The sequence below is a fragment of the Tetrao urogallus genome, assembly GCF_951394365.1.
Source record: "Tetrao urogallus genome assembly, chromosome: 9".
NCBI lineage: Eukaryota > Metazoa > Chordata > Aves > Galliformes > Phasianidae > Tetrao > Tetrao urogallus.
In genome coordinates, this window is record NC_136822.1 from 12,093,745 (window position 1) to 12,376,504 (window position 282,760).

At 47.3% G+C, this 282,760-nt stretch overlaps 12 protein-coding genes across 15 annotated transcripts; 10 read left to right on the forward strand and 2 right to left on the reverse strand.

Moving 5' to 3' along the window:
* Positions 1–8,157: 8,157 nt before the first annotated feature.
* On the forward strand, positions 8,158–10,349 carry APOD (apolipoprotein D; the record flags this gene model as incomplete). Its single annotated transcript, XM_079539687.1, has 4 exons — positions 8,158–8,280; positions 8,547–8,668; positions 9,617–9,705; positions 10,114–10,349. 4 exons carry the CDS (start codon positions 8,158–8,160, stop codon positions 10,347–10,349), a joined length of 570 nt encoding a protein of 189 aa, XP_079395813.1.
* A 1,480-nt stretch (positions 10,350–11,829) lies between these two features.
* Positions 11,830–22,953, forward strand: PPP1R2 (protein phosphatase 1 regulatory inhibitor subunit 2; the record flags this gene model as incomplete). Of its 2 annotated transcripts, none has more annotated exons than XM_079539684.1 (6): positions 11,830–11,987; positions 15,896–16,003; positions 16,442–16,522; positions 16,820–16,923; positions 18,243–18,425; positions 22,692–22,953. In XM_079539684.1, 6 exons carry the CDS (start codon positions 11,830–11,832, stop codon positions 22,757–22,759), a joined length of 702 nt encoding a protein of 233 aa, XP_079395810.1. The 2 variants fall into 2 exon arrangements, with proteins under 2 accessions (XP_079395810.1, XP_079395809.1); XM_079539683.1 differs by lacking the exon at positions 22,692–22,953 and adding an exon at positions 19,664–19,809.
* A 1,946-nt stretch (positions 22,954–24,899) lies between these two features.
* On the forward strand, positions 24,900–81,202 carry ACAP2 (ArfGAP with coiled-coil, ankyrin repeat and PH domains 2; the record flags this gene model as incomplete). Of its 2 annotated transcripts, XM_079539826.1 has the most annotated exons (24): positions 24,900–24,952; positions 39,729–39,786; positions 41,529–41,648; positions 42,999–43,052; positions 45,914–45,972; positions 46,470–46,653; positions 48,101–48,145; positions 49,132–49,227; positions 52,126–52,200; positions 58,411–58,523; positions 61,868–61,888; positions 64,550–64,601; positions 67,245–67,345; positions 68,149–68,254; positions 68,673–68,881; positions 69,084–69,153; positions 70,324–70,418; positions 71,822–72,009; positions 72,829–72,921; positions 74,142–74,329; positions 74,691–74,800; positions 75,788–75,898; positions 76,158–76,219; positions 81,099–81,202. In XM_079539826.1, 24 exons carry the CDS (start codon positions 24,900–24,902, stop codon positions 81,200–81,202), a joined length of 2,367 nt encoding a protein of 788 aa, XP_079395952.1. The 2 variants fall into 2 exon arrangements, with proteins under 2 accessions (XP_079395952.1, XP_079395953.1); XM_079539827.1 differs by lacking the exon at positions 61,868–61,888.
* A 3,484-nt stretch (positions 81,203–84,686) lies between these two features.
* On the forward strand, positions 84,687–119,796 carry XXYLT1 (xyloside xylosyltransferase 1; the record flags this gene model as incomplete). Its single annotated transcript, XM_079540035.1, has 4 exons — positions 84,687–85,100; positions 89,179–89,326; positions 104,880–105,012; positions 119,400–119,796. 4 exons carry the CDS (start codon positions 84,687–84,689, stop codon positions 119,794–119,796), a joined length of 1,092 nt encoding a protein of 363 aa, XP_079396161.1.
* A 25,341-nt stretch (positions 119,797–145,137) lies between these two features.
* On the reverse strand, positions 145,138–146,226 carry FAM43A (family with sequence similarity 43 member A; the record flags this gene model as incomplete). Its single annotated transcript, XM_079539838.1, has 1 exon — positions 145,138–146,226. The coding sequence occupies one exon, from the start codon at positions 146,224–146,226 to the stop codon at positions 145,138–145,140; it is 1,089 nt and encodes a 362-aa protein (XP_079395964.1).
* A 3,681-nt stretch (positions 146,227–149,907) lies between these two features.
* On the forward strand, positions 149,908–160,730 carry LSG1 (large 60S subunit nuclear export GTPase 1; the record flags this gene model as incomplete). Its single annotated transcript, XM_079539751.1, has 14 exons — positions 149,908–149,988; positions 150,062–150,179; positions 150,355–150,475; positions 151,643–151,729; positions 152,616–152,702; positions 154,177–154,237; positions 154,926–155,102; positions 155,775–156,200; positions 156,479–156,580; positions 157,358–157,496; positions 157,812–157,940; positions 158,386–158,465; positions 159,055–159,228; positions 160,551–160,730. The coding sequence occupies 14 exons, from the start codon at positions 149,908–149,910 to the stop codon at positions 160,728–160,730; spliced, it is 1,962 nt and encodes a 653-aa protein (XP_079395877.1).
* A 16,629-nt stretch (positions 160,731–177,359) lies between these two features.
* ATP13A3 (ATPase 13A3) lies at positions 177,360–226,373 on the forward strand (the record flags this gene model as incomplete). Of its 2 annotated transcripts, none has more annotated exons than XM_079539803.1 (33): positions 177,360–177,388; positions 194,712–194,805; positions 196,713–196,886; positions 197,653–197,823; positions 198,131–198,201; positions 201,323–201,403; positions 202,554–202,623; positions 203,455–203,589; positions 204,640–204,712; positions 205,437–205,568; positions 206,541–206,720; positions 208,234–208,391; positions 209,039–209,227; positions 210,098–210,159; positions 210,727–210,877; positions 211,316–211,432; positions 212,381–212,398; positions 212,503–212,656; positions 212,742–212,862; positions 213,608–213,732; positions 214,558–214,736; positions 215,222–215,344; positions 215,427–215,506; positions 216,299–216,341; positions 216,436–216,545; positions 217,379–217,475; positions 217,987–218,059; positions 218,954–219,131; positions 219,782–219,969; positions 221,017–221,105; positions 221,524–221,604; positions 224,595–224,684; positions 226,176–226,373. In XM_079539803.1, the coding sequence occupies 32 exons, from the start codon at positions 194,755–194,757 to the stop codon at positions 226,371–226,373; spliced, it is 3,762 nt and encodes a 1,253-aa protein (XP_079395929.1). The 2 variants fall into 2 exon arrangements, with proteins under 2 accessions (XP_079395929.1, XP_079395928.1); XM_079539802.1 differs by lacking the exon at positions 177,360–177,388 and adding an exon at positions 191,680–191,726.
* Positions 226,374–233,325: 6,952 nt separating this feature from the next.
* Positions 233,326–235,269, forward strand: LOC306949884 (uncharacterized protein; the record flags this gene model as incomplete). The annotated part of the gene is made up of 1 exon (XM_079539933.1): positions 233,326–235,269. One exon carries the CDS (start codon positions 233,326–233,328, stop codon positions 235,267–235,269), a length of 1,944 nt encoding a protein of 647 aa, XP_079396059.1.
* A 9,286-nt stretch (positions 235,270–244,555) lies between these two features.
* LRRC15 (leucine rich repeat containing 15) lies at positions 244,556–246,247 on the forward strand (the record flags this gene model as incomplete). The annotated part of the gene is made up of 1 exon (XM_079539815.1): positions 244,556–246,247. One exon carries the CDS (start codon positions 244,556–244,558, stop codon positions 246,245–246,247), a length of 1,692 nt encoding a protein of 563 aa, XP_079395941.1.
* A 1,884-nt stretch (positions 246,248–248,131) lies between these two features.
* On the forward strand, positions 248,132–250,175 carry CPN2 (carboxypeptidase N subunit 2; the record flags this gene model as incomplete). Its single annotated transcript, XM_079539934.1, has 2 exons — positions 248,132–248,143; positions 248,550–250,175. 2 exons carry the CDS (start codon positions 248,132–248,134, stop codon positions 250,173–250,175), a joined length of 1,638 nt encoding a protein of 545 aa, XP_079396060.1.
* A 1,555-nt stretch (positions 250,176–251,730) lies between these two features.
* On the forward strand, positions 251,731–254,190 carry LOC306949886 (uncharacterized protein; the record flags this gene model as incomplete). Its single annotated transcript, XM_079539935.1, has 1 exon — positions 251,731–254,190. The coding sequence occupies one exon, from the start codon at positions 251,731–251,733 to the stop codon at positions 254,188–254,190; it is 2,460 nt and encodes an 819-aa protein (XP_079396061.1).
* A 14,713-nt stretch (positions 254,191–268,903) lies between these two features.
* On the reverse strand, positions 268,904–270,160 carry HES1 (hes family bHLH transcription factor 1). Its single transcript, XM_079539816.1, has 3 exons — positions 270,065–270,160; positions 269,893–269,980; positions 268,904–269,560 (listed from the first exon to the last, which is right to left on the reverse strand). Exons 1-3 carry the CDS (start codon positions 270,143–270,145, stop codon positions 269,079–269,081), a joined length of 651 nt encoding a protein of 216 aa, XP_079395942.1. The 5' UTR covers positions 270,146–270,160; the 3' UTR covers positions 268,904–269,078.
* Positions 270,161–282,760: the final 12,600 nt, after the last annotated feature.

A 282,760-nucleotide genomic window follows, 5' to 3' on the forward strand; every position in this document is an offset into this window, starting at 1 on the left:
CCCATTTTTCTTTTTTTTTTTAGCACTGGAGTAAAAAATGGGGTGAGGAGAAGGAGAGGCAATGGAATTGGTCAAGTTTACTTGGAGAAATGGGCAGTGAGAAGTTTGTGCTGCTTTTCAAGTTAATGGCTTCAGTTACCAGGCCAGTTCTTCTCTGCAAGGTGGCTTTGTACTAAGGCAGTGACAGGAATGAGATCCTTCCTCCAGCAGCTCCCAGTCTGGACTGCTGGTAGGAATGAGTGGAAGGGAAGAAGCAATCGGAGAAAAGGTTCCTCAGAAGATCCCTATTTTGGAGCCGCACCTGGTGGCTGTTTGTGTTCAGTCTTGGATGTAAGCAAAAAGCCTCTTAAGTTGGGCTGCCTTTGCTTAGGTCTCTCAGCTATCCAGTTCAGGGTCTCAACAAGCCCACTGCCTGTGCTGCGAAGGCCATTTCCAGACCAGCAGTGCACTTACAGTTCCACAGGCCCTGTGTTTCATTAGCAAAAGGCAGCCAGAGAAAGGCCTCTGCAAACACACACATTACCACTGTTTGTATTTTATGTGGTTTCCCTCAAGTGACATTGGTGAGAGAGTGTTGATGCAAGTTATTCATTGCCTCAGCATTCTCCATGTAATTAATCCAAATGCTACAGCTGCCGGGTAATAAGGATTAGCTCTTCTTATGGGCAGAACTGAGACTTGCAAGCCAAAAAGTGCCCAAGGCCATGCGAGGACCTCATGCCAGAGCCGGCATTAGGATTTCACAGCATGTGAGCCCCAGTCCCTTGGTCTGTCCCTCTGAGAAGTGCTCGGGTGAGCTGCCACAGCCCAGTCTGATTTCTGCCTTGCTGGGAGCTCTGCGTGGATGGCTGGGGTGAGAGTGCTGACGTGGAAGAGCAGTATCAGATGTTTCTGTACAGTACATGAGCTCTGATCCAGCGGGGGAGAGCCAAGCTGACTGAGCGGGTCCCTTCCCATCTTCCAGCAGCTGTTTGCTGTCCAGAGAAAACGTGGTTTTAAAATCTGCTCCCTGAGGCAGTTAGATCACTGTAGCATGTTGTATTATGCAGTCATTGAGGGAGATCGTTGTCTTGCTAATGAGTAACAGGGAAGAAAGCTTAATTCCTTTTGAGAATGACCTTCAAGCCTGGAGGACAGATAAGTCAGAAGCTAAGTGATATCCCATGGAAATCCTTGCTCATTTCTGCTCTGGTATCCCGTGAGGAGTAGGAGGCTGTGGCTTTCCTACAAATGGCCAGCTGCTAAGACCATGGCAGTCCTGCCTTTTCCTGCGTGTTCTTCATGATACTTTAAGACATACAGCTCCTTCAGTCTTTGCAAAATAGTTCTGTTTTCCAGTTCTCTGGAAAACATCTCTATGATGCCTCTGGGAACCAAGGGGTGATTGTCTGCATGTCGTGTTTGCTCTGGGCCAACTTAACACAGCAAGAGAACTTCTGCAGCCGCCGATATGAGCACTGTGAATCTGTCTGGGTGCTCCAAATAGCTCCAGGATCTCTCTGTCTGAACCACAAAGCAAGACCCAGAATAGTGACAAATCTCAGTGTGTGTCCCTGACCTCAGAGAACCCGTGGTATTTGGCTTACACACAACATGAATCCTCAACTGGCAGCACAGGGAGAGAGTTTACAGGGTGAGGTTCATTGGGGGTGGAGTAAATAAAGATAAAGTAAGTAAATAAAGATCTCTGTAAGTCCAGAGAAACCAGAAAGCTTCCAAGCAGCAAGAGCTGCAGAGGAAGCAGTTCATCTCAGGCAGAGGCAAGAAGTTGCTATGGAGATCCCTCATTGATGGTCTTGTATGTGCTTAGCTGTACAGGGAGACACACAGAGAATAAGAATGCATGCTTCTTCCTCTGGGCTTCAGAAGTTGTTACCACAGCTGGGAATGAATGACACTCTAGGTCTGCTGTTCTTGTATGTCTGGGGGAGTTCAAACAATTGCAGAATTGGTCAGGAGCTGAGCGATACCAAATGTTAACTGCTGCACTGGAATGGTAATCTGCAGTCTGTTGGCTGAGAGAACAGCCAGCATCTGGAGAAGTGTTCATAAGCAATGGTGCGTAATTTCTCTTAGATAATGTTAGCAATTGGAATATTTCTATGTGCCACTTTTCTTCCAAATGATGGCCTCGAAGGCACTGTCTGGTTACTGAGCACTGCCAAAAAAAAAAAAAACAAAGGGCAAGGGATGCGAGCTGCTCTGCTCTGCCAAGCAGGCCCAAATTAACAGATACTCTTTTTCCTGGCCAAAGCATGCATCTGACCAACTCGTGTTGGCAACAGTCTGTGGAGCCTATTGCTTCGATACCTGGGATGGAGGTGGATGGGTGCTGGATTTAAGATCCCTTTGTGCATATCTGGCTTTGAACCTGTAGCTGAGGAGCTGTATTTCTGCCAGAAACGTTACTGGGAAGGAGACCAGTGATGGCAGTATTCTCACACACAGCAATGTTCCTGAAACCAGCAGGGACATTACCCAAGGCTGCTCTCCTCAGCACCATACCTCTGTTGCTGTGGTGCAGTCCCGTTTTCAAAGGTCTACATGGGGACTTGGGTACCCAGGGCTCCTGACTTCAACCCTCAAACATCTCCTCCACCAGTGGGAGACACAGACTGGACCCTGTTCCATTCATAACTGCTTTTTATGTATCTGAAGACTGTACTGAATCTTGACTAAAGAACCTCCATCTTTAAACTTTTTCATCCACATCATTTTTCAGTGTTGAAGTGCAGCACTGTGCAGGCAGCTGTGGCCTCCCACTTATGTGATGAGTGAAGTTCAGTTTGAAAGACTGAGGTTAGACAAATAAATTCATGTGCTCTGGCAAGGAAACAGGGCTGAGGGTTTCAGGTGCAGAAGCTGTAAATTCACGTGCTGTCCCTACCCACTGCTACCTGGAGCCACTGGGTTAAACCGCCACGCAGAAAAGATCGAAGATGAACATCATAATTACCATCTGAAAAAGAAAAAAGTGTTCAACATGTTAAATGAAGGTTAGAAGGCTGTACTCGAGATTACTACAACAGCTACATCAGCTCTGTGAGGTTGCTGAGCCCTGCCCTGCACTGACTGCTGCTGGCCCAGCTGCATCCATTGCAACAGTGCCACCCAGCGCATCTCAGCTGGAGGCTCATTTTGTGCTTCACAAATTCAAAACCATTCCGTGTGTCCTAGGTCTTAATCTTCCTAGCCTTGGGCTGCTCTGGACACAGTGACGCTGTAAATAGCAAGACACCAGCAGCAGAAGCACCTGTCTATCTGGCTGGGGTTTCAAAAGTGAGTCTTCAGCTTCTTCTGTAACCACAATGCTGAGAAATGCCTTTTTAACAAACCAAAACTAATAACAGCATGTTTCTCAGCCAGCTGCCTGAGTGCTGGGGGTGGGAGAGATGCTACAAATAGCTTGAGAACTTGTAACAGAGCCAGAGCCACCTCTGGGGCCTGGCCAAGAGCCAGGTGGAGTGCAGTAATTCTCAGCAGAGCTGGAAGAGCCTCAGGGATATTACCAGCATGGCCAGATCATATTCTCCCTGGCATGTGTTCGAGGACATAGCACAGCTGTGCCTTCACCTAGAACAATGATGTGGAATAACAGTTTTTCCCTGATAGAAGCTCCAGAGGCACAATGGTGCAATGCCTTCTCCGGCAGCATCTTAATATAGCGAATGGTTTTTCACATTGCTCTTCAGTCTGACCACCCCTGCGTGCACATCTCCTGCTCAGAGCCACGACAGCTTCACCTGGCTGGGAGGGGGCAGCTTCAGGCACCGATGGTCAGGTGTGGTTGTCATGTCTGTTGTGCAGTGATTCACTTCTCTCAGGGTGGATAGCTTCACTTCCCTTGAGGGGTTCATCTCCCAGCACGGATTGCAAGCAGAACAGTTTTGCAGAGTGGGTCTCTGTCTCCCACCGCCTAGGGGTTTGCAGCACTGCTTTGCACCTGCAAGGTTGTCCACCCCCAAGTGCTGTGCCAGGTTCTTTGGCATCGTGTCCTTCTCTTGGAGGACCAGGCAGTTCCCCAGTGCTTGGCAGCTCCAGCGCACAGCCAGAGCAGCAGAGTGATCTGGAGCAGCCTGACCCATCTTCCTTCACCGTGTGTGAAGACACTGATGAAAGTAGAAACAGGTGAGTTTGAAGAAAACAGCTGCTTTGATTGTAAAGTGAGCATTTAGGCATGTAGTCGAGGAAGAGCTGCTCCATTTTAATGCTGTAACACAGACTGAGATGCAGCAGCTCTGCTCCTGGCGCTGCTGCTGTTGTGTGAGGTATCCGAGCAGCTCCCTCTGCCTGTGCTCAGCTTCCTCACACCTCTGCTGCTGTCTGGAAGGTGTTAGAAAGTGGAAAACCAAATCTATTTTGTTGTTATAACTGATGTCCAAATCACTGTTACCTCTTCCATCAGCTGAATCACTTTTTGTAGCAGAATAGAAGACATTGCTCCAGACTTATGTGTCAATGCTACAGAAGTGAATTAATCATTCCTGAAATCCCCTGACCAGTACAAAGCTCACCATGAATGGTATCTCTGTGCTATTTCAAAGCCTAACTGTGGATTGAAAAAAGCCAGAGCACTGGGTGCAGAATGTATGCTATTTATTTTCTGTACAGGGTAGGCTCCAGCCGGGGAACACTCAGGCCTGTGTTGCACTGAGGCAGATGAGTTCCAGCCCAGCAGCCTCACTGGAGCCTCACTCAGGGCACAGCCATCACCTCTGCTGCAGTGATCTGCAGCTTGTGCAAAGTCCCACCACAGCTCCAAGTATGCTGGACAAGCATTTGATAAATGCTTCAGTTTGCTGGGAACCACTGAAGGACTCTGCCAAAAAGTGGGTGTGTGTGGGAAGGAGTGCCTGGACCAGGCTGAAGCGCTGACCCCTGTGACATGATGTGGTGTGGCACAGCACAGCCTTGGAAGCTGCTGCATGGCCCTGGAGGAGTCCTCCACAGCACCCCTCCTTGCTCCTCCAAGTGGGGCTGAACACAACGCTGTGCCTGGTACCCAGCACAGCGAGTGATAACGCAGCAGTGAAATGCAAAATAAACATTTTTTGGCCCTTATTTAGCAGTGTACAGCGTGGTACGGGGCACCTCTGGGTCAGGCTGGAAGGCTGGGATCAAGCAGTACCTGAGCTCTGGTCCACAGGGGTGAAGTGCTGCCACCTCAGCAATGTAGTCCTGTCTGAGGGGATTGCCTGGCTATACCTCTCTGTCCTTATTTTAATTTGCTCTATTTCATTTTTTCTCCTATCAGGCAGGGAGGGACCCCACTGACTTCTCTCCCCAGGGATTTGCCCACCTGGACCAGGGCAACCTTCACCGCCAGGACTGCTTTGGCATAATAACATCTTGTTCAGTTTTACAACTCCTTAAATCTCTCTCTGCCTTCTTGTGTTTTGAATATGTAATTGGATAATTTCCGAGGTGGAAAATTACTCACTAATATACACACATGAATCACAACATCTTTCAGGCAGTCACCTTGGACCACATTCCTCCATCCCAGAGGCCACTACTTGCTTCCAGAGCTTGTTTATTTCATTCGGTTCTATAGCTGTAATTGGAATTTTTACACCATTTTGCACAAACAGATTTCAAAGCACTTTCTGCCACTCCTAGAAACGGCGAAGAATTCCCACCTGCCCTTCTTTTCTCTGCCTTTTCCCCTCTGGGCTCATTTTTGTCTCAGTGCATGTTTTGGCCTGTTTGGCCTTCCCAAAACCACGTTTCCTTTAGAGGAGGTAGAAAAACACTCCAGATGAACTTGCAGGGGCGAAGACAGAGAAAGGGAAGAAAGGAACCTTCTGTATGAGGAAGAGCCACAGTGTTGTCCTTGTGCTGGATCTCTGCCGTGGCCCCAGGACATTCTTGCTCCAGCACTGAGGCAGGAGCTGCTGGTGTCCCACAGCAGAGGCTGAGCTCCTGGTCACTGCAGTGCCTCCAACAGAGGCTTTTCCAGCTGCTCTCCCATCCTTTGCAACTGAAAATCCCAGGGCAGCTCCACCACCCTGCCACAAGCAGCAGCCCCAGGAGCCATCCAGCCCTGCATCCACCGCATCCTGTGCTCCCTGAGAAGCACTTCCATGTGGAGCTTCTAACCAGTACCACAGTCAGTGTGCACACTGCGGCGCTCTCCATGGCAGAGGGGGACGGGGAGACGGCATTTTGGAGGAGACCCCTCCCTGCCTCAGGCTCTCAGTGCAAGGAGGGGTTCCATTGCCTCCCGCCCTAAGCTGGCATCCCTGGGGTGCACGGTGAGGAGCGGGCAGCAGCATCTGGTCAGAGCGCTTTGGCACCCAGACACGGGTGGAGGCGCCGTTCCTGCAGCAGCGCTCCGGGCACCTCCTGCTCTCCCTGGGCTCGGCTTCCCCCACCTCTCCTCCTTCCTGTGCTCCCAGCCCTGCCCCAGCTTCCTGCTCTTTGATGTGCCTCCCTCCTCCGCCCCGGGCCAGGAGCCACCCGCCAGCTGGAGATCTCTGCACCCTGCAATTAAGCTGCTTGGGAGGCTCAGCTTCAGCTTCCCCCTGACCCTTGGCTCTGTGTGGCCGGGCAGATACAGAGGGACAGCCCAGGCACCGGGCAGCCCAGCAACCAGGACCCGGCTGTCAGCTCACCTCGGTTCTGTCTTAGTGCACCTGAGGGGGCCCATCATGGCCTCACTGTCCCTGCATGGGCTTTTTGGGAGGTATATTTGTGGCTCTTGGGGCATCATGTGAGCAGCCAGGGGATCCCTAGGATGCGCACACACATGTAAGTGCACACAGAGTGAAAGTCTCAGCAGAGATAAGGTTTTAAAGACAGCAATTAACCACACGGGGCAGCTGGCTGCCACCCAGCTCCTTGCATAACGCACGGGCCCGGCGGATGCACAGATGACTGCGCTGCTGTCAGAGCCATTTGCCGGGCACCTGTTGGAAGGGCTGTCAGCTCAGCACACCACTAATTACATTGACACCTTTCATTCGGGATGAGACAAGTCTGGAAAACAAACTGCCAAAAGACCCTGCGGCTCCTCAGCATTCCTGCAGTGCTTCCTGCACTTCATCCTCCCCGTGCGCTGGGTCTGACCAGGATGACTGGGAGCTGCCTTGCACAAGCACTGCACACACTGCCAGCCTGTGTCACCGGGCAGACCCTGCACAGAGGTGGCTGTGAGCAGCCGGTGCTCCCCCCAGCAGGAGGCCCCTCTGTGGGTCGGCCATGGGGCGGCACCACGCCACAGTACAGACCCCATTCAGTGCCCTTGAGCACACCAAGGGTCCATGGGACGTGGGGCAGGGGACAGGCTCTGTGCGAGACGGGACGGTCACATCTCACCCAGGAGCACAGTGATGGGCCAGCGCAATAGGGCAGGGCTGCGGGTTCTCCCTCCCGCTGTGTGCAGCCACAGGGCTGTGTGAGCAGCCAGCCGGGGCTGCCCAGCAGCAGGGAGCAGAGCGCAGAGACAAGGGTTGCTGTTTGCATGGGTGAGCAGCCAAGGCACGGCCCATCCCTGGCCCCATACCAACCGCGGATCCAAGGCAGCCGACCGGCCCTCCGCAAAGTAAAAAACATCCAAGGCCAGGGAGTGGCTTGTGCTGGTGCTGAGTAATGAGACTCCTGGCTCGCTTATAAAAAGAGGGGTGGAAATCTCGATCTCCCTGCAGAGCTGTTCTGTATGGACCTGGTCCTTCGCGGAGCATCGCTGTGTCTCATCAGCCAAGGTACGTGTACGAGCTAAGAGATGCTGTGTTTGTCCACAGAGAGGCCATGCCCTGCAGCTGGGGGCAGGCTGGGCTCATCTTCAAAACTTGGGGAAATGCCGCTGCCGCTCCTTTCTGGATGCAGAGCAGCTCCATGCCCGGACCGTGTGGGCAGGGTTGTGGTGCTGGGTCTATGTGGGGTGGGAGGCACAGGTCTCACCCGGCTCTGCACTGGTCAGCACATCACGAAGGATGCTGCATCGTGCCTGGGGCATGGGGCTGGGGGCTGTGCTGCAGGAAATGTGCCCTCTGCCTCCTCACAGCACACCTCGCAGGGGTCAGATCACACTTCATTTGGTGTTGATGAAGTTGTGAGCACCCCAGCACCTGAAGCTGCGCTGTCCTTCCTGTCACCTCTCAGGACCAAATGCAGCTTTTTTCCTCCTTCCCAGGTCTGTTTCCCACCAGCACAGCCATGCTGGGCACGGCAGTGCAGCTCTCAGTCCTGCTCGGTCTCCTCGGCTTGGGGAATGCACAGATGTTCCACATGGGACCATGCCCAGACCCACCAGTGCAGCAGGACTTCGATATCAACAAGGTGTGAAGTGATTCTAAAGCCTCACAGCAGGCAGTGAGGGGGTTGGATGGCACAGGAGCAGTGGCACAGTGCTCAGATATGGGTCGGTGGTGACTTGGATGCCCAATGGCAGCAGTGATATGGTGCCCTGCTCCTGGTCCAACCCAGCCCTGTGCAGGAGGAGACATCCTGCTGCAGTGCCTGTGGCTCACATAAACCCAGTGGGCTCAGCCGTTCCACCTCCAGTCCTTGTGCTCCAAGCTTCTCTCTTGACTTTCTTTTCTCAGTATTTGGGAAAATGGTACGAGATAGAAAAGCTGCCCTCAAATTTCGAGAAAGGAAGCTGTGTCCAGGCAAACTACTCTCTGAAGGAGAACGGGAAGTTTAAAGTGATCAACAAGGAGATGCTGTAAGTGCCGGTGTGCAGGCCATGCCTGTATTGGTGAGGCTTCCACCACCCCTCCTCCTATCCTAGGGGGTGATTTTTCTCCACATCCCCTGTTTCTGGTTGCTGGGGGAGGAACAAACACAGATGTTGATGTATCAGGCTCTGTGCTAGCCCTGGTGCCATGGAGTGCTAGTAGCAGGAGGAGCGCGTGAGCAAGCAGGGGGGATGCGCCGTCCCCTCGGTCCCTGGCATGGCATGGGGACTTTGTTCTGCCTCACAAGAACAACAGCGTGGCACCAGGCACCTTGTGGCCGGCGGGGAGCTGTGCCCATGCTGCTCTCTGGCTGCACCGCATTGTCCCTGCAGCTCCCACTCTGGCAAACAGCTGTGTGCTGTTTGTGGGATGCAGGCGGCGTGCCAATGGGGCCGTGCGCTGCTGTCCTGGTCGTTCCTGTTTCACAAGAAACAGTGAAACCTTCCTGCCCCACGGGCAGCGTGGAGGTCTTGAGGCATGTGGCGGATAAAGGCAATTATCAGATGGGTGTCCAAGTGGCAGAGCCTGCTGCCAGCAGGGCCGTGCTCAGCACCTGCAGTGGAACAAACCCCAGCTCACCGAGCAGGGGCAGGCCAGTGGTGTGTGGAAGAGTGTGCTGACCTGGAAAAAACACAGGTGATTAAACAGAGGTGAACACACAACAAGCAGCAGGGTCTGGCAAGCCCTGGCACACCGCATAAGGTGCTGGGCTCTGCCTGTCCTGCGCAGGGAGGTCTGCATCTTTGGTCTGTCCTGGGTGCTGCTGGCCCCCATCCCTGCAGGCCAGCAGCTCCCACAGGCAGTAGGAGGGGTCTGCCCCTGTTGGTAGGCAAGGGTATCTGGAGGGGTAATGTCCTGCCCACGAAGTCAGGAAATTGAAATGTGATTTCAAGCATGGCTGATACGATTTCTTCCCTGTGTCCTCCTGCCCTTAGTTCCAGTGGCAAAATAAATGAAATTGAAGGAGAAATCATGCACACAGATGTGAAGGAGCCGGCCAAGCTGGGCGTCCGCTTCAACTGGTGTAAGTACTGCTGATGTGAGCGGGCTGAGCTCCCTCGCAGCAGAGGGGCAGAGCCACAGAGTAAGGGCCAGACCTGCCCTGGGGCCTGGCAGCACAGTGGGGTGAGGGCATGGGGCTCAGAGCAGGCAGGGGCCTGAGGCACATGAGTATGGATAGCACACTGCCAGACGACTGGGCAAGCAAGTTGGGTCATGGTGTTAACTCCCCTGCTACAGCTTCCCATGCAGGGCTTTGTGGCATTTTTGGGTCCCTCTGGGCAGAGCGAGGAATCCTGATGGGGTTTTGTCAACAAGATCTGCAGTTTCACAGCTCGGCAGCAGCAAAAGCAGGGGCAGCTCTAAGTCTGAGCTGTGACCACCCGCTGTGCAGGAGTGGCTGCCCCCAGTGTAACCGAGCCTCTCTCCCCAGTTATGCCTTCTGCACCATACTGGGTCATCTCCACTGACTACGAGAACTACTCACTGGTGTACTCCTGCACCAACATCCTCTGGCTTTTCCACTTTGACTACGCCTGGATTATGTCCCGAACTCCCGACATGCACCCAGACACTGTAGAGCACCTGAAGAGCATGCTCCAGTCCTACAAGATCGACACTGACAAGATGATGCCCACGGATCAGCTCAGCTGCCCCGCCGAGATGTAACTGCTGCCATGCACAGCAGGCCAGCTCTGAACTGGGTCGCTTCCCTTATTAGCCAGTAGTGTTTCTGTGTAAGAGAGCAAAGCAATAATCCCTTCGCTCACAGTAGTCTGCCAGCCCCCGGCACTCTGTGTGTCACTCCCGCTGTCGCTGTTCCTCCCAGTCCATCTCACCCCACCTGACTTCTGCAGTGTGGCTGACTGCAAGCTGATGGGGGAAGACAACCAGCAACTGATGTGCAGGCATGGGGCTCTGCTGCTGCCACGGGTCCCACAGCACGTGGATGCAAAAAGCTGTGAGATGCAGGGGAGACTCATCATGAACCCAGTTTTGGTTCTGATGCTTCTAGGCCTGTTGGGAACACAGGGGACAGTGCTGCAGCTGGGGCCAGGCATTTTGAGTGTGCTTTGTCTGCAGGTTGCTGCCACATCTGATCTCCTCCCTAGAATTCAGATTTGGTCTTTTGTATTTAAAGCCTGGGAAGTCTCCAAATGCCCAGAACCTTACCACAGCTCCTTCCCACGGTCTGCATGTGCCCCCAGCTGCCCTCAGTGAGGCCTTGCAGAGCCCCAGGGCCAGCACCTCGTGTTCTCATGCACAGCTCATAGTAGGTCCTGCCTACGATGTGCCTTGTCCTTCTTCCACAGCTGCCCTGCTCAGCACCTCACTCCCGCTGCAGCTCCGCTCGCATAGCACCGAAGCAACTCATTAAAAACAACCAAGCACCTGCTCCCGGCCCTCTGTGCCTCCCTGCGGCGCTTTCCAGCCCACTGCAGCCTTCCTGCAGCCCCTGGACTGTGAGGGGCTCGGCCAGCCCCTGCCTCCCACCTCCGCTCCTGGCCTTGGGTGCCCTGGGCTGCACCCCACAGCCGTGTAGGGTTGCATGCAGCTGCCGTGCTCATGCCATCACCCTTCACAGCTCTCAGTGCTTCCACCACAACCCTATGGTGCAGCCCAGGCTCTCCCTGCAGCCTCGGAGTAACACAGGGACACGTGGGGATGCAGACAGCTGCACGGCCGCTTCCCACTGGGTGACATTTGGGGGCAGATCACTTCGTTTCTCCCCAGGGGTTCAGTCTCCTCAGTTCCTAAGGCAGCGCTCACCCGGCCTGGCGTGGCGTCGCCCTGCCCAGCTCTGAGATGGACGGGGACAGGAACGGGACAGAGACGGGATGACTGCCAGCCGTTCCTGCGAGAAACCGCACACGGGCCGTGCGGGCCGCGCCCCACGTGACACCAATCGCCATCCGCGACAGGGCACGCGCGTGCCGGAGCCCCGTGCACGCGCAACAGCTCGCCGTCGGCGCACGGCGCCCCACCGCGGTCGCGCAGCAGCACTGCAGGCAGGACAGCGGCGATCCTCCGACCACCAGGGGGCGCGGCAGCGAAGGCGCAGTGCTGCCTGTCCGGCGCCGGCGGATCTGACGCGATGCGGCTCGGGGCGGGCCGAGGCGGGAGCCGGAAGTGGGCAGGCGGCGCGGCCATGGAGGCGCCCTCGGTGCCGGCCGCTTCGGCGGCGGGAGCGTCGGGCCGGGCGCCCATCAAAGGCATCCTGAAGAAGGGCGGCGGCAAGCAGTCCGCGGGAGGCGCGGGGTCCGGGGCCCGGCAGGCCAGCCCGGCCCGCGACGACGACGAGCACGGGTGAGGGCCGCGCCCAGGCCGGCGGGGCGGCGGCGCGGGGCTGAGCGCGCTGTGCCGTGAGGCGGGTCCGGAGCGGGGCGCTGAGGGGGGCGCGGGGCTTTGAGGGCAATGAGGGCATTGAGGGCTGAAGCGCAGGGGAGGCCCTGGCGCTCAGCAGGACAGCCTGGAGATGCCGTAACGCTGCAACGTTAGTCTGAGCGCCGGCACCGTTCCCAGGCTGCCGTATTTATAACGTGGCTTCAGACAGTTTTCTAATCTGAGACCCCGGTATTGCGAGGAGAGGAATAATAATGAAATAAAATAAAATGGGCGCGTAGTCTTCTCTGTAGCATAGTAATTCCTTTTCCCCTTTGGCTGGGCAGTCATTAATACAGTCCGAGTCTGCGAGGTAGGACAGAAAACCTTTGGTTTGCTCTCTTGCCTGCTGAGGGCTCCTGCTTTCCAGGGAGAAAGTATTGCAATGGAAGCAGTGAAGTGATGGCTTTGGGAGTGGAATCAGATGTAAGTAAGAATGTGCTACACACGAGTTGTCCCTTTTAAATGTTTTCTTTCTGTTCCCTAGTTTTAATATAAGGACAAGAAACTGACAGCAGGCATAAAGTAAAACTGGCTGTTAGGAGCCTCAGCTTCATTTTTCTGGAGTCTTTTTTCCGCCACCCTGCAGGATGAGCAGAAGTTAGAATACAGGATGCTGAGCTGAGTATGTGGGATAGCTGGTACTGCAGTTAAGTGAGCAGGACTCCATCTTCTGTTGCTTGTTTTCTGATGAGAGCCAATAAATGCATCGTTAGGTTAATTCTGAAACTGCCTTGCAAGTTAAAGTACACTGTCTAAACCTGGCACGCTGCAATAGAAAATTTCCTGAAAAGATCAGAATAGGATATTTAATGTTAGGCTGTGTGCAGCTGTTGTTTTCTGGATGGCAGCTCTTCATTAAAGTGATTTTATTTGGTCAGAAGTAGCACCATTTTGTACTCTGAAAGAATGGCAAGCAATACTGCAGTTATTTTCCTTTAAGACTAAAAAATGGGTTTATAAATTAACGCCTCTGTTTTCTTAGTGCACGTCTGTCAGCAGCCTCCCTGCTTCTTTCTAGCATTGAAATTCAAATCTGAACGCCTTTTAAAATAGCTGTAGATAAAGGAGCTCATTGTGTCAGCTGTCATCTTTCAAAGTACCGTGTTCAGAAGAGCTCTCGTACTTTCATCGTCATCAGCCTGGTGCTATTGCTAGCGATGGTAATATCCTTAATGAAGGCGTGATTCAAGAGAGAAATTGGCGAAATTGAGACATCACTGGGACAGCATCTGAAGGGCTGAGATGATGGCTTAATGGGAGATACGTTCTTGGCAAACCAGATAGAAAGTATGTTTTGCCTTCGCACTCCTGTTAGAGTTTCTGTAGGACGTGATATGGCATTGTACAAAGTAGCTGGCTGTATTTTGCTGTTCCTTGGCCCTGTTTGCTGGGTAGTCCTGCAAGTAGCTGTGTTGGAACTGGCAGGAGTGAGGGAGTTAGGAGGTGTATTCCTTTCAGTAATGCTGCAGCCTCTGACCTGTTGGCTTGTGGTATTAGAATAAATGATTTAGACATTTGAAGGCGTGAAAGAATACGAATGAATACTAGTGGAATGTTTCATCTTTTGAATCTGATTTTACTAAGGAAGAGTCTGTTTCACGTATAGAAATATGAACCTGGTCCTCTGAAGGGATGCAGGAAGTGTTTTGTGGTGATAGTCGTAAGCTTTGTTGTTAATGCTGGGCTGCCATGGCGTGCATAAGCACGCTGAATTGGAGGCAGCCAAGAGCACTTAGTCACCCTCCCGCGATGCTGTTTTCCACCAAGGGGTGAGATGACATGCTTGTCTCTTTGTCGCTCATGATCATTTTTTTCCCAGCTGAATTTCAAGTTGTGTTCTGGGGTGTGTTCCACAGCCAAGGCTTTTTGTGTTGAAATGTAAGTTTAAATACACGACTGTGGAAAAACAGGCCACTAAATTCTCTTTCCATGTTGCATTTGCGAGTTCCTGAATTGCTAGCTGTGGACCATCTAATTTCCAGACTGGTATACGAGGCAGATTGGGTACTGTGCTGTGAACTGGTGCAGGTTACACCTGGGTGTCCTCTGGGCAGCACAGTGAGCACTAAGGTGTGGGTGGGACCGTCTCCCATCTGTCATATTTCCTCTGTACCTGAGCTTGTCCTTTGTGCCATCATCCAGCTGCTATGGCTAGTAAAAATTTTCACGTGCTCCCTGTAACCACGTGCTTGTGGTACGTTAATCACAGGAGCTTGAAGCAGCTGTTCAGCTGGCGTTGAGACAGTGGTTTTTAGAACCTTCACGAGGCAGGTTTGAGTAGCGGACATTCCTACACTGGAGCTCTTGCTTTGTCATTGTGGAGCTCACGACTCCACCAAAGCAGGCACTCTGACTCGTGTTCTGTCTGCTCAGCTTGCAGTCCTGGTGTTGCAGTTTGCACAAGGTGATTAAATAGATAGGGAACTTCAGATGGGAACTTATGGCATTGGTTAGTTTATGCTGAAGTTATTCAGCTCACTTGTCTGCAGTTCTAGGGTACAGGTCTGTGGCACATAGGATTCTGCATCAGCTCTTCCACTTCTATTTCTTTTATCCTTTCCGTTTCTTTCCGTCGTATTATGGAGAGCTCTCCATGAAGGCTAAGCTTTGTTTGTCTTTGGAATTTTGCATTATCAGTTTTGTTTTACGGATGGCATTCCGCTTAAAAGCAGTAGTATTACTGAGGCTGAGTTCAGATGTCAGGTCTGGCAATTTGTTATTGGAGCAGTCTGTACTTAAGTAAGAGTACGTGAGCTACGTTCTTTCAGCCAACTGTGCCCCCTACAGGGAAAAGAAATCCATAGTGGAATTTGATGCTGTTCTAGAATTACGTTTCTTGGTTTAATCTAAGAGAAGGCCACCTCTCAGGAAGGCTGTGTTGATGCTTTAGGAAAAATGTGGAACCTGGTAGGTTCTGTTGACTAAATCTTTCACAGAATGGCTTTGGTTGGGAGGGACGTCAAAGATCCAACAGCACTGGTTGCCAGTCACTAAATCAGGCACTGGATCAGGTTGCCCAGGGAACCTTTCAGTGGCTTCTAGACCAGCAGAGCAGGGACTTTTCCACAAGGCAGTTGCTTCCCTTGTGGCTTCCATTTTGTGTCAGTCTGGGTAGGCTTTTGTTTCTACAAATATACATAAAATGATGCATTCTGTGACTAATTGAGGAAATCCTAAATTAAGCAGCATGGCTGGTGGCTGGCTGTATAGAGCACGAAACTCCCTTTGGTTAGTTACAGCAGTGAGTCAGTTCTGTTTTATGGTCCCAATTTAAGATGACAAAGGCAGTATTAACAACCACCTTGTTCAGTCCAATTAGTTTTACTGCAGGAAGTTGTCTGTTGGTTGCTATTGTTTGTGCAGCGGTTCTGCAGACAGTCCTGGCAGCTCACCGAGCTGTGCTGAAGTGGAAGCTGGTTATTTCTTTGCATCAAGTGTTGAGGGCTGTAATGACAGGAAGAATGATTGTTGCAGTGACTTGCAATGAGCAGCTGGTTAATGGGGCAGTGAGTGGGCAGCACTGGTGGTCTCTTGAAGATGTGCACAGGTACACGAACGTGTCTGTGAGCACTGGTTCATTTAGATACTGTGACTTGTTAGGGAAAGGTAATTCACAGTGGTGATTTGTCCTGACCCAACAGAAGTGTGCGTGAGGTGGTGCTTAACAACCACCTTTATACTTCAAACGTGCCCCCGAGCCTTAACAGTGCTTTTTTTCCATAGTGTAGAATTGAGGGCAAAAGTCACTCTCAGCATTCCTTTCCCGTGGCCAAACAGAATGAGCTGATTTTAGGGGATTAAAACAAAACCACTTTGCTTTTTTGTTTCAGTAAAAAATCTCAGAAATGGGACGAAATGAACATCATAGCCACGTACCACCCAGCGGGCAAAGATTATGGCCTGATGAAAATCGATGAGCCGAGTACTCCTTATCACAGGTAGGTTTCTGAATGGCCATCTGACACGAGGCAGGTGACAGGGTAGTTTTGCAGTGAAGTAGACTTTCTGCATGACATATTACTGACTGTGCTATCCTACTGAGTATATGCAACATACTTGAATTGACGAAGCTTTTAAGTAAAGGCTTATAGCTACAAGAAGGACCGTCAGTACAATTTTGGAGGTCTGTGAGTACTGGAAGGTGTACATATCTCTCAGCTTTCACTCATGTAATTGATGTCTCGTTTGTTTTTTATAGTTAGCATCTATGTACTAGAATATAAATTGTCACTCATCAATATTTAAATAGATTTGGAAAGCTTTTAAAGTATTACAGGAGTCTTTTAATTGAGCACTGTAACGTTTTGACTGTTATATCAATTGAATTTATACAACAAATAATTGATAAAGGCTGCTCTCTTTGTTTGCATTCCAAGCATGGTAGGAGATGATGATGAAGATGCAGTGAGTGATTCGGAATCAAATGAGCCCTTAAGAGCAGATGTGTTGAGTAAGAAGTAAGTATTGTCATAGCAAATGGACTAAATGTTAGGATCGTGTTCTTTTTTATGGGTTGGCTTGCTTTTTGGAAAGGTGTTTCCTTTTTATCTTGATGCCAAGTTTTGGCTGTTGTCAAACGAAGTAGATTTCTGGGTTGATAGTCCCACTGGTACTTAAAATCTCTTGCAGATTGTTAATATAAATAAGTGTAGCAAAAATACTGAACCAAGTTTGTATGAGTGTTCTGAAATTTCATGCATTTTATGCAGTGAGAAACTTGATGGTTCATGACGTTGTATTTTTATCTTCATTAGGCTGGCTGCTGCAGCTGAGGGTAAAGGACCCAAGGTTATAGCGAGGCAAGAGGAAAGCAGCGAGGAGGAGGAGGAGGAAGAAGAATTAACACCTGAAGAACGAGGTAGGCATAAGTCAGACGGTTTTTTTGGGTGGCTTTTTTTTATTATTATTCATGTTTTTGGTTGGTTTTTGTTGGATTTTTTTTTAATACATGCAGTTTCTGCCATTCAGTAGGAAGGATTATTGAATAAAAAGTACTGTCTAAGAAAGATCTTGTGATTTGGGTACGTAGCCTTTGAAGGGTAAGGAAAAGATTAGAAACAAGCAGCTCAGTTGCTCAGTCAGAATTGTTTGGTTTGGGATTTATACGTGAAGATGAGTTGAACGTAACAAGCATAAGTACAGGAATTCCTCTTAAACCTGGGCTTCCCAAATGGAAAGCTTTTCTCTTTTGGGGCTGAGGAAATACTTCTTAATTGTGTTACTTCTTTACATATATAATACATATATTATGACTTAATATACTTCAGGTAGATGTAACAATTTAATGAGTACTGCTCCAATTAAGACTCTACTAATTGCTTGCAAATATACAGGTTTGGGTTGGGGGTTGTTGTTTTTTCTTTTAATCAGTTACTATTTTCAAAGCTGCTGGATGGATCCAGCAGGATATCAACAATTATTCCTAACAAAATTTTCTCATCTTCAACAGAGCAGTAATGTTACATTGACTTAGAAAACAATAAAGCTAAGTTAAACAATAAAGCTTCTAAGGTTTCAGGTGCGTGTCATTTAGCTGGTGCTTCTCATCTTTCCTGGCCCGTCATCAGCTTTGAGTGTATAACCTCACAACTCCAGAGGAAGAGAAAAACAGTGTTGGGGTCACCAATAAACAGAGTTTAATTATAAAATCTACTTTGGGAATGTTGGATGTACGAAGCAAAGATAAACTTCAGGCTGCAGGGAAGAGAAGAATATTTTCTTCTACCTGTGTTAGACAGGTGTATCTCTTATAACTAGCTTTTGATGGCTGGCCAGGAGCTGTGTTGGACGTGTGCAGAAGTTGATTTTCTGTTCCACCAGTATGTCTTGGTTTGCCGTTCAGGTTCCTTAGAAACAAGGTTTGTGAAACTCCAGAACTTTTTACACCGTTACCACTTGCTTCTCTTGATTCAGACTTCCTGGTGCTTGCAGGCTGTTCTTTTAAGAGCCCTTCAGTCATTCCAGTCCATTCATTACTACATTTTTTGAAAATCAAACTCATTTAAGAACAAGGATTGCTTGGTCATATAAACAATACATTTTTGTGGTAGGAATAAAACAAGCCTACAAAGCACTTGATACTGGTACCTCTCTGGAAAAAAAAAAAAAAAAAAAAAAAAAGATACTAGAACTAAAAAATAAATATATATATTGGCTTTTGGTTTTTATTATCTACAGAAAAAAAGAAACAGTTTGAAATGAAGAGGAAAATGCACTACAATGAAGGACGAAACATCAAACTTGCAAGACAGCTAATTGCAAAAGAGCTACATGGTGAGGATGAAGAGGAGGAGGAAGAAGATGAAGAGATGCGTGATGCTGCAGATGTAGAAACAATGAATACAGAAGCTATCGAACATGGTGAGGTGCTGATTGATCAGATGCCACGTGTAGGTGTTGGTTGTCCTTTCATCTGTTGGGATGAATACATCCAAGTGTGAGAATAAGCAGGAAGAGTGAAGTATGTGTGTAATGCTTGGTGTGCAGTGCTGCCTGCTATCTTGACAGACAGATTTGTAGTGTGATACCAAAACAATCAGTATTGTTAATTAGTCTGGGCTTCTGTTTGTTATAGCACAACAGAAAAACAGACACCTCTGCTTCGGGCCAGTACTGTCTCCACAGCATAATTGACTCTTGGCAGTGAAGTTGTCAGCATCCTTTTTAAAGAGGCAGCTGTCCTCTACTGGATGCTTAAAGCTGTGGCCACATGAGAGGGCCTGTCCTTGTGTCATGGTGCACTTCCCCCTCCCCTCCCAACCCATGCTGTAATCAGCACTGGGAAATTAGCTTGAATGCTTCCTCCCTGTTGAGAGCAGTGTATCTAATGAGCTTTTACCTGTCTTGCTATAACTTAAAACTGTTTAAAAGTTCAGTGTGCTTTTGTCCTTAAACAGTAATATTAATTTCTATGTGGGATGTGAACCTTTTAGCACAGCTGCTGGAAGAAAGTCTGGGACCCTTGGTTGGGAGCTGTTTCTGGAGCCTTCTCTGCCATCTTTAAGCTTTTCTCTGGGACTGTATAACAGCAGTTTGATTTTTGTGGTGGCCTTCTGGTGAATAACTACATCTGTTGAGTACCCACATCTGTTTGGAACAGCATATTGAACAAGTTTCTGGGCATTAAAAAAAACAGACATCTCTTGTTTATGAGACTAGTGGTGATGAATCTGAAATCTGTAAACCTCATTCATCTGTTGCTTGGCAAGGCTTTGAGAGGTTAGAACAGCATGCAGACTTGGGAAGATGCTGCATGGGTTTAGCTTTGCTCACATTTGCTTTTCAAAACCTTGTGAACTAGAAATTCTTCCAAAATAAGTTTAAATTTCACCAAATAGAAAGGTGATTTGCCAGGTTGACTTACATTTTAAGCTCTATAGGTTGCACAGTTTGCTCCCGCTATATGTGACAGGAAGGCTCATGCCTTCATAATAGCTTTGAGAGGGTCTTTTGGTACGTGAGTCTGAGACCCATTCATGGACCAAACTTCTCTGGTAATTTATCATATGCCTTATAATGGCTATTTACTAGAACTTCACTCTCCAGGGGAAAGGAGTACTCCAGTAGGCAACATTATGACCTTTCTCCGTGGCTTGAAGCTGCCATCTGTCTGCACTGTGCTGTAAAACAGAGGCAACTCCGCTCTCCAGCTGCATTCTCCAGGGAACAGAAGGCACACCTTTGCAGTATTTTTCCATCTCTATTGTTGAAGTCCATTCCACCTTGGCTCATAAGCAGCTTCTGAGCCACAACTGGTAACTATCAATTTTAGGCTACTTGTGGCCAATTAAGACTCATTAAGTATGACTGCACACCAGTTTATCAATCCGTTAACTCACTGGTTCACCTCAGTAACGTGGCATATAGAAGTACTCTAATTTGATGTGGTTCTCAATTCTTCACTTCTGTTGTGATACTCTGCTTAACAGGCCCTGGTGTTTTGTTATCTCCTAATCTCTACATCAGCTATCATAACTTCTGGTCTCTATTTGATCAGGTCTTCACAGGTCAAGTACTGGGCTCACTTTTGTAATGGCTGGTAAACTGTATGCCCTCAAACTGATTACACACAATTTTTCTGTGGCAAGGTTGCTCTAAGGACAGTGGAATCTGGTAAAAACTGCTGATAAACAACTGTTATCTGCCACTGCCCATGCTTTAAGAAATTCCTGCATTGAGCTGATAAGTGTTCAGTAACATAATTGTTAAATAATGGCAAAATTTTACTGGAATCACTTTTTCCGAGATGGCAACTTTTGATTATTCTCTGACTTTTATTGAAGGTGTGCTAAAGAATCTGAAGTATCTCTCAAAAGTTAGTTACTGTTTGTCTATTTATTTATTTTGGCTATGGAGCATTTCTCAAATAGCAAGTTTTAAAACTAGCTACTTGGATTCACTGCTAACCTGTACTGCTGATCATGAACTGTTGCAGGTTCGTTGCTTCCTTCATGGAAGTGGATCAAATGCCGGTAATGTTCTTGTTCCTGAAGTTCCCTCCCTAGGACTGTAAGCGTGTCAGGATGTTTTTGGATCTTTCTAAAGCTAAATGGGAAGTTTTTAATTGATTTGGATGGCTTTTAAAGAGCTCTTTGAATGAAAATTGTGTCTTAAAATGCTTTCTTACAGAGCAGAAGAGAGTTTCCTTCACTCAGTGTGTTGGGTGTTGCAGGCATTGACTCTTGTGACGGCTTGTTTTGGCTTCCTTCTGTTAAACTAACAGCTCTCACGTTCCTTTTAACTGCAGAGGAAACATCTGTTTTATGCTGCATGTTGTATTGTAGGTACAGTTTAATAATTTTTTTTCCCATTGACTTCTGAATTTGCAGAGATAATCTGGTGATGTGGCTACCACTTGTTAGAGCTGGCATGCAATGTCTGTTTATTCCAGTAGAATAGCGTGGCTTCCCTTGTTCCAAAGATAACTCCAGTGATGTGACACGAGGCGTTTCTTGGTAACTGCTGTGACTGTAGGGCTCTGCTGGCTCCTGAGAAGTTTTGGGGGCAGTTTGGGACCCCCTGGTCACTTGGAAGGTTGTAATCAATGAAGATCCCTTTAGGGTTCTTTGCATCTCTCATCCAATGCTCTCTACCTCTTACCATTTTCGGTTTCCAGTAGAACTAACAGTACTGTCCTGTGACTGCAAATTTTCTTTTTTGTTATATCTATGCTGAGGAAGGGGCTACAGACTTGAGATGGATGTTAAGAAGTTTTCTGTCAGGTACCACAGAATCTGCTAATTTAAGTTGCGCTTCTTAATTACAGACTGAGATTTCTTGCCGATTGAAATGAAGATGGCCAGTGCAGTCAGTAATGGTGAGAACTGCTTGTACATTTATGCTGCTGTTTTCATCTCAGGCTACCAAGTATTTTAAACAGATGGGTCGTTCCTTTCTTGCCTTAAGTAGCTGTACCTTATCTCGTACGTGTGGATTCTGCCAGCCAAGCTGTTTGGGGAGCAGGAAGGTTAAAGTAGACCGTTAAGGTTGCTTGCTTCAGCATTTCAGCTTCGGTGGCATTTCTCTGGCTACTCCTTATTTATGACTCCACAAACAATGTGATGGACTTTGCCAGCAAAATAGTGGCATTTGTTCCTCTCCAGAAACACCTTTCCTTTAAGAATTCTGTTTGAAATCACTGAAGGGAAAGGTTCCACATTTAGATTGAGCATAAGGATTTCAATGCAGACATGTTTTCTACTACACAACAGTATCTCTCTTCAGGAAGTACAAGGGTGTGATCTGTAGTAGATCCACTGACAAGCAGTACAGCTGTTGTTCTCTGCTTGTGGTTCATTTAGCATTCATTGCTGTGGTAACTTTGCTCAGATATTGCTGACCCGCTTAGCTGTCATCTGACTGGGTGTGTTCTGCTGGACTTTGACAGAACGTTGTGTTTTCTTAACTATAGTGAGCATCACCATAAAAATGACTTATGTCAGAAGACTGGGAACATATGCAAATTGTTTCTGCTTGTCAGACATGCTATTTGCTTGTTAAATTGCACTTAGAACCAAGTCTCATTCTATGCATAAGCCTAACTGGCTTTCTTTAAGAAGGACCAGACGTGGCTTTCTCTGATCTGTGTATTATGCAGCAAATTTATTTATAAACAATAGCTGAAGTCAGTAGGATTTTTCATTTTAAAATTGGTAAGGAATTTTTTCTCTGACTTATTAATGTTCTTTGTTTCAAAACTGTGAGTGGAAGGGTGCATCAGACTGTGCTACCTCATTTATTAGCTCATCTTGTTTTGAAGTGTCTCATCTGGAAATGAAACTTGACCTGAAAGGTGCTGTGCTTACTGGTGTTTCAGGAGCCTTGTATGTTAGTTCTGCAAATTGATCTCTCAAGTCTTGGGTTAAATCATCTCAATTTCAGGGGTGGCAAGCAGTCGGTGTTTGGTATGCAGAACAATAGCACCATTTCTTCAGAACGTGAGGGTGAAATAATTGCTCTGAAGGTTTCTACACTCTGAAACTGAAAGTTGCTAAAATAGGTTGCAGACATTACCTTTGAGGAAGCAAAAGTGACTTCCGAAGTATATTTTAGTGATGCTTTGGGTTTGCTTTTTAAATATACAACAAGTGTGAATGGTTAACTGTTTTTGTAATCTTTCTTATGCAGCACATGCTACTCATGACCAGCTGGAAAGCAGAGCACGCAGCATAGAAGAAATCTGTCCAGAACTGTAACTGCTTGTCAGAGACACGAACATAAACACTGCTTCATGACTTTTGCAAATAAGGCTCTTAAATATTAAGAAGCATATCAGTTACAATGTTGTGTTGCCAAGGTTGTTAATTTTAGACTTGTCCATTAGGCAGGAAAAAACTGTCTAATTGATTTATTCCTGTGCCTAGTATTTCATGGAGAATACTGCTTCATAATCTGTTCGACCGGAATGGCGTTCCCTGTATGTATAATGCTGATTATCTTGCATCATGTACTGTTACTCTTCATGCTTTGAAACACAGACAGTATCTGTTTTTTCACTATTTATTTGACAGTGCTCTAAGTGTGGTATCTCTTATGGAAGAGTTTGGGATTCAAGAGCTTAACGGTACAGCATATATCAAATTGGCACGCAAGCTGTTTATCAGGTTTGTTAAGCAATTGAGAAAGGGATGCAAGTTTTATGTTTTTTTTTTTATAAAATATTGACCTCTTAAACTAAACTTCAGTGTATTGTTACTCGTATTTTCCTAGACTCTAGAAGAAGAGTTGTGTAATTTTTCAGAGCAGTGTTTGGAATCGGTTATTTGCTGTTGACTGTGAGGCAGTACTAACATCTGGTGGAGGGAGTGTTTTACACTGGAAATGTGCTAACTTGAACTTTGAAATTAACTGTCACTTTCTCTTCCACTGGATGTTTTCTTTTCTTAAAACCACACCAACTGTTATTCTTCGGGCTCGCTTCACGCTTTTAGTCTTTTCCAGTTGCATGGAGAGTGCCTGTGCTGCTAGCACCTGAAAAGGAACAGCCATGGAGGGAAATCCACATCAGGACCGAAGATGGGCTGTGTTTAGACTCTGTCCTCTATATAAGGATAACTGCTGATGATCTCACTTGGGGTTTGTAACCTGAATACTGAAAACCACTGGTCTACATCTTTCTGCATCCAGTGAGACGTAGAGCAGCTGCTTTTGTACAGTGAAGGGTGTTTGAAAGGATACAGAAGGGAAACTGCCTAATTCAAATACTTGTTTACAGTGCAGTCGTAGAGCCCTTGCAAGGAGTGGCTCCGAACCTCCACATTGCTGTAAACAGCGACGGAATTTGACTGGTGAATGTTCTAGTACTCAGAATAGTTCCTGGGCTGTATTACACGAAGTACACACTTAAGCTTAAGCTTGGTTATGAAATACAGTGTATATCTTAATTTTAGTCCGAATTTGATATGTTGCAAAAATCCATATAATTAAATATGGATCTATTTTAAAATGTTTTTGTCCACTGTATATGTGACGTTTGAATAAAGGAATGAAAGTTATTTTACAGATACCCACGTTCTCACGTGTGAGCTCTCTGGAAACCACAGACAGAGTGTGAATAAAGCAGTGAGCGCTGCCTCGTGACCCTGATACAGGAGCGATGAGAACGGATGTATCGCCGACATACGGCGCCGTGCCGCGTGGTTGCTGCAGCGTGCCTTTCCCGAGGCTTTCCTCTTAGCAGGTGACAGTTGCCAGCCGTGGGATGTTCAGGCTCCTCGGGGCGGCCGCTGCCTTCCCGCCGGCTGCTGTGAGTGACAGGCGGCTCAGCCTATGGCAGCGCGGCGGCCGTCCCTTCCTACTCGTGAGAGCTGCCATTGGCCTTTCGGGTCGTCGCGGCAACGAGGCGTGCCAAGTGCTGCTGGCCGTTCTCCCATTGGCTTACCTGGCCGTCACTTCTGAAGCCCGATGCGGAAGCGATCCCAGCGGCACGGCAGTGGTTGTCGCCCTCCTCCAGCACAGCGGTCATTGGCCGCTCTCGCTGCTGTGCCCTCCTCTTCCGCTCTGCGATTGGCCGAGCCGCTCCCGTTCCTGCGGGTCGCCGCTCTCCCGCCTTACGCCGATGCGGCGAATCCCCGCCCACCTCCGGCTGCGATTGGCCGCTCCGGTGACGGCTGCCTCCTCTAGGCTGTCCGGGCCGTCAGTTCCGGCCGGGAGCGGGAGGCGGGCCGAGGGACTCTCGCTGAGGCGTCCCCGCTGCGGCCGCCGGGCCCCCGCGCGCCGCCATGAGCGCCGCCGGCACCGCCCCCTCGTAGCCCCGCCCCGTCCCGCCCCGCCCGGCCGCCGGCCTCGGCGCGGCCTCGCCCCGCACTCCGCAGCGCAGCCCCGCCGCCGGGCAGCATGAAGGTGACCGTGGACTTCGAGGAGTGCCTGAAAGACTCGCCGCGCTTCAGGTGTGCGGGGCCGGGGGGCGAGCGGGGGGCACGCGGCGGGGCGGGAGGCGGCCGTGTGGAGCGGGGTGCGGCTCCCGCCGGGCGGCTCCGGATCCTCGGCCGCGCCCGGCCCCGCTGCCTCTGCCCGCAGCAGCAGCAGCAGCCCGCCCCATGCCGGCGGCTCCTCTGACCCGAACCGCCGTCGGGCCCGGGCGTGCGCTCCCCTGTTGTCTCCTCTCGTTTGACCGCTGCTCTGTAACGGCAGTGCGCTCCGTGCTGCCGATGTTTCCTGTCCGGGTCTGTCCCATCTGGTGGCGATGCGATCGCAGAGCGACTTGATAGAATCATGGAACTGTTTGATTGGCCGTAATACTGTTTGGTTACTGATAGCTTTTAGGTATAGAACGCACTTAAGAAAGCAGGAAATTAAGATTATGATTTGTGAGCAGAAGCGTGCTGTTTGTTCAAGTTATCTTGGTTTCTCATCATATTTACCCTTCAATTCTCCCTTTCTCCGCTCTTGATCTTTTTCCTTCAAGGAGAGAAACAGTGGGAAGCCTCTTCTATCAGTCTTGTGCTCTTTCGGAGAGCCTCAGATGCTGCTGCCTCTGGAGAAACTGAGGACAACCTTATGATGAAATTGTTTGATGCCACCAAAATGTTCTTCCAACCTTTGAGCCGCGTGCTTAAAACTATGAAGCAGCAATTCTGCGGTATTTCACGTGGGGAAGAACGCTTGTATCTTTCATTATTAATTAGCATTTACTGTTATAACTTTGGTTGTTCTCAGCGTTCCTGTGGCTCACCTAATGAGTGCTCAGAAACCTTTCCTGCACACTGGCTGTGGAGGTTGCGGTGAGTTCGGTGTGTGCGCTGATATAGGAAAGGCCAGCAGGAGCCTTGGTGCTGCTCGGGGAGCAGCGTCCCCACGCTGTGCTCCTCATAGCAAAGCAGAGCTGCGGCTGTCTCCTGGCCCTGCTGAACAGGTGGGTGCAGTCCCACTCCTTGACACCGCTGCACCTGTTGGAGCGGTTAAATGAACCTGTCAGGAGGCGAGCAGGGCACGGAGCTGTCACAGCATACTGACATCTGTAGCTGTGGAGACAACTGGAAGGAAGTGGGTGGATCAGAGTTCGTGAGTCAACAAATCCCTCTTTTGGCAGGGCACAACTTGAGTCTCTTAAATCATGCCACAGCCTACAGCTGGGGATGTCCAGCTTCCTTGCTTTGATAAGCTTCTCACAAATATTGTGCTGCTCTCTCGTTGGCTTTGACTTATTAATTGGGAATGCTGTAGTCACTTGAATCAAAGGGAGGTCGGTTCGTTTACATAAGGTGCATATAAAATAACACAAGTTGTGGCTGATGGAATGATGGATAATGGGTGTGAGGATTCACATTGGATGCATGGTGTATTGTGTCTTGAGAAGGCGTGTTTTTTTTCCCAGTGGATAAAGGAATCTGTGAGTGATAAAAACCCGAAGCAAGGACAGCTTGTTGCTGTTTGTGAGCTGAGTCATACCAAATCCGTTTGTGTTTGGGAGCTTGAGGTTGAGAAACTGATTTCTGACAGGACAGTAGAAAAGGCTGTGAGTCGAAGCTCATCTTTGCAAACTGGCAATCGTATTTGTTTTGCACATTTTTCCTTTTTTCTTTTACTTTTAAATGCACTCTTCCTTTGAAGCTCTGAAAATAATCTCACAGAAGTCATGTGCTTTTCCTCCACGACTCCCTTTCTCAAAGTGTGGACAAACCACTGAGTTAGCAAGGAAATGTGCTTGCAGTTCTCCCGCAGCATGGTGGTGACTTCCCATCAGATGAAGAAGTTGCTGAGGGAAGGGCCGTGGAGCAGCCTTTGGGCAGCAAGATCTCAGCTGTGCTGACAAGTTCCTGGTGTATAAGCAGGAATTCCTGGAGTGCTTTTTAATACGCAAATAGTGTTGTGAAATAATACGCTCTCCTTATCATCAAACAATGAGAATTTCAGAGTTTATTGGAACAGTTTTTCGAGCTCTTGCTACTACAATTATCAGATCTCTTGATAAATGAAGCATGCAGCCACTTTGATTGCTTTGAACGTGAATGTCTAGAAAGGACAAGTAGGGTTGGGTGACGCAGGAATGGATCTGCTGTGGCAGTTAACAGTCTTGATAAATAATAGAAACAGCTCAGTTCTATTCCTTGTGATGCATGCAATTGTTAGAACTTGTTAAAAGAAACCAAAGCTTTTGTCTATTCCAGTCTCTACAATACATCAGGGAAGTGTTCGAAGTTTTGAGATGATTTTCAGTCCTTATCTGTTACTCTGTGAGTGTTACTGAATTTTAAGGTTCTGTTTTTGTTTTTCTTTTGGTGAGCGTGTGCTCTTAGGGGAAAGTTGAGTTCCTGAGACCCAGCTGCAGAACAGATGATGGATACAGGAGGTAGATGAAAGGATGTAAATGAAACTGTTGCCAATTCTCATTCTTAGTGAAAATATGTGATGGGCAGTTTGAGGAGAAGGGGTGGCTATGGCATATCCTCTTCAATGGGCCCTGGGTGAGATGTGACTGAAGCTGCGGGTGAGCGTGGTTCTGCCAGGCTGGGCCTCTCTGTGAGAGCAGCACAGAGAGGGGAGGTGCTGGGGAGGTCAGATTGCTCCTGCTGCAGAAATACAGATCTGCTTTCACCTCCAGCAGCATCTGATGCAGCTCATTTGCCTTTAGATAAGATTGAGTCCCTTGTCTTGCATGCAGGACAGGAAGAATGGGGTGTGTAGATGACAAGATTGCTTTCCTTCTCTAGGATGAAGGGCGTGATTCACTTCAGTTTGTTTTTGGTGTATCTTATGTTTATAAATGTGTCACATTCGAATGTGAATGAGCTCTTAAAACCATTGATTTTTGTTGTAGTTGCTGTAAATCTGCCCCAAGAGCTTTGTGTTGGGGTTGCATTTGATCACTTCTGCCACTAGATCAATGTACCTTTTAGGTATGAGCTTGCAATGCTCAAAAGGCAATAGCTTGAAAGAAATAATCTCTAAATTCAGTAGCTTTTGCATGAAGTTATCACTTAACTCTTATTGGGAGACCAGCTCACTGCACATCCTGCTTCGAGAGGCTGATTTAGGATGGGTATCTGAATAGGTCACTTGTGCCACTTACAGATTACTACATTTAGGATTATTTTTCTCTGCTTCTTACTGTATAACCCAAGTTTAGTCAACAAGCATCTGTTGCCCACGTGACGGAAGTGCTCTGTCACATGGTGTGGAGCAGAGCAGAGTGCCTTGCTGAGCTCAACTCACGTCGGCCTGCCACAGAGCATAGCCTGCCTCTCATCAGGGCTGCTGTGCAGGGCACGCTGCCTCCAGACCCTGAGCGCGGTGGTGTCCAGCTCCCCCATCATGGGAGGGAAGGGCTGAGCAGATTCATAACCCATCTAGCTCTTCCAAGAGCAGTTTTGAAAGAAATTTTCTCTCTGAGCTCTCTGCTCTCACTGTTAGGACTGGAAAGCATGTTGTGACTGACTTGGCAGGGCAGTCTGGAAAATATTGCAGAATAAGGAAGTAAGAAAGATGCGGTAACTCAAAATAGAAAACTTCTTTGTAAATATAAGGCAGGTAATAGCAAACTCATGCAGTTGTTTTTGTGATTGTAATACCCGGTGAATGGCAGCAGCCCAGCAGAATGGTGCTATTCACAGCCTGTTGGAGTTACTTAGCAGTGCCTCCAGCTGCTCATCCTTTGCTTGTGTGAGTTCTACTCTCAGCTACCTGCCAGCCATCTGTGTTTATTTCAGGTAGGACTGCATCTTTCAGATGTGCACAAAAAAAATATTTGATATAAAAAATGTACACTGGAATAGGGGATCCAGCAAATAGCATTTTCATCCGGGGCAACAAATTCTCATCAGACCAGCTTTTCAAATACATTTCTTCTATATCTCTCACACTGAAATCGTTACTGCTAAGTTGTTGTAGTCCTTCCTAATGGAGACTGGAGAAATCTGTGTCTGGAAGTCAGGCTGCAGGGGTTAGGTAGGACATCTCAATTGTTCTGTTTTGTTGTTGTTTGGTGGTTTATTTTTAAAGTGCCCGTTATAATTATGTATTACAAATGTTAGTTTTGCTGTGGTAATTGTAATTCTGTTTTGTTTGATTATAATTACTAAGATTTTTCCATTTGATTTTACTTAACCGTATCCCAAATTGCTGATAGGAACTTTAGATGTTTTCTTAGTTTTGGTTTGGCATTCTCATCTGGGAATGCAGTGGTGGGGTTGTTGGTTGGTGGCTGTTTGTTTGTGCCTTTTTCCCTAAAGAAACAAAGAAGTGAGCTTAGAGTGAAGGCAGTAACAGCCCATTAGTGTATGCAGGAGGATCATCGGTCAGCTTTATACACAGAAGAGGTCAGGTTCTTGCTGTAGTGCTGTGAGGAGCTGTGAGTGCAGCGGTGTCGCCGGGGAGAGCAAAAATACAGACGTGTGGTTACTTAATGTGGTGTCTCACAGCCTTATGTTTACGTGGGCAGGAAGCAGAAGACTCAACTCTGATAGACTGTTGTTTTAACTCACTTGTATATGAAGAGCTCAAGTGTGACCAGAAGTTAAGATGTGGTGACTGCAGAAGTAGTCTTGTGCTTGGGTAGTGCTGTGGGCAGCTGCTGTGGGACGGTGGCAGATCGGGCAGCTCCATTTGCTGCTGTTTGTTGCCTGTAGTGGGAGATTTGGGGGGAAATAAAGATTAGCAGCACACAGTCTGTGGTGTTTATTTTAATATCTGTAGTTTTCCCTCAGCTGCCTGTGGGGCAGTGTAAATCCTGCACTGGTTGCCACTCCTTTGTGTGGCTGAAGGATGAAGTGGAGAGCAAAGCAAATAGCAGGTAGTGTCATTGTGATCATAAAGCATGCAGTTTTAAGGAGTGCAGTAACACGGATTAAATGCTGCTTTGCCTCGTGGTCTCTTCAGGAGGAGTCCTCACATATTCAGTAGAACAGTTATTTTCTGGATAGCATTCAATCTGTGAAAATTAAAAGCAGCCAGGCCTCAGATCTGGGGTAAATGCACTGTTACACTGCCAAGTGTTCCTCTGCAGGGGCAAGAGCTGCCTCGTTTATGGAACGGTGCCCTCTCTGTTTTCAAATTGACAGAATGCCAGCATAGACTAAGAAAATAATTGGCTGCAAAGCATTCTCTTTGGGTGTTTTATGCCCGAGAGGATGATCTGAGCGGAGCTGGGGCCTGTCAGAGGTGCCTGGGTGCCTGCTGATGTGGCAGGGCTTTTTCTGGGATGGAGGCTTGCTGCTTGACATTCACATGGCTGGATGCTGCAGTGTGCAAGCAAGGTGTCGTTGAGTAATTTTTAGAGTATTAATAGTAATGGGGATTTAAAATAGTTGCATGTGGCTCTGCACAGGATATGCAGCCCAGCGGCGTTCAGTGCACATGCAGAGAGCACTTGATTTGCTTATGAGAGAGTAATATGTGCTCAGTAGTCCCTGCAAGAAACTTCTGCTGACATTTTTGTATGCATAAACATGAAGCGGAGCGAGCGATCCGTTTGCATGATGCGATTTTGAAGTTTCTAAACCTCCAAAATGTATTTTTGTATCGTATGCTGGATATAATGCAAAGAGAAACTGGAGAAGCCACATGCAGTGAAATGTATCCCATCTGTGGAATTAAAAAAGGTTCTGTTCAGAGAACTCCAGATTTCCGTCTTTCTGAGTGCCAGATGTTTGTTTAAGGATATCAAACACGCTAACATTTCTGTGCTTTTCAAATATCCTGATTTCCAATCACTGGTGAGCTTGTACCTATTTGGAAGAAGACTTGCAGCTTGTGTAGTGCTGAATAGATCACATGCATTTGTGCAGTGATGTTCGGAATGACGTTTTGTGAATTGAAGTTTGCTTCCAGCTCCCCACCTGGCACAAAGGGAGATGAGCCATGCTTCTCCTCTGCTCCAGGTGGCTTCTGGCCTTGAGTGTTATCCATTCTGCCTGGCAGAGGGCTGAGGAATGCGGCTGGGAGCTGGGCTGTGCTTTCTGCCCAGTGGGGACCTGTGGGGGCCTGAGCTCTCCATCCCTCTCCTGCTGCCTGCAGTGTCCTCGACTGCCCTGTGCCTGGCCAAACCACGTCTCCCAGGGTCCCCCGTCACCATCGCCCTTCTTCAGCCAGTGGCAATGGCAGAGAATGCTGTGTGTTGGGGCAGAAAGCTGTGGTCTGTGTGTGGTTTTGGCTTTCGCTTAGAGTACTTTCTGGAAGCGTGTTGCTGGATTCTTCTGGTGAAATTCAATGCAAGGAATGTGTTGAGCATCACAATATTGTTTCCTATTGTATTTTTAATAGTATTTTCTAGTATGCTTTAGGTGTAAGACCACTAAATAAGAACTGAGTGGATGAAGAAGGAAGAGTAATAAACTGTAGATGGAAAGGTGCTGGGCCATGTGATCTGAGCTGGGGCTGTCAAAAGGCATTCAAGACCCACTGTGCTCACCTGGCAGTGTGGGCAGTATCTACAGTCTCTGTAGTGCTCGTGTGAGGCTGTTGGAGCTTCTGTCTTTCTCAGTAATTTATTAATGAATGAAATAGACCCCTTCTTTCTTCATTTCCTTAAAGAGCAAAAAGTGCATTGAATCTCATCTCAGCATTGCTGTTGCTTTAGTAAGGGAAAACTTAAGCTATGCTCCTGGAATTCTTATGAAGAGCAAGAGGTGTATCTTGGGTGCCTCCTGGTTTGTTTTAGCCAAGCACGTCAAGATAAGGTGAACTGCACCCTGGCAATGATGTTCTACGCCATTGTTTCCAAAAGAGGTTTAGGTGACTAACCTGGGTGTCAGTGCAGATAGCCTGCTCTGGTTGGGTAAGGCGTGCTGTGAGAGCAGGCCAGGAGTGTTGGCCTTGATGGTCAGGGTCACTGAGGATAAAACCTGCTTAAGGGGCTGTGGAGTCTCTGATGTGTCACTGAGGATGCAAATGGCAGCCAAATGTGTGTGTGGTGTGAGTAGGTGACTTTTTAGGAAGTATGCATGGCTACCCTCTCTCTGGGGTTCTTCTCCAGTGGGTTCTCCAGTTTTGGGTAGAATTGCTTTTACAAGTACTCATTTAAATTCCTGGAATACCTTCTTCTTAAGAGACTGACTGTGAATTTGTCAGCCTGTTTGTTCTGTCCCACTTGGTCGGTCTCTATAATTGAATGATGAAAATTCATCAGTTGAAGGACTGAATGCATCCACTATTGCAGAGTGTCCACTGCATTATAAATATTGATCTTGCAGGATTCTGTCTGAAAATATTTACAGGTGATGTGAGATGAGAAACCTTTAAAGTGTCATTTATAAAGAATATGCAAACTCCTGTTTTATTGGGAAACAGCATACCTGCAATCAGCTTCAGTGGAGGAGTGAGGGCCTGGGGTCTCTAATCTCCTGGTGACTGAAAGCTGTGGGGGAAGAGAGAGCTAAATGTACCCAAAGTGTATTTAAACCTTTTCCAAGGCTGCGGGTGTGCTGTATGCATTTTGTAGTTTTTGCTTTACAATATTCCAAATGCTTATTCTTTTCGAATCTATTGCCTGTTGTCACTTATGAGAGGAATGAAGAGACTCACTTTTGTGACTGTGAAGACAGTAAACTTGAGGGAAGCACCCATCCATCATGCATGTTTGTTCTCCTCATGCTTGTGCTTTCTGTCATCTTGAGATTGGATTCAATTGTCTTCTTTAGTGCAAATGCTGAGGCACGAAGGGCAAACAAAGATCATCACTTTGAAGTAATGGTATCTGATAAAACCACAATAAAGTCACTCATTTGCATGTCAAATGTGGTTATTGTATGCGTGTGAGGTCTGTATGTGTCAGCACCTAAAAGCTGAACAAAAGTTTCAGGTTAGAGCTCATCTACTGCAAAACTGCTGCAACCTCCCATCTGACTTAAACAGGACATCTCGATTTTGAGGAAACACACTGCAAAATATGTGTATTTTTGACTTGCTGAGAGCTGTCTGCACAATGCAGCTAAAACTTTCCTCTGGTTTCAGTACAGAGGATCCACCTGATTTAACTAAATTCTACAGAGCTAATGCTCCTTGCCCTTTTAATACCCCATAAGCTCTGTTATGAAGGCATTGGCCTCTTATGGTGATTTGAACACGACAGTTCTTTTCTAACAGTGGTTATGTATAAACTAGTTGGGAAATTAAAGGTGAAAGGGACAGATATTGCCTTATTCACCTGAAATCTAGGATAATGCAACACCCGTACAGACACTATAGGAAATCTGGAAGTAATGGCCTTTCAGTAACCTCAGAGCACTCTGATCTTCAGGAGGAGTTGTGTGCAGGTGTGTAAGTCATGCTGTGAGCAGTTCTGGACATCTTTGCACTGAGGAACTTAGACCAAGGGGACCTGGTGGTATTTCCTTTTTCTGTTTTTCAAGCACTGGTAACTTGTCTTTTACATTAGCTGCATCTGAGGTACATAAGGGGTACCTTCACAAATCGGGAATTAATTCCTCTATTGTTCCTCTGACTTTATTACTTCTGACTTTAGAGTCGTGTCAGATTCCAGCATCTGACTTGGAACTCCAGAACTTGAGGCCAATAGTACATAGATGGTGAGCTGTTCCTGTCTTTTCTCCTCGGCAGTTGGCTGCTCAATGGTAATGTTTGTGTTTTCTTTTGCTCACCTTTCTGCATAGCTGTGCTTCCAATGCTGAAGCCCCTTATTTCTTCTGCTGCTTCTGTGTGAAAGCTCTGAGCTGCTGAGATTTAGAAGATGGGAGCAGTCCTGTGATGTTTGCAGATTTTAGCAATGAGAAGTTTTTGCTCAGCACCCTCAGTATCTGGAGCTTGTTTCTGCCTTTTTTGTTGTTTTACTATTTTGGGATGATAGAACTGCCTCCTTATCTCATAGTAAGGCCTCTTAGAAAGCTTTGGACTCATTCCTGGTTGGCGTTACCAGTCAAAGCTGTCTGGGACAGAGATTGTAATGTGTACCTTGAGTGCAACAAAATTTCCTCCTTTTGGGCAGTTACTTCATCAGGTTCATTATCCTTTAACCATGTGTAGTCCTGCAATAAAGAATAAATCAGGTGAAGCATGCATCTTAAAGGGGTTTGTCCTGTTTTGTTGCAAGCTCATAGAAAATCCCTGAAATTTCAGAGAGGAAATAGAGTGAACATTGTTTCTGATTCTGGTTCAGGTTGTGAAGCTTTTCTGAGCTATTGATAAAACATTTTGTGCTAATGACTGAAGAATTAATAATGCAAGGCATACTAGTGTGGCTGAGGCAGCTCATCTCAGCATGTCTTGGAGCATTCATCATCTGTCCTGCATGGAGGGGCTCCGTGCCAGCAGGGAAAAATCTTTGTGGTGCCAAACCAGTGCTTCAATGGGCTCAGTGACAGGCTGCTACAGCCTGCTTTCTTCAGCCCACACTCATGGTTGTGGGTCATGCCAGAAGTCATTCAGCCACTTTTGTGTGCATCCTTGGTGTTAGTCATGGTTTTGGGGCCTGTTGGTCAGTGTGTGACTTCTGTCCCTCAGTGTAACATGCTTCTTTTTAACCTGTGATTTTCTAATACCATTTCACCAGAAGTGCACCAGAAGTATTCCTTGTTACCTTGCTGAGTAAGTTAATTCTAGGTACCTTCTAATATCCAGTTGTAGATGAAAGAGGTCAAATAAAATGCACAGTGGAAGGAGGGAACAGTTGACGAGCCTGAGGCTAGATCTTAAAGGTCCCTTCCAACCCAAACCATTCTATGATCTGCCATCAGAGGGATGAAGTAAAGAACTGGTGGAAGCCTCCCGTTTCTCTGTGCAGTGGCACTAAGCCCTGTTGAAGCGTGTTTCCCCAGGCCTTACTTTTACCTTCAGCAATTATTGCGTGGCCGTTTTTAAACCTATGTGCAAACAATTGTTTAGCTTCTCAAATGTGATAGCAAGGTGCAACTGCTCATACTTGCAGCTTGCAGTTTGTCCTCTCATTAATGTCTGCTGGCCTTTCTGCTGTTATGGTGGACTCTGACAGGGAGGTCAGAGAAGAGATGTTGCTGAAACCATCAGGTGCATGCCCTCATCTTGCACTTCTGCATCTTATCCTATTGCCACATTTTTCACAGTTAGTAGGAGTTCTTTTCAAGTTGTCCTTAAGGTGTTTTGAAGTTCTCTCTTATTCTTTCTTGAAAAAATGTAGTGACTTATTTGCTCCTATTTTCTTTGTCTTTAAGAATGCAGAATGCAGTCACTGTTACCAGTGATTCATAAACAACTCTATGGCTGATTTTGTTCCAGTTGGATAATTGGGATCAGGACTCATTGTCTTAGTGACCTTTGAATGAATCTCAGTGGGCACTGCACAGGTTGAAACCTCAGTTTGGTATCATAAAATGGTAGCATGAGTGCTTGGTAATTTCAGTTCATTCCTGTGCACATCTAGAGCATTGGGATGCATGGATAGCTTCTGTATACATGGGGCTGTATTGAGAAGTTAAAATGATCATCACTTTTCCTTTAGCCAACTAAGAACCAGCTTTATCCAGCTCTGGCCTTGCTGTTAGTGAGCTGTGCCTCGTTACAGCTTTTCAGGCTTCCAAATGGCCTTAAAGTTTAAAACAAAATGCAATGAAGAGGATAAAAAGCAATTAATCACCGTTCCGTTTACTTGTTGGTTCACATTCAGTCATCTTCATCCATGCAAGGCAGAATTGTTCTCCACTGGCAGTGGGGCGCAGTAATGCTTCCTTACTGACTGCTCTCATGTGACAGTACTGCAGTGGAAAAAATAAAAAAAGGGAATATAGTAATGTGTTCTCAAGTACTTTGATTTAGCTATTGACAACTTGTGGCTAGTATTACATGTCAGCTTTGTGCTATTGAACCACAGTAGAAGTGAGTTGAAATGGTATGGCATCTGCAGTGAAATCAGGTGTGCAGTGGGGACGATTGTGTACAGAATATGTGCAGGTAGGAGACCTGTGAGATCTGTGTCTTTCCAAGATGTGAAGACAAAGCTTCAGCACTAATATTGTTGGATTTATAATGGTGAGAATCTGCTGTTTCCACCACAAACCCTTATACATGAAGATATGCAGAAATCTCAGTCTGATTACCATTTTCTATTGTGTGTTTCTGTTCTTAAAGTGCATTTAGGAGGTGAATATTGAGATTAAGATTTAGGCTTTAAACTTTCTTTCAATAAAATGGGGGGGAGCCCATGGGAAATTATTAATAGGCTGTTATTCTTTTGAATAATTTGTGATACTGGGCTGTATTAATTCTTGAATTAACAATAATCATTAATCATCCACAGCATATTTGGCTTCTCCAATTTGTTGCCTTGCATTCAGCATCTGGTACATGATGAGTATCCTGCCTCCTTGCTTCCAGGAATGCAGTGTTAAAATGCAAGATAGAGTGGATGGGATGAATGAGTGGAAGGCACAAGGCTAGCCATGGCTTTGATGCCACGCAGATATTTGAAGAACAGCTGCCTTTATGAGCCTTGACCACTGCCTTCTTTTACACTGTAAGGGTAAGGAGGGGTCATACAAGCCAAGCAGGCACTTGTGTGTCTGTGGGTTGCTGGCCTTGTGCTCAGCAGTGCGTGGTGTTCATACCTGGACTAAGTTAATTCCTTAAGATGTGCCTCCAGCTCACGGCCTGCAGGTGACTGATTCTCCTGGAGCAGAGCTCAGCTGTCATCTTCCTTTGGTTCCTGGGGTTTTTGGTGTCCGTCCCCGCAGTTCTGAGCCTGTCCTTCATCACCTGCAGAGCCAGGTATCCAGTGACACCGTCCTGTGACACTGTCCTGCTGCCCAGAGCCACCAAGTTGGGTTTTGAGTTTCCTTCCCTTGTCTCCTATATTCCTTCTGCATTGCAGTGTGGCTGTGCAGGAAGCTGTATTCTAGCAAATGCCTGTGTTTTAGGAGAGGCAAGGAGAGGAGGAACAGCAGTGGAGAGAAACACGTTCCTGGGAGTCCTTCTTATGGAGCATGAAGAAATCGGGAGACTGCTCACTTACAGAGCTGTCCCCCACCCTTAAGCAGCTGTTCTGCTTTTGTGCTTGCCATGCAGTGTTTGAACATCCCACAGCTGCAGATGTTTGCCTTTTGTTCGTATGCTGAGGCAGATTTGAAGAGCTGATCCTTAATCCTGATGCCAGAGCCTTTTGGCCAAGATTAGCCTGACGCAAACCCTGGTCCCAGCTCCCGCTTTGAAGCAGCAGCATTCCTGGTACTTGTCACAATTGGCACTGGGTCCTCAGTGTTGTTTCGTGACCATTTCCTGTGTTTATAGCTGGAGGTTTTGTTTCAGCTGAAGACGTGGGATTTACTCAATCGTGACAGTTTTCAGTGAATTTGGATCCCTGATGCAGATGTTTTAGAGAAGGAACTGCACCTTTGTGTTTTGTGGCTTCATGAGCTATTAAATTAAGAAAAAATAATGTTGATGTAGCACAGGTCAGGTAAAGGGTTTTTAATGTGTTCCCTAACCCAGTATGAAATTAATTTGTCTGGATAGATGGGTACTTTCACATTAGTGTGTTATTGGGTGTCTGTATCTCTATTCTGATAGGAGGGCATGCTCTCCATTCTTAAGCTCACAATCTAGTGTGTGTGTGTATGAAAGTAACTCTTCTACTTGTTTTAATGTGATGGAAATGGTGAAAGATGCCAGTTCAGTGCAGAGAAACAGGGAGAAATGGAGAGCTGGGTTCTGGAGCCCTCTGACCCGTGCCCAGGTGTACTGTCCTGTCCCTCTGTCCTGTGGCTGTGGTGATGGGCCAGCCTGAGCTGGGGGCTGCAGTGTCCCACCTGCAGGGAACGGAGTGATGGAAGGGCTGTGTGTCCGCCCACCCCTGAGCACAACTGCAATTGCTGAGCAGATGTGCTGTCTTCATTCTGCTGCTCTAACTGCCCTTATCTCCCCTCTTAATCTCAAATCTCTCTCCAACTTTTTAGCTCATTAAGTCCTGTGGAGCTGGAATTCCCTGCTAGTTAAGCACACACAAAACATTTTTCTTATCAGATCTTGCAGCGATTCTGTAAACAAACGACTTAATCATGCTTTTCATGTCGATGCCAGAGAGACAAACAAAATTGGTTGCACTGGTTGTAAGCAAACTAATACAAACTAATATTTTAAATATTGAGATGTTTATCATTTTTCTCCCCTTTCTTGAAGTTTCTGCTTGTTTGTTTGTGTTCCATTCCATAGTTCTTTCGGAAACAAAATTCTGTTCTGTAGGCTGAAATGCAAGTTAGCTGTTTATGGAAGAAAGAGAAGAAAGTAAAATTGCCCCCAAATCCTTTTATGTGTGAAGCTAGAGAACAGCAGAAGCCAGAATGTAACTGCTGGGGAATGTGCTTGGCTATAGAAGGAGGATGTCACTGTGGGAATGCCTTTGGATACTGAACAGGAATGTAATTCTCTATTGGGGTGACCTGCAAAGGGCTGGGAATGTCATGCGTAGTATTGGAGCACTGCAGGCAACTGGTTATGTTTTTCAGATCTGTTCTTTTAAAATAAATAAATAAAATTGCTTTCCCTTAGTTTGGGGCTGAGCCAGTTTTTTAATTTTTCTTAATTCTTGGCTTGAACTCATGTGAACTGGAATGGAATTAGCAAGAAGAGACAGTAAAGCTGTGGTCCCGTGTGCTCTCTCCTCAGTTGAAAGCTGGCTGAAGGAATTCCTGCTCCGAATTGTAGCTCTCTGCCCGTCTCACTTTTTCCAGGAGGAGGTTTTTGGGGGGAGCAGAGGGGATGGCGGCTGAAATGTGAGATTCATCCAATCCAGTTTTCCAAAAACCAATGCAGAAAGCTTGCTGTTCCCTCATGCTTTCCCCAGGACTCGCTGCAGTGGGTGAGCAGTGTGCCTCTGTGGGCTGCTAGGGGGGAGAAGCTGACAGAGCGAGCTGCCCCGGGATGGGACAAGGGCTGGGAATACAGCTGTTCCTACCGAGTGTTCTGTAACTCGAGAGCACAGCCCCACTGGGTAGCTTTTGTTGTGTAGCACTCGTTGCCAGAAATGAATACATGCAAATCCTCAAGGCAGTAGAGCCTGATGAAACTTACCTCATGAACTCTGAGCAAAGCGCCCTCCTTTCTCGGTCTCCGGTTGGTTTTTATCCAGGTAGCAGTAAGGGAGGGGGTGTCAAAGGAAAATTCGGCCTTCAAACTAAAAAAAGTTACTGTTTAGAAATGCTTTATGAATGCAGCATTTGGTGGAAGCTGGAATTTGACTGGCCCAGAAGATGGGATCAGCCTCGACTTAGAGGCAAGGGCTGTAACTGTCGTGAGCTGTACTGTAAGGCCAGCTGATAGTAAGAGTGGTATTTTTTATGCTCCTATTGCTGTAGTTCTGCAGAAAAAGGGATGAGAGGACTGTTGGCACCAGGAGCATCACTAAAGGATTACAGAATTTCACTCAGAGTTAGTTTCTTTCCTGTGTTATTTTTATAATGGGCCACTGGCTGTCCAGCAGTAGAGGAAACATTTAGATGTGGCAATCATAAAGGTATGACACAATAGGATCTCAAGCCATTCTTACTAAGCTATCTGACTTATTACTGGTATTATTTTCTGGTAATGTGATTTTTCCCTTTTCTTACTGTCTTTTCTTTCCCTGCATTTTCGGTTGGTCTTTTAAGTTTCAGGTGTAAGACAGCACAGATTTCAGTGAAGCTGCAATGCCAATAAATGGGTTAAATGGATGTGTCCTTATCCCTTCCCCCACCTCCCAGAGTATTTCTTTTTTTTTTTTTTTTTTTTTTTTCAATCAAGTTTTACATGGAAACATTTTTAACCATGCAGGGCAGCTTTAGAAGAAGTAGAAGGAGATGTGACAGAACTGGAACTGAAACTTGACAAGGTAAGCTTTTTAATTCAACAGCGTCTGCTTTGGGGGAAAACACAGGAACCTTGTTTAGGTTTGTGTAATTGAAGTCTGCAGCTGGGAAGTGGCAGCAGCTGCTGCAGAGGGGATGGATGTGGGCTGAGCACACAGCGGGACCCCGGGGATCCCAGTTTGGGTAAGGCAGCAGCAGGCAGCGCGGCTGCATCCTGCAGCTGGGGCTGGGCTCGTGCAATTCCTGCCGGCCCTCTGGCCAGGACCCTTGCTTGCCTGTGGCAGCCCCGTGAGCTGCAGGAGAGCTCCATCAGCTTCCCCAGGCTTTGCTGTCCCTGATCTGGGAACTTGGGTTTAATGAGAACTGCGTGCTGATCACATCTGGGGATCCCTCGTAGTCTGCAGGCACGGTTACGGCTTGATATGTGCTGTGTATGCATCCACCCGTCCTGCAGCCTAGGGGTCTTAACTGCTGAAAGATTTGTCCTGCTTTGTGCATGTATGTAAAATGTACGTTGTGCAGCACGCCTTCAGTGCATTACAATCCATGTGTGTTTTCTTTAAACAGCAGTATGTAGAGGCTTTTTTTCTTTCTTTGCAGCATTTTGTGTGGCTTGCTTTACTTTCACATCTACAAGAAAACTGTTTCTTCATTTTTTGCTGAATGTCTGAATTTATTTTCTGCCGGTGATCTGATATGGCAGGCAGATGCCATTTGCTGATCTCCTCAGTTGCTTTTAGCATACGAACCTTTGCTCCAGCGCTTGTGGGTTGGCTGCTGGCAAACAAATGAAGTCCCTGTAACTCCAGAGGCTTTTCCTTTTCTTGTAACACTGTTTTTAGGTTCGTGGTTAATAGTGTAACCATTTGCTTTTTCAAAATAAATCGAGGATACTTAATTTCAGCTGTCCGGTGCCAATGATAGCGATGCTGCTGGCTGCAAGGGGTGATGAGGCACACGAGTATTTAAAGACTACGAGCATCTGTCTTGGAAGTTTGTGTTTCGCACCAGTGTAGGAGGCTCATTTGAAGGGCTGGAGGAGAGTTCTCCAGGATCTTTCCTGCTCCTCCAGATTTCTTGCAGGAGTTCTGTGCCAAAAATACAATTTTCTTGTTCTTTTGTTTTGCATGCAAAGTCCCTTCGCTCTTTACCCTGGGACAGTGTCCTAGCGTTTTAAAACAGAAACAACCAGAAAAGCCCCTTTTACTCTCCTGGCAAGAGAGTTAGTGCACAAGGGGAGTATTTAAGCAGCGTAATTGTAATGTGAAGCATTAGTGATTTAGTCTAATGCTTTAATCTAAAGCCAGCTCAGTGTGTGAGCTAGATAACTACGGCCTATAGTTGGATGGCAACCTTGTTGCTTGGTTGGTCACCTTTTTTTCTACAGAAAAGGTTGAGACCCAGGCTGATGTAATGTGGTAAAGGTAATGTGTTGGGAAGGCTGTAAGTCTGGTGCGATGATGGTCTGGGCAGTGTTTTCTGTTCTTTTTTTTTTTTTTTTTTTCCCCTAACATTTTTTCTTCTTTTGTTTTTGTGTTGTGCTCAGCCTTACTGTCCCACAGTTGTGATTTCTGGACTAAATTATATGCTGCTGCTTCTTCCCTGGAAGATGGACAGTGTGCTCAGGATAAGGAGCCATAAGCAAAAAGTAAAAAGAAAGTGGAAAAGAAAGATTATGTTGGTGGTATTTAGAGAAAGTGAAAACAAAACAAGCAAAAACCTCATAAAAACAAACATCTTACTGTATCATTTTTCTTCTTTTTAGCTGGTAAAGCTTTGTATTGCAATGATTGATACTGGGAAAGCTTTCTGTTTGGCCAACAAGCAGTTTATGAATGGAATTCGAGACCTCGCACAATATTCCTGTAAAGATGCATTGGTGGAGGTAAGTTAGTGGTCAAAGTGGATGTAGAAACATGTAACTTTAGAAGGGCACACAGTGCAGCATTCAGCAAGGGAGGTAGCTGGGGTTTATGCTACTGAGCTGTTGCTGGTTTTTCTTTGGAGTATGCCTTAAAAGTGAGCTTTCTGAGCTGTGGTGCATTGCAAATGCATGTTTCACTTCAGCATTAACCTGTAATGACGAGGGTTTTTCAAACTCCAGAGCATCTTAAGACAGCAGTAGTCATCTCGGGAGGAGTGGAGCAGTGAACAGGTGTGCCCTGTTTATTTTGTTGTAGTTGTTCCAGCTACAAAGTGTAAAAGCCAGTTCTGTACAGCTGAGTTCCTTGAGTTGATCTCTGGGGAGTTGGGCCTCGCATGCTCTGATCCATAGACACTTAGAGTTTAAATTCACAAAGTTCACGTTGATGAAGTTGTAACTTCAGACTGATGTCTTGATAAGCTAATTTGGGAAACAGTATTTCCCGTGTATTGGTGTGAAGTGAGTATGAAGTTATGTAATGTGCAGCTATAATTACGTGCACATCTTGTATATCGTGCACGTTTAATGCGTATTATGTAACAGCACTGATTGCAAGTATGCATCTTCACACTGGTTATATGTAATGCCTGTGGGCTCCTGTATGGCTTTGAGTGTTGCTGAAGCTTGTTGTCTTGAAGCTTACTTGTTTAAGATGTTGTACAGTGACAAAATCCCCTGAATTTGGCCCTGTTTTACTTCTAATCAATTGTTACATTTTTTTATTCCAGCTAGGTGGTTCCTTTTTATTGTTAGAAAAGCTTTTAGCCAAGGGTGTTAGGGAGCCTTATTTTCTGTTTCTAGTTGATACTTAATTTCTACAACTTCGTTTTAGTAGTTCTAACCATACCAGCTGTGAGGCAGCACTTCCTGCAGTAAATGTGTATGTCTGGATGATTGCAACATACTAACCAAGCTTTTGGTGTTACTTATAAGCTTTAATAAATATGAAGTGGAGTAATATTAAGTTTTTATATTGTGATTAGAAGTTATATTAGGTTTATGTTGTGTTAAATTATGTAGGCTTTGCATAGTTTAGTCAGCTTAACTTGAATTTTTCCTGCTTTGCTTCAGTTTGGTCCTTTATATACAGGTAGGTAGCAAAAACATTTTGTTTGGGTTGTTTGTAGCTTCAATAGATTTACTTTATGATATCCCTGTGTTCTCCTTCTAACAAAATGGTTTCAGTTTGAATAATCATGTGAAGGGAAACCTTTTCCTAAGTTCTTTACTTTAAAGCTGCAAGCATTGCTTTTGTGTTGTGTATTTAGTAGGACTGAACTTAAAACCACTTTGTTTTTTCTCTTTTTACAGGCTAATTTGACAAAGTTCTCTGACACCTTACAGGAAATGATCAATTATCACAATGTAAGTGATTTTTGGCTGGAACGTAACCTTGATGGCTCAACTCCAGCTACACTGGTGTTCTTTTTTTTTCTGTTTTCTTCTTTTCCCTTTGGCCCCTACTGCTTCTCTTCTCTTTTCCAGAAAAGTGGTGGAAAGCAACTGAAGTATCTCCAAGTGCTGAAGATCTGTAGCGTTTTCTTTATGGCACTAAGAGCTTAAAATGCAATTCAAACAGTTTGAGCTGAAATTCACCTTGTTAGCATCAACCTAAAGTTGTTCTACAAGCTGCGGTGTGTGTGTATGTTTTGTTTGAGATGCTAGCTTAGAAGGGAAGAGAAACAATGGAAGTTGAATTTCTTTATCTTGTATAGTGAAATAAAATTATAGCTTGAGAAGAAGTGGACAGTGAAATTTTGGCAGAGAGAAGCAATGCGAAGGTTCAAAGCAGCAGACATAGAAAAGGATTCCTTTCATGTCAGCAATTTCTTCAGATTAGAACAGGTGGATCCAGCTGGCTCTTAATCCATTGTTCTTGCTGCTGGTTGCCCTCTTAGCCATGTCTTTGCTCTATGGTGTGTTTCTTTTGACACATATGCCCTAGGCCCCATGTTCCTACTTTTATTCTTGTACTACATGATTGTGACTTGCAGTACTTTGGCTAACATCATGCATATTCCAGCTCTTCCTCTGGGGCAGTTTGAGTGCAGATAGCAAACAAGGAGACAAAAGAAGGCTTTGCAGACGGAAGCAGAGCTACTTGTGAGTTCTGTCCTGCTTTTCCCCTCTGTTTCCTTGCTGTGCTCAAGCATGGGCTGAGTAGAGCAATGGCTCTTGTCAAAAGGCACAAACGTAAGAAGTGAGGCATGGCATAGGATTTTAAAGTAGAGCTTTGCCAGATTTACTCTGTGGCCCTGCTTAGCTTTGTGTGAATCTACTTAGTTCATCAGGACTTATGAGCTCAGTGCCAGCTCTGCTGCTGACCAAGTTGGCAGGAGAGCTCTTGTGAGTGAGGGGAAGCTAGAGGAGAAAAGAAGAGGAGAAGCAGGCTCTGTCCAGAGAAAGAAGGGAAGGGGTAGGAGAGGGTCCCACTGAGATGTGAATTACTGCCCGTTTTTCAGTATGTGTCTTTGCTACAGAAAAGGCTGAGACCCAGGCTGATGTAATGTGGTAAAGGTAATGTGTTGGGAAGGCTGTAAGTCTGGTGCGATGATGGTCTGGGCAGTGTTTTCTGTTCATTTGGTTTTTTTTTTCCCCTAACATTTTTTCTTCCTGCTTCTTTGTTCCTGTAAGTGGAATTCCAAGGCTGATGCTTCTGGGAGTCCAGTCATCAGTGCAGTTCCATCTGGTTGCATTCTTTGTGTATTGATCTTGATTGGTGCACTCCTCAGGCATTGGCACACTTAAATGTCAGCAGTGGGAGTAGTCCCACTGTGATTTCCAGCTTGTAAAGAAGCACTCTATCTGTTCTTGTTATCTGGGTTTTTTTTGCTTTTTCCAAAGTGAAAACACAAACACCATCTTCTAGATGCTCCTAATCCTGCTGTTAGATGTAGGATAATTGAGGTTGGATGAGGTCTCAGGAGATGCTGGTCTGTCTGTCTGTCAGCCTGCCTCAGGTGGGGTCAGCTGTGAGGTTGGGTGAGGCTGCTGAGTGTTTTTATCCTGTTTGGTCTTGAAAACCATCGAAAATGGAGACTGAACAGTGAGTGTAGTACCACTGTTAATGGGTGGCTTGAACTCAGTTGTATTTTCTTCAGCGTTTTCTTGAAAGAGGAAAGAACAAGCTGCTGGGTGCTTTGCTCTGCAGTACTTGGTATTGCATAGTTGATTCTGCTTGTTTTTTTAATCCTAGATTTAGCGTATAGGGATATTAAGACTCAAACTGAATTTTGGATTTGTTCTTTCAGTAAGATTATTTCACACTTAAGTCATTACATTTTGGAACAGTTTGTGTTCAGTTGGGACAATCACTTTTTTCTTGTATTCTTTTGACTTAATCAGGATGTCACAATCAAGCATATAGCTCAGCATAGCAGCAAAACAGAAACTGCCAGTCATCTTTATAAGACAAAAACTGGATTTAAGTTAGAATGTGGGTCAAAGCTGAGTTGTGTTAGTGACACTGTGTGAAGAGATTGTAATGCCATCAGTGCTGCACTTGGACTTGAGTCCAACTTCCATCAGAACAGGCTGGAACATGAGGTACACTTCTGCTCTGACATCACTTGCTAGATTTTTTGCTGTTGCTTTGATGAATGTGATTCCAGTCTACTTTTTGCTTTTGTGAGTTGAAAATCTTAAGGATACATCTCAACATCTCTGTGCCATGCCAACAGTGTGTTGCTGCAGGTAGACATGCAGCAGTGCTAATTCTGGCACACTGACTCCAATCTCTTTTCCAAAGGTGCCCAATCACTGAAAATCCAGTGATGCCTCTTTCAGAGGAATTTAGAAAGTTGTTACAGGTGTTACATCAAAAAACAACTTGAGCCACGGTTAATTTGATTACCTTTATACCTTCCTGTATAAACGTTTATGTGAGTATGGACCAATGTCATCAGTCTGTGTTTATTGCTATCTATACTGCTTTCTTCTTTTTTTTTTTTTTTTTTTTTTTTTTTTTTTTTTTTGCTACACAGTGAAGTTTGGCAAAGATGTTTTTAACTATGGAAGTGCTATATAATGTGAAAAAGTATTCAGTTTGACACACAGAATACATTCAGAAATTCTTGTCTTAGAGTTTCAAAATGTTGAGGAAAGCAGTGGCTTAGGATGGATTGCGGGGTGTAGGGATTCCTAAACAGTGTTGATGTGCATCTCAAAAATGAAAAGCTATGAACACCCTGAAGTTACTGAACTACGTATTAATGCTTTTCTTTCAGATCCTGTTTGACCAGACTCAAAGATCAATTAAAGCACAGCTTCAGACTTTTGTTAAAGAGTAAGTTACTTTGCACTTGTTATGGGAAAACCATAGATACAACTGAATTAAAAGCATCTGATGTGAGTGAGTTGGTGAAACATCTTTCCTGAAACTCACCAGCTGTAAGTTGAGAAGAGCATGTTTTAGTTTGTCAAAAATCACTCTAAATCTGAGAGGCTTTTGTTTCAGCTGCAGAAATGTTTAAATGGAAATGGTTCAAATTACTAACCATAAATTATTGCTGTCATTCTCCAAGTTTAGAAGAAAAGTGCTTACTAAAGCTTTTCCCACTAAGTAGGAGATACACTGATGTAAATTTCAATTTTTTCCTTTCCTCAGAAAGAGGACAGAGAGGCTGCAGTAATACTTTGATTTCTTTATTTGATCTCAGCATTTGTTAAAGAATGTGAAAGCCAAGAAGCTCGCTGTAACAGTCACAACACAGGCTGTTTAGTGAATCTTTAAGCACTTTGTGCTTTGGAATTCATTTGCCATCTATCTTTCCTTCGTTGCAGGGATATTAAGAAATTTAAAGATGCAAAGAAGCAGTTTGAAAAAGTTAGCGAAGAAAAAGAGAATGCTCTAGTAAAAAATGCCCAAGTTCAAAGAAATAAGCAACATGAAGTAGAGGAAGCAACCAATATTTTGACTGCAACACGGAAGTGTTTCCGGCACATAGCTCTGGATTACGTTCTTCAGGTAAGTGCAGCAATAACGCTTTTCAAACTTGACATCTCTGACCTAAGTGTATTTTGTAAGTTGGCTGTGCTGTAGTTCCTTAAATATTTAAAATATAAACTGTAATCCAGCCTAGCAAATACTAATGGCATGAATCGTTCTGGTGTGGCAGTGCAACCTATTAGTGGGGTGTAGGGAGATTGGCAGCCACTGCTGTAGACTGGGTCCTTGTGTCCATTGACCTGCAGCTCATTTGTCTTTTGGAATTTGTGTGTTCTAACGCTGTACAGTTCCTATGATAAAGGTGCCTTTATAGAGCAAGGCAAAGTTTCAGCATCTCTTAATTAATGCAGGCAAAAAATGAATTCACCCTTAGGAATCCCTTCTGCTTGGATGACTCTTTTCTGCTGGAAGAGCGGCTTCACAATAACAGTCTCTTTGCAGCTGTATTGACTTTGAACTGCATTTCAAATCCCTCGCTTTCCTCTTATTCTCTCCCTTGAGCTGGGGGTTTGTTCTGTACAAATTTAATTATTTTCACTGCAGACAGTTTTCCGAAATACCAACTGTGGAACTATAGACCTACATTCTGGTTTTGGTGTAGAATTACAGCCTGGTTTTGATTATAGCTTCACTAAGCTTTCCTGCTGCTGGAATCTTTGAACTGATACAGAGGTGTTAAATTACAAAATTACACATTTCTTTTCCTGCTGTATGGGGCCTTTAAATCCAAGGCAGGTCTGGGTGGCAACTTTGAGGATTAGGAGACAAAGAAGATAAAATTAAGTGAATGTCAAGAATTAAATCCTTCTATTTATATAAAGTGAAATAGCTCAAGTTCTAGGGCAACACCATTGGCCAGTTGCTTCAGCCAGTTTAAAAGTACAAGTATATGCAAAATGTGACTGAAGTTACAGTGATCTTGTTTGTTTCAGTGACTGGGGGTTCTGGAACAGTTTAGAAAGTGTCAGCTGAAAGGAAAAATAAATATGGCCCAGTCTATTCTTTGTCTCTGGACACTGAAGGCAGTGATGCTGCCAGCAGCATTTTTAAGAGATTGGTGAGCAGGATCAGCTCATGCTGTCAAAAAGAGGATTTGAAATGTTCAATTCAGTTTCTTGAAAATGGGTACAAATCTTCCTTGTTTCAGAGGTTTACTGTATTCCTTCTATACAGTGTGTAGTGTCTTAATTTTCTCTTCTTGCCTAAGGAAGTTGTGACTATTAGTGTAGAAGTCAATAGTTGCAAGCTTTCTATGATTGCATCACTTTAAAATCATTAAAAAACTCACATACAGCTTCTGCAGTTTTAGAAGTGCCATGTGAAATTAGATATTGAGTTATGCTTTTTTGTTGTCTTAAACTTTGATGTGATTATTTGGAAGTAATCTGAAGTTTACCCCTATGGGGGAAATTTGTAAGCTGAATAAAATCAGCAACTATCAGCAACTTTTTTCTTTTTTTTTTAGATCAATGTTCTTCAATCTAAAAGAAGATCAGAAATCTTAAAATCGGTAAGATGTGCTTTGATTTCTGTATAGGGTATATTTGAATACATCAAAATGATAAATGACTGCAAAGCAGTACATTAAAAATGTAATTTTACTCATGAAACATTACAAGTACAGTTGGCACTTTGATGATAGTCAGCTTGGTCTTTACTATAACTTGGCACAGAAACTTGGTTACTTTTAGCAATCTCTTGGTTCAGATTTGAACACTTTAATAAGGTTTTCATTGTTCTTTGAGATGTGCTGCATGGTTAAAATTGAACTTTGTTTGCCAAGAATTCTGCTATTTAAGTCTGCTATATTCATTTATAAACAATAAATACTTTTCATAGTCTATTCTAAGATGGATTAAGCTATTTGTACAAAAATGGTATTTTTAATATAAATAGCTTAGAGTCAGCTAATATACAAGATGTTTTAGTATGCTGTCTGCTAAATAGACCACAAAATTAAATGGTGCCTTTCTTTCAAAGCTCTACATTTGTATTTTCCTTAATTTCTTTAACTAGCACAAAGTTCTGTTGCATCGCAGCAGTATAGCTGCTTGTCGTTGTGCTCTAAATCTTCCCCAGTTGTTTCCTTTATGACTGGACAGTCTTATCTCAACTGTGTTCAGAAAAGTTGTTGTTTTGGATAGTTGGTAAATAAATCATGTAGTCTCTCTGTTGTACATATGCTAGTTGAACAGGCACTAATAAATTTTTAGATGACAGGAATTACTGTGGTTTTCTGTCCTTAATGCAAACATCTTCTGAAATATTTCATGTGGGTCTTTGCTGCCTTTACCTTGCATGTTTGTTACAACATTGAAAGCTGCACAAGCTGTTGACGTAGAACTGCAGGGAGCAACACAGCAGAAAAGAACTCCAGATTTTTTGCTTCTTTTTTTTTTCTTTTAAGTTCTGTTCACATGGAGTTAAGGAACATTTATGCTATATCTGATAAACGTTGAGCCTTTTTTAAATATCTTCTTTTTTTTTCCCCTCCAGATGTTGTCATTTATGTATGCCCATTTGACCTTTTTCCATCAAGGCTACGATCTGTTCAGCGAGCTTGGGCCCTACATGAAAGATCTGGGTGCACAGGTAAGACTTCAAAAATAATGCCTTATAAATGAACAACCCTATGCTGGTGTGGAAGAAAGGTCCATCTATGTACATGTGTAGGCATATTGTGGATTGATAAAACCAGCCTGAATTCTAAATGTCTGTCCATGTATGAAAGCAAATAAATGAGAGCAAACGGATGCATCTGCATTCATCTCAAGCAGTTGTGGTGCAGTGTTTATGACATTTTCTAGTTCTGTCCTGCCATCAAGAAAGGAAGAGCTGCTTCAGCTGCAGCCCTCGGCCTTTGGTGCACTAGTAGCAAGTTAAAGGTTCAGGTGTGTGACTGTCCTTAGCACTGGCTGGGTGCCTTTTATTCTTTCACATCCATCCATTTTGAGTTGTAGTTGTTGAACTCTAGTGCTTTGATAGTACAGAGTGTGTTCTGTACCTGTTTGGAAGAGGAGATGGGGAAAGCAAACAAAAGCTGTAGAGTTGGGAGTGCTTTATGCTGCCAGTCAGGTTTCATGTTTCTTTTTCATTGATATCATTGGAGTTAGGGTTATTTTTGAAAGGTTGATCATCCATTTTCTTCATCTATCTCGTACGGAGTTTTCTGTAACACTCACTTTGGTGCTGGTATCATAGCAACTAAAGGAGTTAAATATAGAAAACCCAAAGCTGAGAGTGTTTAATTTTTTTTGCAATGGAACAAAGCTGGATTGACATCCCTAAAGTTGTACAACTTGTTGAATTTTCCAGTGGCAGACATTGGCTTTTAAGTAACAGATACAGACTTGTAAATAGCTGATGAAAATGTAACTGCTAATGATTCTGCAGTTTGCTTTGGTTGAATTATGTGTTTGACAGGCAGTGAAGGAGGTATGGTGAGACAGAGGAGGTATGGTGAAACACAGAATAGGCATTTGTTAGATTTTTCTGAAAATACTCTTGGCTGTTTTTGTTAGTAAATAAATTCTCTTTCGCAGGTGAATCCTGTGCTCATATGACATTTAATAGCATGAAATAGTAAAATTTAAGCAATCTTAAGTTGTACAGTTGTGTGTAATTCTTTTATGTTTTCAAAACTACTGGTTTACATGACAGAACTGAGCATCTTCTGTGTTCTGAATATTTTAAGTCAGTGTAGTATCACTCATGGATCAGATCATTGTAAGAGAAGCTTTAATGACACACGAGTGATATGTGGTTTTGCATGGAAATTTTGATATTTGACACTTCTCACATGGAATGTGGTATTAGTTTAAAAACAACTGACTTGAATTTTCATTCTAGGGTAAAGATGCAAAAAGTTAAACATCTTACTCTTAGTTCTGCATAGAATACCACTTAAAAACATTGAAATAGTATAGTGTACGTTCACCAGTAAATGCAGTATTTTGAGGAATCTAATTTTTGAAGGCTAACCAATGATGGGTAGGAGGACTGGGATTTGGTTGAGTGATGTGATTGCCACAGTTCTCAGTAGTTGTTTGCTGTTTGTTGTGCTTCTGACCGGAGTGAAAAGAATAAGTTCTTGTCTGAGTTTTGGAACTGGAATGATGCAGTGCTGTTTTTGTAGTGAAAAGCAGGAGATGGAAAAAGATGTTGAGAATCTGAAAAACTGGCAGGGCCTGGACTTAGAAACACATGTCCCAGCTGTGTGGTGGTTCATAACCGTTGGGCTGTCCAATGTAAAGGTGTGAGACCCTGTGGTGTCCTTTTTTTTCTTTTTCTTTTGCTCTCATTTGTATCATTTCAAGCAGGGGAAAGAGAGCAATGGAGGACATGACCGGATTTGGCAGAGAATTCTGTTTGTGGTTAGGGGAGTGGATGGAGGTGATGTAAGTGGTGTGTAAATGAGGGGCTCTGTTAGTCACAGGGTGCCCTCTGCCATGTGACTGATATGTGTTACACGCTGTCCAGTTTCCTGCATTTAGGCCTGGAGTTGAACAGTGTCTGCCCCTCAGATGCAGAGCTGCAGGCTGCAGTGCTCCATAAGCAGTGTGGCTGTGTCACTGTTGAGTATCTGGGGATCGTGGAGTTGTGTTAACAGCTGGATAAAGCAGGAGCTCATCAGGCTCTGTAGCATTTTGTGGAACTACCAAGATAGTTGAAATGTCAAGCAATGTCTGTTTCTCCACCCCATTCCTTGTTTAAACATCAAAGCCTGAACAAACAAACTTACTGTCTAAGAGGATATCTTATATTTCCTGCCTTATTTTTCCCTTATGGTTTCAAAACTTTTATTTTTTTTATGGTGACATTATAGACATGAAGATAGCAAGCTTTTTTGTTTTTTTTTAAATCACTGATTTGGTAAGGATGATAATTTCAGTCAAATCCCTCTCTACTGTGACAGTGCAAAATCAGTTGTTTCTGAAACAAGAAGCAGTTTTTGAATGGTCCTAAGATGCAACGGAGCCTTGCTCAAGTAGTTCTGGTGACTCAATCAAAGCCACCAATGCAAAAGCCTGGTTGGAGCAATTCCCTCCTCTTTCTGGAAGGAAAAAATCACTATCATTTGCTCTTTCTAGTTTTGGCTGCTGAATCCAACGCTGCTGCATAGGCCAGTCAGCCAGCAGGAGCAGCTAAAGCATGAGTCATTCTCTTCAGAGACTGAGCACCAATGCGGTACAGGAGTCGCATATGCTTGGCACCATGCTGTTCTTTGAAACATTTCTCCTAAGGCTTACAAGAAATGTACACCTTTCATAGAGGTTAATTCAAGATGATAGGTGCAGTGCTTTAAACAAGGCTTCAATGGTTATTAAAGGTAAACACTTTAACCAGAGAAGTGGTTTTTTACTATGCAAATGAAACAAATCGTGCAATGTCTAGACATAATGTGTTCTATTTTTTTGTCAGTGTTATGAAATCTACAGAACCAAATTTCTTTTGAAATCTAAAGATCCCATTTTCTGTTTTTCTTTACAGCTGGATCAGTTGGCTGTAGATGCTGCGAAGGAGAAGAGAGATATGGAGCAAAAGCACTCCACTATTCAGCAAAAGGTACTTCAGAAATGTAAAGGGTACACTGCACATCCATTTTCATGTCTCTGACATCTATGCCCAAGGGTTCATCTCTGCATTGGAACTGTGAAAGATGTTATCTTCAGCACAGAGAATTAGACTTGCACGTCCTTAAGCATAAGATGGGATTGTAGTTATTCATTTTTATGTAACAGAATATAGTATTATATTTAGTTTTGACTGGACCATAAATAGAATATTAGGGTTGCTTTGAGTTTTTTTTAGGGATCCCTAAACTTTTCACTGGAGTTCTTAATTCCAATCACATCTCGGGTTCAGTATGTCTGTAAAAGTAGCTCTCTCTTTCTCCTGTATGCTGTAGGAGTGAGAGATACACTGCACACTCATGCAGTCTTATGTACTGCTCTCCTCCTGAACTGTGCCAAATGAGTACAGCACTTTCTTATAGTCTGGCAGCTGCTGTTGCCTATAAAGAGGCAAAGCAAACTTTTGTATAGGCTTTCTCATGTAGGGTCTTCTCTTATGTGCAGTTATGAAAGTGGTAACATGAAATTGTTTTGAATGTATTCGTATGTATGATAACTCTTATTTTTGCTTACTGACAAAGTGTAGATTGTTCACATTATGGGGGAAATAACGGTCGGATGATTCAGAAGCTCTAGATAAGTATTGATTTTGCAGGTATAGTGCTAGAAGTTAAATATGTATTATATAGATTTTTTTTTTTCTATTGAACTCTCTGGTAGTGCAGGTACTTTTGAAATGAATTAGATACCAGTTTGAAGGTAATGGAGCACTTTTTACTCTCATTCAAATACATTCTGTATCATTCAGGTGTCATAAATTTTGGAAAGTGTAAGTGAAATCTGAATAAAGAAATTCAGTAGTGGAAACATGCTAGTATTCCAATTTTAGGTATCATTAGTAGGAGTCAGTATAAATAGTACTGGGAAATGGGGAACAGGTGAGGTCAGTGCTTGTGTTCACATTTGCTAGCTCTAGGAGTGGGCGATGGTTGGGGTTTTTGCTCTTAGAGAATAGCAGTGCTTGGTGAAGGAATTTAGTTATGGACAATTATATTTAATTGACCAAAGAAGTAATAACTTGTTACCATGCATTATGGTTGTTGTTGGTAGTAGTGTTTATGTTCTTTTTTTCCTCAAATGCTGCTTAAGGCTGCTTTACAGGTAAACTGTTTCTGATTGTATTAGCAGTGTGTGTGTGTATATATAAATATATATATTGCAAACAGCATTCAGTGTGAGATTATTAATTTATTAAGTATTTTAATGGAATGACCATTTTGTGCTGTCACCAAAATAGATTCAGTACATTCAGTTGTATCATATGTTGTCTTCTGAAGTTGTGTTTTGTGTTACCAATGTTGCCTCTTGTTATCAGTTGAGTTACTGATGTGTTTTATGATAATGCATAGATTAATGCAACTAGGCTTTGGAAGGCATGCCTTACTGGAAATTCCTCTTACAGCTCCTACTTTTTTTTTTTTCCTTTTCATTTTTTATTTAAACCATGCTGTCTGTTTTATCTCCCACTTGCTTTTCCCAACGTTCCCACCAAGTTTGTTTCCAGTGCATCAGGAGTTCAGAATCTTGAACTGCCTTAGACCTCAGATCTTGTTCTTTACAGCATTTTATCATCCATTTGACCTGACCAGGATGTCAGCCTGTTTCTATTTTCTTGTCATGTTGCTTTCCACTGGGCTACCCCTCAGGCATATGTTCCCAAATCTTCCAGTTCCAAATCCGTACGTGTTTTATAACTATTGAAACTTCTTGAGTTGAATATCTCATGAAGTGTTTATGGATTTAATATACTGAAGTTTTAATCTGATGCTTCAGAATGATGCCTTTTCTTCATTGTGTGGATAGACAGCAGTTCCTTTTCTGAAATCTATAGGTAAGTGCATGTGTGCACACCTACCCACCCTCTACCTGTGTTTGCATACGTGTGCATCTGCATGCAGAATAATTGCACTAATTAAATAATCCATCACATCCTTCCTTATAATCATCGTTTAAATAGACTGTTACTGGAATAGCTAATGTAAAAGCCATGGAAGGGTTTGGTCACTACTATAATTTGTTTTCTTGAGATAATTGATGTTTGATTTTTGTTTTAAATTTGTGCTCTATTTACTCAGCAGCTATGCAAGAAGCCATTATTTTAGTGTAAGAAATGCTTTTTTGCTCCTCATTATTTGAAGCAACACATACTAGGGATTACCTATTGCTGTTGACTTATGAGATTTAAAAATCACTTGTGAGCATCATTATGGCCTTTTGGTTCTGTGACGGTAACATTTTGTTCTAAAACCAGGGGAATGGTACCGGAAACATTTGCATCAAACCCCAGGTAGTGTTTTTGTTCTATTCAAATCCCACTTTCACTTAAAAGACAAACAAAAAACCCTACCTGTAAAGAACTGTTCAGGAAACAGCTGTAGTGAGAGTGATTTGAGTAAACAAGGTAATAGGAAACCAGATGCTACCAGAGTCTTAAAGCAGTCATTATCCAGAGCTGCTGTTGAGACAGACTAATGCTTTTTGCAGAAGTGAAGATGTGCCAGTAATTCAAGTGGCTTGTATGTTCAGTGGTGATCTTGACTTCTGGCCCTTTGTCTTGGATTGCAAACCTTGTTACTTGAATGTGGTGTTGTTCTGAGCTCTTCCTCAAGGGACTTTCATCTTCAGCATAACAACAACCTTCTCTTTCAGTTTGCCTGTGTGATGGGATGGGAATGGAAGCAGCTTCCCAAAAGGGGGGTGTTTGCATGGTGAATGTCTTCTGCTTTGGTATATACTGGAGCAACTTTTCAGATTATTATTTTCTTTGGTATTTGCTCTCTGTTATTTACTGCCCTATAAAAAAAAAAAAAAAGAGTTTGTTTTTCTTTAAAGAAGCAGAATACAAAATGTCAAACAATATCTTTGCTTACAAATTCAAGTTTAGAATACTGATACGTTCCTGATGTTTTCTGAGTAAAATGACTCACGTGGCTTTTGTGATGTGCTGGCAGTCAGCTCTGCCACTGCAAACTAGGGTTTGTGATGTTTTACTCACAGGAAAATCATGTGTAGAGAAACAAAGAAAACATGAGCTGTGAAATGACTCCAGTGTATGTGATAAATTTCGAAGTTGGTATAAAAATGCATTCACTGAACCACTGTCAAGTGCAGCATGCTGGGACCCACCAGGTTAACTGTAAATGTGGGAAGTTTTTCCATTGCCAACTGATTTCCTGCTCTTTGTGGACACTTTGTTTTTAAATTAAAGACAAACATCAACAACAAAAACTGCCAAAAGCATGCTGTATATTTCATGTGTGTAACTCACTTTTATGTCTTCCTGTAGATGGCCAGCCTTGGCAAATTGATACCAGAATATAAACTACAGATGTTCATTCCTTTAATCTTAATTAAATGTGTGGTATCACACTGCAGTGTAAGCTTCGTAATACTGGTTTAATTTTTTAAGTTCCACTCAGGTGAAGCGTGCTCTAGTCCTCAGTAAGTGAAATGAACAAACAAATGATATTTAAAATGCTCCTTATTGGCTGTGTGTGTGTTTAAGGAATATAAGATTCTGAGTCACACAGAGTGACTGGATTTATTAACATGTGATTCTCTTATGCGGGTTACTGGAAAGAGAAGGATGTATTTCTCTCCACCCCTGATTATTTTTTGTGATTCATTAAACTTTTCCATGATCCAAGGTAAAAATAAATTATGATGTGACCTCTTTTCCCTGTTCTTTAATTATGAATTGAGACGTTCAGATCAGACTGAGGTTATCTAGTTTTTCTACTTTAATCTCTTTAATTGGAATGAAGGCAGTTAAATGCTGTTTCACTGACTACAACTTTCAGTGAAGCTTTATGCATGAAGCACAGGGAAGCTTTAACCCCCTCCCCCAAGCTGGTAGTGTGTGCAGTGTTAGAGCTGTATGGCTGCATACTTCTGTCTTTATCTGCTCTGTGAAGGTGCGACTCGTTCAGGAAAGCCATTAAAAATAACACCAAATGCATTTCATGAGGAAGGCTTATTGTTTAGACTACTTAGGCTGAGAAGGTAGTGAGATAAATGTTAAGATGGTGTGTGTCTTCAGAGGTTAAATCTGTTTCCTTGGAAGAGACAGTTGCATTTTCTGCAGAAGTTTTCCATACTTGAAGGAAAATGTGATTACACGGTACTTTGGGTAGAAAAGACTGAGAGAATGCATATTATCTTTCACTAGCCAAGGAGTCCAGGAGTCACTGAGGCAGGAAGATGCAAATCTTTAGCAGGTTTCATTATGTTTGGGAGCTGGTAAGTTGGAGGAATTTGTGATTTGGAGTGGGGGAGGGTTGCCTTGTTGCCTTTTTTTTGTTTTTGTTTTCTCTCTTCTCCCTGGAAAGGAAAGGATTTTTTTTCCAGAAAGAACTTAAAGCAGTTTGAGAATGTTTTTGTATGTTGTATAGGCTGTAATGCTACGTTAAAACTGCCATGATAAGGGCTTTGTGAAGTCTTTAATGCTTAGCGTGTTCTGATCTAGAAAACAGGCAGAAAATCAAAGTCGTGAGATACTGCACCAATTTGTAATTTTTGTGAAGCTTTTGTTTATAATCTGTCTTTCAGAACTTTTGCACTGATCTTCTATCAGTGAATTAATAAAAATCTAAATTCTACGTTTCAAATGTAGTCCCTCTATAAAGATGGGTAGTAAAATACTTAGGAGAGTCACAGCATGAAATCTGCTGCTGTGCAGTTTACGTGGAAAAGCGCCTGCTTTTCAAAAAATGTTTATGAAATATTCTGCCCCCCTAATACTTAAAGGACTTTTAAGTTACGAGACTATTTTCAGTGATGCCTCTTATGCCCTCATTGAGGAGAAGCCAAATGTCGCTCCTCTATCTTAAGGACATATTTTACTAACCACAAGATTTAGTGATAGCATGAACATTGTTTTGATCTCTGGATATAGTTTGTAGCAAATAATGTAATTCCATGTGTGCTTCTTGTGTCCCTAGCAGCAGTTAGTCCCTTGCTCAATGAACAGCTGAGATGACCTTGTCTTAATTAGACAAGTCTGAATGCAAGTAAGAAAAAAGTGGAAAATTGGTGTATTCCTTCTCTTATCTGAGGAGCTACAGAGATAAGTCTTGGAGATACTTGCTTAATTTGTGGGATGCAAATAAATAATAGATAGTAAACTTCATAGTCTCGTACTGTAACTTTTCAGTAAATTAGAAGGTGACTGTTCATTCTCCCATGCATTTATTTCTGAGCTTTCATTTGCACAGAACTTGAGGGAGATACTGGAAATTTAATGCATTTGAATGTCTACTTACTGCCTGTCCTAATATGAATGAGATCACAGGATGATAGAATGAGTCACAGAATACAGCTTGGGTTGGAATAGACCTTAAAGGCAGTTCCAACCCTCTGCCATGGGCAGGGTTGCCACCCATGCAAACTGGCCTTGAATATTACCTGGGATGGGGCCCCTGCTGCTCTCTGGGCAGCAGTGCCTGTGTCTCACCAGCCTCTGAGTGAAGAATTTTCTCCAAACAACTGATATAAATCTCCCCTCTTGGTTTAAAACCATTCCCCTTTGTCTCTTCACAATCTGTATGTATAAGTGTTGAGCAGGTGATTGTGGAAGAAAAAAGAAAATCTGACGGTATTGGAGAAATCCCATTCATAACTTACGTGTGCAAAGCTCAGGAAAGATACAAGGACAAAAACTCAAAATGTAGGTGATCATTATCTACAGAATGCTCGTTGTAGGTTTTCAGTAGCTGTAGCGTTTATTAGGTAATAACAACATATGTTAGATATTAATCAAATGATAGCTCTTAACATGATAAGCTTCTAGAAAATACGTTAGTTTTGTTCTCTAGAACATAGGTAAGTGTGCACCTCGTTTGAAATACAGCCTTGCTGATTCAGAGGCTTTCCTTGTCCTCCCTTGTTCTTTCATGCGCTTTGAGAAGATGGTTAGTAAAATAAATGAAGATTTCTGACCTATTAAAATAATCTCCAGCATCTGATCTCCTAAAAATACTTCTTTGTAAGTTGGTGGGGCTTAGAGTCACGACATGACTAGCGAGTGTTACAAGCTAAACATTAGTCCTAAATAATTACTCTTTTTGACATGGTCAATACCTGAACTTCTAATTGAACCTACAATGCGTTGTTGGTTTTCTTTCTTCTCGTTCCTTTGTATTAGGATTACTCTGGTGACGATACGAAACTGGAATACAACGTAGATGCAGCCAACGGTATTGTTATGGAAGGCTATCTGTTCAAGCGAGCCAGCAATGCCTTCAAGACGTGGAACAGGTAATTTACTCAGAACCTCTGGCTTTTTAAGAGGCTGCTTGTTAAGTTCAGTTCTGGTCTGACTTATAACCTGTGCAGCTTACTGATTCCACAGATCCACCAAAACCCTTGGACTGCTCTTTGAGTTTGTGGAGAGAATGCTTCTTAGCCATTTCTCCTTATTATCTCTCCTAGAGGTTTGCAGGCCCTTTGTAAGAATTCAAAGTTCTTGAAGTTTGGAGAAGTCCTTTGTGTGGGAGGCTTGCTTTATTGTCTGTGGTCTGGTTCTGTAATTGTGTTTTGATCTTTTATTTTGAAACAGCAATTATTACTATATGCAGTTTGCTGTTTGAACGTATATGCTGGGAAAATAAGCCTTAAGTGATGAAGTAGAATAGAAGCTGCACAGCTATTGGAAGCAGGGGAACATAGCAGAGAACTCGAGGGCTGTTATTTTTCGTGAAAGATAAGCATTGTTGTTCTTTACAATTCCAGTGTGCAGTGCAGTAACTTCTGCATAGCAGTTTTGATGGTCCTGTTGGGAATTCAAAGTACACTGTCAGTCTTGTCTGTTTAAAGATGTTTATTTTACTATTGTTTGAATGTTTTTATTAGCGAACTGGGTTTCTTTTGCATCTCCAGTGGTGTACATTTTTTTCAAGGAAATGTATTCTGAAGCATTTATGGTGTAGTTGAGTGCAGTTCTTAAATTGTAAAGTTAGTTGGACATTGAGCTGCTCTTCCAGTCTCTCACTCTGCAGTTTTGCAGCAGTGCTCCTGTTAAGCAGTTTGCTGTGCTTTGAAGGTCGGAATCTGCATTTGGATCTGTGACCTCTTCCAACCTTAATTCTGTAATTCTTCGAACGTTTTGGAATATCACAGGTTGATAGGAAATTGGCATTGCTTCACTTAAATCCATAAACTGATGTAAGGGCTGCTGCAGTTGATGAGACCGTGTTTACATTAGCAAGTGTTGTGCAGTTCCTCTAAGGGGCTTGCCTTGGACTACCTCTAGTCTAGTCCTGTGGTCTGGTTATTTGTAATTGTGATTTACCTTCTGTGTTAGTTTCACCCACATGAATTTAGAGTTCTTCATTCTTAGAGGCACCTGAGAATGAAGAAAGGACAAAACTAGCAGATACGTTTCAAAAGCACATTCATGGTCAGAAGTAGAACGCTAGTGTAAGTAGGTAAGCACACTCTGAGAAAACTCTACAGTAACAGGGCAGGAAGCTGTCTTCCACTGAATTTACAACAGGTTCGGAGGATCCTTTTTGTGGGGTGTTTTGCAGGGTTATCTGCACGCTCTTGATAAGTGACTGAAAACAAAACTCCTGCTTCAGGTTCTTCTGTTGGGTGTTATAAAGGCTTTGCTCACTGGGAATGTAACAGAGAAGTCATAATGAACAAAAGTCATAGTGTAAGTTTACATGCGTGAGCATATTCAATTAAAATGTTTGAACAATGTCGTTTAAGAGAGCCAAGGTAAGCAGCTCAGTAATGAGTCAGAGCTAACCTACTTTAATACGTAGCTCATATTTGCTTGCAATTTTTTCTGTTTGTCACGAGAGTATTCAATAAAGCTAAGCCTTTAATCTTTTTTAATCTGAAGTTCATATCTCATCATCCTAGGCTAGTTGGTTGTGTCAGAACCAGGCAGTGAGTAGCATAGTGATAAGCCATGTATAAATGTGGCTTAGAAGCTGAAGCCATGATTTTAATTTTGTACTTCATACAGTCACAAGCCATTGTTGTCTGCTGAAACTATTACTATTAAGCTACATAAAATAAAAACCCTCTTAATGAAGACAACTGTTAGTTACTTGATCTATCCCCGTTCTTCACGTTTTAATAAAGCAGAGAAGTTTTATCCTGTTTTTATTTCTGAATAGATTTGTTAGTGCTTGCTGTGTTGTAGGCGCTGAAGTAGCTTTTGCCTTTCTGTTGCTGGCTTGTTGCTTTGTTGCTGGTGCTTTACTTCCGTATTGCTGCAGTTTCACCTTCACAGAGGCAAAACCGACTGAAATCCAAACATTTGTTAGAGGCTGGAGTGTGCTTCCAGCCACAGGAAAGGACTGTCTCCAGTTTAAACAGTTCTGAGCATAAAAATGTACAAAGAAATATTGGAGGAGGAAACATGTAGAGAATGATGTATTTTATACGAGGGAATTCAGAGCAGAAATCTGAGGCCCTTGTGACAGGCTGTTTTCAGTCTCCCTGTCGGGTAGGTAGTTTGCTTCTTCATGATGTGCCTGTCTTTTGTGAGAAGGCAAGGGGTGGAGAAGCTGAAGAGAAACCACACAAAACTCTTCTTGAGGCAAATACTGGAGTTTCCTGGTGATCTGAACTGATGGCGATGTCGCTTATCCCAGCTAACTGCTGTCTGTAATGCCAGCTGTAATGTGGTTGTTTCTCTTTTCTTCTCTGTCAGTGTCAGTGTTTTGATGGTTTGAGAGTTTTTAAAGTATTCCTTGACAACAATATTATGAAAAGGCATAAAAATGGCTGCATTTGCTAGTGTTAAAAACACGGACCAGGGAATGGTACAGTGAACTTTTCTTGGCTTGTACACATCGCTATGATTCCATCAGATAATGTTGTGATGCGTCTGTGCATCCATGGACTCTGTTGTGGATTATCCTTGGACAATTCCAGTTGCTGCGGGGGGAAAAATTCCAAATCCCAATTATTTTTTGCTAGGATGGTGTAGTTTCTTCCTTGGGCAGTTGGCATCTTGGTTTACTTTACTTGACTGCAGTTAATTTGCACTTCTGTACAAAGCGTGCAAAATTATTTGGGATAATTCTGTATGGTGCTCACCTGAGAAATAGTTTGTGAGCAGGTTACAAGGTAAACTGTAAGGGCTGCTTGTTGTTTGGCATCGCTTTGTTCTGAAAGAGTTTAAGATTTGGGAATCTTTACACTGTATCTGCATGTATGGATACTTCAGTGGAAGCCAGATTGAGTACTGGCAAGTCTCACAGCAACCAGCATGGAGACCTGGTTTGGGAATGTATATATATTTAGATCATATCTTTCAGTACACAGATTTTCTGGAGGTATCAGGAAATGAAATCAATTGAACTTATTGTGCAACAATAGGTGGAAGACCTTTGGTTCTTAGAAATTCAGATTTAAAATGGGTCTGTGTTAAGAAATGTTTGTGTGACTAAGAAAAGCCTTTATGAAACAGTACATTCTGAATAATTTTTAGGTTGGATGCATTAGGTAGGTGTTTTCCTTTTTAATTCGGCTGTGTTTTCAGATCATGCTAATTCTTTGCTTATTTTGCTCATTTTGCATTTTTCATTCCTGTTCCTCCTTTCCCTTATGTTTTAATCCTACCCCGTTTTTTCACATGACAGGAAAAAGCCAGATCACATCAGGTACCAACCAGCTTCTTTTATACCTTCCCAATGTTTCTTTGGCACGCAAAATGCTCTAATTAACCCTGCATTTAATTTTGATTACTTGCAATGGATGTAAAGTGGCTCAGTCTAAGAAAATAACAGAAGGATTCTGCCTGGGATGCCAACCTGCTGCTCAACACTTGTAAAAGAATTAGTAAGATGGAGCTAGTTTTAGCTACAAAGGAATTAAAGCAAAGTTTATGCACTCAGACTTCTGAGCATATGAAATCACTGTTTTGACTTTTTCCTCTGTAGATTGATGGTTTTTCTCTCACCAACTACATTGGAAATAGAAATGTAACTTTTGAATGTTGTGCATTCTTAATCACTGTTTTATGCGAATGCTGATGGCAACCAATTAAGAAAATGGTTTCCTTTTGAAGATGAATAAGCACAATTCAATGTAACATTCAAATAATTTAACATTATTTTTTGGTGCTTCTTGTAGCTCTCAGAAATTTGAAATGCTTTTCAATTAATGGTGTTGTTTTCTATTTAAGAAACACTTCTTTTTTTGGTTGCCTGGGTGAGAATGATTGGAACCATTTAGTTTCTAAACCCAAACAGCTGCATTGAAGTACTCCTATAAACTCCATGGGGCAGTGCCAACTGCTGTAAAATTTCCCCAGAAGAGTTTTTTTCTGTTTCACTGTGCTTTTTTCCTTGTGCCTTTTTACAGAAGGTCACATTTGAAGAAACTTTGGTGACTTTCAGCCTGGCAGCACCTGTTGCCCAAAGGTGCACAAACAGGATATATATATATATATACCTACAAACAGATAAATACCTACAAACAGATAAATACCTACAAACAGATACACCCTGCAACAGCCCCTTCAGTCCATATGTTATAGCTCAAATGTTCCTGCCTGTTAATGCTGCAAGCCCCCAGCGCTCTATTTGCTACAGTAGTTTATTAACAAATTATTTTGAATTTACAAAACAACATCAAAATTTTGGCCTGAATGAAATGACTGTGGTGCTGATATGTCAGAAAGGAGGCTGCCACCTTTGTTTTTTAAAGCATACAGTGAAATATATGATCACCCTCAAAAGATGGGAGCTACAAGTCATACTATGCTCTAAATTATAGATCCTGCTCAGTGAAAGTTTCTTAAAAAATAAAAATCCCCCCCAAACCCCCATGTCCAAGTGCTTTTTGACTGAACTTGGCAAGTTCCATTAAAGACTGCATTTCCCTGATGCAGGTCACTGTTCTGCTTTATTCTGCTCCATTTTCTTAATGCAAAAGTTGACGCCTGTTCTGGTGGAAATCCAGTATTGAGAGGAGATTCTTTTGTTGTTTTTAAAATGAAATACATCTGCACAGCATTTGAAAGAATACTTGTAAAAAGGTAGAATCTCATCTGTCTACTAAATATTAACTTTTCTAACAAATACTAGCTTTCCTGATTGGAATCTAACTGTCTCATATATCTTAATTTTTCCTTTTATATTTTCTTAACAATCTTTGTGTGCTTCTTTCTATGAATGGCTTGTGGTGATCAAACACATTTATGGAGCTCTCTTGTTACTAATTTTAGTGAGCCATAGCTTGATGTTCACAAGTTTGTACTGCAGCCTATCTTGTTCTTCACAGTATTTTGTGCACTGTTGGCACTCAGACTAGTTGGCCATGCAGAAAACAGGGATGTGCAGTGTGTATAAATGGGATATTTGTGGTAACTGAGCTGCTGTGTTACAGTGAGCACAGGTTGGTATTACAAACCTGTACAAAACCGATGTATACAGACTTCACTGCAGGACTGAATTAATTTTTGCATTATCAAATTTTTGTGCAGTTCAAAACCAGTGAGGATTGGTTCCCTTTTCTTTTGTGCATCTCCAGGAAAGCCAGAGGCAGATGGCCGTGTTTGCTTCTATTTTCATATTCGCTGACCTGATAGATGCAGTTCTAGATCTGAGATGCTCAGAATTTTTTCCAAAACATGAACTGTTCCTCCATTTGCTGTGAATTGTATCCCACCCGAGCAGAATTTGGACAAGGAAGGGGGATTTTTTTTTTCCTTTAAGTATTATCTTTTGGATTTTATTGGATGCCTCAATTTATTTTTTAATAGTTCCCTGTAGAACTAATGAGTAAGACTCTACTTAGTAGTTGCTTTGTGTTTATATGCAATATTTTCTATCTAAAATTTTAAGAAATGCCAATGTGGAGAGACCTCCATGGCGTAGCAATAGTCTAGTTTTGTCTAAGGGTAGGTAAGTTATTTGGTAGCTCTGTTCCTGAAAATATTTCAGGAGTGAGTAGTTAAAATGTTTTAATACTTTCATTATTTAAACTATTATTATTGAGTTACTTGAAGTCGTAGTTTGCTGCTAAAATACAGATGTAAATGTTCTTTGAAATGAAAATGTTTTGTATCTTAGCTTTACTAATGTCATAACATGAATGTATTCGTTCAGGATTCAAATTATTTGAACCTTGCTTTCTTTTTTTGTTTTGTCTCTGCTCTCCCTTTTTTTCATGAAATACTTGTCCAAACTGACTGCAGAATTAATACCATGAATTCTTTCTCACTTACAGTCTCTCTGTAGACTGCATCATAGTATATTTCAGTCAAATAAGTGCTGCGAGGTCAGTTTCATATTGTTTGGATCTCTCTGTTTGAACAGGCGCTGGTTCTCCATACAGAATAACCAACTCGTGTACCAGAAGAAATTTAAGGTAGGTATGGAAAGCTGTCTTGGCATCATAGTTTGATGTGGATGCTGGTCTTCCTCATCAGGGTGAGAGAAGCAGAGAGTTGGCATGGATGTCCTATGTGCTCTTGAACAACCTACTTCATTTTCTAAATTAGTTTTTCCCTTTGTAAAATGAGATGAACATTGTACGTACAGATGTAGGGACTTGTAAGCCATGCCCTATTTGTTGTGCTTTTGTTACCTCGTTGCAGAGAAGACTCACAAGGAGCATTGAGAGCTGCTGATAACAAAAGGCTTGTATGCACTTGCTGGCAGTCTGAGTGCTACGTAGTGTTCTTTGGACGAGCCCATAAGGATTTGCTCTTTTCTGTTACTGGCTGGACTCACAAACCCAATTTTGCAATCATAGAGAGGAGAAAATGAAGTGAAAGTATTTATTACAGATGCTATGTGTACATACCTAGTATTGAAAGTGTAAGGCAACTCAGCAGTTGATGTTTGTTGGGGCAAAGTACAATTTTTCACATCTGCTGTGACCGCAGCTGGAGCAGCTCCACCCCAAGCCCAGAAGTCAGCTTTGCCAGCTAGCGTTTGGGCAACAGCTTGTACTGGATGTCATCTCCAGACAACTGGAAGAAGAGGAGGTTATCAGGAATAGTCAGCACGGGTTCACAAGGGGGAGGTCGTGCTTGACCAACCTGGTAGCCTTCTATGATGTTGTCTCTGGCTGGGTGGACAGGGGGAGAGCAGTGGATGTAGTCTACCTTGATTTCAGCAAGGCATTTGATACTGTCCCCCACGACATCCTTATAACAAAGCTGAGGAAGTGTGGGATAGATGAGTGGACAGCGAGGTGGGTTGAGAACTGGCTGACTGGCAGAACACAGAGGGTCGTCGTTGGTGGTGCAGAGTCCGGTTGGAGGCCTGTAACCAGCGGTGTTCCTCAGGGGTCTGTGCTGGGTCCGGTCTTGTTCAACATCTTCATCAATGCCCTTGATGAGGGGATAATGGCCACCCTCAGCAAGTTTGCTGATGATACAAAGTTGGGAGGATTGGCTGACACGCCTGAAGGCTGTGTTGCCATTCAGCAAGACCTGGATAGGCTGGAGAGCTGGGCAGAAAAAAACCAGATGAGGTTTAACAAAAGCAAGTGTAGAGTCTTGCATCTGGGGAGGAATAATTGCATGCACCAGTACAGGTTGGGGGATGAGCTGCTGGAGGGGAGCTCTGCGGAAAGGGACCTGGGTGTCCTGGTGGATGACAGGTTGGCCATGAGCCAGCAGTGTGCCCTTGTAGCCAAAAAGGCCAATGGCTCACTGGGGTGCATTAAAAAGAGCGTGTCCAGCAGGTCGAGGGAGGTGATCCTCCCCCTCTACTCTGCCCTGGTGAGGCCTCATCTGGAGTACTGCGTCCAGTTCTGGGCTCCCCAGTACAAAAAAGACAAGGATCTCTTGGAAAGAGTCCAGCGGAGGGCCATGAAGATGGTGAAGGGCCTGGAGCATCTCTCCTATGAGGAAAGGCTGAGTGAACTGGGTCTGTTCAGCCTTGAGAAGAGAAGACTGAGAGGGGACCTGATCCAGGTCTATAAATATCTAAGGTGTGGGGGGCAGAATGGCGAGGCCAGACTGTTTTCAGTGGTGAGTGGAGACAGGACAAGGGGAAACGGCTGGAAACTGCAGCATAGGAAGTTCCGCACAAATGTGCGCAAGAACTTCTTTACAGTGAGGTGACGGAGCACTGGAACAGGCTGCCCAGGGAGGTGGTGGAGTCTCCTTCTCTGGAGATGTTCAAGACCTGCCTGGATGCCGACCTGTGCGACCTGCTGTAGGGAACCTGCTTTGGCAGGGGGGTTGGACTCGATGATCTCTGGAGGTCCCTTCCAACCCCTACAATTCTGTGATTCTGTGAAGTGCTCCTCTGATTTACTCTTCTAGAATCAGCTTGTGCACCACATAACTGTAGCTGCTCTTTGTGGAAGAAGAAAATAAAAGTAGAGAACTGAATGGAGAAGGCAATAAGTCAGTAAAGGGAAGTTTATGGTTATGCATTGTTCTTCAGCAATAACAGCCCAGGTTCAGAGCCTACTGCTTGTTAACTGATATGCTATCAGATAGGATGGTCTTTTGTTTTTGTGGTTGGATAGGAGACAAGTGGTGGAATTCATGTTAGTACATTTTGGGCACTTTCTGATTGTGAATTGCAGTTGTGTTTTGATACATTTTTATATTACAAAAAGCACCTTTAAAATTGCATTATTTTAGAATGGGTACCTTTGGAGTTGAATCAAGTTTTCAAAACCACTCCGTCGTGGTTTCTGAATTTTGTACTTGGCACTTACAGCATGGCTTATTTAGGTGTAACCTGTCTGATTTCTGTATGAGTTAATAGCACATCTCAGAAAGTATCTTTGAGCTCCTTTAATGCTGTTCTTTAAGCTATGGATTATTTAGTTGATTGGATTCTAGATGGCAAGACAACCTCAAAATTCTCACAGAGTATGACCGAGCATGGAAATTGAAATATTTCCTGCCAAGTGTGTCCATTGTCACTTATTTCAAATTTCATTTCTGAAGGAAAAATATATGTGAAGCAGTGAAATTAAGGGAGAAATAATTTGAGGGTATCAGCTACTTTCTTTCTTTCATCTGTCTTTCCTGTTTCCTAGGATAATCCCACAGTAGTTGTTGAAGACTTGCGGCTTTGCACGGTTAAACACTGCGAAGACATAGAAAGGCGTTTCTGTTTTGAGGTGGTTTCTCCAACAAAGTAAGGAGAAGTGATGGAGCGTGTTTATTTAAAAATGAACTGGATAAGTGACGTTGTTAGATTCGGTTGCCTTGAAACGCAGGGTGAATGTGTCTCTTGGGACAAATCAAAACAGGAAAAATATCTGAGCAATTCTGTTCTCTGAAACTCTGGCTGGGAGAAAGTGATGCTGTGAGAAATATTCCTAGTATTTAATTTACTTCTGGCATTAAAATAAACATGTGTTCCTGTGCTTTATGTATAAATGTCTTGTAGTCATGGAGCTGTTGTGGTTAGTAGTAGTAGCTGGTATTAATTATCAAGCTGCTTAGTAGCCTAGGAGGTAGCTAACCAGAAACGAAGAATAAGTTTTCCTTAGACTGTCCATGTGAAAAATAGGTTTTTTTGTTTTCCTCAGAGCTTTCAGGTCATTTTCTCTTATTTTTGCTGAATGATTTAAGGTTTCAGGGACTGATAGCTGCCCCTTGTGTAGACAGTCATGGAGGTAAATCATCATATATGAGAATGAGAGACTTGGAATAGAAAAAAAAATATCAGAAATAGGAGATTAAGCAATTGTCTGGGTTATTTGAAGAGTCATATCCATGTTTAAGGTTACTTATAAATAGTTTTGAAACCAGGAATGTGTGGGTCATAAAGTCAGCTGCCTTATTATCTGTAAATTAATGGATTTATTACATGGTGCATAATAAGCAATAAACGTATGCTGACAGCAACAAACTTTGACAAGGCTTTATGTTTGATTGAACAGCGTGTTGTTGGTTTGGCCTCTGTCTCTGAGGGCATTGTGTGGTTCTTCACAGAAGCTGCATGCTCCAAGCTGACTCAGAAAAGCTGCGGCAGGCGTGGATTAAGGCTGTTCAGACCAGTATTGCTACTGCATACAGAGAGAAAGGGGACGAAGCTGAGGTGAGTTTAAAGATCGACCAAACAGCAACTACCTTTAGATCTTAAGGAGTAAAATTAGCAAGAACTGGAGAGAAGGAAACTAACAATAAAATAAAATCCATTGTTTGTCTTCCAGTGGAAATGCAATGAAATTTTGAAGGCTCCAATCATCTAATTTGTCTTTCCTTCCTTCTTACTAGCATTGCTTTGGCCTGTATGTTTTGAAGCTTTTCTGTAGTGTCATCATAATTTGTAGGATTATTGGATACTCCACGCTCCATTCTGTAATATTTCTAAAAAGCTGAAGATATTTTCCAGTTCAGTGGCTTTCTTTGGCTTTAAATGCAGAAGCCTTTTTTCCGGAGTTCTCGTGTACTGTCAGTGTTTCATTATTCACAGGCTCTTCTTTAATGTAGTGTATTTTTTGTTTCTTTTTCAGAAACAGGAAAAGAAATCATCCCCTTCTACTGGAAGCCTGGAATCTGGCAGCGAGACAAGAGAGAAGTTGTTAAAGGGAGAAAGTGCTCTGCAGCGAGTGCAGTGCATTCCTGGTAATGCTGCCTGCTGCGACTGTGGCCTGGCAGATCCTCGCTGGGCCAGCATCAACCTTGGGATCACGCTGTGCATCGAATGCTCTGGGATACACAGGTTGGTGAGCTCTTCAGAAGTACGACTGATTTAAATAGGAAATGCAGTGTTTGCCTCTTGAAGTGGACATTGAGGCAAGGTTAGAGACTCCTTTTAGTAAACAGGGTGAAAGTAACGTGCTTTATTTGCATAAACCTGTGTAAAGTGATCTGAAATAAGACAGAGGCACTGTTACAGGTTACTGTTTCTTTTTGCTGTTTAGGAGCTTAGGTGTCCACTTCTCAAAAGTAAGATCTCTGACCCTGGATTCATGGGAACCTGAACTTCTGAAGGTAGGATGTTATTTTTGAAACAGGAGTTTCCGTCTGCTACGGAGGTTATTTGTCTAAAGCCAAGGCATCTGAATGTTCATGGAGGAAAAAATTGCATTTTTACTCAGTGCATCTCTTCTGCTTCTGAGTAGAACATATTTATGATGATGTCTTTGTTAACTCACGTTGCTTTTTTACAACTTGCTGGATTAGCAGTCGTTCTTGATACAAACGTGATACAAAGTCAGAACACTTTGTGACACTTTTAGGTGCACAAATGCAGTTTTAACTGCTAAGTTTGATCTAATACTTTCAACATATGAAAATGATACAGATAAATAATGCGGTGGGCTGAAAAAATTCAAGTTCTATGTCAGATTAAAGCTTGAGTATTTTTGAAAATTTGAATGCCACCTGTTAGAATGAGATCCTGATTTCAAACGCTTTGGGGAGACTCTTATGTGTAACTGCTACTGTGTGCTGTACGTGTGCCAGAATTCTGGCTTAAATATGAAAGTCATATGACATTGAAATACAGGAGTAGGAGCCAATGCTCATGTGCAATTGGATAGTTGATGCACTACACTTGTTTGTAGCTCACGTTCTCGTTCTTGCATATTACCTTTCTATTCTAAAGAACAGGAAGACAGTATGAACAGGGTTGTTGTTTGACCCAAAATAATTTTAGTACTAATATGTTGATAATGAGGGGGTAAAAGAAAAGTACATGCTGTGTTCACGTACAGAAGACCTTAATGTTCTACGTGGTAGTAGGAGCAAGCAGACTTTCCACTCTTGTCTTGGACAAGATGGATCAGAATGGAGTGAATTGTGTCTTGCCAGATGGCATAAGAGGAACTAACAGCAAAGCTGTTGGAAAGTAATGCTTTTGAGGCCCACAGCTGTCATTGTGATTGCAGGAAAACAAGATTCTTTATATTCATTTTCTTAATCCTATTTTGGAAGGGAATTGGACTTAACAAAACAACAGTTATTGTAATCTTACACTGTTTAGTCCCTTTGTTTGCTGATATTTCTTTATCATGAAATAAGCCCATGCATATTTTTCTAAGGGAGCTCACAAAACTTAGTGAAAATACTGAGATTTAAAAATAGTCTACGATAAAACTACTAAATAAGCAGATAAAGCCATTTGCAATTGTATTTGAATGTATTTATTTTTCTTCATAGCTTATGTGTGAATTAGGAAATGATGTTATAAATAGAATATATGAAGCAAAGTTGGAAAAAGTGGGAGTAAAGAAGCCTCAGCCTGGAAGCCAAAGGTAGTAATGTGCTTCACTTTCATTTGTTCATCCGTTCATTATAGCTATAAATTATATTAAATTAAACAACTTGTGTCATCATTTAATACCAATGCAACTGAACTTCCCCTTCTCAGCATCTGATATTTTTCATTTCCTGAGTCTTTCTTTGAATGACGCCAACTCCAGTGGTGTAATAGCTGTGCTTATTTCCTTTGTCTTGTTTCTTTCTTCTGCCTCCAGCCTGAAAAAGGTGCTGTCACTTAACTGTGTTTAACACTTTCCTCCTCTTTTCTCCATATAAGCAGTCTATTCCTCCTGCTTCTCATGGGTATTCCTTTTGTTAGTCTCCTTTGGCTTCTATAACGCACTTCTTTTTCTGATCTCACTTCCTCCTTCTGATGACAACCCTGTAGCATCCTGCTCTGCCACATCAGTGTGGGCAGGTTGGTTTTGTTTCTTGTTTGCTTTGCACCATCTCAGCCAGCTCTTGTGTAAGGTGCCCTGAAAGGAACCTGTGGTTCTGACTTTTGTTTACAGTGGCTTTGTGCTTTTCTTTCTGTTCCCTAATCCCCTGGCATGCTCTGTTCTCTCTCTTACTGCTGTCTACAATTTCTGTTTGTTAATGTGTTTGAAGATATGTCCTAACATTTTGTTCCACCATAAAGTGTAAGTCTTTTAAAACGTTTTAGTGGCTTTCCAATTCTGTGCTGCTTGCTGTCAGAATTTCATGCAGTAGAAAACTGTGATTCCTAAGGTACTGACATTTTGGTGATGTTGTAATGTCATTAATACTGTAGGAGATTTGCTAGGTATTCCTTCTAGTGATAACTGCTTTTCAGTGATTTCAGTAGCAGCACTTTAAAAGCTCTTTCATCATTTTGTCCCAGTTGGCTTGTCACCTGAACATGATACTGGGCTTCAGGAAAAAAATGCATAGCATGCATTCTGCAGCTGGTGGTTGTGTCTACCTGAGGCTTTCATTTTTGTTCTCTCATGCAGTCTTGGTGTTCCTTTAACAAATGTTTTTACTGAAGAATCTAAATATGTGTGATATTAGTTGGTTATTGGCAATATGGAAAATGTGCCTAAGGGATTTATATCAAGAGTTATGTACAGTAACTAATGTCTTTCTTCTACTTTGTAAAGCATCTACCTGACAGAAAATGTACCTATACAATCATAGCATTTTCTTTTAACTTCCTAAAATTTTCATAAGTTTCATTCTTTTTAGGCTTATACAAAACTTCATCAGGAATCCAGAGAGAGCTGGGTAATGTGCTCTTCATCATTCTGAAAATGTCATTGAGTGTCCTATGTGCAGTGCCAAAGTGCAGTTTGATTACTGGCATTAGTATGAAGTGGATGTTCTAGTAGAAAAGATAATCTGAGCTTACTAACTCCAGGCATTTTGTATATGGCAGACAAGAGAAGGAGGCGTACATCAAAGCAAAATACGTGGAAAGAAAATTTGTAGAAAAGCAGCCTGCAGCAGCAGTGTCTCCACTTGAATCCAGAACAAAAGTTTTACCTCAGAGTCAGGAAGAGAAAAGGCACAGTGCTCCTGAAAAATCCCTTTTGGCAGTAGAGCAAGGTGTGGCATCTCCAAGAGGTATCTACACATTTCTCTCCTTAGCTGCCTTACACGTGTTCTTTTTAAAGTATTTTTAAAGCTTTTTGTATCTGCTGATTTCCTGCCCCAAGCAGAGTAGTCCTGTCAGTGGGTTGTAGCCTAGTTCAGAGGCACAGGGAAGAAAAGGCTTGTTGAGGAATGTGCATTTCTTAGGTGGGCAGTTTGTGGACTGGGGATGCTTACATTCAGAAACATATTAACCACCTTCTTTCCTCTGTATTTTCATCCTTAATTCTTCCAATAATGTTCTTTCCTGCCCTGTTCCTTCCTTACTGCCTGCTTTGTGCTTTGCTAACTTGCATGTCCCAGCGGTTGCTGTAAGTAGCGACGAGGCGAGGCGGGAGTCTCTGTTCTGTCCTGATGAACTAGATTCACTCTTCTCCTACTTTGATACCTCCTCAAAGCTACGTAGTAGTAAGTACTACAGCAGTGGCATGTTCAGTATTTGCACTAGTGATCCATTGTGTGTTGTGGCCATCTCCCTGCCTTTAATCCATTGTCTCCGGGCTACTGCATTGCTTAGTGTTTTCATGAAATAATTTAAGCTTTTTTACTTATCCTGATTTTCCACCTTTATGGTAATCTTTGATACTATTGTTACGAATTTTACAGTTGAAGTGTGTGACTTCAGATTTATTTTGGTAGGTTTGTGAGAAAGATAATGAATAAGTACTTGTTAACGGGAAGGAAAAAAAATAATTCAGGACCAAGTATAAGAGCTTGCTTTATTATCATGGTGTCTGTGAAGAGTAGGTAACTTGTGATCTGCATAGTAATGTTAATTTCTCCCCAAAACAGTAAGAAGCAGTGACAGTGGGATCCAGCAGAGTGTTGATGACAGCAGAGAACACCTTGCCTCTACTATATCAGCTAACAGCTTGTATGAACCAGGTGTGTTTGGCTTTGTGTTTCAAGACAAAGATTTAATCTTTTTTTTGCCAGCACATTCCATCAAAGGGTTTAGTACTTAATGGTAAAGTTCATGTGTCTTCTATCGCAGTATGCTGAAACATTTTAATAAGGGTAATAGTTGCTTGGGTTGTCTTTCTTTCCTCCATGCTTGGTAGCAAGAATGTCATAGAATCCTCCTAAATAAGTTCAGAGAATTTTTTAGTTCGTGATATTGAGCCAGAACTTCTTTTTAGCAGAATGGAACACTGCTTCATCTTGACACAGAGATGTCTCCAGAGAGATGCACTACTCGTTTCATAAAGAGTTATGATGTTAGAGATGGAATTCCTGTTAAGTCACAGATTATAAGCTTTGTGTGTTACTTCAACATTCTTGCTTAATTTTTGTTTTCTACTTACACAGAAGTGATCATACCTTCAAACATTAATCCACATATCTAAAGCTTTTATAAACTGATAAAATTATCTATTATCAGTATCCTGGGCTGATAGAGTATAGCTTGTTAAAACATTTAATTACAAAGCAAGCTTATACTTCTGCATCATAGCACACTTCTGAGGTACGTTTCAAGTACAGTAGTTCACAGCTGTGGTTTGTAGGCAGGCAGTATGTGCCTTAGATCTTCTGACTGCATTGTAGAAGCAGTTATGAAGTAACTCATGAAAGCTTATGTATAAAATGTCTTCCCACACTTTACTGTGTGTAACTGTTGTTGAGATAAAAGGATTTGGTTTACTTCAAAGGATTACAGCCCCAGCAAGTAATTTGTATGTAAGAATATGTTTAAATGAAAACTCTCAGAACAATATTAGCCTTGTTATATTCAGCTGTATTAAACTGTTGCAGATAGATATATTTGTATGACTGCGTCTCAGCAGGAAATTAGTTTAATTCATATCTTGTTTGAGACCAGTCAAGCTTCTTATAGTTATTACTTTTTTCTTTTAGCAATTACATGGGATAGGTAGGTTGAAGGATATTCACAAATGCCAGTAACATGAAGAGAAGGTTTTCTGGGCAGAATTCTGAAGTGTCCATGCTCAAGTGCTGGAATAAGCTAAAGGCATGTGTGAAGATGTCTGGTAGAATGCGGCACCAATGCAGACCTTTCTGTGAAGTCTGATCCACCTTATGCCAAAGATGTACCTTGCAGAAACAGGGATTACAAACAAGCTTTTTCTTTTAAAAACTTCTTTCAGAAGGAGAAAAGCAAGAATCTTCTGTGTTCTATGACTCCAGACAGCTTAATCCAGGATTGCATCTTTATCAAGCTGCCTTTGAGAAGAATCTTCCAGATATGGCAGAAGCATTGGCCCATGGAGCTGAAGTAAATTGGGTCAATATGGAAGAAAACAAAGCAACTCCACTCATTCAGGCAGTGCGAGGGGTATGTGATCTACAGCAGAGTGATGTGGGAGGAGGGGAGGGGGAATAATAGGGACATTTCTGTGTCACTGCTTCTTTCCAACTACGTGCTTTGCTCATGAATGATAATGTGATACTGAAATCGTCTTTACAGAGTTCTTTCAAAGTTATTTCTGAACTATTTTTCCTCGGTATTATGGTTGGTTACTTTTTTGTTGTTGTTTTTCTTGGTTGTTACACAACCTGGTAGTGTGCAGTAGTGATATGGAAGCAATCTCTTTAGTTTCCTTTACCATAACACTCAGTGGTAACAAGGCAGGATGGTTTTCACTCTGATTCTGGAGATCTGGTGCTAAATTGTTTCTTTTGTTCTTCTTCCATAGGGTTCACTGGTTACTTGTGAATTCCTGCTGCAGAATGGTGCCAATGTGAACATCAGGGACATGAAAGGAAGAGGACCCCTACACCACGCCACAGTTCTAGGACACACGGGGTACCTCTCTGTTCCAGAATTTGACAGTAGTCACTGGTTACTGCCTTTATTAATGCAAAGCTTCTTCACTTGCCCCACACTAAAACATTGTAATTTATTTCAGATCATAGAGTTTTTTCCTTTAAACTTTTGTGATGAGAGCACTTAAAACATTATTTCCCCACTCATCTCCTAGCAGAATACATGCCTGTAAACACTTCAGTCCGTGTTGGAAAAATGTTTGATAATACTTTTGAAACAATGTGGGTGAAGATTCATGAAATACAAGAAAGAGAAATAGTGGTGAGTGTGGACCAGAGCTGTTTCTGGTTCATCTCACACAGGTATTTCATGTTCAAATGAAATGTACTACATCACATTTTGAATCTTGGAATCAGGGCTTTAAACTGCAGCCTTGTACCAGCTTAATTCAAATGAGGACATAATCTGTTCTGTGGCACCTGTCCTCTTTGCATACATGAATTCTGAATAGAGTGAAGTTGACATCTTGAGAGAGTTTAAGGTCTAAGCTTAGCCATCATGCCCTGCTTGTGTAGGTGATCTACGTACATGTGTGCATACATACAGGCATGTAGATGAAAAATGAGGACAGCTTCTACTTGGTAAAGCATGCATCTGTGCCTACGGATTCTGTACTGTATTAATTTATCCTGCTCAGTATTTCTCTTCTATCATAGCAAAAGGGATGAAGTTTTATGGTTCTGTAACCTCAGATGACACAGGAAGGAAAAGGATTACCTTCTGAAGGGTTCAACTCATAGCTGCATTAGCATGATTTGACAGTTTCAATACTGTTCAGAACTTTTCAGAAAGCTAGCTAAAAGCTTTGCTTAACTATCTGTTAATATCTTATTATAGGTGAACAGTGGTATTCGAGAGGCTTTTGGTGATTTAAGTAAAATATATTGCATCCTGCTTGGTTTTGTATATTAGCTTTTTTTCCTTTATTGTGATGGAAATTAATTATTGAATTATATCTCTAAACAGGCAAGTGTGTTTATTCCTAAAACGAGGAGCAAACCAGCATGCTACTGATGAAGATGGGAAAGATCCACTGAGTATAGCTGTAGAGGCTGCAAATGCAGATATTGTAACATTGTAAGTTCTGTGTTCTAATTAGGTGTCTGTGCTTTTCATACTGCTTCTATTTTAAAATACATGTTATATCAAAATTACATGTCAAAATACATGTTATGTCAAATATACATAAAAACAGGGAGAGCAAAATAAAGCTGAGTGCACTGCATATAGGTGACCTTGCTATGAGGTTCAAGGGCACGCTGTAGGTCTTGGAGCGGCAGCCTTTTTGCTCTGCTTTCAAAGTGACATTGTTCTTTTTCTGTTTCCCACATCGCAGGTTGCGCTTAGCAAGGATGAATGAAGAAATGCGTGAATCAGAAGGGCTCTATGGACAGCCAGGTCAATACTCTACCAATAACCATACTGAGATGCAGTACAAGAAATGTATTCAGGAATTTATCAGTTTACAGCTAGATTCTTAGGGTCTGAAGAAAATTTAAGATAACTTCGTACAGTGTTTTTTTTAGACAGTATTTACACGTTAAAGCTTCATTATGGTGCAGCTTTGTCAGATTAGTTAGGAGACCTAAAATGAGAGCGTTTAAAGCACATAGTTATGGTAGTTTGTTAGTGAACTCTTACCAATCTTGTTTGCTGCTGGTTGTTCGGTTTTCTCCTACTGACATTTCTCTGAAACTGATGTAATGTTAGGATTTATCTGACACTGAGTGGCAGCCTTATAGGCCAGGTTGCTCAGAGACAGTTGAGAAGTTCATCTTAGTACAAGATGCCATTCTTCTTCCTTTAGAATGGACTTCTTTTTTTTTTTTTTCTTAATTTTTTTTGAAGAAAGAAAAATTCTACGCCACTGTAAAAATGTGTATCAAATATTTCAAAATATCTCCAGACAATTCTGAAAGTATTATTTCTTCCTTTTAAAAAATATTTTTAGTTAATATCTTGAACAAGAATTAAGGTAATTCTTAATTATGTATTTTTGTATGCATGGTATCTCACCATTCGATTTTTTAACGAAGTGTATGCATCAGGCATTTGAGTTCACTCATACCAGAAAATAACATTATTTAAGGAGCACGTGCAACTTTTTCTCAGGCATCCTGTCCCAGTTTATAACATGTTCTGATATGACATTTATGCAAGCCATTTCCTCTGTTACAATATGCTTCCATAGGAACCTAATTTATTTTCATGCAAATATCAATAATGAATGTATGGTTAATTGTCAGGTTATTCAAGGCAATCGTAAAAATATGCTATCCCAGGCAGTAGTGAAAGAAAAACCTTTTTAAGGCTGAGTGCCAGGTAATGTTGGCTCACTGCCCATCAAGCCTTCATATTTGTCACTGATTCATAAGGACTGTGTGCTTTTGCCTCAGTTTGGAGCTGGGATGTACTCAAGGGGCCGTGTTGAGTGTCCAGTGTCCCAGATGGATGGTATCAAATGAACAGAACTTCCATATTTTGTAAAGCTTCTCCTGAAGAATGATTGTGTTACAAATTTATCTTTATGCAAAACTCCTAGGAAATTCAAATTAAAACAATGAAAGTATTGAAGATCACTCAGAGACTTACATGCTCTCTCTGGAGGAGCAACAAATAAATCAGAAATAAGTACTCAATTATGAGCATAATATGGAAGAATCTTCCACCCAAAATGCAGCAGTGAAAGAAAGGATCTGTTGCCTGTCTGCTCATGTTGAATTTGAAGCTGTTTTCTGATATAATGCATGCTACTTCACTGCCAGGCTGGAGATAACAACTACTGGAGTAGTTCTGATTTTCCTAGTTCTTGTTTTAAGTGTTAAAAATCATAACTACTGGTTTCAAATAGTGAAATGCATTTGTTTTAGGGGAGGTGATAACTTTGATTCGAAAGTTATGCTTTAGGTCATAAATGAACACTCTGCATCACTTAATTGACATGAAAAAATCTAAAACTGTTATAAAACAGAAAATGTATTTCTATAGTTTGTACTAAAGCCTAAGTTGGTTCCTAAATATTATAAGGCTTGCTTTGACTGAATTTGTAAGAAATTCTGTCACATAAAAGTATGAATGTCCACGTCTTTAAACTGAAGATGAGGGGAGTCTGTTTTCCCTGTTATATTGTTTAAAAGTGGTCTAGACAGATTCTTCAAGTAAGTAGAGAAAATAAAAAGCTTGGTACATCTTTTATCAAAGATACCTGGGCCTTCTTAACAGTTACAATAGAACCTGGAGACTGCAGCCAATGCAATCTGCACCAGACATTTTTTCTGTAGGCAATCTCTGATAACTGTAAAGGGGCAAGATTGATCATGGAAAGTGGAGCCAGCACAAGGCATAAAGCTTTATGCCAGCACAAAGCATAAAGCTTGCCCCGAATCAGAGGGAGGGTAGCATTAGAGTAGCTGTCATAACTCTGACCAGGAGCTGTACAGGGCAGTGTCCCGGCCAGAAGATCTGACTGTCTCTGGATTCAGCATTTCTTTACTTGCTGAAGTCTCCTAGAATGCTGAATAAGTATTTGAGTGTTCTAAATGTTAACGTCTGCTAGCCTGCTAGGATTGTGAAACTGTGCAAGTGTGAGCACAAAGCCCCTCTCCGCTGTTAGAATAGAGTAGTTCAGTTGGAAGGGACCTTCCAGAATCATCTAGTTGAATCGTTCTGATGGATGTTCCCCTTGCTTGGCCATAGGCAAAGCAGGTCTTTTTCACTGCACAGACATGCTTAAGTATCTGCGCTACAACTCCTCTTTTCCTAAATTGTGTTTCTAAAAGATAAGGATTTTCGAGGCAGTTGTACATTTGCTGGGAGATATGTATATATGGGATATACGTATCTCATATATGGGATATGCATATGGTATGTGGGAGGGTAAACATCAATGCAAGAGTTTGTCATCACAGCGAAGCAGGCTGCGTATTCCTCTGCTTCAGTAATGCAACTGAAAAGCAATTACTAACGTAGCTGATAGTGCCAGCGTTTCTGATTTTAATATACTTGGCTGGTTTGAGCTACGTAGGGAACTCTGTGTTGCTTTGCAAGGTATGGCTGGTCTTCCAGAATAATATTCTTAGAGTGGGAACTAGCTGAAATGAGCCTAATGAGCTTGGCTCATTTCTGGTGGTGGAAGCCATACACACCATCGTACTGATTCTCATACGATACTTGAGTGCTCATCTTCTGGTGCTGCAGTATGTCTGCTAACTATTTGATATTAGAACTGCTACTCTTTCTTCCTGTCTTTTCTTGAATGTATCATGTGTGCCTTTTAATTTATTCTGGTGTTAAATGGTAAAGCAGTGTTTCAGTATTTTTGTACATAAAATCTGCACTTTAGTGAAAACATTGCTTGGAAAGAGGATTTCCAGAATTAAACTTTAAAGTAAGATTTTAAAAGAATAAGGTTTACAGCATTAAATATTTTAATGCAGCATACGAACTAAAGGGGCACTTTATTTTACTCTATTTTTGTATGTAATAGTTTTGTTATGTAATATAGTAAAAATCAGAGCCGCAACGATTCTTACAAAAATAGCTTTTTTCTTTCAAGTTTATTTAAGAGAACGAAATATGGCAACTTGAACTGCAGTAGTAGTTCACAAATGGAACCCGTGTCTGTATTAAAAGTCTCATTTCTTGCATCATACTAGTTTGATTCTGATTTGTGCTCCTCAAACCTAGTCTTGGGATGGATCTTGCAACTTCTTCCGTTCTGTGCTTATTCTCCATTGCAAGCAGTTACCAGAAACTTGTGGTAAAGTGTTGTGAGCCTGTTTCATCTCTAGAACGTACTCGAAACTAAACCTGAAAACCAAAAGAGATTTCACTAGAATGAAAGCTTCCTAGCAGAGTAGTGCAGAATTTCTTTGTCCCTTAAAGCCTGCACAGAATTGTCACTACACTTCTGTATGACCCCACGTACGGCGTGAAGTATTTGCAGCAGGTCAGTTATCGCTTCTGAGAGTGTTTTCAAGTGAATGCAGCCTCATCTCCAATATTTGAAATGTAGAATGGTTCTGATATTGGAAACGTGCACTAAAAAGATGGAAAACAGAGCAGTGTAACTTCTTGCACAATAAACCCTTTCTAAAACTGTCCTTTTGAAAGGAGAGGTGGAATTGTGATTTGTGTGCAGTCCTGCTGCTGGGGGAGGGGAGAGGAGGGAAAAGGAGGGGCTGAGAATCACATTCAACCTACGTGATAACAGATATTGTTAGGTTGATTTCTTTGTCATGTTTTAATCAAGTCGTCAGCAGGGAGCAGTGATGCTGGGATCTTGTCCCATGCGGTCATCTGCTGTGGGAAGACAGGAAAATCTGCATGGCTGAATATTTCCTGCCTGGGCTGAATGCTTTACGCATGTAGTTCCCTTTGAAGTCAGTGGGGTGTGGTTAATGTTTTAAAACTCAAGCAGAACTCAAGGCCTAAAATGTTGCAGCAGATGGAAAACAAGCCACTTCAAAATGGTAGAAGAATGACCTGGCAATGACTCAAGAAGTAATTTCTCTTGAATGTGATTTTCCAGTTTGGAGAGAGATGGGGAGACAGAGCAGGTGCAAATCACTGCCTTGCCTTACTCTGGAATATAGCTGTTCTTGTTGTCAGGTTGTTCTTAAACATAAAGGGTGAAGATAAGAAACACTGGAAAATGTTTAAGGAAGGTATTGTTACTCTTAGAGATAAACCTAGAGGATATAATAGATGTCCAATGATGCAGTAAAAATTTATACTTGCTGAAGTAGTAGTTGAAAAGCTTTTATGAGCAACAACTAATTACTTAGGATTGCTTTTTATGGTATTGCTTGCTAATTGTTTCTTTCATGGGGAGTTCTGTCTGGCTGTTAGACTTCTGGCCTCTGTTTCCTAGCAAAGCTTCATTTACGCCGTAATTCTGACTTCCTGAGCAGAGTCTTGGTTAACACGTCCTGTCAAAAATGACTTTTGTTCTTTGATAGCTAATGAACATTTTTTGTTTTACATTGCTTTAAAATGCTTGCACTTTTCCTTTCTAACTCTGGACTTTCCTCTGTGCGGCTGCCTTTGAGGTACTATTGCAGGTATAGTTTGGCTTTGTTTAATTTGCTTCTACAGAACGTGCATGCGATGAACAGTCTCAGAGTTCACATCAGCATCATTCCATCTATAAGCAGTCCTTACCCCATTAATATATGTTTTTACAGTGATTGGAAACATGGTAGGGCATTTGTGTAGTGATGGGTGATGTTTCAAACATTTGTGATAATGAACTGTTTCCTTTCTTCTCTTCTTTTAGGAGATGAAATTTATCAGGACATTTTTCGTGACTTTTCTCAAATGGCATCAAATAATCCAGAGAAGCTAAATCGTTTCCAGCAGTCAGATTCCCAGAAGCCTTAAGTGTCAAGAAGGAAAAGAATCTGCTCCTTACAGTGCAAGTCGTCTTTACGTTAACAGAATGAATTATCTGTGTTTTGTTAGCTTGGATAAAATGACCACTCTAAATGTAGCTGTAGATTGCGGTAGCTGAGGAATTGTATACAAGTTTTTATGTTGTACAGTACATATACCTCAGCAGCTGAAAAATATGTATATTATTAAAAAAAAAGGAATACCTGCTAGCTCAGTATAGAAATAGTACCTGTTAGCAAGTACCACGTTCATCTGTGACTCGTGTGTGAAGTTAGCAGAGCACAGCTGTGTGTGTTGCAGATGGTGACCGAGCGTTCGGATCAGCTTTGCTCGTCGGTATCCTCTGCTGTCACCTGTCTCACTATTGCCATAAAGATGCACCTCTGACAAGAAGGTCTAGGTTGCATTTTCTTGGACTGTTTGGAAGGGAAATCAGGTAATGACTTGCTGAATCGTCCTTCTGCCTGTGGGTCTGTAACGTACAGCATTCTCTTGTTCCTGTGCTGAAGCTGGTTAGAGGCAGGCTGTTAATAACAAGGTGTGGGAGCTTTTCTCTTTTTCAAGCTCTTTGGCAGTGGAAGCTTTAACACCAGGCTGGCCTTTATGCTGGTGACTGCAGGTCAGTCACAGTAGGTGTATATCCCGAAGGACCAAATTTCTAAGAGTAGTTTATGTTTTTTCTTTTTATTTCCCTTTCTAAAATTAAGACTTGCTGTGAAGGAAGTAACTTTTAAATGAGCACTTGGAACCTTTCATGAGGAAAAATAAATGTAATCCTGCTGGACATTATCTGGGTTTTGTCAGTATTTTGATATCAGGACATGAAAATTGAGACATTAAAGTAAAAAATGGAAAGCTGAAAGTGTTGTGCAGAACAATCATGCAAAGGCTGTTTGTCACCTCTGCTGTTCTCACTGCTAGCCCTAAGCTGTGTGTATAAAACTGCATACTGTAATACAGCCATCCTAAATTCAGGTCAATCAAGCATGGTGTAATATACACGTCTTTGCAGATTTTATTTACATGTCTAAGCTAACATTCGCAGAAGAAAGTCTAGGAATTTTGCTGCACGTTCTTGCAAAGTAACAAATGAGTGCAGTCTGCAGCTGTATTGAAGGCAGCAACACAAACTGCTTGTTTCAGTCAGCTCCACTCTGATGTGCATGCATAAATGGTGTCTGTAGGTACGTGCTCGTGTGTCAGGTTAGGTGGTGCCTAGATGATCGTCACCTGAAGCCATAAGGCACTCAGTGCAGTTCTTTATGCTGTATTTGCCCCAAGGAAAACTGGAGGAGAATTGTTAGTTACATCCTTGTGTTTCTTGTCGTTCTGTTAGCTGCAGCACTATGCTGGCCTTCTGTATATGTAGGAAAAGAATGGGGTTTTTCCAAGTTGCTTAATAACCAAAATTGGGCCAAGAATTTTTGTAGGTTATGGTAAAGTTAAACTTTTTAGCACGTTAATATTTAACAAAGCTTTTCACATATATATTATTTTGCAGAAAATGTATAGCCGTGCATTTAATCTGAATGATTCTTGATGCAAAGTTAATAACATCTGAAAAGTGAGCAGTAAGTTTTCCAAGCAAAAGAATCTTAAAAACGGTTTTTGCTTCATGTGTGGTGTAATCATGTTAGGAAAAGCAGATTCTGTCCACTTCAAGGGTGAGTTTAGTTGAATAATAAGCAACTTAATAGAAATTACTGCTTATAGATGATTCATAACCTTTTTAAATAATTGTCTTTGAAATGCTAATGTACTTTCTAATCTGTATTTAACAGCAGTGAATGTTCTGTTAGTAGATTTTAGAGGAAGTTAAATGCCCCATGTACAGACGGACCATGTAAGATACAGCTATGTATGGAGTACACTTTACACATGGATTTCTTTTTTCTAAAGATGTGTGTCCTCTGCTGCCTACAGGACAGGCAGTGTGCAGTGTGATTGCTTGTAAAGCAAAGCTCCCTACAGCTTAGTGGCATAATCTGTCTCACTCCTTGCTGCTGAGACACCCAATCCACAAGGGTATCTTCCTTCCCAGCCACAAAAATCTGTCAAACTTTGCAGGATAATTTCCTGTCAACAAAAGCTTCTTCCCGTAGCTCTGCAGATCAGTGTGCATTCTGACTCTGGAAAGCAGTATCAGACTGTTCACGCTGATGAACGAGGAACATAGCTGATCTTTAGGTCAGATGACTCTTTCAGGAGATTGGAAGTTTCAGTGGATCAGGGATTAGGTGCAGCACTTGTGATCCCGCAGCCTTGTTCCCTGATCTTTTTAGGTACACTAGGAAGTCACTTTCAAGGTCAGGTGCAATACATATGTTAAGGTCTTGCTCATCAGCAAAAATGCAATGCAGTGAGGGTGTCCCAGCAGATGCTGGCAGGCTCAGCACTCCAGGGCCTCTGCCTTGGAGGATTCAGCCCTCAGTAAGAGAAAGCATGATTAATTCCTGTGCTCAGATATGGATTTCCTTGAGTTCTGGATTGAGTGCTGATGTTCTGTTCAGTAATTCTAGGAAACTTTTATTTTTATAACAATATAAATCTGAGCAGAACTTCAGTGGTAGGCAGTAGGGTTCCCCTGCTGGTTAGTATGTTGTACCTTATACCAGATAATGGAAAACTTCAATTTCAGTTCATGTTTCTCCTCTAAGAATGAGCACGTATTCTAATGCATCTTAATTTCAGAAGTATAATTTCCTTATGTTGCATGTGAAGATGGTATCTGTGGTGTCTCCTATTGTTTTCATTGTTCATAAGGTTTCATGTTTTGTTAATGTTGGTACAATGCATGTAAACAAACTTATAAATCCTCTTTCTGCATAATGCTACTGAATGGTATTAGACATACTGGGCTGTGCTCCCTTAACTTCGGGTGAAGGCGGTGGGTTGCAGACATCCTGCCTGCTTCTGCAGGCTGCCCAACTGCAGCCTGAGCGCATTTCGCTTGCTGGTTGGTGTGTTGGAAGCCTTCAGCCTCCTCCCTGTTGGCGCCTAACCCAAGTGCTTGCTGGCATTGGGGTGGGCTCTGCCCCCTCATTTCAGAGGCTTTGACTTGTAGCCTTCCGGGCTTCATTGCCACGTGTCATCCCTTAGCTGCGTTATAAGGAATCCTGTATTAACGCCGCTTTTTTCACTCCCTGGAGTTGTGTGTTTGATCCATTTATATGCAGAGCTGAAGTAGTTTCAGAAAATGCAACCTGACCTTCCACGCGTCAGCACCCCCCCTAGGAAAGGAGAATTCTCCTGCCTTGCAGCGACGTCGGTACGCGTTACCTGAATTACTGCTCTACCACGGATAACTTTGCATCACCCAAGGAAAAAGGAGAGAGGGGGAATCAGCCCAGCAGGGCCCCGACGTCCGCGCCGCGCTTTGTTCGCGGCCGTTCCGCGCCCCCGGCAGGCGCCGCCTCCGAGCGCGGGGTGGGGCGGGGCCGCAGCATGGCGGCGCGCGGCGGGTAGCGGCGGGATGGGCTGGGCGCGCTCGCAGCCGTGCGCGCTGGCGCTGGCGGCGGCCCTGGCCGTGTGCGCCTTCTACTACCTGGGCGGCGGCGGGGAGACCTTCTCCAGCGCCACCCGCCGCCTCCGCGCCACGCGGGCCGCCGCGCCGCCCGCCACGCCGCCCGGCCCGGCCCGCCGCGAGAGGACGGCGGCAGGAGGAGAGGCGGGCCGGGCGCTGCACCTCCTGATGATGTTCACCAAGGTGGAGCGCAGCCCGGCGCTGCGCGGTAAGGGCCAGGCCGCGCTGCGCTCCCTGCTGCGCCACGGACGGCTGCGCCGCGGGGACGGGCTGCACCTCCACCTCGTCACCGACAGCGCCAGCAGAGACGTCGGCGACGAGCTGCTGCGGGACGCCATGCGCGGCGCCGCCTTCCGCTACCAGGTGCGGCGGGGGGGGGGACGGCGGGAGAGGGGAGGGGCGGCCGGGTCCCCGCCCCGTTCCCGGGCTCGGTGCGTGCCCGGCCCGCTGCAGCCGGGTGCCTGCCGGGCGTGCGCTGCTCGGAGCCCTGCGGCACTAACGGAGCGCGTCCTTCAGTGTTAGCTGGACTGCTGGAAGAGCCGGGGCTGTGTCCGCAGATGGAACCTCGGTGGTGTTCGTGCCAAGTATTCCTCGATAAATAATCCCGTCTCCTCACAGCGCTCGCTCAGGTGCTTAGCGCTGCGGTACGCTCGCTGTGGCCGGCAGTGGGCTGCGGTCCGTTGCCCGGCTGTAGGCGGGAGCTGCTGGCACGGACAACCTCCGTGTCAGCTCCTACACGTGCAGCTGTGCCCTCGGTGCCAGCAGCTCCCGGGGCGCTCGCAGTGGCAAGCTGGCAGAAAATAGCAGCACAGACACAAGGGTAGCTTGCAGCTCTCGTGCTGCTGCAATTCTGAAGAAGGCGGACTCTCAGTGCAGTCTTCTGGTGGCTCCAGCAGTAACCGTCTCTGCCCCGAGGCCTCCCCTGGCTTCCCTCAGGTGCTCCCAGGGCACTTTCCTGGTCTTTATGCCGCTTTCCCAGAGCAGGTGCAGAGCTGAGGCTTGCTGAGTGCCTGGAGAGCAGCTGGAGCCACAGGACAGGGCTGCTGAGCCCCAAGCTGTGCTTCTACTTCATGCGGAGCACTGGGGTTTTGGAACTGTCTTTGCCCGGCCCTCCCAGCAGAGGTGGGACCAGATAGAATCTCTGCTAGAGTGAAGGAATCAGAGAACCTTCCCCTGGGGAAAGTATCGGGTCAGCTGTCATCACTCCCTGGGCACATTTGCAACTTCAGGCACTTACAAAGATCTCTGGAGAGTGCAAAAGCAGGCTGCAGCCTCCCCACAGTGTGCAGACAGCGAGAGCAGGGTGCTTTGGTGTGCACACAGCAGTGTGCATGGAACAGCATCTGCACAGGACTCTGTGCTGCACTGAGGGCTGGCCTCAGCTGTCCCAGATCCTCGGAGCACGATGGTACGGTGTCATAGGGCCTGCGATCTGAATTGCCTCGGGAGCACCGGCTGCATGCAGATGTGTCCCAGATGCGAGCCGTGCCAGCAGATGGAGCCAGAGCTCCACAGCACGGCGCTGCATGGAGCCATGAGCGGCAAGCGAGCAGCATTGCTGCACAAAGGGCTCACAGCCTGCCTGCCTGGGCTCTGCCAGCAGCACTGGCCTGTGCTATGCCCTGAGCACCCCAAGCAGCACCTGCCCTCAATGTTTGCTACGCTCAGTGACTTGTTTAGGTGATTCCCTCCATGGGTACCACGCAGTGCCAACGCATGCCCTTCTCAAGCTAATTTTTAGAGCCCTCTCCTGGGACCGCTGCTTCTCTGCCTATGCAATTCAGTGGCAGGAGATCTGGACGTTTGCAGCTGCCTCTGGACACAGAGCAGAGGTGTCCTGCAGCCACCAGCAGCTGCTCTAGAAGGAGGCTGGAGCCCCACGGCACAGTCCCGAGGGCTGGCTTTCAGGAAGCCTTGCTCTGGTTTCTACAAGTCAGCGCTTCTCACTTGGGCAGGCCCAGCCCTGTGTTCGCAGCTCCATCCCCTCTGTGGGATGTGGTTATCAGCCACCTCCGTGAGGGCCTGTGGGAACCACAGTGGGGCTGTGGGGGAAGCCTGAGTTCTCCTCCTCCTCCTCCTCCGTGGGTCTGTCACACACTACCAAGCTGCTGTCACCCTGTTCTTATGGGATTGCTGCAAAGGTGCCCCCCACCAGAAGGAGGGAAGCAAAAAGAGAAACTGAGTGTATGGCAGTTGTTTACTGGTGAACCAATTGAAGAGGTCCTTTCTCGGTGTGAGATGTGTTTATAAAATGTGTTTGTGTAGGAAACCCATAGGAAACCCACAGAACTTAGTTTTCTTGATGTCCTCAGTGAACTCACTCAGATTTAGCTACAGGGGTTTACTGAAAGCTGCTCCACAAATAAATAGTGAAGCACAAAATTAGTAACAGATAAACAGGCTGTGCTCAAGTGAGAGGAGAGGAGAGCCCTCTGCAGTGCTGCGGAAGGAAGATTCCTTGTGTCAGGAGTTTGCTTTGCAGAAATGCCTCACCAAAGGATGGGCAAGAGGAACACATTTTCCACTGTTTTCTGTGGAAGCAGAGGGAAGACACATTGCTGTGTCTGGAGTTTCAGGAGTGCTTTTCCCACAGTGCTTGTCCCCTGGTGCTTGGCACTCCTCTGCTCATTTCAGAGGTGATTAGAATTGGGTTGAACTCACTTTTTTCACCCCTACTGTGCTGTTTGTCATCTCCTCAGGTGGGAGAAGATTGAAGCCTGGCAGCTTCCATGGGGAGCCAGCACATGGTGCTGCAGCTGTGCTGCTGTGTGTTTCTGCAGCGATCCCAGTGCTGCTGCTGAGGAAACAGCTGGTTTCCTCTGCCATGGCACTGTGTCCTGGGTGAGATGCTCCTGGTAACTGAGCTGTGATCGAGGCAACAATTTCAGCAATAAAGTGTGGAAGGACAAAGCTCTGGGCAGCTTCCTGCTGCTGCACCAGCCTGTTGGTATCAGAGCATCCCCTGCTGCATCCCACGCACAGCACAGCTGCCACACCAGCTCAGGCTGCAGTGGTTGATTTTGAGGAATTGAAATAAAAGAAAAAAGCAATACTCTAACCTATGTATTTACACGTATAGTGCACTCTTCCTAGCTTTTAGCAGATGAAGTTTTATTAGGGAAGAGGAGTGAAACCGTAGAATCATTGAATAATTTAGTTTGGAAGAGAGCTGTGTGGATCATGGGTCTGGTGCAGCCAGCTAGAAGAAGTATCTCAGCATCCCTCAACAGAAATAAAACGCCAGTGCTGTGTTGTGTCCTCACTGGTGTTCAGTTCCTGCTGGAATTTTCCTGCTTTCTCCTGCCTGAAGAAGGCAGCATGACCTCAGGTCTCCAACTCAGAGTTGCTGAACTCTCTAATCTGCACCACGGTCACATCCCTTGGGTCTGTTTGTTACACTGGAAGTTCCTCCAGTTATCTGGTGTGATTCAGTGACCTGCATCATTCTATGTGTGTAATAATGAGCATCGGCCTGCAAGAAAGTTCCCATTCATCTGACTTGGGCTGAAATTAATTATAAGCTTGTAAAATTTCGTTAGCTGACAGTTTATTTACAGTTGATCCTGGTTGGAGCAGATGTGGTTTGCCTCACCGCTGAGCTTTCAAGTGACTCCTGAAAACTAAGTGCAGTGGGCTGCTGAGGTGTTTGGTTTGGTTCTGTTTTAGAAGTTGGTCTGCATTCTGTCGAGTGTGCTAACACGACACAGGCTGTAATAGAATGCCAGGGGTCCGTGTGCCCTGGGGTCCTGGTTCTGGCCATAGCAGTGCTACCCGCCTGGCTCCAGCATGGCACAGGGCACCCAGTCCCTTGGCTGCTTGTCACAGCACGGGGGAGCTCCCACTAGAAGAGATGTTCAGCTCTGCAGTAACTGCTCAATGTCCGGATTTTTCCCAGCTTGCCGTGTCCTGCCCTCCTGTCCCTCCCAGCCCCAATGGAGACGTGCTGTGCAGCTTTCTTCACTGCTGGGCTGAGGTTCAGGAAATCCGGGCTCGGTTCCTGGCCGTGTCACAGCCTGCCTTTGTGGCAGAGAGCAAGTCTCGGTCCTCAGGGTGCGTGACGTGGGCTGGCTTGCCTCAGAGCTGCAGGATGCCAGAGCCCGGGGTGAGCTGTCACCTCCCTGATTGACTCCATATGGAGGCCAGATATGTGGTTACATTTCTGCAGAGTCAGCAGCTGGGACCAGAGGCTGCGAGAAGATATCAGTCAAACATTTGATGGAGCCTCTCCATGCCTTTCTCACATTTACGGCGTGGCCATAAAAATCCTCCCCTCCTGTCCTTGCTGCACCTAGCTGCCTGCTGAGGCAGGTGTGCACGTTGTGCAGCTGGAACAGCAGCGAGCTGCACTGGGGCTTTGCAGCCTCCCACCTGTGTGCTGAGCTGAGGCTGCTGGGGGTGGCTGGGGGTCGTGGCTGAGCGGTGCTTCTGCTGTCTCTCTTAGGTAATAATCCACGATGTCAGCGAGCTGACAGAGAAGCTGTTTCCAATCGTTGAAGCCATGCAGAAACACTTCAGTGCTGGATCAGGGACCTACTACAGCGACTCGATTTTCTTCTTGTCTGTTGCAATGCATCGGATCATGCCCAAAGGTAAGCCCCAGCTGAGCTGCAGGCACTGCCTGTACGTGTGTGCTATGTGAAATGCAGAGTTAACAGGCATCTATGAAAAGAGGCTAAGTCACTGGGTGATGGCAGGAGGTTTCTGTGCCATACAGCAGGCTAGTGCTGCCCTCACACCTCAAGGTGTTAGAGAAGGCAGGACTGGAGCTGACCTGGCCACATGCAGCTGTGTATTTGTATGTGTGTTTTTACAACCTCCCTTCCCCTTGGCGTGTCAGCAGGAAGAGGTGCCACGTGCTGCAGCACAGTGAGGGTGCTGCCTGCCTGCCAGTGTCAGCTGTGCGGTTACTGCGCGCACCTTCCCTTCCTGTGGCTTTGATGAGCTCTTAGGAGGCTTTGCTGGTTAACAGCCACTGATCACTTACTTTCCTTATTGTGTTTTCACTGTTATTGAGAGAGGAAACAACAGTAAATCTGCAAGAAAAGGAGGCACCTGGTAAAGGGAGCTTGGTCCAGTTGCCCCACTTTCCTCCCCAGCTGTGTGCACTTATTTCTCCTAGGACCTACGTGCTCTGTAGCCTTGGATCAGTCAGCAGTTTTGCTGCCTTCCCGTCTCTCCCATTTTGTAGGTCAGGATTGTTTTTCTTATACTGAGGTCAGGGCTGGGAGAAAGACTGGAGGCTTTTCCTTAAGAGCAGTGGCCAACGGTCACGTTGCTGTTGGCTTTTATTCCCTCAGAAGCAGAGTGCTGAATGTGAGCAGTCACGCATCAGCGCAACAAGGGCTGAGCCCTGGGGCACAGTGTGAGGGGTCTGTGCCCTCTGCTCAGCAGGATGGGTCGCACACCAGAGCCCTTGTGTGGAGCTCACCCAGCCCTGCCCATGGGAGCACAGCTCCTCCCAGCACGATGCACGTGGTTTGTGTTCTCTGGGCAGCTTCGGCGTGGGGTCTGGTCTGAGAGGGAGCCATTTGGGAAGCCCTCCCCATGAGAGTTACATACAGAGGGGCCTTCTTGGGGCCTGGTATGTCCTGTAGCCTCTGTGGTTTCACAAACAGCGTTTGCTTGTCAGACAAGGAGGAAGTGGAGCAGACGCTCCTTTCCTTCCTGTGTTCCCAGACCATCCTTTTGGGGAGGGTCACCATGCCAGTCATGCGCTGCAGAGGCACTGGCAGAGGCCTGGGTCATCCCACTGCGAGGCCTGCAGCCCACTGCCCTGCTGCTGTGGGGGCACAGGCAGGTGGGTGCAGTGTCTGGGGGCTCTGGTGTCAGTGCTCCCCACGGCACCCTGCAGGCTGCCCGCTGTGCTGGTGAAGGTGCAGCACTAGCGCAGAACAGCCACTGAGTTCAGAGGTTCATTGCTGCTGAGAATGGGAGTCAAGTTTTCTCTCTGTAGATTTACTCCCCATTCATCATATTCCTTCCTGAGTTGCATGGTGTCCATCCAAGAAGTAGACAGATATCCTTCTCCCTAGAGTCCTGGAAGGCCTCGTGCTCACCCATGCTCCATGTCTCCAGGATCCAGCAGCAGCTTCCCAAACATCTGCTGAGCGTGTGCTGAAGGCAGCAGATTGCTTCTGGCCGCCCTAGCAGCCCCCAGCTGCCCCAGCCCCATGCCTGGCACGCTGCAGGTACAGCTGCAGGCTGCACTGTGCTGCAGGCACTTGAAGCTGCCTATGAGCAGTGCAGCTGGGCACGTGGCAGCGGCCCGCTCCTGCTGCATGCCGGTGGCATCTCTCTTCCCTCGACTCTCTCAGCTGGCACCCACCACTTCCTCCGCAGCCGGAGCAGAAGCTTGTGCTGGCTGCTGCCCAGGCATAACATTTCCTGCAATCTTGCCACCACAAATTTCAGGCAAAGCCTTTCTCTTGCTGAGCTGTGAGCTAAATGTGGAGGACGCTGACTTTGTGGCCATGTGTCACTCGTGGCATGGAGCAATGGGGACAAACTGAAACATGAGAAATTCCGCTTACCTATAAGAAAAAACTACTTTTCAGTGAGGATAGTGAAGGACCAGGCCCAGGGATTCTTCTTCCTTGGAGGTCCTTAGAGGTGAAGTGGGCGATGGCCTGGGCTGTGGTTGACCTGCTTTGGGCAGGGGTAGGACTGGGCAACCTCAAGAGGTCCCATCCAACCTTGGCTGTGCTGTTATTCTCTGGTTTTAAGTGAATGTGCTGTACCCAGCTCTTTATTAGCCTTCGGTAATTTTTTTGTCTAGTGATGTCTGCATCATGAGTGCTCTGAAGTCTGTTGAATACAAATGACAGCATTAATTCTGTCTAGTTCACTTGCCCTGTACCTCTGCTGCATCTTTACTGTGTGCTGAAGACACCCATATTATACAGTCTACCAGCCAAAACCTGTTCAGACATACTGAGATGTCTTTCCTTGGTTCACCAACTGTGGGCAGTTTTGTCTCCTGAAAAGCTTGCTTGCTGTCTGTCATTTTGACAGGGGCTTGCAATGGCCTCTTTGGCACACAGGATGTATAAAGAGGCATTTTACAGTTTCATGAGTTTAGTTTTTGTTTCAGAAGCTGCTAGTAAAGCTGATTTATATTTCCCTTTCAAGGGAGGTCAGATGCAGAGCGGGATGCCTGAAGCACTGGGTGATTTACGGCCTGGCAGGGCTTCCCAGCCCACTCCCTGCTTCCCGGCTGTGCAGTGGGGCTTGGCAGGAGGCAGCAAGCATACAGAGGGCTGGCAGTGCCCCAGGGCTGCTCCTGCTGCTCTGTGTCTGCAGACCAGGCTGGGTGCCTGCTTCTTAATCTCCACTGCAGCTCAGCCACCTTAGATGTGAACTGCATGAAGAACTGGCAATTCTACTCGGTCTGTATTCTTACCCACCTGTTTTTATGTGCAAATGTAAGAGCCTTCTGACTGGGGACAGGGAGGGCTATGCATTCGCTGTCCCCTGAAAACTCATGGATGGCGTAGGAATGGTGCTGTGCTCCTAACTTCCCTCCTGGCCTTGCCTCATTTCTCTGGAAGATTGGAGAACCAGTCCCTGGTAGAAGCCGCTTTGCTAAGGTGGAAGGTAAGTGTTTGAAGCTCCATTTTCCTGCACTAGTATTTATTTATTCTGGTGCATTTTGGTTCCACCTCACCCTGCATCTCTGCAGGCGTGGCTGGCTCCTGAGCTTCAGCACCAGTTTTTGTGGGACCTGGATTTAATTGCAAGCTTAAACACGGTCCAGCAGAAATGAAAGCAGTGATTTGAATATTAAATTCTCTCTTGTGTGTTTGTTTGCATTTGTGTCAATGTCTGAACGTTCTTGTGAGAGCTCAGAACATTTGCGTTTAAGTTGCCTGGCTTTAGGTTCCCAGGTTCATCGTTTTGAGATGAAATGGCATTTCTGGCCTCCCATAACTTAGTGCTTCGTTTGAAGCTGCAGGTCTGGGATGGTGCAGTGACTTTGCAGATTGATGGCGCTCAAAAGCTGAACAGCAGTTGTTTTATTTTTAAAGATCTTCGTAGAACATATGCATGGCAGTGTGTGTATTGCAATGAGAGTAAATGTTTTGTGCCACTCAGCTGTTCTGGTTTTCACTGCTGCTTTGGATCCTTGCCACAAAACTTTGCGTCTAAAACCTGCAGCTGCCAAAGTATAATATAACAGCCTCTTAGCTGCTGTAAATCATGTAACTCTCTCGCCTTTAATGTCTTACACTGGTGGAGTTAACCTGATTTAAACCAGCTGGGGAGCTGGTATGCAGTGTGCAGCAGCGCAGACTGCGTAACTCTCATCTGTGCCTGCAACTCATAAATCCTGTTTCAATGCAGCGTGGCCAGGCCTGAGGGGCTGGGGCAGGGGCGGTGCATTTCAGTGATTGTGAGATGGAGAAGTGCTGGGGAAGTTACAGAGGGGACGAGCAGGGTTCAGTCTGAGGAGGAGCTGCTAAAGAGCTATGCCAGAATGAAATGGTCCTGGGATCTGCACTGCTCAGGCTGGAGAGGCTGTCTCTGAGCTAGAAGGAGAAACTAGACTGGCAGGGAGTAAGGTGGATAAGCAATCCATAGTGAGCAGCTCTTTTGTGGCCCAGCTCAGGTTGATGTCCCTGTAATCCTGATGCTACAGGGCTTGGTCTCTGTGAGCCTTAGAGCAGGACCCCAGCCCTTGGCCCCGGAGCTCTCAGGGAGAGCTGTCTCAGCAGCATCCACCTTCCTCATGCTGCCTCTCTTCAACTCATACATGCTAAGCTGCAGCCACATCCTGGCTGTGTGTGAAAAAGAGATGTCAGTCCTTCTGTTTCACTGCCCCACTGCATTTCCATTCAGGTTTTCTGGCGTCGGATGAGATCATCTCATGCCGAAGTGCCATGTGGCTGAGGAGAACGGCTGGGGAGAGCAGTCAGAGCTGAGGCAGATGTGTGCTTTGTGATTTCTGTGGGCACGCAGCCGCTGGAGGTAGCACAGCACGAGAAGTATTGCTTCTCTCTGGTGTTGCATTCTCTCTACCTGCTCAGCTCAGTCATAGTGTCGTCCAGGAAACCTCTTCCCTGCTGTCCCCAGTGAAAAAGCAGCTTTCTTCTTTGTTGAGTGATCACATAGGCTCTGCTGTTTAGAGCTGCTGGCTCTTGCTTCAGCCATGTTTTGAGGAGGGTTTTTAGGCACAGGTTTTTAGGCCTGGCAGTGAGCCCCCCAAACAAGAGGAGGTGCTGCTCCATGGCAAAACTGGTCCTTGCATAAGCTACCCAAGGCCTTCTGCATGGTGCTGTCAGCACCCCACAGCTGAGCTGGAATGTCCAAGTAACAACAAGGCAACAGTTAATCTGGGAGCCAGAAAGGATGATGTAGTGGAAGAAGCCATAAGCAGAGCCTGTTTGCTTTGGTTTTGCTGGCTGTTTGGCAACAGAATCACTGTGTTGGACAAGAGGGAAGGGAGCAACGAGGAAATAGGACTGGATGAAAAAGTGAAATCCAAGTTAATTTTGTCTGGAGCTTCTGCAGTTATCTGGCTGAAGTTCTCAATGAAGCATCTCTGTGGCTTATCTCTGTTGACTGGACCAAAGGAAATGTATCTGTTGGCTGCAGAGGAATCTCTGAAACTCAGCTTGGAGGTAATGTGTCATGTGCAGTTAGGGTATTTAGCAGAACTTGACTGAAGATGGCATATGACAAACTGGAGACAGCAGGGTTTCCTGGCTTTAAGAACAGCTGTTGGCCCTCCTGACGGGGTTAGCGTCATCTCTGTAAGTTAGCTCCCTCCTCCCTGCCCAGCACGTGTGGGGAAGGCTTCGGGGTTCCTCTCCCACTGACAGCTCAGCATGGAGGCAGAAGCCCTGACGAAGGCTGAGAGGTGAGCATGAAGTGGAAAGGGCCCCTGGGCTGTGCTGTTCCTGCAGTGCAAGAGGTTAGCCCTCGTGTGGCATCTTCCAGGCACTGGTGAAGCCCTGACTCATTAATCTTGGTGTTCTGGGTGGGCAGGGGAGGAGGGCAGCACTGTTTCTCTGAAGCTGATGGAATGCAGCTGAGCAGAGCTGTGGCTAGGATTTCTGCATAGAGAGCAGGGTGCCACAGAGGTTGGGTCCTTGCTCTGCTAATGAGGCTCTGTATCTTCACAAGGACAGTTTAGAGCAGGATGGAATGTGAATACGTTGTTTAATTCAGTTAACAGAATCTCTTACAAGCACGTATCAGGCTTGGAGATCTCCAGAAAAGCAGCTCAACAGGATAGTTCCTTCCTCCTTGTGCCCAGCCTCTTTACTGCTTTGATGTCTGCTGCATCCTAGACATGACCCATGTGTATGTGGGAGGCTCTGAGAGCAGGCATCAGGTGTGAAGCTGGGATAAAGGGTGTCAAAGTAGCAGCCAGGGGATGAACACCATTCAATTCACTCGGTTTTATGTACTTGGAAAGAAGGGGGCCAAGGAGGGGAAGAGGGTAAATTGCTTCCTTTAATCAAGTGTTAGGAATCTGAGTAAGAGGCTAGATGTGTTAGGAAATAGTTGAGAGAAAATATGTGGTGAGAAAATACCTGACGTAATTATCACTACTGAAATTGGTGGGGTGATGCTTCTGACAAAATTATTAAAATCACCAGTTGCAGTGTTTGTTTAAGAAATGTGGAGGGAAGCAGGAGCTGGGTGGTGCTCTGCAGGGAAGACACAAGGAGGTGCACGCTGGATGCACACCCAGGAGCCTGATTTCCAGGTGCATCTGGTAAAGGCTGTTCATCAAAGGCTCATAAGGAAACCAAGCAGCAGTGGGAAAGGTTGGTAAGTTTTCATATGGCTAAATTAAGCGATCTGGGGAACAGAGTGAGCTGGCCATTATGCACTGCCTAAATTTACAGCACGCAATGTGGTGTCCTGGGAGAGGTTCTGAGGAAAGCAGTGGCTGTGTGCAGGAAGGAGTTATGGAGGGGCCCCTCTGCTCTGCAGACAGGCTGGCTGAGGGCTCACAGCTGGGGCTGCACAGCCATGAGCTGCAGAAGCAGAATTGTAACCAGAGGCATCACGGTTAGCAAGAGGCAGGCAGGCAGAATGGGCTGTTAGTGCTCTGTGGAGCTCCTTGCCGCCACGTGTTGTAGGTGCTAAAATTGATCTGGGCATATGGAGATCTCTCGTGAAAGAAAATCACTGGAGGCTGCTCTGTGATAGATGTTGTCATGGGGAACAGGGCTGTGTATCTTGGGGTGACGCAGAGCCAGCGCTGGCAGGTGAGCAAACTGGGAAACATGGGGAAATGGCCCCAGCAGGGAGCTGTGCTGCTGGCTTTGCAGTGGGTGCCGTGGCCTGGGACCCCAGGATGGAAGTAGAAGAGCCAGTGATCTCCCCTGGGCTTGGACTCTGGGGCAGATCATCTCTCCAGCTCATTATCTACAGTTATCCTGGTTATTAAACGCAGACCAGATTGCAATGATGTTTGTCCAAACTGCCTGTTAATGACAAAGCCACAAATCGTTTGGGAATTGGTATGGCTTGGAACAGGCTCCAGCTGCTGGCTGCAGCTCAATGGAGGGGACAGTCTCCCACGAAACTGCTGTCTGCCTTGTGAGTGCTCTGGGAGTCTCAGCCTGGACACGACAGCCTTTGTGAGCTGCAGCTTGTGCTTTTCCCACAGAGCTGAGTTGGGAGGAGGGCAAAGGGCAAGGTGTGAACGCTGCACCAAGCTGTGCTGCATCAGCTGGTGGCAGCAGTGACAGCAACCCCTGCAGGAAGACAGGCAGCAAGAGGATCCTGTAGCTGCACTGGTAGCATTTCAGTGCCCAGAGTAAGGCACAAGCCTAGCCAGGTGCTCAGAGCACTCCTTGCAGTTAGTGAGAGGTAGTGGGCAATGTGAGCAGCCTTTCCATCAAGCCATGGAGGACAGGGTCCGTGGGGAATGTTCTAATAGGATAGCAAACACAGTTGTCTTCTGTTAATGCAGTTGTGTGAAAGCAGGGATGTAGTGTCCCAAAAATGTTATACCTTTGTAAAAGGTATTTTTTGCCTTTGTGAAACGTAGGTTTGTGCATGTGTGAGGATTTGCAATTGCAGCTGCAATACAGGAGTGCCCAAGTGGGTCTGCAGGTCTTTCTTTGTCTCTGGAGTGCAGATAACTCCGTGCAGGTGCTCGTTCCTTGCTCAAGCACCTGTTTGCAGGGAGTTTTATGGAGTGATAATCTGTGTCACACACAGAGGTAAGCATCAAAAGTCTGTAATGTAGAGGCTGGCAGACAGCAGCATGAACTCCTCTTCCTTCTGTCAGCTGTGCAGCAATGCCTTGTATGCCGTCCAGTCACCTGCATAATTCAGTGATTATTACATTTTAATAAATGGCCTTTTGCTACTGGGAGAACTGGTATCTCTGCTGAGCTGCGCTGTGTCAGAGCATCCAGTGAGGCAGCAGCATTGGAGTGCCTGCATCCCAGATCCTCTGGGCCTGACGATGTTTTTTGGGAGTGGAGATGTTGGTAAGAGGCATAGGAAGTGTTGGTCTATGCTGGAGCCATCTCCGTGGCTCCACAGCCCTGTGCTACCAAACTGCAGTTCCCATGGGGTGCTGCAGTAGCAGAAAGGTTTATTTTCTGGCAAAATGTTTCAATTTATACCGGGACAGAGGGAGAGCTGATGGTGTCTGGTGTGCTCACAGCCTCTCTCCCTGCTTCACATCTCAGCCGTGTGTGGAAGAGTCAGATTCCTTCAGTCTCTGCATGAACTTGTGTGTGACAGTGCTAGTGAGGAAAAGAGAGTGAAGAAATGGATTTAGAAGCAGTAGGGCAGCAGCGCCAGCCATTGTTTCCTATTGGGGTGATCCTGTTGCGATTTGGCAGTTGTTTGTGTGTTGTATTTGGGGTGCAGGCATCAGCACACCTCCAGTGACCTCCTCAGGTAAGGGCTGGAGGCCTAAGTGTGGCAAAGGCACGCAGTGCTAACCCTGCAGGACAGGCACCTGGCTGCAGGGCCCATCTGCTCCAAGTGTCATGGAGTGCTTGGCGCTGCTGGAGCCATGCTGGCAGCGTGCTGCTGCTCACAGGGAGGCTGCCCTGGGGATGGTATGGCTTTGGGACAGCGGTGCAGGGCAGCCCCAGTGCCCATGTCCCACAGCACCATCCCCACTCAGCCCAGCACAACCACAGCCCCTCTGGGAGTGTCACTTCTCGTTACTTCCATCAGCTGCCCCTCACTGTAGTGCCAGCATCCATTATTTGGGCTGTCCTAGATCTGTCAGGCCAGGGCAGGAGTGTGTGGTGATTTCACCTCCTGCAGAGAGACAGGGGCTTGTGTTGGCCTGGCTGGGGCAGCTGTTTTGGTGAGTGGTGGGGGGGTGCTGTAAGCTTCCTCCTGGTCCGTCTGAGAGAGGATTATGCACGGAAAGAGCATGTGAGCTTGCTGGGACTCACCCTGTGCTGAAATCCCAGCCCTGCTCAGAGCTGGGCCAGCTGGGGAGAGGGCACTGCTGGCCCTCACATCTCTCTGGTGGCTCTGCCTCAGCTTTCAAGGGTTTTGCAAGGAGAAGCAGATAGTACCTGCGGCTCCACAGCCCCTTCCCCCACCGTTAAGATGTGAGATCATTTATCTTACTGCATCTATTTTCTTGTATCTCTTTGGTTTCCCTTTCCATCTCACCCGCCTTTTACTTTACAGCTTGCCATCCACGCTGCTTTATAATCTATGGCAACCTGGAATTAAACCTTATTTTGTCTGATTATAAGGTTTCCTGCTGCTCTAACTCCAGCTCCAAGAAATGTCTTCACGCTCCTCCTCCAGTGGCACTGTGTAGTAAATACACAGCATGCAGTGTGATGGCTGCACCCTGAGAGCTGCAGGGTGCCCCTGGCCCTGCTGTGGATCTGGGGGACGTAAATGCTGTCCCTTGAGTTGGAGCCAGGCAGGATGCAGGAGCAGGGACGGAGGTGCTGGGCTAGTGGAGCAATGCTGCTGGGGTCCTTGCTGCTATACCCAATGCTTCAGCTCATGTATGTGCTGCCCCAGGACTTTCACAATGTGCTGCAGGTTGCTGAGCCAAGCTGCTACCTGCCTTGGCACTGGGGCTTCTGGCTGGAGCTGCTGAGCTGCTGAGCTGTGCCAGTGCTGCCATTTGTGTAGCAGGGGTTTGTCATCTCACTGGCAGACAGCCTAATTTTTTAATTAGCTGATAGGCAGAAATTGCTGTGAAGGAGCTGCTGTTCTGCTCCACTGGGTGCATAATAGGTGTTAGAGAAATCTGCTTAATGACATTGTAAGCCAGCCGGGGCTCTTCTGCCTGCCTGGAAACGTCCTCCTTTGCCTTGCTCACTTTGCTCCATACCTGCAGGTCTGCCCCTTGCCCTACTGCTGCTCTTCGAGCCAAGCAGGGAGGCAGGGATGTGGCTGGGAGCTGCTTCCAAGCTGCTGAGAGGCACAGCCCCAACGAAAAGGGCAGGCAGAGCAGACTGGAAGGATGCTGCAAGGAGAAGAGGTGCTCCTGCTCTTGGCATGGCTGGGGGGCCAGCCTTGAACCAAAAGGTCAGCTGAACCAAGCTGGCCAGCCCCGCTGAAGCAAGTTTTCTGGGCTGTTTATTTCTTGGGGAGATGAGCTGTAGAGCAGCACTTGGTGCACTCGTACCCCAGATGTGATGGGGACGGCAGCAGGTCCCGACCCACACACATACGCTCACCCCAGCGTCACCCCCTGCCCCAGGGTGAGGCTCAGTTGCGGTCAGCGGGGAGGCAGCAGTGACGAAGACTGGAAGCGGAGGAGCAGACTTCATCTGCCAAGAAAATAAGGCCTGGAAGGGGAGCACACAACAAAACAGGAAGCGCTCACGGCTCTGTGACAGAAGAGGGAAAGCTGCTGGGGAGAAGGCGGGAGTGCAGGGTGAGCAAAACAAAGGAAGCCTCTAACAAAAGGCAGGCAGAGTGGAGCATGGCTATGTAAGCAAGTGGTGCGTGGCCTCATCTGGCTGACTGTGGCTCTGCTTGGCACTGCATTGCCCTTGTACCCTGCAGCAGCTATGACAGGATGCTCTTGGCAGCAGCTGGCCTTGCCGTTCAAGTGTGCAGCCAGCCTGGGCAGGGCTTGCACTCATTTGAGGCTCGGCCCAAGGTTTGGCTTTGCTTGGCTGACAGGCTCATCCAACCCATCCAGAGCCAAGCTTTGCCTTTGCATCTGAGCGTGCCAGGATCTGAACCAAGTGTGCAGGCACAGTGCAATGCCTGCAGGTAGTGTGCGGAACTGTGTGCCTTGAGCTGCACAGGAAGAGCGAGCTTTTGTCTGTTAGGAGAGTAACTTCTGGCTGACAAAAATCATCAGCAGAGTCAGAGACGAAGTCAAAGCAGTGGGAAATAGTGAAGAAGAATCTGTCCCGGTGTGCCCAGCATTTGCAGACCCCTACTCTGAGAACCAGGGCAGCCAGCAGGGGACACTCCTGTCCCTTGGCTGGGTGGTGTCACTACTGGCTGCAGCCACTGCTCTCACTGCAGAGAAGTCTGAGCTGTTTGCAGCCAGCACTGCACAGAGTGAGGATTTTCCCCTTGTGAGCCTGTATATCACTAGTAGTCATCATACACAGCCTGGTGGAGCTATGGTCTTGTCTGTGAGCAGTTGGGGTTGTGAATAATAAGGCTCAGTCCCAAACAGATTTTTCAGGATAAACAGACTCTGTAGCCACATGGTCCTGCTCAGGCACACTACTGCAATGGAGTGTGGAGAGCATTCACCCCTGCATCCTGGTGGGATGTTGTATTGCAATAAGGGAGCTGGGATTGTGCTAAGAGACCATCAGTAGCTGAAGAGCAGCACCAACTCCAGGCTGCTTCAGTCTTCTTGTGTCTTCTAATCTGAAGCTGTCATAAAGCACTGCTGGATTTTGTGCTGTGATGTGGCAGCTCTCCATCATCTGTTACTTGACACAAGTTGTTGTTCCTTTCACTAATTTCCCCTTTTTGCAAAGTGACATGATTAAGGTGATTGCAGGAGTGATGTGCCCTTGTTCCAGATCTCTTTATTTTTGGGTGGAGGACAAAGTTTGGAGTGACCATGGTAGCTGCCTGCTACTGGACTGGATGCTGCAGTACTGGGCAGACAGCACATGCTGGTAGCAGAGGCACAGGAGCAGGAAAAGGCAAAGTGCTGCTGAACAGAGCTCCTGTCCCATTAGGCTTCCTGCTCACTGCGTGTGCTCCCAGAGCAGCCAAGGGAAGGGGCTCACAGGCTTATGTGCAAAGCTGGGCAGGCAGCTTGGGAGGGTGCGTTGCCCTCGTGTGCAGCGTGTGCTGCTGGGCTGGCACAGCCAAGGAGCATCCTTCAAGCTCCGTCTAGATCAGCCAGAGCAGCTCCTCCTCCTGTGCACCTCAGCTGCCAGGCACGTTCACTCAATTACTCAAGGTAAATTGCCTTTTTTGAGGAGAGTGATTCGCACTTGAGGGATGCATTGCATCAGACTTGTTCCAGAAGCTGCTTTCTGCCAGAGGTGCTCCTGATACTGCTCAGAGCAACTCACCCAGCCCCTGGGTACGCACCCAGCACTTGTCCTCATGCCTGCACCCCTCTGCCAGGTCCTGGGGAAGCACTCTGGATGCCAGCACACCTGGAAGTGACCTCTGTCTGTGTCCCTTTGCTGGACTGAGGCTCACAGGGGAAAGAGGATCACACACATGAGAGAGGCTCTGTACCAGCATCTCTTCTGCTTTGGAATAGCACTGATTCCCCCTCTCCTCTGGCAGCCGAGCTCCAGTATGAGATGTCTTGGGCACTGCTGCTGGCTCTCACTCCTGCACAGCAGGAGAGCAGCAGCTTCCAGTACAGCAGGCCCTGCTCTGGGATCAGGCATTCCTTAAGCCAGTCTTCCAGCAGCTGGAGAGAGGCTTTGAGCTGGAAGGTTCCAGTCGGCATGGCAAAGCCAGGCGTCGGTGCTGAGTCAGCTCTGCAGCCGTCCTCTGGGGCGATGCGTCCCAGCCTGCAAGGCCATGGCTTGGTGGGAGTGTGAGCAAGACTGCAGGCTGCAGCCCTCTGTGGCTACTGTTAGGAGGCTGCAGTAAAATATTACAAGCTTTAATTGGGGCCAGCCTGTGTCATAAAACTGTCTCTGCTAATGGAGATCTCTGTTTTGAGTGGCTTAACTCCCCTTTATGCAGAGGGGCTGAAAGAGTCACAGTTGAATGGAGCAGAGGGTAAAATATATCGTGGCAAAGTTAGAAAACTCCGTTTCTGAGCAAAACACTGTCAGTGTTTTTGCACATTTCCAGCTGGACCCCTCCAAGCAATTTGTGCCAAAGAGAGGGAGAGCATGTGATTCCTCCACCCCCGTGTAGCAGTCAGGGTGAAGTGCTTGGTGTAAGGACAAAACACAGTGATAAATCATGAATATTAGTGCCTGGCCCCTTGCCAGTCACAGACAGCACTCGCAGAGATCTCATCTCAGCCATGAATCTGTTCGTGCAAGCTGCATCTGGCAACACAGCGGTTAGTGTTGCCCACGTTCATCTTTGTCTCAGTGTTGCAGTTAATGCTCAGTTAATGCTTGCTTTAAAAAAAAAAAAAAAAAAAGTAAGAAAGAAAAAGAAGAAGGAAAAGTACTCTGTGCTCTCTGTCTAATTTGTTAGTTTTTCCCTGCAGGGTTCTGCCAGCCCAGCATGCGGACCAGAGCAGGGTGCTGGTGCTGTAGCAGACAGGGCTGGGAAAATGGAGGAGACAGGGACTGAGAGTTTCCCCCCGAGCTTAGCTTTCATTCTCAGTTGTGATTAATTGCAGTTAGTGCTCATCTGTAATTTTGGAGAACAATCAGATGACGTGCCTTGTGGTTGGTTTAATTGAAACCCGATGAGCCAGCTGAAGGCTGCTGCGCACTGGGGTGAGCTGTGCTGGAACGCTTCCTGCCACAGCCAGGGCTGGGAATGGTGCCCAGAGCATTCCCCCGGCCCTGCAGCGCTTGGACATCTCCGGCTCCCCTCCCTGTTCAGGCTGAGCTTGTGCCATGCCGTGCTGGAGATGTCTTTCTCCTGGTCTCGAGCCATGATAGCTTTGAGGTGAGATCTGGGGGCTCCTGCTCCATCCAGCAGTTCTGTCTTTGCCCCTCACATGAGAACAAGTTGCAAGCTGTGGCTTTGTGACCTGGTCTGGATGTACTTGAGGGCAGTGGTGGTATGGATTTGAGGTTTTGCACTGCTGTGCTATGGACTGCTCGGAAAGTTCATGCTTAGCTCGAGAAAAGTTTTACCAGGGAATTAGATTGGAGTATTTGGGATCCACATCTCGTTCCCTGTTTCAGAAATTCTCTGCTCTGCCTATTCATCTGCTCAAATTGTGCTAGCAATTTCTAAGGCAGTTAGGAAGGCTAAGGGAAATTGCTTTCGGGTCGAGACCTGCTTTAGCTTGTGGTGAATTACTATGCCTGGGTTTTAAATCTTTGCAAACAGAGGATTATGGTGGTGGTAAACATGAGGTAGGCCTGGGGATTGCCATTCTGTGGGATGAAGTGAGCGTGGCCTTCCCCTTCAGCAAATAGCAAATGATGAATGGTTAAAAAAGAAAATTGAGATACAGCCTGGATTGTAGCTTAGATACTGTTTCTCCTTGATTTATATTTCTGCTTTGATACTTCACAGACACAGGCAGTATATTTCTTCCTTAACCTCGTGGGCTTTTTCCATCTTAGACGCGGACAGCGTGTTAGATATGGCCAATTGCTGAGAGCTTGGGATTAATGCAGGGTTTGCAAAAAATTCAGAGCTGCTGTACAGCCCAGTGTTTGGCTGAAACACAAACATGAAGTGATGAATACATTTGAGATGGAAGAGTTACATTCCTGTGCTGGAAGATAGCAGTGGATGCCTGGTTGCTCTCATGGTTTCCGGATCTCCAGTCCCAACATTTGCTTTGGAGGTTGAAGACAGAGCCATTTCATGGTGCTGCCAGCAGCACAGTGACAGCAGGCAGCCTGTTCCCCACACAGGGAGGGCAGCGGGTGAAGAACCACATGGTGTGAAGCTACAGCATGGGCAGAGCCACGAGAATCGTGGAGGTGTCTGTGCCCTGCTTTCCCAGGGCACCAGCTGCCCTGGTTTGGGGGATGCTCACAGATGGTGCAGACCCACAAGCCTGGTGGGGGGAGGGCGTTTGACATGGTGACACACAGGGTGACATCCTCCTACCTGGAAGTACTTGGCAGGAGGAAGAATGAGGCCTTTATTTTCTGATTACTAGGAAAACAGTGGTGAAAAGCCCATCTGGCCTGCAGAAAGCTGTTGTAGCACCTCTGCGTGGTAAGTGGGGCTGACAAAGGCTGACAGGCTGTAATCCAGTTAGTGCTGAGTGCAGAGCATCCTGACCAAGGTTCTCCTGTCACAACACAGAAACAGCTGTGCTGTTACCTACCACGGTGGTCCTGGCAGCCTGCTCCCGTTACTCTGCACACCTTGCTGCTGCCCTTGGGGATTCCAGGCAGGGCTAAGCTCTGCGGCTCAAAGAGTGACCATGGCTTTGCCCAGGGCTGGGGGAGCTTATCCAAGGCTCTGACTTCTCACAGCCTTTGCATTTGGTGCATTTCAAGTGGCCTGCTGCAGCCTGTTCCTTAAACCCAGACTCAAGGGCAGACAGTTTTGACAAGGGTGGTGCCTGTGGGGATGCCCATGCCAAACCAGAGGAGCTAACTGTGCAGGTGTCCCTGAGGTGCACTGAGGCTCTCTGACTTAGTGTTGCTGTCTGCCATGGGAATCACTCCAATGCTTTGAGCTGGGGAGGCTGTGTGGGTTGGAGCTGGGAGACACTCATTGGGTTTGTAGTGCAAGGTGTGCGTGGGATGTGGCGTGGCTGTCTGCAGGAGCACTTCTACAAAAGGAGACAATAACTGTTAAAGTTACCTCTTGCTTCTCTCAGTCATGTGGAAAACTGCTTTTCTGGAAAAGAGGAAGGAGTTGGTAGAAGCAGAAGGTCACCAGAAGTGTTTCTGAAGTAAGGCGTACCTACAGTACGAAGCAGAGAATGCCATCAGAATTTGGCATGGCAGAAGGTTGGTAGCTAGATCTAGAGGTTATGGCTGGATCGTTGCTGCCCTGAATCAGCTGAGTCGGTGCTGAGTTCACCAAATCCTCATCGGGTGCAGTTCATTGCACCACCATTTGTAATTGCTGGTTAAGGTTTTGTCTCACGTTACTCATTTTTCCTCTTTGTGCTTTCAGAAATAACACAGATCATCCAGGTAGACTTGGACCTGAAGTACAAGGCCAACATCCGCGACCTGTTTGAGGAGTTTGACAACTTCCAGGAAGGAGCTGTCATTGGGATTGCCAGGGAAATGCAGCCAGTGTACAGGTACAGCCGTGTGCCCAGGGCACGAGTGTGGGGAGGGGGGCTTTCACATTTTCCATTTTCTGTTCAACTCTGATCAGTCTTTGGAACAAAGTCTGGGGAGAAACAGTCTTTCTGCTGTAATCCCTGCAGGGGAATTTAATTTGAATCTTCCAGGCCAGTCTGAACAAATTGTGCAGTGCGGTGTGATTTCCTTGTTCTCCCACACTGTCACAAGGCTTTCAGAGCCAAGTTCCTGATAACAAGTGTCTAATCCATAAATAGATTCATCACATACCTGTTAGAGGTGTGTTTGGCCAGCCATTCCTGTTCAGGTGCTTTGTCTGAAGCTTGGCACATTAGTCTGTGTGTTTGGAGTCAGAGGTTTGGGTTGTGAGTACTGCTGCCCTGCCCAAGCAGCAGGGACACCTCTTGTTGCAGGCAGACCCAGCACCAGCACCAGTTTCAGCCGTACTCTTAGACTTCCACACATGTTTTCCACAAAATACCTGAATTGGCATTTGGGAAATCCCTCTGGTGTGAGGTTTAGGTGGAGCAGCCTGCATTCTTCTATGATGAGCTCCTTTACAATGTTTTGAGCTACCTGTGAGAAATCTTCTGGGAAGTGCCAAAAATGACCAGCAGAATGGAGAGATAGCAAGTGGTGTAGCTGTAGGTCTGTAGGTCCTTCAGCGTTTGACCCTGTTTTCAGTTGAAGTGCACATTTTATTGAAGATCACCCAGAGAAACCTAGGGGGGATAATCTTGTGACCTGGGCTTGTGAGCGTGCAGATAGTCACATGTTGTGCTGTGCAAATGTTGAGATTTTGCTCAGAGCTGTAGGAGGCTTTAGGACTTCATCACTCCCAGAAGAGACCTTCAGCCTCTCAGAAGCAGCAGCCAATTCTGGCTCAGCTATTTCAGCGTTCTGGTGCTGCTCTATGGTTCATGCACAGCTCCAGAGCTGCCTGGCAGAGGCAGGCTGCCTGCTTTCTGAGCGTGCTCACAGTGGATTTGTTCCAGCTGTGCTCGAGGGTTTATTTAGTGCTGTCTGTGTTTGTTGTGAGACGTGCGCTAGACAAAATCCCAACTAGGAGTTCTGGAGGGGGATTTTCTGTTCACACACAGATAGTTGGCAGTGAGAGGTGAAGGGGCTCTCCTAGGGCTGCTGGGAGCTCCAGTGCCCTGCACGGACTGGTGTGGCTCCTGATGGCTCACACTGCATTTCGCTGCCAGAGCACATCTGCAGCAGAAGTCAGGCACAGCCTTCTGCCCCAGCGTGGTGCCTCTAATTAACCCCCCTGCGGCCACTCAACTTGTCCCCGCAGAGCCACATGCAGTACAGTCAGACTGAGGTAGAGGGGTGGGTGGATGTGGAGTCATCTTCAAACATCACGGGATGTTCTGGTCCTTAGAGAGAGTATGACAGGAGAGAGGTTCATATTTGAGCAGATGCTGTGCTGAGTGGGATCCCCGACCCCTGCTGCAAGCAGAGGGTACAAATGAGCCCAGGAACAACAGCCCTCCCAGGCTGTGTTTTGGGGCTGAACATTCTGTCGGTGCAGTTTTGACGTTCTGGGTCAGTTTGGGCTATGTTATATTTTCCTTGTGGGTATTTCTAGGCTGGTACTTAAAGAAGCTGATTCAACTTAACATGTGTCGTTCCAAGGATGAACCTCAGTTTTATTTCAATCCAGAGTGAGTCAGATCTTGAACTCAGGGTGCCTTAATGACTTTTCAGCTGAACTGAGTTTGAGTGTCTGAGATGGCTCAGCTAGATTTGCTAATCCTAATGGAAATGTTCTCAGAGAAAGATAAAAAAGCTTAAGAGCTCTCTCTGCCTTTTCTTTCCTTACTGGAAGCCCCAGTAATGAGATCAATAAGTGAACCTCGTAAGACATGTCCAGCATCACTCTTGGGCAAGGGCTGAGCTTGGAGCAAATGTGATTTAGCAGAAGATGCAGTGTGCTCTGTAGGCCTGGTGTGGGACAGCCTGCTTGCAAAACAGAAAGCCATCCCTCTGCATTGAGCTGCACAGAAGGGGGGAAGCTGGGGCCTGAATGGGGCCCTGTGGGAGGCTGTTACTGGGATATGAGTTTGATCCTAGCATCTCCATTCCGAGAGCCTTGCTCAGCTGCTGGTGTCCCATCTAGCTATTCATCACCAACGGTCAGTTCCTAGAAGCCCTAGCCAAATGATCAGCATACTCACAAGTGCATTTCTGGTTGCTCCTACTTCAGAAAGAAGACATCTCTGTGCTCCTCCTGGCTTGTGGGCTTGGCAGTGAGCTAGAACCAATGGACTGCAGGTGCTGAGTGCTCCACAGTGCAACACCACACCCAGAGCACAGAGGGCTCCTGTATCCGCTTTGGGTGCCCTGGTAGGATTTTGGTGCCCAGAATGGTAAATCCAGTCCCAGCTAATTACATCCAATTGTTAGAGCTTAAAGTAGAATACAGAGAACAGCTACAGCTGAGCACTACAGTGGAGCTGTGTTGGATTGTGGGCTTAAGCCTGCCTTGCCCAACAGGGCAGGTCCTTTTTGTTAGCAGCATAGCTTGTAGGACTTAAGCAAGCGGGGTAAAGTAAGCATCTGTTTGCCTGCAATTAGTTTGAGGTGTTATTGCTCCACATTTCTGCCTGTGTACGGATCAGTCTTGTGTTATTTCTGTATGTTATTGAGCGGGGATGGTGGCCAGCTCCTGGGATGTACAAAGGGTAACCCTGGGGGTGCCGAGTTAAGCTGCAGGGTGCTCGGCTGAGGGGGAGGTCTGCAGCACAGCACAGACAAGGCAGGGCTGAGCCGTGTTGTTAGCAAATACCTGACCTGAGCTGACCCCATGCTCCCCGACCCCTGCTGCAAGCAGGGGGTACAAATGAGCCCAGGAACAACAGCCCTCCCAGGCTGTGTTTTGGGGCTGAACATTCTGTCGGTGCAGTTTTGATGTTCTGGGTCAGTTTGGGCTATGTTGTGTTTTCCTTGTGCTGTTTTGTTCTCCATGTGCAAACAAGTCCCTGGTATTTCGTGTCAGTAGGTCACCCTGGGAGGGGCGAGCCTCCCCCCACAGGTCCTCTGCACTGGGGGCTCACACCTCCTTCTTCCAATGGCTTCCAGAAAGCAAAGCGAGCTGACAAGGTGTGAGTCTCTGTAAAACTCTGCTATTTTTACACTTCTAGCAAGATAAAAATGTGCCCTAGGTGTGAAGCAGAGGTGCCAGCTCCAGCCCTGTGATTTACCATGCAGGCTGGGAGCATCAGCCAGGATTAGGGGGGAGCACTGCTGGGCTGCGGGGCAGCTGGGAGTCCGTGGGACCGTCTTGTCTTTCCCTCCCCACTTATGCAACTTTCTGTGCACCCAGCTCTGCCTGTGTGCCGCCTTCCCCTGCCTATGCAGGAGCTCAGAGCTTTTCTGAACTGTTGCTCCTGATGAGCACTGGACCGAGAGCTCCAGGCCTGGGGAGCCAGTTGCTGCCTGTGAAAGGTCTGTGTGCCTTCTTCCCCTGCCTTACATGGTGATAGGAAGATGGATGGAGATCAGTTGGTTCACCGGTTGGTGCTCAGTCTTAATGCTTGTTATATGTTCGAGGCTTTTTTTTTAATGATACAGCACCTTCTGAGAAGCAGTTCTGTTCCATCCAGCTGCCTGCCTGCTGCCAGTGCAGGCTGTGCTTTCCAGGCAGTGGCTGGGACTGCACAGTGCTTTGCTTCTAGGATAGGGCTCCATGCAGCACGGGATGCAAATGCTTACAGGAAACAGGGCAGCAAGAGAACAGCAGATAGGAAATGTCCCAGAGCCTGCCAGCACATCCTGGAGGTAGGGGAAACCTCCAGACAGCAAAACAGGATGGCACTGGAGTGTTTCCATTCAGTTGACTCATGCTGAAACAATGCCCGGGTGCTGTTTGTCTTGGACAAATGTGTTTCTGTGAGCAAAGAGATCTCCTGGCCCTCCTGCAATGCACGTGCTAGGATTTAGTTGTTGCAGAGGCAGTGCTTCAGCCTGCAAAGGGCTGAGTACCTGCAATTGTGCCCTGCTCCAAAGGAGTATAGCACATCAAGTGTGGTGGTGTGGTATTCTAGGCTCTTGTCTGCAAGCTCCTGCTCCCTCTCGGGATGCAGACAAAACCTCTTCACAGCACTAACAAACATCTGCTCTTGTGCCTGCCTTGGCCAGGACTGGGACCTCATGCTTCAGTGAGGGAGGTTTTGATGGAAAGATTAAAATCTGCATCTGATGTTTGTCTAATCCAAAAGGCTTTCTGTGCAAGGAAGTGCTTCTGCACAGTCGTAATCTTAATTTAAAATCCTGTTGTCCCCTGCAGCATTTCAGCTACTGAAGCATGCTGGCAGTGACCTGCTTACCAGACTGCAAAGGGCAGGTGAAGATGCTCTTCTTAAATATTTATGTTGTGCTGGGGCTTCAATGCCAGATTCTGAACAAATTTTGAAGCCCAGACTCTCTTGTGCTCTGGTGCTGGCAGCTCTGCTAAGGAACATGCAGGCAGATGTTGCATATGCATCCTGCCAGCAGGTTGTCAAATGGACAAGCAAGTCACTGTTCCCAGGACATGTACTGGATGTATTTGTGATCTGAAGAGCAGCCTGGCAGCACACCTGAGACTCCTGAGAAGGTGGTAGGGTCTGCAGGGTAGGGTAGGGCTTGTCTCCTTGAGCTGGTGCTGCAAATGCCCCAGTAGCTGAGATGCTGAGGCCCCCACTTGGCATAGCTTAGAAGGGAGTACTGGGTTCTGATGCCTCTTTAGAGGTCTCAGATCTTCCCAAGTCCAAGGGACTGGGGCTGGAGAGGTCACTGCTGTCTCCATTTCTCCTCCTTGGTGAAGTTATCACTGCTGGCCCTGGTAACAAAAAGACATTAAAGACGAAGGCATCTTGGAAATCAGCAGTGCTGGAAATTAAAGACGTTCTTCTTGCAGGAAAGAATGTCTACATCAAAGGACACCTACTGACTACAAAGGACTGACACTTGAATCCTTTTATAGCTGCAAGGCCATTTGTCTTTGCTTCTGCCTAAAACCTGGGGAGAGCAAATAGGGTGTTTTTTCATAGGAGTCAAAGGGGTGAGAAGCGTTTTTTCTTTGTTTTTTCTTACTGTGGTCATGTGGGAGCTGCTGTAGCTGCGTTGTGTGCTCAGTCTCACAGGTCTTGGTTGTGCTCTTCTGCATGTGCTTGCACCTACCAGGGTCACAGACCATACTGCCCTTCCTGCAGCCCCTTCTGCTGCTGGAGAGAGGGGAAGCCTGTCACTCCTGCAAGCCAGGTGGGCTTACAGCCACACGAATAACCAAGAAAGTAACCAGGGCTCAGCCAAAAGCCACAAGGGGTAAAATAGCCCTCAGACATCCATTACCTCGGAGCCTGTCACCTCTGGTGTTTAATGTTTACTAGAAGCTTAGTGACAGCTGGATTAAGTCAGTTTGTCAAATGTTTAGAGAAAAAGAGTTAGCCTGGGCTGTGAGCAGTCTAATGCTGGTCCTGCAGTCAAACTGGGCTGATAGATGTCTGTGCTGAGACAGTACATCCTGTACCCTCTCTCTGTATTTGAAAAGAAAAAGCAGAGTTGACAGCTGCCAGCAAGGTGGAGCTGCTGAATTCCCTGCGTGTCAATTAGAGTGGTGGTGGTGTTTGTGATATTTAGGGCTTCACAGCTGCATGAAAACAGTCACCAAGTAAAGCCAGAGAGGGGTTGTAGCAGAGTGCAGGAGTGTTGCTTGGGATCAAGCCTTCTGAGTAAGGAAATAATCATCTCCAGAGGGCAGCTCCTTCTGCCTGCCTTCTCTCCTGGCTCCACGGGCCCCTCATACAGGCAGGCTGCCCCAAACTGGAGGCTTTGCCCTTTTCCACCTGCTTTTCCCCTGGGGAGCGGGGAGCTCTGCCTTTCTCAGTCCTGTTGGAGATGGCAGCAGTTTGCCTTTCCGTGTTCTGCCAGGCACAGTGACGCCTGTGCTGCCAGCAGCTCAGCTGGGAGGCAGAGCCAAGAACCCGCTGCACTTTGGGTTGTAAACCATTTAGAGGATTGCACTGATCTGTAGCAAGTGCTGCTGCTTGATGTGAGGAGGAAACGATTCTAGGAATTCTTTGGCAATTACTACCAAGAAAAAGCCAAAATTACAGAACAGGCAGAACCTGTAAGGAATTGGCAGCAGAATTGATGTAAGGAATTCAGCATTACTTTCTGATATCTGAAATCCAAGAAGGCAGAGGTTTTCATTGCATACATCTGTGCACATCATGAATATGTAGCACCCGTTTCACTTACTCCCACTGCCAACTGAACTTGCAGTGTCACTTATAAACAATGAATAAATTTGGCAAGATCTAACAACCACAAATGTGCATCGATTAGCATGAGTGCTATTAATAATATTAGCACTATTATAGTCTCTTTTGAGATACTGGATGTTACAGACCTTTTTTTTTTCAACAATCACAATACTTGTGTGTGTGGGTAAGGCAGCTCGGATTCTCCAAGGCTGGGGCTTCTCATTCTTCCCTGGCTGAGAATTTTGTTGTGGTTTTGCTGTAGGATTTTCTGTTGGTCATCACACACAAGACCGGAGTGTCAGGTGAGCACATATTGGTTACTTTTCCTGTACTTGTCTTCAGCTCCTGAGTTTCTCAGTTTCTGCTCCTGAATGTCTCAGGTTCAGAGTCTAGAGGTAAGTATCACACCACTGGCATCTGTCCCTTCCCACGGAAGCGCCCACCTGCAGGAGCACTCGGCTGAGCAGGGATCAGGAAGGGCAAGGAAGAGCCACCCCCCATCATGGTCTGCAGTGATTGCTTGTACTCCCTTAGCCAGGGTGGGAGCAGCTTGCTCCTTCTGGGGACAAAGTCTCCTGCTGCAGGAGCTTCCTGCACTTGCCATCGGACCTTCAGAAATGGTCTCAGACTTTCCCGGAGTGTCCCTGCAGCTCCACGCTCCTTCAGCCTTCCAGCTCTTCTTTTTAGGTGCAGCAGCTGCCACCATCCAGCAGAGAGACATCCCCATGCTGCCCGTTTCTTCCATGGGCATCTGTTGGTGCCAGGTGGTATGAATGGGGTTTTTGGGTGCAGCTCAGTCCTGTGCTGAGTATTTGGAAGGGAGCAGGGCACTGTTTGGAGCTCCAAGGTGATTGGCTGAGGGCAGCTCTGTTATTTGCTGCAAGCACAGGCATTTCTTTCCATAGTGGAGTGTAGCAGAGCAGGTTTGCATGGTACAGATATCTGTGACTGTGCACCCCAAGAGAGGCTTTGCAGGGAGCAGGGCCGTGATACCTGCAGGGTCTCAGCAGATGGTGAAGCAGATGTGGCTGTTCTGGCTGCCAGGGCCTGGTGCCAGGTCGCATCTACAGGCTCCTAACCGGTGCTTGGTGGAGAAGGAATTTCCAAGGAACTGAAGCTCTTTGATAGAGGAACAAACAAACAAAAAGCAGGAAATTGAGAGGCTCTGCTGCATAGCTGAGATGTTTCTGGAATGGTGCATGGGGCCAGCTCCAAGCAGTCTGCTTGGCAGTGTCCTCTCGAGGGTTCCTCAGTGCCTGCTGCTCCCTGGGGCTCAGAGGCAGCCCCTCTCCATGCAGATAGGCTGCAGTGGGCTGTTTCTGGTCAGCAGTCCTCCAAGCAGGGCAGCATGTGCTTCACACGTTGGTAGCAAAAAGCATTGCACTTGCCTCTATTAATCACCAAATAATGACCCATGTTTGCAAGTTGTTACTAATCAGCCGTTTAAGCAAGGCCATTTTCAGACTGCCGAGTCCATGCGGGAATGTAATCACCCAGCATTGATTTCCTGCTCCAAGTACAGCCTTGCAAACACTCGGCATGCTGACTGCATTCTGATAGAGGCCACTGCTGTACAGACATCATTTGTGTGCTACATGGGAGATTCATCAGGAAATTACTGGAGTCTCATTGAGGGACTTAGTCCTTAATTTTGTCAGTATTTCCAGGTGATGGAGAGGCCTGGGCTGGACGGAGGGCTGGGAGAACCCAGGCAGTACCCCAAGTGCTGGACCCTGTGGCACATCCCTGCATGAGCTGTGTTGCATGGCAGTGAAGCTGGGATTTCCTTGTTATACAAGCTGCTCAGCTTTAGCTAAGGCGCTCTGCACCAGGCTGGTACTGAACCTGTCTCCTCAGCTCCTTAAAAGGTTTAGCATTTGCACATGGGAAATCAGCAATTAGCAACAAAGGGCACTTTGTTACAAAATCTTCTCCAGCAGGACTGCTTGTGCTGGCGATGCCCCAAAGGGAAGGGGAACATCCTTTGGTGCAGGAGGGGCTGTGGGGCGTCTCTATGCAGCAAAGAGCAGGAGGAGGTCACGGAGAGGTTTCTTGGCCACATTTGCTTCTTCTGGAGGATGATTTGGGAAAGCTGCCTCTGATTGGCAGTAGGGACAGCAGCACCACCAACCAGAAGGGAGATGGCAATTCTGTGCAGAAGTGGTGATGAGTTAAAGGCACATCTGTCTGCTCAGGAACAAATAGTGTTCAAAGGGCTGGCTCTACTCAAACAGCATTGCCATTTATACATGGTGTCACCCAGTTTGCAGCTGAACTGGCAGAAACTGGGCTCCTTTAGGAAGGCTTGACCTCTTACTTTTGCAGTGTTTTGCACAGTTAGAAGTAGCAAGATTTCACACTTGTTTTTTCAGCTGGTTTGGCAGGGTTGCAGCTCCATGAGCATCTCCCTTGAGTACAGTCAGACACTGTGGGCTGTGTGAGCCAGGGAAGAGCCTTCCCACAGCATGGTGCAGAGCCCCTGGGGGCAGGGTCTGTTCCGGTGCCCCGTGGCTTTGGTGAGCTTGCACCAGCTCTGCTGCTACCTTGGTGACAGAAACTGGGCCCTGTCTTGCAGCACAGCATGCTGTGGGTGGCTGCTGCAGCCATGCTTGATGCAGATGAAACCTCCTCACATTTGGTCAGGAGGCTTTTAGTCACTTCACAGCATTCCCATAACCGAAGAAGCCAGTGCCTCGGGCCCCCAGGCTGGGCCATGGCAGTGTCTACTTCTTTGTGACCTTGTTTTGGAGGCTGCCTTGTCAGGGCTGGTGGCAGAGGAGGCTGTCTGCACAGGGGGCTGGGCTGCAGGAGCATGTGCTGGGCCAGCAGGGGAAGTCCTGGTGGAAGTGTTTTTTATCTGGGTCCAGTGTTTGAATGCTTGGAAGTGCTGCTCTCCAGATGTTTCCTAGCACATGCAGGCTCTGTTTATAAAAAGCGCCTCAAAGCACAGCCCCTCCGTGCAGCCCAGGGCATCGGGCTGCAGATGGACGCTGGCGGCCACAGCCCCGCACTGTGTCTGTGTCAGGGGCACAGGGTCACGTTTAGAAGGATTTTTCTGAAGGGGCCACGGTCAGCCCAGTGGTTAACAAAAGCCTGAAATGCCTTCTCTTCCTTTTTCCTCCCCTCCACCAGGAAGCTGCTTCCTGCTGCTTTTCATCCCCACGGTGGCTGGGGTCTCTGGGCTGCCTTCCTGCCTTAGCTGGAGGCAGCTCTGCAGGGGGCACGAGCAACAAACGGCCAAGGCCGGCAGTGCTGCAGCTGGGTGGGCACGTGGAGCTCCAACACCAGCACCGTGGGTAGCTTTGTGCTCACTGATGGCCCCAACTCTGCTTTGGCCTTGTGCTGGGTTGGGGTCTTCCCACAGAGCAGCCCTGTGAGTCCCGTCCCTCATGCACCATCCGTCCTGCTGCAGTGCCAGCCCTGCCCTGGGCAGGCACCATCCCGCCACATGGGCCTCATGATGTGCTACCAGCTGCCTTTCCTGTGTGTCAGGGGAACTGTGTGTTTTACACAGCTTGTCCTGTTGTTGCAGAGCACCTGCTAATGCATTTTTTTCCAGAAGTTTCCATGTGTGTTTTCCCCATTGAAAAGCACCTGCAGGCTCATTTCCCACAGGGAACATTATGCAGAGTACAGCCCAAGGAAAATCACAGGTGGCCTCCAATGCCAGCAGGGGACAGGTTGTAGCAGCCAGCAGTGCCCGCAGGGGACAGCAGAAGCAGCCCCTTTCTCACGGGGGTTCTTTGCACAGAACAGGTGCTGCTCGAGCCCTGTGCCCAAAGGAACGTCCTGGCCTGTGCCCAGGCTGCTGCCCCGCTGTGGGAGCTGGGGATGGATGTGGCAGTCTGAAGCCTGGTTCCTTAAGGGAAAGTTATGATCTCACGATCCACTTCCAGGTGGGTGGAAGCATTTTTCAACCTTGTTCTTCTCTACCCCGGTCCCTGGAGAAGACAACGGAAAGCCATCCTTGGAAGGACAAAAGCTGAGTGAATTCAGGCTGAAGGAATGCTGACAGCAGCCCTGCCGGAACACCTTTCTCTCCCTTGGCCCCAGCACAGGGAAGGACAGCATGGTGCTGCAGGCAGTGTCTGTCAGTGCCGTGCTGTGCTCCTCGCATCCTGCATCCCTGCTTCCCAGGGGCCCCGTGCTCCCCATCGCATCGTGCCGTGTTGCCTGCGTGCTGGGAGGCAGAGCACAGCCTTTGTGTCAGCCTGGCTGAGGCCTGGAGGAAGCACTGGAACAATTGCTGCTTGTTTGTCCGTCTCCTCTCCCCGCGTTGTTACCTGGATTAGCCATCATGGGTAATCCACTGGGGAATGGTGTTGCTCAAAACTTGAGTCATTTGATACAGATCTGTTCACGCTCTGGGCTGGGAAGCTGCAGTTTGCAGCAGGGTGGTGCTAGGGGCCACAGCTCTCTCCTTTTCCCTATTACAGCCAACAACTTGCAGAGGGTGTAATTTTGTCCCTTTGCTGGCAGCCTGGCAACAGCTTGGACAGTGTGTGTTTTTGGAATTGAGAAGGCACAGCAAATGATCTGTTCCAGTGCTCTGGAGCTGGAAAGGCACCTCCTTCTCGGGCTCTGCACAGCACTCTGCCAGTCACTTTCATCGTGTTTTGAGGCTGACAATTACTTTCAGGGAATTACTGAGGGTAAGGGGAGAGAGCAGAATATGCAGAGATGAGCTTGAGCCAAGCTCTGCTCAGAGCCTGGAACTGCACTCAAGTCGTCTGTACAGCACTCCAGCCTGGATCTGAGCAGCTCGTGAGTGCAAGGCTGGGTCTTGCTTCTGCACATTGAGACTCCCTCTAATGCTGCATCTAGAGATCTTGCTTCCTTTTCCTGGGAGTGCCCACAAGTCGTCTTTGCAGGACATAGCTGCTCTCTGCACTGGCAGAGCCCCTCTCTCCCCTTCAGATCTGGATGCTGCCTGCGCTCTCCCAGTGAAGCAGTGAGCCCACAGCAAGTGCTCTGCTCCCTCTCCTCAGGAGGCCTGGAGACAGCTGTTCAAAGCTGAGCCTTCCTTCCAGGGGAAATTGGCACTTTCAAAAACCCATTCCATCCTGAATCAGATGAAAGGGAATGGTAGAAACACCCTGAATGAAATGAGAAATTTCAGAGTTCTGAATCTGAAGCATCTGAATGGAAGATGGTAAGGAAGAAATGGCATGTTACAGCTCTGGTTCTCCTGCCTTTATTTCTCAGGAAATTAAAACTGTGTACGCAGACATCATTAATAGAACTTTCCACCAGGATCACTCACCTGTGCACTGCTGCCTTCCAGCCCCCATGGTGACACCTGATCAGGGCTCCAGACCCTGGGCACCCAGGGAGAGGCCAGAGGAGGTTTGCTTGTTTGCTCTCTGCACAGCCCTGGGATTCCCGGAGCGTTAGAGCTGAGCACAGCTCAGTACAAGAAAAGTTTTGATTTAAATTTTTTCCAGTGCAGGAGTACCCAGCAGGGCTCTTCAGGTGTCCCAGAAGCTGATTTCCTTGCATCTTACAGCTGAATTAGTTCCGCTTCCAAGCTTGGAAGCATATTAAACCTCTAGGTACTAAATCCAACCACATACCATCAAATTCTTGTTTTCTGTGTAGGTGTATGGAGGCTTTGGTCAGTGCCTGGCAAATTCAGAGAGGTATCAGACATGCTTGATGTATTCTTTGTATTCTCAGCAGTGTTTCTCCCTGACAGCTTCACAGCGAGGTGGTGTAGCTTTGCCTAAGGCGTTAGAGCCAGAGTGAGAGAAGAGCTCTCTGCCTGGCTTTCAACAGAGAATGCTGCTTGGGGACAGCAGACCTTCTGAATGGCAGTGATTTGTGGGGCGGATACAACTCCAGCAGAAGCTGCTTGGGTAACAGCATGGGATGGATTCAATTCCTGCAAGTGGGAACAGCTTGTATATGGTGGGGTGTGCTCACTGCCCCGGGGCTGTGGAAGGAGCCAAAGACGTATTTGTGCTGCTTACTGAGGTAGTCTGATTTTTTCCCAATTGAATCACCCTCTTAGATTAATTCTGTGTGTTCCTAAACTCGCAGCAGTTCCTAAACTCTGTTCTCTGTGGCAGCTGGAAATTAGCTAGTGGAGATCACGCCTGCCAGAGCTGCTGCATCTGAGCCTTTCCAGGGCTGCAGAAGCTGAAGGCAGTGCTTATTGAGCTAACGAAATGTTGCCATTGGGTATCTCATTTTGAAGAAGAAATATTTCTACTGCAAACCTTATTGCACGGCCCCAAACCCAGGCCCAGTTTTGATCCGGAGTTTCCCTATGATCAAATGACAACAGTGATGCCATGGCTCCCCTACCTGCAGTTGGTGTTAGGCTGTTACGGAGCGGAGGCTGCCCGCCTTGCTGCCGTGTGCTGCTCTGCCAGCAGCGAGGCTGGGCAGCTGAGCAGCGTTTGGGTGTCCCAGAGCCGTGCTGCCTGCCCGGCAGCGGTCCCAACAATCCCGTTCCCCTGTGGTCCCTGGGCTCCCTGACCCTTCTGGCCCAGCTGTTGCCCTCCAAAGCACAGCGCTGCCAGGTGGATGCAGCTTGTCCCCAGCCACAGCTCAGCATGGTGATACTGGCACATGGTCTGGGCCGAGCTCACCATCCCCACACCACTGCGGCTGGGTTTGCTCCACCAAGGGTAGCCCACACCACTGGGCAGGGTTTGTCCTGAGCGGAGCCTTTGATTGAGCGGAGCCCGCGCTATCGCCGCTCGCAAAGCCCTGCATTGTACGTGGTGCAAACAATGTCCCTGCAGGAAGCCGGGCAGTCGGGCTGGGCCGCTCATGGGGCTGCGCTCTGCCGCCTTCAAAGCGTGCTGCTGGGAAGGACGAGGCTGCTGGCCGCTTTGGGATGCTGCTTTGAAGGTCTCCATGGGAACGGTGTTAGCTTGGGCCTCCAAGACCATTTTTGGCAGGAACAAGAAGGCGCTGAGCTCGTTCCGCAGGGAGCTCCCGTCCTGCGGTTCCTTCCTGGAGCTGGAGGGATGCTTTAATGGCTCCTTGCCGTGTGAAGCGGTAGGGAGCGGTTCCTGCACTGCACACGGAGCTCATGTGGAGGGGCTGCGGCTGAGCTGTGGCAAGACAGTGAGTGCCAGAGCAAGGCGAGGCCTTCCCCTTCCTCACCTCCGTGTGCAGCAACAGTCCCAGCCTGCTCAGCCACTGTTGATGGGTGACAGAGATAAGGACGACTGTCTCCAGGAGGCTGAACCTCATTATATAAGACCAGATAATGTGGAAAATGCGCACTGTATGCATACTTAAGAGACACCAAAAACCCCTGGCTCAGTGTCAGGTTTAACTCTGTTCCTGACGTTTCCCATCTGCTGATCTTGCTAGTGAGCAACGCAAAGGGACCGGCTCTGCTGTGACATTTGTGAAGCCACATGGATGTCCTCAGGCAGGGCGTGGGGCTGCAGTCACACTCCACCAACCAGAGCATTTCCAGGTTGTTGGGCAGCAGGGCTACGAGGAGAACATGGCTGCAAGTGCTGTAGGTGAGGTGAGAGCAGCTCTCCTGACACCGTTGGCTTCTTTTTGTTGTACTCTGCCCACTTTTGTTCAGTATTTTTACCAGGGCTCTGGAGAGAAACAAAAAGTGCTGATAAGATTTGCAGCTTGCACATCAGTGCCTGAGACTGTCCTGCAGACAGAGCTGACCTATTTTGTGCAGCTCGCTTGAACACCTGGTGTTGCAGCAGAATGCCAGGACCAGGGATCACCTCCCTTGCCATGCATTTGCAGTGTGCATCCTAGAGGGCTGTGGCCCAGGAGGGGCTGTGAAAACTGGTGCTGAGCAGCAGTGGAGCACATGTGGTCATTTGACCTAAGAAAGAAGGATATGATTTCCTCTGCATGCACAGCCATGTGAGCAGCCACACCATCCCGTGTCCCGAGTTCACTCAGCATAGGATGCTGATGCACACAAAAGAGGCTTTAGGAGAGAGCAGGAAGAACAATTTGAGGTCTGGACAATATCTCATGCAGGAAGGCAGAGAGCAGCAGCCACAAGGGACCACGCTGGGCGGGGGGGGCTCATTTCCAGCCTGCCCAGACTTTTGGTGGTGGCTGCTCTTCAGCTGTGCTCACTGACTCCACTCTAATGACCTCCCTACTAACGACCTCCCCTCTGTCCCCAGGCACACGTTCTGGCAGTACCGCCGCGAGAACCCCCAGACCAGGGTGGGGGAGCCCCCTCCTGACGGGCTGCCTGGCTTCAACAGCGGTGTGCTGCTCCTCAACCTGGAAGCCATGAGGCGCTCCAAGCTCTACAACCAGCTGCTGGAACCTGGCATGGTGCAGAAGCTCACAGAGAAGTACCACTTCAAGGGTCACCTTGGGGACCAGGATTTCTTCACCATGGTGGGGATGGAGCATCCAGAACTGTTCCACGTGCTTGACTGCACATGGAACTGTCAGCTTTGCACATGGTGGAAGGACCACGGGTACAGCGATGTGTTTGATCAGTACTTTCGGTGCGACGGTGAGGTCAAAATTTACCACGGGAACTGCAACACCCCTATCCCTGAGGACTAGGGCACCCCTTCCTCCAGGAGCAGCTGTGACTGCAGGGTCCCTGTACGGCTGCACAGGCTGCAGTGGCCGCACCAGCGGTACCTCCTGAAGCATGGCCAGCCCAGTCTGCTATGTTCCAGGGATATCCCTGATCCCTGGCAATCCCCGAAGCGTTCAGTTTCCCACTGCCTGTAGTCCCACCCGTCCAGAAGAAGGTACAGTCCAGTAGCTGGCACAGGACATACAAGATGCCTGGGCTTGGCTCCGTGGCTCAGCCTGGGGCAAGTGCACGGTGCCCCTCTGCTGCAGCCCCCGAGCACAGGGACAGCTGGCAGGCCTTTGGGTGACCTTGCTTTGGCACCTTGCAGGGAGTGCTGGCTCCGTGGGTGCTGTGCAGCACTATGTTGTTAGCCAGATTTCAGAGCCAGGCAGTTGGGTTTTGTTTAGACATTCCTTGGTGGCCCATTTCTGCAACTTACGCAGAGCATGAGTCTGCTCTGTCTAGAGAGGAGACACTGACCTCAGGTCATCTTTCTTTTCAGCATTCCAGAAAGGCAAGAAAGCTTTAACGACTGAAAAGCTGCTTTAAATTTGTGTTACTTATGAACAAAAATTGAATGCCATATGAACTTTAAAGCCTTTCACTTGTTCTTCTTAGCAATAAAAGCTTTACTGCTGTATCCTGTCTTAAAAGCATTCAGCAAGCGTGTACAAATTGGTTCATTTTTCTAGCTTTGCCTTTAACCTTTTGTACTGTAATAAAGCTGCAAACATAAAACACACTTTGCTGTTTTTCTGTGGCACAACTGAAGTCCTGTGCCATGGGAGGTTTTGTGTTCTTTTTATCATGATTAATAAGTAGCTGATATGTATCTGTTGGGCAGATGAAAATGGTGCCCTGTGCAGCTTATCAATGTGCTTAATCACCAGTCTGTTCTGAGTGAGTGGTGCAATAAATTGTACCCTGCTTGGGCTCTGTGCTTATCCCAGCATGCGTGTGTGAGAGTGGCGGTTGCCAGCAGGGATGGTGGTGTCAGTGTGACACTGTTACAGCCATGGGTTTGAGAAAACTCTTTCCAGGCTGAAACCCACTGGTCCCAGGTCTGTGTGCCCAAGGGATGGTCACTGAGCTGCCATGTGCGTGTGTGTGACATTTATGTGTGGAAGAGAGGGACAGGGCCGTAGTTACAGCTGAACCTACTAATGGCATGTGCAGCGTGGTTAGGGGGATCCTGGCTTCCTCCACCTGTGCTGTGAATGAACAGGTATTTTTGTTTGATGAGGGAGAGTTTCTCTTCCCCGTGATGAGGGCAGCAGGCTGAGCTGGGCTGCATCCCTAACCCCGTGCCCTGGTTTGGTGGAAATGCCACCAGGTTCCTGTTGCATTCTGCGGAGCTCTGCGGCCCTTCTTCCATGTAGTGCCCCTGAGAGAGAGCTGGAGCACAGGGCAGAGCCCCAGCCCACCACGCTGCCTCACATGCAGAGACAGGGCTGTGCCATGGAGCTGGAGCCAGGGCGTGCTGAGAGCACTGCATCTCGTCTCTCTGTACTTGGTGTTGTTCAGCACACACGAGGAATTGCACACAGAGCAAACAGTATCCCCTGTTGTCCGGTCGGCTTTGCTTTCAGAGCTGTGCTCGAGCTGCATGGGATTGCTGCTCGCCTCTTCGGCGTTTCGTAACGCTGTCAGTGTTTATTCTCTTACTCATTTGTACTTCTTTCCCATTTGAAATGATCAATTGTTGGTGTAAACTCACCTAGGGAGCAATTACTGTAAGCCTAACCCAAACAGGCGCTGGGGGTGATCCATTAAGCAATATAACAGCCCTCCCCTGCTCGCTGCTCCCAGTGGATACAATATTTACTTTTCAGCTCTTTGCTATTCATACTGAGCGCACTTCGGTCGGCATGCCAAGAATAACACAAAACATAACAACAGGCTTCAGCCTTAAGATGTAGTTTCTGACTTTGCAAAACAAAAAAGCCAACCTATTATTTCTCCTTCCTCAGCAATGCCCGCAATGCCCTCTGCAGCGCAGCAGAGAGGGGCTCTTACCACCTCTCCACCTTCAGGAGAGCAGTGGGTAACCTTAACTCTGCCCCAAGAGGCAGCAGAAAGAAGGAGGAAAGAGGTGTTTGGGGCAGTAGGGCTGGCATGTGGCTTTTTTTCCTTTTCACACAGGTTTTTGCCATGTCTCTGCACTGCTTTGTGAGGTTTCACTTCACACTTTTTTCCCCTCAGACAAGCACCTGGCTTGGGGATATTTCAACCAGGCTATGTAGCAGCTCCATCTTTTACCATCATGAGCCTCCGTGGCTTAATTACTAACTGCTGACAAATTGCTGCCTGGTCCTGTTATTCTTTTCAATGCTGTCAGGGTTGGCTTTGTGAAATTCACTTGCTCTGGAACTTATTTATTTGCCAAGCTGCTGCTAATGGGGGAAGCACTTTGAGCAAATTACATCATGGAGATATTTCACGGGAATTAGTTTCATTGTACCTAAAATTTCAAAGTTAATTGAGGCACTTTGCCTGTTGGGAAGCAAAAAATAAAAGGAAAACCAAGACAAAGTGGAGTTCAGAGCTGCCAGAACCCACTGTGCTGCGGCAGGTTTCTGCCTGAGATCAGAGGTGCTTGGCTGTCATACAGCAGTGATTTGTCACCTGATGGTGATGGTCCCAAAGCCAGGCAAGGCATGGACTGCACGCAGAGCCATGTTCATGGGGTACCACGTGGAGAATCTGCCTTTATCTCCTGCAGAGCGCTTCCTCTGAGTGTGTTTTGCTGAGATGGAAAAGCTTGGGGCCTTCTTCAGAACATATCCCTCCCTTGGAGCTGGTCAGGAACACAGCAAAGACATATACCTCCAGGTATGTGCTGAGGAGAAAGGGGCGTTGTATTCAGAGCACTTATAAACACCAGCAGCAGAAGAGAAAAAATAGAGGCACATGGAATGGAGCCCCTCGGACCAGTGGGTGCTGGCAATGTCTGGGACATCCAGCACAGTCCCCGGAGGAAATGCCCAGGGCACTCAGGGCAGCTGACAGCCGTGGGCAGGGATCCTCAGAGTGCTGCAGAGCCCTGGGTCAGAGAGCAGCACCACACTGCAGGGGTTAAAGCAGCTTTGCTCACACAAGGATGGTGCAATTTGAGAGATGCAATTGAGGAGAATAAGCAGTGTTTCAGTCTCCCAGAAACAAAAGAAATTCTGTCATTATGTAGCATTTCTGCTTGGTGGTTTTGGAAGCTGTTAGTGCTGTAGAAAAGGCAAAGGTGTCCAGCAGCAACTTTTGTTTGGTCATTGGAAAAGATGTGCTTGCCAAACACTGCTCAACGCACACAGCACTAGAGCAGAAACAGAACAGCAGTGCTCAAAGGCCTGCGGGCTTGGGGGGTGCTCACTGGGAATGGGGAGATGGCTGGAGTAAGGTGAGGAGAAGTGCTGGTGCTGTGCTCTGAGAGCAGAGCCTGGCAGCGGTGCCAGGAAGGAGCCCAGGTGGGTGCACTGAGCAGGTGGGGATGTTGCTCCCAAGCAGAGCTGGCCTAGAAGGAAACACCGATGGAGAAATGGCCACGGGGGCCAGCATGCTGTGCCTGCCCCAACACACCGCTGCTGCACGCTCTCAGAGCAGCACACAGTGCGAAGCAGGAAATACCAGAAGTCAGCACTATTGAAGCAAACGCAATGATACGGGTTATCTTGAGACATTTACTTGTAATCCTCCAGTATTTTTCAGCAGATGCCGCTAAATTTCTTTTGCCAGTCATCACTGCAGTGAAGTTTTTCCAGCAAAGAACAAAGGTGATAAAAAATGCACAGAGTGTTTGATCTTCCTCTTCCCTCAAGAGCTATATGTAGTAGGATGCATTATCGAATAATAATAGGGGGAATATTTAAATAGCACCAGGGTGAGGAGGGAGTGCCAAGGCTGTCATATGCTTGTCACAAAAACCAAGCACCAGAGTGTTAATGAATACGTGTGTCAGCTAAAGCTGGGCAGGAGCAGCGCCAGGCGGGTGTGTGCCTGCAGCATCACCTGGAAATCACTCCCCTGGGAAGGGGTGCTGCTATGTGCCATCTTGCAGCCCCTGCTGCCCAAGGGTCCCTGCAGCCTGTGCTGGGGAAGCAGCAGCGCTGGAATGCAAACCCTGCTGTCCCCTGAGTCACATCTGAGGCAGGACGGGAGCTGAAGCCGCCACTGGGCTCTCAAATCAGCGGGGCAGGAATGCTGTGGGCAGATGTGAATTATACGTGATGGTTTCAGCTGCACTTATCCTTCTTGAAATAACTTGGCTTCTTGTGGATCAGTTGTTTGAAAACCATAATTGATACCCTCTGCGCCCTTTATAGTTGCCTGTAAAATACAGCCTTGTGGAGATGCAAGAGCAGGCGCGAGTCCGACCGGAGGTGCCCAGGGCTCAGCACAGCGGCGGGATGGAGGCAAGGAAAGCTCTGTTTGTCCTGTCCCCACCGAGGAAATGTCTGTCCAGCGCTGCTGCTCTGCAGCTGGGAGCAGGCCTTGGGCAGTGCAAGAGGTCTTGGACACAGCTCCTCACACACGGTCTGAGCTCAAACAGTCACAGGCATGCTTGTTCCCCCAAGCTCCAGATTTGAGAAACATGAGGCCATCAGCTCTTGCTGCCTGCAGAAGTCCTACAGTCAGGCATCCCCCTGTGCCGCAGCAGTAAGGCCCTTTTAGTTATGGTCCCAACTCATTTGCTTTTGTCTAATTTCTCCTTCAGAGAACAGATGTTGCAGCCTTTTGCACACTGAAGATCAAACCGCGTTATTTTTAACCAGGTCTCATAAAGAGGAGGAGCATCGTGGCCACCAGGGCCGTGCTGAAGAGCTGAGCAGAGCTGAGTGTGGGGTGGCACGGGGTGTGAGCACAGCCCGGCCTGCGTGGCACAGCAGCAGCGGCACGCGGGGCAGCAGTTCTGCTGAAATGATAAACGAGGCTGCAAATGATAAACGACCAAATTCCAAGGTTGGTGGCACAGGAGTAATTAATCACCACGGTTGTGTGTGCAGCGGTGGATGTCAGCTCCAGAGCCGCTCTCAGTGCAGTGCCATCCCGCCTGCCTGCTCTGGCTCAGGGTGGCTGTCCCGGGCTGGGGTGAGGCTGTGCTCACCACATCCCAGCTCACTGCCCAGCCCGCAGCCCCACATTGCACACCAGGAAACACCTCCGAGCTGGGAACTGCCAGAAGAGCTCCGCAGATGGCAGGGCACGCAGACTGCTGGCTTGTTGTGGCACGCCTCTGCTCTTCCAGAGCCGAAAACATGAAATCTCCCGTCATCCCAAATTCTTTTGATGGTGAGAGAAGGCAACTGAGAAGTTTTGTTGCACAACCTTCAAGATCAGACGGTAATTAATTTAGAACGCTCTTTGTTTCCTTGCACAACATACAGGCTCGGCAATTAGCTGGAAGCAAATATTCCTCCTCGTTTTGCTCAAGTATAGTTTGAGCGGTGTCCCACACGTTTAGCATTAACATTATCAGCTGCAAGCATTGTTGAAGCTGAAACCATTTGCCTGTGGTCTGTTTTTCTATGCTGAAGCATTCTTAATGCAGTCTCATTGCTGCCTGGGAAAGAAAGCAGGCGGAGGTTTCTTCTCCTCTCAAACTGCTGTAACAAACAGCTGCTGGAAGCACTCTGGAGCGCGGCTCAGCGCAGTGCTAGGACAACACGGAAGGAAAGCTTCATGCAGGCTTTCATGCCAAGCTGTGTTGTTCCCATCCCGCCTCCTACGCGGAGCACCAGGTCCCCTCCCGCGCTGCTCAGCGTTGCTCCCCAGTGGTTTCTCAGATTGCATTGGCTTTCTCCTGTTCAAACAAGGCAGGTTATATAAGAGCCATGTCTTCAGGATAGGCTCTTGCACACAGCAGCTGGCTCCCAGCAAAACATAACTGGTGTGAGCAGAGGCTCATTGCATGGCCTGTGCTCGCTGGGGAAGAAGTTTGGATAGGCCAGAGATCTTCAGTCAACATACATTTTATGATAGACAAAAAGATTGCTGAGAGCCAGGTGAGCAGTGATAAGTGCTTCTCACAGAGAGGGCAGCTAATCCCAGAGGCCTCTGCTATTTTCCCCCCTTCAGAATGAGGGGAGGTGAAATTACCTGCCAGCACCTCCACTGTTCAATCCTGAGAGCTGGAGAGCAAACCAAGGACTTGGTGCTGTCTGTGCTGATGCCCGTGAGCAATTTCAGCACCAAAGAAACTCTTGTCTGGGAGTCTGTGCATCAGAAGTCTTTGGGTAGAAATCAAAGAGCAAAGCAAAACTAAGTCACCCAAGCAAGGAGTGGTGCAGAGCCCATTGCTGGCCTATGCCTGGGCTGCACCTGGGCAGATCCGAGGTGAGGCCATACTGGCTTGGAGCACCTTCTTGGTTAGGCAGATTAGATAACCATCATCTTCAACCCCTGTACTTGGGTGTTTTGGGATCTGGACATCTGCTGCTGCAAGTTCAAACATTTGCTCCTGTTTTCCAGGCCATGCCACAGCTGGGTCCCACTCAGCACAGTGCATGCTGCATGAGGAGAGCATTAGCTGCGCCTGCAGCATGGATTTATGCTCACCATCTCTGAACTTACTGCTCCAGAGGGAAAAATGATAGCATGAAAGATAATATCTGCTGGCAGCTTTTGCACCAGCCGGAAGGAGGCATGAATTGTCTCCAATAGTTATTGGCCATGCTTATGATGCAGAGGCTTCACTCAAGATGTGGTGGGACATAGGCTTTTTACACATTAAATGTTAAAAGGTAGGATCAGCTTTCACAGTAATTTAAGGCTGGTGTTTGTTCCTGCCTTACTCTTGCTTCCCAGGTGTACCAAGGGGTATATGCCATCTTTTTGGGAGCCTTATCATTATTAGACTTCATAAGAAAAAGGCTTTAAACAGTCCCACCGTTTCCTTCATTCAGTGGACTGTCTTCATTCAGCACACAGTCCATAGTGTTGGGTGTCCTGCCTGCCCTGCAGTGGACATGCAGCTTTAGGATGTGAGCAAGTGCGGGAGGCTGAGAGCCCATCTCTCATGTACGCCTTTCCCTTTGCTGTGCCCTCAACAAGGCTTCTCACACCCAAGGTCAGCCCCACAGTCTGGCCTGGCCCCCCTCCCGGAGCACACTGGCTGTGACCTCAGCAGCAGCGCTTCCTGGCAATTAGCAGCCAGCGGCTAATTAGCACTGCAGGGCCGAGCCTGCCGCCAGGAAGGGGCCACGCATAAGCTGGTGCTGGGAAGTACCGCGGGTGCTCGCCAAGTGGGCCCCTGCAGGGCAGGGAGAAGAGGGTAACGTGCTGTGCCCCACATGGGCGGCAGAAGACCATCCCTGTGTTGTAGGTGTCCCGCTGCTGGGCTCCTCCATACCACCAGCCGCCTCTGCTGGCCACCTGGGAGGCAGTGGTGTGAGGTCTGACGATGGGGTCTGCCGGCAGTCAGCCCAGCCCGTACCTGAGGCCATACAGAGAGCTGCTGCAGCTCCAGCACGTAGAGCCTGCAGTCACACACAGATGACAGAGAAGGCAGTGGCCACCGCCAGGCCGTGTTCATCACCCACCTGTAATCGCCCTTAAACGTGAGCGCAGCTACTTCCCACTGGCAGCTCATGTTCATTTCCCTTGGCGGGTCTTTAATCATGCTCCTGACAGTCACCCTCTTAACCACCCTTCTATTTCTGGCATGCATGTCAAAGATGACAGGATATTCATCAACCAGGTATTCCTTATTGCTACTTATGATTTATTTTCTCCCCAGCAACCAGAGCTACTCTGCCAGGGCCCGGGCACTCGCAGCGCTCACTGCAGGGCTGCAGTGGTGTGAAATTTCAGGTTGGATTTTTAAAAAAATCTGCTTTTTCCAGGAGAGTGGTGATGCACTGGCACAGACTGCCCACAGAGGTGGTGGGGTCACCATCCCTGGAGGTTCAGTTATGGAGACACGGCACTGAGGGTTGTGGGCAGTATTGGTGGTAAACAGACAGTTGGATTGGATGATCTTAGAGATCTTTTCCAACCTTAGTGATACTGTGACTGGGAGGAGTGAGAATCAGTCCTCAGCTGTGTCAGCTCCAGCACTCCCTCCCTGCCAGCTCACACTGCCAAGCACCATACATATACACAGCTCACTCCATCAGCGCCGTCACAAATTTGACCACTATGGGTAATATTAACAACACAGAGGCCAAGATCTCTTTTCCATAGAGCTGCACTAATTGACTCTGATTACATTTCCTCACTTCAGGACTGCATCCATTAGCCCTGGCGGCCGCCACCCCATCCCTCTGTGCAGCTGGGTGCCAGTGGGGCTGCACCGATGTGGGACATCCTGTTTACTTGCAGGCGGTAATGGCAGGCCGTCATCCCAGCACCTGGGGACGCCCATTAGCCGACTCCTCACCCACTCCTTTACACTCTGCCATGTGTCAGAGCTGCTGATTTGAAAATCCGAGCTCGGCAGCTATTGTTTAACATCTTCCTGAAGCCGTCGTTGGGTGGGAAGTGTTTTATAGCTATTATATTTTATAATGTGCTGTATTGTTTGGCTTTTGCCCTCCAAACGCTGAACAGAAATACTTATTGAGTACCTCTCCTTCTTACGGGATTCGTCATCCCCTGGATGGGCTGGCAGAGGCTTTTTCTTGTGCGCACCGCTCCTTCCTTCGGCGCGATGTGCTGCCCTGCGTTGTGAACTCACGCCCTTCACCCTGTTCTATTTAGGCAGCTGCCTTACTGCATGGATCTCATGCTTGGATGGACACAATCACAGCCCCACACCATCAGCCCGCCGCGGCTGTTTCCTTTTGTTCAGCACAAGAACAACATGATGCTCTGCTCCCCGCGGAGCTCAAGCTGGGGTCAGTGCCCCTCCCCGCCCCGCTGGGACACCACCAGGAAACACATTCAGCTTCCAGCACAAGGAAGAGCACACAAAGAATGTAGGAGTCATCACCCCAGCTGCAGGGAGCAGCATTACAACTTGGTCATCTCTAGCTCACGTGCACCCTAATGGAGGCGCGGACCTTTTATCCAAGCACAAGCAATGACAGCTTGGTTAGTTTGTGTTTGCAAAATCGCTCTCCACGCACAGCCCACGGGGCAGGGTGCAAGCAGGGACACCTCCTTGCCTTGGCTCCAGCAGCACGACTGCTGGTGCACCTGAGCAGCTGCCATCGGAGCGGGCAGGCTGAGGCAAGATGCATACATCACTTAATTCCTTCTCTGTAAATGATCAAATAGGAAACTTGCTTTTTAATTGCGCATTCTTTGAAGGAGGCCACTGCGTGGCTGGGACATGGTGCAGTTTGTGTATCACCTGAGAGCTGTGCTGGCAGCTATTTGGAGAGGTTGGGGAACAGTGAGCTCTGTGGCCACGCTCACTCCAGCAGATTCACAGGCTGCCTCATACCCCAACCACCCGTGCCAACCCCTCCACGTCCACCAGCACATCCCAGGCCATGTGCAGGGAGCAGCGAAGCCAGGGCTGCCCATCATCAGGTAGGTCTGGCTTGCCCCTTGTGCCCTGAGGTGCTTCCAGCAGGACTAAGCAGGAGCTCCTATGCTGCATTTGCTGGTATTTCACTAGGCTTGTGCAGGGGCTGGCTCGGTGTGAAGAAGGAAATAGGAAGGCACCCTGGAGAAGATTACATCCCAGAGCATATAGTGCTGCTTCCTAGCTACAGCCCCGTGCCCCCACAGCCCTAGCTGTGGTGATGGTCTGTGGGTATAAACAGCACAAAATCAGCTAATACTAAGATGATGGAAAGCAAATCTGGCTAGCACAAGAGCTTTTCTCCCCCAGGCAGCTGTTAACAAGCATGTATAGCTGACAGCTACCCTAACACCCAACCCTAACACAACTCACCTGTGCATTACCCTGCTGGCTTTTTTATTGGGCATCCATGGGCTTTGTTCTGTGATTCACCCAGCTGGTCCTGGCTAGGCTGGCTAGGTGATGCCAGTAGTCACAAGTGCTGCTTTGCCTGTGAGGAAGTGAAGGGTTTTCTGTTTATTGCATCACCCTGTGCTTGGTGGCCGTGACCTGGTCCTGGCTATGCCCAGGTGTGTGGCAGGGTGGGGTGCTACCATAATGCCTGTCTGCACCAGTATTTCAGAGCTGGCTCATTGCGAGAAGCATCAGTAATTTGGATTTAGGGGGCCAGAAACCTCTGGGGCACTTGTGGGGTGGGAGGGAAGCTCTGAGGCAGGGTGGCAGTGCTGGGAGGGGAGATAAGAACTTCTTGCCTTCCTAAGGTGAGGAAGGGAGATCTGAGACTTCCATTGCTGGGCCATGCTAGTTCTCAAGTACTTATAGCTTATCAGTCCATTTTCCCTTTTTTAGGGGGATGCTAAAGACCTGCAGTAGCAATAGGACCCCTAGTTGCTGATAAGTTGCTCAGCCTTTGACCCATTTCATTTTGGGAAAATCTGCTAGGTGTTTTGTTGAAGGGTTTGTAACCCCACCTTGTGTGTCCGTGCTCTCTGACTGTGCCCACAACATCTTCCCTTTGCAGTTGAAGGCTTACTGTATCAGCAAGGCAGCTTTCCTTTTGGGTATCCTACCCCCCCCTCCTCATCTTTCTGTGACAGGAGCTAGTGCAGTGTTGGAACAGGTCACCAAAGAGGTGTTTGTGGGGGTCCACGTGCTTAAGGATCTCCACAACTCGAGTGGTTTGTTCCACAAGTTGTACAGTTCCACAGCCAAGTTGTAACACAACTGTTACTTGTGGTAGCCCTGCAGAGAGCAGAAGGTTGGACCAAAGCCCTCCAGAAGTCCTTTCCACCCTGTGCTTTCATTGCTGTCTGGAACAGGACTGTGATTTAGTGGTGCTCTTGGTATCATGCTGCAGGACAGCACAGTTTTGAGGACTAAGAGGTTTCTAGGAGTGGTAGCCCTGTATCGTCTTCAGTTGTTACTTCCCTGTGCCAGACCTCTCATTGTCTGCATCCTTCTGCAACCGCCTCTCATCCTCAGCCTCACCCTGCCCTCACTGTGCTTTAAGGTGCTCTTGGGGCCAAAGCCACCCCCTGTGTGACTCAGGTCATTGACTTTAGCAACACGTGCTCTTTGCTGTACATAGCACTGTTAACTCTGTCATCTGCTTGTCTTACCAGGAAAGATTTTTCTAGCCACTTAGTTATTGATTGAAGAACTAAATTATGCAATATCAGGAACTGATCCCCTTGGAGCAGCTCGTAACAACCAAATAGCATCTTTAATTCTTTCCCGTGCTTCAAATTTAGTGCAAGAATCTGTTTGCATGCAATGTTTTTCCTCAGAATGTTAGGTGGCGTTAAAAACCTGGAGGAAAATGGGTTATAAGGCATCAGACCAACTTGTCAGGCAGGTCTGCAGACCTTCCAAAAAACAAACCCAGGAACGATAGCTGGTTCACACATCTCTCTGCATGGCAGAGTGTGATGTGTTGAGACCCCATTTCGTAGATTAAGACTTGTCTGTTTGGCTGTAGGGAGAAATTGGTGGCACCTGGATATTCTTGCCCTGTCTCATGGGGCTGAATGAGGGTCACGGCCCCTGTGGCGTAGGGCCTCTGGGAATTGGGCCCTGAATGAGAAAGCCTCCTGCAGTACAGTTTGTCCCCTCTGTGTCAGCTCCAGTGCTCCATGGAATAAACTGCATGAGCACGGCCCCGATGTCGATGTAACATGATGAATTATGTAATCTGTGTCACAATTACGCATTTATGAAAGAGAAGTAGGGCAGGGAGCTGCTGGAGAAAGCCAGGGCTCCTGGGTCAGCAGCCCCATGGCCCTGCTGATGGCTGAGTTGCGATTGCTGCAGGCTGCCTCTGTGTGTGTCCTGAATGCCAGAGTTGCCTGCAGAACCTGTGAATGCCTTTAAGGCTTATGTTTTCCTTAGAGGTGGTGGAAGAAGCTGGCAGAGAGCTGGCAGGTGATTGCTGTGGGCAGCATCAGCCACTGGATGGTGTGTGGGTCAGGGCAGACTTTCTGCATCCTCCAGCTGCAAACACTTGTATCCCATCACTCTCACTGTGTCAGGAGAAGAGTAAAGATTCACGATTTCTGCAGACTGTCAGCAGTGTGCAAAAGGGGTGTAGTGGCTGAACCAAATTGACTGGTTTGGGCAATTCAGAGCCTGCAGGAAGAGCCAGGGAGGGCTGTGCTTCATCTCTGCTGCTCCTCCAAGCAGAAATGGAAAAAAACAGGAGGAGGAGGGAGAGGAGGTGGAGAGTGAGAGGAGAGAGGGTGAGAGATCTGGTGCAGCATGAGCAGTGCTGTTGGAGCAAGCTTAAGCTTTTGGAGCGAAACAGTGCTTGGGAGTGGTGCAGAACTGGAAGTGGCTTTTGAATCTTTCTGTTATATTGTACAGTAAATGGTTGGGATACCTTTTTGTTCCCTCTAGTAGTGAGGAAGGAGCTGTCTGGCTGGCTAAGGCTGTGCTGCTGCAGGGGTTGCTGCAGTAGCAGTGCCATGGTCCCCACAGGCAGCAGCATCCCACCCACTGCTCCAGGACGGGTGCCTGGGGCGAACGCTGTGGGAAGCGCATTGCACAGAGCTGAGATACCCAAGATAGAAACCAGTGCCTGTGCTGGGAGAAACTGGGGAGCTGGTGCTCTTTCCTTGCAGCACTGGGTTGTGCATGCAGTCCTGAGGCCAGAGACGCAGGGCTGTCCACAGTGTGTTGCACACATCGTATACCTGCCACAGCCCTCTGCGCAGCTGGGGGGAGGAAGTCCTGCCCAAGCTCACTGGACACTCAGGAAATTGCCCAGAGCCCAGCAGACAGAACGTTTCCACCTCACAGAGGTGCAGTGGGCTGCTGCACATGAGTGCTGTGCACATGAGCGCTCGTGATGTCTGTGGTGAGAGGTCACTGTGGCTGTGTTGGATCAAGTCCTGAGAGCATTTCTTCAGGGTGGAAGAGCCTGAGCGATGTTATTCCTTTTCTAACTCCTCCAAAGGCCATCAAAGTCCTCCAGGTAAAGCAAGGAAGTCAGGACATGGCAGCTGTAATGTAAAACTGTAGGAAGAGGAGACAGCTGCTTTAAAAAGCAACCTTTGCAAGGTCGTCTCTGAGCAACACAAAGCAGCAGCACAGAGCTTGAGCACTTTTCTGCAATTCAGCTTCAAAAGGCTGCATCTTGCCCTTTCTTTATGGGAAAGAACACATGTGATGACAGGTCCCTGGAGCTTTTATTTTGAAGCCAAATGCTTAGAGTGCATGAAGACAGCAAAAGCCTTTTCCTTCACGCGATACAAATCAAATAAATGGAGACACTGCACTGCAGTTCTGTGCAACAGTCAACACAAAATGCACTTGTCTGAGCATCCAAAATGCAGCCCTGATGGGAGGTGCTGGGTGCTGCCAGTGGTCCTCCTGCCCCACATGTTTCCTACCTGGTTGGGGCTGGGGTGTCTGTCCATAACTTGACTTTGCCACGCTGAACAAATGTTCCTGAGTGTAAATTGAATTGTAAGCTATACTAAAGGCAAAAAAGAAAAAAGAAAAAAAGCAAGTGGATTTTGTAGCAGCTTCAGAGCTCTTATCCTCTCATTAATAGGGTTTTACAGCTGTCACATAAGTGATCTATTTCCCTGGAAATAGAACATTTTCTGTGATTATAACAGTTTAAATGTTCAGGCTATATAACGGGAGACTTGCTTCTAGCTAAAGCTGTCCTTCCCTTTGCTGGTGTGGTTTGTACATGGGCCACCTGCTACAGACAGCGGTGGGCCACTTGAGGCCACCATGGTCTTGGGGACTGGAGCTCTGCTGGTGGCACTCAGCTATCCTGTCCCCATGCAGCTGCTGGCTCATGGTGCTCCTTCCCCAGCCCTCTGGCCAGGAGCTGATGCTTTGTTTACCCACATCACAGCACAGGGGAGAAACTTTTATTTAAAGCCCCTGGAAATGAGAGGGAGATGAAGCAAAGCTTGATGGTGTTGGCATAACACCAGCAAAAAAGAAAAAAAAAAAAAGGGGAGAAAATAGCATTTAATCCCACAGCGATGAATCTGCTATGTCTCCCTCATCTGATTTACAGGGCTAGTGTGATGCAGGCTGTGAAATAACCAGCAGCTCTTCTTGTCCCTCTGCCCAGCTCCTGCCAGTGGCTGTGAATCACTCCCATCTCTCTGGTTCTGCTGGAGGTGTGGGTCCCTGTCTGCCCTGCTGCAGGACGTGACAGTGTCACCCTGCCTGGTTCTGACTCATGGTACAAAGCAAGGAATGTTGCAGCCCAGGACAGCCGTGTGGCCTCTGGCTATGCCCAGCAAAGCCCATCCTGGTGCAGTAGGTCTTGGAGCAGCTGGCTGCCTCGGCGCGTCTCCTTCATGCTGCTTGGACTGGGGCCAGGCAAGCTCTTATCTTCCTCCCCAGTGCAGGCTGTGCAGGCAGGCTCATGTTTGCTGCTGTCTGAGGAGCTGCTCTCCATTTCAAAAGAATTCAAGCTGGCTTTGTTTCCCAGCCTCAATTCATCATCTTTCCCAATTCTTGTTTCTAGCAGCCATCTCTATGTGGCCATTCAGTCTCAACCTGGCCTGGCTGCAGCCCAGCTCCGTGGTACCATCCCTTGGTACTTTGGTCCTTGGTACTTTGAGTACTTGCTGCTGTGTCCCTGTGGCGCTCACGTGGGCCCAGAGGCCAGGTGTCATGCAGAAGGGTCTCACACTGGTGGTGAAGAGTTAAGTGGTGGCTGGCATCCTGTCCTGCTATCATTTGTCAGCCTGGACACATGGAGTCGGTGGAGAAAAACAGGCAGGGTAATTTCCTGGTTTAAATGAATTTCAGAGACCACCGCAGGAAGGAACTTGGGAGGTGTCCAAAGGGTAACCAGGCCATGGAAAATCACCAGGCAGGGGAACGGGGACCTGAATTTTCCTGTGCTGTTGCAGAGGTGCTGCTGCCATTGCGCTTCCCAGTTACGTATCCAGCATAAGGAATTTAGAATGCTTGCAAAGTCAGGCTGCTGAAGGATCAGCCAGCTGTGGTCACATGGATCTGAGCCTCCACAGCCTGCAGGATGCTGCAGGGAGCTGTCAGCAAGGGCATGTGCATGGCTGTATCTGAGGTCTTATGGGTGCTTACGGCCAGCACTGAGTGAATTTATCATCCTGTTCACGATGCAAGAGTTAATAGAATAAAAGCCTTGTAGACAGTATGGAGCTTATTATTTCAAGCTATCATCAACCTTAATTTAAAATCCTCATTTCAGAAATGCCTGAGTGAAAACTTGTGCTGCGTTAAAAGCTGAGTAAGCCTGGCTTTTCATAAATTCTCTCGCTACTTTCCTCTCTCTCGTGATATAATTGTATGGTTATTATCTAAATAGCTTCATAATCAATTGCTTTTTTTAGGGTTTGAAATTTGTGGAAAATGTAGCATGATGGTAAAGGACTCAATTTGCTGTCCAGGATTGGGTTTTTCGTGCGTAAAGACGCTGTAAAGCACACGTGGGAACCCTTCAGCACAAGGGCTGTTCACAGATGGGGTTTGTAGGCTCTCACACCAGGTCCATATGCATGAGCTTGCTTTTCATGTTGGCCCTGCACTGCAGTCTCCCTGGTTCTTCCATTTCCATACAGAGGAGCCCTCCTTTCACATGGAAATGCTCTGTCTGTTCACACATGTTCCCCTGTGGCTGGGTTCTTGGGGAGTTTCTCAGAGGCCTGGGCCTTCAGCTGGAGGAGGCGGCTGTCTCCTGGTCACCTGGAGCCTGAGGTGGCTGCCTGGATGCTGGGAGTTCTGTGCTGACCCACACTGAAGTGCCCGGCCGCCTTCGCCCTCTACAGTTGTGTGCAGAGATAAAACCCATGGAAGCCTCAGCAGTGGGCTCCTGTGGCTGTCACAGGGCAGATTCGTGATCCCACCAAGTGTAGGAATGCAGGAACCTGGGAGGGAGCCAGGCAGCACGGTTTTCCTTATGGCACCTCAGAGGAAAGCAGGGCAGATGCTTGCAATAACTTGCAGTATTGAGCTTAAGGTCAGCTTCGGCATCTTGAAAGCGAGTGAAGTAATTTGTGGTATCCAGCATCTGCAAATGGAGTTCTGTGCAACTGGGAGGGACAAGTCATTAATGGCACTGAGAAACCGCTTGGGGAAAATCTGCACGGATTGATCTGCTCCTGCAGACAAGATAGATTCTGCTGTCCCTTAGCAAGAGGTTCATTTGTGACAGGCTCCTGCTTAGTGTGTATTAAAGATCCCACTGAAACCTCCCAATTTATTTATGAAAACACACCTGGGGCACCGGCTCTGCTCTGTGCAATTTCTCTCAGGCTTCTCAGTGGGCACAGCTTGGAATTAAGCATGCAACTGCGCACAAAAAGCCACTTGTTTTATTGCTCTGTTGGTGAGATGACACAGAAGTGTGGCTGAGGTGCGGAGGGCAAATCCACCGTGTCTAGACAGAAAATCAACCTGGTGCTGGGGGGACGTGGTGGGGAGAGGTGTGCGGTGCAGCTGCTTTGCAGGGCTGTCCCTCTGGCCTGTCTGTGGGGCTCAGTGCAGGTTAAACCTTTACCTGCCGTGAGCTCTTAAGATCTCTGTGGTGGCCTCGAGGAGTCGTCTGCTGAGCAGCTCAGGGTGCTGTGAGAGCCTCACGCACCCTGGGGAGCCCCGAGGTGCCGGATTGCTGTGGGGGATTTGTGCTGCGCAGTGTGGCTCAGCTCCTGCCTGTCCCAGTGGGACGCCCCAACATCTTGTGAGCACCGGAGCACGCTGCGGTGCCACGCACTGAGCTCCCATGCACTCTGCTCCTTGGCACGGCCACGCTGTGTACCAGACTGTGCCAAGGCTGCCTTGGCTCTCACAGCACATCTCTGCCCTGTGGCGCTAATTAAACACTCTGGGAAGAAGCCCTCCCTGTAATTAGAGGCAGCCACCTGCACTGGGTGCAGAGATGTGAGCTGTGGCAGGAGCTGGCTCTGGAGCAGCTCTCCTTGGCTCCTGAGTGCCGCTTTGGATGGTGAAGGCGTCGGTGGGCCTGGCTCCATCTTTAGCCCTGAGGCTACGTGTTATTAGCATTTCTTTTAACAGTAGGGCTGTGTTTTAAAGGAAATCTAATTTTACATCGTCTGAGCATCTTCGAAAAAAGCAGAAGGGCCCTGGACGACAGCAATGCACTGGCTGCTAGAAGGGCTATTTTGGTGCCCCAGGGCAGCAGAGCCAACAGCTGAGTGGTTATTTTGGTGCAGAGGGGCTGCATGGCAGGGATGGAGCCGATGGTCCACGAGCCCACAGCCAGCAGGGGACAGCTGCCCATGGGTTACTCCCTTTTTTCTTACCCAGGTGAAGTGGGCTGCTCTGGGTCACAGCCCTCAGCACATGGCCCCTTGCCTGGTTGGCAGTTGCAGGAACACTATGGAGCTGCTCCCACCGGCCCAGGTTGCCTGGCTGCCTGGCAGGAGCAGAAGGCTTCTGGCAATAGTACAGAGGAGAAATCCCATCCGTGTGCTGGAAGTCAAAAACATTAATTAAACCACAGTATCACTGATTGTTATCTCAGGGGAGAGGCAGAGGGTGAGAAAAAGCTTGGGGGAAGGAAACCTGGAGGAGGATCTGCTTGGAGCCTTCCTTCCCTTTGGAAATATGGCAGGTTATGTCCTGGCCCTCGCCCCGTGAGACACAGCCAAGCCCTGCACTGTGCCTGCTGAGCAGAGGCAGCGCTGGCACAGCAAAGCTGGGGTATGTGGAGCCGTGGCTGGGCTGCCTCCACCTCCCTTGTGATGAGGTGATATTGCTGGATAAATAAATCTGAAAGTTGACTTATGATGGATTTAGCAACCCTAAGGCATTCCACAGCTGGGAATGCACAGAGCAGGGCCATCCAGAGGAGCACAGATGCCGAATGAAGCTGATGCCCGGCTGCCCCACATCCCCACAGCCCTCCTGCCACCTGTGTGGAGCCGTGTTACACAACCCACCTGCAGCACACTGCACAATAGGCACTATTTTTACAGCCTTTCTGCTTGTCACAGGCAGCACACGACTCTGCAGGGTGGAGGCTCTCCTTGTGCTGTTATGTAGGACAGTTCAGTCGCTTGTCCCTGTGCCCTACTTCTGCCTGTCCTCACACCCAGATGTGCAAGACAGGGATGTGGGCTCTGTGCTTGCAGGGAACAACCATGTTGGCACCCACCTGCAGAGACCAGCCTGGAGGTGAGCTGCGTTGCCAGGGATGGTGTTTTGCCCCTCCTCAGGCTCATCCCAGAGCAGTGGAGAGCACTGCACTGTGCCCACCTGGTGAAGAAGTGGGGAGCCCCTCACCTGGCCCCCTGTGCTGGGGCACCGCTGCTACTGACCCAGAGCAGAAATTTCTCATAGGCATGCTGTGGGCAGAGTAATTTTCTGCACAATTACTCCAGTTTATTTGGGGTGATAAACTGGAATGAAAAATGAAGATGAGGCATGAGAGCACCCATCTTCCTTCTGAATTTATTTCATGACATATAATGGAGCCTGAGCACTACTAAGGGGCTAGAAGAAGAGGAGCACTGCAACGTGGGGAACAGGTCAGACTAGGAACACTCAACTTTTCCACCTGCAGCACTTGTAAATGGAGCCAGCAGAGAGCAACATGCTCTGCAAACACATGGAAATTAGGAAATGGGAGCCCAGGAGCTGTGCATGTCAGCCTGAGCCTGGAGAACAGCCTCAGTGAAGCCCATGGGTTTGTTGTTGTCCCTCTCCATATCTCGTGTTCTTCCTATGGGAAGAACCACCTGCCTAATTAAATGGCACTAATGAGATCTGCATCATCAGCCATGCCTGAGCGCACTGAGCTTCAATGGCATGCAGAAAAAGGCAATGTGCTGCTTTCTGGGTCTGCGTGTGTTTAGAGCCTGACAGCTGCATCCCCAGCCCAGTCAGTACAAGGTATAATTAGAGGAGCTGCCTGAATACCACTGCTAGGAAAGTGATGCTAAAATAGCGGCGTGGAAGGAGAGCTGGGCCGTATGTTTCTGGGGTGTGTGCTGCACCAGGCGCTGCGCAATGATACGGTTGAGGCAGCCTCTGCTGAGGGAAATTAGAATCTTTGTGCTCTAGCAGGGTACACGCTGTTCTTCGGATGCAAGCTTGGAGTCTCATTTAAAGCCACCCAATGGAACATTTTCCAATTTTTATTTATCAACAAGCATCTACGCACATTCCTAGTGAATGAAATATTTATCCACAGATACACGCACACAGAATGTGAGAGCGCCGATGTATTATTTATCGCCACTTCCCTCCCGCCGCTCATAAATAACTCATCGTGCCTGGTTTCAAGTCCAGCCTGTGGCTGGCTACCTACAGCCACCACTGCTTGCCGTGCTGGGGCGTCTCAAGGAAAGGGGTGGCAGAGGGTGGCAGTACCCTGGCTGGGGACACTCAAGCACAAATCCCTGCCCATGGCTATGTGGGGCCGTGGATCCCCACCTGCAAACAGGGAGAGGGGACAGAGGTTAAGGGAACGCACTGGGCCTTGGGCGTGCAGAGCATGGGGGGCTTCACCACGCTGTAATCTAAATGCAGATGTCAGACAGCAAGAGCTGCTGTGTGAATATCATCCCCTGTGGTACGAGATACGTCATCCGTAATGAAGCTATGGAAGCTACAACTGGGCATGACGTGCTGTCCGGGAAAGGAGGCAGCAGATCAAGGGCAACTCACTTAGCTCCCAGCAGTGGGCTGGAGAGGTCCCATCCCACCCCAGCCATTTATGATGCTGCAGTTCGATAAAACAGAGCCCAAGGAGTGGGGGCAGCCATTGGGATGTGTCTGTGGTGCTGCGTGTCTCGGCTGGGAGCTGAGATCCCTTGGCACCCCTTGGCACAGCAGCACAGCATGGCACACACCAGCAGTCCCTTGGAGGCTCACTGGCTCTGAAGCTCCTTGTGTGCCCTTTGGCAAGGTTCACATGGCTCAGGTTCCTGGGCCAGCCGCAGGCCTTGGTTCTGAGCAGCACTCTGCATGGAGGTAGCCTGTGGTTAAGTAAGGCAAGAGGCTGAGAGTGGTTCGATTTTGCAACAACAGCTGAGAACAAAGTACAGATTTTACCATTTAAAACTGGGACAAAAATGGGCTCGAAGGTTTTTATGGGTTCATTTTTTTTTAATCCCCATTTTCTTTTTAACATCAATAGCCTTTTATGAGTGGAATGAAACACTGTTGTAGCCACTGCTTCTTGCTCCAGAACTGCTGGGATTTTCTCCTCTTCTTTTTCTATGTCCCAAGTCCATACGTGAGGTCCAAAGGGATTGCACCAAGGCAAGTGATAAACCCTGAGCACAGGCTGTTGCACAGCCAGCCCCATGACCTGTGCTGCCTTCTGTGCCGTGCTGAAGGGTGGCTGTGTGTTAAACAGCTCCGAGTCATAACTGTTCTTATGGCAACACAGCAAAAATGAGCTCCTAAATGCCGCCCTTGCTCCACATATCTCCCCCTGCTGCCACGTTGCCTTGCACCTGCACATCAGTCCCAGCCCCTTCTTGGCAGCACATGGTCTGTAGTGGCTGCAGAACTATTCCCCCTCTTAAGGCTGGATTTTAAGTTTCCCCAAAGCCTTCTACTTGCAAACACGCAGACAGTGCAAGCTGCATTGTGCAATTGTGGGTTGCAAGACGAAGAAAACAAGTTCTTCTTTTTAACAATTACTAAATGATTCTGTCGAGCAATTTCCCTGCCTCTGCTTTTAGCAGGCAGTTTTCCTCAGGGAGAGAAAGCACTGCCATGCAGGCTGCTGCTCACCGGGCTTCCATAGGGTCTGTGAGCACCTCCCAGCACCTCTCCTGTCCTGGGGCTCCCACCGGTGCCAGGAGGGGCTGTGGGTTCCCAGCAAGGTCCCCTCTATGTCCTGCAACCAGCAGCAGGCTCTGCTCCAACCCCTCCGCACTTCCTCCGTTTGTTTCGTTGGAGCTATTTGGGGGGAAGCAACGTGTTGTTGTGTCTTCAGCTTGTGGTTATTTGGAGAAGGAGAATGCCATTGTGGGGGAGGACAATGCAAAGATTAAATGCCTCAAATTCTCCATCTCTCACTGTTGTGGCTGTGGGGGGAGCAGCTGGGAAGCGTGCCGGGATGATGCTCATGCTTTGTCCGGGGAACCCATGTGAGCACTTGGGATGTTGTAATGTCATTGCCCCACTGGAGCCAGGTGTCAGCGGACTTCACCCTTATGGGATAGAGCTAATTGGAGCTGACATCAGGGAGCATTGTGTTGGGTCCTGAAATAGCTTTCTGCACACAGAGGTGCCACGAGGAAGAGTGAGTGACAGCATCCACTGAGCTCATGGAGCTGCCCCAGACCTACACGGACCAAAGCTGGATCCATGTGGGTGCTGGGGGGCACAGGGCAGGGCCATGTTGTGCTACTGAAGCTGAGTCAGGGTGAAGAGGACAGAGGTCCCTCCAGTAGAGTCACACTGTGACCAGCCAAAGGCAGGTGGTGTGTTGGGGAAGAGCTTCCCACGGCTCTGGCTGCTCTCTGGGGTCTGTGCACAACGGGAACGCAGCACATCCCCCCTTGCTCGTGTTGCCTCCTGGCTATGGTACCTGCCTGGGGGCTGTCCTGGGACCCCAGGTGGGAGCTGGGGCTGCAGAAGAGGAAAGCATCCCTCAGCCCTACATCCCCTCATTGCCAGCTGTCCTCAGGGTGAGAAGGAGAGCAGGCAGCTGTGTTCACATCATGCTCTATTGTCTCGTAATTATTAGCAAAGAGATTGAAAATGTAATGATGATAATTAAGCTAAATCGCAATCTTCCTACAGGAGCTACTGAACTATTCTTATCAACTTTCCATCCTAATTCCCTTAACCATTTGCTGCTCACAGGACCCCTTGCAGCCCTGTGCAGGGAGCTGCCTCCATGCTGGGACCAGCGCACAGAGCTCAGCACGTGTGTCTGCAGCCCAGCTCTGCACAGTGTGGATGCTCGCCGTCCCTGAGCAGCAGCAGCTTTGGCACCACTGCTCCCCCCAGAAGCACTGTCAGCTGCAATCAGTGTCACCGCTCCGCTGGCTCATGCATCCCAGCAGCACTGCGGGAAAAGCCAAGATTCCCAACCCCCTGGGACGGGGGCTTTCCGGAGGTGGACGTGATGTGCAGCGTGTCCCCCTCTGTGCAGAGGTGGCTGCAGGAGGCAGGCTGTCACAGTCCTGCTTTGGAACAGCACGGGAGGAGCAGCACAGTGCTTTGCTGGGGGCAGCTCCCCAGGGCAGAGCTCACATCCTGAGCTGGGGACACGCTGAGACACGGGGATAGACATAAGGAGGCACCAAAATGTGCCACTACTGTGACCGGAGCCCATGGGATGGAGCCGAAGGCAGCACCGTGAGAGATGCTCACAGCACTCAGCCTCTGCCCCTCGGTTTCCCGGAGCAATGCCACACCAGACCTCACCCAGCTCCTGCCTGGTGGGTCCTGGCCCTGTGAGACTCCCCTGTGCCCAAACCCATGCAGAGGGTGCTGGGCTTTGCCTCACCAAGGCCAGGACAAAACATCCTGAAGCTTTTCTCCTGTCCTTGACACAAAGGACAGCACAGCTCATGGCTGGGGCTGGATCCTGGAGGTGCTGGGCAGCTGCAGCACCTGCAGGAGCTCTGCGCTGAAGGCAGGATGGGGCCGTGTCCTTCCTTATGTAACCCTTTTCCTGGTGTTTTCATGTCCGCCTGCTGGGCAGAGCTCCCACCGGCAGAGGGGATGTCATGTTTTTGTGCATGCATAACTCAGATTTCATGCTGGCTTGTAGCAACACTTGCACACCCTGCAGCTCCCCTGCCTTATGGAGCATGACCTGAGCTGCAGCCCCTTTCCTCCTGCTGTGAACCCGCTGACAGCAAGCCCCACGTCACCTTGGATTGAACTGCCCTCACATTCCCGCCCCACACATCCCCCCTGCTAGCAGAGTGTGTGGGTGGGGGGGTGCAATCTCACAGTATTCTGGCCCTGTGCTTTGGTGAGTTGGTGTGATGGCCAAGATTTAGGCAACGGCACACAGCTCAGCCATCGGCTAATTTTTTTGGTTGTAATATTTTCTCCAGTTAGGAATGAGGAAGGTTTGGAGAAGTGTGTGCTCAGAGCAGAGGAAAGCAGGCAGCTGCAGGGTTGGGCTGGGCTCCCTCCTTATCAGGGGAGATGCTCCCCCAGCCTTGCTGTACAGAATGCACAAGGCTCATTTTCTGCCCATGTACATTTGTGCTGCAGTGCCAGTCCATGCATGCTGCTCGGGGCAGGGCACAGCACACACGAAGAACTTCTCACACCAGCTCTGCAGAAAGCTGTCTGCGTTTTCTCAGTGATTCCAGTGTGAAAATATGACATAGGGGTTTGCACTCCGCATTTGCAGCTCGTGAGCTGTACTGGCCTCTTCCTCCCATGAGGCTGTCCACGGGCTGCTAATGGCTCCAGAGAGGAATGCTCCAGCCCTGGCTGTGGTCGCTCAGGGAGTTCTGCTCTCAGCGCAGTGTGCTGCATGAATGTTTCCTCACATTTGCCAGCACAGAAGCTGTTCTGGAGAGGGGAAAGGCATTGACTGAGCTAATGCCATTAACTGCCCTTAAGCACACACAGAGGACGCAAAAGCAAACACCGCGGTGTTCTCAGAGCAGCCTGCAGGGCTCTGGACTGCACTGCTGCAGCTGGGACACGACCTGTACTCTGGGGGAGCTGGGACAGGCAGGGGTGCACGAGGTCCCCAGAGGAAGGGCTGCCTGCAGCTCAGTTCGGGGGCAGCACGACAGCATTTTCCCTGCCACTTTCACCCTCTTTGCCTCCACCTCGAATTCCCTCGATCTCCTCCCTGCGGAGCACCGCACTGCACTGCACTGCCCTCCTCACGCCGAGGCAGTTCCGCAGCTGCTCGCTGGTGCGGTGGCAGTTCTGCAATGTTTTAATGAGATATTTACAACTTGCACAAGGCACTCACACTGGCTCCAGTGGTTGGGCTCCTGGGCAACATTCCTGCAGCTTGCCCGATTGCAGCACAGGGGAAAACGCATAGACGTCACAAGTGCCACATTAATTATCTCTTAATTGATACCTCCACTTGGGGATGAAACCAGAACATCTCTACTGCTCTGGGAGCTGCTGCTTGCAAACAGATTTGCAGCTAAAAATACCCTGGTGGCTCCGTGGTCAATCTATTGCACTGCTTACTCTGGGCAGCTTATGAAATTCTCAGGTGTGGGCAGCAAGGGTCCGGCGCTGCCATCTGTGGCACTGCCCGGCTGCAAACCGTGCAGTGGGGATGGCACAGGTGCAGGCAGCCTCAGGGATTGCTCCTGGCGAGCCTCAGTGGTGTTAACAGCAACAGCAATGGCACAAGAGCTGTGACCCCGCGACAGGGAGCAGCAGACACGAGGCCTCGTGCACGTTGCCGTCCCTATCGTTAGAGGCAATCTCAGCCGTGTGTCTCAGAGCTGACCTTAAGCATTCTCCCGGTGAGTTTCCGCACTGTGACATCCCCACCCCGTGCAGGACACGTCGCTCTGCCCCGCCAGCTCCTTCCAGCAACGCACATAAATAAGGTCACACGGCCACAGCCACCCCACTTATTTTAAATTATTGTCATCTTTATTTTCATCACGAATGTGCAAACAGAGGAGATCGCGATGGTGGTGTTCTTAAAAATAACCAAATGTATTTGCATACATTTCCCTATGTACAGGTGAACAGCCACGAGTAGAGTTTTCTTTTGCACAGCAAAAGATCTAGAGCACTGAGACCGGGGGCAGGACCGAGGCCCAAAAAAAGTCTAAATTAAAAACGGTCATAAAAAATAAATTCACAACAGTGCAAACCTCTCGGACACGACAGCACGATGGAGTGATTTTAATGTAGAAAACGGCACCACCCCCCCCCCTCGGATGTGAGATTTCTAACTGTAAACAAGGCGCAACACCTCCCTCCCTCCCCCCCCCCCCCCCGGGGAAAGCTATTCCAGGAATTTGGCAGATCTTCAAGGGCCGGGAAGGAGGTAAACAGCCCGCAGACACCTCCAGTCCACGGGCCACGGCGGCGCCGCGGGGCCACGGCGCTCTCGGAGGAACCGGGAGGAGCCGGAGTAGCCGCGCGCTCCCGGAGGGACCGTGCGCTGCCGGCGGAACGGATCCGACGTTCCCTGGTGAGGCCGCGCGGTGCCGGCGGAGGGTTTCCCCGGCGCTCCCCAGCGGAACCGGGTGCTCCCGGGGAGCGCCGCGTGCTGCCGGCAGAGGGGATCCGATGCCCCCCCGGTGAGGCTGCGGGCTGCCGGTAGGGACCGCGCGCCGCCGACGGAGGGGACCCGGAGCTCCCCGGTGAGGCCGCGAGCTCCCAGGGTAGAGCCGGTGCGCCCCGGCGGAACCGCGCACTCCAGGAAGGGCCCGAGCGCTGCCGAGCCGTGCCCCCTCCCCGGAGCTCATCCGCTCTCCGGGTCGCCCTGGGCCGGCTGCTCGGCGCCGTTGCAGGGCGGGGCGGCGCCGTCGGGGCCGGTGCTCTCCAAGGAGGACTCGCTGCCCGTGCTCTCCCCCGAGAGCAGCCGCCGGACGCCGAGGTCGGCGCGCAGCGAGCGCAGGTCGTTGCCCAGGCTGAGCTCGCCCAGGTCGCGCAGCAGCCGGCCCAGCTCCGGGCCCTCCCCGCGGCCGGCGCCGGCACGCAGCAGCTCGCCCTCGGGCTCGCCCAGCGCCTCCAGGATGTCCTCGCATTCGCAGTGCATGGCGCGCTCCTCCTGCTCCTCGCCCAGAAGGTCCTCTGTGATGGAGCCCAGCTTGGGCGCGCTGCGGCTCCGCTCCACCGGTGGCTTGTAGCAGCACTGCCCGTTAAGAAGCTTGCGCAGCGGCACCAGCGGGATGCTCTGCTCGCCCACCAGCTGCTGCTGCTGGTGCCGCGCGTCGTCCCGCTTTTTCAGGCGGCGGAACTCGGCCAGCGCCGTGGCCGAGGTCTGGTAGAGCAGCAGGGCCATGGCTTTCGCCTTCTCGGGCTTGGAGACGAGCACGGCGTGGCAGCGCAGCATCACCGCCTTGTGCTTCAGCTCGTGTCGGTAGATCCAGGCGAAGACGCGCGGCAGGCGCGGGTCGGCCACGCAGTAGGTGACGCGGTGCAGCAGGTAGAGGTGGCCGGGCCGCCGCAGCCCCTTGTCCTCGGCGTGGGCCATGCGGATGCCCTGCGCGCTGATGGTCAGCTTCATCTTGGTGCCCTGGCGACCCGCTTCGCTCTTACTCCAGATCTTGCAAACGGCCAGGTCGGTGCAGCCCTCGCCCTTGGACTGGATGGTGGTGGCGTTGCCCAGGTAGAGCACGGTGTACGTGGGGTCCTCGCTGGTCACGCGGAATTTCCGCCGCTTGGAGCGGAACATGCTGCCCACGCGGTGCAGCGCGCTCTCGGGGCAGGCGCGGGCCAGCGAGGTGAGCGCCGAGTAGTGCACGCTCACCGCGTAGCCCTTAGGCTTGCTCTGCCGCCGCGCCTCGCCCGCGACCAGCTCCACCTTGCTCCGCTTCCAGGGCAGCATCGCCCCGCGAAGCCGCGGCTACGCGCCGCGCCGACGGCTCCTGCCGGGGGAGCGCATGCCACGGCGGCGGCGGCGGCTGCGCTGCCCGCCCGCCTCACATCCTTGCGGGCGTCGGGCCGCAGCGCCGTAGATATAGGCGGGCGCCGGCGCTCCGCGGGCGCGGAGAGGGGAGGCCCCGCGCACCGAGGGCGGAGCGCCCGCGGCCCGCGGAGCTGCCGCCGCGCTGCTCGTCGCCCGCCCGCCGCCGCTGCTCTGCGCCGCCCGCCGCGGAGCCCCGGGCCCGGCCCCGCCGAGAGGCGGGCAGAGGGCGGCGTCGGCCCCGCCCGGAGTCGGGGCGGGAGCCGGGGGGAGCCGGGACCGTTCCGCCGCGTCCCGCCCTGCCGCCCGTCCACGCGTGAGCGTGCGCTGCCGGCCCCGCTCTTGCGACACCGCGTTCCCTCCGGTTCGGTGAGTCCGGCCGCGGTGCCTGCAGCGAAGCCCGGCTGTTACGGATGAGTAATGCTTCGCGCTGTTGGTGTGCAGCGGCGGAACACGAGCAGCTCCCTGGCAGCTTCTGGCTGAGGTTATGTGAACACGCTCACGTACGTTATGAGGGCTGTGGGAAGCTGCTCTCCGGGTCGTGGTGGAGCTCCTCGGGCCGTGTATCGCATCCTCTGTCAGAAAAGGTGCCCGTTCTGGAGCTGCAGAGAGTGAGAGTGGCACTTCGTCACATTTGAATGCTCTGCAGAATGGGAGCAGTGCTTCTTAGTGTAGTAAGAGGTACAAAAGTACACTTACTTGTTTCCCACATCATTTATAAAGTCCGGATCAATTGCAATAAAGCGATATTATTTATTATCATGACATTATGCCATCTAGCAGGTTCCTCGGGAACTGCATGTCTCCGCAGCACCCGGTGCCACATTAACCACAGCGTTGCTGTTTGCTTCCATCTCAGACACAGCCCTGCACCAAGAGCAGCTCTGTGAGCACGGCCCCAAAGCACTGTAGGGGACACCTGTGTCTGCTTCCAGAGACACTGCTGGATGTGTGCCCGCAGTGCGGGGCATTTCCTGTCTTAGGGAGGCCTGGCGTAGCATCTTGCAGCATTAGAAAATCCATGTCTGGCTGTGAGCAGAGCATGGGACGACCACAATCTCAGGGCTGCAAGCAGCTGGTGCTGCCACATGCATCAGCACAGTAGGAGTCCTTCTGAAAACACAGCACATCCAAGGGCGTAGGGTGACACGTGAACTCTGTGCTTGGTATCTCCGTTCTGCTCTGCCTGCTTGGGCTGGGGGTTTGGTTACAGCCAGTGCTGGGCAGAGAGCAGCCCAAGCACAGCTGCCCATGGCCCAGCTGCAGGCCCAGCTGCAGGTTGGCGCCTTGTGGTTGAGGGCTGACTGGGGATGGAAAGTATCTCCACTCAATTCCTCACTAGACTTCCTCTCCACTTGCTGTGCCACACCACTGCAGCCCCCTTGCTCTGTTAATGCTCCCAACAGCGGTCTCTTTCTGCTTCGTTTCCCATCCTGGAGCTGACGCTGTGAGGACAGCAGCACAGCACTCTGCAGGGCATGCACAGCCCTGTCACCCATGGGGAGGAGAGCAGCCTGCTCCCTACTTGTGTCACACACCAGCAGCTACTGAGCATCACCTGCCCCTGTGCACCCGCCTGGAGAGCTTTTCAGTGGCGTGGGAAAGTCTGTGAGATACAATCTCTCCTGAGCAACCCGGCCTTCCTTGCACGCAGTGCTGCGCATGGCTCTTGGCAGCGCTCCCCCTTCCTGCCCTGCTCCACCTCCTCCTCCTCACTGCTGCTGGACCACGTTCCTGACATTGGTGCCCCACTGCTGGAGCTGGGGTGAGGGTCTACATGGCTTTGGGGAGAGCAGCAGAAATGTGATGCTTCTGCCAAGGCAGTGCACCTGTGGGAAAAGTGGATGCAGTGAGGCCACATGCATGGGGATCTATTGATTGTGTGAGTGTGTGAGCTATGAGCAGAGCCTGGGTAGCAGTGTTTCTCGTCTTGCTGCAGCAGCAGACAGACAGACAGAATGAAGCATTTCAAACGGGCATTTTGGTATTTTTTCCAAAATAAAATGGTGTAGTGGATCTGTAATTGTGATAAATTGAAGTTTCAGCTTCAAGTAAGACAAGGAAATATCAGGATTTCCCATTAAATGGAAAGCCAGAGTGGGTCCCAGGCCCAGGGGCAGGATGGGTGCTGCATTCCCTGTGCCAACACTGCTCCCCTGGCCTCGTCTATCTGCTGGGTGCTCAGGCAGCCTGAGGTGTGCGAGTCAAGCAGGGGACAAACAGCATGAGGTATGCTCTGCTTTCAAGGAAAAGGTCATTAATGCCTTTAACTGACACCTCCTGCCAACCTGCATGAGTGCCAAAGGGCGGCATCACCCATCCCGATGGACCGGAGTATGGAACGAGCCATGCCGGGAGGGAGTGAGAGCCATGCAGTGACAGCCGTGTGTCCCCTCGCACACTGACACACCTCTTGCTGCAGTTGTTTTTCAGCCACCCAGGGCAGGCACACCCTACTTCCTGCACGGGCGGCCCCGGCACTTCCTGCTGCTATTATTAGGCAGTGGGGAACGGGGTGCAAACCCTCCCTTAGTCTTTGGGGATGATCACGGCGCTATACCGGGCACGGTCCTTCCCCTGCAGCCGAGGGGCAGAGTGGCATCGGGGCAGCGTCGTCTGCCCGACGTGCAGCAGGCAGCAGTGGAGAGCAGCAGCCACCCCGGCAGCTTCCTGCCCGCAGCAACACACAGCCGTGTGGTTGACCTTCCCGCACTGCACCAGGCAGGACTGTATCTCTGCGGCTGTGGAATAAGTGCAGTCTAAACAACTCACCCGAAGGCTGCAGCGAGGCCACTGCCATCCCGGAGCCCAGCCTGCAGCGCAGAGCTCCCTGCGGTGCTGCTGCTCCAGAGAGGAGCGAGCCCGTTCCCAAAGGCTCCCTGAGCGCTGTGACCCCAGGGCGTTGGGCGGATGGCCAACATCGTGTGGCTCCTCTGCCAACACCAGGGCTCTCTGTCCCAGCTGTGCTCTGGACCCGCTGGGTGAGGCCACCACCCGGCCGCGCTGCCCGGGCTGGGATGCAGCTGAGGACAAGGGGGGCGCTGGCAGATGCAGCCCCACACAGAGCGGAATTGTCTTCGTGTCACTGGGGGGGGGGGGTCGTGTCGTATCTGCTCGTGGGGCTGGGGCTGGTGACACCGCTGAAAGGAGCGTTGTGAAACTGCATGAATAATGAATGGCCGTCACATGAATGTTTCGGACACAGTCCTGAGCTCTCCCAGGGCTGCCTGGGAGCAAAACGGAGGAGAAGCTGCCCAGAAAGAACAATGTTCCCTTGAGGCAAAACGCGCTGGTGTCACCGCGCTTGGAAACGAGCAGCTGTTGCTGAACGACTCCCGGGATTTGCATGAAGAACCCGAACAGCGGTTTCGCTCCGGGACGGCGCGGGCGGCGGGGCAGCCGGGCACGAACGAAGGCGAACTCCTCGAGGCGAAGCGCCGCGCACACGGCCGGGCTTAGAGCCTCCGCGCCCCCCGGCGGCGGTGCGGAGACGTCCGGAACCTCAGCGCCCGGAACGCGGCTCCGGGGCGGCGGGGAGCGGCGGAGCGCTGTGGGTGGGGCGCAGGAAGCGGGGCGGCCGCACTTCCGGGTCCAGCGGGCCGCATGGGCAGGAAGCGGGGCGCGGGGCTGGGCCGCTCTCTGCAGCGACAGCGCGGCTCGGAGCGGCGCGGCGCCGCGTCATGGGTAGGGGCCGGGGTGCGGAGGGAGGTTCGGGGAGCCGGCATTCACGAGGTAACGGCGGCTTGTGTCTCGGCAGCTGCACGCCAGCGAGGTGGTGGGCGAGAGCGGCCCGGAGCGGCGCTCGGCGGTGGAGCAGAGTCCGCTGGAGGAGTTCCTGGCCACGGCGGAGCTCGCCGGCACTCGCTTCGTGGCCGGTGAGGGGCTCGGGGGCCCGGGAGGTGGCCGGAGAGGGGAGCGGGGCTGGGCGCGGGGGCGGGCCGTGGGGTCCGGAGCCGGAGAAGGGTCAGAAGGGGCGGGAGTGGTGGCGTGGTGGCGGCGGGCGGCTGGCTCGGGGTGACGCTGCCATGGTCTCTCCCACCGGCTACACAGAGCGCCTGAACATCCAGTTTGTGTCTGCCCAGAGCCGCACTGGCCTGCTCACGGCCCAGGAGGCCCAGCACGTCCGGCAGCTGCATGAGGAGAACCGGCAGTTCCTGCGCATCCCTCGGAGGTGGGTCCTGCAGGGTTGGGCCAACACTAGGCTGTGCGGTAGGCTGAGCTGCAGGCCTGGGGATGGCGTGTTGTTTCACCGGTACTCTGAAGTAATTGCGGACCTACACGAACCTGCTGTAAGTGGCCGTGCAGCTGCCTGCAGATGCTGCCAGTGCCAGCATGTCTGCTCTGATTGGCTGTGTTTACAGCTCAAAGCCTGGTACTGCTGGAGCTGCAGGCTGTCCCCACCTAGCAAACCTTTCTAGAACTTTTGCACCCAAGAATGCCCACTGTATCCTGGACTGCATCAAAAGAACTGTGGCCAGCAGGTCAAGGGAGGTTCTGCCCTTCTGTTCTGTGCTGGTGAGACCTCACCTGGAGTACTGTGCCCAGATGTGGAGTCTTCAGTGTAGGAGATAACATGGACTTGTTGGAGTGCATCCACAGAGAAGAGAGCCACAAAAATGATCCAGGGGATGTAATGCCTCCCTGCGAGGACAGGCTGAGAGAGCTGGGGCTGTGCAGCCTGGTGAAGAGAAGACTACAGGGAGACTTGGGAGTGGCCTTTCAGTATCTGGAGGGGGTCTGTAAGAAGGAAGGGGTCAGACTCTTCAGCAGAGTCTGTTGTGAATAGGACCAAGGGTAATAGTCGCAAAATAGGGGCGAAAAGATTTATGTCGGGTGTAAGAAAAAGTTCTCTTGCATTAAGGTTAGTGCTGGCCCAGGTTGCCTAGAGAGGTGGTGGTGCCCCATCCCCGGAGACACTCAAGGTCAGGCTGGATGTGGCTCTGAGCACCTGATGGAGGTGTAGGTGTCTTTGTTCATTGCAGGGGGTTGGACTTAGGTGACTTTTAAAGGTCACTTCCAACTCAGATGATTCTATGATTCTCTCTGTGTGGTGGACCCTGATAGAACACCCTGCAAATGTTAGCTGCAAAAGCCAGTCTTGTGAGATCTGCTGTGTGTGGGACAGCAGCCTGTTGTGTTAGCTGATGGGATTTAGAGGGAACAAGGAAATGGAGGAGTACCTGAAGCTGCAGGAAGGTGATGTGTGCATGTGTGAACTGCAGCCATGTCAGTGTAGGTGAGTGCGTGGTGCCTGTGTTCTTCAGGAATGTGTATTGCAGTAATGTATGTAGTATAACTGCTAAAACTGACCATTCATTCCAAAATGTGCTCGTTGCAGGCCATATTGGGATAGGACAACCAGTTCTGAAGACTTGAAGCAAGCTGAGAGAGAGAGCTTTCTTGAGTGGAGGCGACAGCTTGCCTAGTGAGTATGCTGCTGTGCTTGTGGCAAATGAGCTGTTTGGAATCTGAGACACAGGCAGAGCTGGATTGTGTTTATCTTTGCTAGACTTCTAAAAACGACTTATTCTCAGTGGCATTATGCACTTATTCTTGAAGTCTGGGCATCCCAGCCACAGCTCAGGCACATCTTTATCATGAGCTCTGCGTAGTTCCCTTCTGTATGCATGTTCTTATACTGAGTATATCCAAGATTCTTGTAGTGCCTACCCATATTTGCTGCTTCCTGTTTTCCAGATTCTGTTATCTGGTTTGTTAAAATACTTCGTTAAACTTTGTCCCTGTGATTCCTTGATGTTCACAATGGAGTGTTGTGTTCTGCTCTTGCCTGTGGAACGAAGAACATCTTGTTTAAGAGCAGCAATGCTGCCCTGAATTTCTGTAGCATGGTGCTGCCAGGCCCTGTCTAGAGCAGATTGTGCTGCTCTCGTGCTGTCTTGGCTGGCTTGGCAGGTTGGGTTGTGTTATTGCATGCACACAATGAACTCACTTTACCCTGAGCAAAGTCACTCATGCTCTAGTAACAGTGAGTTAAAGATTGCACAGACAAGCACTGTTCCAAAATACATTATTTTCTCAAAGGTGAAACTTGGTGGCTCTGAGATTTTACAAGCATTCTTTTTGCGTGTTTTTGTGCTTTCCAAAGTTTACTGCTTCTCCCTTCTTACAGTCTGGAGCCATTGTGTACCTGTTGAACCAATGTTCTGCTAGCAGAAATAGTACCCACTGCTCAACTCTGGTTATTACTGCTCTCTCTGTAACTAAAGCCTCCTGGCTCTAAGGAGGAATTGGTGTTGTGCTCATTGCCTGACATAAGCCAAATGTGATGTCTTTTCTCTGTTTTGTCATAGCCTTGAGGAAGAAAAAAAGTTAATTCTAACCCCATTTGAAAGAAACTTGGAATTTTGGCGTCAGCTTTGGAGAGTCATTGAAAGAAGGTAAAAAAAAAAAAAACCAAAAAAACTATTTGCTTTTTAAAATTGTTGTGTATTGTTCTTTTTTTTTTCCCCCTGAATTGAAGCCTTTAAATCAAATATCAGGTGTCTGAGCACAGGAAATGCAATTACAGTAAGTAGTATTTCATTATCAGCTTTGAAGTGATCAAAAGTCGATGGCAGGAGGAGCAGCTGATTGTGGTGCATGTTGGGTCTCAGCATGGCAACTCTGCAGTCTGTTTGTTGTGAGTCTCTGAGGGTCATTCAGATGCTGCTGCCCCTGGCCTTTTCCATAACCACGTGGGAGGCATCTTTTGAGGATGTTTCTTTGAGGTCTCTTGCCAAGATTAACCCTTGCCCCCCTCTCTCAACCACACAGCTATATCCCAACTCCCAGGGCTGAGAGACAAGGAAGAACAACTAAGTAGCATTTGGAAAGAAAGAGCCTTTTGCTCTTTGGCTTCTTGTCATGCAGAGAAACTGCAACAGTGCACAAAAGAGAACAGCCTGTCATCACAGAAATAGCTTTGTTTGCTCTGCAGAGCTGGAATACAATAGGAGTGCTATCTCCTAAGTTAATCTGATGGAGGCATTTAATTTCACCAGTAATTAAGTTTGAGAGCATCCCTTCCGATTTTCTTAAAATTGAAAAATACTTCAGCAGTGAGGTCATGGAGAGCTTATCCTTTCACAGAAGTGGCTTTGTGCTGGGTTCCACTGGGGCTCTAAGACTGTGAGACCTGGGTTGGGAGCATCTGCTGCAGTGCATCGCCGTGTGCACTGTGAGTGTGTATCCTGAGGTGGCTGCAGTGTGTTATGAATGCCTTTCTGCTCCTATTGTGATATTTTATTTAGGGTAGGGGGAGTATGTGTGCCATCTTAGAACTTAGTGGGAAAGTCTTCCAATCTCTCACCTTGCTGGCTAAATATGATTGCTTGTCAGTCTTTTCTTGTCACCCAGCTGTGTGATTGAACAATTTTCTGTATCCTATCAGAGTACATAGTGTCAGCTTTCTTCCAGTCTCTCTTCAGTACTTTTTTTGTACCCATGTAACTTATTTGATGACTCCCTTGGGGTTGGAGGGATTGCTTTATTTTTTTTATCCAACTGCATGGTGATTAGGGACTTGATTCCCCCATTCAACCAGCTGTGTTCTGAGGCTGTCCTGAGATAACAGAAATGAGCAAGTAGAGTCATGAGACAAATAGAATCAGCGTACTTGCTTTCCCTTTGCTTACAAGGAGAACGAGCTGAGTGAGACAAGCACTGTGTAGCAATATTAGCTAGTGACATAAACATCCTTTTGGGGCATGTGGAATGCTAAGATGCTTTGTTAATTCAGTAAAGGTACTTAATAGGTTAATGCAATTCAAATAAGTGAAATTCATAGCAAAGTCTGAAAACGAGTAAAGCATTCTTTCTTTCTTTGTGACAGTATAAAGAGGAGTATTTCAGTGTTCTTTTTATTTTTTTTAGTGATATTGTTGTCCAGATTGTGGATGCTAGAAACCCTCTTCTGTTTAGATGCCAAGATCTGGTAAGTAAACCATCTTCCTGATCGTTTTCATTTTAATTTCTGAGAGCTTATGCGTGTGATTTATTTTTTTATACGTTAAGCCATATAACACCGTGAAGCTGTTCTACTTTTGTGCTTAACTGAATATCTTCAGCAAGTGCTCTAGCATCAAATTGTTTTTAAGTTCTTTTTCTGCAGGCATGACATTGCAGATATCATATTGCTCCTCCTTACTCGTTAGAAGTGCCCATGCTTAATCACCTCACTTTTAAGCTTTGTGCTGTGGGTGATGGAATGAGCAGTGAGATGGAATAAAAATGGTAGTTATCAACGCAATGAAAAAAGGATTAAAAGTTATTGAAGGGACAACTTTGTAATGAAAATCTGTACAATGCCACGTCACTGCAATATAAGATTGCTCAAACAACTGCTCTTAGGAGTCCCTGCTGTGATGTGCTGGCTAATGTCTTGCCACCAGTCTAAGTAGACGAGATGTTAACGCTTGTGGCCGGGAACAGCGTGTTTTGCAGTAGTTGAGTGCTTCAATTTTGTGCTTGTAGCTGTCTGCACAACACCAGATCCATCTAGCCCGAGAGAGACAGTAAATCTAACTGCACTCGCACGGAGCTGGATGGTGTAACTTGTCCTGCTGCTTTTCTCTTACCCTGGGTGAGGAGTTGAAAGCTTATTTTTCCCTTGTTTTCTCCAGGAAAGTTATGTTAAGGAAGTCAGCAATGACAAGGAGAACATGATCCTGATAAACAAAGCTGATCTGCTGAGTGAAGAGCAGCGGGCTGCCTGGGCAAAGTTCTTTGAGAAGGAGGGCGTTAAAGTGGTGTTCTGGTCGGCGTTGGCAGAGTGCAGGCGGCTTTCTGGAGAAGTAAAGGTGGGTGAGCAGTTCAAACCAGGCGTGTGCTGGCTGCCACCAGTAACTTGTTTTGCATCTCTGGCATATCTAAGCTCCTCTCTAGGAAAGGCACGGTCTCAGGGTAGGATTTCTCTCATGACCTGCGTGGCTGTAAAACAGCATTTTAATAATTGATTTGGGGGCAAAAGTGGGGAGGGTAAAATGGAGAATGAACTGGAGCACCTTTTAGTCATCTTAACCCTTGTGAAATGGCTTGAGTTGGAAGAGACCGTAAAGATCACCTAGTTACACCCTCTGCCGTGGGATGGCTGCCCCCCACCAGCTCAGGCTGCCCAGAGCCCTGTTCATCCTAGTCTTGAATGCCTAAGCTGCTGCTGTATGTGAAGATATAGCGTGAGCAACAAGCACACACAACACAGTTGTGCTCCTGAAGACGGAGACCTCTAATAACTTCCCAACAATGCTAACAGTACCCCTTGGAATATTTTTTTCAGTCTCCTAACATGGACTGGTTGTTGGTACGTCCTACTTCAGTCCCCTAAATCCCCTAATGCAACATTAGGAGTTAATTGCCAGCCCTTGGGATCTGAATGACAAAAAGATGATTGACTTATGCTGCAGCAAGTGCAGTGAACAGCTGCACTCTGTGTGCAGTATTTAACTTTCACCTATGAAATACTGTTTACACAGGAACTGGATGCTGACAGTGTAGCAGATGACCTGAGTGACTCTGAGGAGGAAAGTTCCAGCCAAGAAGATGATGTCACTGCAGAAGATAGTGCAGAAAGCACATCCACAGGCAGTGCTTTGCAAACTGAAAACCAGTGTTTGCTTTGTGACGATGACAGTAGTGATGAATATGAAGACTGCAAGGATGATGAAGAGGATGACTGGCAAACCTGTTCTGAAGATGAAGGTGGGGACAAAGTAAATGCTATTGCCCCAAAGAGTATGGAAAGCACAACTGATATTGTTGCAGTGCAGCATGTAGTGCAAGAGCAGAACAGGAATGTCAAGAACTTTAGCCATCTGGTACAGAGAAATGAGCTACTGGAGATATTCAAAACCCTGCACAGTGGACCAAGGGTGAAGGATGGGGAAGTAAATGTTGGACTGGTGAGTTGGGCCTCATGCTTAAAATGGGACTGGCTAAATCTTAAGTTTTAAATCCGTACAACTTTCAAGGGGAGCAGTCATGCTGTAGCCTGGCTCCATGTAAGGGTGAAAAGCTAGCAAGTGTAAACCACTAAGGGTTTTGTGGAAAGATTAATTCTGAAGTTGCTGGAATGCAATATTCCACACTGCTTGCCTATATTTTCAGTACTTATTAAAATGCTTTTGTGTCTGAGCACAATCCTGCCTAGTATCACTGTTACCCTTCACTTGTCATCTAGGTGGGTTACCCTAACGTTGGCAAAAGTTCAACAATCAACACAATTCTTGGAGATAAGAAGGTGTCAGTGTCTGCAACACCAGGCCGCACGAAGCACTTCCAGGTACTGCTGACAAAGAGCTTTGCTGTATTTGTTTAGTTCTATGGTAGAAGAGAACATCATAATGAATATTAATTACCACATGAACTTACTGAGAACTCTTTCTGCCAGTCTGATCTCTGCCCACCAGAGTTTAGGTTAGGGAGGGTGGTCTCAATTCATATCATTTTGCAACTTCAGGCCTTGCTTCTATACTCTTGCTCTGCTTTGAGAGTGTCTCAAGAGAGCAGCTGTGCCATGGAGATATTTTCCACATCTGATTTAGGTAGCTTAACCTCCTAAAACTAAATGCTCCTGTAAATAGCTGAATGTCAAGCTTCAAACCATCCCTTCTTGTCCTTCCTTACTGCTGTGAGCATGCTGAGTTACGCTGCCTTCTTCATATTAACCAAGCACATAATTTTGAATTGGCAGCTCCAGTGATAGAGTAGACATTGTGACATTTGTACTTCTGCAGTCTGCCACTGATGTCAAAATGTCCACAGCTAAAGATTTCTGGATTGCTTTCTCCTCTGACAGTGGCCCATCAGACTGGCGAGCTGGAGATCTGTCTACCCAGATTTGGGCACCCTGTTTAGGAACCTTGGAAGTGCTGCTGTGTTCTGCATAGGATTTTCTTAATTCACTGTCTGGGGCCTGCAGGGCAGACATCTGTGTTAGTAAAGTTTCTGCTTATTCTCATTTGCATCTCTGTTTCATGAGTGCATTTGATCTCTTGTTCCTTTTTCCTCCATGGACACTGACTTGCCTTGGTGGACTCATTGCTTATTTGTTGTGTAGACTCTGTATGTGGAGCCTGGCCTGTGCCTCTGTGATTGCCCTGGTCTGGTGATGCCATCTTTCGTCTCCACCAAAGCAGAGATGATTTGTTCTGGAATTCTACCTATAGACCAGATGAGGGACCATGTTCCACCCATTTCTTTAATATCCTTTGCATGAGGTTTGTGTGAATGGCTGCAAGAGGATCTGGAAGATGGGATGTAGCATGTTACAGCCCTTCTAGGTGTATGTGTGTTCATGCATTGAGAGCAATGGGGATGCATGTTATGTAAAACAGCCCTGCTGTGTTTGTCTTTTGTTGTCTCATTTTAAGTTTATTCTGTTCATCCTTTTATCAGACTTGCTTTTCTGGTTTGCAACAAGATCCCAAGCAATTTTTTACCCGTGCTCTCAGAGTGATGTGGGCAGAGATTACTTTTGTAGCTGAAAATCACAAGGTGGTTTCCTTCACTAGTTTATGTCTGCCAGCATATCCCACGAAACATTTTGGAAGCTACCTATGGAATAAATATCATAAGGCCAAGGGAAGATGAGGATCCAGATCGAAAGCCAACAGCTGAAGAGCTTCTAACAGCATATGGATGTGAGTGATGATCCCTTTAAAACCTGTCTCCTGTACTATGTGCATGGTCCTGAAAAGCAGCCTTAGAAGATTTTAACGTCAGGTTTGTTTTGCACTGAGCTTCCCAAAAGGACTTACCCTCCTCCCACAAAGAGCCTCTGTTAACAGCTGGTCTCATGTGTTATAATGGTGCTTTGCCAATTTCATCCAGCAGATGTAGTGACTGTGTTGTGTTGGTTCATGAAATGTCCTGCCAGTCTCAAGTACGATGCTGTATCCTTCAAGTTGTTCTTTGGTACCCTCATTGTTTTAGGTACTTCCCATCAGCTGCATCTTGAATTAGATTGAAGAATGCAGTGAAGGCTTATCTACCTTGTCTGATTCTTTGATGCAGTTAATCTTCTGTGGCTCTAAAACAAAAATGATAAAACAGCAGGTACCCTGGTGGCATTTTTCTGTCTTGCAGATATGAGAGGCTTTATGACAGCCCATGGTCAGCCAGACCAGCCGAGATCAGCTCGATATGTGCTAAAAGACTATGTCAGTGTAAGTTCTTACTACATTTGGGTTTTCTTTCCTGCTGGGAGGTGAACTGAAACTTTTACTGGAGCATGAGAGGTCACAATAAAGTGAATTCCTTTTGGATAAAATTGATGTACATCAAAATATGCTTTAAATCAGGCTATTTTTATGTTTTAAATAAATGGAATCATCATCTTTTTAAAGCAGATAGAATCTCTTCAGGAAGTGAAACCATTTTGTTTGGTTGAGTCAGTATTTGTATAGCAGAAGACTGCAGTTCTGAGTGTTGTAGTACTGCATGCTTCTATAGCACCTGTCAGCAACTTATTGTTGAGTATTTTTTAATAGGATCCTCCAGTACTCCTCAGAGAAACTTGTGCTGTATTGTCTGAAGCTGGGTGTTGCAGCTGAAACAGCTGAAGGTTGTGCTTTGGATTAGAATGATGCTTTAACTTAAAACTTGAGCCAATAGATGCCTGGGCAAAGAGACCAGATGTGCTGACAGTCTGCCAGCACGAGTCCCTTGAAGTTCCAGGGCCCTTCTTAGCTGTGGAGTTGTTCTCTTATTTTTCTTTTTTTTTTTTTTGTTAACTCTGTACCATTATTTCCACAGGGGAAGCTGTTATACTGCCATCCACCTCCTGGCATGGATCCGGATGGTTTTCAGCACCAGCATGAAAGGTGTCCAGAGAGCAGAACTGTCCAAGCCAGTGGACCAGAGAAGCCTAAAAACAATACCAAAGCAAAACAAATTGAAAATGTGGTGGACAAATCATTTTTCCACCAGGTAAACCTGGGGAGGGATTTTTTTAGGAGTTATTACAGCAGCATTGATATGTTACAGATAGTGGTTTTGAGGGTGAAGGCTTACTGAGTTAAGTTGATGCTCTTTCATGCTACCAGCTCTGCACATAACTTCTACCCAATCAATATCTCTTTGTTCTTTTTATTGTCTTGTAAATCACTAGGAATGTCCTAGGTGACTGAAAGACAGCTAATGAGGTACACAGAAGTTCGTTTTAAAAGGGCAGCAGGGTTGCCCTTGTTGTTATGGGCCTAACATCAATCTTGAGCAAACAAGAGAAGGGCAAAGAAAGGACACAGTAACCAACAATGTGGTTTTGGACTGTCTGGTCCTCCAAGCTAACTTTACTTTCTTGAAATCTCTTATTTAAGGGACATAATAAGCTTCTTTAAGGCAAATTGACTTAGTACTACGTGGTTGTTTTGATTCAGAACCTGAGATCGGATGAAAAGAACATGGAATCTGAGTTAAAATCTAGATAAAAAAATCTGAAAGGGAGGTGGAAGATGGAAGTTTCTCTGGTGTGGTTCTTGTTAGGTCCCACGGGGATCCATTTTGCCCCTACACTACTGAAAAAAATTATTAATGACTTGGAATTAAATGTCAAATCCATAACTGATGAAGTCTGCATACCTTATAAAGATCAGAGTGGAGCGTTTAGCAGTGATGAGGATGTTTCAGACAGTGTGATCCGTTCTGCTTGATTAGCTGGGTATGAACAGTGTTTGTTACAGCACTGCTAATGATAGTCATGCATTTTGAAACCAAGAACTTAAGACTCTTTTCAAAAACAGCTTTTCAGAAAGCTGTGACCTGAAAAGAATTTTTGGGATTACCAGACTCTTCCTCTGTCTGGCCAAAGTGCTGGCACGTCTGGCTGTGAGCCCCAGCAGTGCTACCCACACTACAGACTTGAGCAAGTTATTTTAGTCTCTGGCTTTCGCAGACGCCAGATTTGTTTGTAAAGACAATGTGTTGTGTGCAAAGCAGAGACTGTGAGAATCGATCTTAGCGCCGTAGCTCATGTCTGTTGGAGCTCTGTGTCTGGTAAACATTCCGCCTCTGCTCACGGTGCTGAGCACTGAGGACCTGGCTCAGTGAGGCACGGCCGCAGGCAGAACTGGAAAGCACTGGCAGACTTCACTCAGCCGCGTGGCTTGACCTTTCCTGCAGCTCTGCAGCTGGGGACTGAGCAAGTCTTGTAGGGTTTGAGCCCGCCTGTGTCTGGTTTTATTAATGTATGACAGATCCTTGTGATTGTGTATCTTCTCATCAGTCACTGGTGACTGTGTCCCCCTTTCCAGGAGAACGTTCGTGCTCTGATGAAAGGCGTCCGAGCTACGATGGGATACCGGCCTGGCAGTGGCCTCGTGTCTGTGCCTGCACCCAATGCGGGGAGTGTGGTAGGAAAGCCCTGGAAAAAACATGGCAACAGGAACAAGAAGGAGAAAGTTCGCAGGATCACTAAGCATCTGGAGAATTAGCCGTGCCCTGATATCCTGCCTTGCCAGGGCAGGCTCATCACTGTCCTGCAGGTGTGGACTAAGGGAAGAGTTTTAAAGTGGGCATCGCTAACTCACCTTGGGAGCTCTGCGCTGTGGGTTGGCCTGGGCAGGGGATAAGAATGGGCTCTGATACTTTGGAGCTCATCTTTTCTGAGAGGAAAAAATGGACCAGGCCATTTGTGTTACGTGGGAGCCAGCCCGGGCATTTGGGCACTGCTGAGATGTCCTTTCAATGGAAGCAGATGGAGCTGTGCAGGAGTGTTTTTTCCTTAAGCAAGCCCTGTAAAACTGACTAAAATCTTTATAAACCGTTGAATCTTAATGAGTGACATTTGTTACCTTGTGAGATGCTATTGCTCATCTCCTGGTTTCTTTCTTCTTTTTTTTTTTCTTCATTCAAAGCTTGTTTGTTGATTTGACAGGACACTTGAGTGTGTTGAAAAATTACTTCAAAGATTTTTATTGCCATCTTTCCTTTTCTACTCAGCCCTATTCTATGAAATCTACTCTGAAACCACTCCCTGTTTCCCAGCCTAAAGCAGAGCATGGAACACCATTTAAGGGAAGCATTGCCTTTATGTCCTTCACACTGAGCTGGTATCAGTTGTTTTTGTGATTTCCTCGTGGTAATTTAAAACACTCTTTTCCATGTGGCTGGCAAAAAATCTGCTGGTGCTCATTTATCCTAAAACATGATGAGGATTTTACTCTGTGTATTGTTGTGTATGTTGTCTTGCTGCCTGTTGTTATACATTATCTGATCTCAGAAGTATAATTAACAGCAGATTTCAGTATGTACTTTAGTATTTGATGCTAAAAAGATTCTGCTTACTTGGGGTTGCACTTAAGCTTCCTTGTTTTCTTTGCTGGAAAATATTTGTGTATGTGGTCAGTGCTTTTCATTCCTCTTACAGCATGGAGTAATGATAGGAGTGGAAAGGCTCACAGAGTCAATCTGGGCTTTGCTTTTAGGTGGTGGAGCGCAGTAACAGATGTGGATGCTGGTCTCTGATACTAAAAAAGGGAATGCTGTCTTGTAATTTTTTCCTTTGCCTTAATCATGGAGATACAAAAGCAGTTGCTGAGTAGAGCCACAGCAGATGTGAGTCATGAAAGCAAACTGCTTTTGCCTTTGTGACCCTTTGTGCGCTGGTCCTCTGTAACTGATTTCACTGCACTGTATATGCAAAGGATCCCCTGACAGCAGAGCTCTCACCTTGGCTCCTGCTTTCCCTCGAGTCTCTGCATTCAGGTTCTTAATTACATAATTGGAAGGGAAGATACTTCCCTGCCAGCCATAATTACACTGAATGAATACAGTTGATGATATTTTAAGTCAATGTCCTGTAAAGGACATTGGATTCTCAGAAGACATTATTATGTCTGGCTGTTCTGGAGAATATTTTTGCCTTTCATTCCTGAAGAGAATGTGCCTCAGCTAAATTGGTCTCCTACCAGACTTTCCCACCCCTGTAGGAGTGGGTTGTGCTTTTTGTGCCCAGTGCTATTCCAGGGACCTAATTGCCCAGAAATGCCCCTTACTTTTTGCCTTATCTTAAGCTATTACTTGTCATATTATCCATCACACTAACGTTGGAACACCCTTCGTATTTTTTTCTGTTCCACTTCTCTCTTGTCAAATCATTTTGAAATCTTAGCTCACATTGCATATACTTGGAGTTCTGTTGCTTTGTCAGCAAGATAGTTAGGTCTCTGTGAGCTTCCCTGTTGGATGGGCCATCCCAAATCTTGTTGAATGACTGATATCCAAAGCAGCAGGCCCTGAGAAATTCTGCTTTTTGCTCACAGAAACCTTCTGCTGCAGAAGCTGCTGAGCCACTTGTGGTATCTGCATGAGTGAATGGAGGACAGCATAAATCTGAGCCAGCAGTGTTTGCTGAAGTGTGTTACATGCAGACAGCTGCTTGCTGTGCTAGAAGGCTTTTGCTTCAATAGAGGAAGGATTATAAACAAGAGTTCTGGACCCAAAAGCTTGTTAATGTTTTATGCTGCTATTGAGCAGTAGGCAAGCTAAATAATAGGCAAGGACCGTGGCTTAGTTAGTGCTTTAATGCTTTCCTGTGGTGGTTTGGTCTGTTGATGAGCCACATCTGCCCTGCCTTACCCTTGCTGGGGGATGCTGGGCCAGCAGTGCTGACAGCTCAGCATGGCATCCCCGAGCAGCTGCCAGGCATGAGGCAGCGCAAAATTTGCTGCTGCCACGAGACTGCACAAAGCAGGCATTGTGCCTTGCTGCAGCCACCTGCTGGGTGAGCCTCTTTCTGCCTCTCTCAGTGCTTTCTGTAGGCATCAAATTTCCATTTTTGAGTGCCATTTGCTCACATAGAGGGAGCATGCGGGCTGTGACCAGCTACAGCTGTGAGTTTGCAGTATAACAGCACCCAGAGCTTTCTCTCCCCTCTTAGGGGCTTGCTTTGCTTGCTGGTGGCTTATTTTGCTTGCTAATATTGCCTGTCGTGCTGCCACTTGAAGGGTTGGTTTGGGATGTGGTGGGGAACTCAAGATAGAGAGAGAAAGCACAGGAGGTGTGCCAGCACTTCAGTGCCTGTTTGCTCCTGGATGAGAGGACCAGAAGTTGGGACCCTGGGCGAGTGCTGTACAGCTGTACGGTCTTAGCACTGCCCATTAATGCTTAGTATTTCTCTGGAGGATGCTGAAATCCCCTTTGCTGCCGTTAGGGGACGACCTTGCCCAGCCAGAGACAAGAAGTGTCCGACATCCTGGGACACAAAAGGAGGTCACTGTGAGGGTGAGGAAAAGAAAAGCTGCTCCTGAGTCAGAGGAACTCTGTCCCGCTGATTCTTTGTGACTATGCAAAAGGGCCTGTCCCTGGGATGGTGTTGGTGTGGAAGGCCTGTGCTTGCTGTGGGGAGCAAACCTGGCTTTGGGCTGTTGCACTGAGCTAGCCATGTCCCCCTGCACTTTCGTCACTTTGGTGTCGTAACATTTGTGATGAAGAAACAGAAATGTTATGTCCCAGTGGGCAATTCCACAGCCCAGCCAGGCTTCTGTTGCTGCAAGAAGAGGGCAACTAGAAGTCCCTGCAGAGCAGCCCTCCTGCCTCGCAGCTGGTTGTCCTCGTACTCCTGGCAGCAGCTTCTGGCCCAGGCAGCTTTGGGGATATTCTCACCTGGGCATGTAGGGACAACAGAGGCCATGATCACTGCCAGGGTCTGGTGGGTGGGGAAGGTCTGTGTTGGGCCACTCCAAAAGGTGATACGTCCCCAAGGGACGAGCACTGAGGGCAAGACTGTCCTGGCTTAGTGGCTGTGCTTCTGGCAGTACAGGATGATGCTCACGAAATGCCACTGCACGGGTCCCAGGGAAACAAGGCAGTCCCTCTGTTAAGCACCCTAAGTTTCACTCAGCCAGCACTTCCTGGGCTCCTCAGCCCTTCCCTCACATTGCCCAAGGACGAGGGACTGCACAAGAAGGATCGAAACCTAAATTAGTTCTGCTTTGAGCTTTGCTTGCATTGCTAAGGAGAAATATAAAAATTTTAGTTTCAATTCTAGCCCGTTCCTTTTTTTTACGGGAAGAAGCGGCTCTTGTCCAGCACTGACTGCTTGTGCCCTCCTTTGAACATGGGTGTGGAATGGCTTTCCCTTACCAGTTGGGATTTGAAAAAGGGACTGTGCCTAGGCACCTTCCTCTCTAGGGTGACTTGGTGCCTCATAAGACGTGTGGTGTGGACCAGAAGAAGCTGTAGCATTGTGGGTGCAGTCATGGCGAGGGAGCAGCCAGGCTGCGTTACAGCATTGGGCATGTGCAAGTGCCATAGGCCACCTGCACGCTGCTGAGGCTGCAGCTGCAGTGTGTGGCATCCTGGGGCTCTCGCAGCCCACGCTGATGTATTTGTGACACACAAAGTACTGCTTTGTCTGAAGCTTTCAAAGCTGTGGGCTGTGCCCTGCTGCCCTGGCCCTGCAGCTGGGTGGGAGGCCGCGGGTGCTTGGCCTGAGCTGTGTCAGAGCTGCAGAGGATCTGGGATGGGGACCTGTGTAGCTCTATGCTGCTTTGCACTGCACAAGTGAGGAGCAGAGCTGGCACCTCTCTTGGGCAGTGGGAAATGTGCTGCAAAGTGAGGATGGGGCACTGGGAGGCCAGACCCTGCCATGGCAGAAGGAGACTTTGCAGAGCTCAGGCTGATAAGAACTCTGCCACCAGGTTTCCAAGGGCCTGTGTGAATTGCTGAGTGGCGAGGCTCAGAACTCCAGACACCAGACAATGGAAAGGCTGGAAAGATAAAGGAGAGGAAATTCTTCTGCTGTATTGCCTTTCCTATGGCGATAAGATAACACACAGTGAAACAAGTGGTGGGCACCCCAGCTGCTCCCTGGAGTGGCAGCAAGATGTCTGCTGGGGCCCCTGCAGTGTCTGGCGGGTGGTCCTGGGGCAGTGTGAGTGGGGTGAGTTTTGAGAAGAAGATGTGATGAGTTTGGTGGTGTTGGAGCACCATTACTGTGCCTCAGAGCACAGAGACAGGCAGGTCTGACATTGATCTGGCTAGAGGCATACTCAGAGGTAGCCCAGATTAGCTGTGGAAATCATTGTAGGATATTTTGGGTGGCAGAGCTCAGATAAATGATATGGGGACAGCAAGAAGCTGGGGCTGCCACTGCTGGCTCGGGAGGTCCCAGGGCTGTGCTGCAGGGAGCAGAAGGGTGGGTGAAAGGAGGTCACTGTGCTGCCGTCTCTGCTTTGTCCACGCAGCTCTGCTCTGGCCATGACCTGGCCCAGGTTTGCCAGGATGAGGTGGACCCTGATCTGCCCCAGTGACTGTTTTGTGTCCCACTATTATAAATGAAATTTTGGATAGTGGCTGTGCCTGGTGAGGCAGGGCCAGGTCCTCTCTTGGATGTTTCTGAGGAACCTGTCAGCACTCTGGCAACAAGTACTTGTTTTAGGTTGGATATTAGGAAAAATTTCTTCTCGGAAAGACTGGTGGTGCACTGGCACAGGCTGCCCAGAGAGGTGGTGGGGTCACCATCCATGGAAGTGTTCAAGTACCATGGACATGTGGCACTGAGGGACAAGGGTTGATGGTTGGACTTCATCCTCGAGCTCTTTTCCAACCTTAATGATTCTGTACTTTGTGCACAGCTCCCTCATCCTCACTTGAACTGGGGGCTGTGCAGGAACATCCCCATGCAGTGGAGCAGCTTGCAGTGAAGGTAGGGGCACCGTAGTGAGCACCATAGCCAGTGTGGTGGTGGGTGGTGAGTGCAGCACAGCGGGAGTATGGGCACTGCCACAATGAAGAAGGGCCAAAAGAAGGAATTGATTCAGAGACCAGAGGGAGCAGACCCAAGGCTGGGAATGGCACTCATCTCTCAGTGGGTGCTTCGTGCCTACAGGGACCTCAGACCCTGGTGGAGAAGTCATGCCTTTGATGTGCTGTGAGGCTTCCCCGTGCCGCTCTGCAGCATTGTGGGACAGGATCTGAGCAGCCATTGTGTGAGGCAAAACAAACCCTTCCTATCGTGTCAAAGACTCATGGGGTGGCCCTGCTTTCAGCTGCTGGCTGAAGCATGAACGCAACCCTGCCAGAGTCCACTGATAACAATCTCCTTGCAAAAAGGTTCAAGTCCCTGCTCTGGCGGGTGATGTCACCTTATCAGCGCTCAGAGCTGATGATAAAGGGATCAATCCAAGCCCAGCCACCTCCCCACCACTGCGCCGGCTGCAAACACAATGCGTGGGGCCCTGCGTGCTCCTTCCTAGCAGGAGGGTCGCACAGCCCAGGCCCCGCGCAGTGCTGGGATGGGAACAATAGTGGCTGTGGCAGTGCTGGCGGGTGGGCGACTCCTGAGAATCATGTGCTTACCCCAGCTGCAGCAGAGGCAATTTGTCAAAGTCCTATTTTCCTCTCACTGATAAGATAGGGCTCATGGAGTACAATAATGTCTTCCTGAGATACAATTGTGACTCTTCTACTCAGCGCACGCGGAGGGGAGGCTAATTTTGGCCTCACTAGGCTAGCAGGGGTGAGGGAGACCAAGCAGCTCTCCATGGAGACCAGGACAGGGTCATGATGCCACTGTGCCACTGCAAGTGATGAGCGTAGGCCTTTGGCAAGCTCTGCCCCAGCACCTTGGGGAACACTTTCCCCCCTGCCCTGTTCTATTGCCCTAGCTGCCAAGGCACGGTTGCCTTGTCCTCACTGTGTGCAGCACCAGTCTGTGCCTTCTGGGAGACACCAACATCCACAGCCTCCCTGCTGGTGCTCCAGCACTGCAGCTGCACAAGAAGCCAATGCAAGTAGCTCTGTGGTCGTGCAGAAGGTGTGGTGCTGCTTGGGGATGCAGTGCTGCCCACTCCATATATGTGCCCAGCACCTGCAGCTGTCTCTCACCTCAGTGCCGTCACAGCTGCAAGCAGTGCCAAGGAAAGAGCAGTAAAAGGCACAGTTGGCAAAATCTCACCCTCCTGGGATCTGGGCCTTTTAAGTAAGAGTGGAGAGAGTGCTGCAAGGAATTGGAATGGGATATTTGGTAGGGGCTGGATCCTGCTTCCCTCACAGGGCAACGTGCAGCACTGCCTCCCAGCAGCACAGCCCTCTGGCAGAGCTGACATTTCCATTTTGGCAAACTGCTTGGGATGCACTTTCTACACAGCTTGAAATCTGAGCATAATGCTATCTTCATGAACCATATTCACCAGCCTGATAATGTGACCCAACAGAAGGTCAGTGGAAAAGTTAATATAACTTATTGGCTGATTTAAAAAAATCTAATCATCTGTTTTTCCTTTTTCCTGACCCCTCCCCCCGCACCCAGCGCCCTGCTGACATTTTCCACCTATTTCCAAAACAATGGTGAGGGTGGGAATGCTGTGAGCAGGCAGAGCTGAGAAGAAGGTTTTTCCTGTGCGGCTGCTGCTGCATCTTGCTGCTCTGGGATGGTGCAGGAGGTGCTTGAGCCAAGGACACTGGCATGACTAAAGGCTGACACCACCATGGTTGCAAGGACAAATTCTCTGGAAACAAGGCCCTTTGAGTGAGCTCTCCACCAGCCTTCTACATCAGCATTCCTTCCCCTCGGCAGGAAGAAAACCTGGATCAGTGTGTAGGTGGGCGCACACCTTTGCACATGTATGTGGTGGCGAGAAGCATTCTCACGCAAGCTCTGCTCTTTCACATTCCTACCTAGCTACTGTGAGCATGCTTCCACTTGCTTGCCCAAATGCATGGGGTTGAAAGCCACAGGGAGCAGCTGCTTCACTGCTGTTCTCCAGCCACTTGTCTTCTCCTGCCCTGAGGCCTGTGCTGTCTGGACAGCCCTTGCAATGTCTGGAGCAATTAAGCAGCCAGATGGTTGTCAGGGTATGACCTATCCTGAGGATGCAGGTGAGCTTGCCTCATCAGGGTGGGGCTGCAAAGAGTCATTTCTTACGCTAATACTTTACAGATGCAAGAGAAAGGACCTCAGGGAGCAAAGGATGACAGAAGGGATCTGGGGGTTACTTATTCAGCAAGAACTGTTGCTTGGAAGTGGAGCTTTGGGGTTGTTGCTGAACCCTGGGAGGAAGAGCACCGGGGAGGCTGTCTTCTGGCATAGGCTTAGGCAAGGAGAGAGTTTGGCAGGTTTCTGTTGGGCTGTAGTGAATCCCTCTCACCTGAGTGCATGGGAACGAAAGGGGTTGCCTGCCAGCCTGACTAGGAGGTGCTCCCCCATCTTCTCATAGATAGGCAAAGCTAAGGCACGGGAGCAGAGCTGAAGCCAGAAAGTGGGCCTGAGCTCCCAGCTAACAGCTTGTCCTGGTGTTCTCCAAGCTTCTCTTCTTGTTGTGCTGTAACAGGGCTTAACTTAAGGTTGGATGGAGAATTTAGTCTGGGTAAAGCCGCAACAAATCTTAGCTGGTGAGATGAGCTTGTGTGCTTTTGTGGCTTCAGCTTAATTACTGCCAATGCAGGAACACTGCCTTCTTGCCAGAGGCTTGTTTTCATCCCTACTCAGACACCACACATTTACTGTTGGCAGATCTGTGGAAACATTGTGAGTATCCCACAGGCAAGAATTCCTCATCCTGCAGCTGAGGGGCTGTGGCATGGTGCCTTAAATCCTCCTTCTGTCTTCAGAAGCATGTCAGACACTTCTGGGTATTGTGGGGACAAAGTCAAGCTGGTGTGGCTTGAGAGAGTTATTTGTGCTGGAGATGGGGCTGTGTCTTGCACTTCAGAGCACTGTGGCTGTGCCTTCTCCCTATGTGAAGTCCACATGCGTTATGCAGTGCCTGGTGCTGGCTGTGCTGCAGCCCTGCCCACCGTGGCCATTTTCCGTAATATTGCAGCTGGCCTTTGGAGCTGGGTGGGCCTTTGCAGCAAGGGTGTGTGCAGAGAAGGGCTGTGAGGCTGTCGGGTCCCACCCAGAAGAGGGTTCAGGCGGGAGTAGTAGGAGATGATGAAAACATGCTGTAGGAATGCTATCATAAGAACAGTGGGTTGCGCGGCCGGTGAGGGTGCTGTTCTGGATCGTAGCTACATGGTGTTAAAGGCCAGGTTGTGTGGGCCCTGGGCAGCCTGAGCTGGTGGGGGACAGCCGGCCCGCGGCAGCTGTTAGGACTGGATGGGCTTTAAGGTCCCTTCCAAGCCATGCAATGATTCTATGCACTTGTCCGAGTCTCGTGGTCCCCTCTGGGCCAGATCCTATCAGAAGCAGACAGGTGTGTGCAGGCCCTCAGCTGGACGCGGGGCAGCTGCAGTAGCTTCTGCACAACCCATGTAGAAGTAGGTGAACGCAAGTGTTGCATGTGCTGCCTGATCTTTCCTTAAAAAGGTCATCAAAGCCAGGGTGCTGTTTTTATTTTTCAGTTCAGCAGTGCAACTTTGCTATGATAAATATGTCTTGGAAACCAGGAATGCAGACAACACTAGTTCAAAGACTTTTTTCCCAGTGTTGCATATTTAAAGCTGCTCATCACAGAAGAGCCTTTGCTGGACTGAGCGTAACAAGGATTGCATTCTTGTTCCATGCTGAAGATATGAAAGCAAGGCACAGATCTTTGCAGATCTTGAAGAATGTGCCAGTGGTATTTCAGTAATCTAATGCTCTGCAGCCTGTGAAGGCAGCACAGTAACTGAAAGGAAATATCTTTGTTTTTATTCACTTGGCTTTATTCCTAATTCATTCTTTGATGCCATCAGCTTGGGATAATACATTTTCACATATGCTTGAAATTAAGGAAATGAGTCTGATTATCAAAGTCCTTTAAACATACTTTCAGGGAGAAATGTTCAACAATAGAGGTATTAAAGGCCCCATTTTCAAGCAATTCTAATATAAAATAAAAACATTGTGCTGCTAGATGGTGAGGTCCATTAGCAGCGTGTGTGTGCATTCTCCAACTTGAGAGGATATCTGCTTTTCCAGTTATGAAAGCTGCTCGATAATTTGAATCTTTCCTTTGTGGTGGCTGGGCAGAGGCAGACTCATTTAACTGTTTCTTCACTTGCAGCCAAATAATAAATGCAAGAAAACTTACTTCTTTAGGCAAAAGTGATGTTTCTCAATTCTTGTGTTTGAGATTTGCCTGCATTTCATTTATTTGTTTATTATGGTATGTTGTTTATTATTATTTATTTGTTTGTTATGGTATGTCTGTGCTGGCTTGGGTTTTACTGGAATACTTCTTAGAAAAGTCAGTGGCTCTACCAGTACGTACCTGAGCAGTAGGCTGGAAGCAGGCACAGCCTCCTCGCTGCTTTGCTTGGCAGTCATGGGGCTAGCTACAGGAATGGGAAAGCATGATATTTATTCTATCTACTGTAAATGTGACTGTTTAAGATCTTGCTCCAATAAATGGAGCAATGAATTTTCTTTCTACTGAGACTGCTGGTAAAGAGGTGACTTACTAGATATGCTGCTGTTGTAATGAAAATATCTGGCAAAATAATTTAAAATCAAGAAGAACTGAATGTCTGGAAGAAGGAGAAAAGGGATAGGGTGACACAAGTAAAGAAAGGCTTCAGCTGTGACAGTCTTGGGTACTGTGTACAATCTGCTCTTTAAGCTGTTTCACAAGACGCTCTGGCAGAGAAGTGATAATAAATTGTTTAACGACTTGGACTTGCCAGTGTAGTTTAAGAAACTTTAAAAGGAGACATTTAAAGGCTTGTGGCTGTGTATGACTCATCTAAAAGACTAAAACTGCAATTGCAGATTGCTCACTACCATTTCACAGGGCACTCTGTACATCTGGCTGTGCCCTCAGAAGCTTGGACACTTGGTTCAGGAGCCCCTGTTCCATCCAGGTGCCAGGTATGTGTGGGAGCACCCAGTGCATGGCGCCAGTGCTCGTGCCAGCCCTGCTGACCCACTGCTGGCAGTGAGCCCCAGCCTGGAAGTAGCTGAGGTTAGGAAAAACAAAGGTAGAAAAAGTAGGAACAGACTCTCCTTGCCGAGAAAGTCAAACAAATGGGGCTGGATGTGTCCCCCAGGAGTCTCTGTGGTCATCCATGGGGAGGACTGGGTGGCACAGTGCTGGCAAAGGTGTGTTTCCAGCTTTGAGGGCCAGATGTGGCCAGCTGTGTGCCTGTGCATTACAGAGGTGGGTCTCTGAACCTACTCTGAGATAAGGATCATATTTATACAGCCCTACCAGAAAAAGCAGGGTGGAACACACTAACATATTAAGGAGACCAAATAAATAAACAGTGGGTTTTGATTTATTTTCTCTGCTACTTGGATATCTTAGTTTTGGCACAAGATGGATTTTGTACACAAATGTGATCTCCTGTTAGGCTTTTGTGTTTGCTGATTTAAAAATCATGTACAAAGGAGGAAAGCCTTGCAAATGTTCTAAAAGCAAAAAGATTTTTGTTCTCTGTGCTGCAGAAGTATGAACAATCCTTGGTCCTGGCAGCTAGGTACGACGCAGCAGGTACCACAGACCTCAGGAATCTATAGCTGAAGATGAGAGATAACAGTGGAAAAACATATAAAATACGGTTAGTCAGTTTGAGAAATGGCACTCACTAAATGCTACGTAGCTGATTGGCATCATTCACATCTGTGCCTCCCAAGGGGAAAGTGTAGGGTCACAAAGGAGTGCAAACCTGCTGTACCGGGAAAAGGCTGTGGAAGGGGAGCACTCAGTGTCACATGCAGAAACTGTTCTACTCAAAGGAAGTCATAAAGGTGTCGGTAACACCCAGCTTTATTGGGACCTGTACTCAGTTCAGATCCACCAGAGAGTACATTCAGGTGGAATATATATGGCTATGAAATCAAAGTATTCCTGGGAAGCCCGTTAAGAAAGGCTGCCGGACTTGATTTGAGCATACAGTTAGAGCTACTTCTGTCCTCCAGCCCCCAGCTGCTGGTGTGTTCCCACAATTTTTAATTACGCTGGCTGTAAATGGCTGTAACATTTCCAAAAGCAGTGACAGAGCTGGAGTGTGTGCCCTGGCTTGTTTCCTTGTTAACAAATCTCACAAAGGAGAATCGAATGGAGGAAAAACTGCTATTTCTATTTATTTATTATTTCTAACCAGGTTGAAGACCTGATGCTTTAAAAGAACTGAGCAGAGGGATTTGTGATAAGACATGATTCATTACATCTTGTGACCTGTCCCTTTCCTAGAAAAGGCATAGCTAGCAATGCTGTCGGAGTGCCAGGGCTGCCAGTCATCTCCTGTGCTACAAACCAGAGCCGTGCCAAGAGAACTGGAAAGCAGCTGGAACAGCTTAAGGAGATGGGTGGAGGGAACATGCCAACCACAAAATTAATTTTTTGAATTAATAAAAGCTTGCGTGGTTTGAGGCTTGTGAAGCAATAAACATGTTCAAATTTGCTGGAGACTGAAAAAGAAAAGCAATTAGGTGCAAGGGAAAACTTTGAGCGTAGATAAGGATAATATGCTGGAATATGCAGTGGGTTGAAAAATATTGTGAGAAGTTAATCTTTAATGGAAAATGACTAAAATAATTTTGGTGAACGTATATGTGTGTATCAAAGCAAACCTTGTTTCTCTTATTTAACAGGGAATGACAGAATAAGAGTTTCTGATTAACAGCAGTAACTTCATAATATTCACGATGAACTCTTCCACCAGGCAGAACTTAGTCTAAAAGGTATCTTTTCCTCACCACAGTTGTGCATGGGTACATTTGGATGTCTGTTGCTCCCATTTACACGAGTTGCCTCCGCTTTTCTTTCAAAAGCCAGGCAGAACAATGCCTATTTCAGCCCTTCTGCTTTCATGTGCCTGTGCTGGACACTGCCACGTAGCTGTCTCTTTCCCTGTGCTCTCCACTGCATCTTCCATGTAATGCACAGACTGCACAGTCTGTGAAGGAAGTGCAGTTTTTGGACTGTTTGCCAACCAACTCAAGAAGTGATCTGAGTGTGCTGAGATGCAGTGACAGCTGTGCAATAGTTTTAAGGTAAGTTATAAAGGGAATGCAACCAACTGCACATACAGAAAAGCCAACAAGAAGCTTAGGGCAGCACTGCGCTGTGTGCCACTCTCTGGAAGTTACTGCAGCCTCATCCCGTGCACTGAGTGATGAGTTCCACCAGGCAATGTGTTTGGGCATTTAGTGCTATAAAAGTGCCAAACTGCTAAAAATTATGGGTAAGAAAGACTGAGGAAATGCTTCAGTGCAATCCGAATGGAAACTGGCAGAGTTCTTCACAAATGTGTTACTCTGTGACACAATTTCAGTGTCACAAAAGGAGATTTTTCTGGTTTTAAAATAAAGCACGCTGCTCAGAAGGGGAGGGATAGGCAACAATAAGGAAGTGCATATAGATGAAAATTGGGAAAGCTGACAGCAATGGGTAAATCAACAGTTTGGAAAGGGGGGTAATTAATTAGGGAAATGTAGTGAAAATATACATAGCCAATATGATAGATCTCCACCCAGTGGTGTTTCCACAAGGCAGAAAGAAAAACACAGTAGTAATTTAGCTGTCAGACACAGACAGCAACACTCCAGTGAGGGGAAAAGAAAAAAAAAAAAAAAATTATTCAGTGAATTTTTCTTCATGTGGAAAATGGACAGAATGATTTACCTATATTTAATGGATTTTTTTCTTCTTCTTCTACATGTAACAAGAATGAATGAAAAACACTGGTTAATAACCATCTTTAAAACTAGAGCTGGAAAGCTTGCACACAGAACTAGGGGAATAATGTTGAGTCTTTATCCTGGAACAGTACCTGCTGTGTCCCAGGTAAGCAGTTATCAAAACATGGCTAATCTGACCCCAACCTTTGGCAAAAGCAGTAAGGAAGTTAATGAAGCATGCTGCCAACACATAATTAAACTGTGACATTAGTAGAGTTAACACAGTAACAGAAAATGGCATTTTAAAAGTTTTTTTGGTAAGAACACATACTGTGGTGAGGAAGGGGATCATTCTGATTTAAGCAAGCTCAATATTACACCTAATCTGTGCATGGCTTCCAGAAGGGGCAGATTTGTTTCTCCTTTTCTTTTTCTCTTGTTCCCTGGTAAAGGAGTCATGAGCCTGCATGGTGAATCACTTCAACTCATTGGGCCAAGAGAAAACTTCCTTTTCTACATTATGTTGGCACAGCTTCCTGTTGGCTCACCTTGCTGGCTGACTCATCCTGGAGATGTGTGATTACTGGAACTGGTGCCTAGGAAGAACTGTGAGTGTGCAGCTGGGGCAATGGCCATGGTGAGCTCAGCCTGTTACCCTTCCTGCACCTGCTGCAGTTCCAAGTGATAGGACTTAACCCTGACCAATTCCCTTAATCTGGAAGGAAGGAGCACTATCAGAAAGAAAACAGTATTATATGAAAATAAATACAATTCTGTTATGGCTTACAAACCCCTGAATGGCTTACGGTGCTCTTCAAAATCTTTATGTGATGCTTCCCAACATAGATGCCTGTGTCTCAGGAATTCTTCAGAAACCTGCACCGTGAAAATGTGGCAAGTTGTGCCAGATTAATATTGCTTCATTTGCCTGGCAGTACTTCTTCTGCTTGAAGTTCTTCATCTGCAGGGCAGACAGAGCAGAAACATGAATTCCTGTGCTGTGGTCTCAGTCCTACCCCATTCCCTGGGAGGAAAGATGTCACATTTAGGATGAGAACTAATGGCCTCAAATTGCACCAGGGAAGCTTTGGATCAGATATTAGGAAACATTTCTTCTTCAAAACAGTGTTGGTGTGTGGCAGGAGAGTCACAGTGGTGCACTGGCGCAGGCTGTCCGGGGAGGCTGTGGAGTCACCGTCTCTGGAGATGTTCAAGGAGCACAGAGGTGTGGTACAGAGGGATGTGGATTAATGGGTGTGGTGGGGTGGGTAGATGGCTGGACTTTATCATTTTAGAGATCTTTTCCAACCTTAATGATTCTATGATCTGGAAAATGAACCTGCCAGTTACCTGAAGGTATGTTTAGTGGAGCCACGTGAACTTTATATGCTACCTGGAAAATTTTGAAGTAATTTCTAGTAAAGCGCTTGGAAAGGTGGATACTCTGATAGGGTAGTAATTAACAGCAGGAGAAGTCAGCCATGCTGCTTTAGCCCTTTGCCTAGCCCTTTGCCTAGCCCCCTGCCCTCCTGTTGGGCTGTGGACAGCAGGCCCTGGGCAACTTGTGGCCATTTATTTTGGCTGTGCTCAAGCCAATGCAGCCCTTTGCAGGTGGTGCTTCTGCTGCAGTTTCCCAACACTTTCCCAAAGGACAATTGCCTTTTACAGGGAGGTTTCCATGAGCCGCTTCCCCGCCCCTCTATCTCACTGCTCCATAACATCCTTGCAGCAACAGCTGCCTTTGTGGAAAAATATCTGGAAAAAGGCACTGCAGCCCAGCCCCAAAGCATAGCAGCCCAGCTCACGCAGAACCCACCCCGCTACTCCAGCAGCTAGCATCCCAAAGACTCCAGTGAGGCTCAGGCCGCAACGTTCCTGATGCGGCCCCGGCTGCCCATAGGTTTCAGCAGTACCTGAGGAGCCAACACCCCTAAAAGGCCGCAGCCTCGGAACTGCCCGGCCCCAGCACGCGGCCCTCCCCCCCCCCCCCCCACCTTCCAACGCCTGCCTCCCCCACCCAAGCCCCGCCCCGTGCCCCGCCCATCCCGTGAAGCCCCGCCCACATCGCCCCCCTCTCTTCCGGCGGCGACGACGTCACTTCCGTGCCCCTCCCTGCCCCCGCCCAGCGCGGCCGGCGCGTGGAGCCGGGTGGCGGCGGATCCGGTCGCGCCTCGCGAGGCAGCCGCGCGCGCGGCGCCGGGCGAGCGGGCGGGGGTGGGGGTGGGGCGGGGGAGAGCCGGTCCCGCGCCGGTCCCGCGCCCGCCCGCCGGCATGGGGCTCAGCTGAGGCGCCGCCGGTGAGTGGGGCCGCGCAGGTGGCGGCGGGCGCGGCCCAGCAGGTGCGGAGGGGCCTCTCCGCCGACAGGTGCGGCTGAGGAGCGGGCGCTGAGGTCGCGGCGGAGCCCGGGGGCCGCTGCCGGCGATGACGGGCCCGCCGCGCGCCTCTGCGGCGGGAGGGGCCGCGGCACGTGTGGGGCCTTCCGGCGGCGGCCGCCCCGGGGGGAACCTGCGTTCGGCTCCGGCTGCCGCCCGGCCCACCGGGCGACACAGGGTGCCCTGTTGAGCCGCGCGGCTGCGGTTCGCTTATCGGTGCTGCGGCGGTCGTGCGTCGAGGGAAAGTTCCCGGCCGGGCGCGCGAGGTGGGCCCGTCCGCGTGTGAGCGGCCGCGGCGCTGCCATGCTGCTGTCAGCGGAGCGATTCCGTCCGCTGGGCCTGGGCTGCGGCTCCTGACAGCCGCCGCCGCGTCCTTGAGCCTGTGGGAAACTGCCACCCGCGTTGAGAACCGGAGCTGGAAGCGGTGATGGGGCGATTCTTAGAGCGGTGGCATCGATCAGGCGGCATTGCCGGGTTCCAGAAAATATCAGGGGCTTGCTTTGCTGTGATAAAGGCACACGTTGGCTTTGTGTTCTCCTGCTCGGTGAAGTTTGGTGTGGTTTACTGGCCCGTTGTTGTGCTGTGTATTTTCCATAATTGGCCATAGCGCTTCCAACTTCAGCTACCTCCAGTCACGTTGGCAGCTGAAATGAGGATCTCTTTTCTTTGGAACTTAGAGCAGTTCCAACGCGATGTTAACTATGGAAAGCGCAACTCCCTTCTTTACAATGGTAGGATTTCCTTGAAATACTTCAGGTGAAGAGGCAGAACTTTAATATCCGCCATTCTGGTTCTGGAAAACTGCTGGGCAGCTGTGTGCTGGCAGCACGAGCACCAGGTACCTGCAGGGTTGTGGTTGGCTGCTCCATGCCTGCAGCAGTTCAAGAGGCTCTTGTTCCCCTCAGCTGAGATAGCAAATCCTCCAGCAACAGGGGCTGCTTGACATCCAGACTGCTTTGTGTGGTCACTGCTCCTGGTTGGCTGTACCTGCTGCCTGCTTTCTCCTTGTGTGTGGTGGTTTTAGGATTTTGTTCTGGGTTTAGAATTCTTCAGAATGCTTTCTTTGCTGTGTGCCCTCACTAGAGCCATGTAGTATTTTCTTTGCTAATGCAATTAAGATCCAATTTTGCATCGCTTGTTCATTCATCTTGACTGCTTTTTTTTTTCTCCTCAATTTGCAGGTGACTCAGCCATTGTATGAGATTTGTCCACACACTGGCTCTTCAGACAGGTTAGCTATGTTTTTCTGCCCTCAGTTTTCACTACATTTGGGGGAGTTGCTGCTTTTCATTAAGATAAATCTGACTGTTGTAAGATACTACGTTTCCACAGCTGAACACTGAACTTCTTGAACTTGTGGATGAAGAGCCTTTTTGGTGTTATTTTAATACAGTGCATGTTACAAGTCATGTTGTGCAGAACCTCATGTCCACACATATTGCTGTCATAGGCAACTGCAATGGACCTTTGATTGCATGTACAATGAGGAGATTTTTGTCTTGGTGTGTGGTGTGGCAGTAAGGGTACTGCTGTGTACAATCAGTAGGTATACAGAGGTTAGACCTAATAAGATTATCACAGTGGAAAAATAATCAAAATAAATGGAAGTGCTCACCAGTCTTGCAATCTTGCTGTAAACTCCACAAGAAGCGATCTCCAGAAAGAAATCCTTTCTCAGTGGCAGTTAACACTTAAATGAGATCTAGGAGAGGTGTAGCCAGGCTCCACCCCTTCTGGTAGCACAGGTGAATTGCTTTCACCTGTGCTCCCATGGCTGACTTGTTGCTCAGGTGGTCAATCAGAGGTTCAGGCCGTGATCAACAGTTCCTATACATGCTGTTTTTGTAAACTGCTTTTTCTTTTAGTTAGCTGCAAATAAGACTTTACAGTGTTTGATGAACATGTACTGTGTAAACTTTGGAACTGGGGAATTGGTTTGAAGATTTATTGCTACTAATCTCGCTCTCCTGACTTCTGAGAAACATATTGATAAGATGGCCTGGTGAAACACCGTTGTTGAGGAAGAACTGTGAGGAATAACTTTTACTTTGGGCAGCGTGGGGCACTGCAGAGTGAGAGCCTTGATCAACTAGGGAAATCTGATGTCATTGAAGGAACTCAGCTTTTGAAGTCTTTCAGAAAATGGGTAAACATTTCAGTTGTGATGAAATAAGTGATTCGGAAGACCGTGTCTAGTGTGACACAACTGAGGGCAGACTGAAGGCCTTCTCCCAGGTTATTGTTCAGGCTGGTACTGCTGTGAAATGAACTCTTGCCCTGGCTGCTTTTCTGCCTCTGTGCTCTGCCAGCTTAAGTGTTCCGTGGCTTGGAGCAGTGTGCAGTCGAGACACAAAGTAGGAAGACTTGCATTGCTACAGGTAACCTGCGAATGAAGTCATGTCATCAAAACCACCTTTCTGTTTAGTGTGTAATTTGCTGCTACTTACATCTCATTTCGATATGTCTTCAGTCTAGATTAGTGTCTGTTGATTTAAGAAGCAGTGTGTAGGCTAAACTCTTAAATAGTGTGTTTTTATTGCACTCTGTGCATTGCTATTACAAGTTGCTCCTTTTGATTTTGACATTGCTTGGATCCCTACAGTGCTACTATTACCATGGTACCTGAGTGTCTCCGTCTTTTAGAGCAACTCTGTCCAACTTCATGTGCTTATAGGGTATCACATTTGATTTTAGCATGGTGAGCTGTGCACATCTCCAGATCTTTATTTGTTCCCCTTTCATCTCAGAATCCCTTGTAGGGTTCTGGCTGTCCATGTTCCTTCACCTTTCGATTTATACATTCTCCATCCACAAAGCTCTGAGATCCTGTTGACTTTGATTTTGGTTAAAGCTCTATGTCAGGAGGAGAAAGAAGCTTAGTGAAAGGACTGCAAGCAACTCTGCAGACTCAGACTCCAGTGGAGCTGCTGGACAGCAGCTGTCACTTCCTCAGTGCCTTCTAGAAGTAGTATTACTCTAGGTTTCTTGCTTGGTTTTTTGCAGTAGTGTCCTTCAAACTTCTTGAGCTCATGCTCTCATCCTGTCTTTCTTTCTGTTAGCTGTCCTCCAGAGTATGTGATTATTTCTGTAGTTCATTTTTTTGTTTGTTTGATCTTTTCCCCTCAGAAAACCCAAAGAGGGTTTGATGGCTGGGGCAGGTGCTTATTCATCTCTAGCTGAAGAGAGAGGAGGGAAGAGCAAAACTGTGCTGGGTCAGCTGCATGCCATGCCTAGTGTTGGAGGAAGGGCATGTAGCACAGAGGGAAGTTACATCACAGTAGCTGAGTAAGATTGAGAAACTGTGGTTCAGTCTTCTGCTAGCACAGACTGTGACAGGTGTAGTGCATCAGGCAAACTCTTCTATGAATCCTTACGAATCTAAGGAATCCTTAAGAAATGTTTAAAAAACAAACAAACAAAAAAAAAACTATTGACATGGCTCCTAAGATTAATTTCTATCATTTGCCTTGAGGTTATAGCATCATGGCTGTCTTCTGTGTGGAGTACAGGGCAGTCAATACCACACATACTCTTAGCAGCAAGGAGCCAAATTCCAGTTATTCCGGGGGCATTCTATGGAAATGAGTTTTTATTGTCAAAGCCATGTTGCAGTGGTTGCCCATGTGATAGAGGAAATTTGTACTAGAACTGGGAAATGACATGGAAAGGCCAGCTGTTCATCATGCCTGTTCATCAACTTTTTCCTTGTTCAGATACTGCTAAGCATATTTCTGAAGAATCCCAGCAGAGGATTATTTTGATTGTCTCAGATCTCTTGTAGGAGCCAGTGCTTCTAGCTCTGGGTTGAGAGATGCGCTCCAGTAGCTTTGTCAGTGACTGGGGAGAATACATTCCTCATTAAATGTCTTTTTGTTAAGAGCTTGGTGATAGCTGGCATGAAAGGAAGAGATTGCATTCCTGTATGACACAGTGGAAGAATGTTCTTTAAGTAATTTTTGTAAAATTTTTACATCTTGCAAACTAGAAAAAGGAACTTTCAGATTTCTTTTCCTCTTTATACAAACAGCATTGGCATAATGCGTGAGTACTTCTTCATCGTTGATTTGGGTGGACTCATCCTTTGGGTTGCTTAAAGATTGGCATAGGAGAACTGAGTAGGTACTTCAGTGTGCTTTTGTTTGAGATTATCACAGCGTGGAGTGTAGTAGGCACAGTGTTATTTAGTCTGTTTGGTGCTTTTCAGTGAGGAAATGAAACCCAGTGGTTTGATTAGTGCTTCAGTGTGATTATGTTTTGCATGGTAATGGAGTCCATACAACACAAATTCTTACTCAAGAATCCTAATTTCTTAATTAGATCTTGTAGAGAACATTTGAAGCTATGGTAATACTGAGGTGTTTCCCTTTCACTCTTATACAATACTATACTAAAAATAGTTTTTCATTCATTAAAAAAAGCTATTTCCTTTGTTAAATAATCTGCTAAGCAAAGAACAAAAGCTCAGTTTGTAGTAAACCGTAGTTGTATTATAGCCTCAAGTCTGACACCCTTATTCCTCAGTGAAATAGCACAGCAAACTTCACTGGTTTGGTAGCTGAAAGGCAGCCTTAAATAACAAAGGAGAGGTGGTTTGTTGTTGTTGCTTGGTTTTGATGAATGTGGTCCATGCAAAAATTTGAAGCACTGTCTCTTTTGTGACTTAAGCAAAGAAGTTCAGCGCCGTCTGCGTGGAGCCCTGTGCGTGAGATTGGCAGGGCATGTGTGGTCAAAATGCAAATGAAGTAGCAACTAGCAAGGGGGCACAGAAGTGGCACGGTTCCTGTGAAAGTCCATTAATAGGAGAAGGAAGACTGAAAAATGTGTTCTTGATTCAGTGGACGAAGTATGTATCTGCAGAAGATGCAGACCATTTAAATGCTTGTCACCTAATTTGCTTGTCCCCTCTAATGTAGTTCTATGCAGGTGGTTAATCTTAAGGCTTGTGTGAATACTTGTGATTTTGCACTGGGGTGTAATGACATAAAATATTTCTTCATCAGCTGGCCCTGGTAAGCTTCAATGTAAAATTCTCAGAGTGGCTTTAAAAAGATCAAAAAATGCTGAAAGGTTCCTAGAGGTGCACCGAAGTACTGAAAACCGATAAAGGACATCTCTTAAGAGAGTTGTGATGGAAGAGAGCTGAAGAAGATAAGCTTGATGTCTGGCAGTTCACAATCCCAGTGGATGGAAAAAACTGAGATAAACAGGCAAACATTCTATTTTCAAGTGCTTGAAAGATAAGTAGCAGCAGAACAGCAGCGTGCACTGATACGTGCGGGAGCTAATTGCATCAAAAGTGTAATACTGTTTTATTTCAGAGCAGAAGACTTTGTGGATATGGCGAGGCAGTAGTGGTGTTGTCTCTTCTTTTTAAACTGAGATTTTTCACATTTTGATGGACTCATAAGTATGGGGACACAAAGTCTGGAGGAAAGTGGACTTTGAAAAATGTAAAATTGGGTAGGTGATCCTGGTCAGAGGACAGTAATTAACGATTCAGTGTTGAAATGAGATTATACTGACTGTGTCTGTCCTGGATGTACTGACCTTTCAAGAAAGCACCGGTCAAATGGCTGATTAAATGTGCTTATTAAATGCAGTGTTGGAAGACATGATGAGAGTTTAAAATGACCTGAAAAATACGCTGAAATCCTGGAGGCAGATGCGGAGCACTGCATTAGGCAGGAATTAGCAGTTGTACAAATGTGGAGTGAGGAATAACTGATTAGGTGCTGGAAAAAGGACCAGGGGGTGTAGTGGATCACAAGTTGAACATGAGTCACTGCCGTGCTGTTTTCAGAAAAGGCAAATATCTTGCTGGGCTGTTTAAACTGGAGCAGTGTCCGTGAGACGTGAGGTTTATCGTTGGTATAGTTTCAGTGTGCAGACAGCGTCTGAGTGCCAAAATTGACGAGGAATTTGGACCACTAGGAAATTGTTCAGAGAAGAGAAATGCAGATGATTGGAGATCGAGGAAACAACTACATAAACATGGAAGAAAATCCAAGTTGTTTTGGCAAGAGATGAGGTTAAGGAGAATGGTAGAGGTTTAAAGTATTTAAGATGTGTAAGAAGGAAATGCTGTTCTCCATTACTATTATGGGCAGACTGACATGGGATTAGATTTCCTTAAGGAAAGCACTTGTTGTGCTTTCAACTTTCTTACAGCAAAAACAGTATTTTAAGATGTCTTTTTATTGGTGGTCATTAAGAAGTTCATATGTTGAGAAAGGCAAGTACAGCTGGTTTAGTTTGGGGAAAAGACTAAGCTCTGTTTTGCTGTACCTTTTCTCCTAAATTGATGGATACTAGTTTTAGTTTGTGTAGGGATAAGGAGGAGAAAATGCACAAGATTCTTTTTTTTCCATCATCTGGGTTACCGAGTGAGTTTAGACCTTGCAGAGGTCTGAGGACTGAGCTTCTTGAGTTAGTCTGGGAATACTGTGGCCTTGGTGTCGCTGTTTGCAAGTGGGGCACGTTGCCTTGTGCTGTCAGAGTTGTGGAAGTGCTACAGGACAGCAGTGTGTCAGTAACTTCAGGGAAGCAGAGCTTCTAGAAGCTTTCAGTTATTCTAGAAGTCTCAGTAGTTTCTGGTAATTGCTTCTAGTCCTACTTGGGAGAGTCCACTGTTGGCTTTGAAGATCATTGAAGGACGTGTTCTTTTGTACATGTACCAGTACAGGTAGCCTGAGAGCACAGAGAGGTTCCGAAGTGGAAAGTCCAATTGACAGTGTAGCCAACCTCTGTTATGTATCATTATTTTCATGCACTCTTACAGTTGCTTTCAATTGCTTGCAGTAGATTGTCTGTAGAAACAAAGGATCTGAGTATTCCTTCTCTTTCAGTGATTGATTTTTACGGTAACTGGGATGTGTGGAAAAAATTAATTCGATTCTATGCATTTTGGTGTCATCCTATGCTTCCAAATCAGTGAAGAACAGTATGATTACTGTTGGAACTCTGTCCTTTGGATCTGCCACAGCGATTAGAATCAACAATAGCAAGAGCTTATCTTTGGGAGGATACGTTTAAAGCAGCAGTAGATAGCAGGACCTGGAAGTTCAGTGATGTAGATAAGGGTTGGCTTCCAATAAGAGGTTGTACCTTGCAGTTACATTGCATCACCTATGTGACTTTTCTTCACTAGCAGCATTTATTGAGCTGTATATATTTTAGGCACGGATAAATTTCCTTATGTCCTATTCTGAATTGCTCTAATATTTTCTTTGAGCTGAAGGATGGTTTTTCTGATCTCTGCTTCTCAAATAGAAAAACTATTTGTATAATAGAAAGCAGAGGAACCTGACAACTTTGTGGCAATGGCAAACAACATTAAAGGCTTGATCAAAAGCCCAGTAAATTCAAAAGGTTTGTTCCCTTGGATTGAGCAGTCTTTGGCTGCTGTCTAAAACTGGTACTTCTGTCCCTGTAGCAGTCATTCAGGTCTGACAAGCCAGCAAAAAGTTCTTTTAAGGCCAGCTGGTAATTCAAACAGGTACATAAAAGGGCTGTCAAATGTGCAGTCTTGCAGAGTGCATTCCTTGGATTAATACTATCTTCAGTTCGTCCATTTGGCAGGGGCTACAAAAAGGTTGGGTACTCTATCAAGAGAGGGTTTTGACATTACTTTCCTGCATCGTAGGCATGTTTCGTTGCCAGAGGCAAACTACTGAGCCTCAGTACTGGCAATATTGAAGCTCTGTGATGTGAAAAGGCAGTAATGGTTTTGACTCGTTTGGCTTTTAAAGTCTGGGTGTCCAGCAATGAATGAGTGAAGCATGGCTTCTCCCTGTTGGTTGTCTCGTATGATTGCACTGCAGCGAGAGCTAACTAGTGCTAGGGCAAGGTCAGTCTGTGGATAGAGGGCTCCAGTGCACTGTTGTGCAGTCTCCTTTGTCTGAAGCCGTACTCGGACCTCGGTGAGTTTTGTTACTTTACCTACAAATGTTGTTTTTCATTTGCAGTATGAATTGCCTATGGCCATGTCTTTTCCAGTAGAAATGTCTTTGCTATAGTAATGTTTCACCACAAATTTGCGTGCCCTTTATGGGAGAGTTTGGACGTTGCACTCATTCTTCTATCCAGCTAACTGCTCCCCTGAGAGAGAGCTGTTGTCAGCCGTGGGACTGTTGGCATAATTGCATTCTGTGCATGCATTATGAAGAATTTTGGTGTCCCAAACCATTCCTGCTACGCTAGTAGCATTTTTGCTACCAGTTTTTGGCATCTGCTCCTTTCAGTAGTGATTATCTGATGCGTTAAGTGGCTGCTGCCTCTGCTGGAAGTTGTCTGCTTGTATAACTCCATTGACAGAATGGGATCACAGTAGTATTTTTCTCATCTTTCATTGTTGAGTAAATTTGTTTGGCTGTGCCTGAATCAACAGACAAATATAGAATGCCTCAGTTTCTTCTGCTTCCCGTTACCATACAGCACAGAACTGTGGGAGGCAGTGGTGTATTAAGTGCTGTGGTCCACTGTCCAGCTGAAGTCAAGTAACGCTTGGCTTTAACATAGATATGGCAGGAGGACTTAGGTGACTGTGCTGGTGTGCCAACAGCTTGAAGAGAAGCTATCTGTATCAGGCTGGGAATATGTTGGTGCATAGCCCGTGAAAGCGCTTTTGTTGGTTAGTTGCTGAATGGTTGCCATCTCTTTTTAAAGCTCATTTTCCCTGGAGATGCTTCAATATTGTGGACAGCAAGCCACACCTTGGCAGCTGGTTGAAAAATTTGTGTGACGGTATTTTTATGGTGTATCATCTTAGCATTCCAAATCCTCACCTCTTACCTATTCTAGATTCCCAAAGTATGGTTCTTTGTATCTGTGCTTTAGATACCTAAGTTTATATTTCTTAATTTGAAAGCCTTATCGTGTGCTGATTAAATACAGCACCTAGAGTGAAATCTGTTTATGCATTTAATGTTTACAGAGGATAGAGGCAGTCGTTACCATGCTTTAAAAAGCTGGCTTCTGTTTTGACATAATATTTCTGGAAAATGAAAGCTGATGGGGAAGATCTGAGTAAAGCATCTGGGCCGGAGTTAATCTGCCAGGGCTGCTTCTGAGTATTTGTCTGGGCAGCAGTGATATTCCGGTTAGAAAGGTCAGTGCTTAAGGAAGAAAGAGTGTTCAGTGATACATTTAATGTTCTTAAAACCAAGCCTGAATTGTTATCATAAAGAAAATAAGCTGTTCTTACAACACAGAAGACTGATTCCATTCTATCTTCTAGTAACTTTAAAAAAATGTTTATAGATTGGGAAGGAAAAGAAATCTGAGAAAGGTAACTCAGGTACTGACATCCGTATTGTACTATGTTCAAGGAGACTTTCTACTTTTGGATAGTTGTGCAGCTTGAAAGTTACGTATAGATGGAGTCATGGCCAGCAGTTATTGCTTAGTGGGAGAAGATCTTCACTGACTGTCAGAATCAGTGCTGAGAGACTGCAGCAGTTGAAGGGAGGTCGAGTGTCAGATGTTTGCAGTCTGTTTCTGTTCTACAGGAGATGTCTCCCACTGCTAATGCTGTAGCAGTTTCCTACTGTTCCTAAGAGATACACAGGTATCATTTAGACCGTGCTATTTAAGGACAGCTGCAAAACGTATTGTAATAGCTTTTTGTGAATTCAGTTAATTTCACTGATTATAGCAGTTCTTGTTTGAGGGGATGGCTGTTCACTAAATAGCTAAAGCTCTTCTGGGTTATTAGGATTCTTCTGAATGCCTGGGACATCATAGTAGCTAGATAAATGTTGACCTAAGTTACAGTCCTGAACTCTGTTTTCTTCTTGCTTTTGTCAAACTTAAGCTCATGGGCAGAAAGTATAACTTCCCCCTGTTTTCTCATCTTAGCTCATATGGTAGTTTTGAGAGTAAATTAATCATTTTCAGGAACTAAACTGTCAGGTTATATAAACTGGTGTGGATGAGAAAACACTGATCCACAGCAGTTTAGCCTCTGAATGAAACTTGTTTGCAGTTTTTTGTTATTTATTATTTCAGTTATTAGAATTCAAACAAGACAAGCAAGTTTTCTGCTTGACATCTTGAATTATGTTTTGATACACCTTTTAACTTCAATGTGTAACGTTGTTCTATGATACTTACGCTTCCAGGGATGTGGTGGATGTATTCCTGTCGCATACAAGAAGAGCTCTTTCTGCTGAAGCATTTCAGCTGAAGTGAATGTGGTGCAAGCTTAATGCCTTGTGTCAATTTATGACTTTTCTTAGAAGAATTGTGATTTCAGTAAATGTCAGATAGTACAGGTTTAAGTGCTGAAATTTAGCATACTTGTATGGATATATTTTTATATAAAAATAATTTTAGAAGTAAGTGCAATTTGTTGTTTTTTTTATTAATTTGGAAGACTGCATTTAGCGGTTGCATAGCTGTACTTCAAAAGAAAGTAACTTTTACATCGTGGCTTTAGAACAGTATGAAGAACAACAGCTCTGTCTCATTCAGAATGATCAACAGAGAACAACAGGTAGTACTGGGCTATGTTATGATGAAGGAGAAAATAAAGGCACCAAAGCAGTTTGCTTGATAATAATGAATATGGCTGGTTCTCTAAATATGCCATCATCGTGACTATGCCAGCTAGATGCACCTTTAAAGAGACAAAGTTTAAATGTCTAAACTTCTAGCAGCACGTTCAACCCTTGTAATAGATCTGGTTTCACTTGGTGATCTCCTTGTAATTTTATTCAAATGCTCTGATGTTAACCTCAAAAATATTTTCCAAGAATTCAGAGGAAGCGGAAAAAAAGTCATTGCCTCCTTTTACTGAGGATCCATACCACAAAAGCAAATATATCCCAGGAAGCAGATACTCCTCGCGGCACAATAAGGCGGCAGCCACACAGGAAAGGCTGGGCTCTTGGCACAGCCCCTGAGGGGAAATGCTTCCTTGAAAGGACCCATTGTTGCTGGACTGGGGCCTTTGGGCTCCTAGTTCTCCTCTGGGGCTTGTGGTTCTCTTGGTGCTCAGATAGGGCATCATTGCCATCTCTGTTATCTAGCCACACTAGTCTTGGTTGTACAACCAAATAGGAGGACTGGCAAGTTCATGCCTGTTGAAAGTGGAGTGTCTTTTGGGGAGCAGCTTCAGTGCCCAGCTATTGAAGGCTAACACTGTGTGTAGTGGCACCATGCCTTACCCAAAGTATTTTAAATGCTTTTAGCTTTCTTTTTCAAGAATAAATAAGACATTTTTTTTGTCTCTGTTGTCAAAATCTCTGAATTATAATCTTAACATCCAGTGTAATCTTCCAAAATAGGAAGGAAACAGTAAGTATCTAAAATAAGTGTATGTTCTATTGGATTTCTGAACTGTGACACAGACTCTCTTTCCCATTTGGCAACCAGGTAAAAGATCCTGAAATTTAAAAAGAAAACAAGAAAAAATTACATTTCTTTGTGTCTGTGAGTGGGAACAAGCTCTGGAGAACGCTGGCTTTTGATGCTTGATTTATGAGATGAAAATTTTTGTTAATGGGAGTAGCTGCTGCTTGAAGTAAGATGAGTGAGATTGCACAAAGATGAAATGAAGTGCTTGACTTTATATGTCCTTTATTGTCCTTTATATGACCGACCAGTTAGGGAGTAAGTTTTCAGTATGGTATTGGCTGTGGCACTTTGTTTTTATGATGTATTATTATACTGAGTTTATTGTTACTTGTAGAATTATCTTTCCTTAAAGTAGCATGTATTTTATTATAAACATTGCAATTGCTATTACAGCCTGCAGAAAGTATACTTTACAAAGAATACACTCTACAAATGTAAATACAGTTTTGGTTTGGTGATTGTTGGATACAATGGTCTTCCTTAAGCCTAAACACAGAAACAAAAGCTTGTATTATAACAGAAAACCCAAGATGGGAAGTGATAAAATAGGTATTGAGTGGAGGGCTTTGTTAAAATTTAGCTCGTGTACTTGTAAAATTTCCATGTATTCATGAAACTATTATGTCATTCTTATTGTTAGAGCTGGGTTAGTTGACTAAAGTGTTAAGCTTTGTTTGTGGTACAAATTATAGTCTTACTTCAAAATATAGCTGGAGGATTTTTGGTATTCCATAGTTCTTAGAGCTAACATTTTACCCAACTGTTGATTATACATGATGTGGTTAATTCCATATTTACAGGTGCAACCACAAGCTAGGAAGATCTGTAAATGGCAGGAGCTTCCCTTCATCTGAGGTGCGTTCCTCAGATTGAAGGTGCCTTTCAAAACAGCTGCTTTTGTTTCTATAATTTGGGTTCCAAATTTACAATAAATGTTAAATTTATTTGTAAAGCTTTTGCTATTACTTTGAGATGTAATAGTATATGTTGAAGTTAGAATGTTGTAAGCTTTGTTTTTTATTGTCATAAAATGCCATATCCCCAGGATTTGAGCAAGTTGTGTAACAGGTATAAAGTATGTGATCTGTTTCAGTTTTGAAATGGTATTGAGTGACATGGCTTTGTGCTCCAGGGGCAGGCAAAGACAGGATTTTGTGCGTGCTGTTGTTCTTGTCTTGTTCTTGCTGGTTTGAGAAGCCTTTAGCCTTGTACTGCTGCTCGGATGTGGATCCCTCTGGGAGCAGAATATGGTGGAAACCAAGTGGAAGTTGTCACTGTTGGTAGGACAATCATGGTGCACATCAGAGATGCAAGAATGCCTACTGTGGGTACATCTGTGTTCACAAGTTCCTTAGAGTCTGAGAAGCTGTAGAAAGGAGCTCTGGAAATTTTCCTTGGAGGAGATGCCTTGAGTGAAGGATGGATGCGTCCTGGTGAAACTTAGGGTTTAGAGGCAAGGAGGTATAATATGGATTTTAGCTGGGCAGTTTTATAGCCTTTAGAAGCAACTCTGAGCATTTGTAATTCCAGGTCTGTTAAAAAAAAAAAAAAGTCCTTTATTCATTCATTTTCAGGGCTTGCAGGTTATGTCAGTCTTTCCAAAAGCAGCCAGTGGAGAAATTTTAGGAAATAGTACTTTATTTTCGTATACATTAAAATAGCACCTCTTACTTAAAGGAGAGGGACTGGAGTGTAAGTATGGGACTGTTCTCCAAGACACTGAGCTGAAGCTTGGGTTTAGCCCTTGAGGGCTTGAGATGTTCCCTTTAAGCTTTCTTTATTCAGTTATTTTAGTGTGCAGTATGCTATGCGTTGCAGTTTGAGTAGTGTGCTCCTAAATCATTTGACTTTGTTTGACTTTACCTTTTAAACTGGTGTACTTGTCCATTTATTTGTTTGTACAGTACATTTTGAATGAACTGAATGAATCGAGTGTTTCAGAGTCAGCTTTTTGGATATTGTTGGAGGAACTTACTGGCAATTGGCATAGGCAGGAGCTGCAGGCTCCAGCAGTAATAGCTGATAAGACTTTTCCTTCTATTTTTTGGGCCCATTTATAAGTGTGTTTTTTTTCTCGAGCATGGCCTTTTAAATTATCCCTAGAACTTCTTTACTTCTAGCAATTCTGACATCAGGTTGAATATTATGCACACGTTGGAAGCAACAGCTTGCTGAATGCAACCGTGTGTGGGGAGTGCTGCCAAGTGGTGTGTAGACATGGCAGTCTCTGGAGCAGGACGGCAAAGGGGACCTTGGGACGAGAACCAGCTTTTTTCTCCAGTGAAGAAATATTTTTGTGGACTGTTGTGAAAGTTCATAATCTTCCTGGAATAATTTTGAAGAAACATTTTGATTGTTTTTACTGCAAGTAGCTGCATAAGAGGTATACATATGAGCATACTATCAGATTCGAATTTTGAAATTGCTGACTTCAGTGAAAGGCTGAAAGAATGCACTTCTGGTTTGGAAAACTTATTGCCATTCTCTGCTGCTAATGGTCAGCCACAGCCCAGGTTTTCTCATCTTTCTGAAGAAGTTGGATGTATTTGGATTTGAATGTGTTCTTAGAGAATTGCCTATTCTGGCCTGTTGTTGCTATTCTAGTTTGAGGAGCTCTTCAATTTTGATTTCATAGCTGCCAGTATGGCAGAGATGGAGCATCAGCTGGTGTCTTGGGTATGTAAGGCAGTTGCTACCACTTGTAGGTCCATCAGATGCAGTGCTGAAAGCCTTTGCCACAATGCAAGATCTGTTTTGGTAACTACTGTAAATGTGTGCAAATGGCATGCTGCTGGAGCAAGAATAATGCCTGGTAATGAATACTGCCTTTGTAAGGTCTGCCACGTTGGTAGGGTGATTCCTTCTCTTGATAAAGGATTTGGAAGAATGTCCGTAAAGTGCAGAAACTCTTAATTTCTGGGCCTTTGGCTTCCTATTTTCAGAACAATACAGGGTTTTTCTGTGCTTTGACAGCTGGTCAGAGTAGAGCTGAATGTCTGCTCTCACCAGGTACTGCCTACAGTTAAGGACTGTTCAAGAAACTTTTTAAAGTTAGAGATCTGAAAGACCTGTACTGACATAAAGCTATTTGGAAGCTTGCTTCACAGCTATGGACTTGAAAATGATCTCCTAATGGAGGATGTATTTGTTGTTATGAAGTTCTGGAAAGGAATGTTTAGTCTTTCAGTGGCCCCTAAGGATACCATAATGGATCCTTTTGGCCTCAGGAAAACTTGATGGGTTGCTTATTAAGACACCAGGTTAAGTTTCACTGAAATGATTCGTGTTTGAACTTTATCATCGTGTTTTTCTAGATGGGTTGGTTGTTCAGGTGATTTTTTTTTTGTTCTAATTCTCATCTTGTAGCAATGTGAGTGCTAGGCTTATTCAGTGAAGATTATGCAGGCAGATGAGGAAGATAATGTGCGCTCATCCCTGCACGTGTGTTTCTTAAATTTGGCCTTTTTCATGCTTGTGTCTGTGGCTTTTCCTGCCTGCTGTGCTGGATGGCTGGGTTTGCCCTCTGGCATCTTCCCAAGGCAAGTGCTGCTTGATCGTTGTACAGCATCATTACTGATTTCTGCAGTGTTCAGGTTACCTGATTCAGCTTTCGAGAGCTTGATTCCTAAAGCTCTTCTAGCATGGTATGTGCAATCACTTTGTCATCACTGTGATAAACTGCAAAACGTTTCAGGTGAGAAACGTTTATGTATTTTTAACTGCATTCTTTATCCGTGTTTTTCAGCTTAAAATGAATTTTGTAGTCTGTACTCGGGACAGCTGTAAATACAAGGAACTGTTTGGTCAGAAGCACATATGCTTTCAGCTATGCAGATAGTATCAGGGCTCATGCACAGACCTGAAACTGCCTGTAGGATCCTTGTGAGGCAATTGTGGTTTGAATAGAATGAGCTGTACTGGCAGGCTGATGCCTGGAAGTACTGCCTCTCTGTGAGCCCAATTACAGGATTGCAATTGTTCATGCACAGCAGAGGGGGAAAAAAAAGCACAATCCAAGCAGTGCCAAATTTTCTTTGATATGTTAATCTTTTGATAACAGTTTGAAAAGCCCTTGGAGACTTTTTTTAGATTTTAGACAAAATAGTTCATTTGTCAGGACTTCCCTTCTAGATAGGGTCGCAGTTATTAAGAACGGCCTCGTAACTCATGATGGCAAATGCAAGTGCAGGGGACGGCTGCTGGACTGCCTGGTGGTAAGGGAAACTTTCCTTTGTCTTGGGGTTTCGTACAGATCTCTGGAAACAGCACAATAGGGGATATGTAAGAAACAAGTTTGTAAGCTCAGTTACTGGTGAATTTTAAGTTGATGAATGATCACAAACTGTAAATGTGTGTGTAAAAACTTAGTGTTTTCATATGTGTGTATGCATTGTACCTCAGGCTTGAGTTGTCAGTAAGTTTTATTTTTATCTGCAAAGCTTATTTTAAGTTTCCCAGCGACTGCAGGAGGTCTCAGACTTCTGTTTTTGTATCTGCAGTCTTTATCGCCCTGGATGTTTTTCTCTTGCTATTGTGAATTTTCCAGTTGAAACGGAAAAAACCTGGAAGAATAAACTGATAGCAATGACATATGCTAGAGCTGAGTTAGTTTTTTAAGGATTATGGATTAGGACAAGTGTGTGGAGAACACTAGGAAGATGTTTCTACTTCTTTCCTTACAAAGCAAACTTGAAAGGTGACATTTGAACGGATTGATTTTTATTAATTTTTATTAATTTTATTAATTATGCCACCTATCAGAAAGGGGACTTCAGATAAGCTTGTAGGCCTTACACCTTCAAGGGAACTGATTGAAACTTACTGTAGTTCTTTAACATCATTTTTCTCAATACGTGAGCCACAAAATGTGCCACAAATTCACCTTTACCATCTTTACATTGTTGCTACAAATGTTTATTGCTTATAAACATTTTGGTAGAAGTGCCTGGCATTCTGCTTGCTCAGTCAGCAAAGATCAGCTAATAGTTATCAGTGTAGTACCTCAGGAAAAGGTGCAACATTTTCTTCACTGTTGAATGCAGCGTTAGGGCTTTGTGTGCTCCTGTAACTTAGGACAGTCTTCAGTTATTTGGTTTCCTTGGATGTTCATTCCCTGATTAAAAGCTGCTTAGTGAATAGAAGTGTCAGTTTAAGAAAAAAAAAAGTGATTTAGAACTTGCATGGCATACCTAACAGTTAAGGAAGTATCAACTGTGCATATCTTATAGCTTTAATTCCAAATAAATCTGCAGTGAGAAAGGTAGAGTTCAGTATTGGACCATAATAGAAAATTTTAGCTTAACAGTACAACAGTTGTGAGCTGGTGTTTGAGCTCACTGCTGGTAACCAGTGAGCTTCCTTTGATACAGAGCAAAATCAAAGCTTGATCAGGCACTGAATTCCTGAAGTGCTGCATTTCTCATCTGTGACAGAGCTGTGTGTGGTGTGTTGTCCTTAGCACTGAGTGTGCATTTCTTCCACTAGAACCTTTCTCAGAGGTGAGAATAGATTTCTGAGGAGCCCTGGATTTGTACGGCAAAAAAAAAAGAAGGTTGTTGTATTCCTGCGTCACTTGTTGGCTTAGCTAGAGAGGTGACAGTAGCTTGCAGGAGCTGTGCAAGGATACGCTGATAAACTGGGGGAGTGGATTGGAAAGGGCTTTTGAAGTTGATGTTGGTGGATGAAACTGTCTCAGTCCAGGAGGTGGATTTGAGAGGAGCTGACTTGAAGTCTGGTGATGTGATTTGTACAAGTGATGAAGGCTTAATGATAGCAAGGAACTCATTAACAATTGTGCTTCTGTCATTATGCTACTGAATGTAAGTATTTTCAGTAGTTGCCTCCTAGTCTTCATTGACTAGCTGAGGTGAGGTTAAGTGGATGGCTTTAACTGTGACTTTTTGGGAGTTTTTTGAACCAGTTTTTGTATGAAAAATGACAGTTTCAATAACTTTTATATTAGCTATGCTATGAGAGTGAATTCTTAGGACTACTTACATGCTATGGTAATAAGTGCTGTCTTCAGAGAGATGGATGTATGTGCAGTAAATGAAAACAAGGTTAATGACAACACAGAGAATGATATCTAATCCATGCTGTGGCAGGTAAGCAGTAGCTATTTGGTATCTTTAGGTGGTAAGTGGTCCTGTGAAAAAAGATAGGGGCTGATGAATTATAAATTATATATAGTTAACTTGTACAGGAATACTGAAATGAAAGTTTGATGCAGTTTCAATTTCTAAAATTTAGCTTTTGGACTTGGTATTTCTCATTTTCTTCATGATGCTGGAAGTTCTGGTTAGCCTCATAGTAAGTGGTGATACCCTTATGTCTGTAGTTCTTCTCTATTGGAATAGGAATCTATTGAATTGTGTTTATCACATGGGCATCTTGGCATTCTCTTGCTTTTTTGTGCTCATGTAACTTATGTTTCTAATCTGTCCTTAGAGCACCCCAAAGATTTGCAATTACAATGAATTTACTGTAAGAGGCAAATGTGTTAATATAAGTTAGAGAATCATAGAATGGTTTGGGTTGAAGAGGGCCTTGAAGGTGCCCTAATTCCAGTGCCCCTGCTGTGGGTAGGGACACCTCCACTAGGTAGAGCTGCACGAAATAGCAGTGAAGGAACTGTAAAGAAGACAAAAGCCTTAACTAACCATTAAGCATGACTTCATTTAGAAAGATTAGACTGGGAACGTGAAGACTGTGATTTTTTTAATGTTATCCTTCTTTTCTGTCTTTGTTTTGTTTGTTTGTTTTCTTGTTTGTTTGTTTTAACACATGAATTTTTCCTGCTTAGTTGAGAAGTGCACATCCCAGGGCTACAATGCCTTTCCTTCAGGAAAATAGCCTAGCTTCTGAAAGCATCTGGTTGAAGCCATTACAGTATATAATGATAAGAGTGTGTAATCTTTACTTACTTCTAAGCTTTTTTCTTTTTTTTCACAGTTTTAAATTATGTTTCTTTCATAAAGTTTGTAGAATGTACCAAAAATGTGGTATGCTGCATGTAGAGAGTAACCAAGGTGGATCAAGGTAAATTGCTACAGGAAACTACTGCAGTGGAAATTCAAGATCTGTGTTAATATATTGTCATTGTGTTTCATGTGTGTGCACTTAAAGTTAAAAGCAAGCCTCTAGACAACCTAAAACTTATCAGTTATGTTGCTTCAAGTTTTTATTACTTTGTTTTAAAGGTCTTCCATATCTCACGTTGAGAAGTTCCATATCATACTAAACATGGAGAAGGAAGAAAAGAAATTTGTCAATAAGGCAGAGGAGGAGGAGATGGTAATTAATTGTGCATTCTGTTTTTATACTGTGAAAGAAATGTGTTTCTATAATTTTGGTCTATATATGGGGCATATTCCATCAGGAAGTGCCCTGTCTCAATTTAAAACAAGATTTCTATAAAGTTACACTTTTTCATTCTTTCTGTAATTATGAAATGTAGTCTTGGTAATGTTTTTTGTAATGTAGATAGGTAATGTTTTTTGCTGAAAGCCTTGGCAGAGGTGCTTGGTTGAGGTCAGCAATCAGATAGCAAAGCTGATATTTAACAGTATTTTAAAGGCAAATGGAAGTGGAACAAGGTTATTTTTTCTTTTTCCAATCCCTGAAGCTTTTTTCGTGTTGGTTAAAACAGTTTATTTAATTACCTCAAATTTGGCTCTGCTTACTCTTGCATATTCATGTTTATGTAGTTAAGATTCCACTCCCTGAAACAAGGAGAGCATCTTTGTGGGTGTTTGGTAGCATTTAAACTTTGCTTCTGACTAAAGCAAAGATATCTCTTACTGTTCATCCAGGAGGAGTCAGCAGCTAGATTTGACAGTAGTGTCAGCTGATCTTTACTTTTCAAGTCTTCTTTACAGACTGCAGAAAATACTTGGGATTTTTCTTTAATGGTGGAGTTCTGCATGTTGAATTCCTTGTTCTTTCTTTAAGCACACTGCTAGGAAAAGCTGCTCTTCATTAGACCACCTTAGACGTGGAGAGTAGGCAAAATGCAGCTTACAACAAAAAGTCAAACTGCACTGCATGTGGCCTCATCAATAAAATAAGCCCTTTTTGAAGGGGATTGCTTTTTTATACTTTTTTTTTTTTTTCTTTCTTCAAAAGAGGCAGTAGTATTTCCTTCTATTCTTCACCTCTTTGTTTTTCATGTTAAGGAGTGAGCATTGGCTCCAGCGTTGTAGGGGTAGCAGAATGGGTTTGGTCTGTTTTTTTGTAAGCTGAGAAGTCTACAAAATAAACCTCTTGAAAAACCTTTTCTTAGTAAAGGCAGTATTAATGCTTAATGAAAATCCCCAGAATTGTGCAAAAAGTTGGTGTTAATATGAACAGTGCCAGTGGGACTCAATGGGAAACGTCATTGCCATTTTGCAGCAGGAAATATAATATGATGTAATGTGAAACTCAGGAATGTAGCACTGCATCTGGAAAGCCACTGAATTGTGTTCTGTTCCCAGCTCTCATCAGGTTAAGTTGGTACATGCCTTTGACTAAGGCACACTTAATACTTTGTGGGTTTTTTATTGCGAAGATTTTTCCAGCTGGTGCAAGGTGCAGAATCTTGAGAGTGCTGCTTGTAGTCTCTAATGTTTCACAATAGCATTTCTTGTTAAATAGCAGACAAAATAACCAGGTTCCTTTACTTAGTAGTAGTATTTTACAAGTGTTTGTACAGGTGTTTAGAAAACAGTATGAAAATATGTTAGCACCAGTAATTTGAAACTGTGTGTGTTAGCTTATCAAATGCTTATCTGGTAAAACTGACACCTGACTAAAAACAAATACTTGCTTTTTTTCTTAAGTGCTTGGTTGGCTTGTGCTATATGCTGATCACAGATGTGATGAGACTTAAGGCAGGTTGTGTTACAGCCTAAGTCTCCATGGACCAGTCTAGCAAAGTAGATAGGTTCTGTAATGAAATGTTTTGAACAATGTGTACGTGCTGCCTTTTTGAGGCTTTAACTGATCTTTGTATTTCTCACTGCACTAAACAGTCCTTTTTGTTACTTCCCCATCATTTTTTACAAAATGTTTTCCTCTTCCAGAAAAGTAAAAGGAAGAAAATAGATTTCAGATGTATTTCCCTTTAAATATTGCATTTGATGAAAAATTAATGTCAGTTTCCTAAGCCAGAGTCATTAAGGGGGTCATTGGTTGTTGTTTGTTTCTCTGTTTCCGTGCAGGAGATCTATGGTTATGAATTATGTCGTTGGAAGCTGGTGCTAGTTACTGTAGGAGTGATCTGTTCTGGTGGCTTCCTCCTCCTCCTCCTCTACTGGATGCCTCAGTGGCGTGTGAAAGCAACGTGCAAAAAGACTACGCTTAAAGACTGTGAAGTGGTTCTGCTGAGAACAACCGTAAGTCTGTAGATGGGAGGGTGTACTTAAGCAAGTTAGGAGTTGTTTCTCATCCCTCTTGCTGTTTGCTGAATTACACAGATTCTTGTCTGTCTGGTAGACACAATTTTGTTTTGTAGTGCTGAAGAACTGTGCTCCTTAGTACTGTGTTTAGCTTTGCTGCCTGTATGAGAAGACTGACAGCTGTTTGCAGAGGACATAGTGAAAACAAAGTCTTTGCTTTTGGATTTTGAGAATTAAATACATGAATTACATTTTCATTGAAAGCTGCAGATCAGATACCTTGCTCTTATAAACTGATACACAGTTTTCAGTTTTTTGACTCTTCATCAACCATTTTAAGTTTGAAGGTGAAAGTCTAGATCCAAGGGTGTGATATCAAACTGTATTTTTACTTTGTAGGATCTCTTTATAATTTCGTGGTACATCTTCAGTTCTTCTAAGTGGCAGAGTGTGTGAAGCTGCACACACAGAAATCTCGTTGTTCTTGCTGCTACAGAACAAATCTAGTATTTTCTGAAGGACTGAATGTGTCACAATTCAAGTGCCAGGTTTCATTGCTTAAGAAAAAAGCAATAAATCCTTTTAGTTTGGAAAACATTATTTCAGAATTGTGGAATTAAATGCATTCTTAAGGCATCTGACTTTAATTTGAAGTTATCTTCTATAATTATGTTTAGACTGTTATCTGTTGACTCGTTGCTACAGCTACTGTAGTAAAATGCTGTTGAAATGTTCTAATGGCCTCCTTCTTTTTTTTCATAAGGATGAATTCAAGATATGGTTTTGTGCAAAGGTTCGCGTTATGCCTTCTTTGGGAGCCAGTCCTTTACAGAATCCTGACCCTATTGTACACAAGGTTTCAAATGGCCACACTGTTCATTTCTGTGAATCTGCTGCAGAAGAGAATAAAAATTATTTGAAAAAATATTTGCCTGTAAGTAGAGCAGTGCTTCACTTGCTAACTTTCAGAGCATCTGCAAGTAGCGTGTGGTGTAAACACGCACAGTGCAGTAACGCGTCAGTTATTTCATTTCTCTAAAAGCTTAACAGACTCCTCGGGTAGAAAACATCTCTTCTACAGTAGCCCATTGCTGGGATGTTTGAAATATTATTTTGAAAGAAAACCACTCAGTTTTCAGTAGCTTTTCTAAATTCATTTTCTGTCGCTGTTCAAAATGCAGTCAGTGGAGAGAGAGGTGCCGAGTGGTGCCAGTTTAATACCTGGTCTGTTGCCCTTGCAGATTCGTTATTTCACACATCACAGCGTGAAGTATTTCTGGAATGATTCAGCTCAAAGTTTTGATGTTATACGGTAGGAATATTTCTTTCTTATTTTACTTAAAACTGCATTTTTTATAACTATTGCATGCCAGAAAGCATGGTGAAAAATAATGCCATATTCTCACCAGCTGTTTTAGCTCAATGAGCCTTTGAACCACTGTGAGAGCAGGGAGATTTTAACACAGTGTGACTTCTGGAAAGAGAGTTTTTGTTTAATCTACTTGTATTGAGCATGATTTATATAGGGTAACGTGCTTTGTGCCACTGCAGGCTTTTTTTTTTTTTTTTTTTTTTTGCCTGTTGTAGGAGAGTTAGTTGAGACTATGAGCACCTTTTTGTAGACAGCAGTTCTCCCATAAACTTGTAAAATATTTTCCTTCTGTTGGAATAATAGCTTTTTGCATAGCTGCTGAGCTAGACTCAGAAGGAGTACCTAGGAAGAGGGCAATTCACTAAATGCTCGTTGCTCACCTTTATGTAGGTTTGTGCAGCTGTATTTATCCAAGCTGAACTGGAAGCAGTGGCTTTTAGTAACATCAAGTCTCTTGCAGTGATGGGAAACACCTTTTAGTGGACCGTACAAGCTATGTGCTGAAGGTGATGTGCTGTAATTCCTCTTACCCAGCAGCACAGTTCCACGACGTCAGGGTTGAAGATAGAAGCTCTGATTTTTTGACTACTTTTTAAAACAGGAAGTCTGAATGGGAAACGTACTTTTCCACATGATTCAAAGTTTCATTAAAAGCTACAAGGAGTACATATAGAAAAAAAGACTCCAGACCAGTGACTGGAGGTAAAATAACTAAAAATTTCTGTGAAACCTATTCTGCAGACAAATGAATAACATGGGATGTTATCAGCAGTGACAACAGTTACAAGAAGTGATCATCATACAGGCAGTTATGAAATTCGGAACTCCTCTGGGAAGATGGAGGTGTCTCATTTCATTTGTAAATAAAAGCTTCATATACATTTTTTATGTTAAGTCTCTTAAGTTACAATGGTGCAGGTACAGGGAAAATTTGTACAACTCTACGTGGTTAGAAATAAGTGTCGTGCCTCAGCATGAAAGCGATGACTCAAAATTTGCCATTTGCTGTTTGGCTGTGCCTTTTGATGTTCTTGTGATAGCTCAGCCGAGTTATAATCCCCTGAAAAATCTCAGCTATGCCTGTGAAGTTGTGAGTGTTTGTTCAGTCACATTCTTGCTAATATGCCAAATTTTCACTGCTGTGATATGTTAGGAATCACTCAGCCTGACCAACCTCTTATTTAGTCAGGTACTGTAGCTGAGCTGGAATCCACTACTTAACAGCTGGGTGCTGAAGTGGGGAAAGAGCCTCATCTGAGACTAGCAGAGTACAAAGTCACTTTTGGGCAAAGTCAAGTGAGAGCAAGAGTATGGTGTAGTTACTCTCTACAGTGAATTAGTTATGATCATGTAGGGAAGTTCTCGGTATCACCTGGGAAATAGTAATTGAACTTAAGAATGTAAACATCATGAAAAGAATTCTTAAACATTCATACTGGTTGCCTTCACTGGGATGCCTTTCTTAAGCTGCTGATCAGTTCCTTCTATAGTAACATGGCAGAGAATCAATTTGCAAAGAGATGGGACTTCAGACTGAGGGCTTTGTAGTAAGATCCCAAGGCAAGCAATACAGCTGCAGTTGTGTTCTAAGTATAATACTGTATAATGAAGATAAGTCAGTCTGCACAGGCAGTTATGCAAGTATCCAGAAGATAGAATGGTTTGATTTCATAAACACTAATCACAGTTCAGAAGGGAAGCAAATAAAGATTTCTTGGGCAACTATTTCAGTTGTGAGAGCTTGAGTTTTGTTATCATTGTTCTTATAATAATGTAGCATTAAGGACCCTGGTTTAAACACAGGAAATGCAAGTGCAATTGTTCTGAAACTAAATCAGACCTGGCCGTGTAGCCAAAGAGGATGCACCTTTGACCCTGTATGTCTGTTTTGTTTTAGCTAGTGTCAAATGAAACTTTGAGTGAGTTGATGAGTAGTTGATGTAATAAAGTATGTGCATACTGGGATTTTCTTAATCTCTTGGGAATTCAGCACTGCAACACTTAATTGGAGTGAGGCTAATTTCTCATTGTGGACTGAAAACTAAAATAAGTTTCTTTTCTGAGCAAAACTGGGAGAGAAGGGGGAGAACTGGGAGAGAGGGGAGGAAGGCACAGTTACTAGAAGAGAATTATATGCTGATCTAAAAATCATGCTTTAAAATCTTTGAACCTGATATAATTTAGGGAAAACTTGTAAACCCATGATGAAGTTTATTTATTAGCATTTTTACATTCTCATAATGATTTCACCAGAAGCTGGTAGAAGCATAGTTTCAGCCTTTGCAACAGTGAGGGTATTAAACTTTTTTCCCCATGTCCTAGAGAATGGAAATAATTCTTACTATGTGTATGCACAGTAGAAAGGGTATTTCTTCAATGGGACACAACTCTGAATCCTTTTTGTAGAGAACTGAAGTTTTCCAATATAGTAAAAGACTTGTGTTGAGAAGTGCTCTTTTTTTGTGTCATCTGTGAAAGCCTTTCAAAAGATAATGATGCTTTCCTATGCATCCAAATTATGTCCACTAGAAAAACATGTGGACATTGGATGTGATATGTTCAATTAAGTGAGCTTGTTAGTTCAAACAATTCAAACAATCCTGTAGCTATAAACAATGATATTTCACACATTCTTTCTTATCTGAGGGTCATCTAATTTACAGCATTGATTTTCACAGCACGTAGGAGTCCTATGAAGATGAATCTTACAGTGTAAAGGAGGCACTTGGAATGTATACTGTATTTTACCTAGTCCTGATTTACTTCATATAATGTCTTAAAAAACTTGTTCACACTTCAGAGGATTTGAATATTGGTTATGCTAGTATTTTAGTTCATTTCTCAAATGTATCCCTACTATTACTGAAATAAAGGTATGACTGTCCTCCAGGGTAAGACAAGTCAACGATAAGGCTTTTAAGATGGCATTTGTATCTACAGTTGTGTGACACAGTAACTAGAAAAGCATTAATTAAGGGTGTAACTCTCTTGTGTTGCTGAATACTTGATGTTTTAAATATCAGGTTTCTGAAATAACTCACTGACTTTTTCCTCTACTTAGAGGATTAGATGACTCTACATTCTGTTCTTCAATTCATAATGAACACAGCAGAGGACTGACAAAGGAGATGCATGATTATAGGTAATGTTACAATATTTGAGGGAAGAACTGCTTTGATCCAATTGTCTCTCCTCATAAAGTTAACAAAATTTAGAAGACAGCAGAGAGTGTTACATAGCTAATAAAGAATATTGGATGCCAGTAGAGAGTGGCATGGCCTGAACTGTTACAGTTTCTTAATTAACTGCTAATTACAACTAATTTAGGAAGATATGAATGAAGCTTCCCAGGTTTTGGCTTACATTTTAAAAGCTTAGTTAGTATGAGGGGTTTGTCCCATAGTTTGCATGGATGTACCTGTGGTTGGTTGGAGCTAAACACATTTCCACTTCTTAAAGTTCGAGTTAGCAAGAAGTAACTGGAAAAAGTATTTTGTCTGTAGCATGCGATTTTACACTAAATGTGTAAGCATCCTGACAGGGAACAAAGCTTTGAATGCCCAGTGAGAAGAGAGTCTGAAGTGTAGAATCTGAATCCAACCAGCTGGAGGATGTATTTTCAAAACGTTTATATCTACATAAGCTTTGGTGTTGTAATTTATTGCTGCCTAAACTAAACAGCTTTGCATTTTATTGCATTTCTGGCTTTTTTTTTCTCTTTTCCATATCAGACCTTCTCAGTTTAAAATATGGAAGCATATTCTTGCTCCTTCCATTTTCTATTGATTTGTGGCTTTTTCTTCAAGATTAATGTCTGTCATGTCAATCTTACTAAACCAGATCAGATCCCATCAGAGATTAGTTTTTTGCTTTCCTTCTCATGATTTGCCCTTCTTTGTGCTGTGCTTAAAACTAAGGTACAGAACCATGAAAACAGCATCTTACTGCAAGGCTAAGAAGTAAAGCTAGAGCTTAAGTTGGTGAAAACCACATACAGAGTTTCAGAATGATATGATTATTAAAAGTGGACCTAAATAAAGTTCTTAGAGAAATCTATGAAAGAACCTAAAATACATTTTAAATTGAAATTAAAAGTAATTATCTTCACATTGGAAGTATGTAACATCTCATTGGACAGGCATAATGGTAAATGCCTTTTGAAACAGTGAATGTGATAAAAGGGGCCATGGATTAAATGATATTTTATCATTTTCTGGTATTAATGGAATTAATTCAAAATGAATAAGATCTTTAAAAATTTTAAGTATATTTTTTGGTTGGTTTTAATGCAGGAAAATGTTCTTTGGAATAAATGAAATTGCTGTGAAAGTGCCTTCCATTTTTAAGCTTCTGATTAAGGAGGTAAGATCATTTTTTTTAATGAACAAAAATGTATATCATTAAAAGTTATTTTAAGTGCAGCGATTCTTAGGCTAGTATCCAAATGATTGTGTGAAACGAAAACCTCAGAGAGCCCAGCACTTACAAGAAAAATGATAGGGAATTTTATTTTTAAGAGCTCCAAATCTGCAAGGCCTTTGCTACAAACTCTTTGCAGTTCACAGTGTGGTGCCCTAGTAAGGGCATGAAAAAAACATGCCAGGGATTTTTGAGCGGCCATGCATCTTGTTTTTATGGTTCATTTCAGACTTGATGGTGAACACAGTCAGTGGCTTTATCAGCCTGGGTATTTTACATTACAGCATACTCATAAAATCTAATGTGTTCTTGCATGTGCGCTTAATTTGCTTGTTCCATTTCCCTTTTATAGTATGAATTTGAGTAGCTAATTTGTTATCCATGTGATAATAGGTGGTAGAACATTTTGAACAATGAAATTCTCAAAGCTGAGCTAACGGATAAGAGTGTTTATTAATAATTAAGAGGTGATAGCTTTGAAAATAAGAATTTATTATGCAACAGATATACCTATCCTTTTTGCTTTGAGGTGTAGGGGAAAGTGCATACAATCTTTAATACATATACTTGCATGCTATTTTAATGAGAGCTACTTTTGGAGGGTTGAATTTGTGAAAAGGAGGGAGCAATTTGACAAAACAGGCAAAATCCACGTTAAAAAACAAAAACATTTGGAAGTTTTATCTCCTCTGTAGAGGAGAATTATTCTGACTCTTCTGAATGAGAATGCATGTGACCATTTGGTTTAACTTTAATGTTCTTTCACTCTTCTAGGTTCTCAATCCTTTTTACATTTTTCAGTTGTTCAGTGTGATATTGTGGATCACTGATGAATATCACTACTATGCATTAGCAATTGTGATCATGTCTGTATTATCCATTGTTAGCTCACTCTACACTGTTAGAAAGGTAAGGTCAAAGTAAACGTGCATCTTCTCAGCTTTTTATTTACCAGATAATTTTTATGTGGAAATTCTATGAATCTTAGAATTTTTCAGAGCTATACACATAGAATCTTGTTACGGATTTTCCTTCTTTGAGTTGGATGAATTTGGATCTACAGTTCTTTTTGAGACAGTTTTCTGCTGACTTCCCACTCTCTTGAATCAGATTGACCTGCCTCCTTCTCAGATAACAGAAATGCTACCTCACATAAAACTCAGATGCAACCACATGTATTGGATTGTACTGACAGTATTGATTCTTTCTTGCATTGTTCCCTCCTCTTTGAAAAAGTCCAGTGTAACTGAGGACCACCCAGACTTGTGGATTATTAAATTGGTGATGCATTTTCTGTGTAGACTTAGCTGTAGTGAATGGAAAATGAAGTAGTAACTAGCCTTAAATTGCAGTCTCTTAATAAATACCAGAGGTGGGAAAATAAATAATAATAAGGTTTTCATCAAAGTTTATGTAAATACTGCAATTCTTTTGTACAGAATCATAGAATCACCTCCAAGATCGTCCAGTCCAACTGTCCACCTACCATCAGTATTTTCCCACTTAACTACTCTCTTAGCACAACGTCTGAACATTTCTTGAACACCTCCAGGGATGGTGACTCAACCACCTCCCTGAGCAGCCCATTCCAGTGCCTGACTGCTCTTTCTGAGAAGAAATTTTTCCTATTAACAAACCTGAACTTAGCACAGTTTGAGTCCATTCACTCTAGTCTTATTGCTATGTATCTTACTGAGCAAATGTTTTTATAATTTGCTTGGCAGTGTGTATTTTGTTCCAAGAGTGCTATTGAAAGTAGGAATCTGTACAGGCTGATTTACTTGAACTTTATTTGCCTGTAAATTTCCTAAACTATTTTGATACAAATGCTTAAAGTAATATTTTGCTGTAGAAGAATTAGTAAAGAATCTTATAATTTTCACTTGTAGAAGTACAGTATGCGTTTAGAAGAGGAGAAGCTGTGTTTTGAAATTTTGAACTGTTTTCTCCTCTTTGCAGCAATATGTTATGTTACATGACATGGTAGCAGCTCACAGCATTGTAAGGGTTTCTGTCTGCAGAAGAAATCAAGGTAAACTTTGCATGCTCTTTGGACAGTTGAATTTAAGTAGCTTATTAAATATGAGCTCGAACTTGATGCACACTTGTTCTTTCTCCTGCTTGTAATGTTTGCATTTCATAGCAAAATTGCATGAGAAAAGAAGTTGCAAAGTGGAATTGAAATATGGTAGTCATCTGTTCAGGATTATTCTAGATAGCATTTTTAGCAAGTGTCAGATTTGTGTTTTGTAGGGTACCTCTCTTTGTCATATCTACCATTCCAGGTCGTATCTGCTGCCTTCCCAGGTATGTGGTTATCATTGTAATGTCTTTCTTGGTTTAAAGAGGTGCATGCATTGGATTTCCATTCCATTTTATTAACCAGCAGAGGCTGAAATTGATTTCTGGACTTCTGCTCATTTGGATACCACAATAGCTGAAGATTATTAGGTTACAGTGTGTGATGTTGTTTTGTAAGACATGCCTTTCTGTTGTACTTCTGTCTTTTTAATGAACTTTATTTAATCTTCTGTATGAGCTTGACTATTTTCATTTGTTAGATAAACTATACCCATGTGCTCTAGAAGTTAATCTATAATGGCACTGGTTTTATCAACGTTTGGGTTTTTTTGCCTCTTTTTGAGGAATTTTCAAGATGCCTCTAATAAAATGGAGCACAGTGTTAAATATCACACGAACTGTGTGGATCTGTGGTGACTGTTTTCAGGTAAACTTGTTTGTGTTCCTTCACTTAGAAATTGAAGAAATCCTTTCTACCAATCTTGTGCCTGGAGATATCATGTTGATTCCATCTAACGGGACAATTATGCCCTGTGATGCAGTACTTCTCAGTGGTACCTGTATCGTGAACGAAAGCATGTTAACAGGTAAAATAAACCTATTATGCTTGTATGGCTGAAGACATTGTGTGCATGCTTATCTTGCAGCTTGCTCTACAGAAGTGAGTGTATTTATTTATATTTATATTTATATTTATATTTATATTTATATTTATATAGCTCAAATGTGTATGTTCCTGCCATTGATTGCACTCATCAGTACTTAGGTACTTAATGCACCAGGTACCTGGTACAACTTGGCAACTCCAAAAATGATTAATAGTTTCTTGTTGAAAAGTTTTCTTCTTAATAGTGAGTCCTCCTGCCTCTTGACTTGCTGTTCTCAGTGTGGATTGAATTTTGCAGTATGTTTCTTCAAAAAAAATTTAGCACAAACTTTTTAAGTGCTTCCAGGATGATGGTAGTGAGTAGACTGTTCTACTTTGTTTCTTAAACAAATGGTTACCTCAATAAGTTTGTGCCTGCATGTTCTGAAACCTGATATCGTTGTCAGGCAGCTTCAATGAATAGAATGGCCTTCTTGTTGTTCCTAGCATAATGTGGCAGGCTGGCAGCATTTAGAAAATTGCAGTTCAGAGGTGGTGCGTTTCATCACATTTGGGTCCTTGAGTATATCCACGCCTCATGCTGCTGCTAGCAACAGATAAAATTGCCTGCTACCCTGGTCTGAATATACTCAGTCACCAGAGGAGATCAGAATAATTTCCTTCAACTTTTGGTTTTTCTGAGTAAAGATGAGGAAAGGAAGCTCGTCCTGTTTTCTTTGTGAACTGTATTTTGCACTTCTCTGACTTCAAGTAAGAGGGACAAATTCAGTATGGGAAAATAGAGAATAAGATTAGGTAGAATTTTGATAAGGAACCTGGTGAGCGGAGATTAATAGGTGAAAGACTGCCTAATACCTGTGTTGAAGCGGGACTGTACTTCTCCACTTGAAATCATGAAGGGAAAATGTCTGTTCTTCTTTGATTTTGCTTAGATACTGTTTATCCATTTAAGGTGAAAGTGTTCCTGTCACGAAGATTAATCTACCAAATCCTTCAGAATATCCAAAAGCAACGGGAGATGAAATATACAGCCCAGAAGCTCATAAGCGACATACTTTGTTTTGTGGAACCAATGTGATCCAAACCCGTTTTTATACTGGAGAATTAGTTAAAGCTCTGGTAGTGAGAACAGGTGAGAACAGACTTTTAAGCTTATCACTTATTAGTATAACACTCAGTTTTATAGCTGCGCATGAAGTGATATTTCATTTCATTGCATTGAATGTTGCTAAAGCATGGATAAATGATTATACCCCAACTGATTTGATAAATGCCTGTTGCAGTGCTAACAGAGCTAGATAATGGTGTGGTGAGAATCTGTTGGCAGACAAGAGAATGACTCAATCTTCAACATAAATTTAAAACCTGGTTGTATTTTCAAACCCTTTAGGTATACTTTTACAATGTGTTGCACTATGTATGCCTCTTTTCAGAGGTGTAGGGTACTGTTGGATTGGGTTGATGGTGGGGAATCACTTATTTTAGTGGAGCTGTTGGCAATGCAAAATGCTTTTCTTGCCCAGTTTGTCAGTGCACTTAACACTTGCCTAAGAAACCTGAGCATTTATTTATTTATTTATTTACAGAAGTGATTATTTTTACTAATATTTTAAAGCTTTGGCTTTTGATAGATGGCTTCTTCTATTCAAAACAGCTACACCGACTGCAGTAGTTGGGGATTCTATTTTATGAAGGCACTCTTGAATTACAAAGCATTTGTGGTTAAATACTCTGTTACATAATGGCATGCTGAACTCTGAACAGGTCCATGATTTCTCTCCTGCAGTAACAAATTCAAAGCCCAGAGGCTTCAAGTCTTGTTCATCTTGTAATGTACTCATCCTCTTCAGGACTGTTGAAACAGCTCCTTTGTTTTGGTATAATTTTGTATGCCAAATGTTGGCTTGGAGAGCTTAGTGTTTCCTGTAATGCTCACAGACTTAAGAGAGGCTATCAGGGAGCCAATAGACCCAACAATTGTATTGGGGTTTTAGTAGTAGACTTGGAAGTCTAAGCATATACAAAATGTTTCAGGCATACAAGACTTGACACCAGTTTTGGCCTTCCCTTGTATTGAGGCAAAAGATCAAAGAAAATCTCAGGGTGTCTGGTCATCTGACTCTAAGCCACAAGTCTGGTCTCCTAATGTAAGCATCTAAATGTGATCGAGCGGTTGATTTCTCTAAAAGACAACTCAGTGCTCTGCAGTTTTCTTGCGAATCCCTTTTTTTCTGACTGTTAAAGGAGCTTGTGGAGACTTACCATTAAGTACTTACATTTGGACTTTATGAATAACTTCATTTTCTTTTTACAAGGACTGACACTTCCAGCTAGTATATACACCCACTGAGTTTGCAGTTTGAGGGACAAAATACAATATGACAAACACTTTCAGGCCAAACCATTTGGGTGTTTACTTCCCTTGTAGAAGGGGGTAGATTTAAATCAGCTCTGTGCTCTTGCCATCGGAGTGAAGCACTTAATATGAGCACTGTAATTTAAGTATTGCAAAACATCTGCTACTGTCTATTGGGAAACAGTCTTAATGAAATGAGTAGCTTAAGGGTTTCATTGAGGTTTTTAATATATTTGAAAAGCTTTGTTCTTGTGTATGCATCTAATAAGTCACTCCTTTTTGTTTCTAGGCTTTAATACTGCTAAAGGACAGCTTGTTCGTTCCATACTGTATCCAAAGCCAACTGATTTTAAGCTCTACAGAGATGCCTACTGGTTTCTCCTGTCTCTGGTGGTGGTGGCAGGCATTGGGTTTATTTACACCATTGTCAATAGCATCTTAAATGAGGTATGCTGTCATCTCACTGTATTTGTGTCCAAAAAAACCTTATTTTAGAAAAGCATTGATTATCATTTCCAGCACTTTGGATGATGAAAAACAATTAGATTTTAAATGAAAATATCCTTGCTTTATTTTCTATCAAAGAAACAAGAAAAACAAGCCTACTGAGAATAAGATTCAGTAAAAAAGCAGAATATGAATATCTTATGATGTAATTTGAGCGGGTTACCAAGTCAATCTTCTTTTACCTTTTGGACATAAAATTGCTATCTGTCTGATTCTCAGTTCAAAGAAATTTCGTACAACAAATCTAAAGTGTGTATGGGTGGAAAAATCCCTATTAAGATGTTGCTAACTGATAGCTCTAATTATTTTCTTTCAAATTTTTTTGCATTGTTCTGTCAGTGCTTTAAAGTTATGCAGGGGAAAGAGAAAACTTGAAGTTATGGCTTGAGGGTATATTAGGACTGGATTATCATGGCTGTTCATGGTGGGTGGAGATTATGCTAGGTTTCTAGGCAGTCCAGATCCTGTTATTCTAGGGAAAGCACAGCACGAATTTTGCTTTTGCTGAGAGTGAGAGGACAGTCTCTTTGCTGAGAGTGAGATAGTGACACTGAGTTCTTGTTCATTACCTTTGACCTCTATTGCAGGTTCCAGCTCACACCATCGTCATTGAATCTCTTGACATTATCACGATCACGGTGCCCCCAGCGCTCCCTGCTGCCATGACTGCAGGCATCGTTTATGCACAAAGACGGTTGAAAAAAATTGGCATCTTCTGCATCAGCCCTCAAAGGATAAATATTTGTGGCCAGCTGAATCTTGTGTGTTTTGATAAGGTGGGTGGAACTTTGAAATTTAGTGTTGCTAAGAGGAGGCAGTGTATAATAAGAGGGAATTCATAGACTGGTGACTACTGAGAAATGCGTTACTTCCATTTGGGTGTAGGTCACCTGTTAACTGTCAGGTATTCAATGTTTACTGTCAGTTACCTCCCTCAATTGCTGTAAAAGTTTATGTAATACATAAATTTTGTCTCATCTAAAGGCTTCCAAGTCCTGACTGACACACCAAAATTATGGGGGTTCTGTTTTGCACAAAGGCTTCTGGAAAATTGAACTGTGAAGTCATGCTCGTTACTCATATGAAGTTACTTAAATGAAGAGTCAAACCAATGTTTAATTGTTTGTTGTTTAACAGAAGCACAGTTGAAAGACAGAAATAGGTGTAGGCAGAATCCTCTTCTGTTTTCTTCTTAGATGTTTTTCTGAAATCTTAAGAATCCACACTGAACTTATATTACAAAAATATTTACAGGGAAAATATTTGTTGTGAATGTGTTTCACCTGCTGTTTCAGTCATGCAGGAGAGTAGTACTGAGGGTTCAGTACCTGTTTTCTTCTGTCACTGCTCTCCAAAGGCAGAGAATACTGAGCTATCATGTCAGGATTTTAAAGATCTGTTACTTTGGTCCTCAAGTCGGTGCTCAATTGCTTTCAGTGCTTTTTAAGGTTTTGTAACAGGAGCCTAGTTACTAGCAAAAAGCTAACAGGCAGCTATTTGTAGTTTCAGTTTTTAAGTGAAGATGAAATAAAACGTATTCTTCAGGTATGATATAGCCCATGAACTGTGAATTTGTTTTTACTTGAGGATAACTTCATTCTGAATTTTTTTTTTTCTCTTCCACCTCCTATTGGTTCATTTTGCAGACTGGCACACTTACTGAGGATGGCTTGGATCTTTGGGGAATTCAGCGGGTGGAAAATGCTCGGTAAGGATAACAGTTGATAGCAGATTTGATATTTAGTTGTTCTGTAGCATCTTCAGCAGAGGAAGATTTAATTTGAGCTCCTAAGTTTGCATTTCTGTTAGAAGCTGTAAGAATGCATCTGAAAAAATGTTTTAGATGTACTGGAAGTTATAAATCAGAAGAGGATGAGGGAGAATTTAATCGGTTAAAATCTGAGATCTCATTAGCTTCATGCTGAAGAAACAATGTAGTTAAAATACAGCATGTTTCTTTAGCCCTGTCCTCCTAGTGATGACTTATTGGGCTGCTGAGATGAATTGGCTTAGCTAATTGAATTACATTTAAAGTGACAAAGCCTCTGTAGAAGGGGAGTCAAACTAGAGTATGAATTAATATTTTTGAATCAGTTGGGAGTTTTGACTATTTCTAAAGGTTCCAGTCTAGAGACTAGATCCGTCTTCTGTCATGTGTGAAAATAGTGAAGAAACTTGTGCAGTCAATTATCCTCTGTTAATCTAAACAAACCTTTTGAATTGGCTCATAGTAAATAATTATAGTGCTAAGTATGTTATAACTTCATTGTTTTAGTTTCCTTTCGCCGGAAAAGAGGGCTTGCAGTGAGAGCTTGCTGAAGTCTGAGTTTATTGCTTGCATGGCAACTTGTCATTCCCTTACTAAAATTGAAGGGGTGCTTTCTGGGGATCCACTTGATTTGAAGATGTTTGAAGCAATAGGTTGGGTAAGTGTTTCTTTCATTCAGAATAAGTCACCATTTTATATTAATTTTTAAGTGTCAAATACAAGCTGTGGTATTACGTGACGTTGTAATGGAAAAGTAGGCTTTTGATAATGCTTATCTGTCAACGTGGGAAGGAGATCTTAACTTAAAAGCATTTCTAAAATTTACACTGTGCAACAATTCATAGAAATGAAAAAAACGTGAGCAGCTCATTTACTGCTTTTGATGAGGTAAGGATTGCAGCTAAGGTTTACTGTATACAATTAACTTGTAAAATAGCTAAATGAGCCTTAGGTTAACTGCTAAATTAGGACATTGAACGTTGAACTTTCACAACAAATCATTGAGCTTTGGGCTCATTTCCAAGACTGTTTCCTGGAAATTATGAAAAAATAGAAGTTAATGAATGCATTAAAAATGATCAACTAATTCATACAGATTTTAGAAGAAGCAACGGAAGAGGAGACAGCACTTCATAATCGAATCATGCCAACGGTGGTGCGACCTTCGAAACAACTTTTTCCAGAATCCAAGCAAGCAACCAATCAAGAAATGGTATGTAGATTCAAAGCATTTTGTCAAATTAAACCAATCCTCTAAATTACACAAATATGTTTTAGTGCATGCTGATCTGGCTGATACTATTCAGACAGTTATGGAATTGTTTGGTAGTTTTTCTTGATGGCAAAAATAGAGAAGACGTGTTTTAGCTGTTGTTGCAAAAAGTGGCTCAGCAGATGGTACTGTAATAGATGAGCAGACTAATTGCCAGCACTGCGACACCAATAGACTGGTTATAGAGTGCAGTAACACTTTTTGAGTTCAGACATTTGAATATTAGTATCATTACCAAATTTTCAGTGTGCTAAAAAAGTGCTTTGGTGAGCTTACCGTGGTTCTTGCCAACCTTGTACCTTTAGAGATGCTTGTTTTAATGCCAGTGCTGAGTTAAATAAAATGTACTTGGGATGTTATTATACACAAGGAATGCAAGCAAGAACTCTATCAGAATATCAGAGTAAGGTAGCAGGAGGACATGCAGCAAGTTGGTTGCTTTGTGAGTTCTTCTGCAGTCGCTAGAAGCTTTTTTGTTGCTCAGATCTCAGAGTACACACACAGCAGTTATTACTGTGCAGTAGCTAAGAACGTTCTTGGAATTTGCTACATGACTTTTGTGTTACTCTGTAATAGTGACATTGTTCTGGAATGCTTTGCTACTTTAATAATTTACATGGTTTAAGTGGACACAGGTTTGACTGAAAAGTCTTACAAATTCTAATCAAGATCTAACATATCTCAATTAAAGTAAAAGGTACTTAACAAGTACAGTATATCCATGTTCATCGTTTGTTCCATTGCAATCCATTGCAAATGTAATGTGACTGAGGGTGCTGTAAATATAAATTGGTTTACCAGTTTATGTTACCAATATGAAGTTTAAATATTTTATATTTGGAAAAATACTTAAATATTTACAGGAATTCTTTTCTTTTTTTTCCTTAGGAATTATTTGAGCTTTCGGTAAGTGCTGTTGGTTTTCTTCTTCAATAAATCATTCCTTTTTTTTTTTATTATTTCTCAGAAGTTGTGGATGTAACCCTTTTGTTCTGTTCCATGTTACACAGACCTCTTATGAAATTGGGATTGTGCGCCAGTTTCCATTTTCTTCAGTTTTGCAACGCATGTGTGTAATAGCGAGAATTCTTGGGGAGAAGAGAATGGATGCTTATATGAAAGGTGCCCCTGAAGTGATTGCAAGCTTGTGTAAGCAGGAAACAGGTAAAGGAACAACCTGATTTTTCTCTTGTGCAGCTCAGCTGTGGTATGACTAATTTTAATCATTCTTAACTTGACCTTTTTAAAGTTCCTATTGACTTTGAGAGTGTCCTGGAAGAATACACCAAGCAGGGCTTCCGAGTTATTGCTCTTGCTCACAGAAAATTGGAGTCTAAACTTACATGGCACAAAGTTCAGACCATTAATAGGTAAGAATGGCTTTGCTTTTTTTTTCTTTTCCTTTAAGCTAAATAACAGCAGGCTTTAAAAACTGCACGCTTTGGAGTAATCCTGTTATGCTTACTTTGGTTTAAATCCGATTACTCTTCTTCTTTAGCTTGTTTTTGTCTTGCTATGCAGTTCTGTATGTTCATTAATTGAACCCTGAGCACTACATAGGAACTTAAGGAGGTCTTCCTCTAATAGTGTTACAAAAATTTAGAGTGGCAGTAGCATACACAAGACCTGTAAATGCACTGAGTTTCATATGAAATGTAGTTAAGGGGTCATTTAATTAGCTAACGACTGTTAATCTCCCTTACTTTGACAATTTACTGGGGTAGTTCGTATGTTCTGATTCAGCTAATTGGGAAAAGAAATTATAAAATTTGAGTGAATGTTGAATAAGAGCATTTTTTTCCAAGAGCAACCTTCCTTTTGGGGAATGTCAGATCTTTTAGAAAGAGTTCTGATTGAAGAACTAGACAGTTGTGCATGAGAAGAAACAACACTTTCTTTTTCTTTTGTTATTTTCAGTGTAAACAAGGGGAATGAGCATAAATGAATGGAAATGGTGGTGTTCTCTTGGATTGCTTTTTAAAAGTGAATTCTTCACACTTTGCACAGTTAAAATAAATGTCTCTTTTATTTGATAAGCATAAGGTCAGGTTCTTTAAACTATGTCAAATAATTGTAATTCTTCCAATGTTCTTTTCCTTGCCTCCTTTCATACAGAGATGCTATTGAAAGTAACATGGATTTTATGGGGTTAATTATAATGCAAAACAAGTTAAAGCAAGAAACCCCTGCTGTACTTGAAGATTTGCATAAAGCCAACATTCGCACTGTCATGGTTACAGGTTAGTGCATAAACATTCATATAACAAAAAAAAAGGTTATTTTTGAACAGATTTATTTTGAATGTAGTGCATGAAGTAAAAATGTTTGTGTTGATACACTGGGATAATGCTGTGTTTATGCAAGAATGACGTCCAGAAGCTGTTATGAAACTACACATCATTTTGGTTAAGAGGTGCTTTGGTAAGTCAGAGGTCTGAAGTCATTAAGGGGTTAATTCTACTTTGTAGAATTAACATATTAACATGTTACTTCTTATCGAATTGAAGGATGAAAAACCTTGAACATCTTTGGACTAGGCATAAGTTCACGTCTAATCTCATAACTAGGTTTCAGCAGGAGTTCTTACTGTGTGACCTCCTAAGAGTCCATCCCTACCATTCCAATTTAATGTATATAGTACATTACTTCATTTTTAAAGTTAGTTATTCATTTGTTTGTTTTGGAAGAATGGCTTCTTAACCTGCTTGTGGCTTTGGGTTTGTCTGTGCTGTGTTTTCTGTGTAACGTTGGTCTTTTTTAAGTCACAAATATTACAACTTATAATATACAGGACAGACAAATACAGAGTTGTAATTGGTGGCAGTAGAACTCTGAGTTTGTCTTGTATGTACCATTTTTAGCTGGGAGTGATGCTAGTGAGTGGAGGAACGTAAAGGATATGATATGACATCTGCCTGTGACTTGTTTGGCTCTAAGGATGTCAGTGGTGTATTAAACAGCCTTCCTCCTGCTTTAAAACTGGCTTAGTTAGCTTTTTCTTTTATGATGAATATGGATGTATTGATCCTTTAACTCAAACCTTTCAAAATGCAATTCTTTCATAGGAGATAACATGTTAACTGCTATCTCTGTGGCCAGAGATTGTGGAATGATTCTACCTCAGGATAAGGTCATTATTGCTGAAGCACTACCTCCAAAGGATGGGCAGGCTGCCAGAATCAACTGGCATTATGCAGATACCCTTGCAAGATGCACTAGTTCATCACCAGCCATAAACTCAGAGGTAATTTGATTGTCGTTGTGCCCTTAGTGTATAAACACTTGGTTTTGCTGCTCAGTTTCTCTTTGTCCCCCAACTTTTTATTATTCTGTTAAATAGGAAGTCTGCCATTAAGTGGCAACTCTAAATTGCTGTACTGTTTAACTTGCAGACCTTAAAATATTGAAAAGTAGTAAAACAACATGGGGAGCTAGTTTTTAATTTGTTTCTAACTTCTCTGCAAGATTTGGCTTTTAGCTGTGCAGATGTGGGGTTTTTCTAGTTTTCAATTTGAGTCTGCTTTAGCTACATGTTATGGGAACATTAAGCCATATGTTCTTGTTATTAAATAAATGCTGTAATAGAATGAGATTTTTTTTCAAGGGAAGCTCACAGAAGCCTTCACTAGAGTGAATAATCCTCAAGATTATTGTTATTATTATACTGTGAATATGCACTACATGCTAGAAAAATGCACTACAGCTAGAATATTAAACTCCTTTTGATAGGATATTCCAGTTAAATTGGTCCATGAAAGTCTTGAGGATCTTCAGATGACCAAATACCATTTTGCAATGAATGGAAAGTCATTTGCAGTTATTTTGGAGCATTTTCAGGACCTGGTACCCAAGGTGAGCATTTTACTTGAATTTGGGTACTTTTAATGAAGAACAGGCTTGGTCTTCTGAGCACTAAGAAATTTCTCTCTTTCAGCTTGTGTTACATGGCACTGTGTTTGCTCGCATGGCTCCTGATCAGAAAACTCAGTTGGTGGAAGCTTTACAAAATGTAGAGTAAGTATTTCTTTCAGTATAGAAAGGGGTGGCAGCTTGACAGGATGTTTTGTGCGGTGAGAAAAAAGCTGATGTGTGCTGATAGCTGTTGCACCAAATGAAAAAGATTGGGCTGAGATAACTTCCTAGGGTTGGTGAATAAGCCCATTAGCTGGGCTGAATGAGAGTACAGCCATCTGCTGGTTAGTTGTGAATATGTATGTTGTACAAGCTTCATGAAATTGTAAGTGATGAGTAACTAAACCGAATAGCATATCTATAAATCTGATTTCTTGGCTTAGTGAGCGAATCTATTGAGTGACATGTAGGTATTGAAGAAGTACTAGTGTGATGCCTTGTGTTCACTTACTGTCAGTGTGTTGTTAGTCAGTGTCAAGGCTCAAACTGTTAACTTTGAGACTGTTGCTCACTTAACTGTTTCTTACCTTTGTGGTTTTTCAGAAGTTCGGCGGTTTTTTCATAGACACTTTTAGGGTTATCTTTATGAAAATGTTGTTTCTGTATATAAAATAGTAGAGAAGTATCAACTTACTAAGATAAAGATGCTTTAGACTTTCTTGGGATGATAGGTGATAACTACTATTGATTTGATTGAACTGGATAAGTCACATTACTTTTATCTGTGTCCTTACATGTATAATGTAAATAGTAAGTGCTTTTAGCATCTCAGGTCACTTATGGTTGTACAAACATGGAATATATCAAATAATATAAAAGCACTTAATGAAATCAGTTAAATGGACCATGACTGGGGAGCAGTCCAGAACCCTAACATGTATTTGTTTTCTGTAGTTACTATGTGGGCATGTGTGGAGATGGTGCAAATGACTGTGGCGTAAGTACATTTTTATTTTGCATATAGAACTGCTCAAGTTTTTTTAGCTGAAAGCGTGCTTTAAAATGTTCTCTATTTCGATATGAATTGGCAGGCACTAAAGAGGGCACATGGTGGTATATCTTTGTCTGAACTTGAGGCTTCTGTGGCATCACCATTCACTTCCAGGACACCTAGTATTTCCTGCGTGCCAAAGCTGATCAGGTAATGCCACCATGAACGTAAATGTATCCATGTCACTCATTCTGTATATTCTGTGTTAATAATATGTTTGATGTTATAGTAGGCCCAGCTGAATTAAAGGACCAGCCATACATTTTTCGTAGTTATTTCTTTACTGAAAGTGATCTGAATAGGGAATTGCAATAGCATGATTAATTTTGTTTTAAGTCCTGTCTGTGTAAAGTTCATTTTAAGAGAGGGTTGTACAGTTTTAGTACTTTTGATGTCTTTGTTACTACTGGAGTTTCCATAAAGTGCATGTATGATTGCAAGTGGTAAAATTGTTGCGATAGCCTTGCTTCTCAGCACCGTATTAAGTAGAAAATAGGTTTCCTCTGTGGGGTTTGACCAATTTTTGATTCTAGAATTGGAATCCAGTTAGTAGTTTTGGATAGAGGTCAGCCAGAGAAAAATCTATTTTAATCTGCGTGGAACTGACAAAGTCATGCATATGCAGAAGCACGTCTGTGGCTGGCAGTTGTGAATGCGTTTTCACTCAATCCACATAATAAACTTGTGCTATATAGAAGCATTTGCCACCAGACTTTCATTTTAAAAGCTTTGTTGGAAAACCACATGAAATCAAAGAACACTGCAGTGTGGTGGTGGCTCAGTTCAGAGGGCATCCTCACAGCTCTGCACCTGAAAGTGTACCATTCTGACCCTCCTTTCCTCTCCATGTGTCTGAGCACTCTGTGTCTTCACGCTAGTGTTTCTCGAAAGGCTTGCTGATGTAGTTAATTGCAGTTAATTAAACTGAAGTTTCTGCTTGTTTGTAAAGCTTTCTAGTCATGTGACTGCATTTGTTTTGACAGGGAAGGCCGTGCTGCTTTAATAACTTCCTTCTGTGTATTTAAATTCATGGCATTGTACAGCATTATCCAGTACATCAGCGTTACTCTGCTGTATTCTGTAAGTACGTAGTTGTGATTAAGCAATGTCAGTGTAATTCAGATTTGAAAGCTCATACTTATAAACTGTTGCAAGTCTCTTTGAATACATAACACGCACATTGAGAAATCTTTCTTTAGATTGAAAGTGCTGTTAGTCACAGTACTTGATTTTAATGCTGTTTGAAAAACATGCTGTGTGTATTTTAAAAAGGCTGTAGTTAATGTCTGTGAGAAGAAAATATCTACAGTTGGAAGTCCAGATAAGTTGACTAAAAATGCATTAAAGAGTAAAAATACATGATTTTAAAATGATCAGCTTTAAATTACAAAAAAATGTCACCTTAGGCTTCTTGAAACTGGAATTTTCATATATTCATACTTTGGGAATTGATCTGTGAATTGTACTCAGAATCTGCAGGTAAAGGAAGCCAGGTTGGAAAGAGACTGATTTGTTATAGGGTGGGTTTCACTGTAAGATGCTTCTTGGTGTTGAAGCAGTTACTGATGTTTCAGTTCTGATTTCTCTCTAGATCCTGAGCAATTTGGGAGACCACCAGTTTCTCTTCATTGATTTGGCAATCATTTTGGTGGTTGTATTCACTAGTAAGTATTATGCTGAGCTGCTGTTGGTGGCTTCTGTGAAACAGTTTTTGCATTGTCAGATTTTCTTTAACCACTTACTGCTCATTGGAATAAGCACTGTGATGTGCAAAGTTAAGATGTTACAACTATTGCAGTATTTGTATTGGAAACATAACAATAACCATTGTACTGAATCAGATTCACCTGTAGTTTGTGATATGTCCTTGTGCAAGAAGCAGGTCATGGGCATAAGCTTAGAAAGGCAGTTCTTCACAATACGGGAAGTCAGAAATGTAGAGTGATGTAAGGAAAGTGTTGTTGGAATCACAACAGTATTTGTTCCAGCATGATCTTTCTCAAGTGTTTTGACTTCTTGTCTTATTAGTTGAACTTCTGTCCAGAAAGTGTCTATCTGTCAAACTATCATCTAATGAAGTACTTAATTTCACCTGTGATCCTAGCACTCAGTATACTGGTTAACACTAGAATTCTATTTTTCAAGCTCAGTGAAGCTGCTTCTTTGAAGTAATGGAGGACTACAACTGAGGAAGCTAGTTAACAAGTGCTTGCACCAGATAAATGGGAAATGTGCTGTAGAGCCTTACAGTTGCCCTATCTGGAATTAGTCTGGGCACGCTGCCAGTTACTTGTCACATGGTTTCTGTGTTGCCCCCAGCTGCCCAGTGCTGCAAGGGGTAACCAGCTTACAAACGGCACTGTGGCATTCATGTACGGTGGTACAATCTTGGTTGGGTGGTTTCACGTTTGCAGTTTGGGACTATGGAGGTGAATTTTCCAAGTGTAAAGTGTGAGATGTCATGAGGAAGCCATTTCAGTTCCACAGAGTATAAACAGGATAACTCTTGAAAATCATAATGATGCAATAGATGCTGTATATTTTTTTCCCTTTTGCAGTGAGCCTGAACCCTGCTTGGAAGGAGCTAGTTGCGCAAAGGCCTCCATCAGGCCTTATCTCAGGTCCACTTCTGTGCTCCGTTTTGTCTCAGATCATCATCTGCCTCGTTTTCCAAACTGTTGGGTTTCTTTGGGTCAAGCAGCAGCCCTGGTTTGAACGTTGGACACCAGAATCTGAGTAAGTGTTTCAGTGATATTTTAAAGGATTTGGTATCAATCAAAAAGGAATCACTGGTAATGCTGTTGCTTTTATCCACCATTTTGTAACTGCAGCTTTTCTATTGCTGGCCATTAGTACCTAATGTACCTAAAAGCATGTGCCTAATATATAGATGCTGTCCAATGACTGAAATGCAGATTTGGGTCAGAGCCAGTCTGCAGGGTCTGAAGATTCTTCAGGTATGGGACGTCTGAGATCAAAATTAGAAGTTCATGGTTGAGGCCTATTTTGACTCATTTATACTTATGAAATTTTGTTTTCCTGTCTGAGTTCAAGTAAATTATATTTCTGAAAATGAAAGCAATTTCACATTTTGTTACTTTGCCGTATTTTCTTACCTGTCTCCCAAGTTTGTATAAAGTGACAGTCCCTAAGCAGTTCATGAAGGGATTTTACTTGCTGAAAGCACAGAAGAAATTGAAGCACAGAATTCACAATTGCTGCCTCCCTGCGTCAGGCTTGAGCTAATTCTTACTATCTATAGTAGGTTTTCAGGATATGCTTTTTTAACCTACTGTAGTGATTTCTTTCATTATTCCTGCTAACAAGTAGGATTCAGCCTTCTTTGGCTTTTCTTCTTAACTCAGTCTTAAATGTTTATGTTGCAGTGCATGTAATATATTGGATGCCACAAACATCAGCTCTGCACACGGTGGGAACGAGACTCTTGATGATGAACATAACATTAAAAATTATGAAAACACAACTTTGTTTTTTATATCCAGCTTTCAGTACCTCATAGTTGCAATTGTCTTTTCAAAAGGAAAGCCCTTTAGACAACCATGCTACAAAAATTGTAAGTCCTTTCTTACTATATACAGTTACATATTTTAAGGTATCACATTATATGTAGTTAAGAAAAAAAATCCATGTCACTTTCTTTGCACGTACTCATCCATGGCTTGCTTCCAATTCTACATCCAGTTCAGCAGCAGTAACTAGGAGAACATAGTACAATCATCCTCTGATAATCATAGTCACAAATAGGGAAGTATCAAGCTGTGTATGGAGAAATTTGTGTTAATAATTATTTTGTTTCTGTAAGACTAGAATATCTATGTCTTCAAAGTAAATTATGTAAAATAAACTTCAAAAGAGGACGTGATTGAAAAATCCAGTTTACTTCAGTCAGCTATGGCACTGGGTGAAGTTTTCTCATTGACTCGTGGCATTTCTGGTGGGTTGTTATGACTGAACTCCTTGCTTTTTGCACTAACCTAATCTTAAATTTGTTGGCATGTATGTTTGCTGCATTTATTTGGTACTGTTAAATTATTTTCGAGGACGTACCTGGTACGTTGTAGTAGATTATTACTTGGTTAGTCTGCAGAAATTTGAACTTATCACTCTGTTTTAAGCTCAGTAGTAGAAAACTGTGAAAAAATGCTCAGTAGAAAGTTGGGTGCTTATTTGTGATCTAGTAACAAGAATTTTTATTTGCTTTTGGCTCCGAGTTCATAAGTATAGACACAGATATAAGGCTCTGTAAGTCTGTACACCTATATATGTATATTCCACAAATAAGGAGGAGATAAAGTAATATTGCTTAGTTGACAGCTTGCTGTGTATTTCCTTTTAAATCATTCTGGCTTGGTGGACTTAAGGTTTCTAAATCAACCAAGTCCAGCAAGTAAATACTTCAGTCTTCTTGCTCTATCTCTTTATGACTCATAAAGAGCATGTAGCACAGCTTGTATTGCAAAAATATACCTGGGAGAAGATTATAGGTCAATAATATTTCCAGAGATTAATAAACCTGTGATATACACAAGAGCTCTCTAAAACTCTGATTGAGGGATGGTTTGATTAAAGTACGTAAAATTCTTTTTTTTTTCTTTTACAGTTCTGTTTGTTACTTCTGTGATAGTTCTCTATGTCTTCTTATTTTTCATCATGTTGCATCCCTCTGAACTTATTGACATGTCTTTTGAGGTAAGATTCAGCAGATGTGTCTGTACTTCTGGGACAGCTGGCTGCCTCTTGGGGAAACTTGACCCTTCAGAGTTTTAACTTATGATCGTGGACAGGGGAGGTTGTTTCCTTGAAACCTGTGTATAGAGGCACAAGTGAAATGCTTCAATTAGTGTCCTTCTTTCCTGTTAAAACTTTATGTTGAATGTTCAACCGGATGAGTGATGAAAGACCTTAAAATGTTCTCAGAGAGATAACAAGCATGAGAAGCAGGATTTTGCAATAAGTATTAGTATTAATTACATCCACCTTTATGTGCCTATGCACTTGTGTATTTGCTTACATGTATGTATGAATTTATAACTTGGAGCCAGTTTTGAGTTCACGTTTTCACTACTTCATGTATGTGGTGTTAATGTCTTGCAAATTCTTCTCACAGCTCGTATGTGTGCCATATGAGTGGCGCCTGAGAATTCTCATCATTGTTATTGTCAATGCAATTGTATCCGTGCTGATGGAGGTAAGAAACTCACATGGAAAATACTTACTGTTGAGTGTTTCTCCTAGGCTGTAGGTTTGGTTTAGGTTTGTTTAGGTTCCACAGCATGCCAGTGGAAGTGGAGCAGTGATTTTTAAATTTGCTTTTCTAAAAGTGTCCTTCCAGGCTGGACTTAATGTGTCAGATGTTCTCTGTGTGAAAAGCATAACTTTAAAACCCATCTGATTTAAAAAAAAAAAAAAAAAAGAAAAGTAGTGAGGAGGGGAAAGTGAAAAGTTGAAAAAATTATTTCAACTATTTCATAGGACAGAATGCTCCGTATTTATTTGCGTTGTTAAAGGATCTCAGAATAACATATCACTGCTGTATAAAATCCTTCAGGAAGCCCATCTTCATTCATTTGCATCATACATGCATCTTACTGCTCAGAATAATGCAGGTCTATCTGTTTAACTGCATAATCTGATAATCCAAGTGCAAAAGTAGAGATGTTTGAGCAGATCTGCTCTTTTCAGTCCCAAGCTTGTCCAGCATCAGTAGTTCTGGATGTTTTTTACCTCCTCTGCTCTGATTCTATAGTTAACGTGATCAGAAAATCGGCCTGTCTTTCATCCAGGTACCCCTCTGTAGTTTCTAAGAATCTGTGTTAACAGAGGCACATCTGCTGGATAGCCTGAATTCTTAGCCAGTCATTTACTCCTGTGGTTAGTTCTTCCTGTTGCAATGACGCATTATTTCCAACCTGAACACATTTGGGTTTTGGTTGCAGCCAGTAGTCATTATTTTTCTTCTGCAAGATGAAAAAACCTTTAAACACTATCTTACCCACTGCAATTATCCATTTTTACTGTAAAGCATTTTCTGCAGCTTCTAGTCAGTTTTTCCATTACTGTGTGAGGGATTGCTATCAAGGTAACTAGAATAATGTTTGCTGGGATCATACTGCTTTGGCCTTTGAAGATGACTAATTATTAATTTTAATTTTCTTAATAATATTCTTTCTGATTTATTCTTTCTGGAATTAATTTTCTTTCTGGTTAACTAAGTTTTCCCTTCTATTCACAACATTAAAAGTATCAGAACATTAAAAGTAACATCAACTGAAGTTCTTGGGATACTTTATCAAGTCTTTGAGTTCAGAATGTTGTTCCAAATATAAATTGCAAGGTATATTATTATATTCCCTCCTACTGGAATATAGACTTCATTGTTTTCACATAGGTGGTAATAACCTGAGCTTTGTGTCGATAGATAGAAATAACTTGTAGTTAGTTTTCAGCCCGATGATAAAGTTAATGGAAGGAAATAAATTACCTTACTTACCTTGCAGCTGAAAAAAGCTTTGTTCTGCAGAAGATCTTTCCAACTTCTGTAGGTCTGTAGATGTTTCACAAAAGTTCAGGTAGAAAGACTGATGTTTCACGGTTGTTCCTCCACATAGTGTGTGTCTCTTGAGGAAAAACGTTCATAAGGCTCTTCTCCTGGGCTTTGTCAGTTGCCACATCAGTCTGTAAACCTCTGAGCTTCTAGTAAGCATGACCTAAGCAATGTATTTCCTGTAAAGCATTTGCTTTCCCCGAGTATTGCGAAACCCATCTCCTCTTCTTCCTCTGCAAGTTTTAGTTGGTATCTTTTCTAGTTACTGTTGTTAGCAGAACAACTTCTTAAGATGATGTGTCACATTCCTTTAAAATTGATTTTTCTATTTTTCTTGCTGTTACTACGTGCTGTAGTGGTGGAATAGAATCATGCAATTTAGTTTCTTGACATTATTTGGAAGTGTTGCATCTGACTTTCTAAGCCTATTTATTCCACTTTCACTGTTAGCTGAATAGTTTCTTTAGACACTTGTTCTTTGTTCTGCTAAGACTAATTCCTTGGTAACTGCCCTGTAAATGCTTCATCGTGGTGAGGTACAGGGAAAGACTGGATCTTTCTTCTCTTATCACGCTTCCTATTTGATGCTCTTCTCTCTGATCCTGTGTAGTTTAATTGTTTCCAAAGCAGGAATGATTTCCAAATGTGTTTGTACCAAACCTGTTTTCTGAAACGCTTTGTGAAACTTCGGCTCCTTCCATGTGGATGCCAGACTAGATGTGCAGAGTGTGGCACATTCTTTGTACCAGGCATTAAAATCCGTTACAAAAGTCCAATTAGTCAGCTCCCTTTTTTCAATGGCAGAATTTAGGCAACTGTTAAACACAGATTCTGTTTAGAGATCGGAGAGTCATAGACTGAAGGCCTTGAATGCCATGGTTCACATCTTCATAGCTGAGATTGGTCAAATGGGAATAATTAGATGTACAGAATAGAGTGCTCAGTTTCTGCCCTCTGTTCCAAAATCTGAAACAGCTCCTGCTGGTGGCTCAGATTTGGCACCCTCTGGAAGCTTTTCTGTGCATGCCACTGGTGTTTAAAGCAGACAGACAAAGCACAGCTACAGCGTGAAGTATGCTGTGATGTTTACAGAATCGCAGAATTGTAGGGGCTGGAAGGGATCTCTAGAGATCTAGTCCAACCCCCCTGCAAAGCAGGCCCCTGAGCAGGCTGCACAGATAGGTGTCAGGTGGGTCTTGAATATCTGCAGTGAAGGAGAATCCCCAACCACCTGGGCAGCTTGTTACAGTGCTGAGATGTTCCAGTGTTTAAGGTGGTTTGAAGCAAAATGGCTTCAAGCAGTAAAGTCTGCGGTGCTTCACAGGGTGTGTTTTGGTTTTTTTTGGTGTTGAAGCACATAAAGAACGTGTGTTTTTGTTTGTATCAGTGCATGCCGTTTTGGTCATTGCTACTTATTGATGATTTAAAGTATGTGTTCATATTCTTAAATTTCCTCTGAGCACAGAAAAGAAAATGTTTATCACTTAAGTACTGACAGATAACATAAGCTCTCCGTTTTGCTTGGCACCGAATGATGTCTAACACAGTATTTCAGGTTTTATTTGTAATGTGCACACTAATAATCAGTGATCATTAGTTTCTTAACTCTTCCTACTCACTGCAATGTCTCACAGAATGTCCTCCTTGATATGATCCTTTGGAAGGTTGTGTTCAATCGAGACAAACAAGGAGACTATCGCCTCACCATACCCCAGCCGCCTCAGGTTGGAGACTAGTATTTTGCTGTCTTCATTTGAGTGCATGCAGATTAACTCAGTTTTGTCTTTTTTATGATCTATAAGTGTCTGTTGCCTTATCTTAAGCTTAAGACTGTTTAGATTTCTCTAACCCGAGTTTTAGAAGGAAAGGCTTCTGGTTTTGCATTTCTCTCCTTGTTGACACAGAACTCAGCTCTTTGTGCAAGAGCTGAGAAGCAAACCCAGCGAATTGCTTTTAAGCCTATTCCCATTTTATCTTCAGTTTGCTTATTAGCAAATTTCATTGGCATTGTCATAGATAAGCATGATAGGTCTGGGAGTGTCTTGATTTGCTTGGAAGCAGCGCTGCTGACTCTGAGCATAATCCAGCTCTTTACTAGTTTGTTTTTAATGATTTTAGAACAGTAATTGATAGCTTGCAAAAATTGAAGAAAAAATAGTAGATGGAAGTCCATTATCCCTACTACAGGTGGTTTAGTAGGCTTGAGGGGAAAAAAAGCTGCTTTCCAGTTGACTGTGAGTTTTAGTCAAGTCTGCTCCTTTGTCATTAATACACAAAGGAAATGTGTGTGAATCCTGTAGAAACTAGCTTTTTCTGTGTTAAGCCTCTGACTTCCTGCTTTTAGCTGGTTGTACTTGCTAAGAACTAGTGGTTTATTTTCAGCATTAAATTTTATTTAAAGAATTCACTTCAGGAGTGCATTTGCCCTTCCGGGGCTCTTCGAGAGCAAATTGCTGTGTGCTCACTGAAGAATGGAGGTTGTGCCTTAAGACTCAGATTCAGTTCACCAATTTATAGTCATTGAGAGCATGAAGAAAACCGTCTAGAATATATCTCCATAGAAAAGTAATCCATACAGATTCTAGATACTGAGAAGTGAGAGGAACTGAGCCTTGAGAATGTAGAATTTATTTTCTCCAGCTACTTAAGTTATGTATGTTTAGAACTAGAAGGTGAAAAACAGGACAGAAAACTTAAGTTCAGTAATTTTGTCTGTTTCTGCAGCTGTTTTACCTGTCTGTAGGACTTTTTTCCCACTGTTGAATGCACTGTTAGGTCTCCCAGTATCAGCAAGTTAAATTCTGCCTCTTGTGGCTGGCTGGATGCCTTCAATTAAACAAGTAATTGTCAAAAAGTGTCTGGAGAATCTTTAGTAATTTCACTAAATTTTATAGACTCTTATTCTTCAATGGTGGCATCATTAAATAGTTATCGTTATACCCCTGTTTATTAAAACTGTTATAAGATATGCATGAAAGCTGCTGTGGACCTTAAATGTTACTATAATGTAGAACAATTGTTTTTTCTTAACGTGCTTAACATATCATTGCTGCTGTAGTGTAGAAGAGATGACTTGACAGAAGAGCTTCTGTTCTGTACTTTCTAGGTCTAGCAGTCACACAAGAAAATTAGCAGCTTTTTGTTTAGTGATCTACTGTGTTGTTACATTAATTCTTATATGGTATTCTAATTTTAAAATCTGTTCCCTTCTGCAGGAGGCTGTGGATCGTTGTGGAGTTTGTTTCCTTTCTTCCCTGTTTGGTTACAGAGAGAAGGCACCAAAAGCCAAGTATATGCATCTAGCTCAGGAACTGCTGGTTGATCCCGAATGGCCACCAAAACCCAGAACAACAACAGAAGCTAAAGTACCATCCCAAGAGAATGGCTCATATCAAATCATCACTTTAACATAACGGTGGATCTTAGTGGCATGTGTCTTTAGGAGAACTGAGAAGAATGTAACTTTCAGGCTTTATTTGAAATTGCGGTATCCTAAACTTTAAGTAATCCCGATTTTTCCAGCTGTTTCATCTCTCTGAATCCAAAGTTCAGAGCCTGACATTTTATGGCTGTACATTTTAAAAATGTAGGCTACCTTAGGCAGAACAAAAATGTTTCCTTCCCCCTTCTTTCAAACTTTCATTATTCCTTAATGAGACGTATTGGAAGAGTTAAACTGCAGGGCAGTTGAAGAGGTTCCTTTTGTTTGCCTGAAGTATCTCAATCATTGTTCTGATTTCCTTACAGGGACACGTGTTAATTGTAAGGTCTATGATGTAATGGTTTCATGATAGCACTAGAGGCTTGTAATAACTTTGTCATACCCTTATTTGTTTTGTTTTCTAACATTCACTGCTGAAAAGCTTTGTGCCCCAAGGGGTGCTAAAGTTTTGTTGTGTGTACCTCTAAGTTTGTCCCTGCTGGTAAGGAGTGTTTCCAGCTGTAAATGTTTGGATTTGAAGTTTAGTTTTTTAGTCTACCACAGCAGGAATTGGGGATGCTGCAGAAGCAATATGCTCTGTGCTCAAGAAGAAAGCATGTTCCTTTTGAGTGGGTTCTTAGCTGCTTTCCTCGCTAATCCTTGAGAAGGACTTCAGTGGAGTTCAGAGGAGGAGGCATTTTCCATACTCTCAAAGTTTTCAGAGAATCTAACACTGCTGTCTCATATTTTAGTGTCCTTAGCTATGCATTTCTCCACAGACCTTGTTTTTTTCCAGCAGATGGGCTGGATTATCACTTTGTGGACCATGTTTTATTTGTAAATCTTAAATAGTTTTCCTATTATCTTGAAGTAGTAAGGCCAGAGCTGTTGCTGCAATTGGGTGTAGTGGGAGGGAGGAATCTTTTCACATGCCCATGCTTGGATTTGTGCGTGTTAAGAACGTACACATTTCAAAGAGGCTGTTAGTGACTTAAAGTAGCTTAAGCACTATATGATTATTATTATGAGACAAAATTAAGAGAAAATAGATGAGTTAAAATCTGCAGAGCTATGAAGCTTATAATGGATATCATTTGAAAAAAAAAAAAACACCAAAAAAACAAAACTTTGTGTCACTAATAATGCTGCTTAAGCACTTGGTCTGGCGATGCATCACTTTGCCAGTAGGTGGTGTCAAAACACAAGACCACTAGAAAAATAGATCTGCAAGAACGTAGAAGTAGGCATGGTTTATTTTGTTGTTGTTTATTCGAATAATGGACAAAGTACTTATCTCCAAACCATCTTCAGCTTGCTGAACTTTCAGAGAAATCTATGGTGTCTTTGAGAAGATGATAACAATACTGACTTTGATCAGTCTGTTCTGGCCAGGTGAAACCGACTGATTCGTACTCCTTCCTTTGAGAAGGGATCTCAGATCCAGAGAAGTCATCATGCTTTAGAGAAGGAACTCGTGTCCTTTAGAGGGCTTGTGGGGAGAATAGAAGGAGGGCCCTGGCTATCCCTCACTGGCTGGCATTAGTTTGAATTATGTGTATTCTGATTTGATTTTTTAAAATTCCTGTGGAGATGATTCCAGAATTATTCTAATAAATTGATTTTTTTATTCAGGTTGTGCCTAATTTCCCCGTGCTGTGCTGTAGGGCAGCATAGGCAGCATCCCCCCTCTGCTCACATCACAGTTTCTGCAGTGTTGAATGTACTGTGCCAATGGGGAATTTTTAGTGGTGCTAAGTGGTTTGGAAGACTTTTGCTGGAACTTGGGGGTTTCAGCTATTAGCACTGCTCATAAATATGCTTCTGTGCTATCCGCCAGTCCAGCTGTCAACTCTTTTCCTGATATTTTTGTTTGTTTTTGGGGGTGGAGAACAAGGGGGAAGTGGTTTCCTTAGCGTTCATTCAACAGAGCGATGTGAAAGTCTTGTTTTCCTGGCTTCTCAGTGTCACAAACATCGCACAGCATTGGTAGCTTTAAGGGGTCTGAGATCATGGACAAACTCATTGATCATGAACCTAAGTCAGTTGGCCAGTTTTTGACAGTGCTGATTTTATGAAATCTCTGCAGCACAGAATAATCGATGAAGAATAATTCTAAGCTGCGTAAGTAGTATTCAAATTTAAAGAAATCTGTTTTAGCTTACAGCTGTTGTGAAGCTTTGCATCTTGGACCTGGGAGCCCTTCAACGCATAAGCTGCTGTGCTCCGTTTCCTTGATCATCTTAGATTGGTTGTTCCATCAGAAGTGAAAGAATAAGAAGTCGTTCCCTTTGATATGCTTTTGCTTCACGCTTTCTCTGATCTGCTGATTCCTCTCAGCTTATTTGGTTTATGAAGCTAACATTTCAATCATTATTCTAATTTGTTAGGTGTACGTAGGGGGTGAGGAGGGAATGACTTATTCTTGTTTCCAGAGAACATGCTAGGGAGCTCTTATTAATAACACCAAAATTGCCATGTGTTCTCTACTAACTGAGTGGTTAATGGGTCACGAACCTATTGCACTTGAACATTTTGCAAATGGAAGCTAGTTTCTTCAAGGTTTGCATTCAGAATCAGTGAATGTTCTTGAGGTTGCATGCTTGAGCTCTGACCTATTTGCTTCTGCCATCTAGTCCAGGATAATAAATCAGCTTTTCCTAGAACTTCTCTTGTTGTAATGGCAGCCACAAAATAAGCTTTTGCATCCTCTACAATTACTGGGATCAATGCCTTTCTGCCCAAGAGCTGAATTTGGCCACCTATAATTTTTCTCATTTTGAGCAGTTTAGTTTTTCTGGTTTTCAGAAATGCATGCAACTGCTCTGATGTAAGATGAAATCCATGTTGTAGTGAAAAATCTCTTCTAGTGTTCATCTTGGAAGTCTAAATTTGGACAAACAGACCAATTTAGTGAGCTCCAATAGATATTAAGTAGACATTTTCTTCCTGCTGTATATTTGGGCCTTATGTTGAGGAGTTTGATTTATTATTAAATTATTTGTGTATGTAGACTTTAATCTGTACGTATTTTACTTTGATGTATTAGGATTTGTAAATAAACTGATTTTTAAATATAATTTATACACATACTGAAAGGACTGGTCTACCCAGACGAGCAATTGCTAAGTAATAAATGTTACTTTTTAGAATTAAATCGCAAGATCATTAAATTGTATATCCCTCAGGGTTATTTTTAAAGGTTTGTTTTCTTCCCTTTGGACTTCATTAGCAGTCACTAGTTTCACATAATATAGAGCTAAATCTACTGTAGAAAGAAAATGCTGCGACCAACGCTCGAGTAGAAGCAGTTCAAACACCCACAGAACTGGCTGTCCACATTCATTGTAACTTTAAATTGGGAACTTTTACTGTTGCACTTTTAAGAAGTTGTTGAATTTTTGATTCTATTTATTTTTTTCCTTAGTGAAGATTGCGCTGAGCAGGCACCGAATTGGGTGAACGCTCCTGCACTGCGTGTGTGTATACAGTACCATAGTAAGCAGATGTGGAGTCCTTTTTTTTATGCTGCAAATGTTTACTGCTCATGTTGGTCATCATTGCAAGAGCTGAAGTTCTGTAGGATTTCTCCCATGAAATTCTGAATTGTAAACTTAGGTTTTTGTATGTCTAAGGGAAAGCTGGGGGGTTTTGACAGTTTTTAAGTCTTGAATATGTTGATTTTATACAGTAAAGCTTCAGGTTTTTAGATCTATTTTCAACAAACTGCATCTTCTTTGATAATTACGTGAGCTGGAAATTACTCAACTCATCATGAATTCCTCAGTCCTAATACAGATTAAAAGAATCATCATTACAGCACTCTCTAGAAGCTCAGCCTCCTTTTTGTTTTTAAACCTGAAATGATTCTGCATCTTTGTATTTAAAATATGTATTGCTGCTCTAGAATGGTACCCTGTCAAGAGGCATACATAAATAATTGTATAATAGAATTGTAAATAGTCTTGTAAATCATTTTTGTGACTGAAACTCTTTGAAAATAAAATTAAAGCAAACAGATATTTTAACTCTTTTCATTAGTTTCATGAAATTCTTTTTAATCACTCGTTATACAATTAAATCTAATGCAGGGGGTGCTGAAGAATGTAGCTTTAACTCCTGCTGATGTCACGAATTTTCCTATTCAGATCCTTCATGTTCTTGAAGCTGGGAGCAGCGCAGTAAGCGTCCACGTGCTAGCGGTGTGTGTGACAGCGCTGCTACCTGTGTCAGGGTAACAGTGATCTCACTTTCACCTGGTGGCTTATGAAAGCCATTTAAAAGCCAGACCTGGGAGGTGAGAGATTCATTCCCACTCTCTCTATCCAAATGGTCTTTGTGGCCTTTGCAGTGTGAGATGCATTATCTTAAAAAGATTCTTGCATGAATTCTCCTAGTTGTGAGCTGTTGCTGTTGTCACAGTCATCTTCAAAAAAACCATGCTGCAGTGAAGGCATCTTTTCTACCTTGCAGCTCATGCTGTGTTTAAACATTTATTGACAGTGCATGTTATTTCCAGTTTGAAGTTTCAAATGCCTGGTTAACAAAGGACTTAATTTCAAAAACTTTCAAGCGAAGATTTTGGTAACTTACAGCTTTTCTCTCTTCAGAATCTTTCAGGCTTTAGGTTTTGTTGGTCTGTGAGTGTAGAAGACCTGAAGGAAGAACAGAAGCCCAATGGATCAGCTCCGGTCTGCTTAGCCAAAGCATTCCTCGCATTGCTTTGACTCCAATCCTGTGAAGGTAAAAAAGCAGCCTTGTGAAGGTACATATCAATTGCACTTGATTGTTTGAAATGGCTGCATTTCTTCCTACAGAATTTAATGCATCTGTTTAGTAGATTGCTGTGAAGTATCTAACAAGTTTGAAGTTTCTTTCCAATCATAATTCATTCAGAAATTCAGATTTCTGACTAACCAAATTTGTATTGTGCTGGTTTAGGTACACGTTGTGCTGTCAAAAGTATCTTGTGCTGTTGGATTTGTTGAGACTTCAGATTTTCTCCTGTTTCCTGAATGATCTCAACTTCTCCTTTAGGAGTTTCATACAACCTGTGCAAACTAGTTGCTTCCACAGTTTGTTGTAGGCAAAATCTGCTCTGAAGCTTGAAACGTTCATTTGCTGTTCACAGCAGTTAGCAGATGTGAGTGAAGCATTGTTATCTAGAGGATGCATTTTGCTGTTTCACTTTCCATTTCAAGAGCAGAGTCATGGTGAAGCCTGATTGCCTGCTGTGCTTCTAAGAAGATCCTCTAAAAAGCAGAGAAGTTTCTAAGGCAGAGTTCAAAACTGCTTTCTTGCATGTTTCCAAATTAATTTGAGGATAAACAAGACAGTTAGCAACCATGAGCAGCAGTTATGAATGATGGCAATTACGAGGCGAGATAAGATTCCCAGATTGTATGGCAGCTTCTTGTTTGACATAAAGAGAACTTTGGAAGTTTGGTATCTTGAGGCTTTTTTTTCCTGACTTACTGTGTCATTCAAAGAGGTCTGGAAGGCCCAGTGAGAGCGAGCTTTGCAGCACCACGTTGCCGGTTGATAACGCCACGTGCCATTTGCTTTCCTTCTCTAGGAAGAGATGCTAATTTTACCAGTCTTCAGTTCCCCGAACTAAACCAAGAATATATTTTTTTAATTCTCCCTGTTAGTTTTTCTTTGACGCAGCAGCTGGGTTTGATCGATAGTTTTGTGCTCTTGTCATCAGTTCAGGCACAAGAGAAGCACATGACAATTTGAGACCACTATCCCCTTTTAGCCCTACTTACTCCTTTTTAAGGGATCAGGTTTGTACCCAGGTCTGTCTGTCGGGTTTGTTTGAGTGAGCTTCATCCATGTCCCTTAAACAGCAGCAATAAGATGTGGGTATGCTGGGATGGTGTTCTCCCATCGTGGTGCTCTTAGAGCTGAAGACTGACATAGTTACAGCAATTCCAGTCCTGTCTGTGGCAATCTCAGCTGCTGCTTCTCCTGTGCTTCAGCCAGTTCCTTGATGTTCAGGTTTCTAATGTACTTGGACTTGTTGATTTCACTAAGGAAGTAAATGTAAACTGTGAAGGGTTTCTGTTTGACTCGGTCTTTCAAATATTATCATTACAGCTACAATGGTTTAATGATTGCTTTCCTGTTCGGGAATTGATGCAACTTTCAGAGTTTTGAGTGTGTTTCATGCAGACCTACCTTTATTCATCCAGCTTTCTAGCTGAGGTCATAACACTTCATTCCTTTCCTTTCATTATTTATAATACTTCTGGTAATGTGGAGTACTGTGAAGTTGTTCAAGTGAGACTTGCTGATTATCAGAGGCTTATTGCCACCCTTTGTTAGATAAGCTCTTGTGTATTTTTTTCAAAAATAGCCTGTTGCTCCATGTGTGTTCTTGAGCTTTTCCAAGAAGCAATCGCTTCCAAGTGCTGAGAAATGGTTTTACGGAGCTGTGCGGTGTGTTGACTTTGACCATATAATACTGCAAGAGTTGTAGGATGCCCTTTTTACCTCTGTTATCTATTTTTGCATGCTGAAACTATACTTCTAGATAACCAACAATAAAAATATTATTGGTGCAGGGCTGTCTGATCTTTTAAGACTTTCTCTGTACAACTTAGCAATGATACCTTTCAGTTCAAATAAATACGTCCTTTGACTATTTAAGCAGTTTCATTGTGATTCTCATATGCTTTAGTCATCCTTGGCTAGTACAAATATTAATAAGGAGTACTTGATTTACAGAAGAGCTTTATCTGTACTTCTCAGTGTAAGCTGAACTCCTTCGAAACATTTGCAGTCAGCAGCAGTAGATTTTGAAGTTGGTTTTCAAGCCAAGAGAAATTTCAGATTTTATGGTGTATTCCTACAGCTTTGTCTGCTATGTTTCTAGCTACCTGTGATCAAATCCTGACACTCTCTCATTTCTTGTAACAGCTGATGTTTCTGGTGCTTCAGCAAGAATGTTGGTGATTCGTTTGTCAGTAGTGATCAAGCTTTTCTTCCAGCTGGAGGCATCTGTTTGTCCTGAGAAATGCGACTGCTCTTTCAAAAATGCGATTCATTGCTCTGGTCCTCACATAAAAGACCTGGAATCATTAAATCTTCCTTGCAATATGACAAAAATTCACATAACAGACACTAACGTAACGTACGTGCGGGATGTGTTTGCTGGGATGGGAGAACTGCAGCATCTCATCTTGTCTTCAAACAACATCGCTCTGATTTCACCACGGGCATTTAAAGGCTTGAGAAGGCTGAAAGCCCTCAAACTGCTAGATAACAATCTGGTTGAACTTCCTCCAGAAGTGTTCAATGACACAGTACAACTTCAGCAACTGATCATTGAAAATAACAGGCTGAAATCCATCCAAGAGGATCTGTTTGACAGACTAAGCAGTTTGGAGGAGCTTTTCTTGAACAAAAACCAACTCAGAACACTTCCCAGTGGTGTGCTGAAGAAACTTGCCAAACTCAAAGTACTGAATTTGTCAAGAAATTCTTTGGCAGTTCTGCCTAGAAATATATTTAGTGCATTAACTAAGCTTGAGAAGCTGATGTTGTACTTTAACAGGCTCTCTTCAATAGAGTCTGGTATATTTGATAGCCTGAGGGAGCTGCTGGAACTCTTTCTGCATTCCAATGACATTCAGTCTATTGCCCCTGATGTATTTCATCACCTTCATAAACTTAGAAGCCTAACGCTCTCCAGAAACAAGCTTGAGATTTTGCCCCCTGGGCTCTTTCTGCACTTGCGTGATCTGTCTAAACTGACCTTATATGGGAACCCACTGAAGTCTCTTCCAGAAGTGTTGTTTGGAGAAATGAGGAATCTTGGTAGCCTGTGGCTGTATCACACAAAGCTCTCAACGATACCAGATTTTGTATTCAGTAACTTGACAAATTTGGAGCTTCTTGTGCTGAGTTTTAATCCGGAGCTTAGTGTTCTTCCTGAGAATGTGTTCAGCGGTCTGAGAGAACTGCGGGGCCTTTCTCTGCATACAAATAATATTTCCAGTCTGCCAGAGGGCATCTTCCAGAGCCTTCAGAAACTGCAGAACGTTTCCCTTTTCAGTTCCAGGCTTCAAGTTCTTCCCAGAAGCCTCTTCCATAATCTCAAGCACCTCCAGAAAGTTTACCTCAATAGTACTGAGCTGCAGTCTCTTCCTGAAGATCTGTTTACCTCTTTACCTGAGCTGCAAGAAGTCTACCTTGACGACAACCCTTGGAAATGTGATTGCCAAATTCTTGGCTTCCGAGAGTGGCTCCAGAGGAGCACAGAGGTCGTAAAAGAAGCACAATCTCTAATGTGTGACAGCCCACTCTCATTAAGGAATATTTCTCTTCTGGCTCTAACAGATCACCATCTGAAGTGCCTGCCAACCACAGCCATTACATACCAGATGTTCAAGTCAACTTATTCCCAGACTTCGACTTCTCTTATGATGGAGCACGTGAAATCATCTTGGGAGACAACTGTACCAGCATCTGACATAGATACCAGCACACCTACATCGGTTCCAGTTGTAAGAGCAGCTCCAGGTTTCACCTATTCCCACATTGAAGATGTTGAAGGCTCTGGCTCTCATTTCTTAGATGTTCCAACCCAAACTTCTCCCAACATCATAGAAACCAACAGCGTCAGAGGAACAGTTCTGACTACTCTTGCCCAGTGGGACGAACTACCTGCTTACAGGAGTACCCAGCCCTATTTTAATGCCAGAATTGTTTGTTGTCAGCTATTCTTGTGCCTTCACAGTTTGATTTTAGCACTCCAGACTGTCATCATTCTGCTCAGTCTGTATGTGGTGGTTAAAACCAGGCAACTCTTGCACTCCAGACATGTTCCTGCTCAGCCTGTAGTTCTCATAAAATTTGTAAAGAAAGGATCAGAAACGTTGCAATGAAATCATTTTGGACAGTTGGCTTGGTTCTCCACAGCAAGGACCATGAACGCTTTGTCTCTACAGTATAACGAAAATGTGCTTTTATCTACCTTAGCGTTTGCCCAAAGTGACTGCAGTCACTGCACACTGCGATGGCACATGATGTGCAAAACACAGATGGGAAGCTGAAAGAAAATCCACGTCCACCTCCACACACAGCTCTGCACTTCAGTCAGTGTGCTGCGCCTTCCTGCATTGCACTGCTGCCCTGCCCTGGCTGCTGTGCTCACACCGCGGCTGTGGATGTGGCCCCTCCATGTGATGGCTTGTGAGAGAGAGCTCTCCGTGGGTGAGGAAAACATGCAAACAGCACAGGGAGGTTTACACGGGAGCACAGCTTTAACTGTTGTTTAAAGGTTGCCTGGAGTACTCCAAATATTATGATGCCTCACATTGCCTGCAGTGTTTTGTGTCCTTATTGAGAAAACAAACAGTATTCTTGGGAGGACATGCTGGAAAATAGCTTTTAAAAAGAGCAGGAGAGGGAGGGGGGAGTGGAAGTGATGGGGGGGAATGGTATGATGCAAGTGTCTTTGTTTTTGCCTTCTATTCTCAGCCCCGGTACAGGATGTGTGAGGAAGAAGGTAATGTCAACCATACAAAGCTGATAGACTCTTCCTCTATCTTAGAGGAAAGATAGATGCTGGTCTAAATGTACACTTGTGATGAATTCTATTGTTTGTTTTTAAAACTTTGTCACATTCCTGAAGATTCAGCTTTGTAGTAAATGCTTTCATCCCTAAATTTTGTCAGTGATGTGAAAAGCATGGGACAACTTGCCCTGTGTTGCAGTGTGGCTTGAAAGTGGCGTGCCATGCAGATACCCAGGGCTCTGCAGCATTGTGGCTGAGCGTCAGCAGGTGCCACTGCCTGTTTGGAAGCTGGCCAGGCAGCTGCTGGCCTTGTCCCCAGTTTCAGCATGGAACTGAGCTGTGCTTCATTGGAGTTATCAGCATGCAGGTGTGAGAAAGGCAGATTCAGTGTTAATATATTGTGCTCATTACCTAGGCTTGCTCCCCAACTTCCAGCCTTTTCAAGCCTCTGATACACAAAGGCAGACTCTAGGTAATAGCGAGACTTTTGGTCTTAGTATTTACAAATATTTTGAGTGAGATGAATATTCTGGTTTGCATGTAGACTCATTTGGGGTGGATACTCCTGTGGTAGCTCTCACTTTTTAGTTTTATCTTAACTGTGTGACTCGTTCTTGAAAGCTCTTCCCTTTTGCTCAGAAGCTGGGACTGGATTAATGAGCCTCTGCGTGTGGCTTCCTGGGTGTGAGACCCAGTGCCCTGAGAGTCCTTTTGGAGCCTGGTTTTTTGAAGCAGGGATATTCCTGAGCAGCCTGAAGAAGGTGCTCAACAGGCCTGAGGTTAAGAACATTGGCATTTGCAGCAAGTTTGTAGCTTGTCCTCTGTTGTATGCAGCTCTAGGCAATGAGAATGAACTGCTGCTGGTGTGGAATGCCTCTTGTAGGCTGTGAAAGAAGGCAGTGGGCCTCTGTAGCGTTAAATAACCACCATCTTGCTTGTGAGGTCTACTAAACTTTAGTGAGCCAGGCAGTAGCTAGAGCCATCTCTAAAGGAGGAGCAGTGTGTGGGGCAAGCTGGATGGGATTCATGAACAGAAGCACCAGTTTATTGCAGTGTAGCTAAATGAGAAGCAGAGAAACAACATGAGTGCTTTACAAGTGGTGGCTCTGGGTTATTGTTAGCGCTTGCAAGGAGGCACTTAGCACAGATTTAGCTCTTGTTGGACAATTGTGCTGACCACTCAGTGCCTGCCAGCCACAGGGCTGTCATGTAAGTGCCACGCACACATCTGTGTACAGCAGGCAGGGGTGAGTAGGTGAGTGAGGGCACTGTATGGCTGCACTGGTCATTGCCTCCTTTGGTGTGGCTCTGAGGAAAGGGGCTCACGCTTGAATGCACACTGATTCCTAAGAAAGCAACAGTTTAGTTGGCATATAGCAGTAGTATTGACTTCCAGCTGGCTCTCTGCATGTCCGATCTGCTGTGCGGGCCGGGTGCAGAGCAGCAGGTAAATAGCAGCTGCTATCTATTGAACCTTCCATTGGCTGTCCCAGCCCAAAACCAGGCCAGCTCTGCCTTGGCGTGTCTCCCGTGGCTCACTAGCTGCAATTGCTGCACTCTGGCACGTGGGGGCTTTGGCACATTGCTGCATACAGTGAGGCACAAGGAGGACGGTGATCTGTCTCTGCATGCTGTCATCGGGCTTTCCCCACTCCTGAGCCAGACTGGGGAAGTGAAGTCAGCAGACAACAAAGGGCTGGAGCAATGGGGTGTTTCATAGAGTCTTCCTTTCTTCCCTCTGATGGAGATGTCATGTTTTGTTCTGACTCTGATTCATTGCTTGTTGCCCAGCATAGCTCAGTCCTTTCTGGAAATCTCCAGCCTGGAAAAGTCAGAGGAAATCCTTACTTAGATCCCACCTCTGTTCACTCTAGGGAAGGGGTTCTCCAGGTCAGCGTCACACAGATGCAGCAGGTGGCAGGCAGCAACAAGGGCTACTTGGGAAAAACACAACAAGCCTTCCCAGCAGCGAGGGCTCCTCAGGAAAAGCACATGGCAAGGTTTTCCCCAGCCCTGCTGCTTTTTCCTCACGTCCCATCTAAACCTCCCCTGGGAGATGGTGGGGTGGCTGATCACGTCCTGGACTGGGGGTAGGTGCAAGCCACGTCTGCCTGCATTCTGCTTTTTCCTCCTGCTGGGTCCCTGCCTGCACTTTGCAAGCCACCAACCGTGTGTGCTGCGCCTGTGTCCCTTAGTGTCCTCTGCCCTTCTCACCTCACCTCTGAGATAGCAGCTGTTTGAGGACCTTTGTTACCACCTGCAGTGGTGACTGACTGAGTCTCACTGTATGCAGCTTGTTTGGAAGCTTGACGCATTACCATCATCACTGCTAACTTGGAGCACAGTTGTAACTCTCATCTCAGCCCTCTGGCACCCTCAGGAGCTGCATCTCACATCCTGCTCCTCCCTGTCCCAGAGGCAAGGAGCAACTGGGTGGCAGCAAACGTGCTGTGAGGCTTTGACCACAGGACCTCCAGCAGAGAGCTCTGGTGTGGGAGCTGGCTGAGAGGCAGAAGCGTGGGATCCTCTTGATGATGTTATGGGGAGTTGCCTGAGTTTCTCCCCCTGCCCAGGGACAGCACATCTCACCCGGGGCAGCTGATTCAGCAGCTGTGCTATCAGCATGCAGCATTTCCTAGGGATTTCAGAACTGTCTCAATTCTCTCAATCAAAACCTGAATTTGCATCCCTTGCTGGGTGTTCCTGAGCAGATGAGCCTTCACACAGCCTCACTGTGGGATGCACTGCCACAGCCCTGCTTTGCTGCAGAGAAGGGTCATCTCAGCTGCACCTGGGGATGCCGGCACCAGGTTGGGCCCCCCTTGAGCAATTGCTGCTGCAGGATCCTTGTGTTTTGTACCTTTGTTTCTCTCAGAAGATAAGAGCCTGGAGCCAGGGAGTAGATCCACAGCCTTCTTCCCAGGTTGGGTTGGGGAAGGGGCTGGTGCAGAATGAGCTTTCCCCTCAGCCCTGCTCCAGCCTGTCCTGCCCCAGCTTGCAGCACCCGCACCCCACTCGGACAAGTTCTTTCCGCTTTGGTTGTTGCTGCTCACAGAGGATTTGGCTGCAGTCCCTGCATTCCTTCCAGGCTAGCACTGCCCTGGGCCCAGGCCAAGCCCTGCTGCTATCACTCAGAGCAGCCGGGAGCAGTGCTGTGCACCTCTACCAGCTCAGCCAGCCCCACTAGAGTTTGTATGCAGAAATGTTGGCTTTGAGTCCTGCTCAGGGGGCAGCCCTTCTGTGTACTGTCCTGGAGGGATCTGTTTCCTGGCTATACCCTCACTGCAGTGCCCATGAGTTCTCTGGAGGCAGGACCCCAACCCCTGGGGAAGATGCAGATAAGCTGTCCATAGCTGTGAGCAGCCCTGCCCCTCCAAGCTCAAGCTGAACTGGTTGTGGGGCCTGAATGCCTGGCCCTGGGTAGGAGCTCTCACAAAGGGCAGGTGGGGGTTAGGGAGAGGGCTGCAGGTGCCTCTCAAATGGGAGGCCACTCCTTGCCACACTCCAGCCTACATATCCTGCTGCTCAGCCCTCAGTATCGGAATGACTTGAGGTGGAAAGGACCTTCAAGCCCACCCAGCCCCAACCACCACCATGGGCTGCTTGTCCCACCCACCCTGGCCTCAGGCAGCTCCAGTGATTGAGCACCAACAGCCTCACCACCCTCTGAGTAATGAATTTCTTCCTAATATTTAATCTAAATCTCCCCTCTTTTAGTTTAAAAAAAAAAAAAAAAAAAACAAAAAAACACAACACTAAAACATTCCCTCTTGTCCAGTCACTTTCAAAAGTGTAATAAGTTGATTCCCTTCCTGCTTACAAGCTCCTCTCAGGTATTAGAAGGCTGTAGTGAGATCTCCCTGTAGCCTTCTCTTCCCCAAGCTGAACCTTCCCAGCTCCCTCCTCCTCCCTGCATAGAGGAAGATGCTCCAGCCCTTTGGTCATTTTCACAGCCCTCCTCTGGCTCCCTCTGGATAGCATTCCTCCCTTCTTCTGCGTCAGCTGCACCATTCAGCTTCGTACCATCAACAAACTGGCTAAGGATACACTCAGTCCCCCCAGTCCAGGTCTTTGAAGAGCACCAGACCCAAGACAGATCCAGGAGAGGATATTTTCTTTTTTTTTAGACATTTAAAAAAACTAATTCTTTTAGATATCAATTATTTTTCAATGATACTGTGCAAAAGACACAGGCAGGAGAGAGATGACGGTTGCAACATATGTTCTTTCTCCAGTATCATCTGCAAGACATCATCCACCTGATGCAACTCAAGAGGATATGGAGTTCCAGGTTGGGATGATGAGTGAGATAAGCTGGCTCACATTCATGCACAGGTTTTTGATTTTCTCTGTAATGCTATTTGTATCTCCTTTTGGGCACCTGCCAGAATCCTATGCCTCCCAGAGCAACTCTGAGTCTCTATATCCTGGAGTCCATCTGTAATGCTATAATGGGATGGAAAGTACCGCAGTAAGAGCAGAGCAGGAAAGTCTTCGGCTACAGCAAATGAGAACATGCCCAAACACAGCAGACACAGAACCAAAGGAAAAGAACTGCTTACCTCAGGAAAGCATCAGGTAGGCAGGAATCCCAAGTAAGAGATGCTCTCACCTCCACTGCCAACCCTTAAATGAGGTCTGGGAAGGGGTGCATCCTGGCTCCTCCCCTTCCATCACTTAGGTACATTGCATGCACCTGAGCTCCCTGGGTTGGCCCTGCCTTCCCACCAGGTGCTCAATCAGTGCTTCAGGCCATGACTCCGCATTTCCACTACACCATCAGTTTAGCTTTCTCCTCTGTGGACTTTCACAGCTTTACTTTCAGCTCCTGCAGCTTAACTTGGCAGTAACCTGTGTGGTTTTTGTGCCAGCACCTCCTGTTCTAGATGGCTTTTCAAAAACTCTGTTTTCAGGCAACAGCTCTAATGCCCAATTTCTTCCACCTTGCACCCAAAAAATCTCAGTCTGCAGAAATATTCTTCATCCCCACTGCTCTTCTCCTGCTCCTTTATATCAACCTGCTCCTGTGCGTTGAGGACCTGCAGTTCTCTGCCTCAAGAGAACATCCCTCCTGGCATGATGCACAGTTAGCAGGGCTGCTGTCTGAATAGGACAAGAGGAAATGGTTTCAAACTAAAGGAGGGGAGGTTTTGACTAGATGTAAGGAAGAAGCTGTTCACACTAAGGGTGGTGAGGCACTGGCACAGGTTGCCCAAAAAGGCGGTGGGTGCCCCAACCATGGAGACACCCAAGGTCAGGCTGGACGGGGCTCTGAGCACCTGATGGAGCTGTAAGAGTCCCTGTTCAGTGCAGGGGGGTTGAACCAGATGGCACTTAAGAGTCCTTTCTAACTCAAATAGCTGTATGATTGTGTGATCTCTGCTTGTCTCCACCCTGCTCACCCTTCCTTCACACGGCTGGGTTTGGCCCCACTCCAAGCCCCTGTGAGAAATGGGTGCTTCTCAGAGCAGGGAGGGCAGTTTGCAGGAGTCAAAAATACCTGGGGTTGTCCCAGACCTGCACTGTAGAGAGCAGGGAGTGTGAGGGTGTCCACACCCTCCACCAAATGCATCTCAGAGGAGGTTTCTATGAGTTCTGCTTGTCAGAAGCACATCCCTGCATCCCTCTGCAGCCCAGGGGAACCCCAGGACTGGGGGGGCACAGTGATGGGGCTGCCAGTGCTGTGTGGGTGAGCGCGGTGCACTCAGCTGGTAGGGAGATGAGTAATGCTCTCCTCCAGCCAAGCCCACAAGCTGCTAAGTTTAGCAGTGATTTGTGTTTTTCCAAGCTGTCTCGAGTCCCTTGGTGATTCAGAGCCGCCCAGCTTTGCTACCCCATCTGTGTGAATGTGTTGGGATGGGGCCAGCACGGATGCAGCTGGGACTGTCCCAGTTCTGGACCGTGAGGCAAAACATGGTGACACCACATCACTGGGACTTGGGGGTGCCAGGGTGCGAGCGCCCCTTCCTTTCCTGTCTCTGCTCCTCTCCCTTGCCTGTAGTCAGGGAGTGCACAGTGATGCCAGCCCCTGCCCATGCTGTCCCTGCAGGAATGCCCTAGGGCTGGTCCCTGTGCACCATGCCCTGCAGCACCCTTCCTGCCAAAACGGTTTGGGGGGTGCAGTCACATTCTGCCCCAGCCCCATGTGCTGCATCTGCCCCTGCTGGGACCACGCTGCTTGGAAGATGCTGAGTGTGACATTCCTCTGTCGGCCCGGGTCTGGAGTGGTGCTTTTCCAGCCACACTGGGTTTTGATTTCTATGTGCCTCACTGAAAGCCGTGTGCCTGGAGGGTTACTCAGAGTGGGCAGCAGCCCAGCAGTGCTGGCAGTGGGCAGCCAGATCTGGCAGACAAGGGGTGATAAGGGCCGGCCAGTCCCACTCAGTACCAGGGTGCAGGGCAGTTCCCAGCCGCTGCCTGACCTCCCAGTGCATCACTCATGGAAGCAGGGAGTCTATTTTGGGAATGGCATCACTGGGAAAAACTGCTGCATCAACAGCATGTGAAGTAAAGCAGTTGCAGACAGTGTTTTCAAAATGCCTGTTTTCCATCCCAGTTTTTCTCCTGGGCATGGGCAGCCAAGCAGCAGAGGATGCTGTAAGGGTAGATTCTGGCTGGGTGCTTCCCTGGCATGGAGGGGACCCGCACTCCCCAGCACGTCCCACAGCAGCCAGGCCCCAAGCTCATCCCCCTGGGAACACCTCTAGATGTGATGTGGCAGTAGCTGCTGGAAAGGTCTCACTCCCACGCTCTTCTCACGGTCCAAGTCAAGCTGCAAACTGCCCTCTCCATCTCTGCAGCCTGCAGAGTCCCCTTCCCCTGCGTGCCACCAGCCCTGCCAGTGTGGCACGCTGCACAGAGTGGCAGAGAACAAGTGATGCTGCACCCAGCACCCGTGCTGTGCTAAGGAGTGTGTTCAGAGGCAACACTGTGCTGTTCCCATCTCAGGCAGCTCATTAGGGTGTCTGGGACCTGAGCTGCTGCGGAAATGTGGGTGGGCTGAGACGGGATTAGAGGCAGCTGGGAAGTCCCGCTGCCCCGTGGTTAGCACAGGGCTGCTGCTGGCTCAGAACAAGGCTCCATATGTGTTGGTTTTCCCATGGTCGTATCTCCTAAACCTCTGCTTGTGGCTGCTGCTGGACCAGGCTGCCTGGGAGAGGTGGGCATGGGGCAACCAGGCTGGTGGTGGGGCCAAAGGAAAAGTAGGGCTGGTGCCCCAGGGAGTCACGATCCCTGGCTGTGTGCTGGGGGCTGCAGGGCTGAGCCGCACGCAGCGTGCTGGCTGACGTGCACAGCGTGTTCTCAGGGCCGACTGCTTGTCTTCAATCGAGAGGGTTCACAAGCAAGAAACCAGCCACTCCATCTCCCAGTCAATCACTCTGTTTGCTGAGGAAGTGCGAGCTGGAAGCCGCTCTGCTGCAGTGATTTCCGTAACCCCGCCGCTGCCCCTGTGCTGATTCATTGATTTGGACGGGTTATATACTGGGAGGGGAAGCGTGAACCGCACTCGGCGCTCCTGCCAGCACGGAGCTGTGCTCGCTCAGCGCTCACGGCTGCAGGACATGGGTAAGTCTCCCTTCTGCTGTAATCTCCCCATCCCCAACGCGGCCCTCAGGCCCCCGGGAGCCCCCAGAAAATCACCGCGGGGTGGGAGCATGGCTGGCTGGTGTGCACGCTGAGCACCTTTTGGTGAGTTGGAGGTATTTATCCTACAAGGGTTCAACAAACTGAGTTAGGGGGGCAAAGTTTCTTAAATGATAACCCATAAAGAATGTGAAAGGAGGGGCAGAAATTTAGGGGGGCTGAGGTTAGAATCACTTGGATGCTGAGGGGTTGGGTGTTCAACCCCTTGATCTGCAAGCTTTTGTCCCTTAAAAGAGAAAGGGAGGTAAATTGCTTTCAGCTGTCTTTCCTGAACTGCCCTCCAGTTGGATGCTCCACGAGCTCACTTACAGGGAGTGACATGAGCTGTGCTTTTGATGTGCAAAGCATTTGGTGGAGTTTATAAGCTGCTTGCTATAAACAAAACTGTTCTGGGATGCAGATTGTTTCCATATGTGAGCCATAAGCCGGCTGGTTGCAGAGGGCTCCTCCCTCCCCTCCAGCAACAGGCGCTTCCCTGCACTCTGTGAGCTCCCAGCCGTGCCCGACCGAGCCCTGCTTTGTGCCTAGGAAGCGCAGGTTTCCTCCTGCCATGTGCCACTGGGAGCTGCCAGCCAGGCACAGACTGCTGCTGTACCCATGGGTGGGCTTCCAGAGCAGGATGGAGGGGAGAAAGTCCTTGGTGTGTGCAGATAGATGATGGCATAGCAAAGCACTTTTCCTCCAGTAGCTCCTGTGGCAGCCCTGGGCTCTTCTGGTGCTGGTGACTGCTGGTTTGAGGCTCTCCACCTTTTGGGGATGCTGGCAGGCTAGCAGCACCAGGACCAGCTCACCAAGCTCACTGCAAAACAGGAAACCATGCTCCCAGCTGCTGGAGGAGCGGGGCACGCCAGGGATGCCACTAATAGCTGTGGTGTGACAGCGAGACGCCGCAGCCGGCTCTGCCCTGCCTGGTCCAGAACTCCTGGGGAGGAGTGTGTCCAGCCCTGGGAAGGCAGCACCCATCCCGAGGTCGGCGGTGAGCCTCCTACTTTCTTTTCTCCGCAGGCCCCATGGAGCAGGGAGGTTGGTGGCTGCTGCTGCTGCTGCTGGGCTTCCACCCGGTCCGCGGGCAGTGCCCGGAGCAGTGCCAGTGCGTCCGCACTGCCCAGGTGGAGTGCTCGGGCGCCGGCATCACCGCTGTCCCCAGCCCCATCCCCGCCAATGCGGTGACCCTGCAGATCGTCAACACGCGCATCACCGAGCTGGGCGAGGCATCCTTCGGCAACGCCTCCCTGCTCATCGGGCTGCGCATCGAGAAGAACGACCTGCGGCACGTCAGCCCCGACGCCTTCCAGCACCTGCCCGACCTGCGCTACCTCAGCCTGGCCAGCAACAAGCTGCAGGAGCTCCCGGTGCAGGTCTTTCAGCCCCTGGGCAAGCTGGAGTCGCTGCTCCTCTCCAGCAACCAGCTGCTCCGCGTGGAGCCTGACCACTTCGCTCACCTGAGCAACCTGAAGGAGCTGCAGCTGCACGGGAACAATCTCCGGGAGCTGACGGAGGGGCTGTTCGACCAGCTCGCCAGCCTCACCAAGCTCAACCTGGCCCGCAACAACCTCGACCGCCTGCCGCCCCGCGCCTTTGAGCGGCTGCCCCAGCTGCAGGTGCTGCGGCTCTACGAGAACCGGCTGCGGCACATCCCGGCGGGCGCCTTTGATGCGCTGCCCGAGCTGCAGGAGCTGGGCCTGCACCAGAACCAGCTGGAGATGCTGTCCCCGGAGCTCTTCGTGCACAACGGGAACCTGCAGAAGCTCTACCTCTCCAACAACCTCCTCACTGCCCTGCCCGCCGGCATCTTCCTGCCGCTGCGTGCCCTCTCCAAGATCACCCTGCACGTCAACCGCCTGCACGACATCTCCCCGGCCGCCTTCGGCCCCATGCCCAACCTGCGGGAGCTGTGGCTCTATGAGAACGAGCTGGCCGCTCTCCCCGCCGCCGTCTTCAGCAATCTCACCCAGCTGCAACTCCTGGTGCTCAGCAAGAACCAGCTCCGATCTCTGGCTCCGGGGGCTTTCCGTGGGCTGGGTGAGCTGCTGGAGCTCTCGCTGCACTCCAACGCCCTGCGCCGGCTGGATGCTGGGGTGCTGGGGGGAATGCCCAAGCTGCAGAACATCTCCCTGCAGAACAACCGCCTGCAGACGCTGCCCCGCGGCCTCTTCGCTGCCACTCCGAGGCTGCAGCACATCCAGCTGCACGCCAACACTTTGGAGAGCCTGCCAGCAGGCATCTTCTCCCCACTGTCCGCCGTGCGGGAGGTGAAGCTGCACAACAACTCGTGGCGTTGTGATCAGGCCATCCTGCCCCTGCGTGCCTGGCTGGAGGCGAACCCCAGCAAGGTGGGTGAGACCCCCCCGGTGTGCGCCCAGCCGGCCCCGCTGCGGGGAACACCCATTGCCGAGCTGCAGCAGGACCAGCTACCCACTGCCCGGCCCAGCAGCCCGCTGCCTGCCCGCCCCTCCCAGGAAGCATTGCCATCGGGGTCCCCCACCACGCTGCCGGCCACCCCTGTGTCTCGGGAGGAGGAAGAGGAGGAGGAAGGCAGGGGGTGGTGGGGGCTGACGCGCACGCAGAGCGCGGTGGTTGGGGCCGTCATCGTGCTGGTGTGTGTGGCCCTGCTCTGTGCCCTCGTGGCACTGGTGGTGTATGGCTGCAGAAAGAAGAGCCATGTGGTGCTGATGAGGATGAAAGCACCCAATGAAGCCTGATCCCCCATGAGCCCCGGGGGCAGTAGTGACCCAGAGCTGGATGGACAGCATCACACCATGTGCCAAGTCTCCTGTGCTGCTCTGCTTCGCCGTGCCCCTGCTCTGCAAGCAGGGTGTCAACTATGGATGCCCCCTTGGCTCCCCTGTCCCCAGCCCCTCCTGCCTCTGTACTCAATCCCTTCCTGGGGCCAGGAGCCAGAGTACAGGGTGCCAAGTAGCAGAGCAGGGAGCAGCAGCCTGGCCACAGAGCACTGGGACTCCCCCTCCATCACCTCACATCATTTCCTTGAGTTGCCCCCAGCCCCATGCCCTCAGCCACAGCCTGTGCTGAGGTGTGAAGCCATCACACGGGGCCAGGATCTAAGCACACAGCCTCATCCCAAGCAGGGCTGTGTGTGCCTTTGCAGCTTAGCCCTGCAGGGCTGGGCTGCCTCTGCTTGGCTCGGAGCCTGGTGTGCTCCGTGGTGGCACACCCCAGTGACTTGGCCGCGTCCACGCTGCCCTCCCTGCCTGCAGGCAGCGTGGCAAGAGTGGAGCATCTTCCTCTGCCTCCAGCAGAGTCCTTGTCCTCACACGCCTGTGTTTCCCATGCCAACAGCACTATGGGACTACGTGTGCCCTGGGCATCCACCAACTGCAGCCCTGCCCAGCACAGCTGCACCCACTCCTCTCCCTATTCCCAGCCCTGAGAGTGCCCGCTCTGTGCCCGCTCCTGTTGTCTGCTCCCAGCCTGAATGCTGCTGCTGGCATAGGGCAGGCGGGCAAAGCCCTGAGGTCCAGCTATGGGCAGATGGGACTGCACTGCCCCAGCAGCTACTGTGCCTCCTCCAGCCAGCAAGGCACAGGCACAGCTCCATGTGTGGCACTGGGCCGTATGGGGTATGGCACTATGGGACAAGAGTCTCAATGCATGGTGCTGCTTGCGGTGCTCCAGGAGCCAGTGCTGGCACAAGCAACAATGCAGTTGTGTGTATGTGATGGGATGGATGCTTTTCTGGGCTGAGACCTGCACGACAGCTGCAAACAGGACTGTGCCTCGGGGCCGTTCGGTACTGCTCTGTGACCATTAAAGCACGGTTGTCCAAATCCAAGAGCTGTTTGTCTGCTTCTCTGTGGTGAGAGGCACCCTTGGTACAAGCCAGCAGGGAGAGGAGCTTTCAATTATTGCCTCTCTCAAGTGATTTTTTCATGGTGAGAATAAGCCCATGCAGGCTGCTGGGACAGGGTGAGTGTATCATGGCTGCACAGCCCAGCTGGGCTGGGGTGAGGGAGGGCTTAGCCATTCCACTGCAGCATGACAGCTCTTGGAGGACTCATTGAGACCTTGGCAAGCTTCCTGACACAATGCTGCACAGAGCAGGTCTTCCAAGGGTGCCTTCACTAATGGCCCTGCCCTCTGAACCATAGCACAATGGCCCTGAGGTGTTCCCCTTCACTAGGGTGTTGCTCTTCTTCCTCTCTGTGCTGGTCCCCTCTCCTGGGTAAGGAACTCTTGCCAGTCTCATGCATCAGTGAGACCAATAGAGCCCAAGGACACTCCTGTTGGGCTGCTGCATGCAGGCACACTGTGTTTGGTGTGGACCCAGTGCCACAACCCCAGGGCATGGCTGGGGCCATGGCTGTGATTCCCCACTGGGATGCCTGCCTGTGGCTGCTGCCCTTGCACCCCATGTGGATTCACCTCTGCTCCCAGGGGCTGGGCTGTTTTTTGGAGTGCTCCAAGGACACGGGTTGTTGTTGCTGATAAGCGGAAAGGGGCAGCTCCACCCCAGCAGGAACATGTTGTCAGCTGCCTCCACATCCGCCCCAGGACACATCTTCCCTTCTTGGAGAGTTTCACTCCTCGCAACAGGCTGTGTGCTCCCTGCGGTGGTGGTCCCTGTGATGTCGCTCTCGGTAAGTGGCAGCTGTAGGCTGTGGGACTGAGGACAGGGGTGTAGGGCAGGTAGGGAGTGCTGGAACCACGTCGGGTGTTGGGAGGGAAGGCTGGGCCCAACACTGCCCTGCAGCACTGCCATAAGGCCAGAACCCCCCCAGCTGCAGGCATCTCCATGTGGATGTCACCGTGCTGTGGCAGGGTCCCCATCGCAGCACTGTGCTGCTCACCATGAGCACAGCACCATGGGGTGTTCCAGCTCAGCCTTTGCACGTGTGCAGGCATGTGCCCTTAGCAGGAGCTCAGGCTCCAGAACGTTATTTCAAAAGGAAGTGTTGGATGAGCAATTAGGAACACTACCACTCAGCCGAGCGCAGCGGGCCCAGCCACCCTGCAGCAGGGGCTGAGGCCACGCTCCTCCTGCAGTGCAGCAAGCTGCTCCCTGCCGTGCTGGGACTGGGGGCTCTGCTGGTCTGGGGGCTGCCCTCGCCCTGCCCCCTGCCCTGCCAGTGCTATGGCCGTGCCAGCGTCTTCTGCTCAGAGGAGAGGATGAGGGAGATCCCAGCGGGCCTGCCTGGCAATGCCACACAGCTCTTCTTTGTGGAGACGGCCCTGAGCCACATCCGGAGCGGTGTGCTGGGCCCCAGCACTGCCCTCACCAAACTGGTGTTCATCAACAATAACATCCAGGAGCTGGAGCCCGGTGCCTTCCGCGGGCTGCCCGGCCTGGCTGAGCTGGAGCTGTCAGGAAACCCGCTGCCATCCATCAGCCCAGAGTTGCTAAAGGGGCTGCCCAGCCTCACCTTGCTGTCCCTCAGCTCCAATGCCTTCTACTCTCTGCACCCGGAGCTCTTCACCTCTGTGGGCAGCCTGCAGGACCTGCGCCTGCAGGGAAACAGGATTGAGGCACTGCCCCATGACATCTTCCACCCCCTGCAACATCTCCAGGCTTTGGACCTCTCGCAGAACATGCTGGCTGAGCTGCCTGAGGGGCTACTGGTCCCGCTCACTGCTCTGCGCGTCCTGAAGCTGAGCAACAACATGCTGGCACGGCTGCCGCCCCGTGCCTTTGTAACACTAACCCAGCTGGCCGAGCTGCACCTGGATGGCAACCTGCTGGTGGAGCTGCCACCTGGTGCCTTTACTGGGCTGGCAGGGCTGCGGCGGCTGCAGCTGCAGCACAACGCCCTGGGCAGCTTGGCCCCTGCCACCTTCTCTGGCCTCACCAACCTCACCTCCCTCAGTCTGCAGGGGAACCGCCTGGCCCAGCTGCCTGCTGCCCTCCTTCAGGGCACCCCGTACCTCCTGCACCTCTCGCTGGCCCGCAACCACCTGCAGACGCTGCCCAGGGGCCTCTTTGCCAACCTATCGGTGTTGCAGAGCCTGGCGCTGGAGCACAACGCCCTGTCCCACCTTCCTGCTGAGGCCTTCCATGGGCTGGCAGAGCTGACAGCACTGCAGCTGGGCCGCAACAACCTCTCTGTGCTGCCTGCTGGGCTGCTGGATGAGCTGCCCCGCCTGACATCACTGGGACTGGAGCACAACCGCCTGTCCCACCTGCCCACGGGCTTCTTCGATACCAACGAGGAGCTGGTGCGCGTGGGGCTGGAGAGCAACCCCTGGGTGTGTGACTGCCGCCTCGCCTACCTGCTGAGCTGGCTGCAGGTGTTTGCCGAGCCCCTAATCCACCTGCAAGCCTCCTGCACCGGCCCTGCTGCCCTCATGGGACGGCCCCTCCTGGAGGTGACCCTCCGGCCGCAGGTGTGTGCTCGCCACCAGGGCCGGGACCAGACGCCTGGGGAGGGCACACCAGGGCAGTGCATCTACAGCGACCCTGAGGGCACCCTGCATATATCCTGCAACGCCACGAGCTGCCAGCAGCTCAGCCTTCGCCTTCCTCCTCCTCCTCCTGGGGAGACAGCACGGCTGGGGCCTAAGTACCAGGGTGACTGGGTGCTGCGCTCCTCCTGCGGCACGCTGCGGGTCAGCATCCTGGTCACAGTGCGGGATGGAGAGAAGGATGTGTCACCTGGTGTCCCTGCTGCGCCCTAGGGCACGGCACTCTGCTTCGTGCTCAGCGAGTTGGTGCAGCGATTTCAGGCTGGGGAATGACGACGTGTTCCGCTCTGATGTCCCCACCGTGGTCACCAGTCTCAGGAGCGGGACTGCCGGTATTTATTCACCCAGCCCAGCCACGCACTCCTCGTGTATTTCAAATATCATTAAAAAGTAGATATTAATTACCCGTGTGCAGCCATTTCTCACAAGAGAGGGTGGAAAGATGCACGTAAAGCGGCTGCGATCGCGTGGGGACGTGCCTGGGTGCCCCGATGTCCCGCTGCCCAAACACACGCGGGCGCTGCTGCCGGGTGCTGCTGCCGGCGGCGGCCGGGTGCCCGGTCCCAGCTGAGCCCTTCGCCCCGACGGCGCTGCGGCCGTACCGTGCCGTGCGGTGCTGCGGCTCCACCTCGTGGCTGACGGGTCGGGGCGATCCGGGCACCGGCAGCGAGGGGACGGCCCGGGGACGGCGGCGCCCGCCCGGCTGTGCAGGCTGCTCTCGTCCCGGTCCTGGAACCGTGCGTGGAGCGCGAGCCTCACGGGGTCGGCACTGGAACGCGGTGAGACGCGTGGGAGAACGCGGTGTGCTTTGCCATTTGCCTGGAAACAGAGCCAGGCGAAGCACTAGCTGAACATAAATAAGAGCAAGCGAAAACAAAAAAGGAAATGTTTAACTGCAGTTCGTCCTAGGAAGCATTTCGTTGCTTGTCATTTCAAGCAATTCCCCGAATCAAACAGGGCATTTCCTCCACGAGCTCCTCCACACCTGCCAGCAGCCCCAGGTGTCCCCAGCAGGGCCCCTCTTCGTGCTCCCAGCCAACACCAGCCCACGGCCAGCTGCCAGGACACCCAGTGCTGGCTGTGTGTGTATCTGCCCGGCAGGGCCACAGCTCTCATCGTTTCTATTGGTGAAACAAAAGGCTTTGGAGCAGTGCCGTTAAGCTACATCAGCTGCTTCTTGAGGAAGGAAAACCTTGCCGGTCTAGAGAAGTTTGGCTTTCCCTGGATGTGAATGGCCAAGTGGTGCAGGCAGATAACGCCTGGGAGCAGGCTGCATCCTCTCCGGGGTGCCTGGGCTGCTCCCCGCACTGTGCTGGGCGTTATCTCCCCCGGCAGCCCCAAAGCCAGGCCCCGTGCCTGGCCACGGATAAGGAGATCCCCCCAGGTGATGGGACCCTTTGTCCTGTGCCTCACTCCCTGCACAGCGCAGCGTGCTGACAGCTGGACTTGTCTGGGAGCACTCAGGTAAGTGACGTGAAATGCTTGAAAATGTGCTGGGAGGGGCGGTTCTGGGATCTATTTCCCTGTGTCCCTGATCCTGGGACCACTTCTGATCTCTGAAGCTTTGCTTGTGAAGGTTCGCAAGTGTTTGCTGCTGTTGTGTGGGTGAGCTATTGCCCTGCTAAGCGTTGGCCTCTTCCTTCTATTGCTGTGATACGTGAATAGAAGGGTTGCTGATTGCTGAACGACAGTGTGAACAGCTCATGAACTGTGGACTCGCATCTTGTTGTTCTTCATAACCAACTTTTGGAACCCTTTTTCCAGGACGATGAAGCAGCATTTCCTTTTCCTTTTCTTCCTCTGCTTCCATCCCCACAAATGCCAAAGTCAAACCCTGGGTGCAGATCCATATGAAATGCCCAAAGATTACCAGGAGGTCTACAGAGGGTCCAAAAATGATGTCAAGGAGATCCCAAAGATTGCAAAGTCCTTCATTTCTGAGATGATCTTTGTGCAAACCAGCATCACTGCCATAAGGAAAGGCGCCTTCAGGTACATGCCCAACCTGACCAAGATTTTATTCATTAACAACAATATCAAGACAGTTGAATCTGGAGCCTTTGATGGTTTGGAGAAACTGAGGGATTTGGAGATCTCTGGTGCCTCCTTAGAAGAACTAGCTCTGGGCACTTTCCAGAACCTTCCAAACTTGCAGAGGCTGGAGCTGAGAGACAGCCACATCAGACGCATCCCCAAAGGCCTCTTTGAAGGGCTGAGGAATTTGGGAGAGCTGTCCCTGCACATCAATGCGATTGCTTCTCTTCCAGAAGGTATTTTTGATTCTCTTGCCAATCTAACATTTTTGGATCTGGCTAGAAACAGGATCACCATTCTGCCTGGAGATGTCTTCAGCAAACTGTCCCAGCTGCAAGTCCTCCGGCTGTATGAGAACGAGCTGCAGGACCTGCCAGAGGGGCTGCTGGATGCTCAGCGGCGGCTGCTGGAGCTCAGCCTGCAGAGGAACAGGCTCAGAGTGCTGCCACCTACTCTCCTGAGGAACCTGACCTACCTGGAAAAACTCCTTCTGGACAACAACCTCATCAGGGTTCTCCCACCCCAGAGCTTCTTTGGTTTAAACAGACTGAAGCTGCTGACTCTAGGTTCAAACCAGATTACACAGCTCCCCTGCTGCCTTTTTGACACCATGCCACACCTCTGGGAGCTGGACCTGGGCAGGAACAGTTTAGCCACACTTCCGGATGGCATCTTTGTCAACCTCACATCTCTTGGCAAACTCATCTTGTCCCACAACCAGCTAGCAGCCCTGCCAAGGGGGGTCTTCACTGGGCTCAACAAGCTCTCGGACCTCCAGCTGGACACAAACCAGCTCTCTGCTCTGGATCATGAAGTCTTTGCTCCTCTCCCAAATCTGAAAACTCTGAATCTCCGAATGAACCAGCTAGAGAGTATCCCCCAAGGACTCTTGGACCCCCTGAAGAGGCTCAGCTCACTGTATCTGAGTGGAAACCCATGGAGATGTGACTGTAATCTCTGTTACCTGCACAGCTGGATCCAGGGCAACAGTGAGAAAGTTAAACTGTCCTCCCAAGTGTCCTGTAAGACTCCACCTCACCTGGCGGGGCAAGCAGTGATATCACTGAGGGAAAACCAGCTAATTTGCCCAGCTACTCTGCCTCCTTCGGTTTCTTTCATCCCATCCCTACTTCTCACCTCCACATCATCACAAGGGATGCCACCCTTGCTGCCACCTGAAGATGTGCCCACTGCAGCACAGGCTATACTGTCATCAGTGGCCTTTCCCATTATGGCACTGCCAACCATGCCATTGCCTATGGCCACCTCCTTCATGTTGCCAACCACGCCAACAGAGAACTTCATCACTGCTCCTTCACCAACCATGCTCTCAAAAGCCTCCATCACCATATCACCATCAACCATACTGCTCAAGATTTCTACCACTGCTCCATCACTGTACAAAGCCTCCATCACCACCCCATCACCATCTGTGCTGCCTGAGATCTCTATCACCACCCCATCACCAACAACGCTGTCCAAAATTTCCACTACCACTCCATCACCAGCTGTGCTGCCTAAGACTTCCATTACTGCCCCATCACCATCTGCGCTGCCCAAAATCTCCATTACCATCTCATCATCAACTGGGCTTCCCAAGACCTCCATGATTTCCTCATTACTATCCACGCTACCCAAGATGTCTATAACCTCCCCATCACCAGTGCTGCCCAAGATCTCCGTCACCAACCCAGAGCGTGCACTATCCACTCTAGCTCCCACCACCTCACCAGTTCCAACCACCATGTGGACAGCAATCACACAACAAGTGCCTCCTGCTCTTCCAGCACTCACAGAGAGACCAGCATCCAATGTTCCTCCGCTGCGAGGCCACACGAGTCCCCAGCCAGTCTCCCCATCCATGGCTCCAGGTGGGCACCACCACAGAGATTTCTCCCTGTGGGCCAACCCACGGCACTGCCGCATCTCCCTTGCCCTCAGGCTGGCAGTGCTGGTGCTGCAGGTGTGTGCAATGCTGCTGGGGGTGAAGCTCACCCTTCTCCTCTACCGTGCTGCCCAAGGCCACGATCCCCCAGTGCCACCAGTGAGGCTGCTGAGTGTCCAAGTGCTGGATGCCACACACCCAGGCCGGGCTGCAGAGGCGCATCGCAGTGGTACAGTCCCCCAGGGGCGGGCATCGCAGGATCCAAGAGGTTTTAGATTCCCGCCCAGGCGGCACCTGGAGATGCTGTGAGCCTGGGGAATGAGCGCGGTGTCACGGCCCGGTGACACCTTTTTCTGCCAAGCGACACTAGGTGGCATCCCGACACAGGCAGTGGCTGCCACAACTTGTCCATGGCCGTCCGGGACCGCCAGGGCCAGAAGACATCGCACCGAGGTACTGCAGACCCCGCTCCAGGGCCAGCTGGGGCCCTCCATGGGTCTGCCACGGGGTGCACACCTCAGGGCACGGGCTGGAGGCCGGTAGGGATCCTGCTGAATCTCTCCATTGCTGGCAGGTGCCCGTGTGGTGCGAGGCATCCCAACTGCTTCTCTGCCCAGCTCCATGGGACGTGCCAACAGTGGTACACAACGCTCTGACCTCTTCCCTGCACTCTCAGTTGCATCCTCACAAATATTAAAGCCTCCCCGGCAGCTCTACTGCGCACAACCAAAGCGATGTTTTCATGCCAGGGCTGTCCTCACTGTCACTTCAGTGCCCACCAGCAGCACAGGGTAACCAGCTGGTGCGAGTGGTCAGAGGATGGGGCAGCAACAGGACTGCACACTGTCCTGCAGGCAGCAGCCTGGTGAAAAAATGGAGATGCAATTGTAAATCTTGTTTTCCAGACCCCGGGGCAGCTTCTTGCTGACACTGTGCCTGAGCAAAGCAGGGGCTGGCGCTTTGCATTAGGGCACATACCTGTGGCTGTGCACTAGGGACTTGGATATCCGCTTTGCTGAGCCTGTGCAGTGTTACTGCTCCTCAGCTGCTCCTTGAAGTCCCAACGACGGCTGTGAAATACAGGAGGCAAGTGCAGGGCAGCACATCTGCGCGGGACAGAGCGTGCAGCCCCGGAGCCTGGCACTGTGCTAATGAGACGCAGATGAGGGAAGGGAGCGTATTTCCTGGCAGCCCATATGGGCTCTGCTCTGTGCTTGATTTAGAGGGTTTGAAAGCAGGGCCGGCTGCTCAAGATGGCAGGGGGGCTCCTTGGGTTTGGCGATATTTAATGGCCTGGTGCAGCCTAAACATGGAAGTGCTTGGAGGTGAGATTAGCACAACATAATCACATCTTAAAAGGTCTTCGGAGACACAAGGCATGTCTGCTCCCCTATTAATTATCGTTATCCATGAAGATGGGGTCAAGCCGGAGGTGTTTGCCCACAGGTCCGTGGGTCTGACAGCAGCACCCCTACAGCCACCCTCCTGTGCCCTGTAACATCCCAGCAGGACCGTGCTTTCCCAGGCACCTCTGATGGCTGGGCACAGGAGCTGCGTGTGCGCTTAGGGCACGGCGAGCTCAGCACATCTTCTTGAGGCTCTCCCGGAGGGGCGGAAGCTGCCTGTTTGTTTAAGGTGCAAAGGAGCGATGTTAATCTTTGTATTTCTTCAGAGTGCCCGTGTGCGAGGGGAGCAGGGATGGGGTCTCCCCTTTGTGCGGGGGCACAGCCGCGCTGTTTGAAGTGGAGGTGAGAAAACACGGCGGGGCAGATGGAACCTGCTTTGGGAGTGAAAGATTTTTTTCGGCTATTTATGATAATTAGTGGGAAACACTCCTCAAGCGTTTCAGATGATTCTGTAATGAAGTTGGGCCCAATGTTCCCGCTTTGTTCCCGCGGAACCATTAAAAATCCCCCTTCTTTGGCCGCCTTAATGCAACGCTGAAAAGGCACAATGGCATAAAAGTGGCCCTGGGCAGGGCGGAACGCCTCCTTCCCCCATGGGGGTGAGCCCTTTGGAGCCCGGATTTTCTGGGCTGTAAACCCCAATGCTCACAGCTCTGCTCCAGCGCGACCAGAGCTAAGCTGCTGTGCTCTTACAGAGCCCCAGAAGCAGTGACAGCATCAGCTCCGTGGGCTCCCAAGGAGAGGTTAAGGGCTGGAGCACTGCTCCCCACGCTGCCTGCCCCAGCCCTAATCAAGTCCTCGCCCCGGCCCGTGTCTGAGGCTGCTTTCAATGTGGGGGAATTTGCAGACAAATTTCTGCCAGCAGGACGCTGGGGCTCTGCTGCGTGGCTGGATAAAGATCGCTGCTGCCCCATGCAGCTCTGCAGACCTGCGGCTGTCATTTGGGACAGTGTGGGAAGGGGCAGGAGGCTCTCAGAGCTGGAGCTATTCTTTTCCCCAAGATAATGCACAGCGACACAATGAGCCCATCTGTGAGTGGCTGGGACCATTACCTCTGTGCTCCTTAGTTCTAGCCCTGAAGTGCCACTTGGACTATGATGCCTTTACCGATGCTTGCATCCCTCCTGGCAATATTTTGGGGCAAATATCTCCAGAAACACAGCACGCTTCCTTTGGGAACTGTGATGCAGGCACCTCCCAGCTCAGTTTGCAGGCAGTGGTGTCACCACAGGGTGACATACCCAGCCATACCCAGCAGTCCCAACACATCATTCCCTCCTTTATTTTATTCCAGCGTTATTTCCTCCCCTATGCTGGGCAATGGTTCTCCACAAACCCTTCCCCAGCACCTGGGCACAGGAGCCCAGGTACGGCCGTGCGCCCGACTCTTCCCATTGTGGGCACACAAAGCAGCACTGACCCTGCGGTGCCACCGCTACCTGCTGCTCACCACAATGGCCCTGCAGCACTGAGAAAGGGCCAGGAGCATAATGAGGCTGCGAGCACTGCTCTCTTCAGAGAGCAGAGTCAACTCCTCGGGAAGAAAGGAAGAAGGAAAAAAAAAAAGGGTAACCCCCCCCTATCTCCCCCCCCGATAATAAAGAAGTAACAAATGAAGAATGAAAGCCTATAGAAGGCGTCTTAACCCAGCAAAGAAAAAAAATGTCAACATCTGTGGAGCTGTCTGCAAAAACAGACCCAAGCCCTAATGAATACCCTCTAGAAAAGGCATTCACTCGAGGAAAGGCAAAAGGCTACATTTTTCTATGGAGGTATAAAGATTTTGATGAATCTGCCCTTTCCCTTTCCAGTGCAGTTGAACCAAGCGCTAATGTTCATCTTCAGCTGTATTAAAGGATCCGGAGGGGGTGGAGGGAGGAAGAGTCCTGATCTGAAAGCTCATGAGGAGGGTGGATTTAGGGAGCCTGCATGGATGTCGGAGCACTGTGGCAGGGAAGAAAAGCAACAGGCATTAGAGAAAATACTGTTTAACAAGAGTTTTTTTAGTCAGCCCATTTGGGCAGAGATTGGTGCGCCATAAACGTAATCCTCTTAGTGCTGACTTCAACGTGTTTGTACAAAACAGGGAAATATAATATGAATGTAATAGTCACGTTTCCTAAAATGCTTAATAAAAAGACAAAAGTTCTTTATTTAGATCTTCAGCTCCGGTGCAGGATAGGGGCACAGCAGATGCGTTCTCAGAAGGCTGCTTGGAAGGGAAAAACCATGCAGAATGTGGCTGTGCAACGGCTGTGCTGTGCCATGCCATGCCATGTCATGCTGTGCTGTGCCATGCTGCATCATGCCATGCCATGCCATGCAGTGGGATGGGTGCCCACCTCACCAGCCCCAGGCAAGGAGAGCCGTGGTGGCTCTGAGCCCACATATGCTCAGGAGCTGCAGCTGGGGAGCATTCTGCACCATGGCAACGTCTACTCATAAGGAGGCTTGTTGGGACTGCAGTGGGAAATGCCTTCCTGGACATTTCCTGGTGGTGTGGTTCTCCATTTGGAAAGCCGTTCCACTGAAGGCAAAGAGTTGGAGGTAACAGGTTCACTTCTATTGAATAATCGTGGGAATGACAGACTGAAGGGCAGTGTTTGGGTCTGACGGAGATCTCTAAGCACGTTGATCCCATACAGCTGTATCAGAACTATGCTAGGTTATTTTCCATGTGCCACGCTGATATTTCACGTCGTGAGACACCGGCTACATGGGAAGAAGACTCCATGACACAACCAGTTCAGCTCTCTGAATCTATGGTTAAACATTTCTGTTGCACCACAAAATCACCTTCCCCATCTTTCTTCTGACCTCGAACAGGCAATAGCGATGCAATGCTGTGTGTCATGTGCTGGGGTGCAAAAGGACAACTACAAACATGCCGTCTTATGAGTGACAGCAGAACCTCCAAGCCCCATGTTTCCTCCCTGAGCCTCATGCACCAAGAGAGCGTTTCTACACAGCAGTGCCGCTCCTACACCAGGAACAAGGCACTTTACAACCCCATAAACCCCACATCCTTCTGTGCAGGCTGCTATGACGTGACGCTAATGCCTACAAGATGTGCAGCGCTGCGGGACGGCCCCGGTGCCCCACACCACAGCAAAGGACTCATGTTTTACATCGCTCTGCACTGCAGCCTTGGCTAATTAATCCCAGGGATGAGCCTCCTTCTATCAGGCTGCTCCTTGTCATTCCTTATGTGCTGGTGCTGGAGGCACTGTGCTGAGTGCCTTAAGTGTGGGCTGAGCCGCCACGTCCCAATGAGTCCCAGTGTGTCCCAGCCTGTGCCTGTGGATCCTGGTGCGTCCTGGTGCCCACTGGGTGCGCGGCGCCGGAGGGACGCAGCATTGTGTCACAGTGCGTTGTGATCACCCAGCGCGGCTAACGTGATTTCCATCCCATATTCGACCTCTGGCGACTTCAAAGCTCTGGCAAGCGGGGGATTAAGCAGAGGGGCTGGGACTGGGGGGCTGGGGGGGCTGCTCACCTTTGAGCTCCCCGCGTCCCCTCCCCGCTGCGCCCGGAACAATCACCTCCCATTGTGCTCCCAGGGAAAGCCGGGGTGCAAACACAGGGACCTTGTCAATATTGGTTTTTGAGAAGGCTTTTTCTATTCTCCCATGTCTGGGGTTTTTGTAGCAAATCCCCCTCAGGCTGCCCAGCCTTCCCCTGGGAAATCAGGATCCTAGGGGTCCCCGCTAACACCGTCCATTGAGTGAAATTTCACACCCACCTGTTTGCACACAAGATTTAATTTGGTTGATTCTTCATGCCCTTTTCCTGCTTAATCATCAGCCCATTGACCTTCATATGAAAAGGGGCTGAGGGCAGAGGAGAGAGGGGTTTCTGCAGGGAAACAAAAGCTCCCAGAGCCCAAACCAGTCCAACCCTGAGCTAACGCATCCACATCCATGCAGGAGCAGAATGCGGGGAGCACCATGGGAGCAGCCTTTAGGCAGCCTGGTGGGTTGGGGGAACCATCCCGTCCCCATCGTTTACTGGCTGGATGCACAGAGCCCCCCACAGGCACAGCCCTAAGGTCTCTGCACTTGCAGCTGCAATTTGCCTGCTGGAAAACAAAAAATAACACAAAGCTAAAAAAAAAAGAAAGGAAAAGGAGGGTTTTTTTTTTTTTTTGTCCCGTTGGCCCCACTCGCAGTGAAACCCGAGCTGTGTGGGAGTCTGTGAGCGTGCAGGGCTGTGCACACACGTGTGCAGCCAGCAGTCCGGTCGTGCTGTGCCGCAGCAGCACTGGTGCGTGCGCATGTGCGCTTCCCCCCGGTGGGATTGTTTTGGTCTGCAGAGTGCGGTCGTGTTTATTTAATATCTGACGTCCCTTCTGTCTTCAGCGCTGACATTAATTGCCAGACAATGAGCAATGGAGCCCAGATGTTCCCCGGTGGTGGCCTCCCTCCCCTCGCCAGCACTATGCGGGTGATAAAAACCCTAGGGGAGCCGTTTTGGGAAGGCTGCTGCTGAGTGGCTGTGAGTGGCAGTGAGCCGGGGGCTGTGCCACGCCAGGGGTGGCTCAGACCCCCCAGATGGAACTGCTCAGGTGGCTGCAGCCCCCTCCATTCCCTCGGTGCAGCAGTAATGTGTGGGCATCACAGAGTGGGGCTGTGGCCAGTACTGCAGCCTCACCACTGAGCACGTGGGTTTGGGGTCTGGGCATCGAGCCTCAGTGCAGCAGAAGAGTCTGCCAGCTGCCCCCACTGCCTGCCTGCCCTGGCTATGCCCAGGCACTGCCCTGCTGGCATGCTCCCCAGAGAGCAGGGCGAGCCTTGCTTGCCAGAGAGAGATTAGCACAGCTGTCTGTCATTTCATAAATATCCCTGCTCATGAAACACGAGGTCATTTCACAGCAGACATGGCCTTATCACAGAGCCGCAGTGCTGCTGGGGCCCCCAGCAAGCAGCCGTGGCTGAGCACCATGTCAGGGCTGTGCGTGCAGCAGGGCTCCAGCTGCACCCAGGGTGTCCCTTGGGCATGGCTGGGGCTGGATTGGTGAAAAGCTTCTGGTCTGAGGGCTGGGGTGGCCGAGCTCAGCAGGGCAAGCGGTGTCCCCTTCATGTGCCTGCTGTCAGCATTGCATGGCATGGCATGGTATGACAAGGCATGGCACAGCACAGCACAGCATGGCACAGCAGGCAGGAATGTGACGCTGCAGTGTTTAGGAAGCTGCCCAATTTCCTGCTCTGCCATTGGTTTAATATGCACCCACCACTAATCAGTAAGCATTATTATTGAAGTGGGAATATGTTATTAGAAAAAATGGCAATGGAAATGGGGTGGAGCTATTTTTAGAACTAGTGTCTGTCACTGTGGCATCATTTCCTAAGGCGATGTGCGTGACCAGGAAAGCAACCAGCAAACCAGCACACAACCCCTCACAAGGTTCCCATATTCCCTCTTTAAGCTGGAAGAGAACACGATACAAACACAATGTGAATTAGGATCTGAACAGTTTTCCTGGCAGGTTGTCACGCAAGTTGCCAGCACTGCTCCTTGCCTCGGACACCCACAGCAGTCCTGTGCCCAGACCCACTGCCCCTGACCCACCACCTCCTGGCAGCCCTGCTCTCAGCTACCCCCAGAAGCAATTTCACATTGGATGCACCTTGAGGGGAGAGGTGACACCCCCATTCCATGCCTGCCTCTAGCTCAGTGCATCCCCACCCGCACTTCCCTCCTCCTGGGCTCCGCACAAAGCCCAGCTGCACTCTGGCCGGGGAACATCCGCTGTGGAAACCTGGGAGGAGCTGACAATCCCCAAAGATTGGCTGCACACACAGCCAAGCAAGCACTGCTGGCTGCCGGCCTAATTCGTTGCAAATGTGCTTCAATGTGGTTCCAATCTGGATCCCCAGCCCCGGGCTCAGCGGGGCTGGGAAGTGGCTGAGTGCGGCTGAGCCGGGTGAGCTCCACTGCTCCTTCAGATCCCTGCACTCTGTGTCCCTCATCTATAGGGATGCAGTTGGGCTTTAAGCCCAACTGTAATATCTCCCCAGACCCAAGCATCCCTTTCTCCTGTTGGTGCATTTGCAGAGGGATTGCACCGAAGGTTGAGAATAACCAAGGAGAACTGCCCCATTCAGCCAACTTGCATCCCTCCCATGTTTGTAGCTGGATTAAAAATGCTGCAAAGTCAGCTCACAGCACTGACAAGGAGCAGCGCAGAGCGAGTCCCGCTCTTGGTTACAGCAGAGTGGTGTTGAGCCACAAGCAGGCACCTGCAATAACAGCTGTGGTGCCACTGCTGCTGGCGGAAAGGGAAATGAGCAGCAATGGGACTGGGAGCAGCACGCTGCTATTCAAGAACAGAAAATCCCTCTTTGCTGCTCAGTGCAGGCAGCTCTGACCGTGCTGGCATCAGTGCGCCAGGCACCCATGGAGCCCAGAGCACCCCATGCAGTGGCTTTGGCACAGGGAATGCCGTGCTGTGCCTTGTCGTGCTGTGCCTTGCTGCTGTGTTCAGCCCAGCACTAGGAGCAGCGAGGTGCTGCGCTCGGCCTTTTAAGATCAGAAAGGTTTTTGAACTGACGTTAGCACTGGTACGCAGAGGAAAGCGTACAGAAGGGTAATTAAAGTGGAGGAGCGAGGCTGGGTTTGCCTTTAATGGCTTGCAGCTGCAAATATTTTTCTGTCTTCTCCAGCCTGCTTGTAAGCTGTCTGGCTATATTTCTCGTCCCGGCCAATTAGATTCCCATGTGTGCTGCAGGAGTGAAAATATAGAAAGTGAATAATCCTCCGGTGCTGCTCCTCACTCGGAGCCCTTTGAACCCGTTCAGCCCTCAGCCCTGCTCCCTCTGCAGTGCCGCGCTTCGCCCCCAGCACACCGCCAGCACCGCCGCCGTTCACCTTCAAGCCCTTCTGATCAAAGCCCCTTTTTATCCCCCCCTTTTGCTGAGTTTTACAGCCATTTTCCCTTTTTGACGCTGGTGTTCTGCCAAAAGTTCCACTCGAAAATCAAAAGGGGCAGTCCATTAATACAAGGCAGCTGTATTGAGTTCACCATTGTGTTGTCTCTTCCAAGGTACCTCGGATTTTTAATAAACTGTGAGGCGTGGGGAGTGTGCTGGCTCCAAGCGGAGGGAGGCAGAGGGGAAGAGGGAGAGCTGAACACTGCCATGCAAGCAGGAGGCACCAGGCAGCCTCCCAGCTCCCGTCCAGCTCCAGGATCAGGTATCAACCAGGAGCCACTGCACTTTGATCCTTGTGTGCTGATGAGGCTCCTTGCCAGGGTCCACCCCAGGTAAACAGGATCCCCCCATGCCTGCGTGATGTGCAGTGAACACTAGGGATGTGTGCAGACTGGAGGCACTGTGGGGAGACTGGCAGGGCTGAGGGCACAGACTGCGTGCACTGCTTGGGCTGTAGGATCGCAGTGGTCAAGAATGGGGCCAGCAATGGGGTCAACAGTGGGTCGGCAGGAAGACCAGCAGTGGGATCAGCAGTGGGGCCAGGAGTAGCAGAAGCAATGGGACCAGCAATAGTGTCATCAGTGGGGCCAGCAGTGGTGGTGGGCAAGGATGTGCCAGTGGGAGTCAAGGTGAGGATGGACTGGGAGCAGATGGGACCTGCTCCGTTTGTGAAAGAGCATTTCTGCTATTTATGCTAAGTGGTGGGAATGCTTCTCAAGCGTTTTGGATGGTTCTGTAATGAGGCCGGCCTAAATATGCCAGCATTGTTTGTGCCGGACAATTAAAAACTCCCACTTGCCACATTAGCAGTGTCTCTGGTCGGGAAGGGCCCTGGAAGCGGCGCGGGATGAGGGGTGACCACAAAGCCCGCCCTTTGTGCTGTGCTCCTTTGAACCTCCTCAAAGACCCCATTTCAAGGGGTGGCTTTTGTTTTCTTTTCAGTGGGACCGAACCCAGAGCCGCCTGTTGTTTAGCGACACAGAAATGTGACCTTAATTGACTCTGCTGCCGGGTGCACTGCGTAAATCACTCCTGGCACCGAGGGAGCTGCCCGGCGTGCCCCAGCCCCATGGCAGCATCGCCTTCCTGGCCACTGCCTGCAGGGCAGGCACGGTGACACTGCGGTGACATGGTGCGGTGACCAGTGCAGTGCTATGGTATGAAGGTACAGTTCTGTGCGTGCCCAGAGGCAGCAGGAGAGGCTGACACGTCCTTCACAGAGCCATGGGGCTTTGGGAAGGGACTTTGCAGCCTCAGGTTTAGGACTATATCACAGTGCTGTGGGGTGTTTTGTCCCTCACACACAAAGGCTCCCAGCCTTATCCCATAGAGGGTTTTCCATTTCCATAGGGAAGCAGGAAAAAATGTTTCTCTGTGCTCTTCAGAACTGTTCTGCAGCCAGAGTCTTCTGCCCAGCTATGCCGGTGTGGCTCTTTACCTGCTGTTCCTGGGACTCGTTGAGTTAACGCTCATCACAAGATAAATTAAATGCGATGAAAATGTAACAAATGCCTGCCACGCACTTAGCCAGATGACTTATTTGTAGGATACCAGGGGGCTGATCCATTAACAGATATAATTTGCGGGCTCCCGAGGAGAGGTTAAGGGCTGGAGCATTGCTCCCTGCTAGCCACCTCCGTCTCCCTACCCTGTTTGCCCCAACCCTAATCAAGTTCTCGTATCAGTCCACGTCCCACAGCCCCCCCAGCTGTTCTCAATTAGAGGAAATTTACAGATAAATTTCTGCCAGCAGGACACTGGAGCTCTGCTGCTCAGTGAGATAAAGATCCCTGCAGCCAGGTGTGGGGGGACAGTGGGGCCAGTTTGACCCCTAAGATAGCGGTGTTCACATCAGGAGGTGTGTGCTCATAAAATAGAGCATTTTGGAGCAAGATGAAAATTTAAGGTAAAATACACTGCTGCAGGTGATGCTTCAGAGGAGAATACGGTGCCCATGGGAGGGCATTCTACTTTCCTGCCTCTCCTTGGGGAGCTAATCACCCAGGCTGCAAGAGATGTGCAGCAACCAGCTCATGTTTTGCTTCTCCCTGCTAGATTAAAGAGCTCTGAAGTACCTGCCCTGTTATTTCTGCCATGGTACTCATGCAGCCAGGCCCTTCTGGCTGTAATCAAGCCGCCTCTTGATCTTCTTGATAAGCGGAACACACTGCTGTGTGTTCAGCCTCCCTGCATGGGAATGCTGCAGGCAGCCGGGAGGGATGGGCAAGGAGCAGGTTACCACACGTCCGTCTGCAGCCTGGCACCGGTGACCCACGTGCGGCCACTATGGACAGGGATGTGGCTGGCCATGAGGGGCTGGCTGCAAACCATCCCTTGGCAAGATGTTGGTGGTGGTGCTGGTGGTGACTCAGCTTGTGGGCTCCTCCAGAGCGATGAGGAGCCCTCGCTCACTGCACAAGGCCTCCTGTGAGGAGGGGGCTGCTGGGCAGGGAGCGGCACACAGTGACCCGGCCTCGCTCCGGCCGTGCCGCTGGCTGAGCAAACACAATGTGCGCAGCCTGCCGGGGCCGAGGCACCTCCAGATAAACCTCATTGTGCTCCTGAAAAGGCAACAATCCAGCGCTGGCAGCTCCATGCAGCATGGGATGAACTCAGCTTCCAGAGGCCACGGGGACCCAGTCCTGCTGGGGCTGTCCCTGCATCCCCTGCCCACACAGCTGGGCCCAGCAGGGAGCCAGCCCGTGCCAGCACCGCCTGCGAGTGCTAACAGCTGCTTGGAGCCCGCTCAGAAACACCAGCCTGGGCTGTGCTGCTGCCAGCCCCGATGTTCCCAGCACAATGACAGCTCAGGGGGAGCCGGGAGCAGGCAGCCCTGGGGGAAGGGATGTGCAGAACTCCACAGCAAGGAGTGAGCTTGTCTGTGGGAGAAAGGAAGGTGGTGTGAAGCGGCAGCGGGCTCTGGCCCACACGGGCCTCCCCTCTGGCACCAGTGTGCGTCGGTGCTGCCAAGGAGCCGGGGCTGCAGCAAGGCTGTGGAGCAGAGCCAGGCACGGCACATAGCTGCAGGATTCAGCATGTGTCCTCACATCCTGCTGCCTCTCTTGGTACAAACACTGTCCAGATTTCCAACGTCAGCAGGAGAGAGACCAGCCAGATTGTTTTACAGTTTCAAGAACCCATAATGTTTTCCAGAGAGTAGGACTGCAGCCCATCTTCTGGAGCAGGAAAAGCTTCTGCAGCCCCAAGTCATTGCCGACAGCCCTCCAACTTCGTCAGCTCATGGCAGCCAAAAGCACCAAACAAATGCTGGTTGTCCTCAGAAAGGGTATGAGTGCACCCTATGGATAACAAGGCAGTATTTACCCTGAGACCTGGTAGCTCTGCCCCAGGTCCTACTGGGTGGAAGGACCCTGCGGAGCTCCTGCTCCGTGGCTGGCCCAGGGCTGACTTTGCGTAAGGTTCTGGCAGCAGCATCTGAGTCAGATGGTGTTTGTTGGGGGTGGGAGACCTATGGGGCAGCCCTGTTCCAGCACCAGGGCACTGCGTGTCCCTGTCACACAGCCAAGCTGTCCCAGCCTCATCTGTGTGCAGGACAGTTCAGAGGAGCAACTCCATCCTCCCGAAACGCCATCCTGACCTGGCTCCCTGCTGCAGGAGTATGAGGACAGACACCCTTACCTCCAGCTGCATAGCTTCCCCCATGTCCCAGCTCAGCTGGGAACACAGCCCCTAGCACCAGCTGATGGTGTGGCTGGCCACAAATGTTTAATGAAACAGAGTGGAGTCATTTGTCTGGGCTGACCCCACCAGGAAGTCTGCGTTCCACAAAACAAACCGTGCTTTTGTTTGAGTTGTTTTAAGTAAAACACATGTCACCCCTGTAAATCACAGGTCCCATTCCCCACCCTACCCTAGGGCACCCACCTACCAAGGGCAGGTGCTGGGGTAAGCCAAAACTGCAGGCTTCCTGAGTGATGGCGAGGGGGCTGGGAAGGAGCAGGCTGCTGAATGGGGCTGGGGAGTCCCAGATGCCAGCCGCTCCATAGGGCTGTGCACCCCAGCTGGGATCCATGGGGCTGCCACGTCCCAGCCCCGAGCACCCACTCCCTCATGGTGGATCCCAGCCAGCTGCACCCCGACCCCCACCATCCCTCATCCCCTCAACCCTCGCCGTGCCGCCAGGCCAGGTCGCCGCTCTGCCGCCCCTGGGGCCGCAAAAGCCTGGACTCCAGCCCGAGGCCCAGAGCCGGCGGTCCCTAGCACGAGCGCGGCCGAGGCCCGGGGCCATCCGGCACTGCGAGAAGGCGGGCGGCCGGCATGGGGCCGCGGCGGCTGCCGGCAGCAGGGGCCGGAGCGGGTTCGTGTGCCGCGGGTGTGCTCCCTCCCTCCCTGCCGCCTGGCAGCCCGCCACCGCGCCGGGGGTTCGCTCTTTTCTCACGACCTCTCAGGTTCCTGAGCTCATCTGGGAGCTATTCATTTCCTGCCAGAAAACAGCCTTGCCTGCTAAAAAAACCACCTTGGCCGCAGCGCGGCCCAGGGCTTGGTACGAGGGCTCTCTCGGCTTAAATCATAAAGCTCTGGCTGTCTGACTGGAATCAAAGGCAGGGCGGGCGCGGGGGGGCCGGGGCCCGTGCCATATGGTAGCACTTAAGAGCCAAGGAGGAAGCGAGGAGGGGTTGCGCACCGCTTGCGAGGAGTGTGGGAAAAGTTAATTGACTTTAATGACAGGTTTCCCGGGCGGGCGGCAGCGCCCGGCGGAGCACAGGGCTGCGGCAGGCAGGGAGGAGAGCGGGGCACGGCAGGGGCCATAGGCAGGTGTGCAACACCAGCAGCCCACATGCCATCGCCAGTGCGGGACGGGGCCAGGCACGGGGCTTCCTACACACTTCATCCCCAGGGTGAAGGCGTTGGCTGTACCCAAAGGGCAGCTCCTGTGCATAAAGGCCCACGGACCCCCCAGCCCACATTTGTCATCCAAATTTGCCAGGGTTTAAGTGAATTAGCATCAAGAGCACAGCTCCTGGGAATAGCTCTGATCCCTTCAAATCGCACAAACTCCAGCAGATCTCTCATGTCAACAGGCTGTGGGACTGAGCAAATACAAAGCTTTAGTGAAGCCAGAGCCCAGCATACAGCAAATACACTATCTGCAATCTGAACTCCCATTAGCAGATCAGTTCGTCTTTTCTTTCACTCCCAGATCTATACTAATAGGCTGTTCCATCAGCCTACCATAGAGTCTCCTCTTTATGTGCTTCCCCAGCAGGAGGGCCCTGCTCAGCTGGAGTACCCACAGCTGCTACAGGTGATGCACCCAGCTCCCACCAGCACCAGGCAACACGGATCCCGAGCAGGCAGGTCCTGCAAGTGGCCCCTTGAGAGCACAGCAGGCTTGGTCCTGCCATGTCACCAGCAGCAGTGCAGAGGTGACACCGGGGCAGGCAGCCCCAGATACACAGAGCTGGCACATAAAGCCCGGCTGCTGGATACCACAGTGAAAGCAGTAGTAAAAGCAAAGGCATTGGGAGATACAGGGAAATCTACATACAAAAAGGAGAGAAGAATGCTGATCGTCACCCGCATGCCTGGGAGATCATCCTCTGCAGCTGCTTTCAGAACACAGCCATCACCAAGCACATCCTCATCTGTAAGCCCTGTGGAGACGACTGCAGACATCTCCTCTCCCCCTCCAAAATTCACCCCAAGAAGTACTCTCACATCAGGAAGATGCAGAGAGGGGAGGCCTCAGACCCTGTCTGCTCTCACACTCTACAGCAGCTTGCATTTCCCCAACACCTGGATGCAGCTTAGCACCTGGCTGAGCCAGGCAGAACCCCACACGCTTCTGTAGGGGATTTGGAAGAAATCCCTGATGGATCCTGGCACGGTTTAAAGCTGCCTGTTCTGAGTGAGGACTTGTTAGGAAGGGCGATGTGAGCTGTAACCCGAGACCACCACTTGCCCCTATCTAGGCTCACATCTTGCCTGGAAATGGGGCATGACCAAGTCAGGAGGGTCAGCTGCAGCTCACAGTTAGAGAGGCAGGCAGCCCACACAGCCCCACCTCGCTCCCCCTGACATATGTTTTCCATATTAAAGCAGAGGAAATGCCCAACTTTATCAAAACCACATGCAGAGCATTAATCATCCGGTACAGCCTGACTCGTGCTCCGTGCCTCCAGCTCCAGGTGGAGGTGGTACCCAGCACCGCCTGCTGCAGCCTGTCAGCCCAGAGACACAGCACTGCGTCCGGCCTGTCCCACAGTTGTAACACGAGATGCTGGCAGGCACTCTCCTGTAAATCACCGGGCTGCAGGCATCGGTGATTTACACCAGGGACAGGCCCCTGGGGTCTGGGCAGGAGGCTCCGTGCTCAATCTGTCTCACTGCATGTGAGCAGCTGAGAGGTGCCTCCCTCAGAACACACAGCAGGTCTGCAAACACAACACTTCTAGCAGGTCAGATCAAGCCAGGCTGCTCCCAGGGAAGCAGGAATTACATCTGCCCAGGGGCAGGGAAAGGGCCAGGCAATTTCCCAACACACAAAGGGGGCCAGGTCTGCCATACAGCTCCAGCCCCACAGCAGCACAATCCTCAGGCTCCCTCTAAGCACACAGCCAGCACTCCAGGTATCTCCAAAAGCCTTCCAAAACAGAAGAGACTCTTTTATTTTAAGAGTATTCAAAAAAAAAAAAAAAAAAAAAAAAAAAAAATCCCGATCTTTGGTGTCACATAAGGAAGGGAAAGGAAGGGGAGAAAAATGATCTCGTGTAAAACACGAAACACTGTTGGAGGGAGTGCTATGGTACAAAGGCACAATCCAATATGAACGTATAACCTATGTACAACCGTGCCAGCAGCACGGGGCGCGGTGCTCAGTCCAGTCCGGTGCCTGGCACCCTCACCAGGGCCTCCAGACCGAGTCAGCGGTGCCGGGTGAGGGGCCAGGGGGCGAGGCGGCAGTGGCAGCCGTGGGTGGACCGCCATAGAGGGGCAGCACAGCCCCGCCGGGAGCGAAAGCAGCGCTGGGGATGAGGAAGGCGAACTGCCCGTCAGAGGCAGGCAGCAGCTGGAAGCCACCGTAAACCTTGGCTGCATCAGAACCTGGCTTGCAGGGTACAGCTGGGAGCGGCCCTGCACCTCCACCTGGTGGCACCAGGGGTGGCCCGAAGGCTGCGGGTGGCGGTGGCAGCGGCGGAGGCGGCACGGGGTAGTTGATGGCGTTGATCTGGGTCATGCAGCTGGCCAGGTGGCCCAGGAGCCGGGTGCGCACCTCAGTGTTGACACCTTCGCAGGTGGAGAGGAACCGCGTCACTTCATTCATGCACTCGCTGAAGCCTGCGCGGTACTTGCCCAGCACTGTAGGGTCTGTGCTCAGCGCAGCTGTGGGGTGAGAGTCACAGGGAGGTCAGCGGGGACACAACGAGTTGCCCACTGGTGGCACCTCCCACAGCCCTGAGAGCAGGGAGGATGCTCCCGGGCACTGAGGATCCCGGCAGAGAGCACCGTGCATCCCAACACCGAGGTCTCAGGCATGCAGCAGAGACCCCGCAGGACAGAGCAGCCACCCCGGGCCACCGCCCCCCACGCCCACTGACTGAGGGCTCCAACCCAGCGCCAAGGACGCAGGTGGGAAGCACGGTGCGTGCCTGCACCCGGGTCAACAGAGCAGAGCACGGAGCCCCAGCACCACCGCCACTCCCCCCGGCGCTCACCGGTCATCTGCGCCCGCTGCAGGCTCCGCAGGTGCTTGACGGTCATCTCCAGGATGTCGGCCTTCTCCAGCTTGGAGTGCCGCGAGCTCTGCGGGCACAGGCGGGGCTCACACCGGCACGGCCCCGCCGGACGGCCCCGCGCCCCCCGCCCCGCGCCCCCCCCGCCGCTTACATCCTTCTTCAGCGCGTCCAGGATCAGCGTCTTCAGCTGCCCCAGGCTCTCGTTGATGCGCGCCCGCCGCCGCTTCTCCATGATGGGTTTGGAGGACTGCAAGAGAGGCGGCGGTCAGCGCCCGGCCCGGCCCGGCGCGGCGCAGCACGGCCCGCCCCGCCCTTACCTTCCGGTGTTCCGCCGCCGTTTTGGGCTTGTCGGGCGTCGCGTTGATGCTGGCGGGGGTGGCGGCCACCGGCGAGGCGCTGCTCTTCTCCATCAGGTCGGCAGGCATGGTGCGGCAGCGCCAGCCACCGCGGCGCAACGCGGCACGGCAGCGGGAGAGCGGCAGCGGGAGGGCGGCCCCGCGGGGGCGGGCGGGCGCGGAGCCCCGTGCGGGCGGCGGGCGGGAGGCGGCGCGGCGCGGCTGCCGCGCGCCTTTGGCCGCCCCTACTTATAGCGCGCGCCGCACGCGCGCGGCTCGTGTGAAACGTCCCCCGCCGCCGTTCCCACACTCGCGCCCAGCCAATGGGCGCCGCCCGCACGCGGCCCCGCTCGTGGACGGCGCCCGCCCATTGGCTGCGCGCCGCGCGGCGGCCGGCGGCCAATGGCGGGCGGGAGGGCGGCGGGCAGGCGGCCGCGGTTAACCCCTCGGGCGCCGCCCGCGGGAGGGGAGGGCAGGGCCGGGTCCCGCCGGGAGCGCCGCGCTAATTACCGAGTTAATTGGCGCCCGTGGCAGGCGCGGCCCCGCCCGCTCCCCCCGGGGGGCCGCTGGCAGCGGGGAGGGGAAAGTGGGGGAGTCGCGCGGTGGGGGGCCGCGGCCGGCGGGGTGAGGTGCGGGGCAGCGCGCCTGGCGCGGGGCCCGACTGCGGCGTCCCGGGGCTGGCTGCGGGGACGGGGGCGCGGCTGCGGCTGCTTGCGCACGGCTGCGGTGCGGGGGCCCCGTCACGGTGGCCTGGGTCCTGTGGTGGCGGCCCGGATCCCATCAGCGTGCTCTACGCTCCGGGGCTCCTCGCGCTGCCCTGTGCTGGTGTCCGGTCCCTGTCACGGCGGCCCGTAACCATTAATGACCCCCGGGCTCTGTCGCCGCAGTCAGGACACTGTAGCGCTGTGCCCAGCTGCCAGCCGTGGGCCCTCACGGCCCGGCGCCGCGAGGCTGGTCTCGGCAGTGGCACAGCGGTCTGCGGACTGCAGTGCACTGCGCTCACGCTGCTCCGCGCACACGCCTGGCTGGCGCTGCGGCTGCACGTGTGTGCCCTGCTCCCGGCACCCAGGCGAGCACAAAACCACAGTGCAGCGCCTGCTGCTCAGCCCCGGCACAGCTGTGCCTGCACCGCCCCGGCTGGGTCGGACGGTTCGTGGGGTTACTTTAAAATTAAAAAAAAAAAAAAAAAAAAAAGTATTTTGCCTGGGGACTTGAATCTTTCTTTTCCCTCCGCTTGACTGACTTTCTCACACTCCTATTCCCATAGCCTGCCAGCTAAGCCTGAGTCATCCTGCCAAGAATTAGACCTGGCCTATTCAGAAATGTGCTCGCTCGCTCTTTCTTTCTGTCTCTCTTTCTTTTCTTTCTTTCTTTCTTTCCTTCTTTTTTTTTTTTTCTTTGAGTATACACAGCGATGTTTTTCCACCTCCTCCAGTACCTGATCTGCACCTGTACGGGGCCAATCCCACAAGTATCACCTGATCTCGCCTTTTCAGAGACCGTGAGAAAAATAAAGTTCAGGAAAGAAGAGACATGTTTGCAGATCTCACCGGCGCAAAGCCCTCGTCTCCGCAGAGGCTTGCCTGCCACCGGAGTTTTAAAAAAGGAAAATAAATAAAAGAAAGTGTCATGTTTAAAACTACAGAAAAGCACAAATCCAGGCTTTCTTTCAGCTCCTTGGTCGAGTCACAAGTCTTTTGATTTAAAAACAAAGAGCAGCCTTCAGTGGGTAGGATTTAACTTCAGATGAGCAATATTTGATGTAAGCGTCCATTAGCCGGAGCTGCAGGCAAACTCAAGTGAGGAAAAGGTGGGGACTGCACTGGGGAACCACCTCTTGGTCATCTCTCCATGTGAGACAGCTGCTTAGCGTAAAAGCTGCAGTATGTTTTTGAAGTGCCTAAGGTGTTCTCTGATGGGAAAATATTTTTTAATTAAAAAAAAAAAAACGAAAAAAAAAAACGATGGGAAGGTCATCGCAATTCCCAAGGTAGTGCTCTCCCTCCTATGGGGATTTGCAAAGGAAATGCGAAGCCGGGCAGCCCAGTCCTTCCTGGGCTGAGAGTGAGAACAGGCTGCAATTACCTCCATGTTTATGGCAGCCCAGGAGCTGCTAACCACCTCTAATTGCTGGCAGCAGGTCGGTTTCTCATGGGGATGGAGCAGGGCAGGCGGGGATCACAGGCTGTAATTACGGGAGGCCAAATCTTGTCCGGTCGGGCAGCTGGGGAGCACCCTGGCCATCGGCAATAGGACCCAATCTGCAAGTGGGGGCTGTGGGGCTATGTCCCCGCCTGCCACAGGCCCAGGGGAGGCTTTAGTTTGTTGGAAGCCCAGCTGAGGCCTTGGAAAGGGTAGCATCCTATGGGGCATCCTGTTGGGTGTTCCTGCTCTGTGTCCCTGTCTCTGCCTGCCTGCTGCGAAATGCTGTGCACGTGCGAGGGCTGTGATCCCGCAGCGGAAGCGTGCCTGCGTGTGAATTCCCCAGGGATCAGGAGAGGAAGGGGAGGATTTACATGGGAGGATGTTTCTGGAAATGAAGTGGCCAAGGCCAGGCTCCAGCTGGAAGGAGGTGGTGAAGAGGCTTGAAACCGCTGGGGGATCTGGAACAGCTCCTCCAGGCTTCTCCAGCTCTGCATGAAGGGTATCAAGGGGAGAAAGATATCCCCTGATAAGGGACTGCCTGTGCAACAGGGTGTTCCCTGTTTTCTGATCCTCTGGCACTGATATTCTTTGCTCAGGCAGTAATCTTGGGTTACAAACTAGGAATTGTCCAAAGCAGCTTTGGGAAGAACCTTTGGACAGCTCATTGGGACATTACTGACTCACATCACATCAGAACATCTCGAAGGGACAAGGCATTGGCAAGAAAATTTAGGCTGGTCCTGGGCCCAGGGGCAGGGAGGTGGAATAAAGCAGGGTGCTGCTGCTGGTGTGGCACATGGGAGGTGAGAAGGTGGCAGAGCTGGCTGTGCTTGTCCTGTAGGTGTAACCCAGACAGAACAAAGTGGGTGTCTGAAGATCCAAAGCTCTAATATCCAAAGCTCGCAAGAAGTATAGAAAGCAAATTGCTTTTAAGAGCTGGGGTATTACAGGAAGAGCCCTGACACAAGTTGTAGCCCAGGAATACCAAGCCTTTCACCTTCGGGTCATGGGCTGAAAATCTAGCCCGGTCACAATTGGAAGTTGTCACCACCCTGAAGGCTGGAAAACAAGTGCTGCAGCTTGAGGACAGCTGCCACTGGTGCAGATTTCTCCTCTGGGCAGCCCCACACACATGCCATGGCCCTAGCCCAGGAGCAGAGTGTGGGACTTCACAGCAGCAGTCTGTAGAGAGAAGTGCTCTCTGGTAGCTTTGGGGAACGTTTCAGGGATTTTTTCACCTCCAGATCTCTGGGACAAAGTCATGTTCCAGCTGAATTCATGATGGAGCCTCCCAGACAAAGCAAAGCTTTCAGGGGTGTTGCTGCAGGTCCTCAAGGTGAAAAGGGCAGAGCCACTTTCATCAGAAGCGTCGCTGCAGGAGCAGCTCCGTGGGCAGACGGCAGTCTGGATTCACAGCAGATCCTGCCCTCCTGGACACTGGGGCCCATTCCCCAGACTTCTTCCTGAGAAATTCCTCCGTCTGTACAGACAGGGAGCAAACAATTCTCATCTCCCCATCCCGGCACAGGCTGCTGCACAGCTCTGCCCTGGGGAGGGCTCTGGGACAAGAGCCAGGGTACCTGGATCTCTTTCCAGGCTGATTCCTCTTGGCAGGCTCCTATCCTGCTGAACCAGAGAAATGCTGCCCTGGGAGTTGGGGGTGGCATTTTGGCAGCTGTGAAATGCCACCCATGTGGATGGGAATTCCCTTCCTGCCCTGATAACCATCACGATATCCGCAATGCTGGTTGTGCTGGAGCAGCCGCACGTGTTAATGGGCACCAGATGGTGCAGCCCCAGCTTTTCCCCTTGTCCCCAGCCTATTTGCCGGGCTTGAATCTCTATCACTGCCATTGCCAGCCAGAGTCTGTGAGCCGCCTTATATCCTTCACTCCATGATGCTCTTTCCTTGGGACATGACCTGAATTCACTGGAGCGTGACTTTGCAGCCTGCTGGCCGTGCCAGGGCAGCCCTGCTCCAGCACAAGTCAGTGCCTTTTGCAAGACATAGCAGCCCCAGCTGGCAGCACGTCTCTGTTAACCCATGTCGCTCCGAGAACCAGAAATAAAAGCATGGGGGAGCATCTCTCGGTTGTTGTCCTCCTCATGTGGGTGGAAGGTGTTGGCAGCAAGAGCCGATGTATTTATTTATAGGGATCCTGCTGTGCTGCTGCCGGAGGCTGCTGTCACGGTGCCTGTGGGGCAGATCTGCTGTGGGGGGGAGGCTGCATGTCAAGCACCGCTTCCTGGAGATTGTTCACTGTGTTTCTGAGCTGTGAAGCTGTCCCAGAGGGCCAAGTCCCAGGAGCACTCCCAGCACGCAGTGCAGTTTGCAGCCAGCTGCGAGCAGCTGGATCCACAGTGCTGGGCTGGGAGGAGGCGGGAGGGAGTGTGGTGGGGAACTGCCCCCAGCATGCCAGCGTGGCCCAATGTGCTGCACACAGCCTCTGCCCAGGGCCTGCCCCGGGCAACACAGCCTTCCCCTGGGCACTAAAATCCTCCTGCCCACAGCTCCGTGCTCCTCTGCAGCCATCAATCCTGCTTTCCAGCACACTTCCCTCTCCTTGCCATCAATCAGCCCAAGAAAGGAGGCTGAACTCACTCTGCCCGCAGCTCCCGCTGCACCCACCCGCTGGTCCTCCTCTCTTATTTACAATGCTGTGAGTCAGCACAGGGGTGAGTTAGTGTGTGAGCTGCGTGTGGGCATAAAGCCTCGGCAGCAATTTTGTTTGAGCTTGGCACTGTCTGTGGAGAGAATAAGCCTATCTAACTAATATCTGCATGTGTGCATAATGGGAATGCTGCACTCCCAAAATCAATATAAACTATTCAAGGTGACAGCAGGACTGAAACCAGCCCTTCAGCCATGCCAACATCAGGATGGCTGCATAGTGTGTAGGTTCGTGGCCCCATCTCTGTGCATGTGTGTATCCCCACACGTGTGACACTGTGCTGCAGAACTGCTTTTCTCAAGGCAGCCAATGCCAGGAGAAAAAGGTGAGAATCCTTTACATGCTGGTGCAGAACTGATGTGTTACTAATTACTGTAATAGAAATATTATCCCTTGAAGGATGTTGTTATTTTATAAACAAGGGATAATTGACAGCTTAATTGCCTACATCAAGAGTTAATTGCTGAGCATAATGAATAAATACATTTGCAAGTACAATGTTTACTTTGCACTGATTCCAGCAGCATGAGGCAGTTTTTGATAAGTAATCTGGAGCGTCGTATGGAATGACATCTAGTCCAAACCCTGAAACATCCTGAAATCAGGCTGCAAGGGCACCGTCCTGCTGGGCAGTGAAGGGCGCTGTGCTCATCAGTCACCTTCAAAACGCTTTTGTGCTGCTGTAGTGAGGGAACACAGGGAGAAGGCAGAAACCTCCTACAAACAGCACTGAGAGCCAAGCAGCGAGCCCAGCCACGGGGCAGCACTCTGCTAGAAAATGCACTGAGATCATGTAGGGATGCTAGGGATGCACCTGGGGGACATCCCGGCCACCCGCTGCCACCGCAGCCCGGCGTGCTGCAGGCACCTGTACTGTTGCTGAGCTGCTGCCCGCACGCAGCCTCATATCTTTATTGGAGGCTGTTAAAGGCAAACCTCCCAACAGCAATAACACCACTACAAAGCGTTTCTAAGAAAAGGTACGTGGGAATAAGGGAGACGCAGAGATCCCAGCCAATTTCAGTACAATACGAGCCTGAAGTATCCTTATAAAGTTAACAAGTCGAATTTAAATGTATACAAGGCTCCGGAGCATACAGGAAACAGGATCGGCCAAAGCATCAAAGGCACATCATTGTCTTGCAGAAGGGCCACTGAAAGGCACACGCCATAAAGAAGGTGCATTCAAGAGGCTGATAAGGTGATAAAGGCTGTGGAGAGGTGCCAGCAGAGTGGGCATGGATGCTCGCAGCAGGGATGTGGGTGTCCCGGCACATTGTTACGGAGTGTGATTGTCCTGCTCCCCCAGCTATTGCCCTGCCATAAAACGCAAAGCAGCAACAGCAAGTGGGATCGCAAAGCAGCAATAGTGAGTGGGATCACAAAGTATCACTGGGTGCAAAGCAGCCACTGAAAAAGAGTCTAAGAAACGTCCAACCACAGCCATAGGAAAAATCAAGGTCATTTCATGGCTTGCTTGTGAGAAGGAAGCAAAACCACACCGATCTGTTGACTACAAAGAGGCTGGAGATCTGGAAGACGCTTTGCAGGACCTGGCGTGCAAGAATTCAGGAAACAGAAGGGCTGTCAGAAATGATTTTTAAATGAAATGCAGTGTCCTAGCGAAACACATGCCTCACGCATAAAACAAAACCAGAGTACAGAACGTGGTGTTTAGAGGCCGGATGGAGTCTAAAGTGAGTAGAAGCCACGTGCATGCATCTGGGATCAGATTTTGGCCTGACTGTAAACATTGCAGAGGCTGCAATGAGAGCGGAGGGCCCTGAGCAGCATGGTGCTTCCCCAGAGGGAAACCCCTGAGCTGGGGGCTGGGGAAGCTGACTATGGCCATGTCATGACCACTCCAGCCTGACCATAGGGTGGGAAGCAGTGTGAGCCTACACATGGGCAAGGCGAGAGGTGAAGTGATGCCCAGGGTTTCCCGCAGAGGTGTTAGAACCAAAGTACAGCCCTTATTAATTGGGGAGAGAGCAAAATCATGCCGCAAAATGTTGTCAAATGCTTCAAATTAATGATTAATTCTAAACGGAGTGATAGTGTTTGATGTGGTCTTTGTTGGTTTAAACAGGAGGGTGATTCATTCTGAAGGAATTTATAAAAACACAAGTATTTGCTCATGGACAATAAATACTGGGGCAGATAAAGAGGGGGGATGAAGTGTTCGGCTCCACGATAGCAGCTCCGCTTGAGAAAACTTTTGACCTTCTCACATCTTAAATCACAGCAGCTCCTCCAGGGTTGCCCTTGACGCCAACGGGAGAGGTGTCCCTGCGGCGGAGCTGGGGCAGCATCCGACTGCAGCTCACCCAGCATGTTCGGCAGTGTGGGCTCTGCATGCCAGCCCCGCAATTCGAAGCACAGCATCAGTGGTGGTGGCATGGTGACACGTGCCCTGTGCCACCCCACGGGCACTAGGGCAGGGAGCACATGCTGCCATTCCCGTGGGAATGCACTGCAGCCTGGATAACCCCTGCACTGCACTGGGGCTGTGCCAGGGACATGAAAGCGCACGGGGCCGCTGATAGCTGTGGCACAACTGGGCTCATTGGGGCGAGATGAGTCGTCTGCACTTCCAAGGCAGGCATGGCACATGGCATCACCTGCTGCTTCCCACAGGGACATGCTCAGCCGTGTTGTGCTCCGATGGCTTCTTGACAAAATCCCCCTTTTTTCCCCATGGAGCAGGGGCTGTGGGCGCTGCTGTGGCTGTCAGCAATGCGTTCACTGCCCATTCTGTGCACAGCACCCTCTGAAGAATTCCTATGGTCCTCTGTGCCAGTAATGTTGGACGTGAGCACGGTGCCTGGTCCCAATTAACCTGGGGGCAACAGGCACTATCCAGTTGCACGGGAGTGCTGGGAGAGGAGCAGCTTTCCTACTGCAGGGCTGGAGCTGGGGTGAGGAGCTTCTAAAAAAAGCAGATGGTTTCTTTCCCTCCTTCCTCCTCCTTCCCCTCCTTTCTTCTCTTTTTTTTTCCCTTGCTGTGTAACAGACAGCCCAGCAGCACATTTTTCACCATCAAAGCTTTGCTGAAGGGAATTCTCCACCACTGCTTCATTTCTTCCTGATGTTCACAGATCGTAAAGCAAACGGCCTCTGCAGGACAGGGACAGAGGCCTCTTGGGGACAGACCACTGAGCCCACGCCTTTAGCAAAGGGCAGCAGAGGCAGCACATGTGCTCAGGTGCTCAGTGTAAACCATGGCACAGGAGTGTGGGATGGACAGAAGGTTGTACAGCTGCAGCCAGAGCCATGTATGGTGGGGACGAGCTGTGGGGCTGCAAGGGGAGGGGTGGCGAGGGATGGGCATTGCGCGTGCCATGTCAACACGGCTCGCTCAGTGCCACAAGCTCACGCCTTGCTGCAAGTGTATGACTCCTAGGCACAGCAGGGAGGGACAGCCAGACTTGCGTGTGGTTTGTGTTGTGTTTGTCACCTCATACATCAGCCCGTGCCCTGAGGAAGCTCCTCACCTAAGGACATGCCACCCATGTGATCTGTGCCCGGGATGCTGAAGGGCAGCTGTCCCAGGCTGGGTGCGGATGGCACAGAAGGGACAATGAAACGATGGCACCTTGTGGTGCTGGGATCAGAGCTTAGAATCCATCCTTATGTGCTGGGGGCTGCAGGAGCCACACCACAAGGCCCTACACACACAGCTGCTTTGGGGGAAACATTGGCTGCCGGGCATGCTACACAACATGGGTCCCCACTCCGGCACCCCAGGGACACCATGCCTATGTGTGCACCCATCCCAGTGCCCAAATGCAGGGCTCATTTCAGGAGCGCAGTGCAGCCCATCGGGGCCGGAGCAGCTCCACCAAAGAGTTTATGGCTTTCACGCCCCGTCAGGCTGATGGATGGCTGCGGTCCCTTGGCGCTCAGCGCCTGCAAGGGTCAGTTACAGCCATCACTTCAAGGAGTCCAACCGACCGCCCGCAGCGCTGGAGTAGAGCTTGGTTTCGGGTTCAGCTTTGGGAAGGGAAGGCCAAAGCACCGGATTGTGTGCCGGGGGACAGGGTGAGAGGCCAGGGGAGTGTCCGAGCCGTGGTCCGGGGCTGTGCTCACCCCTTGGGGCCGGGCTGGGATTTGTGGGATTATGCCGGAGGGATTACAATGGAGCAGACTTTCCCACAGACGCTCCAATCGCCTCTCTGAGAAAGCGTGTGAGCCAGCCGGCCCGCCCGCCTCGCGGGGCTGGGGGAGCACAGGAACAGCGCACACGGTGTTTAATAATTAAGTAACTTTAATTGTCCTGGGAAAGCGGTGCTTGCCTTAGGGCACACTGTGCAAACTCATAATTAATGTTACCAGGAGAGATTATGGGAAGGAGAACTGAGAAATGATTCACTTTTGCTTTTTAAGCCTCCCTGCGCTCAGGCTGCATTATCCCCCCGTATAAAGCCCCATTTATCGGGGGGGGGGGGGCAGCTGGGCGCTACGGGCACGTGGCCGGCACCCGAGGGCAGCGCTCTGGGAGTGCCCAGCACTGGAGCTGCAGCCCCATCCCACTGGAAATGTGTGGCACGGGGCACATCGCACAGTAAATCCCAAGTCCTGGATTCCCTTTGGGGTGGGGGCATGCATGGAGCGGGGTTGGGGGGCACAAACCCTCCCTCTCCCCAGTGCTGTTTCACCCGCCCTAAACCAACACGGCGCTGGGCTGCAGCGGCTCTTTTCTTTCTTTTTTCCTTTCTTTTATTTTTTTTTCAAAGCAAATCGCTGCGCTCACACAGGACGCAAGGTATTTTGCTCTATAGAAATCCTTTTTTCAGGCAACTATGTCAAGAATGTTTTCATACTTTGGGCTGGATGGGAAAAAAAAAAAAAGGGCTTAATCCCCCGAGATGGTTATTTCTCTGAAAACAGACATGCAAATGCTGGACTTGTCAAACCTTAAAATGTTTTCTTTATTCAGGGAATTACTGCCTGCCTGCTGAGCCCGGGTAATGCTGACAGGCTAAGCCCGGGGCCTTGGCAGCCGAGCATGCAGAGTGTGGGAAAGGGCGGCTGAGGCACGCGCCAGATAAGATCATACAATAAATGATACAGCCCCGCCGAGCGCACGGCCACTTTCATATGCAAACAGCTCCCGGTGCATGCACACGCGCGGCCGCACCTCACCTGGTGGCTCCAGGAGGGCGGCGATGGGGCTTGACCTGCAGACCCTGCTGTGGGGGTTGGGATGTGGGGGGAGGGGGTGACGGGGCTCACGGTCACACTGAGGCTCTGTGAAAATGGGGAGTGGTCACTTAAGCACATTTTTGGGTCTTCCGACCTGACAACGTGCCCCAAATGGTTCAAAAAGGGACAAAAGTGATCCCAAACACGTTGTGCTGTAATTGCATTGTTTGAAAGCACCATGCTGCTCCTGGCCTCCTTTTGGTGCACATGCCTGGGGCTGGGCAATTCAGCATCTAATTCTGCCCTTGGGCAGGGATCCACTCCTATGCAGGAGCTGCCACGGCCCTGCTGCTGTCCCACATGTGGCACTGTGTCTGTCACCAACGCAGTGACCCGCAGCAGGCAGTGTCCCATGTCTCCAGGGGGAAAAGCTCAGCACAGCACTTTCACAGCCCAGATCTGTGTGTGTGGGGCCGTGCACACAGCAGAGCCACCTCCATGATTGCAGTGTGCTGAGCTCCTGCAGCTCAGGGTGCCCAAGGGTGGCCAGAGACAGAGCTGGGTGGGGGCATCCCAGCCTCACTCCCAGCTTAGCATGGCACATTCACACAGATAATCTGTTCAGGAAAAAAAAGAGCCTACAAGCTATCTACTCTTGCCTGCTATTTTCCCATGTCAGGAGCAGGCTGAGCTGAAAAATGTAGGTTTCCCCTTTCATCTTGCCTTGCAGAGCCCCCCCAAACAAAATGTCTTTCTTTGCCAGTGCTCACTCAGGAGATCATGTCTCCTACAACAGGAAAAGCATTTCCCCACCCCATGGGGAATTTTATTTTCAGCTTGTCCCAGTGAGGCCAAACCAATGGGGATGAGCAGCAGTGTCCCCATGTCCTGGTGTGAAGCAGGGGACACGCTGCAGCTTTGGTGGTGGTAACGTCCATGCTACTGGGTCTAGGCATCTCAGGGCTGTCTGCTCTTTCCATACAATTACATTGGTCTAATAAAAGCAAGAAATATGTTTTTATGGGCTTTGTGGTCTGGCTTTCATTAATCCCGTTCTGTGCGGACTCACTGGCTTGTTCTGCTCCAGTGAGTGGCAGCACTCTGGTTCCCCCGGCTGCACGGCTCTGCCGCTATGCCTCTGTTGATCTATGGAAGTGGTTTCCAAAAAATAATATTTGGGATGGCCACGTACCGGCTGAGTGCGGGAAGAGGGCGGGCCGGCAGCACTTGCACCGTACGGATCCGGCTATCTGGTTTCTTGTCAAAGCAAATATCTTAAGGGTTTTAGGCTGTGCTGCTTCCTGCGCTGTTTCAGAAGGACTGAAACTGTGATCCCGGGCATTGTGGTTTCCCCACCTGGGGACAGGGGCAGGAGAAAGGGTGCGGGTGGTCCTGGTGCTGCTGAGCCCCACCTAGCCCACGGCAGCCAACGTAGTGCCTACGGCCACCAGAGAGCTGTTGGAAGAGCTGAAGGGCACACGGGGATGTGGCTTTCCTTCCACACATTTCAGGGGCAGGGCTGCTGGGAGGAACCGCAGGGAAATGGGGAGCAGACAGAGCAGGCAGCTAATTGCAAGGAGCGGAAAAAACCTAGGTGAGATAAAAGAGAGCGTTTGCATTGTCTGCATTCCCCCAGACATCCCGGGCTCGCCTCCGGCTGTTTGGCAGAAAGCTCTTTGCAGCCTTAGAGGAGGTCATGGTTGGGCTGGAAGCAGGCGCAGCCAGCAGGCAGCGAGGAAGGCACGGAACCAGCTCCTCTATCTGGAGGACGAATGGGAAACACATAACCATTGCTCGTGGTGCACCCACAACCCCCACCTGCGGCTGCGGGTGCTCGCTGGGAATGAGCTCAGCAGCCTCCTTAGGGTTGGGAAATCGATGCTATCAGGAGGGAGGTATCGCTCCCGGCCGTTGGAAGGGTTAAGAGCTCGCACGAAGCCGCCCGGAGCTCCAAGGGCCGGGCTGGTGCCAAAGTCGGAACCTGCTAATCAGCAGCTCCCAGCGGCAGCCCTCCGTCTGCCTTGACTCCTCGCCAAGCGCGGCCGAGCCTGCCGGCACAGGAATGTGTGAGAGCCATGTGTCACTCCTCCAGACTGTGGGAAAGTGCTGCTCCAGTGAACTCACAGCAGCTGCCCTGCCCCGGCCCGGCCGTGCGGCGGGAGGAACAGCAGCCGGGGCTCACCGCCCTCCCCGACGTGTTTTCTCCCAGCGCTTCCGCGCAGCCCCGCTGCCAGCCCCGGCCCTGCGGGTGGCACGGGACAGCCGCGCCCCCGGGGCCTGCAGCTCTGCTGGGCTCACGGGGACCACGGCCCTGCGGGAGGGCTGGGGGCTGCAGTCCTATCTGGCTTAGAGAAAACACACTCTCCCTCTCACTTTTTTTTTCTCTCTTTCTTTTTTTTCTGGGTGTGGGGTGCTGACAGCAGGATCCCACAAGCCAAGAGCTGTCCCAGCACCGTCCGCGGCCACCCCACCGCCACCTGGCACTTGTACAAGACTCTTCATCTTCAAAGCCTCAGGCAGACAATGGCTTCTTTCAGTGCCTGGAGCCAG

Bases quoted from the DNA above. Each gene is read 5' to 3' on its own strand.
- HES1 (XM_079539816.1), bottom strand. From the start codon at position 270,145: ATGGAGAAGCGGCGGCGGGCGCGCATCAACGAGAGCCTGGGGCAGCTG. The intron at 269,981-270,064 runs GTAAGCGGCGGG...CTGTGCCCGCAG, and splicing joins TGGACGCGCTGAAGAAGGAT to AGCTCGCGGCACTCCAAGCT. The intron at 269,561-269,892 runs GTGAGCGCCGGG...CTCACCCCACAG, and splicing joins GCAGCGGGCGCAGATGACCG to CTGCGCTGAGCACAGACCCT.